At 50.4% G+C, this 243,793-nt stretch overlaps 5 protein-coding genes across 8 annotated transcripts; 3 read left to right on the forward strand and 2 right to left on the reverse strand.

Annotated features, from left to right (window-relative positions):
* The first annotated feature begins 28,649 nt into the window (after positions 1 to 28,649).
* On the forward strand, positions 28,650 to 34,676 carry GPR37L1 (G protein-coupled receptor 37 like 1). Its single transcript, XM_049857983.1, has 2 exons — positions 28,650 to 29,556; positions 33,136 to 34,676. The coding sequence occupies exons 1-2, from the start codon at positions 28,840 to 28,842 to the stop codon at positions 33,943 to 33,945; spliced, it is 1,527 nt and encodes a 508-aa protein (XP_049713940.1). The 5' UTR covers positions 28,650 to 28,839; the 3' UTR covers positions 33,946 to 34,676.
* Positions 34,677 to 37,695: 3,019 nt separating this feature from the next.
* ARL8A (ADP ribosylation factor like GTPase 8A) lies at positions 37,696 to 47,851 on the reverse strand. Its single transcript, XM_049858109.1, has 7 exons — positions 47,561 to 47,851; positions 42,605 to 42,685; positions 41,938 to 42,011; positions 40,698 to 40,791; positions 40,442 to 40,509; positions 40,154 to 40,224; positions 37,696 to 39,629 (listed from the first exon to the last, which is right to left on the reverse strand). The coding sequence occupies exons 1-7, from the start codon at positions 47,681 to 47,683 to the stop codon at positions 39,580 to 39,582; spliced, it is 561 nt and encodes a 186-aa protein (XP_049714066.1). The 5' UTR covers positions 47,684 to 47,851; the 3' UTR covers positions 37,696 to 39,579.
* Positions 47,852 to 49,165: 1,314 nt separating this feature from the next.
* On the reverse strand, positions 49,166 to 61,508 carry PTPN7 (protein tyrosine phosphatase non-receptor type 7). 4 transcript variants are annotated; one of them, XR_007513835.1, is made up of 11 exons: positions 61,442 to 61,508; positions 60,168 to 60,340; positions 59,432 to 59,615; positions 59,049 to 59,133; positions 57,255 to 57,331; positions 55,918 to 56,055; positions 55,416 to 55,526; positions 54,325 to 54,482; positions 52,437 to 52,550; positions 51,128 to 51,274; positions 49,166 to 49,294 (listed from the first exon to the last, which is right to left on the reverse strand). XR_007513835.1 is itself a non-coding variant. In XM_049858157.1 (10 exons), the coding sequence occupies exons 2-10, from the start codon at positions 60,287 to 60,289 to the stop codon at positions 51,181 to 51,183; spliced, it is 1,080 nt and encodes a 359-aa protein (XP_049714114.1). In that variant the 5' UTR covers positions 60,290 to 60,340; positions 61,442 to 61,508; the 3' UTR covers positions 49,635 to 51,180. The 4 variants fall into 4 exon arrangements, 2 of the variants coding, with proteins under 2 accessions (XP_049714114.1, XP_049714113.1); XR_007513834.1 differs by lacking the exon at positions 49,166 to 49,294 and adding an exon at positions 49,635 to 49,882; XM_049858157.1 differs by lacking the exon at positions 49,166 to 49,294 and having other exon boundaries at positions 49,635 to 51,274; positions 59,049 to 59,130.
* A 6,277-nt stretch (positions 61,509 to 67,785) lies between these two features.
* On the forward strand, positions 67,786 to 87,085 carry LOC126061631 (receptor-type tyrosine-protein phosphatase V-like). The gene is made up of 33 exons (XM_049858287.1): positions 67,786 to 67,856; positions 68,198 to 68,243; positions 68,397 to 68,669; positions 68,875 to 69,144; positions 69,296 to 69,571; positions 70,657 to 70,911; positions 71,008 to 71,253; positions 71,410 to 71,685; positions 73,084 to 73,356; positions 75,081 to 75,344; positions 75,542 to 75,808; positions 76,138 to 76,419; positions 77,186 to 77,326; positions 77,594 to 77,804; positions 78,283 to 78,350; positions 79,493 to 79,619; positions 79,764 to 79,811; positions 80,519 to 80,612; positions 80,744 to 80,834; positions 80,942 to 81,018; positions 82,412 to 82,546; positions 83,321 to 83,443; positions 84,018 to 84,178; positions 84,302 to 84,437; positions 84,802 to 84,869; positions 84,960 to 85,116; positions 85,221 to 85,299; positions 85,396 to 85,472; positions 85,615 to 85,743; positions 85,880 to 85,990; positions 86,090 to 86,253; positions 86,575 to 86,710; positions 86,944 to 87,085. The coding sequence occupies exons 1-33, from the start codon at positions 67,800 to 67,802 to the stop codon at positions 87,001 to 87,003; spliced, it is 5,178 nt and encodes a 1,725-aa protein (XP_049714244.1). The 5' UTR covers positions 67,786 to 67,799; the 3' UTR covers positions 87,004 to 87,085.
* A 2,924-nt stretch (positions 87,086 to 90,009) lies between these two features.
* Positions 90,010 to 234,519, forward strand: LGR6 (leucine rich repeat containing G protein-coupled receptor 6). Its single transcript, XM_049858021.1, has 18 exons — positions 90,010 to 90,233; positions 121,174 to 121,245; positions 125,214 to 125,285; positions 132,429 to 132,500; positions 191,121 to 191,336; positions 196,528 to 196,599; positions 214,751 to 214,819; positions 216,717 to 216,788; positions 217,010 to 217,081; positions 218,355 to 218,423; positions 219,659 to 219,730; positions 220,918 to 220,983; positions 222,252 to 222,323; positions 222,881 to 222,952; positions 224,571 to 224,696; positions 225,670 to 225,830; positions 230,849 to 230,923; positions 233,264 to 234,519. Exons 1-18 carry the CDS (start codon positions 90,010 to 90,012, stop codon positions 234,517 to 234,519), a joined length of 2,910 nt encoding a protein of 969 aa, XP_049713978.1.
* The last annotated feature ends 9,274 nt before the right edge of the window (positions 234,520 to 243,793 follow it).

A 243,793-nucleotide genomic window follows, 5' to 3' on the forward strand; every position in this document is an offset into this window, starting at 1 on the left:
AAAAGTAAGAAAAAGTAAGAACACCTGTAATCTACAGCTAGATCACTATGGGCGATATTCTGGTGTGTTTATTTCCTGTCCTTTTTCTAAACATACAGAAATATACACTAGAAAAAAAAATTTTTTTTTTTACAGATACATATAAAATTGGGATTATATTACTTATACCATTTGAAAACCAAAACAAAAGTAGAACTGTTCCATAGCGTTTCCAAGGAGCACCTGGCGGATTCTAACTGCCAACCCTTTGGTTCACAGCCATAGCACCTAACCACTATGCCACCAGGGTTTCCTATACCATTTGATATCTTGCTTTTTTCACTGAACAAAAGGGTCTTGAGTTGCTCTCCCTTGCCCCATATATTCTTCTAAGAATTTATGATTTTAAAGGTCGAAAAAATTAATCTTTCATTGAATGAATATATCATAATGTAAAAAAAAATTAAGAATCGTATTTTTGAAGTTTTGTACAAAAGCACATTTTTGACAACTGGTGCCTCTCAGCACACAAGTCAACTGGTACATTATCTCTTTGTGTTTTTATAACTCAGAGGCTAGCAGAGCCAGCAAGTTAGACATTTCACAAGGATACTATACCCCAAACATTTAAGGTCCTGTTCCCGAGGGGTCGTTTAGAAGCAACACGTTTTGTATAGAGTCACCCGAGGATAACTGAAGGTCTGTTCCTAAAGCTGACCTGCTGAGCTACAAGCTGTAAAAATAGTTGGTGGGTGTGTGATCCAACCTATTTCTGATGGGGTGTGTAAAATGGATGTTGTTACCTGGACCTAAAATGAGGGGTTCCTCCTTGCTGAGCTGGGTCTCCTTGAAAACCAAGCAGGGGCCAGTCACGGGTCTGAATGCTTCCTGAGAGTAAATCTGATTGCACATGGAGACTCTCTCCTGAAGAGGCAATTTCTTCACTTCTTTTCATTCCCCATCTTTTATAAATGTCTCTCCCGAGGTCAACATAGATTTCATGAGCATCCCCAGTTTGCAGAAAGGCTCAGTTGATGGAAGGATGACTGTCCAAGCACTGTGCGACATTTGCTGCTCCTAAGAAACTCCTGAGGATCAGGCCAGATCCACGTAGTCCCTGCGGATGTAACACAGGAAACGCCGCAGGAAGACCACGACTGCCCGGTGGCCTGGACAGCGCGGAACGGCGCCGGCGTCCTGGAGGCGTCCGCGGCGGTGGCTGGGGCTGCCGCGCTCCAGGCCTGTCGGGACGGGAGCGGGACGGGCGGGAGCCAGGGCGATGCGGCCACTGACATGCCGCGTGACCAGGGCCGCCGTGTGCCCTAGCCTTTATTTCTCGTGCATTTCTTTTTTGAAACCTCTGGTCTTGCAATGCCTCTGCTTTTCTCTATCAGCCTCTTTCCCTTCAAACCCACTTAGGAGCCCTGGTGGCGCACTGAGTGGTCAAGAGCTCCGCGGCTAACCACAAGGTCGGCAGTTCGAATCCACCAGCTGCTCCTTGGAAGCCCTGTGGGGCAGTTCTGCTCTGTCCTGTAGGGTCACTGTGAGTCGAGAATTGACTGGATGGCAATGGGTTTGATTAATCCCGTTTAGGCCTCTCATTCCATCACTCTTACCATTATTTGTTTGCATAGGTCAGGGTTCTTAACTGCAAACAATAGAATCCATTCTATTTTAAGCAAAAGGGACTTTTTTTTTCCAAAAAGGGTTAAAGATAGCTCACAGAATTGGGGGAAGGCCCAAAACACAGAATCTAGGCTGAGCTTCCAGAAATAGCTCGGGAAACTACACCACAGGATTAGGCTGCTCTGCCCCGATGGAAGGAACCCTGGTGGTCCAATGGTTAAGTGCTCGGCTGCTAATCAAAAAGTTTGTGGTTTGACTCCACCAGCTGCTCCTGGCAAAAAGATGTGGCAGCCTGCTTCCACGAAAATTTACGGCCTTGGAAACCCTATGGTGCAGTTCTGCTGTGTCCTATAGGGACACTGTGAGCCAGAATTGGACTCCAAGGCAATGGTGTGGTTTTTGTTTAGTTTGTTCCGATGGAGAGTTTGCACAGGCAGAGGCTGCTGGTGGTGGTCAGAACCTTGCCCCCCTCTGCTGTGATCTCCAGCAGACGCTGGTCTGTTAGGAGCTTTCTCTACCATGTTGGGAGTGGAATTAACCTGTTTAAATGCTTCCCTATTGCTCCACTTTTTAGAGCATGTGTTAGTTTGTATTAATGTCCATTTCAAACATCTTTACCCATTGTCCACCTCTTTCTACGTCCAATGCTACTGCTTTCGTTCAGACAGTCTCCTCCTCTTACCTAGTGTACTGTGAGAGTCTGCTATCTGGTTTCCTAGTCTTCAGCCTTGCTCCTCCTCCAAGTAAGACAAAACAAAACAGAAACCAAACCCGTTGCCATGGAGTTGATTTCAACTCATGGCTACCCCATGTGTTACAGAGTTGGACTGTGCTCTATAGGGTTTCCTTGGCTGTAACCTTTACAAAAGCAGATCCCCAGGCTCTTCCGTGGTGCTGCTGGGTGGGTTCAAACCTCCAACCTTTCAGTTAGTAGCTAAATGCATTAACTGTTAGCACTGCCCAGGGACTCCGATTATAGTAATACTCACCACAAAAGTTTGTTTGAGAATCAAAGGAGTTAATGCATGGAAAACATTTAAAATGGTGCATGGTACACAGTAAATGCTCAATAAATTCTACATCATCAGCATCAGCTTATCACGCCAAACACCCCCCCAGATTTTAAGGGTTTTAAGCCTTTATCTTAAAAACTTTCTCTCTTCCCACTCAAGCATCACGAAGAATTATCCCATCTTCTGTGGGGTGAGAACTACCCTGTGACTGTGTGGGACGTAGAAGAAGTAGATACATCAGGTTCCTGGCCTCAAGGAGCTCATAACAGAACAAGACACACTCAGGATAGCGGGTAGGACGCACGTGTGTGAAGTAGGTAAAAGCTCTAGGACCATGTCTCACCTTACCCATTTATGGTGCCTGAGGTAAAGCACAGTTTCTGATTTTATTCTCACAACAACCTGTGATATAGGCAGGGAAGGGGTTAATATCCGTATTTGTAGATGAAGAACCTGAGACAGAGAGAGCTCAGGAGAGTTGCCCATAGTGGTAGAGGACAGAGCTAAGAAAGTAGTCCTTTGGGGCCTGTCTGGTGTTCCTTCTTACACACTGCAGCGATTTGCATCCTGCAGAAGATGGAAGGCTTGACCATCAAGCAAAGCGCTTTCCGTCCTCTTCCAGACCCGGGGCCTGCCCAAAAAAAGCCTCTGCCCACTGACATACACCTGTGGAGTCCACCACCCTGAGCTCCTCGCCACTCTCAGCAGAAGAGGAAGACTCCCTTTTCCTGCGTCAGTGATCTTCCCACCTTGTGCTCTCAGTTCCACCCTCTCCTACCAACTTAGGAGCCTTGCTCCATCCCCATCTCCCTTCTTTCACCCATTTTAATTGTACTATTTACGAGTTTAGTTTTGTTTGTTTTTTGGGGGGTGAGGGGTGGTGGTGTTTCAGTGGTAGACTTCTTGCCTTCCTTGCTGAAGACCTAGGTTCGATTCCCGGCCAATGCACCTAAAGTGTAGCCACCACCCACCCGTCTGTCAGTGAAGTCTTGTGTATTGCTGTGGTGCTGAACAAGCTTCAGCACAGCTTCCAAACTAAGGGGGGCTAGAAAGCAAGGCCTGGCAATCTACTTCTGAAAAATCGACCAGTGAAAACTCTATTGATCACAATGATCAGATTCTGTTGAGTATGGGGTCACCATGAGTTGGGGGCTGATTCAATGGCAGCTAACAGCAACAACATTTATGAGTTTTGGCACAAGTATACAGTCCTGTAACCACCACCACAATTGAACTGAGGACATTTCTACCACCCCCAAAATGTCCCTTGTGGCCCTTTGTACTCAATCACCTCTTTCTACCCCCAGCCCCAGGCAACTGCTGACATTTCTGTCACTATCGTTTAGCCTTTTCTAGAGTATAATTGAATCACATAGTCTGCACTCATTTGTGTCTAGCTGCTTTCACCCAGAGTGATGTTCCCGAGATCCACCCATGATGTTTTATGTTCCGGTAGTTCGTTCCTTATTACTGGTGAGCTGGATTCCACAGTGTGATATGCCATATAGTCTGTTCAGCTCTTGGTGGACATTTTGGCTTGATTCCAATTTTTGGCTATTATGACTAATGCTTCTATGAACATTCCTAGTCAAGTCTTTGTGTGGACATATGCTTTCATGTCCCCTGGGTAGATACTAGGAGTGGCATTGCTAGGTCACACGGAGGGTATGTTTATAAGAAACAACCGAAACAGTTTGGTAGTGTCCTGTAAAGTCAAACAATACACTCTCCACTTTATTTCAATGTGACATACAAAGCTCTCCCTTCCCAGCACGTCCCCATATGTACTCTATCAAAGTATAATTTTTAATAAGTTAAGAAAATGAGTCTCCTATATATCAGTAAGCACACGTCAAAGCTTCACTGAATTCATAACTTAGAAGCTTTATTGAATTCATTAGTGAGGGTAAAGCTGGTTGAGGACACAAGAGACCTTGTCACAGCTAGTGTAAAAAGGAATGCTGGACAACTAGACCAAAGCAAAGGCACAGAAGTTCCCTAGACACATCCGAACACTTTAACGGACCGAGTAGCTGGGGCTGGGAACTGCCGACCATAGTCTTGGGTGACATCTAGGTCAACTGGCATAACAAGGTTTGTAAAGAAAATGTTCTACATCTCACTTTGGTTAGTAGCCCCTGGGGTCTTGAAAGCCTTTGAGCAACCATCTAAGGTACATCTATTTGTCCCTTCCCACCCAGAGCAAAGGAGAATGAAGAAAACCAAAGACACAGGGAAAATACTAGCCCACATGAACCACAGACTCCACCAGCTAAGACCAGAAGGACTAGACAGAGGGAGCCTAGCTACCACCAATGACTGCCTTGACAGGGATTACAACAGAAAGTCCCAGACAGAGCAGGAGAAAAAAATGTAGAACAGAATTCAAATTCACGTAAAAAGACCAGACTTACTGGTCTGGCAGAGCCTGGAGGAACCCCCAAAACTATGGCCCCTGGATGCTCTGCTAACCCAGAACTGAAACCATTCTTGAAGCCCATTTTTCAGATGAAGAGTAGACAGGACTATAAAACAAACAAACAAAAAACACACTTGAGGAACCTGCTTCTTAGTTCAATCAAATATACGAGACCAAATAGGTAGCTCCTGTCCGAAAGCAGGACAGGACGGGACAAGAACTAGACAAATGGACACAGGGAACCCAGGGTGAAAGGGGAGAGAGTGCTGGCACATTGTGGGGATTGCAACCAATGTCACAAAACAATATGTGTATACATTTTTGAATGAGAAATTACTTGAGCTGTAAACTTTCACCAAAAGTACAATCAAAAGGAAAAAAAAAAGGGAGGGGGGATGCTGGAACAAGGTTGCAAAATTGGATACAAAACTGGTTGACGTACCACAAGACAATAATATAACTTTTTGGCAGTTTTTCTACAAAAAATCTGCTGCAAAGGACCTCTGTAAAGTGCTGAAGAGCAAAGAGGTCACCTTGAAGACTAAGGTGCAACTCACCCAAGTCATGGGGTTTTCAATCGCATCATATGCATGTGAAAGCTGGACAGTGAATAAGGGAGATTGGAGAATTGTGGTGTTGGCAGAGAATATTGACTATATCATGGACTCTCAAAAGAACGAACGAATCTGTCTTGGAAGAAATACAAGCAGAATACTCCTTAGAAGCAAGGATGGAGAGGTTACGTCTCATGTAACTTTGGACATGTTATCAGGAGGGATCAGACCCTGGAGAAGGACATCATGCTCGGTAAAGTAGAGGGTCAGCAAAAGAGAGGAAGACCGTCAACTAGACGGACTGACACAGTGGCTGCAATCATGGGCTCAAGCATAACAACTGTTAAGCTGGTGCAGGATCAGACTGTTTCGTTCTGCTGTACGTAGGGTCACTATGAGTCCAAACGGACTTCACGGCACCTAACAACAATGGGTGTTTCACTCCCATTGGCTTACATTCCCTGTTCCCCAATTTTCTCGTCTATGATGTAGAACAGCTGTTGTCCAAATCAAAAACCCATTGCTGTTGAGTTGATTCTTATAGCAACCCTACAGGACAGACTAGAACTGCCCATAGGGTTTCCAAGGAGCAGCTGGTGGATTTGAACTGCTGACCTTTTGGTTAGCAGCCGAGCTGTTAACAACTATTGTCCACTTGATCTTATATAGATCATTTTTTTAAAAGAGTACAATACTCAAGAGTAACAATCTTTACTTTTTGAGTTAAACTGTTAGTTTAAAGGTGACTTGAGGGAATAATTTCCATCCATAGGGTTTTCATGGCTCATTTTTCAAGTGTAAACTTTTTCATGAGTTTTTGTAGTAGTGACCTCATATAATATTTGTCCTTTTGTAATTGACTTATTTCACTCAGTACAGTGGCCCCCAGTTCATCCATGTTGTGAGACGCTTTGCAGATTCATCTTGGTTTTCATTGTTGCATAGTAACTCTATTTTGTCTATGTGGTTGTGCCATTTTCCCTTCCCGTAAGCAGTGCATAAGAGTTCCAATCTCCGCACAGCCTCTCCAACCTTTGTTATTTCCTGTTTTTCTGACTGTAGCATTTATGCCTGGGGTGAGATGGTATCTCATTGTGGTTTTGATTTGCATTTCTCTAATGGCTAGTGATAGTGAGCATTTGAAATGTCTGTTCATTTCCTTTGTCCATTTTTTAATCGGAGTCTTTGTCTTTTTGTTGTAGAGGTGTTGGATTTTCTTGCAGATTTTAGAGATTAGCCTTTTGTCAGGTTTATCATAGCCAATTTTTTTCCCCAGTCTGTAGGCTCTCTTTTTAGTCTTTTGGTGAAGTCTTTTGAAGAAGTCTTTGATGAGCCTAACTGTTTAATTTTTGGAAGATCCCTGTTATCTAGCTTATTGATGGCTGATTTTTTGGAAGTAGATCACGAGGCCTTTCTTCTGAGGCACCTCTTAGTGTCCTTGAACCTGCAAGCTTTCCGTTAGCAGCTCAGCATGTTATTAACCATTTGCACCATCCAAGAACTCCTTTCCTAAGGGAAAAAAAAAACCCAAACCAGTTGCTGTAGAGTTGATTCCGACTCATGGCAATGCCATACGTTACAGGCTAGATTTTCTTGGCTGTAATCTTTGTGCAAGCAGATTGCCAGGTCTTTCTTCCTCAGCACCACTGGGTGGGTTGGAACCACCAAAGCTTTAGGTTAGCAGTTGAGTGCAAACCATTTGTGCCACTCAGGGACCTCCTTCCTTAAGAAGCTATATTAAAATACTTGTGGTTCTACAAATACCTGGCTCCTCCCTGTTTCCATCAATGTAACCAGCTTCTTTCTCTCGGTGCCTGAAATGCACTTCCTCCTCAAACCTAACTTCGACTCTCACCAGCGACTCTGCCCCTCCTTCTTCGGATCTAAGGTCAGATGTCACATCTCTGATCCCTCTCCCCCACTTCCCCTGGCCCCAGCAGCACTCCTGGCTGCCCTGTAGCCCTGCATCCTGGTCTGTCATTGCCAGCATCTGTTTGCTTGCTCCGGAAGCTTGTGGGCTTCTGCAAGGCAAGGACGGCTTTTTCATATATGTGTCCCCAGGGCGTAGCCCAGTGCCTGGCTTAATAAATGTTTGCTAAATAAGAATGAGGTGCTGGCTAGATGTCTCTCCAGGTCCCTTCCAGACTTGCTGAGTGCCCGTTTCTAAAATGGCTGCTGTAGTTATGCATTCTCTCTCTCTTTCTCTCAAGCTGTCTACACACTTCATCAAAATACAGCGGCAACAGACGAAGTGTCTCCTCCTTGGAGCTGGGAGCTGTGGATAAACAGAGGCATCACTCCACTCCCTCAAGCTCTTTTCCTTAGGGGGCATACTCGCTAATGTAACCAAAAGTGGTCCTGGGAAGCCCTGGGCTGGCTAAGGGATCCATATTTGCACACATTTGGGAGGATTTTCAGGTCTTCACACATTTACCTGGGCACTTTCTGGAGCTCATTCACTTTAGGAGTGGGCTGACCCTGCTGGGAGCCCTGGTGGCACAGTGGTTAAGAGTTCAGCTGCTAACCAAAAGATTGGCAGTTCAAATCTACTGGCCCTCCTTGGAAGCCCTATGGGGCAGTTTTACTCTGTCTTGTAGGGCCACTGTGAGTTGGAATTGACTCAACAGCAGTGAGTTTTTTGGTTTTGCCCTGCTGAGGACTCATAGATCTAGAAACACATAGAGTTTGATTGTGTTGTAATTTCCTCTTTACACACCTGCTGGTCCTCCTGAATTCATCTTTGTACTATAGTTGTCAGCCGCCTTCCAAGTAGGTTCCGACTCATGGTGCAGAGTAAAACTGCTTATAGGGTTTTCAAGGTTGTAATCTTTCAGGAACAGATCACTAGGCCTGTCTTCCAAGTTGCCTCTGGGTGGGTTCAAACCACCAACCTTTGGCTAGTAGTCTAGCGCTTAACCATTGTATCTTTGTTGTCGTTATGTGCTGTCAAGTTGATTCTAACTTACAGCAACACAATGGGACAGAATAGAACTGCCCCATAGGGTTTCCTAGGCTCGCAGTGGTTAAGAACTCAGAGCTAACCTAAAGGTTGGCAGTTTGAATCCACCAGCTGCTCCTTAGAAACCCTATGGGGTAGTTTCTACTCTGTCCTACGGGCTTGCTGAGTCGAAATCGATTAGATGGCAATGGGTTTGGTTTTGGTTTGATCTTCACAGGAGCAGATAGACAGTTCTTTTTTCCTGCGGAGCAGCTGGTGGGTTCAAACCGCTAGACTTTTTGGTTAGCTCCCAAGCTCTTAACCACAGCACCACCAGGGCTCCTTAGTTGTAACTTTAAGCCATTGCCATCGAGTCAGTGACCCTTTAGGACAGAGTAGAGCTGCCCTATAGGGTTTCCAAGGCTGCAAACTGCCACATCTTTCTTCCATGGAGTCTCTGGTGTATTTGAACTGCCAATCTTTCTGTTCACAGCCAAGTGCTTAACCACTGCACCACCAGGCTTCCTTCGTTGTACTTGTACCTTTTGTTACTGGCTTCCTTCATTAACTAAGCCTGAAACATCACCCTCCCCCTCCGAAGTTTCCTGGGAGGGGGATTTTCTTGTTGTGAGTTATCAATAGACCTTGCACCCCACCATTGGTCTCTCTTCCCCCCTGCTCGGGGGAAGGGAGGCTGCTTCCTTTATAAGCTAGGCCCAAACTGCTGCATCTGTTCCATCAATATCTCACCATACAACTGGGAAAATGGGCAAAGGGGTAATAAAAAGAAAAAATCGAGAAGAGTAACATGAAACCAGACAATTTGGTTGACAAGACCGGGCTTCCTGCGGAGGGTTCCCAGGCCTAAATTAACCAGTTGCCAAGGAGCCCACTTGATTTATGGTGGCCCCATGTGTGTCAGAGCAGAACTGCCCTCCACGGCGTTTTCTATAGCTGATTTTTCAGAAGATCCCGGGGCCTTTCTTCCTAGGCACCTCTTGGGGTGCTGAGTATGTTAGCCGTTTGCACACTATTCTACTGTGATGTGGTTTATTACTATTATCACAGCTCTTATTTATTTATTTATTTATTTATTTATTTTTTTACTATAGTAGCTGTATCTTAAACCCAAAAACCCAGTGCCGTCGAGTATCTTAGCATCTAAAAATTGAGCACATATGGCCTCATGCCAGGCACTGTACCTGAGTTACACGTAGATCATTTAATCTAACCTTCACAACAATTCTGTAAGGGAAGTATTCTCATTCTAGATTTACGCATGAGGCTCAGTAAGGTCAGACACCTGCCCAAGATCTCATGGCTGACTAGTGCTGAGCTGAGATTTGCAAGGATGACCTGATACTCTGAATTCTCTACATTCCACCCTCTTAACCACAACGCCACCTATAGTCAGGGAAGACCAGGCTTTATGTTACTCGTAATTTGGCCCCAGAGAGCTGACTCATTCTTGGAAGCAGCACCAGGGGATCCTGGATTTCAGGTGGGGCAGAGGTGGGCTGTAGAGGGGAAGTTTCAGGAACCCCTGCAGTCTGGGCCTGCTGCAGTAGGTATTGTCCCTGACAAACCTAGACTGATCCCTCCACCCTCCTCTGTCTAAAGTGGAATCTTCTTAACAAAACAGGTCCGCCCCATGATGTCACACCATCAGGCAGGGCTTCCGGGGATTGGTGACACCCTGCTGATGTCAGGGAGGTGGAGAGGTCACATGACCTGCCCTGGGGCATGTTCCCCCACAATTGTAATTACCTACCTCTTTTTTTCTCAGTGCCCTCTCCCACTAGGAGGTGGAGTTTTGCTGGGTAGGGAAAGCTTGCTGGGAGTTCTATTCCTGGCTCTGGGATTTGAACCCATAGCTCAGGAGTTCCCAGGCCACTAAGACACCAGTGAGTCTCTAGACGAATCACTTGTCCTCTTTGGGCCATATCTGGGCTGCAGCCCCCTTTCTCAATAAAATGAAGAGTTTGGAGGAGAGATTTCTCACGGCCCTTTTCAGAGTCCCAGAGGAGGGGAGCGTTGGGCCGGGGTCTGGGTGTACCGCGGCGCCGTGACCCTGACATGTCCCGCCACTCCGCCGCCCCCCTGGCCCCAGGCCGCCGCGGAGCGAGGACGTGACTCATCCGGCTCCCGGCACCCAGTTTCAGCCTCGCCCCACCCCAGCGCCTGGCCTTCCGTTTGCTGTTTACTCCCGGGAGCAGGTGCAGCCGGGCCACCTCAGCGCGGGAGGGAGAGACACAAGCTCTAGGCCTGGGGCAGCTGGAACACCACCTGACCTCACCCCTCGCAGGTGGCCCAGGTCCAGGACGAAAGGCTTGGGGGAGGGCAAGAAAGAGGTTCTGAGGCTCCTAGCACATCCCCCCGCCCCCCAGGCCAGGCTCCGTCCCTCCCTGGGGGCCCCAGGTTTCAGTGCGCCACCCCGCCCAGCGGCTGAATCCTCAGCTATCTGCTTCTAATCTCCTCCCCGGAGTCTTCCGGCCTCCCGTGGTCGCCGGCGGTTTCAGTCGTCATTCACCGGCTGCTCCTAGCGCGGCCCCGGCCCCACCCTGAGCGAGAGCGCCACCAGCCCGGGAGGGGGAGGGGACGCCCTGAGGGGCTGGCGGCAGGCCAGCCGAGCTGCTTCTAGATTTGAGACGCCCCGGGCCCCACAAACCCTGTGCCAAGAAGAGAGGACAGGGTGCGTAAGGGGGAGTTGGGCTGGGAGACAGGTAGTCTAATTCACCGGGGGCTGGAGGAGTGAGGTTGGGAGGGAGGGAAAGGAGAGCTCTTTGGAAGACTGGAAGGTAAGGTGACTGGATTGTGAATCTGGAAGTTTGGTTTTGAGTTCTAGCTGGGCCGACACCTCCCTCTGTGCCCTTGGGCATGCCCATTGCCCTCTTGGTACCTCGGTATCCCCATCTGTACAAGGCAGGGGCTCAGTTGGATGAGCCCAGGCTCCTTCTAACCCTGTCAATTTGTGGTCTACTCAGGTGGGCTTCACTACCCTGCACAACTTTCCCATACACCTACCCAGCTCCCGTGTCTCCCTGAGGGAGGAAAAGAGAGACGCTGCTGGCTGCCATTGGAACAAGAAAAGGGTCTGGGTCCCTGTGTGAAGCAGCCCAAAGACAACCTAAGAGCTTTCCTCTGAGGTGCCCAAAGGGGCCTGCCCCTCCACAGGCCAGGCTCCAGACCACAGAGCAGACAACAAAGCCAGGCAGGTGGAAAATTCCCTCTGGCCCTTTGCCCAGGCACCCTGGTTGGCAACTGTGCCAGCCTGGGCGGGCAAAAGCAAGGAGCTCAGGGTAGTGACAGACAGCCTGGCAGACATGGGGAGCTGGTGGGCGCCTGCCAAGACCTCCTCAGGGTATGTCCCCCACCCCATGAAAAAATTGCATTCTGTTAAGGTGGGCAGAGGGAAGGAGGGGCAATAAGGAAACGCCTGGTGGTTTCTCTTTTGACATCTTGGGGCTTCTCAGAAGTTGCACCCCTGAGTCAAGATGATTGCACCAGCTCTTCCCTGTAGCCTGAGCTGAGTGGTCCCTGGGACACCACTGGAGGACTAGGGGGCTGCAGAAGAGAGCTTTGTCGAGTGCTATAGGGGACAAACATCTCTGTGCCTGCTGGGCTCCTGCTGGCTGCAGTCTTGGCCTTGTGACCTTGAGCAGTGTGTGCCCCCTCAAGGCCATGCTTTGCTCATCTCTAACATGGGGATAATCATCTGGGCCCTGCCTGCCTGGAAGGGCCTGAAGCCACACCCACGAAGGGACTAGGAAAGGTGAAAAGCTCTGTGTGTACATGTGACTTGAGTCTGGAGACAGAAACACTTTCCATAGTCTGTGTGTCTGGCAGTCCCTTGAGTGTGAAAAGCCAGGGCAGAGGACCCCGGTCTTCCTTGTCTCTGCCAAAACCCTCAGAAGACTGCTGAGTTCCTGTGGCAACATTTCGCTGCCTGTCTCCCCTGAGGCCTTTCCCAGAGCCTGGAACTGGTTTCTAAAATGTTTACCCACAAACATTTTCAACTTGCTAGTCGGTTCAGGTGGGTCTTTTGGAACTTAAGAAACTCGTTTGCGGCTTTGCCAGGTCACAGCCAGCCCCTGAAATCACTCCCACTGAGGCTGCCGCTGGGTATGAGTGGGCTGAGGTGTCAGGGCGTGGCAAGGTCAAGGTGAGTCCCCACGCTGCTGGGAAAGCTACCCAAAGGGCATGTCCCACTGACACGGAATCAGCAGCCTCTGAGCGTCATTGCTAATACAGGGAACATTGTCCGTCTGGGCTGGCAGGAGAAGGCCCTAAAGATAAGGCAGGGCATGAACCCGACTCCATGACAGCCAATTAGCTGCGCTCCAGGAACCCAACCGCTATGACTCACTGACAGCCAATCAGAGGCCCTGGGACAGGCACCTTTTCCAGCCAGACACACCTGTGAACCTGCTAGCCATCTGTTGGACCACACCCCTGTCCCCAGCTATTCTAGAAAAAAATATAAATCTCTTTTCACAGCTGCATGTGGAGAGCTCTGTGACTCTAGTATGGAGATAATTGCACACTGAGATATACTGAGCACAGAGACATACACAAACGTCTAAAGGTGCACTTACACCAGCTGCTGTCGAGTTGATTCTGACTCATGCTGACCCCTTGGGTGTCAAAATAGAACTGTGCTCCACAGGGCTTTTAGTGGCTGATTTTTCAGAAGTAGATCACCAGGCCTTTCTTCGGAGGTGTCTCTGGATGGACTCGAACCACCAAACTTTCAGTTAGCTACACAGATGAAAATGTACCTACCTTTAGCCCCACTCCCTCCTGCCTCCACCAAGGTCACCACCACCTCTGCTCTCCCCCACCTCCTCAGTCAGAAAATGACAAAAGAGAAAAGGTCCAGGATATTGCAGCAGACCTGAGTATGTCTCTCCAATGTCCAGTGCCAGCTTTCTATGATCTGTCAGTCCAATAGTGGTCTAGAAATTTTCCCTCAGAGGTACCCCTTATCCTCTGCAAGAAAAAAACAAAACACAACATGGAGTTCATTCATAGGGGTTCCTCTGGGAACACTGGGGTTTGAAGGAGACTGAGAGCAAAGTCCCATTTTAAAGATGAGGGCCAGGGCCCAGGGAGGGGGTTTCTCCAGGAAAGTGGTGATACAGTGCTCGTTCTTGCTGGCAAGGGCATCTTGCACAGAGTTCCAGGAGCCAGGTCAGACAGTGGCTGTATGTCCCAGGCCTGGAGGATTTCCTGGGTGGATGTGTCCCAGGTGGCAGAGGTGGATCAGCCTTGCCGAGAGGAAGACCTGGGGAAGGGACAATATGCTGTATTGTCCTCCCGGCCTTCCCACCCTGTGACCTGCCTATGTGCCAGGAGAGCTGGGATACCACGTCTGCTGTGAGGGAGAAAGGGGCTGAGCCAGAGGGCTGGAGTTAGCTCAAAGGCTGTGTGCCAGAGAGACGTCAGCAGAGGGAGACGGGACAAGGGAATTGTTTCAGTGTAACTCTGGGGCAGTCAGAAGAAGCCCACACCCGCATTTTCACATGATCCAGATGTAGGTGCTCATTCTACCAAGTACGGAGTCCCTAGACATGGCCTTGACTTACGCCTACCACACCCTCAGCACAGCCCTGCTAAGAGCAAAAACAACTAATACGTATGAGGTACACACTTGGTGGCAGGAACTGTGCAAGGCACTGAGGAGACAGGGGTGAACAAGGAGTCTGTCTGCCCCCTGAAGTTTGTTCTTGGGCAGAAAAGCTTTAGCAAAGAACAATGCCCACTCCCCACCCTCCCTCACTGTCTCGGGAGCCCAAATACAGGCAAAACAATGAGCAAGTCTGCAAGTGAGTCCTGCGGAAACCACGAGACTTCTGTGCTGGTGTAGAAGGGAGAGAAAAGGGGTGAATCCCAGCAGGATTCAGTGGGGGCAGGAGCTGACCACCACAGTCATGGATGGCCAGAGCGGGGAGGAGCTTTGTCAAGTTGTTCAATTCATCTGTAGATCAAGTGTCACCAAAGATCTTGGGCAGCCAGCTGGGCCCTGACTGTTCCAAGGAACAGAGGCTGGGCTGTGATTCCAGGGCAGGGCATGCCCCAGTGGGGATTGGGTCTCTGTGTCTCTCTTTAGCCTCCTTTGCATATGGGGAATTTCCTCTACCTTTCCTACGGGGATGCATGGCAGGGACTTTGTCCCCCTCCTTTTGAAGCGCTGTCTGCCTCTCCTCCACCCTAATCTGGGGCAATGTTTAAGGTGGGCATAGACTAAACCCTTCACTCTGGGACGGGGGAGATGAAATCCTTGAACATCTGGGTCCCTTGGATGCCAGGGATCTTAGCAGCATAGTCCAAGCTCTCTCAGGGTAAGGCTGGCTGGACAGAAGTCTGGAGACCCCCCAGCCTGGGAATCCAGGATTTTAGGGAGACTGCACCCTGAGTTGTGAGCACAAGGCCCAGGGACATTTGAAAGCATGTGCTTAGTGGGACCGGGGAAATAAGGCAGAAATGGAGGAAGAGGGAAGGAGGGAGAGAGGAAAGAAATTGACATTTGTTAAGAGCCCACTTTGTGGCAGGACTGCCACTTATTTCATTTAACCTTCGAAACAACCCTTTGAGGTACGTGTTATTATCCTCATTTACAGGCAAGAAAGCTGAGGTTCAGACAGGTTAAGTGGCTTGCCCAGGGCTACATAGCTAGGAAGTGATGAAATGTGGAGCTGTATAAATCCAGTTTCATGCCATGTCCAGGACGACCCACCAAGGGGAGGAAGAAGGTGCTGCTCTTTGGCTCAGAAGGACTCAACGGCTGAAGTACAACTGTCTTTTGACTCAGCGCCCACCCTACCCTGTCCCCTGAAAGCTGCCCAGGCGGATGCTGCCTGAGGAAGGGTTAACCCCTCCTCCTTGGCTCTGCGCTGCGTTCCTTCGTGCTGAGCGTGGGCTGGCAGCTTCTGTCGGGACATCGGGGCAAGAAAACTGAAAGGACAGGGCCAGGGCACCTGGCAATGAATAATCTGCTTGTCCTGGCGTTGCTGCCCTACGGCTGTGTGGAGCTGGGGAAGAAAGGGAAGATGGCAGCCAGTACCAGCCCCTGAGGGCAAGGGGCCGGGGTGAGGAGGCCCGTCAGCTCGGGAAGCAGGACCCTGAAACTACTCTCCATGCAGAGCGTTCTTCATCTCCCAGACACAGTTGCCACCTGAGCGGAAACTGCAGCAGCTCTCCTACCTCCCCCTGGCTGAGCCAAATCCATAACAGCCACAGCCTGGGTATTGGCTCTGCCCTAAGGTGTCATCCCAACCCTCCCCACCCACCCAAGGTGCTTCAGAACAAGGTCCCAGGCTCCAGAGGGGTCTCCAGTATGCCCCTCCAGCTGCAGGCTGAGAATACAGTGCAGGTTTCTGTCCGGGAACAGCCCAATGGGTCTGGGACCCAGGCCCCTTCGTGCCTGGGATCCTTGGGGGAGGCGAAGATTTGAAAACGTGGAAGGTTGCCTCCACCCATGTCCCAGGCTCCTCCAGCCTCAACCCCAATCCTGCCCTAGCTTTTCCACCGCCTGGTCTTGTGATTCCAGGTCCCGGATTCTCCACCAGCTGGGTGACACTGTACCACACCCAGCAGACAGGCTCTTCCTAGAATAAGTCTTCCCTTTTTACTGGCTACCTTCCTGCCTGGAACTTTTGCCTCACCTCCTTTCTGCCAAACTTGCTTCCTCACTTCCACCCAAACCCTACTCCTGAAGGACTCTCTTCTAAGACTTCTCTCTAGGAAGCCTCTGTGACTCACTCAAGCCAATTCTGGTTGCCCTGAAACGCATCTGCCCTGCTGCCCGTGCTCATGCACCTCCGTCCGTCACTCAGGTAGCCCCTGTTGTTGTTTGGTGCTGTTGAGTCGGCTCTGACTCATAGCGAGCTTATGTACAACGTCGCCCGGTCTTGTACCAGCTTCGTAACAGGAGGTAGGCTTTAGCCCACAGTGCAGTCACTGTATCGGTCCATCTCATTGAGGGTCTTCCTCTTTTCCTATGATGCTCTACCAGGCATGACATCCTTCTCCAGGGACTGGCCCCTAGCCCCTGTTCTCATGTATTTGATTTTCTGTCTGCTGATTGTGTCTTACATCTGGGTCCTGCATGTGTATACGTGTTTCTTCCAGGGGACAGAGCTAGGACCAATGGGCAGATACTCCTGGAGTCTGATTTCCAGTGAGGGGCAGCCTCTACATTATCACAGCCATCTAAAGTTGGGATGGGCTGTCTTGACAGGTAGAGGCCTCCCTGTCAATGGAGAGATTCAAACAGTGGCTGGTTTTTCATTAATAACAAATATTTTCGAGCACCGACTACGTGCCACTAAACATTTGTTAAACAAAAACCAGCATGACTTACTCCCCTCTTACAGTATGTATGCAGCTCATCAAATAAAAAAAAAAAAAAAATTGGGATTTTATTCTGGTGGAGCCAGCCACTTGGATCCTGCGAGTTGGGTCCTGTAGTTTTTCTGGTAGTGAAAGGGTCCTTCCTTACTGGGAAACCTTACATAGAGGGCAGTCTTTAGGTGAGCAGAAGAGGACTAGCTCCACCTCATCTGGACTCTGAGAAGAGTCAATGTCTATAGGTGAGCGCCTGGGAGTGGGTGTCAGCTGGGAGCTATGATGGCAGGACCTGTGATCTGGAAGGTAGGATGACACCTTCTAGGTCTGATTGTCTGATTCCGTGTAACTGGTTATGTTGATAGCTCTTTGGCATCTTGAGTCTTTCCTGACGTTTGAACATTCCAGCCTTGCCTTAGCTGTGCTGTGGGACAATGAGGAACAGTGGTGTGATTGTGTTTGGAACATGGCATCCTGGGTGAGCTGCCAGGGCTGGGGAAAGTGTAGTTAGAGAGAGATTCCCAGAGGAAAGGAGCATCTAGGGGCAGGAATAGAAGATTGTTGGAAACCTTTCTGTTGGCAGTTTTTCCAGTGACTACCTTAGGAGTCATAAGTTTTGCTTCTGTTAAGGAAGCCAGAAGTTTCCCCACCCTCTTCCCTATCTCCACTAGAAGGATTTTAGCATCATGTAACAGGGAGGATTTGGTAAACAATTTTATACGTGTTACCACTTATTTATTATTATTTTTTTCTTTTTTTTATTGTGCTTCAGGTGGAAGTTTACAAAGAAAATTAGTTTCTCATTAAACAATAATACACATATTGTTTCGTGACAACCTTGCCATGTGTCAACACTCTCCTGTTCTCTACCTCGGGTTCTCCATTTCCATTTGTCCAGCTTTCGTGTCCCCTCCTGCCTTCCAGTCCTTGCCCCTGGGCTGGCATGCCCATTAAGTCTCCAAGTGACTTCAGAACTGTGTCCAGGGGCCGTACTCTCGGGGTTTCTCCTGTCAGACCAGTAAGTCTGGTCTTTTTTTGTGAGTTTGAATTTCGTCCTACATTTTTTTCCTGATTTGTCTGGGACCCTCTATTGTGATCCCTGTCAGAGTGGTAGGTGGCAGTAGCTGGGCACCATCTAATTGTTCTGGGCTCAGTGTGGTGACGGCTGTGGTAGTTGTGGCCCATTAGTTCTTTTGACTAATCCTTCCGTTGTGTCTTTGGTTTTCTTCATTCTCTCTTGCTCCAGATGGGTTGGGACCAGTAGACATATCTTAGACGGCCGCAAACAAGCTTTTAAGACCCTAGATACTGCTCACCAAAATAGAATGCAGAATATTTTCTTTATAATCTATGTTATACCAATTGTGCTACCTGTCCCCAAGATCATGGTCTCAAGTCCTCAGCCCAGTAATTCAGTCCCTCGGCGAGTTTGGATTTGTCTCTGAAGCTTCCATGACCTTGCCTTGGTCAAGTTGTGCTGATTTCCTCAGTATTGTCTACGGTCTTAACCTTCGCCAACATTACCACTTATTATTGTCTAGTTAGTGTTTTTCCCTCCCCACCCCTCCCTTCCTAGTAACAATCAAAGATTGTTTCTTTCTGTGTGTAAACCTTTTCAGGAGTTTTTATAATAGTGATCTCATATAGTATTTGCCCTTTTGTGATTGACTTATTTCACTCAGCATAATGCCCTCCAGATTCATCCATTTTGTGAGATGCTTCAAAGATTCATCACTGTTCTTTATTCCATTGTGTGTAAGTCCCATAGTTTATCCATTCCTCTGTTGATGGGGGCTTAGGTTGTTTCCGTCTTTCTGCTATTGTGAATGATGCTGCAATGAACATGGGCGTGCATATGTCTGCTCGTGCAATGGCTCTTATGTCTCTAGGATATATTCCTAGGCTTGGGATTGCTGGATCATATGGTATTTCTATTTCTAGCTTTTTAAGGAAGGGACATGTAATTTTCCAAAATGGTTGTGTCATTTTGTGTTCCCACCAGCAGTGCACAAGAGTTCTAATTTCCCTGACAACTCCTCTAACGTGTTATTTTCTGTCTTTTTGATTAGTGCCAGAAATGTAGGGGCGAGGTGGTATCTCATTGTAGTTTTGACTTGCATTTCTCTAACGGCTAGTGATCACAGGCATTTCCTCATGTGTCTGTTAGCTGCCGGAATGTCTTCTTGTGGGGAAGCGTCTGTTCATATCTTTGCCCATTTCTTAATTGGATTATTTCTCTTTTTCTTGTAGAGGTGTTAGATTTCCCTACAGATTTTAGAGATTAGATCTTTGCCAGCTATGTCATAGTCAAAATTTTTTCCCAGTCTGTAGGTTCTCTTTTTCCTCTTTTGGCGAAGTCTTTTGATGAGCCTAAGTGTTTAATTTTTAGAGGATCCCAGTTCTCTAGTTTATCTTCTGGTGTTTGTGTATTGTCAGTTATTGTTTGCATACTATTTATGCCACATATTAGGGCCCCTAGCATTGACCCTATTAATTTTATTTAAGTGAAAGTTTACAGTTCAAGTCAGTGTTTCATATGAAAACTTAAACACACGTTGTTATATGACCCTAGTTACTCTCCCTCCAATGTGACAGCACACTTCTCCTCTCCACCCTGTATTTCCAGTGCCCATTCAACCAGCTCCTGTCCCCTTCTGCCTTCTCATCTCGCCTCCAGACAGGAGCTGCCCATTTAGTCTCATGTATCTACTTGAGCCAAGAAGCACACTCTTCACCAGTATCATTTTATGTCTTATATAGTCCAGTCTAATCTTTGTCTGAAGAGTTGACTTTGGAAATGGTTTTAGTTTTAGGCTATAAGAGACCCCAGGGGCCTGTCTTCTGGAGTCCCTCCAGTCTCAGTCAGACCATCAAGTCTGGATGTTGGCACTTTTTATTTCCATGATCTTTATAGTTTTTGGTTTTATATTTAGGCCTTTGATTCATTTTGAATTAGTTTTTGTGTACGGTGTGAGTTATGGGTCCTGCTTCATTTTTTTTTGCAGATGGACACCTAGTTCTGCCAGCATCATTTGTTAAAAAGACTGTCTTTTCCCTATTTAATGGACTTTCGGCCTTTGTCCAAGATCAGGTGACTATAGGTGGGTGGATTTACATCTGGGTTCTCAATTCTGTTCCATTGGTCAAGGTGTCTGTCGTTGTACCAGTACTAGGCTGTTTTGGCTAATGTTGCTGTATAGCAGGTTCTGAGGTCAGGTAGTGAGAGGCCTCCTGCTTTGTTCTTCTTCTTCAGTAATGCTTTACTTATCTGGGCCTCTTTCTTTTCACATAAAGTTAATGATTAGTTTTTCCATCTCGTTAGAGGATGCTTACTATTATTTTTTCTTAAAAGCATGCATCAAGCACCTACTGAAGGAAGACCAGGCACTGAGGAAGCAGAGACAAGAAGACTGGGCCTTGCTGCCAGAGGCTCAGTAAATTCAAGGCCCGTGTTCACTCTCTCTACCTCCCCCTCCCCTACCCCACACAGCTCCTTCCGAAGCTTTGCAGCAAAAGCACCAAGCGCAGCCCAGGTGAACGCGATGGGAATACGTGGCCGGTATTAAACGCCAGCATGCATCAGAATCCCCTGGAGGGCTTGTTAAAACACAGATCGCTAGTCCTCCCCCAGACTTTCTGAACTAGCAGGTTTAGAGTGGGGTTTGAGAATACCTGCTTAGCTGCTAACTCAGCTGCTGACGAAAAGATTGGAGGTTCAAGTCTACCCAGAGGCACCTTGGAAGGAAGCCCTGGCGATCTACTTCCAAAAAAATTAACCTTTGATTACCCTGTGAAGCGCAGTTCTACTCTGACACACACGCGGTCGCTGTGAGTCTGAGTTGACCCCGCAGCAACCGGTACTGGTCCTAAGTTTCTAGGTGTTGCGGATGCTGCTGGTGGGACATTTTGAGAACCGCTGGCTTACATTATTATGGAAGTCTTACCGTTTCAAAATGCCTTTACAATGACCATGATAACATCTTTGTGAGACTTCAGGCCTGGGATTTTAATCCTTACCTTTTATGGAGGAGAAAATGGAAGGACAGGGAGGTTCTATGACCTCGTGTCTCCCTCTTGGGCCTCTCCATGTCCCATATCACAATTTATTGTTATATTTTGGGGCCTTTAGTTTTTTAGTGGCTTTTAGTGTTTTAGAAGCTCCCTGGAATGTGAGGTGCCAGAGGGTCCAGATCAAGCCTGTGCTGTTGGCTTTGTTTCCCAAGGGCCTAGGACAATGCCTGGCACATAGCAGGTGCTCAGCTAGTATTCGTACTATCACAGGGCTAGCTAGTGGCTGAGTTGGGACCGGGTCCCAGATGCCCTGACTTTTAGAAGCAGGTTTTTTTCTATGAGCAGCCCTTTACCTGTCCTCCTGAACAGGGCTCAGTGAGCCTTGGGAGCATAGATGCTGGACCAGGAGCCCGGGGCGTGGAGGAGAGTCAGCACAGCAGGATCTGGTGGGATCAGCGTTTGCCCCATGCATCCCCCCTCCCCACCCCAGTCCTAGACTAGCCAGACAGATTCCCTTGTGGAGGCCTGGAACCCTGAGGACTTGTCTCAGAACCTACCCTCCCTGCCTCTTTGGCGGCCTCTGGATGTTCCCTGTGCTTCAATGTCCTCATCTGTAGAGTACAGATAATTGTTTGTCATACTGTGGGGGTTTGTGTGTTGCTATGATGCTGGAAGCTACACTACCAATATTTCAAATGCCAGCAGCATCACCCATGGTGGACAGGTTTCAGTGGTGCTTCTAGACTAAGAAAGACTAGGAAGAAAGGCCTGACAATCTACTTTTGAAAATCAGCCACTGCAAACCCTATGGCTCACAACAGAATATTGTCTGACCTAGTGCTGGAAGATGAGCCCCCCAGTTTGAAAGTCTCTCAAAACCCACAGTGGCCCCAACAATGGACTCGAGCATACCAAGAATCATGAAGATGGCGCAGGACTGGGCGACATTTCCTTCCGTTGTATGTGGGGTCACCATGAATTGGAGCCAACTGTATGGTGACTAACAACAACAACCTCATCAAGTAGTTGTTAAGATGAAATGACTTACCACAGACAATAGCTAACACTTAATGCTGACTTTGTATCTGTCATTGTTCTAGCCGTTTACATAGGCCAACTCATTCACTCCTCCCAGCAAGCCTATGAGGTAGATCTGCATGTTACAAATGAGGAAAGTGAGGCCCAGAAAGGTGAAGAACTTGACCAAGGTAACACACAGCTAGCAAAGGGCAGAGCCAGGGATTAAATCTAGGTGATTCCAGAACGTGCTGGAGAGTGCATGGCACATAGGATTTGTTCAATAAAATGTTAGCTTTTATTATTTTCTTGCAGAATGCCTGGGGGGTGCAAATGTCTGTAACAGAAAAGTTAGTGATAGAGTGCACCCTTTGGCACCTCAGAAGAAAGGTGATCTACCTACGAAAATCAGCCATCGGAAACCCTATGGAGCACGGTTCTATTCTGACACACATGGGCCACCATGAGTTGGAATCAACTCGATGGCAACTGGTAACTGGCATTATTTTCTTGGGTGGCTCTCCCTCATTCCGTGCCAGAGGACTGCCTAGTCCCCTAAGTACCTCTTCTGTAGCCAGTATTAGGGAAATTCCCAGGGAGAAGACTGGGGAATTCCTAGGCTCATGGACATTCCCAAGGGCTAGGAAAGTCTTAGCCTTCTGCCTGGCATGTTTCTGAATAAGGGCGATACCTCAAGCCTTGGTCCAGAGAGAAGAACCTGCCTAAAATAGAACCACGGAGGAAGAGGGAAAAATCTTTGGGGGGCTTCTGCTGGACCCCCTGGAGGGGGTGGAGAGAATGGTAGGCACATCCCACCCATGCCTTTTGGTCTCACCCTGGGAGCCCACCCTATCCTCTATTTTAAGACTGCCTCCTCAGGCCGGGTGGGTTAGGACGGAGCGGGTGAAGGACTGCAGCCCGCTCTACCTCCACCGCTGGACGTTTGCTTCCACCTGGTGGCCGCTCACGGTCCAACTGTCCTAACAGGAACAGGGCAGCTCAAGACCAGCAGAGGGGGCGCCCTTCCTTTGTCCAGTGTTTACTGAGCACCTACTGTGTGCAAGGAGTCTCTGGGTGGTGCAAGAAGTCAACGTACTTACTAACTGAAAGGTTGGAGATTCGAGTCTAACCAGAGGCACTTCAGTAGAAAGACCTGGCAATCTGCTTCTGAAAGATCACAGTCTTGAAAACCCTGTGGAGAACACTTCTACTGTGACAGGCAGGGAGTCGCCATGAGTCAGGGTTGACTTGGCAGCAACTGTTTTTTTTTTTAATTCTGTGCAAAGCACAACGTGAGGTGGCTGGGGGGATGTTCATGTGTGTAAATAAGGAGGAGAAAACTAACGTTTGCTTGGGCCACCATGTACCAGCCCGAGGCTTGGTGTCTACAGTGTGGAGCACAGACGATCCTATGACACAGATGGGCCTGCCAATGCCTGGCTCGGCACTTGACATCTCTGGACTTAAGTTTCCACCTCTGAAAAATAAGAGGGCTGGTGTAGGCTATTTCTCAGAGCTCTTCCCATGTGAAAATTCCATAAGGCCGAACAAAGGGGTGGTTAAGAGCTCAATTTCGGAGTCAGACAATCCTGCATTTGGATCCCAGCTGTCTTTCACTAGCTGTGTGTCCTCGGGCAGGTTACTTTCTCTCTCTGAACTCCAGTTTTTTGACCTGTACGTGGGGATGATGACGCAAAGATGAAGTGCGATAACTTAGCGAGTGCTCAATAATGGGGGCAATGGTGTGGAGGGTGATGACTGTCTTTACACAAATAGTCACACCACAAGGCAGAAGGTGGTGAGTTTCAAAGACAGCAGCCTAAATGCTATGGGATTTAGAGGAGGCAAGGACTGGACTCACTCTGGGGCTGGTCTGGGCATCAGTTCTCTATTGGGATTAGGGAAGTTCATGTCCCAGGATGGACACGTGCTGCTCAGGATGAGGGCTGGGTCCCCATGTATCTCCTGCAGGCCTTTTCCCAACACTTCTTATGATGAGAGGGTGGAGGTATGCATCTTGGCTTCTCCTCTCTACCATGGGGGACCCAGATGGCAATGAGGGAGACAGTTGAGTTCTTCGCTTATCTGTCTGGCTTCTGAGTTGACCCCTGCAGCTTCTCTGTGATACTCTGAACCCCAGTAAGCCCAGTCCGGCAGGCTACTGTGTTTCCTATCCACACAAAAAGAACAAACAGAAAGAAGCCAGAGAGAAAATTTTAAGAAGTGCTCACCTACTATACTAGCTCCCTATATCGTTAACAAAACACCACAAATTGGGTGGCTTATAACGAGAGAAATTTATTGTCTCACAGTTCTGGAAGCTGGGAGTCCAAATTCAGGGTGTCAGCAGGGCCGTGCTCTCTCCGAAGGCTCTGGGGAAAATCCTTCTTGTCTCTCCCAGCTTCTGGCAGCCTCTGGTGTTTCTTGGTGTGCAGGTGCACCTTCCTGTGGCCGTCTTTCCTCCGTCTCTCTGTGTTTTTTTCTCCTCCTTGATGGCACAAAGTTAAATGCTTGGCTACTAACTGAAAGGCTGCCAGTTAGAACCCACCCAGTCGCTCCTTGGAAGAAAGACCTGGCAGTCTGCTTCTGAACGGTCACAGCCATGAAAACTGTGGAGCACAGCTCTACTCTGACACAGATGGGTTACCCTGGGTCGGCATTGACTCAATGGCACCTGGTTTCCTTTTGGTTTTTACGGCTGGAGTAGGACCCACCTGTGATCATTAAGATTCTGTGCCAACTTGACTGGGCCATGATTCTCAGTGGTTTGGCAGTTATGATGTAGTTTGGCAGTCCTGTAATGATGTAATCACCTCCATGATGGGATCTGCTGTGATCAGCCCATCAGTGGAAAGGGAGTTTCCTTGGGGGTATGGCCTGCATTCAATATAGGTGGACTTTCTGGCAAGGCTCTTGGGCTTTTGCTTGCTCTGGATCCTGCAGCTGGCTCCTGTTGGTCTGACCTCAAGTTCTTGGGGCTTTAGCTTGCAGCTTACCTGCCCGTCTTGGGATTTGTCGGCCCCTGTAGCCTGTGAGCCAGAGGCCTGTTGTCTGCCCTGCTGATCTTGGGTTTGTCAGCCCCTACAGCGCCATGAGTCAGGAGAAGCCTGCAGCCTGACCCACGGACTTGAGACTTTCCAGTCTCTGCAACCGTGTGAACCATTTTCTCAATATAAATCCCTCTCTCTCTCCACATACGTATAGACGCTTCACTGGTTTTGCTTCTCTAGAGAACCCAGGCTCAGACACCACCCTACACCAGTATGACCTCATGTTAACTGATAAACTCTTCAGAGACCCTATTTCCAAACAAGATCATGTTCATAGGTACCAGGGGTTAGGACTTCAATCTATCTGTTTTGGGGACACAATTCAATCCATAACATCTACCTCGTTTGAGGGTATGAAAGTCTTCTTCTTTTTATCTTCTTCCTCTTCTCCAGCTCCAATCTTCTTGGGACTCGCATATGACTCCCCTCTGGGCAGGATGGTAGCTTTCCTAGTCAGGAGGTCTTCTAGGAAATTTGCTTCCAGTTTGGGGATCCTGCTTCCTGTGGGGCCCTTGTTAATGTTTGCTGACTGACTGTAAAAGTGGGACCAACCAGGTCCCATTTCTCTTCTCTATTTCTAGCCTCTGAGGAGCTGCAGCACAGTCGCCTGCCCGCTCCTCATTTTTATTCCATTTCCTTTGTGACCACCCCTTCCTTGAGCCATCTGTGAGTAGGGGGGTCAGTATTAGTTCCCCAGGGCTGCTGTAACAAAGTCCCACAAAGTGGGTGGCTTGAAACAGCAGAAATTTATTTTCTCATTGTTCTGGAAGCCAAAGTCTGAAATCAAGGCATCAGCAGTGCCATGTTTCATCTGAAGGCTCCACAGAAGAACCTTCCTTGCCTCTTCCTTGCCAGCAATCCTTGGCGTTCTTTGGCTTGTTGCAGCATCACTCTAGTCTCTGCCTCTGTCTTCTCATGGTCTTCTCCCCTGTGTGTCTGTGTCTCTGTCCAAATAGCCCTCTTCTTATGAGGACACCAGCCATATTGGATCTAGGGCCCACCCTAAGCCAGTATGATCTCACCTTAGCTTGAATATATTTGCGAAGACCCTATTTCTAAATAAGGTCACATTCACAGGCTCTGGGAGAACATGAGTTTCGGGGGGACACCACTCAGCCCAGTACCAGGCTCCGCACCCTGCCCTCTGTGCACTCCGCACACTCTCTAGAAGCATGATTCACCCCCACCTCCCCTACATGCTCTGCTGAAGCCCCCAATGTCCACACACAGCTCCTGCCTTTCCACTGAGCTGCAGACGACCCTTTCCTGCACCTCAGCCTGAGTGACCCATGGGTCCAGGGAACTCCATGCCTGCAGAGCAGTCTGGCTTCCTCCCTCACACCAGGGTCTCCTCGTCTTTCCTGCACAGCTGGTGGACTCACTGTCCGCCCAGCGCCTGGGGGTCAGTCTTGACCCCTCCCTCCCATGCACAGCCAAGGCCACTCAGTGCTACTGTCCGCCCAGCGCCTGGGGGTCAGTCTTGACCCCTCCCTCCCATGCACAGCCAAGGCCACTCAGTGCTACTGTCCGCCCAGCGCCTGGGGGTCAGTCTTGACCCCTCCCTCCCATGCACAGCCAAGGCCACTCAGTGCTACTGTCCGCCCAGCGCCTGGGGGTCAGTCTTGACCCCTCCCTCCCATGCACAGCCAAGGCCACTCAGTGCTACTGTCCGCCCAGCGCCTGGGGGTCAGTCTTGACCCCTCCCTCCCATGCACAGCCAAGGCCACTCAGTGCTACTGTCCGCCCAGCGCCTGGGGGTCAGTCTTGACCCCTCCCTCCCATGCACAGCCAAGGCCACTCAGTGCTACCAGTTTTACCAGTTTTCCTTGAATCTGGGCGTCCCTCATCCTCCAGACTGCTGCCTCCTGACAGGTCCGCCTGCCCTGCCTCCAGCTACTTCAGGCAGCTACCCCCAGCTGCCAGACAGAGATCCCTCTGACAAAATAACTTGGCCTGCTCATTGTTCCTCTGCTTAACCACTTTCAGTACTCTCAGTCATCTTCAGGAGAAAATCCAGGTCCTGAGCCTGCCATACAAAGTCCTTGCTGCCCCCCCGTCCCTGACCTCTCCAAGTTTCCTGCTCCAAACTCCCACTCTCCTCTGCCCTCCCTGCCTTCCAGCCACCTTGACCTGCTTGCTGTCTTTCGGGTTCACCCCCCCCCAATTTTACACATCTGTGCCTTTTTCTTTTCTTGTCACTTTCTTTTTTATTTAAAAAAAAAAAAAAATTGTGATAACCAGATAGGTAACAGAACATTTGCCATTTCTACAATCTTCACATGTACAGTTCAGGACATTAAATATGTTCCTGTTGTTCAGCCATCACTATTTCCAAGTTTTTCCATCACCCGTAACAGAAGCTCACTGTCCCCTACACTCGAGTCCTCCTTCCCGCACGCCCCGGGTACCACTACTAATGTGGGGTGTCTCTACACTGGCCTGTTCTAGATAGTTCGTGTAAGTGGAATCAGACAATATTTGTCCTTCTGTAACTGACTTATTTCACTGAGCATTATGTTTTCAAGGTTCACCCATGTTGTAGCATGTATGGGAACATCGCTGTGCCTTGTACAGATCGTATGTTCTGCCTGGAGCATCCTGGCTCCCCCTTTGTCTGTCTGGCAAACTCACAGCCACTTTTCAGGGTCCCTTTGAATGGGAGGTCTCCCAAAGTCCCCAGCTCCTCCGGGCCCCTTGCCTTTCACAGCATCTATCAGGTTGAATTGTGATGACTTACTTATATGTTTCTTTCCTCCTCCGGAGCCCTGGTGGTGCAGTGGTTAAGAGCTCGGCTGTTAACCAAAAGGTCAGCAGTTTGAATCCACCAGCCATTCCTTCAAAACCTATGAGGCAGTTTTACTTTGTCCTATAGGGTCGCTGTGAGTCAGAATCAACTTGACAGCAATGGGCTTGATTTTGGTTTTCCTCCTCTAGACTTGGAGCTCCATGGTGGCAGAGGTCTGCCTTTGACATATTTGTATACTGAGTGTCTAGAACACAACAGGTGCTCAGTCAATATTTTTAACTGCAAATGTCCATACATCCCGTGTCTGGGTCAGAATGTGGGGCTTTACAGTTCTAGTTGTTACTGCTTTCTGTGGGGAGCTTGTAGGGCAGGAGACCGCTTTTGCCTGTTGAGAGCAGCACTGAGCTCAAAGCGCAGACTCTGGAGTTAGAACCAGGTCCTGGGTTTGGCTCTGCCACGAATTAGCTATGTGGCAAGTGACTAACCTCTACAACCGTAGTTCCTAATTTGAACAGCAATAGTGATAACACTGCTGTGAAGGTTAGCAGAAATTAGCTGGGTACCGGGACCTCGTAAGTGCCCAGTAAATGATGGTGATCATTTTTGTCTGATTTCGAACATGGAAACGGCCTTAGACGTCTCCCACAGGTGGAGTCAGGAGACCTGGGCATCGGTTCCTGTCTGCCCCACCTCACTGTGTGACCCTATCAGTTGCCATTGAGTTGACTCCAATTCATGGTGACCCCATGTGTGCCAGAGTAGGACTATGCTCCATTGAGTTTTCACCGGTTGATTTTTTTGAAAGTAGGTTCCCAGGCCTTTCTTCTGAGGCACCTCTGGGTGCACTCGAATCTCTAACCCTTTGCTTAACAGCTGAGACATTAGCCATTTGCACCACCCAGGGACTCATGTGTGACCCTAGGCAAGCCAATTTCCCTCTCTGGCTTCAGGGGCTTAGGGGCACATGGCCTCCAAGGGCCCCCAGGTCTGCTGTGGTCCCTGGGGGCCTGAGCAGGAGCGTCCTGGAGGGTGAGATGAGTGAGGGCAGTAAAGAGTGCTCTGTGTCCAGCAGAGGGCCCTGCCCAGCCTGTGGCCGGCAGGGTGGGCGGGAGCGCTCGAGTCCACTGGAGCGGGCAGGCGATGCCAGACGCCGGACTGGAGGCAGACCAACCAGCCGGCTGCTGCTCTCGCTTCTGCCCAGCACTTGGGCCCGGCCCTCACCTGCTCTCTCTGGGGCAGCTGCCTCCTGCTTGTCCAGCCATGAGGTGGCTGTGGCCCCTGGCTGTCTCTCTTGCTGCGGTGTTGACTGTGGGGTTAAGCAGTCACCAAGCAGCGGCCCAGGAGCAGCAGAGGCGATCTAAGAGAGGCACTGAGGATGAGGAAACCAGGGGGGTACAGCAGTATGTGCCCAAGGAGTGGGCTGAGTACCCCTGGCCCAACCACCCTGCTGGCCTGCAGCCCACCAAGCTCTTAGCGGCCACCAGCCCCAACCCAGACAAGGATGGGGGCACCCTGGGCAGTGGGCAGGAACCGCAGGGCAACCTGACGGGGATGCCGGGCCGGAGGCTGCAGATTCAGAACCCCCTGTACCCAGTGACCGAGAGCTCCTACAGTGCCTATGCCATCATGCTCCTGGCCCTGGTGCTGTTTGCCGTGGGCATCGTGGGCAACCTGGCCGTCATGTGCATCGTGTGGCACAGCTACTACCTGAAGAGTGCCTGGAACTCCATCCTTGCGAGCCTGGCCCTCTGGGACTTCCTGGTCCTCTTCTTCTGCCTCCCTATTGTCATCTTCAATGAGATCACTAAGCAGAGGCTGCTGGGTGACGTTTCTTGCCGGGCCGTGCCCTTCATGGAGGTGAGTGGGTGTCCTGCTACAGCTTGGCAGTGGGACCGCAATCCAGGGGAGTGCCCCACGTCTCCATCAGGCCCTTGGAAGGGGGACATGTGAGGGGCCCCACAGGCTGGAGCTTTGCTGTTTCTCTGTTTGGGAGCTTTTCCTCCAAGTTGGAGAAGGAGACAAATGCAGCGTTGGTTCCTGGTAGCTCCGGGGCAGGCTAGGCAGACCAGGGGTAATGGTGGGTCAGGCAGGGATGCCAGGCTCCTGGGTTCCAGCCCCAGCCTGGTCTCTTGCTTCGGAAGCAGATAAAGGTCAGATCTCTCCCCCTTTCTCTGTACCCTAAGCTGACCTTTCCCTGTCTTAACCCTCATCCCTCATTCCACCGGGGAAATCGTCCTGTCATTTGTGTTGTGTGTCTCCTCTTCCTCCGTTTGTGTCCACTGCCACTACCCCATACCCACAGCGCCCTTCTTTGCTCACCGTCTTGCCTCTCTGAGTATCCCTGAAGGGTGATCCCAATTTCCTACAGGTGTGCACACACCACCCCCCTTAGATCAAGCCAGTATCCTCTCCCCCTGAATACAAACACCAGAAGGAAAGACTCTTCTTTCCTTTCATTGCTGTGATTGTTGTCATCGTTGCCGCCATCACCGTCAGCAACCTCCTAAAGCCTCTTTGAAGGGGAAGACCTGGATCTGGACACTGGAGCTGGTGGGGGCCCTAGTCCCAGCTCTGTCACTGGCAACCTGGGTATCACTGGGCGGGACATATCTCCCCTTCAGTTTATTTCCCAACAAGAGGGGTTGACCAGATGGCCCCATCTAGCTCGCTCATTCTACAATTCCAGTTTATATCACCATGCCCTCACCTTCTGGTAACTTGTATCATAAGATACCACCTGGGTCTAGGTGGATGTGTAGATTGCATAGAGATAGCTTAATGAAAAGACTGCAAAAATATACCAATCTATGTGTATTTGTGTGAGACACAACAAAGCCACTATATATGAGAACACAGAACAAGGAAGCAGCCTTTTTAGATTTTGGGTGTGTGTGTTGGGTGGGGCAGGGGACTGTAGTGAGTACGGCTCCCCTCTGAGGGCTGTTGTCCCACCTGAGAGCAGTTGATGTTGTGTGACGTGGGTGACCCGCTGGGGTAGAGAAGGAATCAGGGTCAGGCATCCGGACACAGGTCTTATTCCCAGCTCTGACCCAACACACTGTATTAGTGATGATGTCATATTTGGATGCTCTCTGAGGCTCAGCAGTCCTTCCCAACCTAGGGATACTGCCTCATGGTGGCCCAACGGTACCAGGATCTGATAGAAGACCCTGCAACTTGTGCTCACAGCCCTGGTAAGCTGTGAGGCCAGAAACTACATTTTTAGACACGAGGGACTCGGAATTGGACAGATTGGATTAGAAGCCAGGCTTTGCCCCTTACTAGCTGAACTACCTTGATAAATTGTACTTAACCTGCCTAAACCTCAGTTTTCTCATCTATAAAGTGGGGTTAATAACAACAGCAATAGTAATAATGTCTATCTGAGTGAATTATTGAAAGGCTAAATGGGTAATGTCTATAAAGTGCTTAGAATTAAAATGACTCAATTAGCTGTGCTTGGGGGTGGTCTAGGGGAGGAAGAGAGGAGGGCATACATGCTTGCACACAGCTGGTGGATCAGTGACAGCCTGGCCCTGCTGACTGTGAGTCTCCACTTCCCTGATACATAGGCTCTGGCCTCAGTCCTCCTAGGCCATCCGCCACATCTCCTGGAAGACAGAGATGCTTCTTCTAGTCTGAGTGATGGGGTGGGAGTCAGGGGACAAAATACCCCACGCCAGAACCCTGTTATAGGGAGGAACTCAGGATGCTGTCCTAGGAGGGGACGGGGGAAGGAAGCACATAATAAAACTTGAGATATTTTCTGAGATGTCAGGGAAGAAGGAGAGAGCAGGGTGCTTTTGCCCAAGCCCGAAGGCTGCCTTCCACAGACCTTGGCTATGCTGCCACAGGGGTGTGGGGGATCCCTCACCAAGGTGGCAGCACTAATAAGACAGGGCTTGTGTTCCCCTGCGGAGCCCTGGTAGCACGGTGGTTAAAGTACTCGGCTATTAACCAAAAGGTTAGTGGTTCGAACCCACCCGCTGCTCCATGGGAGAATGGTGTGTCAGGCTGCTTCCGTAAAGATTTGCTGTCCTTTAGGGTTGCTATGAGTGAGAATCGATTAGATGGCAATGGGTTTTATGTCCCTTCAGTCAGAAGAGGGAAGAATTTGGACACGAGGAAGGATCTGAACACAGTCCGTGAGGGTGGCTGAACATCGTTTGATAGCTCAGGAGGGTTTCCTCTCCTTTTATTCTCTCTGGCACTGTCTTTCCCTGCTGGCCTAGCTTCTTCCTCTTGGCTCCCAGGGTCTTGGCTCCCAGGGTCATCTTCCTGTGTGCTCAGTGAACAGTGTGGAGATGGTGGGCACGGGCTGGCTTGGAGGGGGGCTGCTCCCCACATGGCAAGGCTCTGGGCTTCTCAGGACAGGGCGAGGAGGGTGGATGTGTGTGATCGTGTAAATGTGTGTGAGTATGTACATGAGTGTGTAAGTGTGTCTGTGTGTGTACAGGAGCCCATATGCGGGTGTGTCAGTGCTTTATGAGTGTGTATGAATGCATGAGTGTGAACGTATACAAGTGTGTGTATGCGTGTGTCAGTGAGAGTGTGTGACTGTGTGAGTGTGTGTATGTCACATTCCCCAAGATTATTCCCTCTGTGCCCATGACGGGATGAAGGAAGTGGAAGAACCTGCAGAGCCAGAACTTCCACCTCTTTGGGCTCTAAGGACAACTTTCCAAAGTCGGAGAAGGTAAGGGGTCTGTGGAACCCAGGCCATTTGTCCCCTAACCAGAGAGGAAAGGCAGCAAGGTGGCAAGAGTCAGGCATTCACCGCTGCCATTCACCAGCGGTGTGCTCTTGGGCAGGTCACTTATCCTGCCTGAACCTCAGTTTCTTCTTCTGTAAAATGGTTTGTTGTGAGGAGTTGACGAGGTAGTGTGTGTGAAGTGCCTGGCACATAATAAACCAAACCAAAACTGTTGCTATCGAGTTGATTCCTACTCATGGCCACCCGACGTGTGACAGAGCAGAACTGCTCCATAGAGTTTTCTTGGCTGTAATCTTTGTGGAAGCAGATTGCCAGACTTTTATTTTGTGGTGCAGCTGGGCGGGTTCGAGTCACCAAATTTTATGTTCCAAAAAAAAAAGGAAAACCCAAACCTGTTGCTATCCAGTCGATTGACTCATAGCGACCCTATAGGACAGAGTAGAACTGCCCCATAGGAGTAGCTGGTGGATTCAAACTGCCGACCTTTTTGGTTAGCACCCATAGCTCTTAACCACTGCCTCACAGTCTAGTGCAAATTGTTTCTGCCGCTCAGGGAGCTTTGGTACATAGCAAACGTTCACTAAATGGTAGTTATTATTAATATCATTTCTACACTTATTACTCAGTTTTTGGTCTGACCAAGCCAGAAACCCAGGGCATCTTCCCTTGTCCCTGTGGGTTTTGATTAAATGCTTTTGTCTCCCCTTTCATCCTGCCCAAAGGTCTCCTCTCTGGGAGTCACGACCTTCAGCCTCTGTGCCCTGGGCATTGACCGCTTCCATGTGGCCACCAGCACCCTGCCCAAGGTGAGACCCATCGAGCAGTGCCAGTCAATTCTGGCCAAGCTGGCTGTCATTTGGGTGGGTTCCATGACGCTGGCTGTGCCCGAGCTCCTGCTGTGGCAGCTAGCACAGGAGCCCGCCCCCACCTCGGGCACTGTAGACTCCTGCATCATGAAACCCTCAGCCAGCCTGCCTGAGTCTCTCTACTCATTGGTGATGACCTACCAGAACGCCCGAATGTGGTGGTACTTTGGCTGCTACTTCTGCCTGCCCATCCTCTTCACTGTCACCTGCCAGCTGGTGACGTGGCGGGTGCGGGGGCCTCCGGGGAGGAAGCCGGAGTGCCGGGCAGGCAAGCACGAGCAGTGTGAGAGCCAGCTTAACAGCACTGTGGTGGGCCTGACAGTGGTCTATGCCCTCTGCACCCTCCCCGAGAACGTCTGCAACGTCGTGGTGGCCTACCTCTCCACTGAGCTGACCCGCCAGACCCTGGACCTCCTGGGCCTCATCAACCAGTTCTCCATCTTCTTCAAGGGGGCCATCACCCCGGTGCTCCTCCTGTGCGTCTGCAGGCCGCTGGGCCAGGCCTTCCTGGACTGCTGCTGCTGCTGCTGCTGCGAGGAGTGTGGGGCTACGGAGGCCATGGCCAACGGCTCGGACAACAAGCTCAAGAGCGAGATGTCCTCCTCCATCTACTTCCACAAGCCCAGGGAGTCACCCCCACTCCTGCCTCTGGGCACACCGTGCTGAGACCAGGCCTGAGCTGGGGCAGGGTGGGGCGGGGAGGGGTGCAACTCCTAGCTTGTACCTGGTGTTTCTTTCCCAGTAGGTCCTGCTTTTCTGCCCGTCTTGCTCTCTAGACATGAACTTGGTTCCTCTTATCAAGGTTTGGGCATGTCAAAGCCCCCTCCCCAAACGGTGTCTTCCTTGGCACTCTGCGGGGCCTTCCAGCCCTGTGCTTTCAACTGATGGGACAATGATGCTTCTAGGTCCTTAGAACTTCCTGGAAACTCTTAGCCCCACCTGCTGGGAGTCAGAACTTGACTGTCGCCTACACTGTCTTGGTTCCAACTCTACTTCTCTCTCTGTGCCTTGGAAAATGACTCTATTTTAGTTGTGTCCTTGCCAAGCACCCTGTCTGTACCCCCCCACCCTGAGGCCACATCCTGGAATAGGGGGCTTTTTGGGGGCCAGCCCACTTGGCTTGGCACCCTCTTTTCTGGACTGGATCTGTCTTAGCCCTGGATGCCCCCTCCTACTGGCATCTTCTCCCCTCCTGGACGATTTCTCTCTCCTTCCTCCCTTCTTTGAGGCACCCTGGGTCGCCCTGTCCAGCCTTCCCTGTCAGGTGCTTCCCTGTAGATGGCCTTTCTTGAAAAACAATAAACTAGGTAGAACTACCCCTGTGCACACTAGATTTTCTTGTGCCATTGAGTCGGAATCGACTTGAGGGCACTGGGTTTCTGGGTGTGGGTATCCTGGCAGGGCCCAGATGCTCCAGGGCCTTCCTTGGGGCCTGGCTGTGCTCTGGGGGGATTCCTCCTGACCACCTTTGGCCCTTCCTGGCCTGCGGCTGATGTCCCACACAGCCCAGTGGTCATATGGGCTCTAAGGGCTTTATGGCTTTTGAGGGACAGAGAGGATGGAGGGCCTGGACTAAGTCTTCATCCTGGCCTAAGCCCAGTGGTCCCTGGGAAGGCAAAAGGCTGCAAACTTAACCCTCTGGAGCTCTACCTCTCCTTCACCCTCCCTCCACAAGGCACTCACTGGAAAGAATCCAATGGCTTTCCCCTCATGAGCCCCGGGGCTTCCCAGCCTCACTGACTCTCAGAGCTGCTCTTGTTCAGTTTCTTAGAACGGACTGTTTTGCCTGTAGACGGCCCAGCTGCCTGTCCCCTGCATGCCCCCACCCCGCCCCCACCACACCACCCTTCCTGCCAGAGCATCATCCTACCACCAGCATGGCCTCAGTGTCTCCTGCTGGTCTCCCACCCTTGCGCCACCTCTCAGGGTCCTTCCAAAAGGCATCTTTGCCCTGTTTGTTCTCTGAGAAGCTGACACAAGGTTGATCAGAAGTGATGCCTCAGGCTATGCACCCATCACTCCCTGCCACCAACAAGGCCAGCTTTCTTTGGAACAACCCTTCCTTGTCTGAAGCTCAGCTCTGGGGCCCACCCCGGAGACTTAACCCACCAGGCCTACCTAGGACATCCGCATGGGGTCTGAGGAAGAGTCCTGACGGGGTGGGGGGTGGGGGGGCAAGCATTTCCGAGTACCCTGGGCTCCATTTTCCTCTGTCCACCCACCCACACCCCTTGGCCTCAGCCTGCCCCATGCCTGAGTCTCCCTCCTCCTTCTCCTGGGGATCTTAACGGCCTTGTTTTCTCTCCCTGGCATCCACCCCCAAGGGCCGGGACGCCAAGAGAGAGGGAAGCGTTGCTAGGTGACGGTGCTACCATGCGCTCACTCTTTGTGCCGGGAATGACACCCACCCATCTCTCTGCAGACCTGTTGCCACGGTGACTGAAGCCCCTAGCTTTGTCTGCAGAAACTTAAGATGGGTGGGGTAGCAGGCTGGAGAGGGGTGGGGGGAGCAGGCTGGAGAGGAGGCCAAAGGCAGACTTGCCAGTGAAGGATGAGGCTGTTTCCTCCTCGTTTTCCTGACAACCCTTTCTTTACCCACCCCTTAGTCCTGGATGCACTGATGGCTTCTGAAGGGGTGTCGGAAGCGAGGCCGGGTGAGCTGAGGTGAAGCTTAGGACAGGGAGGGCTGAGGATGGAAGGCACAGGGGCCGGGAGGGGCGCCATCTCAGCATCCTGTTTTGGGGACCTCTTTCACAAAGGACATCCCCTGCCATGCCGGTTGGCCAGCTCAGAGTTTTTGGGGAGAGACGATGGCGCCGAGGCCCGGCCACCACCACGGCCTCCAGGGCCTGCCAACGTGAATGGCTTGCAAAATTAGTCAGCTGGCCAGCCGGGCCTTGGGAAAGAGCCACTGTCCTCCCAGCCTGAGCCAGCTGGGGGAACAATGTGGGGTTTGTTGTTTAGGGGTCTGATGGCTGTTTGGATCCAAGCTTGGGGGGGCAGGTTGGTGCAGTGGTGGGCAGTGGACTTGAGCTGGGATGCTCAGAGGCCATGCTGACATGCTCACCCACCCCCTCAGGGCACTCTTGACCAGCCCTTAGACCCTGATGCTAGGGCTGGGGCTGTGGGGTGAATCCACTGAGCCCCTACCTCGGCTCGGAGGAAATCACACACACTTTGGAATGAGAATCACCTCACTGAACCCCACTTATCATGGGACCTGAACTAAGTTACTGAGCCCTCCGCCTCAGTTTCCTCATCTGTCCAAAAATGATCCCTCCTTCACAGAGGGCTGAAATCATTAAATAAGACAAGATATATAATGCCTCTGGCAAGATGCCTGGCATCTTTTCTTCCTTCTTTCCCTTTGGGAATTCAATTCTCTTTTTTTTTTTTATAGAGCAGGCTTGGCCAGGATACTCTTGAACTCATCAAGGTTTTGGCAGTTCAGCGGGCCAAAAACATGATTTACACATACTCACGGCCTGTTCTCCATTCAACTTTAACACATTCCTTCAGTCGTATTAGGTGGCATGGGGGCAGTGTTGGTTCAGTGGTAGAATTCTTGCCTTCTATGCAGGAGACCAGGGTTCGATTCCTGGCCAGTGCACCTCACGCTCAGCCACCACCTGTTTGTCAGTGGAGGCTTGAGTGTTGCTGTGATGCTGAACAGGTTCAGCGAAGCTTCCAGACTAGGAAGAAAGGCCTGCCAATCTCCTTCTGCAAATCAGCCAGTGAAAACTCTATGGATCACAACGGTCTGAGCCACAGTTGATCCTGGGACTGACGCAGGACCGGGCAGCATTTTGTTCCACTGTGCACGGGGTTGCCATGAGCTGGGAGCCAACCCTATGGTGGCTAACAACAATCCACAAGGCACAGTGGTAGGATGATGCTTGCTTCCTGGTAACAGCTCAAACCTTGTCCGTTGTCCAAGGATGACAGGAAGGCTGGGGAGCCCTCAAGTGTCCCTCTTCCCGCTCCCCCGATGGAAGGACTGTTGCCTGTTCCCCAGACTCCCAGCCACGGGCAAACCCTGCCACCCTGGCAGTCAGGAGGTGGCTGGGGACAAAGCCCAGCTTCAACCTCAACAAGGGGCAGGGTTCATATTCCTCAGGAGTTGGAAGGCACCCTAAAATCATTTAGCTCCAGTCCATGCACTCTTTCCTGAAGCTCTCCTGGTATCAGGGAACTTCCTCTCAGGCAAGGCATTTTTCTCTAACCACTCTGATGATTAGAAAGTGCCTCCACGAGGAAGCCCTGGGCACAAATGAGGAGTGAGGGGGAGGGCAAGTTGAGTGCAGCAGGGAAGGAACCCAGAGAGCCTCACTGCCAGGCACTACAGCTTCCAAAAGTCAGGAAAAATGTGGCTCCTTTTCCTTGCAGCACCAAGGGTGGAGGGGTGGGCTGTTCTACAGGGGCCTGCTCCATTTTCTAGGGTGAAAGGGAGGCTGAGGGAGGCGGAGCAGGGAAGAGGCGGGGCTTACTGTAAAACTGGGTCAAGATGGCTTCGGATTTGAGGGAGCAGGCCCAGCAGGCTCTGAGGCAGCAGCCGTGGGCAGCGTGGAGAGGGGCTGGCTGTTGACCTCCAGGAGCCTCTGACAGGGAGCAGGGGCAAGGGGGGATTACAACTGGCCAGGAGTGAGGGTAAGGTCCCTCCCAGGAAACCAGCAGCATTGACACCCACAGAGAAGGCCCTGGAGGAGAAGCCATGCAGGCTCCGCAGGCCCAGCACTGCCCCCTGGAGGACAGTTAGCTGGCTGCAGGGTGAGGACTGGCACGGGGTGGGGACAGGGTTCAGGCTCCTGCTCAAGCCTGGCTGCAGGTGAGGTCCCGGACCTGGAGAGAAAGGGCAGAGGACTGAGCGTGTCAAAGGAGACAGAGGCTCAGTCACCTCACAAACCAGGGCACACACCCCGGCCTCCTGCCACGATGATCCGAGTCCCGGGCGGGGAAGTTCCCAGAAGAGATCCCCCCTGAGCTCCACTTGGCAGCCGCGAGCCGGAAAGCTGGGACAACATGCAAATCAGAAAAGAGAGTGACACGGAGGAAAAGCAAGAGCCCCCCCTCCACATGCAGGCGAGTTTTGTGAGGCGCCATTGTGTCCCCAGCGGGAGCACGTGCCTCCAGTGCCTCCCTCTTGGTGGGCGTGTCCTTCTGGTGCTGTTTGTGCTCAGCGGGTGCCGGGTGGGGGTGCTGGTGTCCCCGTGGGCGTGCTAGCCATTCCGTGCCATCTACGGAGAAATAACTGGCCCCGTACAGCCCCCCAACACAAAATTGGTAATTTATTTTTGTTGTTATTATCAGGAGGCAAAAAAATGTACAGTTACAAGAATCATTTTCCAAACAGATGTTAAATATGAGCTGAAAAGTGTAAAAAAAGGAAGAGGAACATCACTTTACAAATCATTAAATTAAACGAAAAACAAAACCCAAAGAACCAACCCCCATGCTGAGCTCTCTCCTTGTGCAACTCTGCAAAATGAGAACAGAAAATGAGGTGGGCCGTGGAGGTGAGGCCCTGGGTCGGAACAGGAGCTGAAGCCAGGGACAGGCAGGAGGGGGCTGCTGGGGCTGTAGGGACACTGGCTTCCTGCCCCTTAGGCCTGGTGGTCTTGGCACCTGGGTGTGCCTGGTGGCCCTACCAAGGCTGGGACACAGAGGAGGTGCCTCTGGAGGCTCCTGGCAGCCTGTGGCATTCCAGCCCTGCAGCGACAGGCCAGATTGAGAGGTGGAAACCAGCGGGTCACGGGGATGGCCGCCAGTGCCCAGGCTGGTACCTGCCCCACCTGCCAGCTCCACCTTTCCTCTTCTGAACTTGCCCCTAGCCCACCCTGCATCTCTTTCCTTCTCTCCAGACTGCCCCCCTCCCAGATCCTGACCGGCCCCTGCAGCATCAAATGGTTGATTTTAGTCTTTGCTTAAATTAAAAAATTAAAATATATATACATATATATACTGTACACACAGGACAACAACAGAAGTGTGTTGAGGAGGGAAGAACAGGCATGGGGCAGGGGCAGTCGAGAGGGGAGGGATTCATGGCCGGTGAAGGGGCAAAGGGAGGGGGGAAGAGCGAGAAGTTAGGGGACCCAAATGGGGGGTGATTTATTTTACAATAAAAACAAGAGTTCAAACCTCAGCAGAACAGGACTCTGGGATCCCCAGAGGGCCCCTCCCCACACTGAGTGAGGGAGGGCAGGCTTAGGGGGCGACAGGGGTGGGCGGGGAGCTCGGCTTCAGGTTTGGATGACAAGACGAAGGTCCCTGGTCCTTGGTCCGAGGGAGAGGGTCACAGTCTCAGCTTCTCCGTGACTTTGAGTGTTGAATAAGCCACTGTAGGGTGATGTCTGGCAGGAGACAGGAGAGGAGGTTACAAGGCCTTCACGCGCTGAGCACACTGGGAAGGTCAAGAGAGCCTCTGGGGAAGTGGTGGTAAGCCCAGGCCTTCCACTGACGTGGTCAGGGCTCAACTCTAAGCATCAAAAGCCCAAACTGTCAGGCTCCAAACAACCCCAATCAGATGATGGGTGGCAGGGGAGACTGGACACTGAAAGAGACAGGCTGTCACAGTCAGGAGGGGCCTGGAAGTCACCTGATCCAACCCCCTGTAGGTGAGGAAGTGAGCCCAGGGAGGGGACTGAATTGCCCAAGATCACACCAGTCCATGGCAAAGCAGGTTTAATGCTCAGAATCTGTGCCTGGATACCTGTTCTACCCCAGAAGAGCCATAGAGCTTTGGGCTCAAAGGCAAGTTGTAGAGTGAGAATCTTTGAAAGCCACTGCGCTACACCACTCAGAACTGTCCCTGCCCTCCACTCCCTTCCTCATGGTTACGCCCTAGAATGCTAGCAGCTCTCCCAAACCCACGTACCAATGTTGTCCTTTTCTTTGCAGGAGATGGAATAGCAGCAGATCTCTCGGTCCTGGATGGCAGACAGATTCCTGGGGAGAAACCACAGTAGAGTCTGCTGAGGCTAGGACTGCTCAGGGAGCCTGGGGCTAGGGTGGCCCAGGGCCATTCAAGACTCCTAGAAAGGCAGGCTCTTCTGCCACCGTGTGGTGAACACTGAGCACAGCAACACTGAGCACAGACCCTCCCCGGTCAGGTGGCTGGGGAATTTGGGAAGCAGGAAGTATACAGAAGAGCTGCCAAACTCACATTTTTTCAATCAACTCCTTCTCATCCAATGCTCCTGGGAGGTCTCGCTTGTTACCCAGGACTAAGACCTACAGAGAAGGGAGGACGAGGATTAGCTATGAAGCAGCTATGTCCAGGGCTGTCTTGGTGGTGGGCTAGTTTCTGAGTCCCCCATTTCCTCTCCACACCCCTGCAGTGCCTTTGCCTGCCTCTCAGGCTGGCCCCAGTGGCTTCCAGCCAAGCTCCCTCCCCCTCCCCCTCCCTCAGGCTCACTGACCGGGATACCCTGCAGCTGAGGCTTGTCCAGTAAGTTGTGGAGCTCATTCTTGGAGGCCTCGATCTTCTCCTGGTCAGCGGCATCCACCATGTACCTGAAAGCAGGGGGAGATCAAGCACGCTGACACCACAGGGCAGGGAGGAGCTGCTGCTTGGAGGAGGCAAACATCCTGCTCCAGCTGGGTTGCTTCTGTTGCTGGAAGAATGTTTCCTGAGTTGATGGGAGTGAAAAGCCACAGGGACCCCTGGGGCTGCTATTACCCTGTCCTCTAAAGTCCTGCTCTGGGGAAGCTGTTACTCATATGGCAAAGCTTGGGCCCTTTAGGATTAGCCATCAATCCCTTCCAAAGTGCTTTGTGTTTTCATGGAAAGATGAGATAAGGTTGAGCGAAAAAAAGCAAGTCCTAGATGGTTTTCTTGCAGCAAGATAACTTCTTTTCAAAAACAAGTTTAAAAAAGACCCCCAAAACCTAAATAATCTACTATTTGGGCATATATATGGGGGTGCAGTGGTTAAGAGCTCAGGCTGCTAACCAAAAGATCAGCAGTTCGAATCCACCAGCCACTCCTTGGAAACCCTATGGGGCAGTTTTACTCTGTCATATAGGGTCGCTATGAGTCGGACTTAACTCGACAGCAATGGGTTTGGTTTTTTGGTTTATGTAGGATAAAATTGTTTTAAAAAGGAAGGGAACGAGTCATTTAAACCTCACAGAATTCAGGATAGTGGTGACCTTGGAGGAGTCCTGGTGGCACAGTGGTTAAGCTCTCGGCTGCTAACCAAAGGTCAGCAGTTGGAACCCACCAGCCACTGCACGCGAGAAAGACCTGGCAGTCTGCTTCTGTAAAGATTATAGCCTTGGAGACCCTATGGGGCAGTTCTACTCTGTCCTATAGGGTCCCTATGAGTCGGAATCGACTCAACAGCAATGGGTGTGGCTTTTGGTTTTGGTGACCTCGGGCCGCGGGGAGGCAGGGAGACAATGAGGAGTATCAGAGGTGCATCTTGCTCTTGCTGATGCTCTGGGTCTTAGGTTGGGTGGTGGGTGCCCAGGGCATTTGTTAGATCAGAAACAAGCAGCAAACGAAAGGCAGGCCATGCACGGGCAGGGTGTGCCATGGACCAAGGATTATGATTAATCCAACTCTGGGCCCCTGGGGTCCTTGTAGGTAGCAAGGCTGGGGGGAAACCAGGTAAGGTGGAGGAGTCCTGTAGGCCCCTGCCCTGCCCCCGCACTTACACGATGGCACTCACTCCTCGGCAGTAGCGCTCCCACATGCTGCGGAAACGGGGCTGTCCCCCAATGTCCCAGAGCTGAGGAAGAAGAGGGAGAGGTGCCTCAGCAGCAGGCAGGCTCCTAAGTACCCCCTCCTAAACCCTACCCTGGAGTCCCTGGGTAGTGCTTGGCTGCTAACTAAAGGGTTAGAGGTTTGAGTCTGGCCAGAGGAGCCTCAGAAGAAAGACCTGGTGATTGACTTCTGAGAAATCAGCCATTGAAACCCCTGCGGAGCACAGTTCTGCTCTGACACACAGGGGTCGCCATGAGCTGCATTTGACTTGGTGGCAACTAGTTACTCTGCCTACTCCCCTCACTCCCCCAGCCCCCACCCCGGGAGATCTCCCCCTCTCTCTACTTCTTCCCTTCTCTCTCCATGTCCTTCTGCCTACCTCTGAAGTCTTCTGTTCTCTTTTCCCAACTACCCAACAATTGAACCCAAGCCTCTGCTTTCCTTTAGATTGTTCTTTCCAGGGGTCTCAGACTGCCCTCCCCCAACTCCTTTTGGGCCCCCTCAACATCTGGCCCTCCTGGGTCCACCACCCCAGCAAACACACACACACACACACACACACACACACACACACACAGTCCTCTGCAGTCTCCTAACCTGTGCCCTACCGCCACTCACCTTGATGGTCACATTCCCTTTGGTGATTTTACGCATGTTGAAACCCACGGTGGGGATCATGTCCTCATTGAACTGTCCTGACTACAAAGAAGAGTCTGGGTTGGAAAAAGTGCAAAGAGAGACAGGACCCAGCTGCCCTCCCCGAGAGCCACAGACCAAGACTGAGGCTGCAAGGACGATGAAGAGACTGGCCAGAGCTCCTCAGACTTCTCAGCTGGGGGTATCACCAGGCCATCTCCTGAAAGTCCCCTGCTTACAGGCAGGACTGGGCTGTAACCTCCCCAGGTGTCCACCCCACACCTGGAGATGCCCCATGAAGGGGTCCACCTTCAGGCAATCTCAGCCTCTCAACCTAGACTGGGAGGAAACACCACCTCAGGAGGAACCCACATCTCTTATAACAGAAGCCCCTCTACGTATTTAGTCTTCAGTGGAGAGGAAGAATAGCTACCTCCCAGCAAAAGACCCCCAACAGGTCATGGTCTATCAGTCAAGGGCGATCTCAAGGAAAGCAGCCTTATTTTCAAACTACCAGTAAATATTCAGGAGTCCCTGGGTGGTACAAATGGTTAATAACGCTTAACTGTTAACCACAAGGTTGGAGGTTCAAGTCTACCCAGAAGCACTTCGGAGAAAAGGCCTGGCAATCTACTTCCAATAAATTGGCCACTGAAAACCCTATGGAGCACAGTTCTACTCTGGCACGAGGTCGCTATGAGTCGGAGTTGACTTGATGGCAACTGGTTTGGTTAGTAAATATTCAAGTCAGATACATCTGCCACCTCCCAAAAGGCAATGCACAACAAGGAACTTCTGGATTACCCATTGTTTTGGTTTCTTTGTACTCTACTCCATTGGTCAGGATGGATAATCCAAACTCCATGTTATCTTTTACTTACGTCTTTGCACTAGGCTGCGAGCTCCTTGGGGAGAGGAAGCAGAACTTTGTTAACAGCATTAGGAAACGTTAGCCCCAAAATTGGGGGTTTACTGTAATTTCATTTCCCATAACCTATCTTCAAATTCTACTAAGTTTTACATCTCATCTCTAGATTTTTTAAATAAGTGACAGTCCTCAAATAAGGCCAGATCAAACTCCCTGTAAGGTCATGCCCATGGTCACAGGTAGGACACTTCTGCTTAACCCCAAGAAGCAGGCTGAAGGAGATGGGCTCACTTCACCTTGAACCTGAAGGTGACAGCGGTGTCTCTATACCATGCCCTTTTCTTTTACTGGGTGTTAGGAATAATTTGGAAACCCTGGTGGCGTAGTGGTTAAGAGCTACGGCTGCTAACCAAAAGGTTAGCAGTTTGAATCTACCAGGCACTCCTTGGAAACTCTATGGGGCAGTTCTACTCTGTCCTATAGGGTCGCTATGAGTCAGAATTGACTTGATGGCAACAGGTTTTTTTTTTTTTAGGAATAATTTACCTGGGTCATACAAGGAGGTCATGGCCCTCACTATTAGGCAAGGTATAGGAGATGACCAATTCTTATTTAGAGGCTGCAAGTCTGAATGAAGACCCCCAAGGAAGTCCCATCTAAACAAAGGTGCACTGTTGCCCTTTCACCTGCAGGAATCACGCAGCCCATTCACCAAGGTCCTATGATGAGGTGAGAACTGAGTACCCACAACCGAGACCCAATGTCAAGGTGGAGCAGGGGTTCCTCACCTGGGGTCCACAGATGGGCTTCTGAGGTTCCCTGAATCCCCTGAGACTATACACAATTTCTGCAGGCAAATTAGTTCATATGTCCACTTTTCTAAGGGAAGGATCCATAACTTTTATCAGAGTATCAAAAGAGTCTAAGAGCTCCCAAAAGTTAGGAATCGCCAAGGAAAAAGAAGTGGAAGACTTGCTTCTCTGGCTACGTAAGGAGAATGAGATGTGGTACGATTACCCAGGCCCCAGCAGGGTGCTGACACAGGGGTGGCACCCACTGACTGAAGTACACTCCATCCCCATCTGGGCTGCTGAAGAACTCGGCGTCTGAGGAAGGAGGCCCAGGTCTTATTTACTCCTCATCACGGGTGAGATGGACATGTTAACCTTTCTGGTTTCCCAGGGTAAAACGGGGGAAGAGTTCTGGTCTCCTAGGGATTGGTGTATAAAGCGCCTGGAGATGGTTTCAGTTCAGCGTGCGGAACCATCACTGCTCTTTGGCAACTACAAGATCCACAGCCTCCCAAAGAAATAAAAAGCCTCACCTGGCCGAATGGACCTTTGGGTGAACGACGTGGGGTGCGAAGAGAACCATCAGGAAGCCAGGCTCCCAGCACCCATATTTCCTGTTCAGTGTGAACTGAGGGTAATTTGGAACCAGGTTATGACTTAATTCCCCTGCGAATGCCTCCTGGTCTCACAAGCTCCTGACTTAAGGTTGGAAGTAACTTCAAAAGTCATCTAGTCCAAACTCCAGTCTTGGGGCAGCTCCAACCACCACAGAGTTTTTTACAGTGAAGCAAAAATTCACCTTCCTATAACTTCCACCCCTTGTTTCTAAGTGTACCTGCAGGTACCCCAAGATTAGTTCTTCCATAGGACAGCCTTTTATGCTTTTAAATATTTGAAAATGACCCTCTTGTTACCCTCAGGCAACCCCCACCTCCCACTTTTCTAGCATCACAACTGTTTCAGAACTCAAAAGATGAGTTTTAGGTTGTTAAATGCATTATAAAGTCTCTTGGTATTTTTTGGGTGGGGGGGCTCACATTAACCTGCTGAGCAGCTAGAAGCACTAAACTCAATTTCTGTTTACAGCTGGACTTCATATAGTGAACAGAAAAAAACCAAATGGGGAAAAAGCTGAGACACACAGGCCAAGTGAACAGGTGAAGGTGACTGAGACAGTCAGTAGCAGGCATCGGAACAGAGCCAGGGGTCCTGACTCTTCATGTCTTTCTGGAAGATGGTGTACTGTGATTACACACAGGGTGGGCAGAAATGCCAATGTGGTAGCCTTGGAGGACCTGAAAACACGGGCATTACGCTGGCGCCGGAACTCCACCCACAGGGGTAGGGTTTTTTGGGAAGCGTCTTTAAAGAGGGGAAATCTAGCCTGCACATTTCTCTTAGGATGTGCCAGGTGAGGTGGCAAATCTCATATCAAAAAGGGAACACAGGGGTTGGAGAGGGGGAACTTCCCCATACGCCACAGAAACTCTTGACCCTGGCAGTGGAACTGGGGCTGCTTGGGTTCCTGAGCCACCATAGCCCCTTACTCTGTGGATATGACGCCGGTCTAGAGGAAGCCCTCCTGTGAAAGGATGGCATCCATGGGGATGGCCTCCAGACCAGGAAACTGAACCCACCTGGGTACCTGTGGATCCCCATCCAGGGGCATGGCTTCAATGATGGTCCATCAGGACAGCTTCCCCGGGCACTTAGTGCAGCAAGTCCTTCTAGCCTGACCTTTCCCAGATCTAAATGCCTAGACGACAAGCCACCAGGCCTGCAGAGCCAGGATCAGAATCTAGGTATTGTGCTCCTGCTCTGTGTCACAGCCCACCAGCCCAAGTCAATGCCCAGTCTAACCAGGGGCTCTCTGACCCAGGGCTGGAGCTCAGGGGTGCACATTAACTCGGAAAATCATTGTGTCAAAGAAAACAGCACTGGCTTAAGATCGTGTCCTGGCAGATGTGCATCCAGGAGACACTGGGTGGAGGAAGGGGTCGTCTGCAGAGCACCTTTGGGAAAGCCAGCCAGTGCCCAGACACGTGATGTGGGGCACCTGCCTCTCCAGCCTTCCCTCTGCCTTCCTGCCTCAGGCCCGACGCAGTGGCATGTGCTCTTCTGGTATTCTGGGACCTGTCAGGGAGGTCCATCTTGTCAGAGGGTGGACAACACTGGCAGGTGGAGGCACCTGGGGTGGCTACCACACTCCTTGGCTGACCTGTCTCATCAGACTTCTCGGCTAGTATCTGGCCAGCCTCCAGTTTCCAAAAACCCCAGCTTTGGGGCTGGGCCAGGTCCCTGGACAGCCCTAGCCCCTGCCCCAAGCCTTCCTCCACCCACAAGCCCAGTCCAGCGGGCTCTGAAATGCAGGCCGCAGCCATTACCGCAGCCTCAGCTTACACACCCATAGAGCGCATCTTCCCCTTTTTTCTTTTTCTTTTAGATTTTTAACCCCTTTCCCACCACTCCGCCGGCACTGAAGGACTCCATTACAACCCCCCAACCTCAGTCCTCACCACCCAAAGTCCTCAGAGCCACTCTCTCCGTGTCCCCAGAGTGGGCAGTGCCCCTCTAACTCAGCCTCTCTGGTCGGGAGCACCTCCTCCTGCAACTTCGGGACCAGGAGGAGCCTCCAAACTCCCTTTAGGATGCCATACTCCCTGGGCCCCCAGCTAGACTCCTCCGGATGCAGAAAGGTTCCCGGGGAGGAGTCTGGGCTTGAGCCAAAGGCCTCAGCGGAGGCCTCTACCCCTAGGGGGGATCTCCCCTCCCCCTCAATAGTGCCGGGGCTTCCTCTTCCGGCATGGGGGGGGGGGTTAAACCCTCGGGCGGGGCTGGCTTGCCCAGGCCCCTGCCCCAAGCCGCACCGGCCGCTCTGTCCCATGACCCTCTGCATGGGGGGCGGGAGGGCCTGGGCGCTTTCGCCCCGTCATGCCCTCTTGCACGGGGGACAGAGGAAGCCTGTCTCAGCGAGCATCGGGTCCCTCTTGTCCCGTGACCCTCTCGGTGCCAGCCAGCCACGGGGCACCGTGTCTCCCTGTCCACCTCCCCGCCCCCACCGTGCGATCCCGGCCGGGGCAGGAGAGCGGGTCGCGCGCCTCCCGGGTCCCCAACGGGCCGTGCTAGGCCCCAAGCGCCCGGGCCCGCTCCTACCCCGCCCGGCCCCGGCGGTGCCCGACCATGCCAGGCGGCGACCCCGGCTCACCGGGGCGGGGCACGGGCGGAGACAGGCCTTGACCCTCGGCCCGCGCCCCGGGCCCGCGCCCGGCGCCCTCGTACCGCGATCACGTTGACGAAGGTGGTCTTGCCCGAGTACTGCAGCCCGACCAGCGTGAGCTCCATCTCCTCCTTCCAGAACAGGGCCTTGAACCAGTCCAGCAGCTTGTTGAACAAAGCGATCATGGTCGCTGCCGCCGGCCCCGCCCGGTGCCGGGTCCCCGTCGCCCCTTGCTGCCCTCGCGCTGCGGCCCGGAGCGGCCCCTCCCCGGTGCGGCCCGGGTCCCGCTGCTCGGTGCGGGCGGAGGCTGGAGCGCGGCGGCGGACGACTCACTGCCCCCGGATCCGCTCGTCGATGGGTGTGGCTTCAGTGCCCTCCTCCTCCGTCGCCGCCACCGCCCTCCCGCGCGGCCGGGGCCGGGTCCCGCTCGCACCCGCGCGCGCGCTCCCCGCAGCCCGGGGCCGGGGGGCCGGGGCCAGCGAGTGGGCTGGGCAGGGAACCCGCGGGCTTCAGGGGTCCAGAGGGACTGGCAGCAGGCATAGTGGGGTACTTCAGGAAAAGGGTCTGATTTTATCTTTTCCCCTCCCCAGGCAGCCGCGCCCTGACTGGCACCCCCTTCCTTCTTAAAGGAGTGGTGGCCCGAGGTGGGAGAGGTCCTGGTCAAGCAGGAGCGTTTCCAGGTTGAAGAAGGGGTGGTTCACCTACTTTCCAGGACACAAAAAATGAGGTATCTATGAAAGGGAGGCAAATGGAGGCTTTTTGATCCTTGAACCCTTTCCTCTGAGCATCACTGGGTACTGAGTCCCTTCTTCTCAAAATGTACTCAGTAGCAACTGTATTGGGGTCTTTTAATACTCCATCTTGTTTGGTGTACCGCAGTCTACCCAGACCACTTGTTTAGGAGGTCTCTGGCTCAACTCGGAATAGCTGTTTGACAGTGATGCCGATTTTTACTAGTGTCACCATGGTACTGAAGCAGGTAAAATCCTGGCACGGGCTTTCCAGTGAGGAAATATGTGGGAAAGAAAAAAAGCTGGCATGTCAGGAGGAGACAGGGTGAGTGGTATAGGGCCTGCCAAGATGCCCCCGCTCGCCTTCTTGGCAGGAACTGGTCTCAGGTTCTCTGCCAGTCCCAGACTTCAGGGCAGTTAGGCGTTTCTTAGGTTTTGGTTTTCAGATGCACTCACATGTGGTCTGGGAATAAACTATTCATATCAACTGTATCTGTCAAACTTAAGCAAGCATCAAAAACAAACGAACAAAACAACAGTTGTCATCCAGTCAGTCTGACTCATGGTGACCCCATGTGTGTAGGGGAAGAGCTGTGCTCCAGACGGTTTTCAGTGACTGACTCTGGGAAGTAGATCACCAGGTCTTCCTTCCAGAGCATCTCTTGGTGGACCTGAACCTCCAGCTTTTCAGTTAGCAGCCAAGTGCCTTAACTGGTGGCACCACTCAGGGACTCAAAGGAAGAGTTAAAAATCAATTTGCCAAGGTGGAGAAATTATAAAATCTTGAACGCATATAATATCTTGGTTCCTTAAGCACCATCTTTCTAGCCTCTATTCCTTTTTTAAATTATTGTGGTAAAAATATATATAACGAAACATTTGCCAAGTCGACGATTTTTACACGTACCGTTCAGTGACATTGAATACGTTCATCATATTGAGCAACCGTCACCAGTGTCCTTTTCCGGATTATTCCACCGCCATTCAGCCTCCAAACCAAAACCTGCTGCTTAGCCTCTAAGCCAAAAGCCGTTGCTGTTGAGTCAATTCTGATTCATAGTGACCCTGTAGGACAGAGTAGAAGTGCCCCCATAGAGTTTCCAAGGAGAACCTGGTAGATTTGAACTGCTGACCTTTTGGTTAGCAGCCATAGCACTTAAACAATACACCACCAGGGTTTCCTCTACTCCTCATAAATCCCTCTCTAATTCTTTGGGTATGCCTTTGTCCTATATCCTAAACTCACCCCGGTTTGACTTTGTCTTATGTGCCCCACAAAGTGCTAGAAAAGGTGCATATCCCAGGAACAGAGATTGGCAGCCTGTTCCTAGTTTGTGGAGTCTTACTCTCTCTGTTGCTTTAAAGAAGCCCCAAAGGCCTGAGAAGAAGACAGAGAAGGAGTGAATCAGTCATCCAAAAAGCCTTTATTTTCCCACTTGGTTACTTTTCCTGAGCTTGTACCCTCTAAGTTCCGGAACAGGGCTGGGGCAACAGTGGCATGGAGGGGGACTTCCTTCTTGGCTGAGGCTGAGCTCCAGGTAAGATCAGGCACTTGTGCGGTTTCCACCCAGCTTCCGTGGCACAGACTCTAAGTGCCTCTCACAGGGATTAGGGAAGGTGGAGGTGGAGGTGCAGGTGACCCCCTTTCCAGGGCTGTAAAAAAGGAGTACTTCCTCAGTAAGGCCAAGCAGATGCATTAAGAAAATTAAGCTCAGTTTTAACACTGCATGTTCTTCAGAAGAGATGTCATGTGTGAAGAGGCCCAGCTTTCTCCAGGATCTAGCTCCTCGGGGGTTTCCACGAAGAACTGGTATCAGTGGAGTCAGATCCCAGAGGTGGAGTGCCAGGAGAAATGGCACCTAACCTTCATCTTCAGAGGCAGCCATCTTGGATTCAAGGAGGGTGAAGGGTTTGGATGCTTTCCTGGGGTGTCTACTTGAGCCCTGAGATAGATCTGAGGTACCCTGGAAATTGTGTTGTTGTTGAAATGGATGAGGGGAGTTAGTTTTCTGGGGTATACTGTGTGGGGTCCCAGTTCAGTCTGAGCCCCCATATCTGCATGGAGTGGTCATAAACCCCAGATTGTTTATTGAGATGACAAAGCTCTCTAGGTATCTGCAAATGTGGGGGTAGGGGCCTGTTGTCTAAAATCAGGCCAAGTTCTTTGTCTTCTCTTTCTTTTGGACTTCCTGGATGGTCAGGATATCGTCTGAAGTCATAGAAGTAAGGCAGAAGATCCTGGGGCCTCTCCAGGGAGTAGTTGGGGTGAGTGGCCAGCAATTACAGCTCTGGGACTCTGAGGGAGACCTACAACTTTTCTTCTTCCAGAGATTTCAATTGCTTGACCTGGCTACCTCGTACGCATGTGTGGAAGCAGGGATAATCTGGGTCTTTGTTCTCTTTCGGAGGTGTCTGGCCCCTACAGATGGGTGGTGGGGGAGCCGAGGTCAGGACCAGACTCTCCCAGCTCTTGCATCTGGCCTGCTTGGGCAGGGACAGGGTCTGGCAAAGTATGATCTTGAATCACCCTCTTGCCAGTCACAGGAAGGGGATATAGCTGGAATGCCTTCTAGGAACTTCTCTGATTGCTTCCTTATATGGCAACAGAGCACTTAATGTCCATGTCGTAGACGAGGAGCCTAAAGCTCACAAAGAGAAGACCAGACACCTGGGCTTCTTTCTCAGGTTTGTCATAAGTGCCAGCTCATATCTTTAAGTTCAGAGAGACATGGGAGGTCCTCCCCATTGTCTGCTTGGGGGCACTATAGAAAACCAAGGAGTGGCCAGTGTTGAGGACCTGGAGTCTGGTTCCTCATCTTGCTGATGAAGCTTCCTGTGGCTGCAAGAGCTCGCTAAAGATGCCCACCCAGGGTGCCAGCCTTCTTTCCCGAGACCCACCTTCTGAGGTCTGAAGGGAAGTTGGCACCTGGGCTGGTGGAGGATGGGCGGGGTCAGGGGCTGGGCTCCTTGGGCAGTTGGGCTGCATACAGGGCCAAAGTGTGGTGCAGGAACTGGTATTGCTCGGTGGTCTGGATCATCCCACCTCTGCAGGGAGAAACACACAGGAGTGTCAGAGGGTTTGCTAAATGGCTTGTAGCTCTATTGGGTTCTATGTGGAAAAGTCCTGACTTTTCCAAAGAAAACATCAACTTCTTCACATATATTCATCCTCTCTACTTCCTACTCTGTCCCTCTCCCCATGAGGGAAGACCCTCTGATCCTTACTCAGGGCTGAGCCTGGTGGCTGGATACTAAGGAGGAGATGCCCCACACTGGTCTTCCCTCATCCACTCATTTCCTGGGCAGAACCAGGTCTCAGATTTCTCAGGTTGGGCCAGGAATATTCCTGAGCCCCAAGTTTTCTTCTTTCCATCAATCTTAAAAGCAAAAATAATAACCCCATGTATTTGTAACGTAGGTCCCATTTTGCAAAACACGCTCACGTAAGTTAAGTCATTCCTTAAAAAAAAAAAAAAAAATTTTTTTATGACAGCTCTCTGGGAAAGGTCATTATCTCTCTCTGGTTAAAGAAATGGGTGCCCAGAGAAATGTACTGGCAGCTCAGTAAGCTACGAGTCAGAATCTGAACTTTGGTCCTCTGTCTCCAAGCCCAGTGATCCTCAGTCCATTCCCTGTGACTGCTTAGCATCAACAACTAACCATAGGCTTATTCCCCTAGCTTTCCCCTGAGTAGGGAATTTGGGGAAAAAAATTATTTTGAAGGCTAAGGGTAAATCTATAGAGTGTCATATTTAATTTTAGGCACTCAAGCTAAAATTCCAGATAGAGATTATTTCTTGGGTGTGAGTTTCAAAATAAACAGCTCTTTAGCAAAGAGGCCCCTTCCTTTCTCACAGGAAGTGCTTGATGGCGATGTGTCTGTATGAGCTCTGATACCCAGGAGCACCAATGCCACTCTTTAAAGGTGACGTGGTTGGTCCTATTTACCAGAGGTGTAGGGAGGGTAACCAGCGCCCAGGGGTAATCTATAAATTGTCCCAATTTCAAGATGAATAGAGTTTGATAGCAGCAATGAGTCTGCAGAAACGCCTTCCTCTCTTGCCCACTGCCTCAGTCAGGCGCCTTTCATGTTTCTGGCATTTCTGAATGTCATACTGTGACTCATCTGGCACCCTCTTGGGCTTTCATCCAGGGGCAAGTGCCCCCCTCTGCCCCCACCCTCTGCTATTCACATCCATGGACCTACCTGTCCAGCCGCAGCTGACACACAATGCCCAGAATGTCCACTTCTCCTCTGGCCTTCAGCTGCTGGCAGCCGATTCTGGTGGCAATGAAGCAGCCAGTCCGGCCAATCCCTGCACTGGATATAGCCAGGGAGAAGGTGGGGAGACCACAGGTGAGCAAGGAACATGGAGGCCAGGTGACCAAGAAACGTGGAGGCAAATGGCCAGGAAACATGACAGCCAGGTGACCAGGGAATATGGAGGCCAGGTGACCAGGGAACGTGGAGGTCAGGTGATCAGGGAACGTGGAGGCCAGGTGACTAGGGAATATGGAGGCCAGGCCCCAATAATGGAAAAAGCAATGAGACCCAAAGGCACTCTATTTTGGGGGCGGGGCATGGGGTTGGAAGGAAATAGCAATACCTTGCAGGTTTCTGGACCTCTCGGGGGCCCTCATGGAGACCGGTTATAGCTGGCACTAGAGGAGTTTACATTTCTTGCTAGCCTCACTCTAAGCCTGTTCCAGGACACCGCCTTGTTTCTGTGGCTGTTTTGATGAGCTGTCTTCTGCTTAGCAGACTACAGTGATTCCCAGCTGACAGCCTCTCATTTGTGCACTTGCTGACCCCTCGAGCCTGCCTTACCTAACCATAACTTCCTCCCAGCTCACACTCATCTTCCACAACGGCTTACGCTTAGCCCCTTCTGTTTCCCACCTCTGTCCTCCGCACAGTCCTCCTGTCTCTGCACCACTCTATCCTGGCCTTTATTTTAAAACTCCTCTCAGGCCTCTCTTCTTTAGGAAGTCTTCTGCAGGATCCCTTGATAGAAGCTATTAATGACCTCCCAGCCTAGGTCCAGGTACCACCCACAGATGGGCTTATGAGCCCCCTCTTTGTATTTTTTGTTCTGTTTTATTCAGGATAAAAAAAAAAAAAAAACGAAAAAACCTCTTTGTTGTCCAGTTTTTTCCAACTCACAATGGCCCTATAACTCATATGCACTCCAAATGGTGTCCTTGTTTGAAGTCTGTCCTGTGTCACGGGACGTTGGTCCCCCCTACCTGCATTACCTCCCACCCCAGCCCAATCCACTTTTTGCTCTGCTGTCCTAATATTATTTTTAAAGAGATAATCCGAGTTTCTTAGCCAGTCCTACCAGGCCCCTCGCCATCTGGCCTTCTCTTACTTTCCAGCTTCGTCTCTCATCACTGTCCCCAAGCATGACCTCCAGTGTCTGTTCTCTAACCATGCTGCCCACAATGCTCCATTTTTTTTGTCATCTCTGGGGCTTTGCACATGCTGTCTTGTGTGTCTGGAACAGTTGTCTGGAACACTCCATCTTCCTGGAAGTCCCCTTTTCCCTCTTCACTTGGCTAGTTCACCCTTTGGGTCTTATCTCAGATGTCCTTTCTTCTGGAAAACCTTCTCTGGCCGAGGTCTGGGTTAGGCGATCTGGTTCTGTGTTCTCTGTACTATCCCCATCATCGCTCGCATCATGTTGTATTGCATTTCATTGTTTCATCTGCTGTCTTTCCCATCAGACTGTGAGCCAGTGTAAGGGCAGAAACCAAATGCTCATGGCTATCTCTCTGGCACCTAACACTGTGTCTGAAACAAATTGGTTTTTGAGAAATGTTTGTTGAATGAATAAATGAGCTCCTCAACAGTAGAGATGGTGTTTATCTCCTCCCCTGGCAGTCTAGGTGCTACCTGACGGTCCATCCTCTCTCTGAATTGGGCTTGGGTGTCCAGCCCAGGTGTCTGGGTTCTACACAAAAGAGATAATAAGAACAGAGCACTGGCTGAATGACCTAGAGATTCCTGTCCAAGTAAGAGGTGAGCCTGCCGGACCCCTAGGAAGGGCATGGGGATGTGGTACTGAAGCTTCCATGGAGGGAGGGCCACATACCTGCAGTGGACCACGATGGGCCCAGTGTTGGCAGCTGTCTCTGGGCTCTCCTCCACCTCAGCCACCAGGCGCAGCAGGGGCCCAGCCGACTCTGGGGTCTGGTGGTCAGGCCAGGCTGAGAAGAGGACATGCTTCACTGACCGGCACTCCTCCTGGTGCTGGGATGGGGCGAGTGTGAGAACCAGGTCAGGGTGGGGCACTGCCCTCCTCCTCTGGTGCAGAGGAGGGCAAGGGCTGGAATTACTCCGTGGGGAATTCATTGACCTGGAACAGGGAATGCTGGCTCTTTTCTTGCTCATACTCCACCACTTCCTCCTCCAAAACGCTGGGAAGGAGTGTTGTCCAGGAAGAGGGAAGAGACTCAAGTTCAAGTCCTGGCTCTGCCTCTAACTAGCACAGGACTTTGGGTGAGTCCCTTAACCTTATTTTTTCACCTTTATCTTATTGGTTTACTTCACAGGATGCTTTGAGGATAATGAGTTGGTAAGTCAGTTGTTGTCGATTCCAATTCATGGCGACCCCATGTGTTTCAGAGTAGAACTGTGCCCCATAGGGTTCTCCATGGCTGTGATCTTTTGGAAGCAGATTATCAGGCCCTTCTTCTGAGGCACGTCTGGGTGGATTCAAACTGCCAACCTTTTAGTTAGTAGCCGAGTCCTTAACTGTTTGCTACACCCAGGGACTCTAGTGAGTTGATAGATAAATGCTTTGAAAAGTATAAACCATCATACAGTAACAGAAGGCATTTTTGAAGCATGTTCATTATACATCTCCTTCGACCTCCTGTTATTCCTTCAGCATGATTCCTGGACCCCCCACCTCTTCTCACCTGGACCATTCAGCATAGGTGGGTGGACTTCCTGCTGATTCCTCACTGGCTTGTTGGCTCTGCCCTATGGACTAGAGGCTCCCTGAGGACAGGGCCCACGTTTCTTTTTCTTCTGTGCCTTAAGCACATCTTTCAGATGTGGGTTCAAGAAGGTCTAGATGAGTAAGCCCTTGGCTCCCACTGAAGGTCAGGCCTGATGTCTAGAGAGGCTGGGGGTGGCCCATCTTCCCTGGGGAACAGTCCCAGCCCCAGAGGATGGTACCTGGATGGTGAGCTGCCGCACAGTGTATTCTGGGCGCTCCTTCATGTCCTGGATGCGGATCTGGAAGGGTCCGTAAGTTTCCTCTTCTGTGGGCCAGTAGTGGACACATTTCTAGGAGGAAGGGAGCTGGGAGTCAGAAGAAGGAAGGGTCTGTCAGCTGCAGCAGGGGCTGGGGCAGTAGAACGGGGCTAGGTATCCCCTCTCCATTTTCTACCCTTATTGGAGGGGCTGGACACTGCCTGGATAAGCAACAGGGGCCTGGCTCTCCTGAGCTTGACATCTGTAGACAAAGTGCCTACCTTATCCCACTTCTGACTATGGACAGACTCCATGGGGTGTATCTCAGAAACCTTTCTGAGAGGTGTGTGCTGGGCTGGCTATAGGTATTCTCAGCTCCTGGGGGAACCCCTGGTCCTGAGTTGCCCTGGGTAGGGGTATGTGTGTGATGGAGCAGGGTGTAGCCTTTTCTGGGTTCGTCCAGGACTGTGGCTCTGCTTCTTACCTCCTTGCCCTCTCGGAGCTGAGTGAGCATGACAATGAGGGACACCTCTTCCTGCCACACCATCTCCCAGAAATCTGCCACCGTGTTGGGCATGGGGCCCTGGGTTGCGATGTAGGCTTTCTCCTGCCCATCATAGCCCTGGGGAGGCAGGTGCACATGAGAAGGCGTGGGGAGAGCAGAAAGAGTAGAGCTCTGAGGGAATCCCTGCAGGTCCTAGGATCAGACTGAAGTAAGTGAACACGCACGTGTACACATGTGTATACATACATGCACACATGCACACACACAGACGCCATGTGGTGGAAAAGACATGGGCCCTGGTGTGAGGAACATTTGGGTTCAAATACCTGTTTTTCTGCTTACTAGCCGTGTGACTGTAAGCAAGTTACTTAGCCTTTTTAAGCCTCAGTTTTCTCATCTGTAAATTGGGCATAATCATTTCTACCTTGCAACATCGTGGTCTGGGTTATTGAGATTCTGGCATATAGTAAGTGCTCTATAAATGTTTGTTCCCTTCCTCCCTTGCTGCTCTCTACTCACCCAAAATACCAGCAAAACAACAGTGTTCAGCAATATTTGTTGAATGAGTATCTCATTTTTATGTATTACTTTTATATATTTAGTAGCCAAATGTAGCGCTTCTTTCTGTCTTTCAGGATCCTCAGCTTCTAGCTCCACTAGGTGATGGTGAAATCCAGACCACTGTTACCCCAGGTTCGGCTGGCGAATGGGAGACCACGCTCTCCCACGGCACCCCTGGCTGACTGACTGTGTTTCACCTCTCTGTACTCCCAACCACTGTCCTACCCACTGTGTGCCACTAGAGAGCGCTGCCTTTACATCTCCTTAGTGCTAGTAGAGATGAGAAGCCAGGGATAGACAGCCCACCTTGCCTCGAGTTCCTGTGACTTGACATCATCTTCACAAAGGAGGGGCTAGTTGGGGCAGTTAAGGCCAGAAAGAGAAAAAGACAGCAGCTGACAGCTCCCATTTATGCTGGTACCTCCCAGGCAGGCCCCAGAGCCATTAGCTCTCAAGAAGCCAGAGACTGGGTTCAGCAATGCCAACTTCCTGCCACGTTTAGAGAGTTGGCTGTGGAGGAGATGGGGCGATAGGGTGGGTTAAGGAGACAGTGGTTTCTTCTTTTCAGAATTGTTTAACATATGCTGTGTTTTCTAGGTTGGTGTCCTGGGCCCCTTCAGCATGCCAGCTCAGCAAGGCTACGGCAGGAGTGAATTGGAACAGGGACGGAAACCCAGACACCGAAACCATGCAGCCACAGCTGAACCACCCAGGCCTCCAGCTCCCTACATGGCCACCGCAGCCAGGCCACTTACTCGGATGTAGTTGGCATTGATATAGTCTCCGTCCTCTTGGTTCTGTGCCCGGCCTAGGCAGACACGGCTCTGGGGATCTAGGAAGTAAAAATTAGCAGAAGTCAGAGGTCAAAAGGTGACCAGCTAATGCAGACTCCTGACAAGGTCAGAAAGAGGAGAATTCAGGTACTTTTCCCAGTACCTTGTGTATAGAAGGTGGCTGAGACCTAGCGAGTTACTCGATACACAGACAACAGAAAGCCGCAGAATGTTTTTGAGCAGTAGTGACATGATTAAAGCAATAATTTGGGAAGGTCAACTGGGAGGTGCTGTGTAGAATGAACTAGAAAGGAAAGGGAACAGAGCAGGAAAGACCAAATGGGAGATTAATGTAACAGTCTGGCCTTGAGATCAATAATGGTGTGGAGTGGAATTGTAGCAACGTAAACAGAAAAGGAGATGCGGTAGAGGAAGCATTATTTCTGGTGGTGAATATGGGGTTTAGATAAGTGACATGCATAAGGTTACACATTGGTGAAGTGGGACTAGACCCCTGGTTTCATTCAGCCCACCACTGACTGGGGGTGCCGGCCCCTCCCTCTAGGCCAGAGAGGGTTTCTTCAAGTCAAACCCAAGCAGGAATGAAGAAACTAGCTTGTGAGGAAAGCCTGGTTCTGGACAGAGGGGCCCTGAAGGGAAATCTCAGGCAGAGGGACCTCTCCCCTCTCTAGTGGTTGCAAGGCTGGTTGGAATTCGGCCAAGAGCAAGGGCTGCCTCACCTCCCTCTTCGATGAGTGATAACGGCCCCTTGGCTGTCCATGCAGGCAGAGGACACACTGGGACGCTGGGAGGGTTAGCATGGGCAGGAGCAGAGCACTCAGGCTGAGCTCAGACCCTGAGACTGGGAGCTGCCAGAGGTGGGCTGGCCAGATAAGACTGCTCTGCGGGGTGGGGAAATCCCTGGGTGGTGTAAACAGTTAACACACTCGGCTGCTCTCTGAGAGGTTGGAGGTTTGAGTTGACCCAGAGATACCTCAGAAGAAAGGACTGGCAACATGCTTCTGAAAAATCAGCCATTGAAAACCCTGTGGAGCACAGTTCTACTCTGACACACATGGGGCCACCATCAGTTGAAGTCGACTCCAGGGCAGCTGGTTTTCGTTGGTGGGGTAAGGGAAGTGAGGGAGAATCCCCAAGGCCCTCATGGTCAGAGCGCTTCACACTTTCTTCTGAAAAATAGGAGGTGCTCAGCCCAGGGTCTGTGGAGCTTGCAGGGTCAAGCCCCGGCAGTCCAGGGTCCTCTGTCCCCAGTCTTGTCACTACCCTCTCTAGTCACTGCCCTGGATGTATTCCGAGTTTCCTGACAACTCTTTCCCTGTGAGCCCCGCCAACGGTGCCTCTTCCATTGCAGGCCTTTGCTGGGGTTTTCCCACAGGGAGGGGAGAAGAGGAGGACGGTTTTGTGCGACTAGATGTGTGCCCTTGGGCAAGGTATGCGACTTCCTTGTGCCTTGGTTTCCTCATTTATAAAACCAGGAAAACAACACCATAATACTAACTTCACGGGGTTGTTGTGAGAAACAAGTTAAAAGACAGGCCTGGGCCTGGGCCACTGTAAGCATCTGCACACATTAACTGCATCCTTCTTGTTGTGACTATGGCCCCTTCATCCCCCAGCTGGGGTGTGGTGTTCTTCTGCTGAAAGGAGATGCTCCAAGTAAGGTCATCCTTCCCCAGGTTGAGGCCTTTGCCTTCGGAGCTTCTCCGGCCCCAGGGACAACGCCCACCACCCTTGATTCCCCACCACAGTCCTTACTTGGCAAGATGGTCTTGTATCGGTCCTTAGAGGCGTGGCCTGGGATGTCCAGCTCTTCAGGGTTGACAAAGTTTGAGGGGATCTTCTGGCAGGGGGAGGAAAGGAGGGAATAGTTGATACCCCTCCTGGCCTCCTTTTCTCCTTCCACTCTTTTCTAGTAGAGTTGCGACCCTGGCCCATTCCTTCCTGGCATGAGTATGTAGGTTGAGATGGGGTCGGGGGCAGAAGAGGAAGGGGTCAGCCTCCTCCCCTGAGTCTGGGTCTGTCTTTCCTAAGGGGCCCAAAGAGAGGATATGTCCATGGTATCCGTGATAGAGTGGTGCTGGCTGGCCACCTCTGACTCAGAAGGGCAGGATGACTTAGAGGGTACCCCAAGGTCTTACCACGAATTCCTCCTCCAGCTCTCTGGGGCTGGGTGGCTGGTGCTGCAGGGCCCAGCGTGTAAGGGGGTGCCCAGCCGTGCGCAGAAAGTGGAGAGTGGCTTCCCGGGGTGTGTTCACCGAGCAGATGGGCTCCACGGCCCCGAGGGACCGCACGTCCAGCATCAGAGCTATGTTGGAGCCCCGCCTGTGGGCAGAGCCAACCAGTGCCCAGTGAGTGCCCAATAATATTTGCTCTTCTTACTGTTATTATCGTTACAGGGCACATCTGGGAAGGCTTCTCCTTGTCTTTCCCTGGGCGCTGAGGCTGAATGAACTCAAGGGCTCAGGCCACTGCTGTGTGCCCTCTTCCCCCATCAGTTGCCCCCAGGACAGTGCAGGGTTGAAACCAGCAGCTCTCCCCAGCTGCCCAGGCTTCCTACTCCCCACCAGACCCCTAAGGCTCAGACCTACATCCAGCCCCAAGGAGGCCCCAGGCTTTGCCCCAGAGGCTGCTCAAGCCAACCCAGGCTTTGGAGAGCAGGCCCAGGGTTGACAAGGAACCTTGGGCCCCAGACATGCAAATGATATGCAAACGAACATGATTGGCTTCCTTTCCAGTGTGGAGTCAACAACTGAGCATCCTCTGCACTGTCAGAGCTGGAAGGACAGGTGGAGGGGAGGGAGGAGCCGAAGAGGGTCCCCCCCCCCGCCCCCTGCCTCCGGCCAGGAAGGCCCCCTCTCCCAGGAAAGACCTTACCTCTCCTGCAGCCGCACATGCTTCTTGGCTGGCGCTTTGGTGGGCAGTGGCTGGGTCATGGCTGCCCCCAAATACACGGTCGGCGGCTGTGCTGTGGAGCGCCCCCCACAGGCCTGGACCATGCTGGGATGGGTGGGGGGCCCAGGGGAGGCTCACTCAGCCATGGGGTTTGCCTGAAAGACATGGCCCCTCAGCTGCCGACCTCTGCCCTGCCTGACTGGCCAAGCCCAGGGCAACCTTCTGCCCTGTGGCACCTCTGTTCTCACTGGGGGTGTCTTCTGTTCCCCAAAAAGTGGGTTCAATTTTACTCAGGGGAAGGACAGGGTCTCTGCAGTGTGACTCAGGGTGGCAGACAGTCTGGGGTTAGATGAAGGGCAAGATAAAGGGTAGAATTGCAGATGAAGATAGGAACCAATCCAGAGGGAGGAAGAGAGAGGAGAAGGGCCTGCTAGAGCCCAGAATACCCAGGCTCTAAGCTGGGTGCCCAAGACAGAGAAGGCAAGGGAGGAAATACGAAATAGGTATTCTACATAGACAGAGGGGAGAAAGCTCTAGAAACCTCCTGTAGGTCTGGCCAGGGTGCCTTCTTCTGCAGAATGAGGAATTTGAGACCTTGACAGTGTTGGAGACAGTTGGGGGCCCATGCAGGCAGGGCTGCAGGCCCCTAGCAGGGCCTGCTCCTAACTGCGGGCAGTTCCTCTCCCGAGTTCATTGTTGGCTTCTGGGGTCTCTATCCATGGGGGTAGGCTGGGGGTGTTTCCTTCCTCCTCCTACCCATCCCCCGCTCCCGCCTCTGTAACCGTCACAGGAAGTGGCCTCACCAAGCCCTTGAGCGACAGCGCATGGTGAGGCGACAGCTCAGGGCAGGATAGGGGTATAGGGATGTTTGGGCCATCTCTTCTTCAGGGACAGTCCCCATCTTCCAGACCCCTTCATCCAGGGCTACTCTACCAAGTGGGGGCAGGAAGGTGTTGGAGGTGCTAAGCCCGCAGGCACTGAGGTGAAGGCTCAGGGCTGGCCAGTGTGGATGCGGGTGGTAGGCTCTCCTGCAGCAGGAGGGGGTGGTTATGTCTGCTCTCCTTGCAGCACCCTGCAGCTTCCCCGCCCTCCCAGCGCAGGGCCACCAGATATGCCAGCACCCATTCTCTGGCCAGACGCTGGAGCACCCAACTAGCCCCCTCACGTCGCTTCCTCCGAGATGCCCTCCTGTCACCCGCAGGGTTTACACCATCTCAGAGCCACAAGGACTCCCACTCCCCCAACTCAGTACTCACTGGAGCAGCTGTGTCCCCCAGGCTGCCTCTTGCCAGCTGTCTATCAGTCTGTCTTTGAGGGCTGAGAAGGCTTCAGGAAGCCAGCTTCCTCCCTCCGCCCCTCCTCGCTGCCACCCACGCACACCCCAGCTGCACGCTGCCCTCCTGCGCCTGCTGCCGCTGCCACCAGGGGTCGATGCTCCTGCCTGTGCCCCTCTGGGGGCAGGATGGCTATCATTCAGCACCTCTGCTGTGGGCCCAAGGCCCTGCTCCCTGGGGTTGGCTGAGGGGCTGAACCTTCCCTGACCACCCCATTTCCCAAGCACCTGAACCATCTCCCTCCTGCAGTGCCCATCCTCGGGGGCTTTGTCATGTCCAGCTTCTGTCTGTTTGCTGGGAGTTCATGGTCAAGCACAGGCTACATCTGCCCAGAGCAGATGTGGGCACAGACTTGGGGTGGGGTGAGGAAGAGATGAGGCAGGACTCCTTGCTCCGCAGCAGGAGGGAAAGGCCCAGGCCCAAACCAGAAAGGTCCTGAGCCACAGCCCAGCTCTCAAGTACCTCTGGCCTGAGGGCAGGCCAGCCAGCCAGGGAGCAGGCTGCAGAGACAACTTGTAGGAGGATCTGGGGCTTCCCTGGGTCCTCCATGCCCTCTAGGCCTCCTCCCAGAATCCTGATACCTACTCAGAAGACTTACAGAGTAGGCGGTCGCTGGCCGTCACACCGGGGGCTCCCGTGTCCTCTTCACTGCTGGGGTGCCTGGCCACCAGGGGTCTGGGGAGTGGCCCCCAAGTCCAAGACTCCACTGTTCCCAGCCCCTGCTTGGCCTGGATAGGCCCCGTACTGGCCAGCAGCCCATCCGGCTCATGCTTGCTGCAGGTCTCCTTTTACCTTGTGACATTCCGAACACCCTTCTCTTCCCAGCCCCCAACACACACACAATCCCCTCCTCTCTTATCCTCCCACTTCTCTGATTCAGCCATCAGACGGTGACAGCAGAAAAGAAATGAGTACAGTAGGCCCAGGGGGCGGGCATGCGGGAGGGGGTGGTGGGGAGGGCTCTGGCCTTTGGTGGCCCATGAGGGAGGAGGCATGAAATGAAGAGTGAGGATGACTTTTGGGGGTTTCGGAGGCCACCTAGCCCCTAGCCTTGCCCTTGGCACAGAGGCCGAGGACTGGCTCTTTTCTGAGTCCCTCCAGAGCCAGCTGAGGGCGTGTGCTCCTCTGGACAGTGGGTGGGTTTCCCTGGGAGAGGCTGATGAGAAGCTGGGGTAGCAGTTGCCTCTGGTGCCCAAGATGGGTTGGGAGGAATGGAGCAGGTATCTGAGAATCCCCACTGACCTGTGGGCAGTGACCTGAGACTGGCCTCTGCTTCATCTACCTCCCAAATAGTTAATATTTCCTGAGATAGTGGTGGCCCTGAGGACAGAAAAGAGGTGGGGGCAGAAGGGGATTGGAAAGAGGGCCACCCCCTCTGGGCCAGTTGCTGATTGTTATCAAGAACAGGAAGCTAGGATACCACAGGGGTGGGGGAGGAGGAAGCAGGCAAAAGCCCTCCCCACACTGGTCCCCCAAGTGCCCCAGGTTTCCCTGGTCTGAGCCCTGCTGGCTGTGGGCACACCTCCAGCCCCTGGTGAGGCTGGGGCCCAGCAGTGGTTCCAGTAGGTGGGAGCTGAGCTTTAGGGTGACAGCAAGGAAGCTGGGAGCCAGGAGATGAGGAGAGTAGTTGGTGGGGGTTAATGGTTGGGGATTAGGCAAAATCCCAAGAGTCTCCTAGTTCCCTTAGGGCGTGTTTGGGGGGGATAGTCACTCCTTGCTTCCTGCCCACTCCATCTCCCCTTCAGGCTCACAAATGCCTGGATGTTCATGGAGCTGTGTGGCCAAAGCTGAGAGGGGCGGGGCACCGAGCACGGATGGGACAAGACCTGTGTCATCCCTGCGCAGCCCCTCCCCAGTCGGGCGCGGGGACTGGGACACCTTGCTCTAGCCTCTCTGGAGTGCACTCAGGGAGGAGGATGGGCCTGGAGGCCCCTGGGAGTGACTTCTCTCTTCTCCCCTCCAGAAGCTGCCCAACCCTAGGCAGAATTGCCCCAGGCAGCTCTCTCTCCTCACTCATATTGCTGAATTGCCCTCCTGAGTTAAGACTTAGGTGACAGTGACCCTCAACTCCAGAGAAAGTGCAGTAACGGGTGAGAGTCAGAAAGACCCGTATGTGAGTTTAAGGTGTGGCTTATTAGCCAGGAGAACTTGGGCAAGTTATCGAACCTCCTGCTTCTTGGTCTCCTCCTCAGGTTCCTCCCCCCCAGGGGGGATGATGATAGCACTTCCCTCGTCAAGGTCAGCCTTGTGAATGACGTCACCCTTGTGGTATGAGGTGCCTTGGGCACAGCTAGTGTTCTGAGCTGTCTGCTGAGAAGCAGGAGAGGGGAGGGGGCTGGGGAACAGCATCTGGTGGAAGGAACCACGGGTCACCGAGTCTCATCTCTCACCGGACTCTTGCCCCTTCCTCCTCGCTGCCTTGTGTTCTCCAGCCAGCCTTCTGGTAGAGGGTGCCTGGGGTAGTTCTGACCCAGGGGTGGGCAGCTACTGGAGAGAAGAAGTCACTCCCAGAGGCCTCCAGACTTCCCTTCCCCCTGCCCCCCCATCCCCAGGAGTGCATTCCAGAGAGACCAGAGGTGTCCCAGTCCCAGACTAGGCTGGGGAGGGACTGCTGCAGGGATGATGATGCCTTGTGCCTTCTGTGCTCCGTGCCCTCACCCCTCCTGAGCTCTGGCCACACACCTCCAGATTCTCCTGCCTCCCTCCTCCAGTCCTTCCCTAATTCTAGGGGCCGAGAGCCACAACTCCTTCTTGTCCGAAGGCCCTCAGTTGGAGCACGCATATCCAGAGCTCCCAGAAGTCAAGTCATTGCTCCCTGGCAACACCTAGGGAGCAAGGAGCTCCTAGGCAGGCTGCTGCCAGCCCCCAGAGGCAAAAGCTGCCACGATATAAAATTCCAAGGGGTAGAGGATCTTGAGGACAGGGCCGAGACTGGGGTTCAGGACTCCTGGGTTCTGCACACTCCCTTCTTAGCTCCCCAACTCAGTTCCTCTCCTCTCTGGAGAAGCCCCAGGATCCTAGGTGCTCTGAGCCTCCAGCCCCCTACATCCTCAGTTAGCCTTGGCCAGCTTCTTCAGCCTTGTCTTTACAGGCCCAGGCTTGTCCCTGGGCTGTGTTGGGGAGACAGAGACACAGAGAGCTGGAATCCAGGAGGCTCACCCAGGAAGAGGCAGGGAGACACCGGAGGAGATACTGGGCGAGTGGGGCAGAGAAGAGCTGATAGGGCAGTGGGAGTGGGCCTGGGCCTGCCTGTTGAATGCTGAGGGAGGAGGGGACCCACTGGGCATGTACCAGGGCCACATCTCTGTGCCAGGCCATCCTAGGTGCCCATCCGCTACCCCAGCCCAGTTTCCCTGCCATCTTTTGGTGCCTGCTGGTGAAGGCGACTTTCTCATACCCCTCACCCCTGGCTGAGAGCACCAGGGAGCCAGGCTAGCTCAGCACTCGGGAGCAGTGCATAGCCTCCTGGAGCTCCAGGGAAGAGGTCGTTCCTTGCCTGTTTGCTGGAACTTAGGATTCTGCCAGGAGGACTTTCGGGCAGGTGAGAGTCCCTCTCCCTCTCCCAAGCCCAGAGCCAGTGAGATGCGCACCTGTTCTACTATGTGGCCCTTTCTTCCCAAAGGCTCTCTTCTCTCCCCTACCCTCCCTGTTGTTCCAGATGCCCACAAGGGCACCCAGGCCTCCATCCAAACAGGTTTGTGCACCCTCATGGCCCACCCGTGCACACACATGCACTGCACTACATACACACACACCCTCACAGATACCCCACACCCCGGTGGCCCACCGCCCCCAGCCCCACTGCCTTCCCACAGCCTGGGCAGTGGGATCTAGGTCCTCCCAATCCCTGGTGACCTTCCCCAGAGTGTGGGAGGTAGAATGGGCAACTTCCCTGTCCTGAGCCACCCTGGCCCTCTCCTGCCTGTGATTGTCATTCCCAGTGTGGGGGATGCCCAAGGTCTGGCTTCAGCCTGTGGGAGAGAAGGGGAGGGGCCGGAAGAGGACTGCTGTGGGGAGAGATCGGGCGGCTTATGTCCGGGAGCCAGGACGTTTGGATCTGCATCCTGGCCTCTCCAGAAGGAATCAGTAAGGTGCTCTGAGGCCTCAGGAGGACCCCAAGTGTTCTCTAGGGAGAGGATGTGGGTTTGTCTATGGGGGTGGTTGCCAGGGGAGGGGAGGGGAGACACAGCCCTGTGGTACTTTTTTTGCTGAATGGGGAGGCTTGGGCTGGGGAGGCTGCTTGTTATCTCTAAGAGCCTGTTTTCACCCTCTCTGGAGCCCCCTCTCTCATCTCCAGGGCTACACCAGACTGGGGGGGTGGTGGGGGACTGGCATGCATGTCTTCTGTGGCCAGGAGGGGGCTGGTATGTGTGCCTTCTGTGGCCAGGTGCCTCTGCTGGGCTCGGCCCACGGGACTGGCTAAGGAGTCTGTGCTTCTCCACAGGCTCCTGTTTCATGGGGACTCCTGGGAAGGGTCTGGGACCCCTCCCCTTACTTAAACACATGTCCTCTATTAGATTACGAATTAGCATGTTTCCACTCCACTTCTTCCCGTGGCTGCTGCTGATCAAGACTCTGCTAGAAGAAGCAAAGTGAGGGGCCCACAGGTGAGGCGGGACAGGGTAGATGGGATGTTTCCCTCACCTCTTAGCCAGACTAGAACATCCTCCCTTTCACATCAGTTTCCCTAGTTGCTAACCCCCACCTCTTTCGAAAGAGCACGTGTGTGCGTGCGCGTGCGTGCGCGCACACACACACACACATACACACACACGCACAGGCACACACGGCTTGGAAAATCTGATGAGTCTGCAGTGCTGAGTTTCCAGGCCCCCATCCAGGGGCCTGGTGGGTGGCTCTGAGGTTTGGGGTTGGGTGGAGTGGGGGAGGAGCAGGCAGCCCCTGGCTCAGCTTGAGCTGGGAGCGAGGCTGAGCTGGCCTGGGCTGAGCTGGCCTCTGAGCAGGCCAACCCTCCATGCTGGGGCCAACCCCAGGGACTGGCTCCCACAGAAGCTATCTTGCTATTCAGAGTTTCTATACCCCTGTCTTTCCCTCATCTTCTCTCCTCCCCACTTCCAGAGTTTTCACCTGAGTCCTGAGCTCCCTTCCCAGGGCCCAGAGCCATTTCTTCTCCTTCTGCTCTCCCTCCCCTCCATGCCTTCAGCTGTCTTGGGGTGGGGATACCTCGGTGAGCAGCTCGAGGTGGGTAGCTGACTGTAGGCTGAGGTGAAGGCATGCCTCAAGCTCGATGTCTTCTAGCCTAGGTCTATGTAGTGCCTGGCAGCCAGGTGCAGGCTGGGAGGGGGCAGAGGAAACAGGTGTGGGCCCCAGTGATTGAAGTATTGAGAGGTGGGGGAAAGACAAGCAAAACCCTAGGGATTTGGCCCACTCCCCAGAGGTCTCCCATTGGAAGGTCCCAGTTTGGGAGGGTGAGGACCAGGCAGGGGGTGCTGTCCCTGTTTAGCGGAATCAGAAGCCTCATGTTCAAGTCCAGCTCCTCTCCTCACACCCTGTGGGTCAGGTTCTTCCCCTCTCTGGATCTCAGCTTCCTCATCTGGCAATGAGAAGGTCGGACTGAGGGCCAGGTGAGCTCTTCTAGGCCTACCATTGCTGTGTCTCAGGCCTCTAGGATGCTCTCCTGTGTCTCTGTCCACAAGGACATGGGGCCACATGGATTCACAAGGAGGGACCCGCATTCATAGTGGTCCATCCACCCAGCACACAGGGACACACAGGCACACAAATGTCACCAGGATACACACACAGGAAAACAAACACCCTGTCTACCTCTCACGTGTTGATGGAGCCAATAGACACACAGCCCTCCTCCAGATCAGGGAGTGGAGAGCAAGTCCATTCTGCTGTGTCTACCCACCCACGAGACCATCTTGCCTCCTCATCACCCCAGAGCACAGGACGTTTTCCTCCCTGGATGTGGGGTGGAGGTGGAGCAGGCAGAGGGAGGAGGAGATGGGCTGGTCTGCAGTCTGAGTTGCAGTCCCCTTCCACCTTCTGGGCCCGGAGCCAGCCCCCGCCCCTCTCCCTCACTGCGCCTTGCCGAGGCTGGGCAGACTGCGGTGGTAGTGGCCCGGGTGGAGTGGCAGCCCCTTGCTCTTCCATGTCTACTGCCATCTGCCTGCTGTCTGCCTGCAGCTCTGGCCTTCCCACCCTTGCCTGCCCACCAGCCCGCCAGCCAGCCAGCAGGGCGAGGGGAGGGCTGAGACGTGGGGACTGGCTCCTCCCCACTGCAGCCTCCCAACCTTCCTTTGCAGACACTGGGATGAGGCCCCCAATCCTGGTTGCCGCCCTTCTCTGGCTCCCAGGAATTTGGGCTGAGGTAAGGTGGGCATGGGGGAGAGGAACAGGGTAGGTCAGGCAGGCAGGGTCTCTGCTCTCTAGGGCACATCCCAGCCCCACTCCGCTCTGCGGGGGCCCCACAGCTGGTCTGCACTAGGCGAGAGCGAGAGCAGAGGTTGCTTCCCACCCACCCGGGCCGGCACAGCCAGAACAGATTGCTCCAGCCGCACCTTGGGTGTACCTCCCTCCCAGAGATAACCCTTTAGCTGTAGCTGGGGGAGTGTCAGGCCAGATGAGAGCCTTCTCCCTCCGGCCCTGGCCCTGTCCCCCACTGGCTGTCACATCCATCTCCTTCCCTCTCCCTTCTCCTCCTTCGCACAGGTAGACGCATGCCACTCCCTGGAAGGGCACCTTGAAGAGAGTGGAGGTAGGTGTCTGCAGTGGGGAAGGGGGTTAGGGTGGGTGCAGGGCCAGTCTCTCCATGCAGATGCTGCCTCTGCTCTGGCCTTTTGCTGCTTGCCCTCCTTCTTCAGGGCAGACTCGGCCTTGGGAGACTCTAATTGTAACCCCTTTTGTCCAGGGCTACTCCCGAAAGTGAACGTCGGCAGCCAGGGGAGGCCTACTAGCCTGTTTGTGAGCTGGGAAGCCCCGGAGCCAGGGCGGCCTGGCCACACACTCTGGCTCATTCGCTTGAGTCCCCTCGGCTCTCCCGAAGGGCGGCAGCTACAGGTCCACACCAATGCATCCAGCTTTGAGTTTAAGGACCTGGTGCCAGGGAGTCGCTACCGGCTGGAAGTGACTGCCCTTCGACCCTGTGCTCAGAATGCCACCATCACCCTCACTACCCACACTGGTGCGTGGCCTGCAGGCTGGAGGTGGAGGCATTGGCTGGGGTCTGGGCAGAAGTTGGCTGCTCTGGAGGGCTCACAGAGGGCAGGGTAGCCCAAAGGGGACAACTTCTCTGAGGACCAGGCCAGGTACAGTGACCCACTTAGAAGCACTGGAAGCCGAGGGGTGCTGCCCTCTCACCTTGGGGCTTCTCTCGACCTCTGCTGCAGCACCAGCGACTGTCCGTGACCTGCAGCTCCAGAGCTCTGGGAGCCCATCTAGCCTGGAGGCCTCCTGGGGTGCTGCTCCCGGGGAACAGGATGGCTACCAGCTTCTGCTCTACCACCTGGAATCTCAGACATTGGCACACAATATCTCCATGCCCCCGGGCACCCGGTCCTACAGATTTGGCAACCTGTTGCCAGGGAACGAGTATGTTTTGGAGGTTACCACCTGGGCCAGCAACCTCCAAGCAAAGACCAGCATCCACCAGTGGACAGGTAAGGTGGGCACTTGGCCAAGTCACCAGTTGGTAGCAAAGCTGAGAGTGGGGGCGACAGTGGTGAGCCCAGAGCCTCATAGGCAGATGTATCCCAACATAGTGCAGGGCTGGTGCCAGGACTGACTTTGCTGTCTCCATCCTCTCTCCAGCCCCTGTGTCTCTGGATCACCTGCAGCTGCATGCCATGGGCACTGGTGCCCTGCGAGCCTCCTGGAATGTCTCAGAGGGCGCTGCCTGGCTCCACCTATCACTCACAGACCTCCCCGGTGGCACCAGCCTGACCGTAGTAGTTGAGCCGGGGGTCTCCAACTACACCTTCCTTCACCTCTCTCCGGGCACCCCCTATCAGTTGACCCTGACTGCTGCTGTGGGGCCCCATCAGGCAACAGGGCCCAACACCACAGCCACCGCCACTGAGTGGACCTGTGAGTGCCTGAGAGGCAGGGGGCAAAACACAGGCTGCTCAGCTGTTCCTCACTGGGGAAGCAGCCCCTGGCCAAGTGGCCAGGATACAACTGGTGGGGGAGGGGTTCCTTTGGAATTCCACAGGGAGGGGGTGGGGCTTGGAGGGTGGTGTGCCCCTCCAATTGGCTGGTGGAGGTGCCCATCTGAGAAGATGATGATGGTAACAGTTATCCTCACTTGAACCCTTCTGTGTGCCAGGCCCTGTGCTAGGCTCTGTCCATGTATCATCTCATTTAATTCTACACTAGTCGTTGTATTTTAGTCGTTGTTAGCTGTTGTCGAGTAGATTCCAACTCATGGTAACCCCACATGTGCAGAGTAGAACTGCTCCACAGGGTTTTCAAGGCCATGACCTTTTAGAAGCACATAGCCAGGCCTGTCTTCCGAGGGGCCTGTGGGTAGGTTTGAACCTCCAACTTTTAAGCTAGTAGTTGAGTGTTTAGCCTTTGTGCCACCCAGGGACTCTATGTTAATGGTGTTATCCCCATTTTACGGTAGAGGGAGCTGTGCTGCCAGAGGGGAAAGAACCCAAGGGTCACACAACTTGCAAGTGGCTGAGCTGATCTGAACCTGGGTTGGGTGCCTGCAGAGCCCATGCTGACTTTTCTACAATTTTTCTCTTTACTCAGAGAAGCTCTGTCACGTAGTGGTTAAGCGTAGTGGAGCCAGACCACCTGGGTTCTGAATCTCATTTCTGCCACTCACTGGCTGTGGGTCTTTGGACAAATTACTTGCCTTCTCTGTGCTTCATTTTCCATTTCTTGGAAAGGGGATAGTAATAGTAGTGTCCACTTGATGGTGTTGTGAGCAGTGAAGGGGAGATACTGTGTGTAGCGTACTCAGAGCCATGCTGGTTATTTCCCTCACTGCTGTCCATGGCCAGATGGACAGATACCAGTCTTCATCCAGAACTTGGCAAATGGTGGCTGCTGGTGTCTGGATGAGACGAGGTCCAAGGCATGTAGAAAGAAGCTGGCAGAATGAGTAGGTTTTCCTCATCCACTGTTTAATTCTTTCTTTACATATTTGCTCCTTTCCTCCCTAGATCCCTCTGCCCCTCTGGAACTGGTGCTGACCCCCCAGCCCCCGGAGCTCTGGGCAAGCTGGAAGCCTGGGCCGGGTGCCCGGGATGGCTACCTGCTGAGGTTAAGTGGGCCGGTGGAAAGAAATGTCACTCTGGGCCCTGGGGACCTCAGTGCTACATTCCCAGGGCCCCTGCCTGCTGGACACTATGCTCTGGAGCTGAAAGTTCTGGCTGGGCCCTATGATGCCTGGGCCCAGGCCAGTGCCTGGCTGGATGGTGAGTCTGGGCTGGGGGTACCAGGTGGGGCCCTGCCTGGGCATCTGCATGTGGAGGCAGCAGGTCCTTACTCTCTGGGGCCTGTGTCTTCTCCAGATTCTGAAGCCCAGCCCACACAAGGCCATGATGCCACACTGCAGCTGGAAGGGCTGGAGGCCACCAGGGAGCCTGGGAGGAGGGCACTGCTCTATGCTGAGGGCACCCCAGGCCTCCTTGGAAATATCTCTGTGCCATCTGGTGCCACCCAGATCACCTTCTGTGGGCTGGTGCCTGGGGCTTGCTACCGGGTGGACATTGCCTCAGCTCGGGGAGTTATCACCCAGAGCCTCATGGGCCACACACGTGAGTGCCAGCCAGTGTGTCCTGAGCTCCAGCCTGGGAGGCCTGGCCTTAGAGAGGGAAGTCTGGGTAGGAAAGAGGCTCTGGAGAGCTGAGCAGGGGGCATCACAGGACCACAGACACTGTAGGGCCTCCTTGCAAAACCCCCTCTCTCTTCAGGGCCGCTGGCACCACAGTCACTGGAGGTTATCAGCAGGGTCAGCCCCTCTGAGCTGGCCATCAGCTGGGCCCCAGCAACAGGGCAGCGGGAAGGCTACAGGGTCACCTGGGACCAAGAGGGCAGCCAGAAGTCACTGGGCAGTCCCATCCACTTGGGCCCGGACAATTCCAGCCTGGCTCTGCAGGCTCTGGTGCCCGGCTCCTGCTACACTGTGTCTGTATGGGCCTGGGCAGGTAGCCTCAACTCCAGCATTCGGAGGACCCATGCCTGCACTGGTGAGCTCCTGGCCGTAGCCTCTGGGGGGACAGCCCAGGGCAGTGGGGGTGGGTTACTGGCTTTCTTTACTCTCTGCCCTTCTGTGGGCTACATTCTCGACTCAAAGGGCCAACATGGCCTTTCATTAGTCAATTTGCAGATATTTTTGACTTCCTTCCAACTGGTTGACCATGCACCCCCCCCACCCATCCACCCATCTACCCACCCATCTACCCACCCATCTACCCACCCATCTACCCACCCATCTACCCACCCAGCCACCCAGCCACCCATCCATCCATCCATCCATCCATCCATCCATCCATCCATCCATCCATCCATCCATCCATCCATCCATCCATCCATCCATCCATCCATCCATCCATCCATCCATCCATCCATCCATCCATCCATCCATCCATCCATCCATCCATCCATCCATCCATCCATCCATCCATCCATCCATCCATCCATCCATCCATCCATCCATCCATCCATCCATCCATCCATCCATCCATCCATCCATCCATCCATCCATCCATCCATCCATCCACTCTCCCACGAATCTTCCCACCCACCCATCTATCCATCCACCCACTCATCCATACACCTACCCACCCATGCACCCATTAATCCTTCCATCCCCGCAACAAATACTTAACAAATGCCTCACACTTTCTAGGTGTTGAGCTAGGTACTGAGGCTAAAAATCATGAACAAGACAGTCTAGAAAGCAAACAGATGGTTTATATGTAAATTATATCATTATGTCATATTACAATACAGGGTAAGTGTATTGGTAACACTGTGCAGAGTGATTTAACTTGAACCATATGGAACTGTAGCTTTTGTAGTTTAAAATGGTCAAGCATCAAATACAGGGAATTTTCTGGATTCAGCCTAATCTTTTCACAACTCACAGAGAGGACACCTGCTTAGGAGGCAGAGAGAGTGTTTTGGGAGAGAGTGAGCTGAGTGGAAAGTGTGGGTCTGGGTGGGATGAGGAGCAGAGGGCTTTAGCAAAAGGCTAAGCATGTGCCAAGGCCCGCAGTGGAGAAGGCGTGAGTCCATGCGGGAATGAAATGCCTGCAGGTGAGGTGGAGGCCAGGGCCCACAAGTGATGCCAGACAGTGGACGCTGTACAGGTCCTGCAGCGAACAGATGTGAACCAGACACTGTGCTCCAATGGGTGACAGTCTGGGGAAGAGGTGGGGAGTGGGTGTCAGGGCACATCTTTAAGAGGCTTTCCTGCGAAGGAAAGGAGAGTGGGTTAGAGCCCTGTGGAACTGGACTTCTAGGCTGAGAACGTTTGGAGCTTGTTCAGAGACCTAGGGAAGGGAGGCAGATAGCAGGGAAGGAGAGGCCGAGAGGCCGGGGATTCTGGCTATTCCAATTCCGTTTTTTCCTTATCCTTGCAGTCCCCGCTCCTCCTGCTAACTTGAGCCTGGGCCTTGCCTCCCAACCTCATGCCCTGATGGCTTCCTGGAGCCCCCCACCCGGGGTCAGGGATGGCTTCCGGCTTCAGCTTTACTGCCTAAGGCCTCTGACTCTGGTAGTCGAGGAGACCCTGACTCCGGAGGCCCAGAACTTCTCCTGGGCCCAGCTGTCCCCGGGCAGCAAGTTCCTAGTGCAGCTGGCCACCCTGAGGGGTCCGGACGAGAGCAGCAGTGCCAATGCCACGGGCTGGACAAGTGAGTGCCCTCAGTGCCACCCTCCCTCACCGCCACCATGCTCCTCGAATTCCCAGGGCCTGTGGGTCCCCCTTGACCTCTTTGTCACCTGTGGGCAGGCAGCTGGGCTGGCTGAGAGCACATTCGCCGATTCTGAGGTGCCAGAAGACCCCATTCCCCTTACCAGGAATCCTCGGGGCTCTGGCCCTCTGGCATTCCAGAAGGTGGTAGAACACGGCGTTTGCTCACTGGTATAGCAGCCATGGGCACGCCATTCTGCAGCTTCTCTTGTGGCTGACAGTGTGGACCCAGCCAAGACCAGACCTCAAGCCCCATTTGGGCCCATGAGTGGTTGATACCAGCAACAGTAATAGCTGATGTTCACGGGCACTTCGTTAAGTGATCTCCATGCGTTTTCTTATTTGTTTCTTGTAACGACAGGTCTGTGAGGCAGGTTCTATAGTTATGTCCATTTCACAGATGAGGAAACTGAGGCACAGAGAAGGAAAATACCTTGCCCTAAGTTCTTCAGCTGTAAATGGGGAGTTGGGATTCACATCAGGCAGTGTGACCCTGAGTCCACACTCCTTCCCTATGCTAACCCCAGCAGGGGAGAGAAGCAGGGGCGGGGGCTGTCAGTGAAGGTGCTGGAAAAAGAGAACCGGAGTTACAGAAGTGGCAGAACCTGCTGTGCATCATACAGCGAGGTTCTCTCCTCCCCGGAAAGCCCCCAGAGCCCATGGGGCTGGGGTTTCCAGCTCTATCCTGTGCTGGCCTGAGTCTTCCTGGTTTTCTGCTTGCTGAGTCCCCGGTAGAGCTGTCGACAGCTGGTGTCCCCACCCTAGCACCATCCTCCTCTGGAGCTGTGACCTCCCCAGTCTTCCCCTCTCAGTCTCCCTCTTCCATCCCAGCCACCTTCCCTGCTTTCCTCTAGATTCCACCTAGATTTCTCTCCAGCACTGAGACCCCAGACAGGCCTGGGAGGTAGTGTTGTAAGGTGCTGGAAAGAGTGCTGGCCTGGGAGTTAAGAGACCTGGGTTTTAGTTGTGGCTTAGAACCTAAAGCAAGCCTTGTTCCTCTCTGAGCCTCAGTTTCCCTATTTCTAAAGCAATCTTTAACTGGGTGTCTGAGCTCTGAGAGGGGAGAAGCACGTGGGCCCACAGATAGCTGCCTGCCCTTCGGAACCCTGATGCACCCATTTAAGGGTCCTTCAAAGGCAGGACAAACGGTTAAATGCTGTGGTACTAACCAAAAGGCACCTTGGAAGAAAGACCTGGCGATCTAATTCCGAAAGATGAGCCACAGAAAACCCTTTGGAGCATAGTTCTGCTCTGACACACAGGAGTTGGAATCGACATGATGGCAACTGGTTAAAAGTTCCCCGGGTGCTGGGGCTGGGCGAAGCACGTGATTTAACTCTGGTGCTGCCCAGTCTAGCTCTGCCTTTGAGAGGCGCACATGGTGGGAGTGTCGGTGATTAGTTCACTGATTCAACAGACACTTAGCTTGCACTCTGCTACCTGGGGATGAATGGCACAGCCCTGCCGCCATGTTGCTTATAGTGGAGTGGGGTCACAGGCTCACTTGCTGCCCCTGAACTGGGGTCTCAGACTCCCAGAAGTTTCTTGATTAGGTCAAGGATGGAGGGAGAAGTGGGGAGATCTCTTCCGGAGGGAGGAGAGCGGGATTTGGTCTCTAGTTTTCCTCTTGTCCTCCCCACCCCCTGTATCTTGTTCTCCCTGCAGCTCCCTTCACCCCTCCTCTGGTCAATGTGACCAGTGAAGGCCCCACCCAGCTCCGGACATCCTGGGTCCATGCTCCTGGGGGCCGGGACAGCTACCAGGTGACTCTGTACCAGGCGGGTGTCTGGGTGGGCACCAGCACTCTGGGACCCGAGGTGGACAGCACCAGCTTTTCGGCTCTGACTCCGGGCACTAAGTACGAGGTGGAGGTGGTCTCGAAGGCTGGGCCCCTTCGTGCTGTGGCGGCCAACGCCTTTGGCTGGACCTGTGAGTGGTGGTGGGGACAGGGTGCTTCTGAGACCCCTGGGCTGTTGCTTCACTGGTACCTTCATCTCCCTTTTGCCCCATTTCCCTACCTACACAAGCAAGGGCTCTGAATGGGGTCAGCAAGCCACTGGTATTGTGGCCCAGGCCCTCAGCGACGGGATCAGAAGTCTGCTTGACCTCTCTCCTTCCCTCCACAGCCCCACTCTTGCCCAGTGAGTTGTTGGTATCGATGCAGGCGGGCAGTGCCGTGGTCAACCTGGCCTGGGCCAGCGGCCCCTTGGGGCAGGGGGTATGCCATGCCCAGCTCTCAGAGGCTGGGTATCTCTCCTGGGAGCAGCCCCTGGTGCTCGGCCAAGCCCACCTCGTCCTGAGGGGCCTCACACCTGGACGTAACCTCTCCTTGTCGGTGCTGTGCCAGGCGGGCCCTCTGCAGGCCTCCACCCACTCCGTGGTTCTGCCCGTTGGTATGTGTGTGTCTGTCGGGGAAGATGGTGGTGCCCTGAGAGGCAGACCCCAACCCAGTCAGCAGCACTGCCCATTCCACTCCAGCCTCTGCTCCTCCCAGTCGGATGTTGTGCCCACCTGCCGTGGGGCCATCGCCCCCTGTGCTTCTGCAGAGGGCAGTGATGGCCGAGGGAGAAGGTGTTTCTCTGTGTGCCTGGGGCCCCTTCTGTGGACACGGGTGCCCAGTCCCTTGCACCTGAGGATTTTGAGAGCCCCTGACCCAGATACCTTCCTCTTGGGGTACACTGAGTCTGGCCTCCACACAAGGCAGAACCTTTGACTTCTACAGAGCCTGACCCCGTGGAGGACGTGCAGTGCCAGCCAGAGGCCACCCACCTGGTCCTGAACTGGACGGTGCCCACTGGGGACGTGGGTACCTGCCTCGTGGTGGTAGAGCAGCTGGCAGTGGGAGGGAATGCTCACATCGTCTTCCAGGCCAACACCTCTGGGGATGCTGTCCTGCTGTCCAGCCTGGTGCCCGCCACTTCCTACCGCCTCAGCCTCACCGTGCTGGGCAGAAACGGGCTGTGGAGCCGGGCGGTCACCCTGGTGTGTGCCACTTCTGCGGAGGGTAGGCACTTTTCACGGCCTCTGGGGCTACCTCCACACCCGCAGTCTCCCCCCCATCACTGCCCACCTGGTATTCTCACTCCCTGGTCCCCAAGCCCCAACCCTGTCCTCTGGCCCTGATCTTGCTGTTTTGATACCACATTAAAAAAAAAAAAAAAGTAAACATACATGTGATAAAACATTTGCCCTTTTAACATTGTTTCCATGTACAATCCAATCCACCCACCAACCCACTGCCGTGGAATCGATTCCGACTCATACTGACCCTATAGGACAGAGTAGTGTACAATCCAGTGCATGAGTTACGTTCCTCGTGTTGTCCAGCCTCTCTACTCTTCCACATTTCTATCACCCTTAATGGAAACTCTGGTGGTGCAGTGGTTAAGAGCTACGGCTGCTAACCAAAAGGTTAGCAGTTTGAATCCACCAGGTGCTTTTTGGAAACCCTATGGGTCAGTTCTGCTTTTTGTCCCCTAAGCAATGAGGCCCCCTTTTCCTCTCCTTGCTGCCCGCCCCTGGTAACCACTCATGAACTTTGGTGGCTATACACTTGCCTGTCCTAGGTGTTTCTCCTAGGCGTTTCACGTACGTCGACGCCGTGCTTTTGAGCCTCATGCTCTGGGCACCATGGCTAGGAATCTTACGGTTCTCATTTACGTGTATCCATCAGTCATTTGCTGTGGGCCTATGATGTGCCAGGCACTGGGAGACGTAGGCATGGCCCTGCCCTGGAAGGGTGACCTTACTCTGCTCCTTTCCACCTCCAGCCTGGCACCCCCCAGAGTTAGCCATGGCCCCCCAGCTGAAGCACGAGTCGGAGATGGGAGTGGTGATCACGCCAGGCATGTTTGGCAAGGATGATGGGCAGATCCAGTGGTATGGTGTCATCGCCACCACCGACATGTCATGTGAGTACTGGGCCTGGGATGGGTGTGGGGGGACCAGGCCGCTGCCCAGTCTGGCGTAGGTGACTCAGAGACTGAGACTGGAAGGTGAAACGTCTGAGCCTGGTGTGTGGTGTGAGCAGCAAGAACCAGAGCTTTCTTGAGGACGGGGCTGTTGGGTTGTGAATGGTGGGCGCATGTTAGAAGAAATGGGGTCACCGCTCCGTGTCCGGGGGGGAGGCCTTGGTCCTCTTGCTGACCTTGTCTATCCCTCTCCTGTTCCTTTCCCAGTGGCTCGGCCTCCCCAGGAAGCCATCAACCACACCTGGTATGACCACTACTACAGAGGACGTGACTCCTACCTGGCCATCCTGCTCCCCAACCCCTTCTATCCGGGGCCCTGGGCTGTGCCGAGAATCTGGATGGTGCCTGTGGGTACAGAGGACTGTGGCCAGACTCAGGAAATATGTAATGGGCAGCTCAAGCCAGGTGCCCAGTACAGGTGAGGGCTAAGGCCAGAGGGGGGCATTATAATTTTTTTTTTTTTTTTTTTTTAAAAGATGGGTTGTTTACACATATTTCAACAAAAGATCTGGGCTAACTTACAAAGAGTAGAGTTATTTTGGCTGGGCTTCCTGGTAGGCAGGGCAAAAAAGGGAACACCCAACTGTTACATGGTTCTTTTTTCAGAAAGGAAAATGGGGTGTGGATTCTGTTTCAGCTTGCTGGAGCAATGCCAATGATATTCAGGTGTCTACTTCTAGGGCTTACTCTTGCTCTCAGAATAGGTCAGGGAAGATGGAAGAAAAGCTAGGGGAGGCTTGCTCTTAGGTGGCAGGTAACTCAATCTATATCTTTTAAACAGATGAAGGAAGCTCTTACTTTTTGTGGGTCTATTGCTCATGACTTGGTTTCCTGGGAGGTGCTTTGCCTTCTTTGCCTGACCCTCCCCCGACAGAAGGTCTCGTTTCTCTGCCCAGGTTCAGTGTTGCTGCCTTTACCAGGTCCAGCCCTCCTGAACCCATTATCTCCTTCTCAGCCTTCTCAGGTAAGGTGGGCACTTAGCTGCAGTTCCAGCTGGGCGCTGGAGTGGGGGAGAAGTGCCAGGACCCCTCTTCTGAGGCTCATTCCCAACCAGCAGCAGGAGGGACTGAGGTTAGACTCCAGGGAGAACATATCCTGCCTAGCAGAGCTGAGGGGCCCAGAAGCCCGCGATGAAGGTGCTTGGGCACCAGAATTGCCCTGGGTGGGCTGGAGGTAGAGACAGAGACTCTTCACCAACGTCCATAATCACACCACCTTCCAGCACTGTCCCGCTACAGCCGTGTGGCCCGGCCATCCACACGCTAGTACAGCACTGCCCACTAGAAACATAAGCAAGCCATAAATGTGAACCATACATGTATTAAAATTTCCTAGTAACCACATTAAAAGATAAAACCAGTTGAAATTAATTTTAAAAACATTTCATTTAAACTAAGATATCTAAATCATTTCAATGCATGATCCATTAAAAAAAAAAAATAGATCTTTCATACCATTTTTTCTTACTAAATCTTTGAAATTTGGTGTGTATTTTATGCCTAGAGCAGATCTCAATTAAGACTAGCCACATTTCAAGTGCTCGATAGCCACATGTGGCTAGTGGGTACAGTGTTGGACAGTGTTGCTGCTGTTAGTTGCTGTTGAATTGATTCCAACTCATGGCGACCCCATGTTCGTGGAGTAGAACTACTTCTTCGGGTTTTCAAGGCTGTGACCTTTGAAAAGCAGATCACCAGGCCTTTCCTCTGAGGCACCTCTAGGCAGGTTCGAACCAGCAACCTTTCAGCTAGTAGTCGAGTGGTTAACCGTTTCCACCACCCAGGAATTCCTTGTTGGACAATGTAGTTCTAGAAAATCCAGGTAACCAGGCCTCTGCCCTCTTTTGTTTGAGGATGCCAGGGATGGGAGTAGGGTCTTTGGGGGGTGTTCCTAGGAGGTGGAGCAGGGAGGGCTTGCTGGGTGTTCTTGGCGCCCATCCAGGATGCTCCCCCTCAAAGCCACCTCTGGCTTTGGTTTGGCATCTGGAACTTCTGGGGGGCCACTGTGCCCTCTGCCCAGAGGGTCCAAAGCCCAGGTGAGGTTGGCATGGCACTGGCAGGGTTGGGGGCAAGGCTGCCATGCTCCCTCCTCCCCTTGCCCCCACAGAGCCCCTGGCCAGCATCCCAAGGGCGGCAGTGCCCCTCGTTGTGGTGGTGGGCGTTGTGGTGGGCTGTGTCTTCACTGTCTGTGCCGTATTGAGCCTGCTGTGCTGGCGGCGAGCAAAACGGCAGAGGTGAGCTGGGTGGGCTGGGGGCTGGAAGAGCTTGTGAGCGGGGTGGTGCCGTGTGGCCGGGGCAGGGGTGGCATCCTCCAGAAGAGGCTAGCCCTGCCCTGGCCTCCCCAGGCTGCCTCCCACAGTCCTCTTCGCCCTTTGCAGGGCCCAGAAGAATCAGTTTTCCCAAGAGCTGACTGCTTATAACCTGCGGTGAGTACTGTTCCCCCGCCACCTGCCAGCCCCGTGGTGTGAGGGCTGTGGGGCCTGCATGGGTGGGCCCCAGGTGACACTGCCAAGTCTCCCTGCAGCCTGCACCTCTGTGATGCCTCCCAGACAGGGCGCTGCCCTTCTTCCCCAGCCACCTGCCTGGACTTTCTCTCCAACCCCTGGGCTCTCCAGCTCCTCTTGGCTCATTCTGCCTCCTTCTCCTCCAAACTCCCCAACTCCAGTCCTACCTTCTCCCTGAGTGACCGCTGGATCCTGTCAGGCCAAATCTCTCTCTTTTCTTTCTCCCTCTGTCCTCTATTAGGCCTGTAATTCCCTCCTGTTCTTCCTTATACTGACTTCGTATTGAACCGACATTAACTGAGCACCAGCTGTACAGGAAGCCCTGTTGCAGACCCTGGGAGGGGTTTATAAGCCAGGCCTGGGCATTCCGTGCAGGTCTGGCCCCCACCCTGCCCCTCCTTCCTGTGTGTCCCCATCTCCATCCTTCCATGCTGGTGGGTGGCTTGCAGCCCCGCCCTTGCAGCACAGGAGCCTGCTAAACATGCCTGCAGACTCCAGGTCAGGGACTGGAGCCCAGGGGCTGGGTTCTCACCAGCTTGCGGAGATCAGGTTGTGCAGCCAAGACTGAGGTCCACCACTCTGTGCCCACCACCCGCACACCCAGGCCCGCTCCCTCCCTCTCCCACCAGGCGGACCCACCGGCCGATCCCCATCCAGAGCTTCCGGCAGAGCTATGAGGCTAAGAGCGCTCACGGTCACCAGGCTTTCTTTCAGGAGTTTGAGGTAAGGCTCAGAGGTGGAAGGACGGGGGCGTGAGGCTGGAACATCCAGCTTCGCACTCAGCACCCTGCCCTGTCCTATGAGGGTGAGATGGGCCTGCTTCAGACACCACTGCCTGCCCCCAATCTCTGCAGGAGCTGAAGGAGGTGGGCAAGGAGCAGCCCAGACTGGAGGCAGAACATCCTGCCAACGCCACCAAGAACCGCTACCCACATGTACTGCCCTGTGAGCATGGGGCAGGCGAGGGCACCGGCAGAGGGCAGGGCCTGGCATGGAGGAGGGAGGAGGCTGTGTGTGCCCCAGCACTGAGGGCACAACCTTACCCTCTGCAGATGACCACTCTCGGGTCAGGCTGGCCCAGGTGGAGGGAGAGCCCCATTCCGACTACATCAATGCCAACTTCATCCCGGTAAGGGCTGACTGCCAGCTGTCTGTGGCTGTCTGCTCAGGAGTTGGGCTGGTTTGCAGACACACTGTCCTGCCTGAGCTCAGCTAGATGTCCATGAAGGTCACCAGCTTGTGTTTCTTTAGGTCAATCCAACAGGTATTTATTGAGGGTCTAGGTGGTGCAAACAGTTATATGCTCAACTGCTAACTGAAAGGTTAGTGGTTTGAGTCTACCCAGAGGCACCCTGGAAGAAAGGCCTGGCTATCTACTTCTGAAAATTCACCCACTGAAAACCCTGTGGAGCACAATTCTACCCTTACACACATGGGATCATCATGAGTCGGAGTCGACACAACAGCGACTGGTTTTCATTTTGTGTCAGGCACGGTGCTGGGCTGCGGAAGTTAGCTGTACTCCCCACCTCCCGACAGAACACGTGGGGTGTGTGCGTGCATGACTGTGTGTGTGTGTAAGACGTGGCACATCCACCACACAGTGTGACGAGTGTTGTAACAAGGGAACAAGCACAGTGTTCTGGGCACATGGAGGAGGGAGCAATTTGGTCCACATCCTGTATCAATAAAGTCTTTCCAGAGGAGAAAAAAAAAACCAAACCTGTTGCTGTCAAGTCGGTTCTGACTCACAGCGGCCCTGCAGGACAGAGTAGAACTGCCCCACAGAGTTTCCAAGGAGCACCTGGTGGATTCCAACTGCCAGCCTTTTGATTAGCAGCCATAGCACTTGACCACTATGCCATCAGGGTTTCCTTTAGAGGAGAGGACACTTGATGTCTTCTTGAAGGATGAGTAGAATTTTAATAAGTGGGGAAGATAAAGGGGGGAAGGACATTCTGGCTGGAGAAAAGAGCCTGAATGAATACAACCCCTCCCTGAGGCAAGAATGTACAGGGATTGCGGAGGGCCCAGCGTGAGTGGCATGCAGGGTGGGGTGAAGGTGCAGGTAGTGGGAGTGAGATAGGAACGGTAGGATGTTGCTGAATTCAGGAGGACCTTGCTTGTTAGGCTGAGGGATTTGGATTTTGTTTGGTGGGCAATGGGGAGCCATGAAAGACGTTTGAGCACTACAGAAACACAGAGTTTGCTGTTAGGAAGGTCACGCTGGCACTGGTGAGGAGGGTGGACTGGGACGTTAGTATCTTATTGTCATAAAGGGTTTTCTTGCCCTTTTGAAGTGGGGCATGGGTAGTGGTGGGGAGTCTCTAAAGTTCCCCCTCCAGGTTTGATTCCTTGGTGCACACACATGTTCACATGCTTGCACACGTATTAGTGTGTACAGAGTGTCCTCACTCTAGGAGGTCACACATGGGATGTTTACTGCAGTGTGCTTGGTGGGGCCCAGAGGACCAAGGGTTCACCTGTTAACATGTTCCTGTCCTCTGCCACCCACACCCCAGGGTTACACCAACCCACAGGAATTCATCGCCACCCAGGGGCCTCTCAAAAAAACTCTGGAGGACTTCTGGCGGCTGGTGTGGGAGCAGCAGGTCCACATCATTGTCATGCTGACAGTGGGCATGGAGAACGGGAGGGTGAGCATGCCCTGCAGTTTCCAGAAATAGCCACCAGGTGGCACACGTTCTCCGGGCAGGAATGGCCACGGGCCTTAGCAACCCTAATGGTATCTTCCAGTCAGGGAGAGTGAGGCAGACAGGAGTGATGCCAGGCAGGTTGGAGGTTGGTGGGGTTCCCCAGGATCACCCAGCATTGGGAGGCAGGGGGGAGGGACCAGGTGCACCCAGCTTGACTCAGTTCCCAACAGCCTCTGCTATTTCTCATTTCCTCTGCTTACTCTTGCTGCTTGCTCTTGCTGTGGACAGAGAAGGCTGGAGAGGTTGGAGATGAAGGGGTGAGGACCGGTCCAGGGTGGGCATTGCGGGTAGGGGCACTGTGCATCCTTTCTTTCAGTAAACTGGGTGAGGCCTCTGTGCCTGCTCACTGAAGGGCCCTGGGACAGAGAGGGTGCTTGCAAGGAGTTTGACGTCAGCCTGAGCAGTGAGGCAAGGACAGACAGCCACTAAATAAGGCCACCCAGTTTTACTAAGGAGCTCTGGAGCCAATTCAAAGCTCTAAGGGTCGCACAAGAGGCCTGAGGTGAGGGAGCTGGGGTCCAGCTAGGGAAGGGAGGGTTCTGGAGAAAGTTGCCTTGGGTCATGTCAGAGAGAATTTCAGCAGGGTAGCAGGGATCAGAGAGATGGGTGAGGAAGGCTGGGGCTGAATAAGTTTTGGGGACGTGGTGGTAAGGTTGGGCGCTCTCTATGACCTCTATAGTATCACCCTCTGCCCACACAAATCCTTCGGCCTAGGTGTTGTGTGAGCATTACTGGCCGGCTGACTCCATCCCCATCACCCATGGCCACATCACTGTTCACCTCTTGGCTGAGGAGCTTGAGGATGAGTGGACCAAGCGTGAATTCCAGCTGCAGCACGTGCGTGTCCCAGGGAGATGGGCAGTGTGGGGTGGGCCTTAGCCCTGGACTGCCCGAGAAGGGTGCCTTGCCTCCAGGGTCCCCGTGACCTCCTTTCTGAGGACCTCACTGCCCAGGACTCCCGACTCCCTTGGGGAGATGGTAGTTAGGGAACGGTAATGAAGCACAGAGAAGGTTAAGGTTGTAGTCGAGGCTGCTTGGTGAGTCAAGGGTAGAGTGGGGGCAAGAAGTGAAGGCTGTACCCTGCCCCACGCTCAGCTCAGGGCTCCTTTCTTCACCCCACCCCCTTTTGCCCAACTGCCTTACCCGCTGTGACCTCCTGGGGCAGGAAATCAGAGACCAGAATCATCCCTCTGCCTGGGCACCCTCTATATAGAAAAGAATTCAAGGGCTCAGGGCATCTAGAGGGAGGGAGATGACATAGGCACCACCCTCAAGGGACATCCAGTCTGAGGGGGGAGGTATCCCCCTGCCCTCAGGGAGCTGGTGATGAAAGTTTCAGGGCTGGGACCAGTAAGAGTGACAAGTAGGAGCAGCCCCCCCGCCCCCTCTCCTGCTCCGCTCCCTGACTCAGGCCTCTGAGCAACAACAGCGGAGGGTGAAGCAGCTGCAGTTCACGACCTGGCCTGACCACAGCATCCCTGAGGCCCCCAGCTCCCTGCTCACCTTTGTGGAGCTGGTACGGGAGCAGGTCCGGGCTTCCCAGGGCACGGGGCCCATCCTGGTGCACTGCAGGTGAGCGCCTGGAAGGCCCGCTGCTTGGCTTAGGTGGAGGAGGCTCTGGGGAAGGGCTCTAGGGCCACAGGGGCCACGGACAGCCCCTTCACCCATTCAGCTCCCCAGGACTTGTCCCCACAGTGCGGGCGTGGGCCGGACGGGCACCTTTGTGGCCCTGACCAGGCTGCTGCAGCAGCTGGAGCAGGAGCAGATGGTAGATGTGTTCAACTCCGTGTACGCACTCCGGCTGCACCGGCCCCTCATGATCCAGACCCCGGTGAGGGCTGCAGCCACCTGGGCTGGGCGCTGGAACCCTGAAGGAGTGGGTGGGAGGTGGATGGCTGTGGGGGCCACAGGGTCTGGAGGTAGTGGCAGGGACCAGGCAAAGGAGTTCAGGGGACACCCAACGACCCGGGGCGGGGGGGCTGAAACATGTCACCACCCCGTCTGGGTTTGTTTCCCTTTCTGTAGAAGGGGAGGTGGGGCAGGCCCCAGCTTTGACATTGTATGATAGCACAGGGAGGGTCCCCAAATGGCACCCCCCTCACCCTGCCCCATCCCAGTCTCCCCGGGGGGTGGGGGCCTGGAAAGTCTCTCTGCTGGGCCATGCTGTCTCAGTGGACCTGCCCTTCTCCCTGCAGAGCCAGTACGTTTTCCTGCACAGCTGTCTCCTGAGCAAGATTCTGGAAGGGCCCTTGGACACCTCAGAGTAAGTCATGGCCCCCTTGGGCCCTTGTGGGATGGGTCTCAGGTTTCCTGTGCCTGCCCACCAACAGGCCCGACTCCTGTCCCTGAGCAGAGCCAAGAAGACTAGGAGCGGGAGCTGGGGAAGCTGGCGTGCCTTCTCGCCTCTGCACCCCTGCCCCAGGTCCTGCCCCATCTCTGTGAAGAACTTCGGGCAGGCCTGCACCAAGAGGGCGGCCAACGCCAATGCTGGCTTCTTGAAGGAATACGAGGTAAGCTTCAGGCCAGGGGTGGATAACAAATGAAGATGGCTTTCCCCTGCCCTGCTGGCACTTCTGTGGGCTCTGCCCAGCGTCGGTGCCCATCTTGCTCCCAGCTCCTGCTCCGGGCCATCCAGGAAGAGGCTGGCTCTCTGACGCCCCCTGCTGGCCATGATCAGCACAGCAGTGTCTCCTGTGAGTGTGCGCACTGTGTGGATGGTGGGTGGCAAGCACTGGCCAGGGGCATCTGGCACCACCTATGGCAGCGTCACCCTCACTATCCTCCCACAGACGATCGTTCTCAAGTGCAATTTTCTCCTTTGGAGGAGAGTCCCCCTGATGAGATGCCTGAAGCCTGGCTCTTCCCTGTGAGATGATGCCAGCCTTCTGCCTTTTACTTGTCCTGTCTGACCATTTGGGCCTCCTGGGCTGGGGCTGGGGTTGCAGAGGGCTCCTAGGGATGGCCAGGAATGCCCTCGGTCTCTTGAGCCATTGAGCTGTGCTCTGCAGGGTGGGCCTTCTGGCCGCGACCACGTGGTGCTGACAGGCCCTGTGGGGCCACGGGAGCTCTGGGAGCTGGTGTGGGAGCATGGGGCCCATGTGCTGGTCTCCCTGTGTCCGCCTGACGACGTGCAGAAGGTGAGGGGGTCAGGGGGAGGGAGAGGAGGACATAGGATGGGAGGCTTAGGAGTCAGGGTGGAGTGTGGATGGCCAGGACCTGGGGAGAGACCTGGGGAAGCTATCTGAGCGGTCCTGACGGCCTCCCCCACTCCAGGAGTTCTGGCCCACAGAGATACATCCCATTGTCATGGATATGGTGACTGTGCACTGGGTGGCCGAGAGCAACACAGGTGGCTGGCCCTGCACCCTCCTCAGAGTCACACATGTAGGTGTTGGGGCAACAGGGTGTGGGATGGGTGGGCTGTCCTGTGTCAGCTCCCCCCGGCCTCCCTGGCACTAATGCTGATGGGGTCCTTGTCCCTAGGGAGAGAGCAGGAAGGAGAGGCAGGTGCAGCACCTGCAGTTTCCGTCCTGGGAGCCTGGGCGTGAGCTGCCCGCCACTACCCTGCTGCCCTTCCTGGTCGCTGTGGGCCAGTGCTGCTCCCGCGGCAAGAGCAAGAAGCCGGGCACGCTGCTCAGCCACTCCAGGTGCTGTGGACAAAGGGCTGGGTGGTAGGTGCCAGGACCCCCTCAGCGCCCCTCTGGCAGGGTCTTACATCTCGCTGAGCTCTGCTTGGGTTATGGGTCAAAGGGCACAGTCTCCTAGTTCCCTCTGTCCTCCTCCCCTGCCCTTGGGTCTCTCAGGGATACGGTAGGAATGTACCCTTCCCTACCCAGGCCCAGCTTGGTTGACCAAATGCCCAGTGTCCCTTCCAGCCCTCCAGCCCGGGTTGGGTTTTCCCATATACCTGGACATCCTCTCCCACCCCACCCCTGGAGGCACCCCATCCAACTCTGGGTCCATTGCAGCAAGGGTGTGGCCCAGTTGGGCATCTTCCTGGCCATGGAGCAGCTGCTGCAGCAGGCGGGGGCTGAGTGCACTGTGGACGTCTTTAATGTGGCCCTGCAGCAGTCACAGGCCTGTGGCCTAATGACCCCAACACTGGTGAGAGGTGACAAGGGGCTCAGCTGTGGGAAGGGGCGGGAGGTGGGGAAGTTTCTGCCCAGCTACGGGATGCCTCTAGGCAGTGCCATTTGCACAGCCCCAGGTGGGGCTGTGCGCTGTGGGCCACTCTCTGGCTGAAATGGAACCCTAGGGGCCCGGAGACACCAAGGAAGCCTTTCTTGGTTAGATTTGGGCAGGTGGGGTGAGGCTTCTTTCCCCACCTCTGTCCCCAGGAACAGTATATCTACCTCTACAACTGTCTGAACAGCGCACTGGTAGACGAGCTTCCCTGAGCCAGCACAGCTTAGGAGCAGAATGGGTCTGTGCCCTGCTGGACAATGCCTACCCCTGTAGGCTCACTCGGGCCTGGCTTCCCCAGGAGGGCCCTGTGCTGTGAAGGGGCAGAATTGGGGAATAAAGATGTGTGGACAAGCTTGAAGCTGAGTGTGTTCTGTCACCCATCTGCTGAGGAGGGAAAAAAATGGCTGTGAAGACTTGAGGGGCATGGGGCCCAGCGAAGGGTCTCTGGAGCCACCATGGAGCAGGGCTGACAGGCCGGTCCTGGGGCCTGGCTGAACTGGCCGACTCGCAGCCTGCTTGCTGTTGGCTTTCCCCAAGAGTTCCCTACCCCTATTCCTCCAATTTCTCAGTTTCCTCAGACTTCAGTCTCTCCACCTCTAGTGTCCTGTGGTGCCAAGCTCTCGATTCAGGGTCCCATCTACTCAGTAGTCCCCTTCCTACCTGCCAGCCCTGCATATAGTAGAACTTCCCTGCTTCCTGAATCTCTTCCCTGCCATCCCCAGCCTTTGCTTCCTGTCAGAGTCCCCAGAGGCTACCCTCAGCCAGTGCCTGCTACCTCTCCCTGGCAGCCATACCTTGACTGGGGAGGCAGGAGCCTGAGGCATCACTGCTCCCATGGAGGCTGCCCTCAGGCTAGAGTTGCTCCTTGGAGCTCTCCTCCTTCCTCCCCTCCACAGAGCAGGGAGGTGGGAAAGAAAGTAGTGAGGGCATCTGGGGAAGGATAAAACCAGGAGGAGAAACTAAAAACCAGGAAGGAGGGTGGGGACGAGGCCCCAAGGGAAAGCACTCTCTCCCACACACTTTAGGGCTGTATTGCACTCCATGTGACATGATCACTGATGGCCTCGTGAGCTCCTGTGGCCCCTCTGGTCAGACTGCAGGTTCTGGTTGGCAGGATACCTGAAGACACGATGCCGGGCATTGGGAGGCCCTTGGTGGAGGGCCCTGGGTGGATACTGAGAGTGCCTGGACAAATCAGAGCAAGATCTCTGAAATGGACTGAGAGTCACAGATGGAGAGGGATCAGAGCTCTCATTGGCCAAAGGGAGTTCCTAGAATGTGCAAGGGATCAGGGGACAGGGGAGGGCCCCTCTCAGGCCTGGTTGGAGAAATGGAACAGAGGTAAGGCTTTCAGTTCAATCGGGAGGTTTCCCTAAATGGGGTCAGGCTCCAAGGCTCCCCTAGGAGGACTGAATGTTGACATCATCTTCACACACTATGTTCATCAGGATGGGGTTGGTCTCATAATGATCTTCCAGTGGACAGGCTGGAGACTTAGCTCTGAGCCGCCCCAGAGGAGATCCTGCTAAGGTCAAGACCAGGCTCCATCATGGTGTTTCTAACCTGATCCCATACACTGGAGTGGGGAGAGCTACAAACAGGTTCGGGGTGGGGAGCAGGGAGCCAATGTCTGGATGAGTGAGACCAGAGATGCAGGCCGACCTGAGGCAGAAATGGAAACCTTAAGAGGGGTGACTTTTAAGGACACACAGCAGATGAGCAGCAGCATGTGCCTCAGAGCAGGGATGCTCCTAGCTGTGGGTCTTTCTCGTTGTGCAGACCATTCTCAGGCCCCCCAGGAGGCTCATCTTCCACATTCAGGGCCATGGCCCAAACGGGAGGCTTAGGTCAGGGCCTGCTGGTTTCTTGGTGTCCCTGCAAAGTCATTAGGAGTAGGAGAGTGGGACGGGGTTGGTGAGAAGATCCTGGCAGTGTGGGATGGAAGGAAGCTTGGATGCCTCTGAGGTCCCAGGCTTCTGGTGTCTACTCTGGGTGGGTGGACCATGAGGAGACAGGGTGAAGTGTGGGAGGAGGGAGGCATAGCCCACTCCAGCTCTGCACTGGGGCTTGGCTCTGTGTGGGAGAGACCAGAGAAAACAAGAGGCTACATGAAGGCAGTCCAGCCTGGTCTAAGAATAAAACAGAGCCTTGAGCCCAGTTTTAGCACCTATGCACCCCCAGGTCCTGGGATCCCAGTCTCAGGGTGGTTGAGCTGCAGCACTGAGCCCCCAGGTGGCGCCAACTGGCTGACTTTTAGGCAGCCTCTGACACCCAGCTGGGCAGAATCCCTGGGTCACTCTGGGTCCCTGGAGCAGGGATCAGGGTGACCCTTGCGACTTAACCATGCATACAAAGGACGTTCAGTGGGTGGAAATCCGCATCTGTTTCTTTGGTATCAGGGCATGTCCCCTCAGGGGGAAGGCAACCCCTTACTGCTTAGTGCCCCTCATCCCAACCTGTGAGAGCTTGCCACAACCTGACTGCTTTTGACAACTTCTTACTCCATGCTCCTGCCCCCCCCCCCCCCCCCCCCCCGCCCCAGAGGGCTGACCCTGAGTTCCAGTTCTGGTGCTGCCTCTCATCTGCTGTGTGACCTTAAACAAGTCACTTCACCTCTTAGGTTTCAGTTCCTCAAGTGTAAAACGTGGTAGAGGGGTTGGGGGCATATGGAAACTCTAAGGTCTCTTCCGAAGGGCCTCCTCCAGCTTCCGTGTGTGACCCCCTGAGTGTCTCCAAAGGCAAGAGGGTCCTCAGCCTCAGTGGCCCAGGTTCCCTTCTGGGACACCGCTTCCAAACAATTGCAGGTCCTTGACATGCTGGGCTTTGCTTGCTTTGGGTTTCTTTGCTTCCCTCCCACCCCCCCCACCCCACCTTTTTTTTTTCTTTCCTGGATGAAATTCCTGCCAGCTCGGAAGGAAGGAAGGAGAGAAGAGTAGGGGAGCTAGCTGCAGCGTAGAAAGTTTCCTTGACTCCTCCTCCGCCTGTGTCGCCCTCCCTTGCCAAGCCCAGCCTGTGAGACTGAATAACGAAGATCACTCAACAATGCCTGCTCCTCTCTGACTGCATCGTCCCAGCGCTCCCGCCGCCGCCGCCGACGCCAAGCAGAGCCCGCGGGCTGTCCCCACCGACGGCGGAGCCCGCTGCCTGGCGCGGGAGCAGGAGGCGAGCTGGTGCGCTCGCCCGTCCGCGCCAGGTGCCCTAGCCGCCCGGCCGCCGAGATGCCCAGCCGGCCCGCGGTCCGGGTGCTGTGGCTGTGCGCCGTCCTGTGCGCCGCGCTGTGCGCCTCCCCGCGCGTCGGCGGTGCCCCTCAGCCGGGCCAGGGGCCCGCCGCCTGCCCAGCCTCCTGCCACTGCCAGGGGGACGGCATCATGCTGGCTGCCGACTGCTCTGAGCTCGGGCTGTCCGCCGTGCCGGGGGACGTGGACGCCCTGACGGCTTCTCTGTGAGTAGGCGCCCGGCACTGCCCTCCCTGCTCCCGCCTGGCCGCCCGCTGATGCCCTGCCTGGGCCTCAGTGGGGGGCACCTGCCCAGGTGGGGTCCTGAGGCATCGCAGCATGGGCACCCCGGGAGGGCTTTTCCTATTCCAAGTCGACTGCTGTGGGGTTGAGGAGAGGAGTCTGAGAAGAAAGATTAGACAGCTGGGAGCCCAGGCTTCCCCTCTCCTCAGCTTGGTTTCCCGGTTGGTCAAGGTGTTTGTGAGTTCACCTTCTGGGAGTCCAGGCTTGCCTGGTGCTTCGCCCCTGCCTCCTCTTTCTCCAGCAGGACAGCCCTGAGGGCAAAGCTGACTGAACTGGGGGTGGAGGTGCAGGGAGGGAGTTACCGTGGGTGCAGAGGTTGTCTGTTCTCTGCCATGGCAAGGACAACAGAGCTGTCATACTGAGGCTGAGTGGCTTTGGGGGGTGTCCTAGCAACTGGGAGAGGGAGCTTACCCACCCTTGTCCCCTCAGAAAGGGACCCTGCCAACACCATCTCCCTTTGCTGAGGCCTCCTGGTTCCCCCTGGGGCCTCCCTGAAGTCGTGTCCTGAGAGGCTGTGTTGGAGACACTAATTTGTGGGCAGGCGCCGAGGCTGAAAACCAGAGAACCATTTTTAGAGTCCCAGTTGGGGTGAGATGGGGCGTGAAGGGGACCCTATTGGGGGCAGCTGTTCTGAGGGTGGCTCAGAGGTGCTTTCCCCTTAGAGCCTGAGGGCTGGGGGCTCTGGCTTCGTGCCCCCTGGGCAGGAGGAGGTTGTGAGACCACATTCCAGACCACCTACCTCCCCCCTGCTCTGGGGAAGGGAAGCCTCCTTCAGACCAGCCATGCCCAGGCTGATCACCCTCTTGTCTTAAGCAGGTGGGAAAGTCTGAGGGGGTAAGGAGGTCTGCCTCAGGTGTGGTATCCTGCAGCTCCTTCTCACTGAGAGAGGCTTTGGGATTCCAGGACTTGGGAGCTCTGAGGAAGAGGGAAGCTGGGCTGGCCAGAGTTTCTTGCGCTAAATGGGACCAGGGCCTTCAGTACTGGGGAGTGTCCTAGTGGGGTGTGGTGGTCCTGAATTGTAACCCATCATGGGGCTCCCCTCCCAATCTCTCTGTCCCCAGTTGGCACAGGCTCTGGGACAGGGGAGGGAGTAAGAGGGAGAGAATAATGCCTGTACTCCAGAAGGGCAAATGGGTTCTTCATGGTCCAGGGGCTGAAGGCAGAAGCCAACACAGGCTACAAGGCAAACTCTATTCATCCGAGCCCAGTGCAGCTGTGATGGCCCTCAGCAGCTGGCAGAGGAGGGCAGACTCTCACCCCCACCCCTGCAGCCCCCAGAGTAGCCCACTTCTAGCCTTTTATATATGACATTGTTTAGTTTGAAGACAGTGTTGTGCCTAAAAAGAGTTTGAAAATGTACTTCTCTAGAGCCTTTCTCAGAGACCTGGTGGCGCAGTGGTTAAGAGCTCAGCTGCTAACTAAAAGGTCAGCAGTTCGAATCCAAAAGCGACTCCTTGGAAACTCTACGGAGCAGTTCTGCTCTGTCCTATAGGATCGCTATGAGTCAGAATCGACTCGACAATGGATTTTGTTTTGGTTTCTGGGGAGCAGAAGGTCCAGTGCCCAGGTTGAGGGGGCAGGGGAGATAGGGCCTTCAGAGGTGAGCTGGCCTGTAGAACCTAAGTCTTCCTAGGCTAATGGATTATTATTATTTTTTTTTTTCTGGAAGGACTTGGGGAGGGAGAGGTACAATGCCACTTTTGGAATTCAAGGGCCCCACCATCCACGCAGATGGAAGATTTTTTCCCACCGTCTCGTCCACATTCCCTTGAAGCTGTGAGGTCTGCATTTGGGTTCAATGGAGGTGGGATTTTCTGAGCTGGTCTTGGGTCTCCCTGCAGACTGAGAAAGCCCCTCTCTTCCAACCTCAGATCAGGCCTCTGAGAATCAGGGAGGGGAGGGGAAGGAGTATGGGTCCTGAGACAATTCAGGCAGGGATGGATTATCCAATAGGCAAGGTAAGCATGGTGCTTACCTTGCTTACCAGATCATCTGTAGTGAAATTGTTCACTACAGATTAGTAAGTGCTTATCTTGCTTACTGGGTCATCCACCCCTGTCATGGGTTATAAATTTGAAAAGAGGCTTTGATTCTGTAGGGAGGTGCAGTGGGGTTGGGAGAGACAGATGCCAGCCATACCTAGAAGCAGAGTCTCTGATGTGGTGAAAAATGTGAAATTGTGCTTACCTTGCCTATTGGCTAATCTGCCCTTGAATGCGGGGAATTTAGCAATGAGGTGTGGCATATTGGCAAGAGGTGGGACAGGACCAGTCAACTGCCTTCTGCCTCGGGCCATGGAGGGACCGCATCTGGATGGTACATAGAGAAGGGGTTCCTGATGGCAGCAGCTCTCCCGAGGCTGGCTCAGAGGAGGAGCCTTCTTTGCTCTCTCAGGAGAGCAGCCTAGCATTTGAGGGAGACGTGGGGGTGAGGATTTTTACTGAAAAGAATCAGGACAGGAAGGCCTTGGAGCTCATTCTCAGCAATGTTTGGAAATGCCCAACCTGGTCTTGCCCGCTGTAGCCAGTTAAAGAAGCACCCAGCACTTGCAGACTATGCGCATTTGTATTGGGTGGTATAACCAGTGGTGCCTTTCTGTCTTTGCCACTCAAACCTTGGTTTCTTCCTGGCTCTACCACTTACTGAGAATCATTGAACTCCTCCAACTCAGCCTCAGGCTCTTCATGTGCACCCAGGGAGAAGCAGGTGGCTGGGAGGATTACGTGAGATGGCAGGTAGGTATGACGCACCCAGCACAGTGCCCGGCACAGAGGAGTTGACATGTAAATGGTAGCTGTTGTTACGATGCCTCCGCCTCAGTGCTCAGTGGAGGTGGAGATAAGCTACCAGTTCTCACACAGGAGGGAAGCTGAGCCGAGGCAGACAAGTGTGAAACTTTTGCGGCAGGAGGAAGAGTGGTGTGGGGTGGGTGGGGGGTTGGGTGACTGCAAGATGCTGGTCTTGATCAGTGGTTGGCTAGTTGCAGGGACTTGGGATTCAACGAGGTCGTGAATATTGGGGATTGGGATTGGTGAAGGGATGTGAGCACTAGATCCTCCTGACGATGTTGAGAAGGTAAAAAGGTAAGATTAAAATACTGGAACGGGTAGTGTACTTGGAGATGCTTAGAAGAAGCCATAGGCTGAACCATAGGGGGCATCAAGGAACTGTGGGCTCCAGAAGATACCCGTAGGCCCTCTTATGTGTTCCTTAACCCTGCCCCAATAACCATTACTTCACCTTGGCTTTCTACCCCAGGCGGGTGAGAGTCCTTCCTTCTAGCCAATGTCTTTCTTGTTGTAGATGCCTCCAACTCCCTCCATCTTGGTTCTAGGGAAGACCGTTAAGTCGTCTTTATATCCAACTGGTATTCTTTGCTTTGACATTCAAGTCCAAAATTATTCCACTTTGAGCCCTGATGCTGGCCCTGTTTGCTCAGGTTTGGGAGGACAGACTGCAAATACTCACAATCCTTCAAGTGCCTTTTCTTTTTTTTTTTTCCCTTCTCCCTTCCTTCCTTCCTTCCTTCCTTCCTTCCTTCCTTCCTTCCTTCCTTCCTTCCTTCCTTCCTTCCTTCCTTCCTTCCTTCCTTCCTTCCTTCCTTCCTTCCTTCCTTCCTTCCTTCCTTCCTTCCTTCCTTCCTTCCTTCCTTCCTTCCTTCCTTCCTTCCTTCCTCCCTCCCTCCCTCCCTCCCTCCCTCCCTCCCTCCCTCCCTCCCTCCCTCCCTTCTTCCCTCCCTCCCTTCTTCCCTCCCTCCCTTCTTCCCTCCCTCCCTTCCTCCTTCCCTCCCTCCTTTCCTCCCTCCTTAAACCTCCTCCCAAACTGCGGTCTCATTGAGGCTTACTGGGGTTTGGATGTTCTCCCTGGGTGGGGCCAGTTCTGGGATCAGTAGGACCCAGGGGGGAGATGAGCCCCTGATTCTGGGGGGTCCAGTGTGACAGTGCTGAGAAGGCACCGTGCCCCTTGCTGTCTCCCATCACATATACACCAATGAGGCCGGAATATACAGACAACAAAACCTGTTGGCAATAATATTTCGTGTTGTCCCTGAGAAGGAGAATCTGGGTAGTTACTCTGAGCCCTTCCTTTTACCCCCAAAGGTAAGCAGTATCAGGACACAGATGGCATGAGGAAAGGTGCCTTGGGCAGCTAGCTGGAAAAGGCCTGAGGCTCGTAAACTTGCAGTTACCCCTAAGCACCATTTCCATCACCCACTGCCATCAGGCAAACCCCACATTGAGCTGCTTGTTGCCTTCCTGGGACTTCACTCCCTTTAAGGCTACCTGTGATAAACATTGAACTTTTTGAAAGGGTCAGATGAGGTGCGTGCATGATTGCATGTGTGTGTGTGTGTGTGTGCATGTAGATTCAGGGTAATATGCATCCTCCTCAAGGCCGCCTGGGGATGTCTATGACCAAAGAGATAGAGGCAGGATGCTGGGGAAGAGAGAGCACAGGGCTTAAAAGAACAGACACTGATCACAACAGAACAGGGCTTGAGTAGTCACTTACTAGCTGTGAACTTGGGACAGTTGATTAACCTCTCTGTGACTCAGTTTCCTCATCTGTAAATAGAGCTAATAGCTACCCATAGGGTTGTTGTATGGATCCACGGAAGTGGACACTATGGTGTCTGGCATGTGGGAAAAGCTCACTAAATGTTAGCCTGTGTTGCTATTTGGGTGACCAGGGCCAGGAAGGGTTGGTCATGGAAGTCTTTCTGGAGGAGATCGTGGAACCAGCACTGGAAGGAGAGGAGCAGTGTTGTTCTGTGAAAGTTGTGTGATGGGGTGTGTGTGTGTGTGTGTGTGTGTGTGTTGGGGGGCTGTGGAGGAGAGAAAGTGGTTCATAAGAAGGAGACAGAGGAGACAGCTGTCCTGGAGACCAGGAATAGCTTTAGTTTTCTGCTGGCTGGTGCAGTCTTAGAGCTTCATGGGAGGGGAGGAGAGGAAGGGAGCAACTGATGCAAGCCCCCAACCTGCTCCACACATCTTCCAGATGGACTGTTGTGGGGGCTGTGATGTGAGGAAGCAGAGAAGCCTGTGGCCTCTGTGGAGGAAAGTAGCCTAGGGGAGGGTGTGTCTGGGAAGGATGTACCAGGCCTCGCTTCTCACCTCCAAGTCTACCTTCCTGATCCGGACTTAATTTCCTTTTCTAACAGATCCTAAGAGCTCAGGGACCCCTGAAACTTGGGGTTTGTGACTTCTAATTCCCAGTCTCACAGTTGCTGTGTGATCTGTGCAAGTGCCAAGAGATTTCTGGACCCCAGTGTCCAAAAGTTTTGGCTGAAAAACCAGCGAGTGGAAGAGGCAGCATGAGAAAGTTCCCTGGGAAGAACTGCTTGGCACCAGGTGGTGGGGGAAGGGAAGGAGAGAAGAACGAGGAGATCTAGGCAGCGCCCAGACCAGGGCCCACAGAAGAAGAGCGAAGGAGGGGGAGAGGGGCTTCAGGAAATAGGGTCGTCTGTGGACCTCCTGTGCCAGCCTTACTCCAAAGTGGGGCTTGGGAGGCCAGGGCCATCAGAAGTCAGACCTTGAGGGGGTCACTGGAGGAGGGTGAGTGTGTGGGGGAACCAACACCCCAGTTAAAAGGAAAGGCAGGAAACAGCTCTAGGCAAAAGAAAAAGGAAACCTCTTGGCTCTGGCAGCAGCGGGCATGGGGTGCGGCAGGGTGGGGCGGCTGGCGGAGGAGAAGAAAGCCTGGCTCAGAGCAGAGTTGGCCTCCAGCCCACCCCCACTCAAGCCCGCCTTCCCCCCATTCCATGGGCTTTCAACCCTGATGGACGCACACGTGCTGCAGCCTGCTTCTCCCAGTGACCCATGCCCACCAGGGAGAGAGACAGGCAGGGCACAGGAGAGAGCACCAAGTGGGGAGCTGGACCGGGACACATGAAAGTCATGGGCTTTGGAGTCCTGCACTCATGGGCTTGAGTGTCAGCTCCATGGCGTCTTAGCTGTGTGTCTTTGGGCAAATCCCTTAACCTCTCCAAAGCCCCGGTGTCTTCATCTTTAAGATGGGAACACTAATAGTACTCATCTTAAAGGGTCGTGGGGAGGAGTGAATCAAACAACGCAAAGCATGGTGCCTTTTGTATCACAAGCTCAAAAACAAAACGTTTGCCATAAATTCTGTTTTTCTCAACTCCTTCAACTACAAATGAGCTAACTGAGGTCTAGAAAGGTAACGCAACTTGTCCAGGGAAACAGCTCCTAGCGACAGGGTGGGGATTGGACCTCAGGGTTTTTTCCGGGTCTGAGATTTAGGATGCCGGAGTCTAATCTACTGGATCCCCATCCGATTGTCCTCCTTCCTTCCCTTCCTTCTTCCTTCCCTACTAACACAAAAAGCCAAACCAAACCAGTCGCTGTGGAGTTGACTCCAACTCATGGCAACTCACGTGTGTCAGAGTAGAACTGCGCTCCATAGGGTTTTCAGTGGCTGCTTTTTCTTCTGAGGTCCCTCTGGGTGAACTTGAACTTCCAGCGTTTTGGTTACCAGCTGAACGCATTAACTGTTTGCCCCACCCAGGAGCTCTTTATGATAAAGCCCTTTCCTATTGACTTTTGGGGAAATCGGTTTACAAGGAGCCAATTCTGCTTTTGGGCTGCTGGGCTGGGATGAGAAGGCCATGATCTTCCTCGTAGGGATGCCTGGAGGAGATGGAGCCAGATCCGGAGCTTGATGGCAAACTCTCCAAAGAGGAAGTCTGGGCTTCCAGGTCAGCACTGTCTGGAGAGTTCAGCTTTTCCCCAGAAATGGAGTTCCTCAGAATTAGGATCTTCTCTGGAGTACCCCAAGGAAAGGAGGGGGCGGGTTCATTTCTGCCCTGGGACATGCCCCAAGGAGCGGTATCGTCCTCTGGGCTCATCCCTAATGGGTTGTGTGACCTTAGGCTAGTAACTCACTCTATTGGGAGCAGGGCCAAGGACAAGGAGTCCCACTGGGGTTATGGACACCTTGGAAAGGTATGAGAGATGGGGGTGAGGGAGAAATTTCCCACCCCTCCCCCATACTGGAAATAACAACTTCTTTTAGCCGAATTGAAATTGGAATCACTGGCTCAGGGGTTCTCAGAATTGTGGGAACCTTTTTGTGCTAACCTAGTTTCTTGGTAAAAAGGAGGTGGTCCCCAAATCTAACGACAATTCAACTCTCTCCTCCTGCCCTTCAGATGTGGGAGAGCAGGTCCCAGGAGGAGAGGAACACCCAGAGGCCACATTGGAGCAGTGAGCAGAGAGTTATTTTGGAAGCACCAAAAGGACAAAGTAGCGGAGAGAGCTCAGGGGTTGGAACTGTGCCCCCCCCAGCCATGCCAGGGCGGGCCACAGAGGGCGGGCAGGCAGGTGGGGGCTGAGCCTGGCTGCTCCACAACAGGGCATCTCCAGAGCCAAGGTTTCCCTTGTCCCGTTCTCAGCCCTCTCTTCTCTGTCACTATGTTCCCTCCCTTGCAGAGGCCTATAAGGGAGGCCTTTGCCCTCTGTCTTGAACTCTTTCCAGCTCTGGGGGGCCAGGGTCCCTCTGATTAGTTGTGAGACGTGGAACCTGAGGCTGGGGCCAGGGAAGCCCTTTGTGGCCATCTTTCTGCCTCCTCCTGCCTGCCCCAGTGCCTGGGAGCATGCCTTCCTGGTTGAGGTTTCCATTCCCTGAACTGTGATCTTTTTTCCAGGGAAACACTGTCAGAAAGGTCCGTTCTTGAGGCCCACCAAGCAAGTCCCCCACCGGTTCTTAGGTAGAGAGACCTCCTACCACCCTGCCACCAATAACAGCAGCAGGCAACAGTTACTGAATGATGGCATGTGTTAAGTGCTAAGCACTTTGCCTGCATGATCTCATATAAACCCTCTGAGGCAGTACTACAGATGAGAAAACTGAGGGTTTTTGATGTTAAGGAGCTTGCCCAAGGCCATCATCAACTAGTAATTGCTGGTGCTCCTAACCATTGTACTTTACTGCCTGTCTTAATCATCTAGTGCTGCTATAACAGAAATACCACATGTGGATGGCTTAGACAGTTTATTCTCTCATAGTCTAGTAGGCTAGAAGTTCGAACTCAGGATGCGAGCTCCAGGGGAAGGCTTTCTCTCTCTGTTGGCTCTGGAGGAAGGACCTTGTCATTAATCTTCCCCTGGTCTAGGAGCTTCTTGGTGCAGGAATCCTATTGTACTTATCCATTCAAACGCCTCTTGGGAGAGGCACTTGGAGGCACAGGGCAATTGAGGTAGACACTACATGTCACCTAGTCAACTCTGCCAACCTAGGGCTTTGCCAGGAGTGAGCCCCAGAGGGTCCATTCTAGAGCACAACTCTCTTCTCCCTCTCTCCTTCCACCGCTCCCATCTCTTTGCCCTCGGGGGTGCTGGAGGAGGTAGGGGTGTTCCTGAGAGTGACCAGACTGAGGCGGGTGGCAGAGGCTGGTAAGTGCTTTACTTTGCACCAGTGTCAGGGACTTGGATGTGGTCCCCAGGCCCAAAGCCAAAGCAGATGGGCTAATGAGGGGAGGTGGAGCAGAGAGGGGGTACCACCTACCGCCCAGACCAAGACATCTCTGGGGTTGCTGCAGGGCAGGGAGGGGTGCTTCCTTATAGGGAGATGGGGAAATGGGGACCAAGTCTCCCCAGGTTTATTCCAACTCTCTGGGTGATTTGCAAGTTTGAACTGTTCCCTACCTAAGTTATCATTGGCTCTTGGGAAACAAGCCAAAGGCAGCAGACACTGAGAGGCTTTTAACACTTCCTGGAAGAAGGAAGCCTTCCCAGGTTGACCTGGTTTGAGGAGTCTTTTTCCTCCATGTCTCTGGGTGTCTCCCAGTTGACTCAGTGTTCATTTGTGCACAGAAAGACTATACCGGGTTGAGGGGGATATCCCTGTGTGTAAAGTGTAGTTAGGAATCCCTGGGTGGCACAAATGGCAAAGCCCTTGTCTACTAACCGAAAGGTTGGTGGTTTGAGTCCACTCAGAGACACTTGGAAGGAAAGATCTGGTGATCTGCTTCTGAGAGATCACAAGCACTGAAAACCCTATGGAGCAGTTCTACTCTGACACACATAGGGTCACCATGAGTTGAAATCAACTTGAAGACAACTTTTTTTTTTTGGTTTTAGAGTGTGTTCAAGCCTCAGTTGCCATCAACACACTGTGGATTAAGGTACCACCTCCTACCCTAACTTATGCTGCAGGCCCCCCTGTGTTAACAGTGATAATGCCACTGGAACTCCCAGGGCTGTTGAGAGATACATTTATTCATTTATGTATTCATTCATTCGACAAGCATGGATTAAAGGTCTGCTGTATGGGAGGCACTGTACTGAGTGCTTTCTCTTGAGTTCCCCCAACAGTTCTCGTGAGGCAGGCACCATTGTGATCCCTCTGCACACAGCGGGAGGACAGAGCCAGGGCTGGAGTGAGGCTTGGGGGACTCCAAAGGCCAAGCTCTTTCCTTTGCCTTGCGGCTCAGAGGGAAGATAAGACAAGTACATAAATAACTGTGGCTCATTAAGGGAAGTGAGAAGTGCCACCAGACAGGTCCAGATAACAGGCAGAAGGGCAGAGGCACAGAGGAGGGGAAGCTCGCACAGAACTGATGTGACAGGGCAGGAGCCCCTGAAGAGGCAGTGTGGAGCAGAGGAAAGCCACAGGCCTAGGAGCTGGAAGGAGCCCTGGTGGTATAGTGGTTAAGAGCTCCGCCGCTAACCAAAAGGTTGGCAGTTCAAATCCACCCGACACTCCTTGGAAACACTGTGGGGCAGTTCTACTCTGTCCTAACTCTGTCCGACTCGGCACCTAACAATAACAAAGGAGCGGGAAGACCTAGGTTGACACTCCTTTGTACAGTGGGATAATCATCTCTCTGTGATGAAGTCCTTGTGTTAAACAAGATCCTGCTTGGGGGAGGTTTTAACACATAAGGGATGCTATTTCCTTTCTCATAAAAATATCAGGTAGTAGGGCATACCTTATGGAGCCCTGGTGGTGCAGTGGTTAAGCGCTCTGTCGCTAACCAAAAGGTCAGTGGTTCGAACCCATCAGCTGCTCCACGGGAGAAAGATGTGGCAGTCTGCTTCCCATAAAGATTACAGCTTTGGAAACCCTATGGGGCAGTTCTGCTCTATCTTATAGAAGGGTCTCTATGAGTCAGAATTAATTTGTTGGCAAGGGGCTTAGTGCATCTTATGACTGTGTAGGGTGTGTGCCCATCCGTCTGACAGGAGCTCTCTGCCTCATTACATTTGGCCCTCCCAGAGGGCAGGAGCCAGGTCTGTTTACATCAGCTGAGGGGGGAGCCCTCTTAGGGTAGGTGCAATGTCTCTGCCTTCAGCCTGGGAGCTTCCTGAAGGCAGGGTCTGTGCTTGTGGTTCCCTTTTCCTCAGGATCACTTCACCACACACACACACACACACACACACACACACACACACACACACACAAACCCCTAGTACAGGCCTCTACCTGCAGGGGGTGCTCTGGACAGGCCATACACAGTACAAGTCTATGCATTTCCTTTGCTCCCTCCACCTCAGCTCCAGATCTGGGGCAGCCCAGGGGTGGGGGTGTTTGAGGATGGGGGTGGGGGGTGGAGCTGGATCAAGTGTCCAGGGATTGTGAGAGTTGAGGCAGGGAAGGGACAGTAAACTAATCCCCTGCCTTTGTGGTGGACGGAGCAGATTAGGAGACTGGGAGGAGACAAGAAAGGAAGGGGCCTATTGTCTGGGACAAAAGCAGGAGAGAACGAGAATTGGGACAGGGCCTAGGCTCCCGCCCTCACTTACTTGGGGGCACACAGGAGCTGAGGACCCAGAGGAGTCAGAGCCGGGAACCAGCTCACCCCTCAGGCCACCCTGTTCCCCAATTCCCCCAACATGGTTGCCTGGCTTCAGCTTTTGAGAGCTGGGTGACTTTACCCGTGCAGTCACAGGGCCCATGTTTAGAAGGACCCCATGCTTGGGTTAAAGCTCTGTTATCGCCATCTAAAAATTCTTAATAATGTGTGAACAAGGGGACCGACCCACATTTTCATTTTGCAGGGGGTCTTACAAATTATGTATGCCCCGAGACTCTCCCAGCCTCACATTTCTAGATTGTAGTATAAAGATGATATTCCTGCCTCCACCCCAAGTGGTCGTCAGTTCAAACAAGTGTCCTGTGACTCATACCACCGCAGACACGTCTTCTGTCCTCACAACCGTTTTGGTGACCCCTTTGGTCTGATGGACTTAGGGGTGGAGGCAGGAAGGGATGGGAGGAGGGATGGCACAGGGTAGAAGAGGAGCTCAGAACCACTTGAGGTGACCACGGTGCTGGGGAGAGACTGGGTATCACTGGGCTGCCGAGCTGTTTGGACTGAATATGGCATCTGCTGGGGAAAGGGGATTACAGGGTACACTGTGCTGCCTGGTAGCATAGTGGCTGACAGCTATGGCTGCTAACCAAAAGGTCATCAGTTTGAATCCACCAGGCGCTCTTTGAAAACTCTATGGGGCAGTTCTATTCTGTCCTATAGGGTCGCTGTGAGTTGGGATCGACTCCATGGCAGTGGGTTTGGTTTGGTGCTGAGGGTAGGCACAGGGACATACCTGATTCTCGGTGCTTCTATGAACAAGGCTGTTGTCAAGCTATGGGGAGTAGGGCCTTTGCTTGAATGAGAGCGGAGGGGGCATGGCAGCACCTGTGTGTGTCGTGCCCTTTCCTAGTTTTTTACAGAGTGGCAGCGTGGTTAAGTGTGCAAACTACAGAGCCACCCCGCCTGGGTTCCAATCAAATCTTTTACCACTCCTGTGTCCGTTGGGGAAGGATGTACCCTCTTTGTGCCTTAGTTTCCTCATCTGTAAAATGGGGATGATAATGATCCCTGCTTTATAGGGTTGTTTTGAAGGTTAGATGAGTTAATATGAAAAGTGCATAGAGCCATGTTAGACACATAGTAACCACTCAATGGATGTTAGCTAGTATTCATTTATTCAATCAACAAACATCTCTTGGGTGTTTGCTTAGTACCAGGCACAAGCGTGGTACAATAAACAACCAGTTATAGTCGAGTGGATTCCTACTTGTGGCAACCCCAGGTGTGTCAGAGTAGAACTGTGCTCCATAGGGTTTTCAATCGTTGATTTTTCAGAAGTAGGTCACCAGGCCTCTCTTCTGAGGTACCTCTGGGTAGACTCAAACCTCCAACCTTCTGGTTAGCCATTGAAGGCATTATCCATTTGCATCACTCACTGTCTAGGCGCTGGTATTAACAGCTCTCACATAACAGACAGCTGGGGAGACAAATATTTAGTAGCTCATAGGCGCAGGAAATTCTACCACCCATATCTGGAGCCCTGCTGGCTCAGCCAGGCTCTCAACCCTCCCACCATCCACTGCAGCATTTTTCTGCAGCATGGAGTGAGGGGTTGCAAGAGTCCTCTGGAAGAATGAGGAAGAGGAGGGGTTTTCAGTAGATCCCCTCACCCATTTTTGCCTGCAACACCCCAGCCCCTACCCATCTGTAACTTTAAGTTCACAAGTTCTATTCAGTGGGATTGCAATCAGGGGACCCTGGGCCAGAGTTCTGTCTTTGCCACCAACTTGATGAGTACCTTCAGGCAAGTCCTCCGACCCCTGTGGTTTTGCTTCCTGTGGGCTGATCCTGCCTGACCCCAGGATACTACAGAGACAAATGATTGTGTATGGGTGAAAACGCCCCCGGGGAGAGAGGCAGAAAAGGAGCGTGAGCGAGTAGAGGTGAAGAGGCAGGTAGGAAGGGCTGCCAGGCTCCCTGGGATTTACAGCGTTCACTCTGTGAGACTTGAGATCCCAGCGCTGTGACTGGGCATGGCCACCACCAGCACCTCGGAGGGCTGTGTGCCTGGCCAGAACAAGGCCCCCCATTAACTATGTGCAGCCAGCGGAAAGAGGAATGCCCCCTCCCCCGCCAGCCGATGCCACGCCAGCCCCCGCCTCCTTGCCTGCTCCCCTGCTCTGAATGCAAAAGCCCAGGGTGCCGCGCCCCCCACCCCCCTGCCGGCCCTGCCTCCACCTGCCAGAAAGTATTAGCCTCAGCCACCAGACTGGTATGGGGGCGCAAAGGCACCATGCTGTGGGACCTGGGGGACCTGCTGGGGTGGGGCTTGGGTCCGGAAGTAGCTGGGCTAACCCCTGGAACCCTGGCTCGTCTGTTGGAGGTAGAGAGCGTGGTAAATGAGGAAGGTTTGGAAGCTTAGAGGCTTGCCCTGGGAGTCCCCCTTAAGTCTTTCTTCAGTCCCTACCCCTAACCTGAGTGGGAACCTCCAGATGTGCAGACCAGATGATTCAAGACCTTGCCTTTTCCTTTAATTAGTATTTACCCCTCAGGAAGTTCTCCTGGTGTCTGTCCTCCTTCCTGTGGGAATGTCCCTAAGATTCCCTCCTGTTTTGGTCAGAGGGGAGAGAGCCAGCAGCTAACCCCTGCTTTGTCAGCTCTGGAGGGACAGGAAGGGTGGTCTGGGTTCCCCACCGCTTTCTTCGTAAAGAAGTGAGCTTGGCCTCTGGAGGCAACCTTGGAGGCCAGAGCTGGAGTCGGGGTGCCATGCCCAGGTTCCAGAGGCCTGTCTGTTGTGTGGAGGGCTGAGTGCCCCTGTGAGTTCCTCCATGGGAATCCTTGAGGCCCTGCAGCTTCCCTGGCTCTCCACACTCTGGGCTGCAGCAAGGCAGGCAGCACCTTTGTGAGAATTAGGAAAAGGTACCCCTTGCTCAGAGTGGCCCCACCACAGGGGACGGGGGCAGAGTTGGTGAGTGGAGCAGGGACCCCGTTGGTCAGATGCCTGGTATAGCTCACAACCTGCACAGCTTTGAGTCAGCCTGGTCAATACTTAGCCTAAAAGTGATTGAAAAAAAGAAAACGTCAATCATAAAAGTGATTGAGAATATTTATAGGGAGTTGCTTAGATAGATAAATAGATAGATAGGTGGATGATAGCTGCCATCAAGTTGACTCTGACTCATGATGACCTTATGCACAACAGAGCAAAATGTTGCCGGGTCTGTCCTGCGTCATCCTCTCAGATTGCTGCATGTTCGAGTCCATTGTTGAGGCTACTGTGCCAATCCATCCTACTGAGGGTCTTCCTCAGCTCGCTGGCCCTCTGCTTCACCAAACATGATGTCCTCCTCCAGCCATCGATCCCTCCAAAGCAAGCTAGTCGGACAATGCTCTGTTGTGATCATCAGGTTTTCACTGGCTGATTTTTCTGAGCAGGTCAGCAGGACTTTATTTCTAGTCTGTCTTAGTCTGGAAGCTCTGCTGAAACCTGTCCCCCACGGATGATCCTGCTGGTATTTGCAATACTGATGCATAGCTTCCAGCATCACAGCAACACGCAGCCCCCACCGTATGACAAACTGGGGGAGGAGGGAATTGCTTAAAAGGGTTGTATTCCATCTAGCTCCTTGCATATCCTAAAGCCTTATTACTTAAATGTATGGTCAACAGACCAGCAGCACCAGCAGCAGCATCTGGGAACATGAAAGAATTGTGGAATCTCAGGCACGCCCCACCAAGACCTGAGTCAGAATCTGCATTTTAAAGTCTGCCAACCACTGCCCTAAAGGTTTTCCCTGGACTAAGTCAGACCATCAGCTGGATCTCTGGACCCCCTCTCCTACCCACCACTGAATTGCTTTTACCTAAATGTACTTAGGTGTCAACGCACCATTGGTTTCTCTCAAGGGCAAAAAGAAAGAGCCCCTTGGATATCACTGCTGCTTTACCCACAAGGAGGTGGGTAAGCAATGGGTCCAGACAAGGAGCTTGTAGCTCTGGGGAGAATGGAGTCTTTGGGGGAAGTCACGGAAGCATCAGCTTCATTTAGGATGTAAAGGGCTGACTGAGATAGCCCTTCCTCAGGGAAACCTCTCCTAGCCCTGAAGTCTGGGGGGAGGGCTCCCCCTGTGTGCCCATCCAGCCCCATGGCTTGTCCGCCTGGGCTTTAGCTCCTATTCCCTTGTCTGTTTCCCAGGCTAGGCTGTGTGCCCAGGAAGCAGGGCTCCAGTGCTGGTGCTCCCCAGGTCTCCTGAGTGCTAGCATGGGCACCTCACATATGGGTGCTGCAAAGGTGGAATGAGTGAGGAAATGAATGAGTGAAGGATGGCCATTGGCCAGGAGGTGCAGAGAAGAAACCAACCCAGGCTGGAGTCGAAGGTGCCAACCTGAGAGAGGGGGCTGGGAGGGAGGGCAGCTCTCTCCAGGCCTGGTGGTGGCACTAAGCTGGCTCCACTGCAGGCAGGCAGGAGCCCGAGGTATGGCATCTGACCCAGATGGCTGTGGTGAGGACGGAGCCACGCTGAGGAGCCTCTTGAGCTGCCATTCAGCCAGCTTGTGGTCGGGCTTGAGTTTCAGCAGAGGGAGACTTCTGTTCTATAAACCCTTCCGCTTACAAGCTTCTGCTTTTCCTATTCATTCTCTTATTTTATTATTCTTATTTTTTTTAAAGCAAACTTCTTTTGAAATTTTCCATCCAGTTTCAAACAAGCTAAGACAAACAAAGTTTGTGTACCTGGCCCTAGCTTGGATGGAAAGAGGGCTCTGGTGACTTGCGGCTGTTGGTTCTTGAATCTCCAGTGTGTGCCTGACACTCACCTAGGCTCTGAAGATCCAAGATGAGTGTCAAGACCTGAATTCTGTGTTAAGAGAGACCACAGGCTGGTAGGTCAGGAAGTTACCACCCAGTGCGTTAAGCGCCAAGATGGAGGTATGCACAGGCTGAAACCAAGGTATTGGCAGGGCCACTCCCTACAGAGGCTCTGGGGGTGGAACTGGGAGGGTGGGGGAGCAGCGGGGAGGTGTGTGTCTCCTGGTGGAATCCTGTGAAAAACCAGGGAGCTGGGAATGATGGCCAGCGTTCCTTGGGAGGGAAGTCTGGCAACACCAAAGCTCTTGGCCGTGCCAGCAAAGGTCAGCACGTGTTTATTGAGCACCTACTGTGTAGTACGGGTCAGAACCTGTGTAAGGTGCTGGGAATACACAGATGAGTCAGATGAAATAGATACACAGAAATAAACATCCAATTTCAGCTCAATAAAGTAAAATCTGAGACGTACTCACAGGATGCCACGGGAATCTAGAGGGGAGCCCTTAGCCATTGAGAGCTTCAGTGAAGATTTTCAGGATGTTCTGTTTTTTAAAAATTATATGTTAGTATACTCACAGAAAAGAGCATAGAAGTGTATAGTTTGATGCTTTTCCACAAGCCAAATACACTTATGTAATCAACACCCAGACCAGGAAACAGAACATCACCAGCATTCAAATAGCCTCCCTCCTCCCCCTCTTCTGGTCACTATGCTTTCCCACGGCTGTAACCACTGTCCTGACTTCCAACAACACAGATGTTTTGCCTGTTTTTGGAACTTTATATAAATGGAGCGTTAGGTGGCATCTGGCTTCTTTCCCTTACCATGTTTGTGAGGTTCCTCCTTATCGTCGTGTGTGGTTGTGGTGTGCTCATTCTCATTGACGAGTGAGTGAGTAAATAAACAAGTGAATGGCCACATGAGAACTGCTGCAGAGTGAATGTAACACCATTTACTCATTCTGCTGTTGATGGGCATTGGGCGGGTTCCAGTCTGAGGGTATTACATGGCGCTGCTGCGGCCTACACAGTTGTTTGGTGAGCATACACGTGTGTTGCCGTGGGTTATATATCTAGGAGTGGAGTTGCTGGGTCATGGTGGATCCAGGAGGAATCTCAAGTGGTGAGAATGAGCCCCCTAGGTGGACAAGTGTGGGCTCAATCACCTGCTCGGTCCGAGGCATCAGGAGGGGGCCCATGATGGAGGATGAGCAGAGAGGGGGCAGGAGGAGCCCACCCTGGGGGCCCAGAGAACCAGCACTATATTGAAACCCCTTGGACTCCTCCCTGCTTACCCGTATGAGCTTCCAGCGGCTGCTGTAACAAATGATCACAAACATGGTGACTTAAAACAAAAGAAATTGATCATTTCACAGTTCTGGGGGCCAGACATCCGAAACCAAGGTATTGATTGGCAGGGCTGTACTTCCTACAGAGGCTCTAGGGAAGAATCCATTCCGTGCCTCTTCTAGCTTCTGGTGGTTGCTGGTTTCCTTGGCTTGTGGCCACATCTCTCCAATCTCTGCCACTGTCTTCACATGTGTACTCTCCTCTTATAAGGACACTTGCCACCGGATTTAGGGGCCACTCAGATAATCCAGGATGATCTCTTCATCTCTCCTGAACTTATTTACACCTGCAAAGACCCTTTTCCCAAACAAGGTCACATTCACAGCTTCAAGGTTTAGGACATAGACATACATTTTGGGGGCCGCTGTTCAGCCCACTATACCACCCACCTCACCGCCATCCTAAGTGCCCCAGCTCATCTCCCCCCTTTGAGAAGCTCTCAGGTAGGCCACTTTCTCATGACTAATTGTGTCCCTCTTGGCCACCTCAGGCCAGACTTCCTCCAGGAAGCCCTCTCTGACTGTCTCCTGACCCTCAGGTACCTGAGGTTGCTTCTGCTGTAACGTCCAAGGCTCTGCTCAGCTGTCTGTGCTGTTCCACATTTCTCCTCCTTCAGTGGAGGCTTCCTAAGGGCAAGGAGTGTCTCCTCCCTGTCTTTTATACACATGGGCATGTGCACACCTCTAGTGCTCGGCCAGGGCTGTTTACACAAGAGCACTGGGAACAAGGAACTTGGGCCCAAGGCACCTGTCCAACAGTGTCCAGCTCAGCCCAGGGCACCATGCCCACTAGTAGCTCTAATGTCTAAGCCTTCCCTATGCCCCTCCCCTGACACTGCCACCCTCACCAGGAACTTGGCTACTACCTTGTCCCAGCTCCTATGTTGTAGTCCTGGTTACACATACAACACGGGGCAGGGAGGGAGACCTTGGGGGAAGAGGAAGGAGCCCAGCCCTTTGCCTTCCCTTGGAGGAGGCCAGAAAGACAAGAATGCCTTTGGCTGGGGGCTCCTGGCCTGAGATCAGAAGATCAAAGGATGAGAAGCTCATGGCCGAAGCAGGTGGCACTCACTTGAAGGCACCAGAGAGAAGTAGCAGCTGGTGCGTCTAAGGGCAGGGCTGACCCAGAACGCCCTCCCCTGCCCTAGCCTCCCTGTCTTCTCTGTCTAACCCTAGAATGCCACTCCTCCATGATGTCGGCCCTGGGGGTTGAATGCAGGTGTGGGAGGGGTGCTGTGGGCCCATGGACATAGTTAATACCCCCATACATATGCATCCTCCCATGTAAACCTCACAATTCCCTAAGGAGGTACTATTTCATTGCATTTTATAGATGCAGGAGCAGGCACAGAAAGGAAAGTAACTTGCCCAATATCAAACAACGGGTAAGTGAAATGGCCAAGAGACAAACTCTGGCATTCTGACACCAGAGCCCACAGACTTTCCTATAAGAGGATGGAAGGCAGAGAACTCTGTTCAGCCCAATTACAGCATGAGGGAGTAAGGATAGACTGCAGGAAGGACTTCTTGGTGGGCAGGGATGTTAGACCTTGGATCAAGTCTTCCTATAAGTCTGATGAACCAAACAGGCAGGGAGTTGGGGAGGTGGGTGGGTTGATGGGGGTCTGGCCAGAGGGAAAGACAGAAGCAGCAGGATCAGCTGGGAACATGGCAGGGAATGGCCTGTGGACTAGGCATCAGGAACTTAGTTGTCAGATGGTGCTCAGAGGAACAAGAGTAGCTTGGCGTGTACTTGGTGATACTTCCCACAGAAGGGGGCGGAATATCAGGGTGTGGAGCGCCTAGAAGGGCTTGGGGCAGGGGTGCTGAGCTCTGGAAAGTTTCACCGGCCTCAGTAGCCCTGGAGAGTGGGACCCAGAGGCTGAAAAGATGGGTAGGGCCCTCCCCGGCAGGCCCTAATCCCCCTCCATTGTTTCGGAGCGCCTCCCCACTTCCGGGCTCTTTCAGCCCCAGGGCCAGCGGGGGAGGGGGCTGGGGTGGGCCAGGGTGAGGGCGCAAGGTTGGTACCCTTGGGGACGGAGCCACTGCTTTGCCCAAGAGGTCATGTGTGCAGGTGGGGTTCAACAGAATGAACCGGGGTCAGTTCGGCTCAGCCACTCAGCAACTTTGTGATTTTGGGGGGAAGTAACTTGGTATTTCCGAGTCCGTTTCTTCACTTAAAGTGGGAATAAAGAATGCTTTTTCCCTGGCCTGTTCAGAGGATTAAACGAAGTGAGGTCAGGGATGTGCGAGACCTCTACAAACCTGAAGTGGGAAAGGCTGAGGAACCGGGATGGGCAGAGACCTGCGGCTTTGGGGTCAGATGGACCTTCATTTCTCTGAGCCTGGGACTCCTGATCTGTAAAATGGGCAGGCAGCCTTTAGCACAGCATCTGGCCCAGCGAAGTAGCTCTTATGTTATTTGCATTCAGTGATCTGAGCTTCCAGTTTCTGCTCCTCTTCTTTGGATCCAAGTTGAGACTGGGCCTGGTCCGCTTAAGAAAACACCTGGCTGCCCCCGCCCCCCTCCCCCACTAGGGTAGGGGTTTGGGTGTTCTTCAGTGTGTGCATGACGGCGGGGGTCTTAGTGTGTTGAGTTGCACCCGATAGGAAGGGGAGGAGGGTGTCTTGATGTGAGAGGAAAGCTTCCGTCTGGGGTGTAGCGGGGAGGATCCTGAATAGAGGGGCATTTCTCTGGGTTTCCACCCCCAGACACACCCTGCCTGTTTTTCCGGTGAAATAAAGGCAGCAGGACGAGGAGCTTCAGCTAAACAAACAGGGCTCAGAGCTGTGGTCGGCACACAAAGCTGCCCTGGCCCTTTCCACCTGTGTGTCCTCTGAACTCCCCACTCCACCCAGCCCTCTTCTAGGGGACCCTGGCGGGCATCTGAGGATTTCCTAGTCTGAGGGAGGTCTGGTCTAATGAGAGGTCACAGCCCTTTTCTTTAAGGTGCTGCTAGTCTGATAAAGCAGACAGAATCTACCCTGCACCTTGCCTCCACAGGAACGGCGGCTAGTAGGCTAGACAGAGCTGGAGGAGTCCCTGGGTTGGTGCAAACAGTTAAGCACTCTGATACTAGCCCAAAACTTGGCAGTTCCAGCCTACCCAGAGGCACCTCAGAATAAAGACCTGGCAATCTACTTCTGAAAAATCATGACCCATTGAAAACCCTATGGAACACAGTTCTACTCTGACATACATGGGTTCACCATGGGTCGGAATCCACTCTACAGCAACCATTTTTTTGGTGAGACAGAGCTAGAGATCAGAGCAAGGGCTGGAAAAAACACTGGCGAGTCAGAGAGACCTAAGCTTGGCAGTGTTAAGTGAGCAAGTCCTCAAATGCATGGTGGCTGCTGTTTTCATTTGCTGGGTTTATTCTGTTTCCCTCCTCCATGAGGTTTGTCTTACGTACCACAACTACTCGGTCCCTCTGGCCCGTGTTGCGGGGTGCCAACCCCTTAGCTGCCACGTAGAGTATGGACCTTGAAGCGGGGGTGTGTGTGTGTGTGCACGTATGAGGTGGGGACAGGTAATTGGGAGCCATGGAGGAGCTCCCAGACTGTTGGGGAGAGCAGTCACATGAATGAGCAATCTGAGACTAGGAGATTACAGTTTGTAATTGAGGACAGGATGGTGTGGACTGACTTTGTGACTGAACCCTCGGAGATGAGAGTCAAATGGCCACGGGGATTAGTGTGAGGAAGCCCTGTGACAGTCATGCCCCAGTCCCAGCAATTGTCACTCAGACTTATAACGGTCCGCTCTCTTGTCATTGCCCCACACTTACTACATGCACCCTTTGAGGACAGGGGTGGTACATTGTTGGACTCTGTGGCCTCATCACCTAGCACAGTGCCTGGTATACAGTAGGTGCTCGGTGAATGTCTGAGGAATGAAAAAACGGCAGGATGATTGAATGAATGGTTGAAGGTTGGAGCCTTCCTGCAGAGGGAGACACTTGTACTGAGTCGCCAGGAATGGCTAGAGTTAGGCAGCAGTGCTCACAGGTAACTATTGGTAATTTATCATGTGCTAGCAAATAAATAATAAAGCAAAACCAGCCAGTGAACTCCCCATACTATGGATCACAATGGTCCAACCTGCAGTCCAACCTGGGGACAGTGCAGGACCAGGCAGGGTTTTTGTTCCGTCATGCACGGGGTCACGAGTTGGAGCCGACGCAGCGGCAGCTAACAACAACAGCAGGCACTGGCTGGGCAATTTGCCGCAAGGAAACTAAGGTAGAGAGAGAAATCCCGCCCAAAGTCCCGTGGCCAGTAAGTGGCAGAGCTGGGACTCAAGGACAGGTCAGTCTCAGCGCGGTCTGTCCCAGTGCTGTCCAAGAGAACTCTCTGTGATGATGGAAGTAATTTATACCTGCGCTGTAGCCTTGAAATGTGGCTACTGTGACTGAGGAACTGACTCTTAAACTGGATTTAATTTTCATGAATTTAAACTTAACTAGTCACATGTGGCCTCTCTCAGAGGGGAGTCAGAAAGGAGAGAAGGGGGTCCAGATGAGGCCCCCATGGCCTCAGCATTCTCCAGAGGCTTTGCCCCTCCATTTTCACAGGCCACTCTCAGCCACATTGCAGCCCCGACTGGGCGCGGGCAGGCTGGGTCCCTTTAACTTCTCCGCCTGTGGGTGGCATGGCTTGGCAAGGATGGAGCCATGGAGGAGAAACACACACACACACATTATGCAATCCCTGTGCCACGCTCTGCTCTTGAGAACCCTCGTCTGGCTCTGGACACGGGCCGAGGGACAGCTCCCACAAGCAGGACTTGGAACTTCCCGCTGCGCCTCTCCCAGGGCCGTGACTAATGGCTTGGGGACAGGATCAGCCCTTTGCACCTAATCTGCTGTAACACTTCCAACCTTGATTCAGGGGCTCTGCTTCGCAGCTTTGCCCAGCAGAACCAGAGATGTCCCCCCAGCCTGGGATGGGCCTGGCTCCCTCACACAGAAACTGCCCTGTGGTGCTGAGGGCCAGGGCCAGCTCCAGGACTCAGTCTTCATCTGTGGTGCCTGTCCCCTTCCTTGCTCTGTCCAAGCCCCCACACCCTTGGCATGCTCCTGCTGTCAGACTTCCCTTTTCAGTAAGAAGGAGCTGGAGCCAGAAGGTTTAACCTGAAGTTGGTTTGTGCAACACCAAGCCATGACTTCCCAGATCTATTGTTTTTTTTTTGAGTGGAATGGACCCCTCTTGCATCTTTTCCCCTCTCAGCCGCCTTTCTGCCATGGGAGTTTGAGGAGGCCCACATCACATAGATGAGACGTCATGATGCAGGGGAGAGGTGTTCTCTGACCTTTATGGTCTTTTAACCCAGCGCTAAAAACATCTCTGGGTAGTACAAATGATTAACGCTCTCAGCTGCTAACCAAAAGGTTGGCGTTTCAAGTTTACCCAGAGGAGACTCGGAGGAAAGGCCTGGTGATCTACTTCTGAAAAGTCAGCCTCTGAAAACTCAGTGGAGCACAGTTCTACTCGGACACACACAGGGTCGCTGTGCGTCGGGGCTGATTGAGTGGCAGCTGGTGGTGGTGGTGGGAAAACATCTCTGCTTTCTCCTTCCCGATTTTTGGGAGTGCCTTCTTCCCTTGCCCTTACTGCTTCCGGCCCCACCTGGGTTAACTGGCTCACCTTCTGCCGATGCCCTTGGTTTCCATTCTCTCCCTGGTTTAGTCTGACCTGCACAAGCCTCGCCTCGAGACTCTCTCTCCCCTCACATATAACCCCCAACTCCAGGTGCCAGGCCCGCCCCGCTCACCCCTCCAGTTTCTATCTTACATCCATCTCCCCCCGCACAGGTCACAAGCCTTCCTGCCACTCCAGGCAGGCTGGGAGACATTCTTGTGCTGAACTAGGGAGCCAAGAAATGACAAAATAGAGCAATGGTGCTTTTATTGAAAAACACAGCATTGTTCTCATGTGGGACTTTGTGCAAAGCTTGAGAACATGCTGTGCTAATAAGTGTGTGAAGATAGAGACACCTTTTCCTGACTGAAGTACACTCCCTCATTTGTAAGTTTATGAAAATTGCAAAAATCAAAAAGAACTTTGTGTCAACTTGTGTGTTTGGATTCTCAAAGACAGCTAGTCCCCAAGTCATCTCTGACAAGGAGGTGCTGTCTGGGGGAATACCCTGGGTAAGGAGCCTGCGTAAGAAAGCTCAAGATCTGTTTGGACGGGTGGAAAGAGCGTTGCCCTGGGTTTTAGGAGGCCTTGTTCTAACACCCACTCTGCCATCGCCTTGCTGTGTGGCTTTGGGTAACTCCATCCCTCTCTGGATCTGTTTCCTCATTTGTAAGTTAAAGCAGCGTACGTAGAGGAAGAGGGCAGTGGTGGTTTGGTGGCAGATCACTCACCTTCCGTGAGGGAGACCTCGGTTCAATTCCTGGCCAACGCACCTCACGTGCGGCCACCCCCCTTCTGGCAGTGGAGGCTGGGGTGTTGCAATGATGCTGAACACGTTTCAGCAGAGCTTTCAAACTAAGGTGAGCTAGGAAGAAAGGCCTGGAGATCTACTTCCAAAAATCAGCCAGTGACAACCCGATGGCTCACAGTGGTCCCGTCTGCAACCAATCATGGGGATGAGGCAGAAGCGGGCAGCATTTCATCCCATCGTGTGTGGGGTTGCCATGAGTCAGGGGCCAACTCGACAGCAGCTAACAACACCAGATGGAGGAAAGCACCTCTTACTCAGGGGGTGGTTGGGAAATCACGGGGTGTTTTTGATTGCCACAATGGCTAGCACTTGTGGGGAGGTCCAAAGAGGCTAAAAGCTGTGCAATGAATGGGACAGCCCTGCACAATGAAGAGCTGTCCCTTCCACGATGCTGACAGAGCCCCACTGAAAGCATGGGGTACTCTCTGGGTGCTCTCCCACTCTGAACTTCAGTTCTGTGCGCTGCTCACGGTCTGGTCTACACCCACCCTCATTCTGCTGCAGGAAGCCTTCCCTGTTCCCTTCCCCCTTCTGAGCCTCTATTGTCCTCTCAGGTTTGGACACACAGTTTAATTGGGATAGTGGCTGCAGGAGCATTTTGTAAACCACAAAGCCGAGTACATATGTGGTTTTTTTGTTGTTACTTCGTGAGTAAACTATACTTCCCCAGCAACACCTTGAACTCCTAAGGGCCCAGACCCTGCCCTGGGATTTCTCTCCACCCTGCACAATGCCAGCACTGTACTGAGCACAGTAGCCAGTCAGGAAATAGTGTCTTTAGGGCTGGAAGGGACCTTGGAATTTGCCTAAATGAACCAGCTCCCTGATCCCAAATGCAGTGTTCTTTCCTCTCCACCCCATCGCCTGCCTCTCTGGTTGACAGAGGTATTTAGCAAGTGTTCTCTGAGCACCAGACGGTCTCCTCCACAGCTGACCTGTCTACTGGCCCTTTACGGTGGTGTGGACCCCCTGCTAGGCCCTTCCTACACGGGCCTATCCTACTCACTGCCACCCGGCAAGCTGTCTCCCAACATGGCGGGAAGCACTCCCAGCCCAGCCTGGCCCTCCTGGGGAAGGGCTGCCCCTGAGGTTGTTATGGCAGCCCGTGAGGCCCTGACTAGACACACATAGTCCATCTGGGAACACCCAGGGCTGCTGGAAAGGCTTTAGAACGGGGTCGCAACCCATCTTCTCAATCCCCTTGCTGTTCGGTTGAGAGCAACAGGACCTGCTACATAATTTGCACACTCTGCATAAAATGAAAATGCGGGACCCCTTGTTCAAAAAGTATTAAGAATTTCGAGACAGCAACAGCAGAGAACTAAACCAAGCACAGGGCCCTGCAGAAGGGAGAGGAGAAGGCCAAGGGTTGACTTGAGGGTCTTCTTCAGGTGTCGGAGGGATTCTTCAGAGGAGGAACCTGCTGTTATTTTCTTCGAAACCCGTTCCTGTTGAGTTGATTCCAACTCATAACAACCCCATAGAACAGAGTAGAACTGCCCCATAGAGTTTCCAAGGGATGCCTGGTGGATTGAAACCGCTGACCTCTTAGTTAGCTGCTGTAGCACTTAACCGCTATGCCACCAGGGTTTCCATAATTGAGTTAGATGAGTATAATAAGGCATATTTATTGAGCATTGTGTTTTACCTTGATTATCTCATTTAATTCTCACAGCCACCTTGTGAGGCAAGTACTGTTATTATCCCCATTTTACAGATGAGGAAATGGAGGCTGAGAGATCTCAAGTGACATGACCAGGGTCACACCAATGATTAGTGGGGGTGCTGGGATAAGAATAAATGTGCGTGCAGTGCTAGGTACATGGCAAGTGCCCGGTAACTGTGGTTGGGTGAGCATGTGCAAAATGCTATAGGTTTGTTCTGTTTGCATTTTCTATGGGAGGAGGAATCCGCGCGCTAGCTCTCCTGGGGTGGGAGAGCTAGGGAAGGCCTCACAAAGATGACTGTGCGGCTTAGCCATGCCTGGGGGCAGGAGCTCCTCTCCAGGTCACATTGACCTTTTCCTGGCTAGAGAGATGGGCAACCTGAGCCCAAAGTGGAGGCAGTAAGAAGTGGGCCTGCCTCCTCAGCCTCTTCTCCAGCTGGGTAGGGCCAGTCCTCTCAGGTCTGCCCTAGCGGAGCCCAGGGGCTTGGTCTTTCTCCGATTCTTCCTCCTTTAGGAAAAATGCGAACAGAACAAATTCCCCTTGGGCCCTTTGTTCTTGGCCAGACTGCCACAGGGGAGGGTCTTCCGTCACCCCAGCCCCCGCCACCTTCGGGTTTGCTGCTCGCTGCCCCCTCAATTCCCCAGCATCTTCCCTCTTATCAAACCTGTTCCCCGTCTCCATGGTGACACCACCTCACCCAGTGTCCCTGGGTGGTCTGGTTGCCTCACAGGGTGAAGCTCTGAGAACATTTTCCTAATGTGTAGCCAGAAACTTCTACTTGCAGTGCCCAGGGCTGCCCCTCTCTTCTCTCCACTCCCTCCTCCCTCTCCCTTCTACCAGCTGCACCCTGTTTGCCACCCTCTACCATGGCTGTGTCCGATGAAAGGCCCGTAGTCCCTCTGGGAACCCCCAGGCTGCAGGGAAGAAGGCTTAAGGATGGGGTCACAACCCATCTTCTCGATCCCCTTGCTGTTCAGTGAGAGCAGCAGGACCGGCTACATAATTTGCAGGCCCATTGGAAAATGAAAATGTAGAGCCCCTTGTTCAAAAAGTATTAAGGATTTCAAGACAGCAAGAACAGAGAACTAAACCAAGCACAGGGCCTTTCAGAGTGAGAGGCCCTGAATAACTGCACAGATCAAATGCCCATGAAGCTGGCCCTGAAGGGCAGTATTGTGTGTGGGTGTATTTGTATGGTCAGAGGATGACAGTGTAGAGCAGAGTTTGAGTTCAGGTATCAGGCATCCAATTCAGCCACAGGTTAGACCCCAAAACAGCATCACTGTGCTGTTCCTTGAGGCCAGGAGATGACCAGAGAAGAGGCCTGAGGCCAAGACACGGAGCCAGTCTCGTCCAACATCACACAGCAAAAAAAGGTTTTCCAACCTAAAGGGTGAGACTTGGGTGAGCTTATTTCTCCCAAAGAGTTTCTGTCTTTAAAATTGGTGAATGCTTCCAGAAAAGTTTGTGACTTTTCAACAGTCCAACACTCCAACGTGTACATATATAAACACACGTGTCCCGCCGACATGAAACACGCCTGCCCAGCAACTTCCATGAGCTCATGTATCCCAATCCTGCCCCTACCCCCACACTCTTGTAAATACTTACAAGGCCATCAAGTCATGCAAATGCAGTCACAACCCAACCCTAGGCACCTTAGGGTCTGCCCCGGGGCCCAGGCACTGTCTGCATGTGGGAGCTGTGTCTCTGAGGTGCACAGGACCGTGTTGTCGTGTGTTCAGAGTCTCCTGCACGCCTGCTCCCTCCCTGCCACCGTCCAGGCATGGCCTACCCCCCAGCAGGGCACAGCACCTCCTCCTAAGGGCCTTAGCCATTGCGGTGCGGGGTGGGAGGGCTGGGGCATCAGCCTGGAGGATCTTGCCTTTGAAAGCTCTGCCTCATCCGCCCTCTTCCAGCTCCACGTATTCCTCTTCCTTCCCCTTTCTCTGGCACCAGCCTCACCTCTTTCGCTTTTGTGTGAGGACCAGGCCTGAATGGGGCTCCCCCCACCCCCGACCATTTGAAATCCACCATCCTTGGCCCTCTCTTACTGCACTGCGGGCTGGGTTGTGTGTTGTCTTAGGGCAGGATGTTGGGGTGGGCAGGTGGGGTGGGAAGGGGGTGTAGGCCCCCTCCTCCCCAGGGGAGAACAATGAGGCCGCAAGTCAGGGTGGTGGGGTGGAGGGAGCAGGTGGAGGGGGCATGGAGCTACATCAGAGCCTCTGAGGAGCGGCCCCTGGAGGGACGGCTGAGTGATGAGGCCTGAGTCACATGCCCCACGTGTGCCTTGAACTCCCGCGCCTGCTCCTGTGGAGACTCGTCCTGAAATGTGCAGGGTAAATATTTAGAGGTAATCGTTTTTGCGGCACCTCGTGCCTCCCCGCCTTTCGGAGGATGAGCCAGGCCTGGGACTCCAGGGGGTGGAGCCCCATCAGACCCAGGTTCTGCTGTGGTCTTTCTGCAGCCTGGGCCTCCGTGGGCAGCACCACAGCTCCCATTGCCACCGTCCAGCGTGGTCCATATCTTCATATTTCAGCCAGAACCCAAGGGTAACAACAACAACTACAAAACCCAGTTGCCATCCCGTCGATTCCTATTCGTGGTGACCCCATGTGCTACACAGGGCTCGCAAGCCTGTGACCTTTTGGAAACAGATCTCCAGGTCTTTCTTCTGAGGCACTTTTGAGTGCATTCAAACTGCCAATTTTTTGGTTTGTTTTGTACCACCTGGGTACTCCAAACCCAAGGCTAAACCAAAACCCAACCAAGCCAGTTGCCGTTGAGTGGACTCCAACTTCTGGAGACCACAAGTGCACTCCATAGCATAGGAAAGAGACCGCCAGGCCTTTCTTCTGAGGCATTGCTGGGTGGGTTGGAACTACCAACCTTTTGGCTAGTAGTCGAGTGTGTAACCGTTTGTACCACCCAGGGAATCCAAGGCTACACCAAAACCAGACCTGTTGCCGTTGAGTTGATTCTGACTCACAGGGACCTAAAAACACCCTGAGAGCCAAGCCCTGGCTTAAAACCCGTCGGTGAACTCGGTTGGTTCTGCTCTTCTCCTGCCTTAACGTGCGACCACCACCTCATCAGCTGCACCTTCTGCTTAGCTTGTTCTTAGACAAGGCTTCTAGATGGCCCTTGTGTTTCCATGGAGGGGAGAGAGCTGCAAACAAGAAGCAGCGCCAGCCTCTGTGTGCCGGTTCCTTGGCTCTACCCTGCGTTGGGTAAAGAACATGGAGTCTGGAGTCCAGAGCCCGAGCCTTATCAAAGATAAAACATTGGAGACTAAACAGTCTTTTTATAGGTTGGAACTGGGCTCCGAAGCACATTTTTCCCTGGCCATCAGTACTCAACCTGAGCCTGCCTTTCTGAGCACACACAAGAAGTGCGTAGGATTCTTCTGGCAAGATGGAGACGCTGAGGTTGGAGGGCGAAAGTGCACTCCTAGGGAGAGAGAAAGCTGCAGGCAGGCCTGGGGAGGGGCCTAGCGACGTGGAGGTCTGGTCTGGGCCTATATCTGCACCCCCCCAGGGAGGGTGCCCACCAAGGCAGGAAGCAGCCCTTAGGGGTTGGAAATAGCATGGAACTCAAATGTGTCAGGCACACACAGACATCTGCCACTCACCAGACCCAAACTGAGCCGAAATGCTAACAGAAGCAGGATCCAGACTCTAAGACACAAACTCCTCCTCACCTACCCCGGGCCCATGGGGCCGGGACACTTGTCCACATGATTGAGGGAAGGGTGCGTGGAAAGACAGCAAATATTTGCTGCACAAGTACTATTTATTAAGTCGTCTGTAAGCATTATTGTTGTTGTTGTGTGCTGTTGAGTCGGTTCCGACTAGTAGCAACTGTAAAGCAACATGGTCCTGCTGAGCTTGATGTTACTAGTCCTGTTTTTTTTGTGGGGAGGATATGAGGAAACTATATATAGAACCGAAGGTCTATCATCATCAATCTCATCAGAAAAGTCTGAGTATAGAGACGCTGTCAAGCTTGTGGTGGTGGATACAAGTTTTCCCAAATTCTAATTTTTGATTCAAAGTTTAAGTTTTATTACTGGCAGCAAATACTGTCAACTGAAGTGACAGGCTCTCTTTGTTCATTTTTGAGAAAATATTTGCCAAATACTCAAGTGTGAATATCCACAATTTGTCAGGCATTTAGTCACTTTTCTTAAAAGTAGAGATGGTGCTCGATATAAGACAACTGCTCGTTCAGCTTGCGACTCCGGCAGCTGCGTAAATACTTGTCCTTGCCTAGCCATCTTATGGAGAAATGCTTCCTGTGTTACAGGAGAATTGCTTCCTGTGTTCTTCCTTTGTCATCACACAGAGTGTGAAGAATATGTGTCCGAGGCATAAGATTTAATAAAATTAAATATTTTTTATTGGAAAACCAAGGGAAAAAAAAAAAAAGAATAAAACTAATTCTGGCCAATAAATACAGAGTGAAATGCAAAAAACAAAACAAAAACAAAACCCCTAAGGTCTAATAGATAATGGTGGAGAGATTTGCCCTCAGGGCATTTTGACTCCAAAACTCCACCTTTTTCCTCTCTGTTTTCTTGAACGTGAAATGGCGATAACAATTGACCCTACCTTGGGGTTGTTCTGAGAGTTAGGTGGAATTCTTTGAGTAGAATTTAGCCAGTTCCTGGCACAGAGGAGGCCTCCAGTCAATGCCAGCTGTATGTATTGTGATCATTTTGTGCACAGGACGTCTTAAAGGACAGTGACCCTGGGACCACCCAAAGTCTCCTAGATAATAGGGAGGGCTGGATGATCTAGGCTGGGAACCATCAAGGGGTCAGGATCTTCACACGCCGCCATTCAGGAGTCTAGGCATCTTCTGTGATTGTGCTCGGAGGTCACAGCCTCCGGTTTGAGAAAAGTGGTTGTTGTTTGTTGCTGTTGAGTTGGCTCCAACTCACAGTGACCCCATGTACAACAGAATGAATCACTGCCTGGTCCTGTGCCAGCGTCACGATTGTTGGTATGCAACAGCCCACTGTAGTGGCCACTGTATTGGACAGTACTGTGATCCATAGGGTTTTCATTGACTAATTTTTGGAAGTGGATTGCCAGGCCTTTCTTCCTAGTCTGTCTTAGTCTGAAAGTCCCCCATGGGTGACTCTGCTGATATTTGAAATACTGGTGGCATAGCTTCCAGAATCATAGCGACACACAAGCTACTACAATGTGACAAACCGACAGGTGAGTGGTGGTTGAGAAAGGAAGAAGACTGAGGAGGGAACCAAACAGGAAAGAGGCTGGCAGAATGGCCTCAGAGGGCACAAGATCCCACTAGCTCTGGTGACTGAATAAAAGGATGGTGCCCATGGCCACCCAGGGATGATCACACCAGCCCGTGAGTATCATATGAGCCTACTCCATAGTTGAAAATGGCAGTGATCTTTGGGCCTCAGTTGCCTTATTTGTAAAAGGAGGCATTATTTGTGTTAGGTGGCTCCTCCCTCCCTATTCTAAAATTCTATGAATTTTCCCCTAGCTTCTCCTTTTACAGGTAGGTCAGCTCCCTTCACAGTCCTGATCACAGCCAGTCCCAGAGGAGCCCAGCAAAGGGTGAAAGGCAGAAGGGGACAAAGGGCCACTGTATAGAGAGAACCGGCAATTGACTGCAGCAGGCCTGATTCACACTCAGAGGGTACAGCCTGTGTTGCCAGGCTGGCTTTGGAGTTAGGATGGTACGGGGTCGGGGCTGTGGGGGTGCGGAACCAGACAGTGCAGGATGGTGCAGGCAGGTAGCTCACTGTCCCCTTCCTGTTTTCTCTTATGCAGAGACCTGAGCATGAACAACCTCACAGAGCTGAAGCCTGGCCTCTTCCACCACCTGCGCTTCCTGGAGGAGCTGTGAGTGGATGCCTGGGGGCTGCGGCTGGGAGGGCTGGGCTGGGAGGCAAGGCTCTGGCTGCCTCTTACACCTGTTGGAAAACCAGGTGGTGTAGTGGTTAAGGGCTACAGCTGTCAACTAAAAGGTCAGCAGTTCAAATCCACCAGGTGCTCCTTGGAAACTGTATAGAGCAGTTCTACTTTGTCCTATAGGGTCACTATGAGTCAGAATTGACTCAAAGGCAATGGGTTTGGTTTTTTTTTTTCAATAGCTGTAGAAACCAGGCTTCCCAGGAGGTGAGATGGAGCTCAAGATAAAAGAACGGGGCTTGGGAAGCTAAGGGTGTCCCTGGGTGGTGCAAATGATTAATGCTGTAGGCAGCTAATGAAAGGTTGGAGGTTCGAATTCACCCAGAGGTACCTCAGAAGAAAGACTTGGCGAGGAAGAAAAGCTTAATGTGGAAGAAAGGCCCGAAGATCTACTTCTGAAAAATCAGCTATTGAAAACCCTACAGAGCACGGTTCTACTCTGACACACATGAGGTCGTCATGAGTTGGACTTGACTCCATGGCAACGGGTGGGAAGCTAAGGCTGATCTTGATATCAAGGGTATTCAGCTGATACTAGCCCTAATGTGGAACCAAGGGTGGCAGGTGCAGTGCCACATGATGTACCATACCATACCCATTGCCATCGAGTCAATTCCGCCTCATAGCGACCCTATAGGGCACAGTAGAACTGCCGCCATAGAGGTTCCAAGGAGCACCTGGTGGATTCAAACTGCCCACCTTTTTGTTAGCAAACATAGCGCTTAACCACTACGCCACCAGGGTTTCCGCCACGTGATATAGTAACTCTAAAATCTAGCTTCCGTCCCTCCCTGAAGCCTCCTCTTTGCAGTTTTCCCCTCTTTCTGTCCTCAGTCACATCTCTTCTTGGAAGTCATGCCCCAGATCCAGCCACTCCCCAAGCCTGGTGGTCCTTTCTCTGAAATAGCTCCCACCTCCATTTCTTGTTCTCTGTTCCCACTGCTACCACGGTGGACATCCCTTCACATCTGGGGATGGCATCAGCCTCCTAGCTCCTTTTTAATAGATCCGCCCTCCTTCAGGTGCATCTCACCAGCTCAAGAGCTTTCTGTGTCTCCTTACGGCCCAAAGGATCAACTTCTAAGACCTCATCTGGCCCAGTCCTACCCAGTCAAGTTCACTTCAGTGAGGCCAGTCCCGTTGACCACTCCTAATACCCCCTCCTGCCTTTGCTCATATGTCCATCCCCTTTCTCTCCACATAGGCTCTGATGCCCCTTTATCAGCGCCAAGCACAAGACCTACCTCCTCTACAAAGTTCTCCCTGATCAGTCCCTGCCCATGGTGGTCCCTCTCTGCCCAGAATCCTTACACCTGGACTTCTCTTCTAGAGGTGCTCATGTGTAAACCATCTGCATAGAGTGCCCCGCCTGTCTGCTCTGGGAAGCCAGGCTGCTCTGCTCCCAGTCAGTGCTTTCGTCCCACCCCTAATCCTAACACTTTCTACCACTGTTTGTTTTTATTTCATGCAGCTACAGATCCTTGGGACTCTACTAAGCTTTGCTTGAACTGTGCAAACTGTGGGCACCTGGACCCAAAAGCATTCACTATTTCACCTCTACCCTGACTCCGCTGCTCCTATAACAAATCTTCACCCTAGACAGTGCTGCCGAAGGATACAGCTTACCTGCCTCTGCTGGAGTCATGATACCATTATCCCCTCAGGGCCACGGCTGGCTTTTTCGGACCAAGTATTGTTGGTTCCCCTCTGGGTGAACAGTGAAATCCCTGGGTGGTGCAAACAGTTAATGTGCTCAGCTGCTACCAAAAGGTTGTAGGTTTGAATCACTCAAAGACACCTGGGAAGAAAAGCCTGGCAATCTACTTCCAAAAAATCAGTCATTTAAAACACTGTGGAGCACAGTTCTACTCTGAATCACGTGGGATTGTCATGAGTTGGAGTCAACTCAACAGCATCTGGTTTTTTGGTGTGAAAAGCAAGCTCAAGGTGCTCTGGGGGAAAACTTGTGGGGAAGCTGCCCTCTGGGAGCTTCCAGGCTGAGACAGATGACCTGTGTGGGCAGCAAGTCAGCAGGTGAATGAGGCTGCTGTAGGTGTGGGAACCCAGGGCATTCTGTGGAAGGGAGTGGTCAGGGTAGGTAGGGCTGGCCAGTGAGCAGGGAAGCCTTCTTAGAGAAGGAGTTTTCAAAGGATGTGGACAGATCGAGAGGCATAGAGGGACCTCTAACATGGACACGACACAGCTTGGGTGGGAACGAAATGCAAGAGCCAAGGCCAAGGAGCTTGGGGCAGGTGATTTGTGGGCACACCTGAGAATTTAAGGCTGACCTTTCGTCTTTCAAGGTCCCTGGTTTGTGCTCATCTGCTAACCAAAAGGTTGGCATTTCAAACCTACCCAGCAGCACCACAGAAGACAGGCCTGGCAATCTGCTTCCCTAAAGATTACATCAAAAAGGAAAGAAAAGAAAAGAAAAAACCAATCAACCAAGGAATATAACTGGAATTGTAGCCAGCTGATCAGCAGTCCTATTTCTGGCAAATTCTACCTAGTACAATCATCTGTTAGTTTGAGTCCTTCCCACTTAAGACTCCTAGTTCTTAAAAACCATATAATACAAATATAAAAGAGTGTCTAAAAAAAAAAAAATTACAGCCAAGGAAACCTTATGGAGCTGAGTTCTACTCTGTAACGCATGGGGTCACCATGAGTTGGAATCAACTCTACAGCAATGGGTTTGGTTTTTTAGTTTTCCGTCTTCCATTCCCTGAGACACGGTTGGACCCATCCTGAGCCCCACCTAAAGGGCCCTTCCAGGGCAAATGCTCGCCGACAGAACCCAACCTTGGCGTCCTCAAGTACCCAGCTGCCTTTCCACACGTTACCTTTTTTTTTTTTTAAACAATAACAAAACAAAACACACACAAAACAAGAGGCAAACAAAGAGATTCTTATTAGAGATATATTTTTTAAAAATAGCTTCTGGGATATGTCAGCACAATCCCTGCATCTGCCAGCTTCTCGGGAGGAACTGATGCAAATAATAGTGTCCTCAGGGACTTCAGAGATCCAGAAGCACCTTCTAAATTATCCGTAGTTGAACTCTGCACAGACAGGTTTTAGCATTGACCATATTCATTAGGTATATTTCATTGCACTTGCTCTTTTAAAAAATGGCGATCACCCTATGGCAAACTTGGAAATGGTTAATTAGGCCAGAATGTTAAACTAATTAGAATACCCCATTTCCTAACCCTCCTGGATTAATGGGGTTAGCTGTGTAGTTCAGAGCATGGGGAGACACAGACACACCCCCTCCTGTACCCAGCCCGTCCAGTGGTGACACTCTACAATCCAGATACAACCCAGCTAAGCAGTCGGGGCAGGGCTGTGGGTAATCCAGGTTAGTATAGGAGATGATGAAGTGTTGTGGGGAGGACGTTAGTCAGACCTGGGTAAGACCACCGAGATCTGCCACTGCCTGCCTCTGTGACTCTTGGGGGAAGTCACTTTACCTCTCTGAGCCTCAGTTTCCATATCTGTAATTTGGGGATCATAATAGGCACCTTCTAGGGTTATTGTCGGAGTGGCATAAACGGTTAGTGCGCTTGGCTGCTGACCAAAAAGTTGGAGGATGGAGGCCACCCAGACGTGTCAGAAGAAAGGCCTGGGGATCTACTTTTAAAAAATCAGCCACTGAAAACCCTGTGGAGCACCATGCTACTTGGACACACATGGGGTCATCATGAGTTGGAGTTGACTCAATGGCAACGGGTACTGTTAGGGTAATTGTGAGAGCTGAGTGAGCCGATGTGTGTGAAGCACTTAACACATTGTAGATCTCAATAGAGGGTGGGTTTCACCACCACCCTTTCCTCCCATATCCCAAGACACTGCTTGGGCTCCCTGCCAGCACCCTGACCCTTTTCTCTGATTTGCAGGCGTCTCTCCGGGAATCATCTCTCGCACATCCCAGGACAAGCATTCTCTGGTCTCTACCGCCTGAAAATCCTGTAAGTATAGGTAGATGCCCTGGTACAGAGAAATGGGACATTAAAAATTGTGGGCAAATTGAAGTTTTATAACCTGTGTCTTGGTTAGCTACCAACTTGCTTACCGTTTCTTTGTCTTTTAATTTCAATCATTATTTCTTTATTTTTGCTTTCACCTTGTCTGGAACAAACTGTATAACCTGTAAACAAACATTTAATTGCACCTAGTTTTTATGACAACCCTGTTAGAGAAGCGAAGCATCGTTTCTTTGTAATGTGAATAATGACTGTCAGCATAGACCTTTGTGGGGCTGAGTTCAGTTACAGACGTAGGTGCTCTACCTGAGACCTCTCAGGTCAGGAGGGGGATAAGACTTTTGTTTCTACAGAGGAGAAATCCAGAGTGTCCAGACTGGTTTTCTTCTGCCATCTTCCTCGTTAGGCCCAACCTTAGTTTCTCTGGCTACAGCACTGAGTTTTCATTTTCCCCATAAACACCTCCTCCTTCTGACCTCAGGCTTCTTCTTCCCAGTCCCTTTCACCTTTCCTTTGAAGCAAAAAAAAAAAAAAGTGAGGGTCAAAAAGGACCTTTTATTATTTCATCTAGTTTCCCTCTGCTATTGATCTGATAGCCCATTTTAGAGAAGGGAAAGCTGAGGCAGCATCTCCTTCCATCCCAACCCATGACTTGCCTTGTCCCAACCAAGACTGTCTTCTTCAAGCCCCTCTCATATTCTTCTGATGAATGAGTGTGAAACGAGGCAGAGAAGGGATTCACAGAGTCTGTAGGGGGTAGGAGAGGCTCCTGGTGAGGGCACGTTGCCATGGGAACTGGTTTGGACTGACTCTGGAGCAATAGAATGAGCATTTTGGGCTTCTCTAGTGTGGTGAGCCATTCTCCAGCTTTGCTACTCCCTCGTTTCTGACTTGGCTTGCCGGTGTTCTTTGTACAGTTGAGCAGGTTGTTTACTGCACAAGAACATCATCCGGCTGTGGGAGTAAAAAGGGGCTGGAATCCAGTCCTGTGACTTTGCTTGGGGCTGCATCCATCCAGGAAGGGATGTCTTCTTCTAATTTGCTCGAAGGTGCTGATGGGCTAGCAGTCAGTGGCTCTGTCCCCTTGGCCCATGAGCCTCGGGCTTCTAGTCGGTCCACAGTCCACGGTCCACATCTGAGCACTTTCCCCCATTGCCACGTTGTTGGTCCCTTGCCTCTGTCACTGCTTTTCTTTCTAGCACCTCCGGCCCTCAGCGTGTCCCTGAGTCTTACAGGACTCTCTGGTCCTGCATCCTTCGCTCATTCTCTGCTCTGTTCCTGTCTCTCACTTATTCTTCTCTGTAAAAGACCTTGGCCTCCCTCTATTCTCTGCCTTTCCATTCTCCTTCTGTCTCCCCTGTCTGTCTAGCTCCCCATAAACATTGCTGCCCTGGGGGGTGGGGAGGCCCCATACACCAGACGTGCAGTGCTGGCGGCCTACTTGGTGGCGTGTCTGTGCCCAGTGGCAGGCTCAGACCTGCAGCCTGGATTAGAGAGCAGGGCTCTGTTTGCTGGGCCTTCAGAAGATGTGAGACTCATGTCCCGTTCCTAAGGCTCCGGCTTAGCGATGAGCCTCCTCTTTCTTCTTTGCCTGCATTAGGCAATAAATCAAAGCCTCGGCAAAACCGCAGGCCTCCTGCCCCTTCTCTGCAAATGGTGCCCTTGGCTCAGGGATTGGGTGGTGGGGAGAGGCCGTGAGTGGGAGCCCCGTAAAATCAGACTGTCCCCTCCCTGCTCTGCCATTGACCCCTACTTTCCCTCATCCTCAAAGACCACCCAGCCCCCTCAAAACCTCTGTGTCATCTCTGCCTGCAGAGCTCCTTGACTTGAGGGGTGGGTGGGGGTGGTCCAAGGAATGTATCCTCTTACTCCACAACTTCAAGGCAGCAGGTTCCACCTACATGCTGGGTGGGAAGTACTTTCTGATGTCTAATGTCAGGCTCTCTTGCTGCAGTCTCCTCCTATGGCTTGTTTTTCAGACCTGCAGAAAAACAGAGTAGAACCCACCGTCGGCCTGAGAATCTCTTTTTGCACTGGGAGCTTTGTACCTTAGCTGTTCCCCAGCCTTCTCAGTGTCTGGGACCCTTGTCTGAACTGCATCTTCCTTTCTCTGAGGCTCACTCTTCCTGCTTCCCTCCTGCCCTCCCAGAGGCAGAGATAAAAAAGGAGTTACCTCTCTGACTGTTTCTAAGCAACCATGACAAGAACCCCTTTTCTCTCTCCATCTCCCCACCCCCGAACTGGAGATGTTACTTCTGGGATCCTCTCCTTCCTTCGCTGGTTTTCAGAGCCTGCAAACCCGCAGGCCCTGGTCAGGCTCAGAGCAAAAGAGTCAGCTCCTGCAAGGAATTTCTAGCCTCATGGTTTTTTTGGAGAATATAGGTGGGAATGTCTGTCTTGTGGGACACAAAGGCAAGGACACCCAGACTCACCATCCTAGCACACATGTCCCAGCACACGTTGTAAGGGGAGCCATATTCCTGCCAGCTCCAGGAGCTGCCCCAGGCATGTGGGAGAATGCCTGGGGCCCCGGAGGGCTCCTGCCTGTGTGCCTTTTCAGAACAAGGGGCCAGCTGTGGCCAGAGCTCCTGTACCTTGACCTGTGGCCTGGGGTCACAGTGGTTCAATCTGTTGTACATGGGGTTGCCATGACTTGGGGGCCGACTCAGTGGCAGCTAACAACAGCAACAATATTTTTCCTGCAGAGATTCTGCCCCAGAGATTTAACTGGGCTGAGGTATGGCCCAGGCATTGGGATTTTCTAAATCTCACCGGGTGATTCTACTGTGCAGCCAGGGTTGAGGACCAGGGTATTAGATAGACTTTGCTTCACCAGGCAGAACCAGGGCCAGTGAGAGAAGTAGGGAAATGTGGTCACAAAAAGCACTGGGCTCTAGTCCTGATTCTGCCTTTAATTTGCTTTGTAACTTATGGAAAGACCTGGCTCCTCATCTGGAAAATGAAGGGGCCATCCGTCCTCAAGATCCTTCCAGCTTTTATGACCCAAATGTGCTACAATAAAGGCGTGATGGCTGGGAAACGAGGCCAGAAAGGGTAAGGGAAACCAGGCCATTGTTTTCAAAGCCACCTGCCATGCTGACCTCAGCGTGGTGGGTTCTGATTCGATGCAGGAAAGACTTTCTGATGGCTAGGCTATCGGGCATGGAATGGGTTCCCTGACAGTGGAAAGGAGATAAGCACCGTGTGAAGAAGATGCATCTGTGTTGGGGGGACAACCAAAATAGTTGCTGTTGAGTCAACTCCAAATCATGGCGACCCCATGTGTGTCAGAGTAGAACTGTGCTCCATAGGGTTTTCCATGGCTGATTTTTTTGCAAGTAGATTGCCAGGCCTTTCTCTGGAGGCATGTTTGGGTGGACTTGAATCTCCAAACTTTCAGGTAGCAGCTGAGCGTGTTAGGTACGATTAGGAGACCTTGAGGATCTTTCTAGCTTTGGGATTTGACAGAGGAAAGGGTTGGGGGATCTGAGGAAGTCATGGGGTGGAGCTGCATTGAGATACTCTGGGGAGCCTGAGGCTCTGCTTTGCCTACCGAGTGACTAGATGGGGCCCCTGGAGGAGGCAGGTGGGCCCTGTGAAGAGAGGGTCCACAGGCACGAGCAGCCTGAATTCTTCCCTGCTTTCTCAGCCTTATTTCTCTTCTGTCCTTGCCCCAAGCACCCCTGAGCCTGCTGGCTGACAATCAAGGCAGCCTTCTGAAACCCTGAGGTGAAGAGGTGCCCACCCTTTAGCTGCAAGAGGTCAGAATGGCCGGGAGGACGGAAGTACTGAGCAGGGCAGAGGACAGGAAATGTCGTGGCTCACTGAATGTTACAGCTAGGTGAGGTTTTACAAATCTCCTGGTAGTCTCTTCCTTTGAAAGATGAGGGAATGGAGGCCCAGAGAGGGGAAGTGACTTACTCAAGGTCACCCAGTAATTGGTAAAACAGAGACCAGGTATTATTAAAAACAATGTCAGCTAACTTCTCATGGAGCTCTTCTTGTGTGTGAGACACTGCTGTAGGTGCTTTATATGGATTGTTTCACTTAGTCCACACAATCAGTGTATGAGGGCAGTCTCATGATACCCATTTTATGGATGAGGAAACCAAGGCCCACGGAGTTTGTGTTACTCACACATTAGCCCACAGCTGGAAAGAGGCAGAGTTCAGGATATAAATCCAGGACTAACTTCAGGGCCAGTACGCGTAACCACTATAGTATAAGGAAGCCTGAGAGGCGCAGGCTTATGTTCCACCCCGGGACAAAACTCTATAATCTCAAAGTCCCTTGTTTGTTGTGTGGAGCCTGGATTGGAGGAGCCTGTGCACTAGAAGGGGCTGAGCCCCCACCCCCACCATGTTGCTCAGAGCCCGGTGCTCTGCCCCTCCCTGCTGCCCACCCTTGTCCCCCCCGTGCTGCACTCACCTCACCCCAAAGGGGCAGGGCACGGGCAGAGGGCCCCTTGTTCTCTGCAGTCTCCAGGGTCTGCTTTGTCCTCAGCTATGCCTTCTCTCAGTCCCCTCCCCAGGTCCACAGTGAGCCCAACATCCTTTTGTTCTTTGCCGCTGTGGTTTGCTTCATGCTTGGAAATGTCCCATGTCCATAAAAGGAGTTTAAGAGAGGTAGCAGGTATGACTCTGACCAGGACATCTGTCACCGTATCCGTCAGAACATTCTGGCCCTTATTGTGTTCTGCCGTGACAATAGACGGTTAAGTGTTTGGACTCTGGATCTAAACTCTCTGGGTTCAAAGCCCAGCTCTATCACTTACCAGCTGTGTGGCTCTAGCCCCCAACCCTGGGCCTGTTTCCTCGCCTGCAAAATGAGGATTGTAACAATTTCTATCCGTCAGGATTATAAACCAGTAATCAAACCCACTGCCGTCACGTCAACTCCAACTCATGGCAACTATGAGTCAGGATTATAATAAGGATGAATTAGAGTTAATACAAGCAGGTTCTAAGACCAGAGCCTGGCACGTTAGCTGCTGTCGTTGGGGGCCATCTGGTCAATTTTCGATTCATAGGGACCCCATGTAACAGTAGGATTGCCCCGTAGGGTTTTCTTGGCTGTGATCTTTATGGGAGAGGACAGGCAGGTCTTTTCTCCTATAGGGAAACCCTGGTAGCGCAGTGGTTAAGAGCTACGGCTGCTAACCAAAAGGTCGGCAGTTTCGATCCAGCAGGTGCTTTTTGGAAACCCTATGGGGCAGTTCTACTCTGTCCGATATGAGTCTGAATCAGCTCGACGGTGACAGGTTTTTTGTTTTCTCCCGCAGAGCTGCTGAGTGGTTTCAAACTGCTAAACTTTTTTTTTTTTTAATTTTAATTGTGCTTTAAGTGAAAGTTTACAAATCAAGTCAGTCTCTCATACAAAAATTTACATACACCTTGCTATATACTCTTAGTTGCTCTCCCCCTGATGAGACAACACACTCCTTCTCTCCACCCTCTATTTCTGTGTCCATTCAGCCAGCTTCTGACCCCCCTGCCTTCTCGTCTCCCCTCCAGACAGGCGCTGCGCATATAGTCTCATGTGTCTACTTGATACAAGAAACTCACTCCTCACCAGTATCATTTTCTACCCCATAGTCCAGTCCAATCCCTGTCTGAAGAGTTGGCTTTGGGAATGGTTCCTGTCTTGGGTTAACGGAAGGTGTGGGGATCATGACCTCCAGGGTCCTTCTAGTCTCAGTCAGACCATTAAGTCTGGTCTTTTTATGAGAATTTGAGGTCTGCATCCCACTGCCCTCCTGCTCCATCAGGGATTCTCTGTCAAACTGCTACCCTTTTGATTAGCAGCCAAGTACTTAACCATTGCGCCAGCAGGGCTCTTTTACTATTCTTAAACTCAGAGAAGGTCAAGTAGTGAGCCTTGTTTCCTGGAGCAGGATGCTACCTGAGTGATGCTTTTCCTCTCTGTGTCTTGGTTTCCTCCTTGGAAAGATGGTGTTGACAATGCTCCCTCGGTGTGGGTGATATGCCTGGCACACAGGAGATGCAGTCCCTTCCTGAGGAGTGGCTGGAGGGAAGCTGTGCTCCTCTTTGGGGCTGGGCTAGCCCAGGTGTGCCCATGGGAGGGCGGCTCCCTCACTCCACCTGGGGCGGTCAGGGCTTCCTTCCTTCCTGCTTCTCCAGCTGTTCTCTGAATTCCCTGAGGCCCACGCCCATGTGCCCTGCTTCTCCTCATTTCTGGGGCCCAGGTCTAGAGGTAAAGAACATTCAGGTGGCGACTGTCACCAGGGGCTTCCCTCACATTTCTGCACCCAGTTCTGCCCTTAGAATGGGGCAAGCAGGACCCTGCTCAGGTCCACGTGCCTTGGGGGACTCCCTGTACTTTGGGGTGCCTTACTCAAAATTTTCTAAGCCCACTAAAGTGCCTGAGTGGCTGGGGCTGACAGTGCCCCCCTGGGGTTGCCTGAGGCCCCAGCCTCTTCCCTTCCTCATGATTTCTGACCTCCACCCACACTTGGACTTCTCCAAGTATCCCATAGAGCTCCAGGATTCCTACCTATGGGGTCATCCTGGGACCCTCAGACCAAGCTTCATTCCGGGAGGGCAGCCTAGTGGGCGAGCCCCTTCCACTGTTACTTCTTCTGTGGGATTGTGTGGAATTGAGCAGCCAGTGTAGTGCTGACACGCTGATCTGGATGCTTCGAACTGCTTCTATAGATGTCCTCCCCTTTCCCAAGGAAACCTCCAGTCCCTCAGCTGCACAGACAGGGAAACTGAGGCTGGAGAGAAAAACCTACGTTTCCCTACATCCTTCTTCCACTCCAGAATTCCCGGCATCGTCATTTCTGGTCCTTACTGCGTCCCGGGATGTGTTCTGTCCCCCATCTCCATCATCCTCTTCACCCCTGCCTCGTCCCAGAAGTCCTTCTGAGGCCTCTCCCATGCACACCTTCCAATACCTCAACAGCCTCTGAGTCCCCACTAACAAGATGGGAGGTGGGCAGGGGTGGGGGAGGGTGTTGGGGAGGGTTGAACCAGGACTCTCTCTGGGGCTCTGAAGCTGGGGTAAGGGGGCCGATCTGGCCTGGGGCAGGCGGTTCAAGTGAGCAGCCCTCCTCCAGGCCACATGCCCACACGTGGGTCCTCAGAGCCCTTTTCTCTGCCCTTCCAGGATGCTGCAGAACAACCAGCTGGGAGGAATCCCCGCAGAGGCGCTGTGGGAGCTGCCCAGGCTGCAGTCTCTGTGAGTCATTACAGGGCCCATCTTGGGAGTCGCCAGCTTCCTGGGGCCTGAGTCACAGCCCCAGGGCCCCCCTCCTTGGCTTTCCCTCCTCTCCACACGCCCCCCTCTCCCACCCATGTTCCAGACAGCATGCCGCTCCTGGCTTTGGTTTCCTTGGGGTTTTTTGTTGTTGTCGTCAGTGTGTGTATGCATACACTAACATGTGTATTTCGGGGAAGGAAGGCTCCAAGTCCCGCTGGAGGACTGTGGGAATGGGACCTCCCTAGGTGGGGCCACCGGGGCAGCCATCCTGGGGCGACTGGCATTTTGCCATTGGAGCCTGGAGTGGGGGGTGGAGACTGCCGCCCCAAAGAAGCATCAGGAAGGGGCTGTCTCCTCCACCTAGTCTGCTCTCACCCCCAGGGCTTGAGGGTGGGGAGAGGACTAGGCTCAGACACCCATTTCCCCTACTTGGGGGTGGAAACTGCATTCCTGGGACTCACAGGCCACCCAGGATAGAGCCATCCTTTCAAAGAGCCCTGCAATTTCTTTCCCATCCAGCAGGGACATTGTGGAAACGAGACTGAGTCCCAGGGCGGTGAGGGTGGTGTAACCTAGCTGAGCATGAACCTCAGGCCAGATGCTGGGTTTATTTGCACAGGTCAGGCACAGGCCTGGAGCATAATAGGTGCGCCACACATATTTGTTGACCCCAATTCAATTTTCAGGTACATCTACATCCAATGTGAGAGTAGATATTTTGGGAACAAAGTTGGGTGACAACTTGGGGATGTGACATTAAGTTAGTGGGGGAAACTAAGACATGGTTGGCATTTAGTGTGTCAGGACACAGGCCTCTGGTTCTGTAGACCCATGAGTCCTGCCATGGCTTGTGCCCTGTCCACAGATGTGGAAGTCAGACAACTCTAAACTGTCGTGGCTGTCCTTGGGTGGAAGGAGGCGGGAAAGCAGCTTTCCTCCTCATGACTGATCCTCAGGCCCCGTTCTACCATAAACAGTAGAGGGCCAGCAGTAGGGGCCCAAGCTGGCAGCAGAATCCCAGACCTCTCTCTGGCTTCCTGTACCACGCCCACCCTTGGGTAGCACTGTCTTCCCTCCTCCTGCCCTTGGCGTCCTCTATCCTCCTGCTTCTCTCTCTGTGTCTACTCCCCAGATGCCTTGTTGGCCCCCAGTGGCAGGCTACCCCTGCAACCCCTTATTCTCTCACTTTTCCACCCTTTCTCCCAAAAAGTACTGGGCTTCTGGCCCCAGCCACCTCCTCTCCCTCCATCTAGGGTCACCACTAGATGGGGCCAAGCAGCTCAGCAGTGCCTATAGAGGCCAAGGTCAGAAGATCAGAGGCCAGGTGCACTTCTCAAAGGCGGACTGAACGTTTGCTTAGGGCACCAGCAAAGGAGGTGGTGGAGAGCAAAGGAGGAGCTGCCAAAACTCAGTGGGGGGAGGGGAGGTGGGGGAAGGGAGAAGGGAGGAGGGGAATTTGATATTTCATTGAAAGTGTAAAAGAGGTCATCATAGGAAAAACAAATCAGACCTTTGCTGGACTAAATTTTTATTGTGGTAAAATATATACAACAAAATGTTCGTAAATTACACATTTTTTAAGATTGTGCTTTAGGTGAAGATTTACAGAGCAAATTAGTTTCTCATTAAAAAATTAATGTACATACTGTTTTGTGACATTGTTTGCCAAGCCTGCAACGTGTCAACACTCTCCCCTTCTCGACCTTGGGTTCCCCGTTTCCATTTGTCCAGCTTTCCTGTCCCCTCCTGCCTTCTCGTCCTTGCCCCTGGGCTGGTGTGCCCATTTAGTATCATATACATGGTTGAACTATGTGTATTATTGTTTGTTTTATGGGCCTGTCTAATCTTTGGCCGAAGGATGAACCTCAGAAGGGACTTCAGTATGGAGTTAAAAGGGTGTTCAGAAAAAAAAAAAGGGTGTTTTGGGGCCATACTCTTGGGGTTTCTCCACTCTCCATCAGACCAGTAAATTGGGTCTTTTTTTGTGATTTTGAATTTTGTTCTACATTTTTCTCCTGCTCTTTCCAGGACCCTCGGTTGTGATCCCCGTCAGAGCAGTCAGTGGTGGTAGCTGGATACCATCTAGTTGTGCTGGACTCAGTCTGGTGGAGGCTGTGGTAGTTGTGGTCCATTAAAATGACACATTTTTTACACGTGTAATTCAGTGACATCGATTATATTCACCAAGTCCCACAACCATTATCACTATCATTTTCCTTTGCTGGACTTCTTGACACTTCTTTCGAGGTTAAATTTTTTTGTTTCAAATTGGGAATTACATCTTGTAGGGCTTCTAACGGTCTTGTCTTTCAGAGTAGACGTGGAGCTATTGAGCTACACGGGGAGTTTTTCCTGCCCTTTCTGGGAAATGGGCAGCCCCTTGTAACTGGGAGAACTAGGTAATTAACTTCCACCTTTAGCCCCACCACTCCCTGTTGCCTGGGAAGATCAGGGGCAGGTGACAGAAGCCCACTCCCCCACTCCCACAGTTACAAGGCAGATGAGTAGATTTTGCCTCTTACAATCCTTTGAGGAGAGCACTGACCTGTGAGGCAGAAAACTTGTTTCAAGTCCTGCCTCTGCCTCTGACTACCTGTTCTGAGCCTCAGTTTCTGCTTCTTCAACTTGGGGATCATTATATATTTGCCCTGCCTACCTCACAGAGCTGTCATGAAGATCAAATACACGATAAATGGAAGAGGGATTTGAAAAAAGAAGACTCCACCCAGCTGTGAGCGTGGTGGTTCTGTTGTGATGTTGTTCCTTTAAACAGCCATTGAGCCATTCTTTTTACCAAAGTTTCCAAGGCTTTGCTGAGGAGGCAAAACCTGAGTTGAGTCTTGAAGGGTTAGCAAGTGTTAGTGAGGTAAAGAGGCCAGGAAGGACATTCCAGGAAAGGGGAACAGCATGAACAAAGGCACAGAGATAAGAGAGAACCAGAATGAATTCTGGAGATTCGCAAGGAGGCGGGTTTGGCTGAACTGGTGGGAACAGCGGTGGAGACAGATCTAGGATTAGCAAGAGATAATGCCTGACAAGCAGGCATGGACCATGCTAAGGAATTTGGACTTCATACTCAACATGGCAGAGAGCCATGGCAGGGTTTAAAAACTATGTATATAAAAGACTTTATTTTTTAGAGCAGTTTTAGGTTTACAGAAAAATTATGCAGAAAGTATAATTTACCTCCTGGCCATTGATTCTCCTATTAACATCTTGCATTCCTGTGGCACATTTATTATGTTTGGTAAGCCAATATTGATACATTATCATTAACTAACATTCATAGTTTATACTAGGGTTTGCTCTTTACATGAAAGAGGTCATCATGGGTGTTGTACAGTCCTATGGATTTTCATGTGTTCATCATTACAGTATCATACAGAATAGTTTCACCACCCGAAAAATGCCCCAGGCTCTGCCTATTCATCCCCCTCCCCAAGCCCCTGGAAGCCAATACCCTTTTCACAGTCTATAGTTTTGCCTTTTCCACAATGTCACACAGCTTTTTCAGACTGGCTTCTTTCACTTAGCAGTATGCATCTAAGGTTCCTCCATGTCTTTTCATGATCCCTGGTGGATTTTTAGCAGGAGAACAATGTGATAAGATTTCCATCACTGAAAAACCACTTTGCCAGTAGTTATTATGGAGGACAGCCTGGAGGTGGGGAGCTAGTGAAGAGGCTTATAAACCAAGGGAGCATGATGGCAGTTGAAGACAAGGGAAGGGCAGTGGCAAAAAGAGAAGCTGATGGACTCTAGAAATATCCAGAAGCCATGTCATAAGAACTCTGCCTGGGTTCAGATCTCTGCTCCTTCACTTACTACCTGGACAGGTTACTTAACCTCTTTGCTTCTGTTTTGTATCTACTGGAGGTGATAATAGCATCTACCTACCTCAATGGAATGGAATGAAATGAATTAATATATGTAAAGACTTAGAACAGTACCTTTCGCTGCTGCTGCTACTACAGTTATTATTTTAATAGTAGTAGTGGTGACTGGGCGTGGAAGTTGAGGGAAAGGGGGAGTCAAATAATGCTCAATTTGGTGTTGGAATCAATGGAGAAACCGGTCACCTGGAGCCTGGTGCTAAGAGCTCAGACGTGTTGAAAGAGTGGTGACTAAATAGTGAACCCCAGAGGGTGAGCAGCTCTGGGGAGGAGTGCACACAGAAAAGGGGGAATGTGCTGATGTCCTTTTAGAACACGTTGCCTTTGAAGTGCCTGCAGGTAGGGTGACCAGATGTCCTGAGCAAACTGGACATCAGTGTGTGTGTGGGCTGGGTGGGGAGGCACATAACCGAACTCAAAGGATCTGGATGGTAGGTGTTATGTCCTGAGCTTTTGGAATCTGGAGGCTTCAGGGAGGTACCACCTCAGCCCTCAAAGTGCGGTGTTGCCCCTCCTTAATTCAGTTCCCTCTTAGATCTACTATCACCACCAATTATCATCGAGTTGATCCTTTTTTTGTGTGTGTGTGCTTTAGGTGGAAGTTTACAGTTCAAGTTAATTTCTCATTCAAAATTTATACACATATTGTTTTGTGACATTAGTTGCAATTCCCACAATGTGAGCACACTACCCCCTTTCCACCCTGGGTTCCCTATGTCCATTCAACCAATTCCTGTCCCTTCCTGCCTTCTCATCTTGCTTTTGGACAGGAGCCGCCCATTTGGTCTCATGTACCTGATTGAACTAAGAAGCACACTCCTCACGTGTGTTATTTTTTGTTTTATAGTCCTGTCTGATCTTTGTCTGAAGAGTGGGCTTTGGGAACGGTTTCATTTCTAGGTTAACAGTACGTCTGGGGGCCATAGTCTTGGGGGTTTCTCCAGTCTTTCAGACCATTAAGTTTGGTCTTTTTACGTGAATTTGAGTTCTGTTCTACATTTTTCTCCTGCCCTGTCTGGGACTCTCTGTTGTGTTTCCTGTCAGAGCGGTGGCAGCCAGGCACCATCTAGTTCTTCTGGTCTCAGGCTGTTGGAGTCTTGGTTCATTTGGCCCTTTAGTCCTTTGGGCTAGTATTTTCCTTGTAGCTTTGGTTTTCTTCATTCTTCTTTGCTCCAAGTGGGATGGAACCAATTGATATATCTTAGGCAGCTGCTTGCAAGTTTTTAAGACCTCTGATACCACTCATTCAGTTGATGCTGACTCATGGCCACCCCAGGTGCATTAGAGTAGAACTGTGTTCCGCAGGGTTTTCAATGGCTGATTTTTCAGAACTAGATTGCTGGGCCTTTCTTCCATGGCACCTCTGGATGGACTCAAACCATCAACCTTTCAGTTAGCAGCCAAGTGCATTAAGCATTTGTACCGCCCGTGAATGCCAGTAAAACCAGGTCCGGCTGGCTGAAAGGAGAAGGGAGAAGCCAATGAAGATTTTTTTGAGCACCTTGTGTTCTAGCACTATTTGGGTGTTTTGCATACATTATTTCCTTCACAAATTTTGTTCACATTGTCTTATTTCATTCATTACCTTATTCACAAGAATCCTCTAATAATTCCTTTTTTCACTGCCAGATAAGGATATAGAGACTCGGACAAGTTCAGGGGCTCTTCCAAGGTCAGAGCTAGGAAGGCAGGGCTAGAATAAAGTGATGTTGGTTTCAAAGGCCGTGCCTTCCCATCAAGGCTGCAAGGGAGCCTCTCGTTAATGGCCATCTTTGGGTGACCCTCCCTCCTTCCCCAAGGCAAACAGCCAATAAAAATGCCTTCATTCCTGTTGGAAGTCAAAGAATCAAGGAGGTATTTCAGGGACATGCCCTCTGCACATGCCCCTCTGGGGGGCAGTGGTGGTATGTCTTCCTCAGAGCAGGCAAGGCCCACCTAGGGGGTCAGACCTCTGGAGAAGGCCGTTCTTCACCTCCAAAAGGGAGGGTCCCTCACAAGCTCTTGTGGACATTCTTGGGCCCTCAGGGAAAGCTTGATCCTGTGGTCTCCTTTCTACCAGCTAGAACCAGATGCAGGGCTGTAGGAAGTACATGTGGGTGAGTCAGGAGTAGGGCTAGGGCTAGGGGATGGGGCCAGCCAGACTGGCATGCCAGCCCCAGGTACCCAGTTGGACATGGCACACAAGCTGTTTGATTTGGCACCTGGGTTGGCAGCACCAGCTCTGCAACGCCTCCCTCCCTGGATACACTTGCTTCCCCCTCATCAATGTGAGAGGGTGAGGGTGGCAATGCCAGACGTGTCCCGCCAGGCCTGAGCTAAGGCCAAGAGAAACCACCGGAAGCCATCGGAGCCAGGGGGAAAATAGACAGAGTAGGGGCGAGGCAGGGCAAGGGGGGGTATGTGGAAAAGCAGAAAAACCGTTTTGAAGGAGCTGGGGACTGAGGCTGGGTGGGGCTCGAGGAGCTCAGGCTGGCTGGCCCCCAGAGAAGCATCAGAAAAGCACAGTGGCAAGAATAAAGGGGAGAAAACAGAACAACAGCCCAGTCTTGGACACCCTCTGGGGGAAATGCATAATTGCAAAGGACAGCCACATGAAACCGGCCAACACTGTGCGGAGCTGGAGAAATTAATCAAGAGCAGTGCCAGACTCCAAACAGAAACCCAAGTTAGAGCCACCACAGCCATCTCAGCCCAAGCCAGCCATCTAAGACATTGCTGCCTGCTGCTGAGGGAAACAAGGTGGGGAAGCCAGGGGTGGAGAGATGAGTGCGTACCCGTGGGCATGGGGAGGCGCCGGGTTCAGGGTGATGTGGGAAGGGCCCTATAGGAGTAATGGCTCCCACTTATCAAACTTCAATATGCTAAGTGATTTCACGTATCTTGTTTAATCCTGAAAGTCCTCTAAGGTAGCTTCCCATTTTATAAATGGGACAACTAAAGCCCAGAGAAGTTAAGCCGCTTGCCTGAGGTCACACAGGTAGGATGTAGCAGAGCTGGGATTCTAATATACTAACTCTAACTTTAAAGTACCATGTTCTTAACCTCTACCCCTTAGAACTTCTCCTAAACTACAGTGCTTTTAGAATCCACATACTTGGGTTCAAATCCTGGCTCTGTCACCAATTAGCTGTGAGGCCATGGGCAAGTAACCACCCATCTCTGAACTTAAAGTTCACCAGCTCTAAAATGGGAGGAGCAAATGAAATGATTGGCATGCAGGTGGCCCCAGAGGATATCATGCTGACTTCAAGAACTTCCTAATGGGGTTACTGGCCCTGCTCCTGAATCGCTTATGATCGCTGTATACTTGTACTCTCTGGGCCTCAGTTTCTCTCTGTACAATGGACAGTATCCTCCCTGAACCCTTCTAGTCTCCTGGAAGTGTTTTGAGGTGGGACGAGGAAGAAAGACCTGAGCTTCTCCAGGAGAAAATGGATGAGCCATTCCTGCCAGTCTTAGAGGTCCCATGAGGACAAGGATTGGAGGTGTCCTCAAGGAGAGCCCAAAGCAAAGGGGTTGTAGGCAGGCACCCCTCATTCCATACTTCTGACCCTCCTCCAAGGGACAGTTGCACCTCCAGCTGAAATATTGAGACCAGACTAATAATAACCAGCACTTAGGTGGCACTCAGGTACTGTTCAGAGTTCTTTTCATTCACTCAGTCCTCATAATACTCTGTGGGATGCTTACAACTAGTACTATCATCACTCATTTTATAGATGAGAAAACTGGGGGTTAAGTGACTTGATGGAAGTCACACAGATGGAATGTAACAGAGCTGGCCCAGAGTCCGTGCACTTACACATGGTGCAGGGCTGCCTTTCAAGAGCAATTCTGGGAGTGGGGGCTGAATGAGAAGATGATAAACCCCAAGGGATGGGCCACCAATGGGCTCTGGAGACCAAACTATGTCCAGAGCATCTGCTTCCAGAGCTGGCCTTGGGCTGTGAGTTCTGCTGGTGGGATGCCCAAAGATCCTGGATTGGTCAGTTTCTGTCCTTTACCTGGGAGTTCTGAGTTGAGCAGAGCCCAGGTTTGGGGGACAGTGCTGTGTGCCTGGGGAGCTAGGGGCTGCTGACTCTTTGACATCAGTATTGATCTCTAGACATTCCCAGCCTTGATTGGACCCCCCAGAGACTCAGTAAGAGAGGACGCAAGGACGGTTTGCCTAATAGCCACTTACCTGTGAAAAGCATGAAGACATTTCTAGGAACTTTTTGCCAGAAACATTGCAAGAAGTAGCACATATACTGGTATCCCCATTTTACAGACAGGTCTGGGAGGTGAGGTGCAGAGGACTCCTCAGTGTTAGAGATGGAGCTGGGTCGAACTAGGAGGGTATTTTTGTGGGGAAGGTAGAAGAGCCGGACCCTGACATCACCTCACTATTCACAGGCTCCTTGAAGCAAATCTTCAGGAGGTCCCAGCGGGAGGCCTGGGTGATTGTAAGAGAAGGAACCACTGTGCATGGGGCCAGGGGATTCCCTCAAGAACGCATTTTCATCAGGTTCCTGAGCACTGCAGGAAAAAGGAGAACATCAAAGGGAAAAGAAAGGGGTCTTTGGGGAAGGCACTCAGGATGGAGAACGGGCTAATATGGTCGGGGTAGAGCTTACAGACTATTGGTTCTCAAAGTGTGGTTTCTTGACCAGCACCACCTGCAAACCTCTTAGAAATGCAAATTCTCAGGCCCCACCCCTGACCTACTGAATCAGAATCTGGGGGATTAGGGGGAAACCAGCAATCAGCCCTCCAGCTGATTCTGATGCACGTTGAAGATTGAGAACCACGGTCATGGAAGAAAGGGGTAGTCATGGAAGAAAGGGGTGTACCGGTAGTCCCTGGGTTACAAACGAGATTCGTTCCTGTGTGTCTTTAAGGATTTGTAGGTAATTGGGAACAGGTACATATGGTTCTTATTTAGCCTTACTTTTTTTTTTTTTTTAGTAAAAGAGGAAACCCTGGTGGTGTGGTGGTTAAGTGCTATGGCTGCTAACCAAAGGGTCAGCAGTTCAAATCTGCCAGGCGCTCCTTGGAAACCCTATGGGGCAGTTCTACTCTGTCCTATAGGGTTGCTATGAGTCAGAATTGACTTGACGGCACTGGGTTTGGTTTTGGTTTTTGGTTAGTACAAGAGGAAACCCTGGTGGTGTAGTGGTTGAGAGCTGGGCTGCTAACCAAAAAGGTCAGCAGTTTGAATCCATCAGCTGCCCCCGGGAAACCCTATGGAGCAGTTCTACTCTGTCCTATAGTGTCGTTGGGATTAACTCAACGGCAATGGGTCTGTTTTTTTTTTTTTTTTTGGTTGAGTATAAGAAGGGGCCCTGGTTAAAGTGCAGTGGTACAGTGGTTAAAGTGCTTGGTTGCTAATGGAGAGGTCCATGGTTCGAAACTACCAGCTGTTCTGTAGGGGAAAGATGTGGCAGTCTGCTTCCGTAACGATTTACAGCCTTGGAAACCCAATGGGGCAGTTCTACTCTGCCCTATAGGGTCACTATGAGTTGGAATCGACTTGACAGCAGTAGGTTTTTGTTTTTTTTTAGGTTAGTGCGAGAAAAAGCTCGAAGCCTTTTCAATGATTTAAAAGCTGCACATGGAGCAAGTGAAGGTGGTTGTGATGAAGAATTTGTTGGGAGTAAGATTTGGTTCAATCCTTTCAAAAACTCGCTGCTGTGGAGTTGATTCTGACTCATAGTGACCATATAGGACAGAGTAGAACTGCCCCATAGGGTTTCCAAGGAGCAGCTGGTGGATTTGAACTGCCTACCTTTTGGTTAGCAGCTGAGCTCTTCACCACTGTGCCACCAGGCTCTTTTCTTTCAAAGTGAGGGCAAAAATCACATTACAGGGCAACTACGAGCTGTCTGTAAACCGGACATTAATAGCCAGGGGACGCACTGTATTAGTTTCCTTGGGTACTGTAACAAATGTCCACAAACTGGGTAGCTTCAAACAACAAAAACTTCTTCTTTCACAGTTCTGGAGACTAGAAGTCCAAAAGCAATGTGTTGGTCGGACTGTACGTCCTCTGGGCTCTAGGGAAGACTCCCTCCTTGCCTCTTCCAGCGTCTGGAAGTGTTGTTATCCTTGGCTTGTGGCAACATCACTCCAGTCTCTGCCTCTGTCTCCACATGGCCTTCTGTCTCTCTTCTGTGTATTTCTTATAACAACACTTGTCGCTGGATTCACAGCCCACACAGACCATGCAGGGTGGCCTCATCTTGAGATCCTTAATGTCTGCAGTGACTACATTTCCAAATAAGGTCACATTCACAAATTCTGGGGACTAGGATGTGGACATATCTCCTTGGGGGTCACCGTGCAACTTGCTACAAGGGGTAAGGCTGCTAGCAGAGAAGAAGAAATGAGCCTGGTTCCTGCGGAAAGTGAACAGCTCTCTGGGGGTGACCAGCTGAGAGCTGGGTCAGGAGGAAGAAAACAGGAGAGTTAGTGCAGTAGTTGGTGAGACAGCTGTGTGTGAAGTGAGGGTATCTGGGAAAGTCAGGCCCAGAGATGGCAGGAGGGGGAGCAGCAGGGACCTCCTCTGTTGGGCAGCTCTGATCCAAGGCCCCGCTCCTGGAGGTGCCCAGTCTGCCGTGGAGAAGGCCCCGTAAGCAATCCCCGAGCTTTGTAGGTGACCTAGTGAATGTTGTGGCACTACCCAACTTACTGCCTGGCGGAAAGAGCCCCTAGGCCCAGCTGTGCCGTGGGGCCTAGCTGAGGGGTCCCCAGGGATGCACGAGGTGGCAGATGGCTTCCCTGGCACAGCTATTTCAGGCTCCGTGATTATAGGCTACTGTATTTAGATCTTCCCAAGGTTCCGGGAGTTGATTACTACATGCGTCTGGGGAAGAGGCTGCTCTGAGGTGGGCGGGCACATGGGCAGCCCCCTGCAGACGATGAGGATCTAACATGGGTAATTTGGCTCCTGAGAGATGCTAGAAGAGTGTCTGTGGTGGGCTGGGCCCTGGGCCCTGAGCCCCTGGTGGAGGTTCTTCAGTGGTAAATGCTGGTCTGGGCAGAGTCGTCTCAAGCTGGGCCACCCAGGAGCAGCATGGAGCCTCAGCCCCACGGAGAATATTTCAGCCCAGACTCGTGGGTCTCCTCAGTCCACCTGCCAGTCCGCCCCGGCTGTGGTACTGAGCTGCCGTGTACAGAGGGCCTTCCTGAGCCACAATGTTCCCCTCCAACTGGGCCATCTCTACTCTCCAGGCCTGAAAGAGGCAGGAGCATCCAGGGTGGGGGTGTTGGGTGCTTGTCTTAGTTATCTAGTGCTGCTATAACAGAAATACCACCAGTGGATGGCTTTAACAAAGAGAAGTTTATTTTCTAACAGTAAAGTAGGCTAAAAGTCCAAATTTAGGGTGTCAGGGGAAGGCTTTCTCTGTTGGCCTTCTCATCAATCTTTCCCCAGACTGGGAGCTTCTTTGAACAGGGACCCCGGGTCCAAAGGACGCAGTCTGCTCCGGGCACTGCTTTCTTGGTAGTATGAGGTCCCTGTGTCTCTCTGCTTGCTTCCCTTTCCTTTTTATCTCTTGAGAGACAAAAGGTGGTGCAGGCCACCCCAGGGAAACTCCATTTACATTGGATCAGGGATGTGAGCTGGTAAGTGTGTTCCAATCCCACCCTAATCCTCTTTAACATAAAATTATAATCACAAAATGGAGGATAACCACAGAAAACTGGGAATCATGGCCTAACCAAGTTGATACACACATTTTAGGGGAGACATAATTCAGTCCATGATGGAGTTGATACTCAGATTTGGTTATCTGAGTTATCATATGGGCCCCTGGCAGAGCCAAGAGGTGGGGGTTGCTCCTCTTCCCCACAACCCCACAGGAAGATGCCAGAGAGAAGGTTTCTCCCTCAGATCCCCTCCCTCCTGCATCACTGCCCCTTCCTGAGCAGCAGGCTCTAGTGCAGAGCCCTGGCCTGGGTCTGGATGTGTCCGAAGGAAGTAGAGACCCAGCCACTGGTGTCCTTCCCTCCCTCCATTTATTCAAACTCTGCTGAGTGCCTGAAATGCCTGGCCCAGAAGATCCTGAGATAAATAAGACAAGGGCCCTGCTGTTCAGCAGCTATGGTTTGATGTGGGAATCTCTCTCTCTCACATACACACACATACGTCTTCACTCTGGCCCTTCCATATATTATGGACTTATGCCTCCGAGACAGAAAAGCCAGTGCAAGTGAACATGATGTAAAATTAGAGTACAAAAGCTAGAAGGGAGTTGACTAAAATAAATGAAAACCAGGTGAAGCCCTGTGTGTGCAGTAAGACGCTCACTGGTAGTCAATGTTTGTTGAGTGCTTACTATGCTCCCAGGCACCAGGCTCAATGCTTAGCAGACCTCTTTAATTCCTTGTAGCAACAAGCCTCTAAGGGAGGTACTATGATCCCCGTTTTACAGATAAGGAAATGAAGGGGTGGGAAGCTGATCACAGAGTTGGTAAGTGGTGTGTCTGGATTCCATGCCGTCTCTTAACCACTGCTCTAGGCTACGTGGAAGGGCAAAGTGAAGGGCCCAGAGTTCTGGCATCCAAGGCTGTCTGCCTCGCAGCTGAATTAGTTGCTGCTGAGTCGACTCCGACTCCTGGTGACCTCGTGTGTCAGAGTAGCCTGGCTGGTGAAAATGGCTAATGTGCTCAGCTGCTAACCGAGAGGTTGGAGGTTCCGGAAGCCTTGGAAGAAAGACCTGGTGATCTACTTCTGAAAGCCTATAAAATACAGTTCTACTCATAACACTAGAGAAGCTTAAAAAGTACAGATTCCCAGGCTCCTTCTCAGACCTCCTGAGCAGGAAACTGGAGGCCTGGGGCGCAGGAATTAAAAATCCACCCGGGCCATTCTGATGCAGAGCCAGGTTTGGCAACCACTGCTCTGAGCCTTGCTCCTCCAAGCGTGGCCCACAGGTCTGCAGCCAGGCTCTGCCTGGGAGCTTGTCAGAAGTGCAGACTCTCACGCACCGCCCCAGACCAACTGACTTGGAATCTGCCTTTTAACAAGGCCTGCCCCTCCACCCCTCAGGTGATTAGTATGCAATTAAAAATTGAGAATTACTTATCTTTTGTCCAGGAACTTCTGTCCCAACCAAAGTTAAGATGGGGGACAATCTTCATTGGCTGTCCACCCCGCCCTATCCCCTAGACCCTAAGGACTTTCCATGGAAAGTCCCCAAGTCTTAAAATTCCTTTTTATTCCTTTGCAGTCACTTGTACACATGGGAAGAAAATATAAGAGCTGGATTGGTTTGAAGGAGGCTTGGTGGACCCGTGGTAAAGTGCTCGGGTGCTAACCAAAAGGTGGGCAGTTCGAACCCCTCTCCACAGGAGGACGATGGGGCAGTCTGCTCCCATAAAGATTTACAACCTTGGAAACCCTGTGGGACAGTTCTACTCTGTCCTATAGGGTCACTATGAGTGGGAATTGACTCGATTGCAGTGAATTGGGTTGGTCTGGATGTGGACTCAACTGAAGACAATGAGGTATACCAGATAAATTCCTGGAGGAAGCAGCTAGAAAGATAATGGTTAGACTTTGAGAAGAACTTCCCAGCTGTCTATAACCACAAAGGAGGGAGAAAAGCTAGGGTACTTTCTTCTGAAAGTCCTTTGGAGTCACACTCTCCTCACTGGCTGGCAGCAGGAGGAAGAGTATGGATCTACTCCTGACATTTTCTGGGGGCTGATGACATCTGTTCAGTATTCTGCCCCGCCTGAAGCCTTAGAGTAGCCCAGAGAGGAGGTGTGAGAAGGCAAGAGAGCAGCTAGAAGAGGTGGAGACAGCACCTCTGTGCCTGCAGCCTGCCTTCCACTGGCTGCACCCCTGTAGCCTAACTGGCTCCCTACCCCCCAGCACCTCCTCCCCAGCCCCCAGCCATCCTGGTGGGAGAAGACAGGTCAGGGGTCAGGAAAGTGTGATCTTTTTCGAGAGTCTATGAGTAATTTTCCACTGGTTTATGAGCCCTTAGAGCACAGGTGGCTGCCAGCCGCTTGCTGGAGTGTGGAAATCAAATCCACACACCAGCCGGAAAGGCAGCGCACCAGCTCCCGCCTTGGCCGTGTGGGTGGAGGCTGCCTGCCCGAGACCACAGGGCCTTAGAATAATGGAGCTGGTTGCGCTGTGGGGTTCACCCAGTCCAACAGCCTCTCCCAGGTGAAGAAACCCAGGAGCCATGAGGGGAAGTGACTTCTCCAGTCCCCCAGCAAGCAAGTGGCAGCCTGCAGCTAGCTGGAGCCCAGGCCAGACCCACAGGTGCTTTTTCACTTTGAGGGGAAGGACTGTTTATGAGTCTCTGTGAACACTTCAACTAGATGGCTCTAAGATCAGTTGCTCTGGAACGTGACTCCATCTGGAGGACTCTTGCCAAGGTGGCTTCCTTCCCCTCACCAGCCAGAACACCAGTTTCTAGACTTGGAGCCAGCTCCTCCCTCCCTTGAATTAAACAACTCCAATGAGTCCTGGTTGAAGGACTCTGTGGACCCTTAGAAGGGGTCTGGGTGGCAGGCAGGGCGGAGAGCCACGGTGCTGGGTAGGGAGAGCTGCTCTGGGGGGAGGCCATCCAATGGACGCAGGCCCTTGAGGGGCCGTGGCAGCCCAAGAAAGGAGACTACTTCTGTCTCCTGAAAAGCAAGTCTTCCCTGAGGAAAAGGGCAAGTCTCCACCCTCCCCCTTGTTGCCTAGACAAATTTTATTCTTTCTCTGGAGGCTTTTCGGAGTGTCCTGCCTTTATTGCCTTGTGATTGGGAAGTGCAACACCTTTCCAGGGCTGGAGGCCAAAGAGGACCTTCAGTGGAGGTGACCTTGGCCCCATCCCTCTTTTCAGAGCCCAAGTGTAGCTGTCTGTGGGAAGAGAAGGATAGAGGGCAGGAGACAGAAGGGAGGGAAGACGTTTTCTTTGAGCATCCTCAATGTAACAGACACCACACCAGGTGCCCTCCACAGGTTCATATTCCAGCAGCAGGACCACCAGTGCCATTCACGAGGCTCTACTAAAGAGTTGCCTTGGGCTCCCTCCAATTGCCACCTTCTCTGTCCCCATACTCTTCACATTCCACTCCAGTTGCCTCCGTTTCTTCACCTCTGGTCTGGCTTCTATTGCCTTCCCAGTCCATCAGAGCAGTTCTTTTCAAGGTAATCAATGACCTTCATCACATTATATTCAACAGGCACTTTCCAGCCCTGATCTTGTTTGACCCTACAGTAGCATCTGATAGTATTGACCATCCCTCCTTGAAGTCCTCTCTTTCCTTGGCTTCTGTGTGGAGAACACATTCTACTGTTTCCCTCCTACCTCTCTTACCACTCCTTCTCACTCTTTGCAAGCTCCCCTTCTTCTGCCCATTCTATAAAGGGCAGAATTCTTTGGGGGCTCTGTCTTTTCCCCACTCCCCTGTTTCTCCCTGGCAAGTTTCTTATCTGCCAGTAGACTCCGTTACCATCTAAATGCTCATGACTCTTAAGTTTATATCTCCAGCCTAGACTGGTACAACCAACTGCCTATTGGAATCTCCACTTAAGTGACCCAAAGGTGCCTCAAACTCAACAGTTCCCAGAGTAAACCCATCATCTTCCCTCCCATGCCATTTCTCTTCCAGCATTTTCTGTTTCCAGAAATGGTACCACCATTCATTTAGTTCCCTAATCCAGAAATTTGGGTGTCATCCTTCACTCCCTTTCACCATTCCCACATCCAATCAATCAAGTCCCCATGACAATTCACCCTGATCTCTCTGGAATAAGTCCTCTTTTCTTTACTTCCCCATGGCCACCTTCACCAAGCCACCAATTTTCCTTGCCTGGGTTTTTGCTACAACCTCCTGATTAGCCTCCCTGCTTCCACTCCGAACTCATCCCAATCTCTTTTCCACATTACAGCCAGACAACCTTAAAAGACAAATTTGTTAATGTCACTCTACTGCTTAAAATTCTTCAGTGGTTCTCCATTGCCCAGAGGACAAAGCCCAAACTCCTTAGCTGAGTTACAAGACTTCCACCATCTGGCTCCTGCCCATCTCTCACTGCTCTCCCCTCCCCTCCATGCTATAGCCATTCTGAACAACTTTCATTACTCTTGGGCTGCAGTCAGTGCTCCTGCTCTTTGCTGTTCTCTCTGCCTGGAATACTCTGTCCTATTTCTCCTTCTTCTCACCTGCCTAACTCCTACTTATCCCGAAGGCCTTAGCTTAAATGTACCACCTGGCAGGAGGCCTTTTCTGATCCCCAGATCCATTCAGATCCCCCTTCAATGCACTCACAGAGCAGCCTAGACTTCTACTAGGATTGTCCTCTTATTTCACTGTCAGGGTTTCCATCTATACTCTGAGTTCCTTGACGGTGGAGACTGTGTATATCCTTTGTAATTCAGGATTCCCCACACCTAGTACAGTGCCTGGTACATAGTGGCCTGGTACTCAGTGGTCTTTGCTGGTGTAGACAATCCTGTTTGCTTCTGGTTGTGCGTGTGGGGCTCTGTGCTGTGTACCTGCAGAGGAAAGATGTGAGTGCAGCCTGTGGGTCTTCCTCATCTGAGTGTGTTTTCAGGGTATGCACAGTGGTATATCTATCAGCCTAAATAAAACAGAAATGGGAAAACAAACTGATTAAAAAGGGAAAGAGAGAAAGACAGTGTATGCCAGGCAACATGTTCCCAAGCCAACAGTAACATATTGAGGACTACCTGCTACCTGAGGATGATCTGTGCCCCTGCAGCCCCTCAGCCTTTATGGAGAATGGAGATCTTACTAAAAGGAAGATGCAGGGCTGGGGAAGGCAACCCTGATGGCTGACTACTTGGGGGCATTCATAATTTCTGGAGTTCCAGGTTGGAGTGGGGGGAGGGATGGAGAGGCAGCCTTCAGATACATCCCAGCCAGGGATCCAGGAGCCTCTATTCCCCAGCTGGGCTGCTCCCCCAGCCCATTTCCCTTTCCTTCCTGCTCTTGTCAGCTGAAGCTGACGGGAATGAGGCTGCTAGGCCTCCTGGGGAGTCACCAGGCCTTCTGGGCCAACACAGCTGCCTCAGCCCCCAGCCCCAGCCTGCTCCCCTGGCCCCCATTAACCTGCCTCTCAGCTGCACATCTGCTAACCTGGGCCTGTAGGACTTCACAGTAACATCCCCCTCAGAACATCTGGAGTGCGGGGGCAGAGCCCACCTGGAAGGGAGAGGAGGTGGAAAGGGGAAAGAGAGGAGAAAAAGGAGAAAAGGGGCAAAGTAGGGGGAGAGTCTGGGTGTGTTGGGCTGGGGGAGGTGCTGGGAAGGCTGAAAGCAAACTCAGCTGTCCCTGGATTCTTAGCTCTGCATGTTTTTGAGGGAAGGATCAGAGGGGCTTAGTGAAGGGAAGGACCCAAGGCTCCTACTGTCGTCAGATGGTGCCACTTAAACCATCTTGCTCCTCTGGTTAGGAACCATCCATAGACCCCTGGACTTGCTGGGGCAAATGTGCCTTAGAGTTGCACATGTTTTCACCTTGGGGTCCCTACTCCCAGCTCTTCACTCACTCCAGCTGTGCCATTATCCAACAACAGGGGCGGATTATCCAATAGGCAAGGTAGGCAAGGTAAGCACAGTGCTTACTTTGCTTACCAGATCATCTGTAGTGAATAATTTCACATGGTTTCACCACATCAAGGATTCTGCTTCTAGGTATGATTGGCATCTGTCTCTCTTCCAACTCCACATCATCTCCTACAGAATCAAAATCTCTTTTCAAATTTGCAGTCTCTGATAGGGACGGATGACTCAGTAAGCAAGGTAAGCACAGGCTTTCTTGTGCTTACTGACTAATCTGTAGTGAAATTGTTCACTACAGATGGTCTGGTAAACATGGTAAGCACCATGCTTACCTTACCCATTTTAATCTGCCCCTGTCACTTGCCCCCTCCCCCGCCTCCTCAAACTTTTCCTTCTTCTACCTCCAAGCCTCAGCTTAAGCTGTTTCTCAGACTTAAATGCCTTTCCCTTCATTTCTGCCAAGCCATGCGTCTGTGTTACCTATATCAATGCAGCAGACACCTCCTCCAGAAAGTCTTTCTGGACTGATCCTATCTGATTCTGATGGTCAGGCCTATTCAGCACATGGGAGCAACAAATAACAGAGCCCAGGCATCTGCAATCTTTATGACCAGGATGGCAAGAGGGGGACCCCAGCCAGGGCAGGGCAGGAAAAGATCCAGGGAGAACTCTCTCTGTCTCTGCTGGCACTGAGAGGCTGCCAGGGATGGATAGAAGAGAACCTGATCAGAATTCAGGTTGGTGGGGAGGGTCAGGGCACGGGCACAGGCATTACCCTGTAGATATTGTCTAGACATATAAAGACTTGGGAGGCTGGGGCACAAAGTGGTGACCTTCTGGCAGTTATAGAAAGTACTGAGAAAGGGCTCTATGCCCAGCCCATGGCAGATGAGCACCTTTCCTGGCTCACCTCTCTTCCTAGTAAGACCTGACAAGTGTTCTCAATTTGACTGTGCTAAGATGCTCTGAATCTTAAAAGTCAGAGAGAAGGAGGAAACTGAGCCTTGGGGAGTATTTTCTGGGTGCTAAGTACTGCCAGGCACATGCAGGGGTACCCTCACCCCACTGCTTAATCAAGACCCTCAACATATCCAGCCTGGGAAGAGCCCTGACATTAGGGCCCAGTATGCTCGAGGCCTAGCTCAGCCTGGGACCCTAGATTGTGGCAGCCAGAGAATCCATCTCCTTTCGGCAGAAGTGGTGGCAGATAATTCAGTTTTAGGGTCTTTCTTTGAGTAGTTGCTGCTTTTCTTTGAAAGCCAATTCTGCCGTTTTCTAGATGAGGGAGCATGGGCAGATTGTCTAGGCTTTCTGAACTTCAGTTTTGTGGTCTGTAAACTGGGAATAATAGTTGTTATGAGGATTCATATGCTAATGTATAGAAGAAGGGCTTAGCACTATACCAGGCACATCATAAGCTTACAATAAGTGAGGGCTCTGTTATGACTGTTGTTAGATGACGCTCCAGAATTGTCTCCTACAGTGTCTTCATTTTCCACCAGAGAGGGGACCTGAGGCAGGATGATTTGAGCCACTCAGGGAAACCCTGGCTATGAGGAGGTTGATTTCATCAGCTCAGGGAAACTCTGGCTACAAAGAGGATGATCTGAGCCGCTCAGGGAAACCCTGGCTATGAGGAGGTTGATTTCATCAGCTCAGAGAAACTCTGGCTACAAGGAGGATGATCTGAGCAGCTCAAGGAAACTCTGGCTATGAGGAGGATGACCTGAACAGCTCAGGAAAACCCTAGGCTATGCTGGGAAACTGGATGACCCAGAGAAGGACAGGAACTCCCTCAACCCTGACCTCAGGCTGGCTCACCTACTGATCAGTTACCCCTTCAGTGAGTGAGAGTGGACCCTCCCTTCCATCACCCTTTCATTATACAGATCTGTGTTGGGCACTTTCCTTGTGCCAGGCACTGGTGAGTTTCTAGTCAGATAAGAGGCCCAGGGCTGCACACAGATAGTCTGTGCCAGAATATGGCAGGTGCCTAAGAAGTCTGGAGTGCTGTGGAAGGGGGGGGGTGGTGGCAGCCCTTGATGGGCACCACCAACGTGCCAGGTACTGTGTGGGGTACTTCGTAGCTCTAAATGTCAGAGCTATGAATTTGAATCCAGATCCATTTAACTCAAAGGCCTTGCTCCTTCCATTATTCTTCATAGGTGAGAAACTTGGCAACCCAGTTTTTTTTTTTTTTTTGTAATTTTTGTTGTGCTTTAAGTGAAAGTTTACAAATTAAGTCAGTCTCTCACACAAAAACTTATATAAACCTTGCTACATACTCCCAATTTCTCTCTCTTTTTTTAATGATACAGCCCACTCCCTCCCTCCACTCTCTCTTTTCGTGTCCATTTCGCCAGTTTCTAACCCCCTCTACCCTCTTGTTTCCCCTCCAGGCAGGACATGCCAACATAGTCTCAAGTGTCCACCTGATCCAAGAAGCTCACTCCTCACCAGCATCCCTCTCCAACCCATTGTCCAGTCCAATCCCTGTTTGAAGAGTTGGCTTCGGGAATGGTTCCTGTCCTGGGCCAACAGAAGGTCTGGGGGCCATGACCACTGGGGTCCTTCTAGTCTCTGTCAGGCCATTAAGTATGGTCTTTTTACGAGAATTTGGGGTCTGCATCCCACTGCTCTCCTGCTCCCTCAGGGATTGTCTGTTGTGTTCCCTGTCAGGGCTGTCATCGGTTGTAGCCGGGCACCATCTAGTTCTTCTGGTCTCAGGATGATGTAGTCTCTGGTTCATGTGGCCCTTTCTGTCTCTTGGGCTCAAAATTACATTGTGTCCTTGGTGTTCTTCATTCCTCTTTGATCCAGGTGGGTTGAGACTCATCGATGCATCTTAGCTGGCCGCTTGCTAGCGTTTAAGACCCTGGACACCACTCTCCAAAGTGGGATGCAGAATGTTTTCTTAATAGATTTTATTATTCGGCAACCCAGTTTTTAAGATCAGTGGAAGCAGCATGATAAGTGGGGATTCCTTCAGGCAGGCAAGATCAGGAAAGCTTCATAGCAAGAAAAGGCACCATGCTGGGCTTTGAAGTGGAAGAGTTGAACTGGTGGAGAGAAAAGGACGGCTTTTGCTAGGAAGGAAAGGTCTGAGCCAAGTGTGGAGGCAGTGAATCCCGGGCACGTGAGGTGTGAGTTGTGCTGTGGGAACCACGGCTTTGTTTTGCACGGGCCTGGCCTTCCTAGGTGGTGCAAATGGTCGAGCACTTGGCTGCTAACCAAAAGCTCAGTAGTTCAAGTCTACCCAAAGGCACCTCGGAAGAAATCCCTGGTGATCTACTTTAGAAAAACCAGCCGCTGATAACTCTATGGAGCACAGTTCTATTCTGAGACACGTGGAGTTGCCATGAGTCAGAATGAACTTGACAGCAACCGGTTAGGTTTTTTTCCCTTGGTTTAGCTTCCTTGTACTTGCAGCACGGCTGCTGGGCTGATGGAGAGAGAAGGCTCACGTGTGGGAGTTAGGCCTATGGAACAGGCTGGGGCCTTCGATGACCAGCTAAGGACTTAGTCTCACAGGCCACTGCAGGCTTTCATAGAGGGAGACGTGTGTCCCTGAGACAGCACAGTAAGCCTAGCTAAGTGAGGCATGCAGCCAGCTAGGAGCCACTGCAGGACAGAGCCTGGGCCACAGCAGTGGGACAGCCGGGGGAAGGGGCAGAGTCTGAGATTCCACTGTGAGGACTTGGTGACAGATGGGGTAAGAAGGCCAGGGACAGGTGGGACTCAGAGAAAGAGAGATGGAGTCCAGGCCTCTTCTGCTGCATGTTCCCAAACCTCCCCACACAGGCTCCACGAGGTTCATCTCAGCGCTCCAACAGCCTGGAACTTAATTATATGCTGACGCACTTTGTTTTTAAAAAACATGTTTATTTTTGTTATGACTCATTGTAGAAAATTTAGAAAAGAGAAGAAAATAAAAATCATCCACAATTTTGCCACCCAGACGCAATCCTTGTTAACATTTTTGTGAATTTCTCTGTGAACACACATACTGTGTCAAACACACATGCTTCCTTTATGATATATCTTTACGTATTATGTTGGGGTCTGGTTTACTAATACATCGCTGGTTTAATAATTTTAGCTTTATTGGGTATTTTAAAAGGTTGAGATACAATTTACATGCCATAAAATTCATCCTTTTAAAGTGTACAAATCGGTGGTTTTTAGCATATTCACAAAGTTGTGCAACCATCGCCCCTATTCTGAAACATTTTAATCACCCCAAAAAGAAACCCTGTACCCATTAGCAGTCATTCCCCATGCCCCCCCAACCCCACCCCTCCCCAGCCCTAGGCAACTACTAATCTACTTTATGTCTCTATATATTTGCCTCTTCTGTACCTTAAATATCAATTGAATAATACAATATGTGGCATTTTGTAGTCTGGCTTCTTTTACTTAGTATAATGTTTTCAAGGTGTATCCATGCCATAGCAAGGATCGGTGGTATTTCATTCCTTTTTATGGTTGAATAATATTCCATTGTATGAATATAGCACATTTGATTTATCTATTCATTAGTTGATGGACATTTGGGTTGTTTCCAATTTTTGGCAATTATAAATAACGCTGCTACGAACATTTCTGTGCAAGCTTTTGTGTAGATATATGTTTTCAGTTATCTTGGGCATACACCTGGAAGTGAAATTGCTAGGTCATACAGTAACTCTATTTAACTTTTTGAAGAACTGCCAAATTGGTTTTCAAAGTGGCTGCACCATTTTATATTTCTACCAATGTTTCCACATCTTCACTGACACTTGTTACTATCTGTCTTTTAGATTATAGCCATCCTAGTGTGTGTGAGGTGGTATCTCATTAAGGTTTTGATTTGCATTTCTTTAATGACTAATGATGGTAAGTACCTTTTCCGTACTTATCGGCCATTTGTATTTCTTCTTTGGAGAAAAGTGTATTCAGATCCTTTACCCATTTTTTAATTAGGTTGTTTTTTATTATTGAGGGGTAAGAGTTCTTTATATATTCTAGGTACTAGTCTTTTATCATATATGCTTTACAAATATTTTCTCACACTTGGTGTGTTTTTTATTTTCTTGACAGTGTCCTTTGAAGCACAAAAGTTTTTAATTTTGATGAAGTCCAGTATATCTGTTTTTTTCTTTTGTTTTTTGTGCTTTGGTGTTGCATCTAAGAAATTATTGCCTAATCCAAGGTCAGGAAGATTTATGCCTATGTTTTCTTCTAAGATATTTACAGATTTTTAGGGTCTTTGACCCATTTTGAGTTAATTTCTGTCTTATGGTGTGAGGTAGGGATCCAACTTCATTCTTTTGCATGTGGATATCCAGTTGTCCCAGCATTGTTTGTTGAAAAGTCTACTCTTTCCTCATTGAATTTTATCTTAGCACCCTTGTCTAAAATCAATTGCCCATAAATATAAGAATTTATTTCTGGACTTCAGTTCTATTGCATTGATCTATATGCCTATCTTTATGCCAGTACTATACAGTTTTGATTACTGTGGTTTTGTAATAAATTTTGGAATTGGGAAGTGTGAATCCTCCAATTTTGTTTTCTTTTTTAACATTGTTTTGGCTATTCTGGGTCCCTTGTATTTCCACGTGAATTTAGGATCAGGTTGTCAATTTCTGGAAAAAAATTAAAAGACCGTTATGAATTGATGGGGATTGCATTTAATCTGTAGATCAATTCGGGAAGTACTGCCATATTAATAATATTGTCTTCTTGTTCATGAATATGGGATGTCTTTCCATTTATTTAAGCATTTCCTAATGGAATTGACTCGACGGCAGTGGGTAATGTCTTTCAACAATGTTTTATAGTTTTCAGAGTATAGGTTTTGAACTTTTTTGTTAAATTTATGTCCAAGTGTTTTATTCTTTTTGATGCTATTGTAAATGGAATTGTTTGCTTAATTTCATTTCCAGGTTGTTTGTTGCAAGTGTATAGAAATACAGTTGATTTTTATACATTGATCTTGTATCCAGCAACCTTGCTGTATTTGTTTTTTAGCTCTAATTGTGTGTGTGTGTGTGTGTAGATTTTAATTAGGCATTTTAATGTTTGATACGATGTCCCTGTTCATCTTCCTTTTATATTTTTCATCTATTTATTCTCTGATATGAACTTTAATTTTATTTTGTGACGGTGCCCCCACTCCCTGTCAAAAAATTCCATTGGGATCTTGATTGGAATTACATTAAATCTGTAAATTGAATTGTAGTGGATTTACTTATTTGCAAAATTTTCTGCTAATGTAAGACTTATTTCTCTTAATTCAAAACAAATTTTATATATATTGGTAATCTTGTAGGTTTTTTTTTCCACTAAAGACCATGGGTTTATAATTCCTTGTTAGACCATATTCCTTGTTAGAATTAGTCCAAGATATTTATTGGGTTTTTTTTGTTTATGAGCTTATTTTAGTGGCTATTGCTAATGTAAAGGAAATGTTTTCACCATCATCTTTTCTGTTTCTTATTACAATTTAGGGAAGTATTGAGGTATACACATTCATCTTGTATCTAGCCACTTTACTATTTTTTTTTTTTTTATTACTCTTAAGGATTTTGCCATTGACTCTTTTGGATTTTCTAGGCATCCAATCTTATTGTTTGCAAATAATTATACCTCTTATTTCTGTTTTATGTACTAGTCAGAACTTTCAGAAGAATAATTATCAGTAATTATGATAATGAACATGCTTATCTTGTTTTGGCTTTTAATAGGAAAATCTCTAGTATTTTATCATTAAGTATGATGATGGATATTCTTTAACATAAATAGTCTTTATCATTTTGAGAAAGTATTACTCTATTTCAATACTCTAAATGTTTTTAAAATTAGAATTGTTGGCTCTCATGGTTAAGCCTGGAAACTCTCCAGATAGTAAGCTGAGGCAATCATATGGCTCATCTCATTTACTTCCCTTCTCTCAGGAATTACTCAGCAGCACTGCCTGTTGTCCCATGTCTGAAACCTGTTGTTTTTCAGTCGTTTAAGGGAAAAGCAAAGATCCACTTCCTAAGATTTCATCAGGTCTGAAACTGGAAGTCAAGAATTCTCTATTCTTGAGCTCTTCACTTTAATTACCTCTCTTGATTTCCTGGAGCACATCTTCAAGTAGATTTCCTTCCAAGAAGAACACATGAGGAGTACATTTTCTGATCCCTTGCATGGTATTGTTGTTGTTAGGTGCTGTCAAGTTGGCTCCAACTCATAGTGACCCTATGTTTAATGGAATGAAACCCTGCCCAGTCCTGTGCCATTCTCACAATCGTTATGCTCAAACCCATTGTTGCAGCCACTGTATCAATCCATCTCGTTCAGGGCTTTCCTCTTTTTCACTGACCCTCTACTTTACCAAACATGATGTCTCCAGGGACTAGTCACTTCTGATAACCTGTCCAAAGTATGTGAGAAGAAGTCTCGTCATCCTTGCTTCTAAGGAGCATTCTGGCTATACTTCTTCAAAGACAGATTTTTTGTTCTTCTGGCATTCCGTGGTATGTTCAATATTCTTCACCAGCACCATAATTCAAAAGTGTCAATTCTTTTTCAGTCTTCCTTAGTCATTGTCCAGCTTTCTCATGCATATGAGACGATTGAAAATACCATACCTTGGGTCAGGTGCACCCTAGTTCTCAAAATGACATCTTTGCTTTTCAATACTTTAAAGAAGTCTTTTGCAGCAGATTCGCCCAATGTAATATGTCATTTTTCCACATTTGGTTGGATCACCTTTCTTAGGAATAGGCATAAATATGGATCTCTTCCAGTCAGTTGGCCAGGAAGCTGTCTTCCGTATTTCTCGGCATAGATGAGTGAGCATCTCCAGCGTTGCATCTGTTTGTTGAAACATCTCAATTGATATTCCAACAATTCCTGGAGCCTTGTTTTTCGCCAGTGCCTTCAGAGCAGCTTGGACTTCTTCCTTCAGTACCATCAGTTCCTGATCATATGCTACCTCTTGAAATGGTTGAATATCGACTAATTCTTTTCGGTATAATGACTCTGTGTATTCCTTCCATCTTCTTTTTTTTTTTTTTTTTTTCTTTTTTTTTTTCAAGTGAACATTTACAAATCCAATCAGTCTGTCACATATAAGTTTACATACATCTCACTCCCTACTCCCACTTACTCTCCCCGTCTTGAGTCAGCCCTTTCAGTCTCTCCTTTCTTGACAATTTTGCCGGCTTCCCTCTCTCTCTATCCTCCCATCCCCCCTCCAGACAAGAGTTGCCAACACAATCTCAAGTGTACACCTGATATAATTAGCTCACTCTTCATCAGCGTCTCTCTCCCACCCGCTGACCAGTCCCTTTCATGTCTGATGAGTTGTCTTCAGGGATGGTTCCTGTCCTGTGTCAACAGAAGGTCTGGAGAGCATGACCGCCGGGATTCCTCCAGTCTCAGTCAGACCATTAAGTTTGGTCTTCTTATGAGAATTTGGGGTCTGCATCCCACTGCTCTCCTGCTCCCTCAGGGGTCCTCTGCTGAGCTCCCTGTCAGGGCAGTCATCGATTGTGGCCGGGCACCAACTAGTTCTTCTGGTCTCAGGATGATGTAGGTCTCTGGTTCATGTGGCCCTTTCTGTCTCTTGGGCTCTTAGTTGTCATGTGGGCTTGGTGTTCTTCATTTTCCTTTGCTCCAGGTGGGTTGAGACCAATTGCTGCATCTTAGATGGCTGCTTGTTAGCATTTAAGACCCCAGACGCCACATTTCAAAGTGGGATGCAGAATGATTTCATAATAGAATTATTTTGCCAATTGACTTAGAAGTCCCCGCAAACCATGTTCCCCAGACCCCCGCGCTTGCTCCGCTGAGCTTTGAAGCATTCATTTTATCCCGGAAACTTCTTTGCTTTTGGTCCAGTCCAATTGAGCTGACCTTCCATGTATTGAGTGTTGTCTTTCCCTTCACCTAAAGCAGTTCTTATCTACTGATTAATCAATAAAAAAAACCCTCTCCCACCCTCCCTCCCTCCCCCCCTCGTAACCACAAAAGTATGTGTTCTTCTCAGGTTTACTATTTCTCAAGATCTTATAATAGTGGTCTTATACAGTATTTGTCCTTTTGCCTCTGACTCATTTCGCTCAGCATAATGCCTTCCAGGTTCCTCCATGTTATGAAATGTTTCAGAGATTCGTCACTGTTCTTTATCGATGCGTAGTATTCCATTGTGTGAATATACCACAATTTATTTACCCATTCATCCGTTGATGGACACCTTGGTTGCTTCCAACTTTTTGCTATTGTAAACAGAGCTGCAATAAACATGGGTGTGCATATATCTGTTTGTGTGAAGGCTCTTGTTTCTCTAGGGTGTATTCCGAGGAGTGGGATTTCTGGGTTGTATGGTAGTTCTATTTCTAACTGTTTAAGATAACGCCAGATAGATTTCCAAAGTGGTTGTACCATTTTACATTCCCACCAGCAGTGTATGAGAGTTCCAATCTCTCCGCAGCCTCTCCAACATTTATTATTTTGTGTTTTTTGGATTAATGCCAGCCTTGCTGGTGTGAGATGGAATCTCATCGTAGTTTTAATTTGCATTTCTCTAATGGCTAATGATCGAGAGCATTTTCTCATGTATCTGTTGGCTGCCTGAATATCTTCTTTAGAGAAATGTGTGTTCATATCCTTTGCCCACTTCTTGATTGGGTTGTTTGTCTTTTTGTGGTTGAGTTTTGACAGAATCATGTAGATTTTAGAGATCAGGCGCTGGTCGGAGATGTCATAGCTGAAAATTCTTTCCCAATCTGTAGGTGGTCTTTTTACTCTTTTGGTGAAGTCTTTAGATGAGCATAGGTGTTTGATTTTTAGGAGCTCCCAGTTATCGGGTTTCTCTTCATCATTTTTGGTAATGTTTTGTATTCTGTTTATACCTTGTATTAGGGCTCCTAGGGTTCTCCCAATTTTTTCTTCCATGATCTTTATCGTTTTAGTCTTTATGTTTAGGTCTTTGATCCACTTGGAGTTAGTTTTTGTGCATGGTGTGAGGTATGGGTCCTGTTTCATTTTTTTGCAAATGGATATCCAGTTATGCCAGCACCATTTGTTAAAAAGGCTGTCTTTTCCCCAGTTAATTGACACTGGTCCTTTGTCAAATATCAGCTGCTCATACGTGGATGGATCTATGTCTGGGTTCTCAATTCTGTTCCATTGGTCTATGTGTCTGTTGTTGTACCAATACCAGGCTGTTTTGACTACTGTGGCTGTATAATAGGTTCTGAAGTCAGGTAAGGTGAGGCCTCCCACTTTCTTCTTCTTTTTCAGTAGTGCTTTGCTTATCCGGGGCTTCTTTCCCTTCCATATGAAATTGGTGATTTGTTTCTCTATCCCCTTAAAATATGACATTGGAATTTGGATCGGAAGTGCGTTAAATGTATAGATGGCTTTTGGTAGAATAGACATTTTTACTATGTTAAGTCTTCCTATCCATGAGCAAGGTATGTTTTTCCACTTAAGTATGTCCTTTTGAATTTCTTGTAGTAGAGCTTTGTAGTTTTCTTTGTATAGGTCTTTTACATCCTTGGTAAGATTTATTCCTAAGTATCTTATCTTCTTGGGGGCTACCGTGAATGGTATTGATTTGGTTATTTCCTCTTCGGTGTTCTTTTTGTTGATGTAGAGGAATCCAAGTGATTTTTGTATGTTTATTTTATAACCTGAGACTCTGCCAAACTCTTCTATTAGTTTCAGTAGTTTTCTGGAGGATTCCTTAGGGTTTTCTGTGTATATAATCATGTCATCTGCAAATAGTGATAACTTTACTTCTTCCTTGCCAATCCGGATACCTTTTATTTCTTTGTCTAGCCTGATTGCCCTGGCTAAGACTTCCAACACGATGTTGAATAAGAGCGGTGATAAAGGGCATCCTTGTCTGGTTCCCGTTCTCAAGGGAAATGCTTTCAGGTTCTCTCCATTTAGAGTGATATTGGCTGTTGGCTTTGCATAGATGCCCTTTATTATGTTGAGGAATTTTCCTTCAATTCCTATTTTGGTAAGAGTTTTTATCATAAATGGGTGTTGGACTTTGTCAAATGCCTTTTCTGCATCAATTGATAAGATCATGTGGTTTTTGTCTTTTGTTTTATTTATGTGATGGATTACATTAATGGTTTTTCTGATATTAAACCAGCCTTGCATACCTGGTATAAATCCCACTTGATCAGGGTGAATTATTTTTTTGATGTGTTGTTGGATTCTATTGGCTAGAATTTTGTTGAGGATTTTTGCATCAATGTTCATGAGGGATATAGGTCTATAATTTTCTTTTTTTGTAATGTCTTTACCTGGTTTTGGTATCAGGGAGATGGTGGCTTCATAGAATGAGTTGGGTAGTATTCCGTCATTTTCTATGCTTTGGAATACCTTTAGTAGTAGTGGTGTTAACTCTTCTCTGAAAATTTGGTAGAACTCTGCAGTGAAGCCGTCCGGGCCAGGACTTTTTTTTGTTGGGAGTTTTTTGATTACCGTTTCAATCTCTTTTTTTGTTATGGGTCTATTTAGTTGTTCTGCTTCTGAATGTGTTAGTTTAGGTAGGTAGTGTTTTTCAAGGAATTCATCCATTTCTTCTAGGTTTTCAAATTTGTTAGAGTACAATTTTTCATAATAATCTGAAATGATTCTTTTAATTTCATTTGGTTCTGTTGTGATGTGGTCCTTCTCATTTCTTATTCGGGTTATTTGTTTCCTTTCCTGTATTTCTTTAGTCAGTCTAGCCAATGGTTTATCAATTTTGTTAATTTTTTCAAAGAACCAGCTTTTGGCTTTGTTAATTCTTTCAATTGTTTTTCTGTTCTCTAATTCATTTAGTTCAGCTCTAATTTTTATTATTTGTTTTCTTCTGGTGCCTGATGGTTTCTTTTGTTGCTCACTTTCTATTTGTTCAAGTTGTAGGGACAGTTCTCTGATTTTGGCTCTTTCTTCTTTTTGTATGTGTGCATTTATTGATATAAATTGACCTCTGAGCACTGCTTTTGCTGTGTCCCAGAGGTTTTGATAGGAAGTATTTTCATTCTCGTTGCTTTCTATGAATTTCCTTATTCCCTCCTTGATGTCTTCTATAACCCAGTCTTTTTTCAGGAGGGTATTGTTCATTTTCCAAGTATTTGATTTCTTTTCCCTCGTTCTTCTGTTATTGATCTCTAGTTTTATTGCCTTGTGGTCTGAGAAGATGCTTTGTAATATTTCGATGTTTTGGACTCTGCAAAGGTTTGTTTTATGACCTAATATGTGGTCTATTCTAGAGAATGTTCCATGTGCGCTAGAAAAAAAAGTATATTTTGCAGCAGTTGGGTGGAGAGTTCTGTATAAGTCAATGAGGTCAAGTTGGTTGATTGTTGTAATTAGATCTTCCGTGTCTCTGTTGAGCTTCTTACTGGATGTCCTGTCCTTCTCCGAAAGGGGTGTGTTGAAGTCTCCTACTATAATTGTGGAGGTATCTATCTCGCTTTTCAGTTCTGTTAAAATTTGATTTATATATCTTGCAGCCCTGTCATTGGGTGCGTAAATATTTAATATGGTTATGTCTTCCTGATCAATTGTCCCTTTTATCATTATATAGTGTCCTTCTTTATCCTTTGTGGTGGATTTAAGTCTAAAGTCTATTTTGTCAGAAATTAATATTGCTACTCCTCTTCTTTTTTGCTTATTGTTTGCTTGATATACTTTTTTCCATCCTTTGAGTTTTAGTTTGTTTGTGTCTCTAAGTCTAAGGTGTGTCTCTTGTAGGCAGCATATAGATGGATCGTGTTTCTTTATCCAGTCTGTGACTCTCTGTCTCTTTATTGGTGCATTTAGTCCATTTACATTCAGGGTAATTATAGATAAATAAGTTTTTAGTGCTGTCATTTTGATGCCTTTTTATGTGTGTTGTTGACAATTTCATTTTTCCACATACTTTTTTGTGCTGAGGCGTTTTTCTTAGTAAATTGTGAGATCCTCACTTTCATAGTGTTTGACTTTATGTTAGTTGAGTCGTTACGTTTTTCTTGGTTTTTGTCTTGAGTTATAGAGTTGTTATACCTTTTTGTGGTTACCTCATTATATACCCCTATTTTTCTAAGTAAAAACCTAACTTGTATTGTTCTATATCACCTTGTATCACTCTCCATATGGCAGTTCAATGCCTCCTGTATTTAGTCCCTCTTTTTGATTATTGTGATCTTTTACCTATTGACTTCCATGATTCCCTGTTATGTGTATTTTTTTTTTAATTAATCTTAATTTGTTTGTTTTTGTGATTTCCCTATTTGAGTTGATATCAGGACGTTCTGTTTTGTGACCTTGTGTTGTGCTGATATCTGATATTATTGGTTCTCTGACCAAACAATATCCTTTAGTATTTCTTGTAGCTTTGGTTTGGTTTTTGCAAATTCTCTAAACTTGTGTTTGTCTGTAAATATCTTAATTTCGCCTTCATATTTCAGAGAGAGTTTTGCTGGATATATGATCCTTGGTTGGCAGTTTTTCTCCTTCAGTGTTCTGTATATGTCGTCCCATTCCCTTCTTGCCTGCATGGTTTCTGCTGAGTAGTCAGAACATATTCTTATTGATTCTCCCTTGAAGGAAACCTTTCTTTTCTCCCTGGCTGCTTTTAAAATTTTCTGTTTATCTTTGGTTTTGGTGAGTTTGATGATAATATGTCTTGGTGTTTTTCTTTTTGGATCATTCTTAAATGGGGTTCGATGAGCATCTTGGATAGATATCCTTTCGTCTTTCATGATGTCAGGGAAGTTTTCTGTCAGAAGTTCTTCAACTATTTTCTCTGTGTTTTCTGTCCCCCCTCCCTGTTCTGGGACTCCAATCACCCGCAGGTTATCCTTCTTGATAGAGTCCCACATAATTCTTAGGGTTTCTTCATTTTTTTTAATTCTTTTATCTGATTTTTTTTCAGCTATGTTGGTGTTGATTCCCTGGTCCTCCAGATGTCCCAGTCTGCATTCTAATTGCTCGAGTCTGCTCCTCTGACTTCCTAGTGTGTTGTCTAATTCTGTTATTTTATTGTTAATCTTTTGGATTTCTACATGTTGTCTCTCTATGGATTCTTGCAACTTATTAATTTTTCCAGTATGTTCTTGAATAATCTTTTTGAGTTCTTCAACAGTTTTATCAGTGTGTTCCTTGGCTTTTTCTGCAGATATCCTAATTTCATTTGTGATATCATTAAGCATTCTGTAAATTAGTTTTTTATATTCTGTATCTGATAATTCCAAAATTGTATCTTCATTTGGGAAAGATTTTGATTCTTTTGTTTGGGGAGTTGGAGAAGCTGTCACGGTCTGCTTCTTTAAGTGGTTTGATATGGATTGTTGTCTCCGAGCCATCACTGGGAAACTAGTTTTTCCAGAAAATCCGCTAAAAAAAAACTGCAGTCAGATCCCTATCAGAGTTCTCCTTCTGGCTCAGGCTATTCAGATGTTAATGAAGCCGCCTGGGGAGGGTGGGGGAGGGAACAGAGAGATAGGAGAGTAGCACCTCAGAATATAGCCAGAGTTGCTTGTCTTGCTTGGAATGACTATTATATCTGAGATTCCCGCGGGCGCGTCGCCTATGTGTGCTGTCTGTGTGGAGATTGCCCCCGGGGGGTCTGGCCCGCTGGAGTCACGGTCAGATCCTCCGCTTCCAGCCCCACGCCCAGCGTCAAGGCTCCCCTACTGGGACGGTGCACTCTCGACTCCAAAATCAGTCGCTGCCTCCCGGGGACTTCTCGTCCCTCCAGCCGCGTGGCCGTGCGGCCCCCGTGAACCAGGTGGGCCCCCTCCCGGGGTTAGTTCAGATGGGTGGAGTAGCTCCCCGTGCTTGTGCCGCGACCGAGTGTCCCGGCTGGAACGCTGTTCTCCCCGCTCCAATACCAGTCGCTGCCTCCCGGGGACTTCTCCTACCGGCTGCGTCCCACGCCGCCCGCGCGACCCGGATGGTCACCTTCCCGGGGTTAGTTCAGGGGGTGGAGCAACTCTCCGTGTTTATGGCGTACCTGCGTGCAGTCCAAATCCCTGTGGGACGGTTCCCCGGCTCGGATGCTGCTCTTTCTGCTCCAAGATCAGTCACTGCCTCCCGGGGACTTCTCCTAACGGCTGCGTCCCACGCCGCCCGTGGAACCGGCTAGTCCCCCTCCCGGGGTTAGTTCAGGGGGGTGGAGCAGGTCTCTGTGCTTGTGCCGTACCTGACTGGTATGCTGGCTCCAGGCTCTGGAAACAATCGCTGCTTCCCCGTATTAGTTCGTTCTCCGTCTCTAAATCTGTGTTTGTTGTTCAGGGTTCGTAGATTGTTATGTATGTGATCGATTCACTTGTTTTTCCGTGTCTTTGTTGTAAGAGGGATCCGAGGTAGCGTCTGCCTAGTCCGCCATCTTGGCTCCGCCTCCCCCCCTTCCATCTTCTTTTGATGCTTCCTGTGTCGTTTAATATTTTCCCCATGGAATCCTTCACTATTGCAACTCAAGGTTTGAATTTTTTCTTCAGTTCTTTCAGCTTGAGAAACTCCGAGCGTGTTCTTCCCTTTCAGTTTTTCATCTCCAGCTCTTTGCACATGTCATTATGATACCTCACTTTGTCTTCTCGAGAGACCCTTTGAAATCTTCTATTCAGTTCTTTTACTTCATCAATTCTTCCTTTTGCTTTAGCCAAAGAGCAAGTTTCAGAGTCTCCACTGACATCCATCTTGGTCTTTTCTTTCTTTCCTGTCTTTTCAGTGACCTCTTGCTTTCTTCATGGATGATGTCCTTGATGTCATTCCACAACTCGTCTGGTCTGCGGTCACTAGTGTTCAACGCGTCAAATCTATTCTTGAGATGGTCTCTAAATTCAGGTGGGATATACTCAGGGTCATATTTTGGCTCTCATGGACTTGCTCTGATTTTCTTCAGTTTCAGCTTGAGCTTGTATATGAGCAATTGATGGTCTGTTCTACAATCGGCCCCCGGCCTTGTTCTGACTGATGATATTGAGCTTTTTCATTGTCTCATTTTCATTTTTTCATTTTCCACAGATCTGGCGAGGTCCATGTGTATAAAAAAAAAAAATTATTTATTTATTTATTTTTATGTGTATAGTCGCTGTTTATGTTGGTGAAAGACGGTATTTGCAATGAAGAAGTCATTGGTCTTGCAAAATTCTATCATTCCATCTCTGGCATTGTTTCTAACACCAAGTCCATATTTTCCAACTACTGATCCTTCTTCTTTGTTTCCAACTTTTGCATTCCAATCACCAGTCATTATCAATGCATCTTGATTGCACGTTCGATCAATTTCAGACTGCAGCAGCTGATAAAAATCTTCTATGTCTTCATCTTTGGCCCTAGTGGTTGGTGCATAAATTTGAATAATAGTCATATTAACTGGTCTTCCTTGTAGGTGTATGGATATTATCCTATCACTGACAGCACTGTGCTTCAGGATAGATCTTGAAACGTTCTTTTTGATGGTGAATGCAATACCATTCCTCTTCGAGTTGTCATTTCCAGCAGAGTAGACTGTAAGATTGTCTGATTTGAAATGGCCAATACCAGTCCATTTCAGCTCACTAATGCCTAGGATATCGATGTTTATGCGTTCCATTTCATTTTTGATGATTTCTCCAATTTTGCTAGGTTCATACTTCGTACATTCCAGGTTCCAATTATTAATGGATATTTGCAGCTCTTTCTTCTCATTTTGAGTCGCGCCACATCAGCAAATGAAGGTCCCGAAAGCTTTACTCCATCCACGTCATTAAGGTCAACTCTACTTTGAGGAGGCATCTCTTCCCCAGTCATCTTTTGAGTGCCTTCCAACTTGGGCGGCTCATCTTCCAGCACTATGTCAGACCATGTTCTGCTGCTATTCATAAGGTTTTCACTGGCTAATGGTTTTCAGAAGTAGACTGCCGGGTCCTTCTTCCTAGTCTGTCTTAGTCTGGAAGGTCAGCTGAAACCTGTCCTCCATGGGTGACCCTGCTGATATCTGAATACTGATGGCATAACTTCCAGCATCATGGCAACACATAGGCCCCCACAGTACGACAAACTGACAGACACAGTTGAATGCCTTTGCATAGTCAATAAAACACAGGTAAATGTTTTCCTGGTATTCTCTGCTTTCAGCCAAGATCCATCTAACATAAACAATGACATCCCTCATTCCATGTCTTCTTCTGAATCCAACTTGAATTTCTGGTAGTTCCTTGCTGATGTTCTGCTGCAACCACTTTTGAATGATCTTCAGCAATATTTTACTTGTGTATGATATGAATGATATTGTTGGAGAATTTCCTCTTTCTGTTGGATCACCTTTCCTTGTAATGAGTACAAATATGAAACTCTTCCAGTCAGTTAACTAGGTATCTGTCTTCCAAATTTCTTGGCATAGATGAGTGAGTGCTTCCAGTGTTGCATTCATTTGTTGAAACATCTCAACCGGTATTCCGTTCAATTCCTGGAGCCTTGTTTTTTGCCAGTGCCTTCAGTGCAGCTTGAACTTCTTCCTTCAGAACCATTGGTTCTTGATCATATGTTGCTTCCTGAAATGACTGAATGTCGACCAGTCCTTTTGGTACAGTGGCTCTGTGTATTCCTTCCATCTTCTTTTCATGCTTCCTGAGTCATTCAATATTTTCCCCACAGAATCCTTCAATATTGCAACTCTAGGCTTAAACTTTTCCTTCAGTTCTTTCAGCTTGAAAAATGGCTGGAGTGTTCTTCCTTTTTTTGTTTTCTAATTACAATATTTTACTTTGTTTTCTTGAACTGCCCTTTGAAATCTTGTGTTCAGCTCTTCTACTTCATCAGTTCTTCCTTTTGCTTTAGCTATTCTATGTTCAAAACCAAGTTTCAGAGTCTCTTCTGCCATCCATTTTGGTCTTTTCTTTTTTTCCTCTCTTTTTAATGACCTTTTGCTTTCTTCATGTATGATGTCTTTGATGTTATACCACAACTCGTCTTGTCTTCGGTCATTAGTGTTAAATGCATCAAATCTATTCTTGAGATGGTCTCCAAATTCAGGTGGGGTATACTCAAGGTCATATTTTGGTTCTCATGGACTTATTTTAATTTTCTTCAGCTTTAACTTAAACTTGCATATGAGCAGTTGATGGTCTGTTCTGCAGTTGGCCTCTGGCCTTGTTCTGATTGATGACATTGAGCTTTTCCATTGTCTCTTTCCACAGATATAGTTGATTTGATCCCTGTGTTTTCCATCCTGTGAGATCCATGTGTATAGTCACCCTGTATGTTGTTGAAAAAAAGTATTTGCAGTGAAGGAGACATTGGTCTTACAAAATTCTGTCTTGAGATTTCCTGCATCATTTGTATTACCAAAGCCATATTATCCAACCACAGGTCTTTCGTCTTTGTTTCCAATTTTCTCATTCCAATCACCAGTAATTGTCAATGCATCTTGATTGCATGTTTGATCAATTTTAGACTGCATAAATTGGTAAAAATCTTCAATTTTCTCATCTTTGGCATTAGTGTTTGGTGCTTGAGTTTGAATAATACTGACATTAACTGGTCTTCCTTGTAAATGTGTGAATAGTATCCTGTCACTGACAGCATTGTACTTTAGGATATTAAAAAAAAAAAAAACTCATTGCCATCGAATCAATTCTGCCTCATAGTGACCCTATAGGACAGAGTAGAACTGCCCCATAGGGTTTTCAAGGAGTGGCTGGTGGATTCAAAGTGCTGACCTTTTGGTTAGCAGCTGAGCTTTTAACCACTGGGCTACCAAGGCTCCCATACTACAGGACAGATCTTAGAAAGTTCTTTAAAAAAAAAAAAAAAAGTTCTTTTTGACTTTGAACATGAAGCCATTCCTCTTCAATTTGTCATTCCCCGTGTAGTATACCATATGATTGTCTTATTCTAAATGGCCAGTACTAGTCCACTTCAGCTCATAATGCCTACGATATCAGTCTTTATGCATTCCATTTCATTTTTGATGACTTCTAATTTTCCTAGATTCATATTTTGTATATTTTATGTTTTGAATATTAATGGATGTTTACAGGTATTTCTTCTCATTTTTGAGTTGTGCCACGTCAGCAAATGAAGGTCCTGAAAACTTTACTCCATCTTTATCATTATAGCCAGCTCTACCTTGAGAAGGCAGCTCTTCCCCAGTCGTATTCTGAGTGGTGTTTGACCTGAAAGGCTCATCTTCCAACACTATACCAGACAATGTTGTCCTGCTTTTCATAAGGTTTTCACTAGCTGTTTTTTTCAGAAGTAGACTGCCAGGTCCTTTTTCCTAGTCTGTCTTAGTCTGGAACCTCTGCTGAAACCTGTGCGCTGTGGACAACCCTGCTGGTATTTGAAATACTGGTGGTATAGCTTCCGGCATCACAGTAACACACAAACTACCACAGTATGACAAACTGACAGATGGTGGGGATACCTCGCATAGTTGAGAATATCTTTTTGTGGACTTTACAAATTATTGTCAAACTAATTGGACAGAAAACTCTTGGATGACAATCTATTTTTCTCAGAATACTGTAGACATAGCTCCATTTTTTCCCCTGGCACATAGTTTGCCAGAAAATTCTGAGATCAGTCTTATCATTGTGTTCCTTTGAGGATAGTATGTTTCTTCTTTTTAATACTCATGGGATTTTTTTTTCTTTAACCTTACAATTGAAAATGTTGCCAGAATGTGTCTAAGTTTATTTTTATTCCTTTTTTTTAGGATATGATAAATATTTTCAATTTATGATACTTTTCTGGCTTCAAAATGCTTTCCTCGGTTGTAGCTATGGGGTGTTTCTGCTCCATTTATGCTGGATTTAATGCTCTCCATATCTACAGCTATTAAGTTCAAATTCATTTCTCTGTCTTATTTACCTCACCTTCATTTTCATAACTTTCATCTCTTTGTCCTTTTATTCTGACTTCAGGGAGAGTGTTCCATGTTTGTTCTCCCCATTGCTGATTCATTTTTTGGTAGAGCCAGTTCAACCCACCTACAGTGCAAATTTGAATTTTGCTGTTTCCATTTTCCTTGCAGTCTTTCTATATCCCACCTAGCTCAGCTTGCATTTCAATTTGTCTTTGAAACTTATCTTTCATTTTCCCATTCCATGCTGTTGTTTTTCTCTCTCAGCCCTTTTTCTTTTCATAGATTTTTGCTCCAGTCTCATAGAGATCATAACTTCTTGGGCCTCTCTGAGGTTGCTAAATAAGCTTCCACTTTTGTCTTCATATTCTAGTAGGAAATAATTGCCAGAGATTTGATTCCTTTCTGTGTTTTCAGGATGCTTGTTCTTGTTCTCGTGTTTCCTTGTTTTTCAGGGACAATGTTGTGGCATTTTAGTTTTTTCTTTATCCTTGAATTGAGAGTCTTGTCTGGATGCAGTATTTGACACTAGGAAGGTAATGTGAATTTCCATGGTTTTGCCCTCTGTCCTCCTGGTGCTAGTTCAATCAGCTTCTTAGATTTGGAACTCAGAAGCAGGTTGGTGTGTACAAATACCAGGCTAATTTCCATAATCTAAGCAGATATTCGGAAAACCTAGTGGCATAATGGTTAAGTGCTATGGCTGCTAACCCAAAGGTCAGCAGTTCGAATCCACCAGGCGCTCCTCGGAAACTCTATGGAACAGTTCTACTCTGTCCTATAGGGTTGCTATGAGTCGGAATCGACTCGACGGCAGCGGGTTTGGTTTTTTTTTTTTTTTTAAATCAGATATTCATCTGGTGTGGCGCTGGTGTCTTGTGGTGGAATATTTCCCTCACGCAATGATTGGTTCTGATTCTTTCAACCAAGGACTGAATGAAAGTCTACACCAGTGGCTCTCCACCCTGGCTGAACGTTAAAATCACCTGAAACCAAAAAACCAAACCTTTCCGAATCATGGGACCCAAGGAACTTTTGGAAGATATTATGCTTAGGTCCCACCCCAAATCAACTGACCCAGAATGCCTGAGAGTGGGCCTTGGGATCATAGTTTTTAAAAGCTTCTCAGGTGATTCTACTCTGCAGCCAAGGTAGAGACTTGCTGCTTTATCTCAAGGTAAGTGGCTACCAAGGCTGTTCCTGTATCTGCCCACAAGATGGCACTTTACTTGTGGGCAACCCTCTCCTGGGATGAAGGTGCCACTTTCAGATGCCCCCTCCCCCATGCCTCCTTCCTGCCATGTTATTTTCAGGGAGTTAAAGTCTCTGAGTGAATATAGAAATATGGGTTGGGGGGAGAGTGGATGGTATACTGGCTATGTCAGAAAGTATCATTCACATGGTATAGGGACATGATTGTCCAGATTTCTGGATTCTGATTCCGAATAGACAGATGGGGAGGGGGGAAATCCCTTCTCATTGTCTATCTAGGTTTACAGGGCTGCTCTGAATTTACAAGGCAAAACAGAGGAAAATCACTCAGTTTTCAGCAATTTCCCTTAATTCATTTCCATTGATCTTAGAGTTAGCAGAGATATTGTTGGGCGCTGGTTGTATTGCTTTTGATCAAGGTATAAGTTTGCACCTTTTCTTCTGTATCTTCGTAGGCATTTTAGTGAGAAGGTGGATAAGTTGTCCTTGGGGTTGCTAGCCTGGCTTCATTTTAACTTGCCTATGTTTTTTTTTGGTTTTCTATCTGTTAATCAGCCCTCCTATCTGGGAACTGCTTGAGGATAGAAATTATGGGTAGTCTTCCTGTGTGTTGATGGCTCCAGCACAGGGCTGGGTGTGCAGTGAATACTTGTGGATCGGTCAATGAGGACTGAGAAGATGATGAATATCAGAGGAAGTTACACCATGTGGGGTTAGATCAGGAGGCTTTCAAAAGAGAGGAATTCTAAGCAGAACTTTGAAGAGAGGAGGGAGAAATATATTTCCAGTGGGGGCCCCAGCCTATACACAGGTGAAGAGATGATTAAACCATGTACTCTGGGGCGAGGAGATAGGGAGGGATGCATATTCACCAGATGAAATGGAAAATTGGGGGGACCTTCTGAGAAATGAGGCTGGCGAGAGAGTTATTTCAGAGAAGGGGTTACGAAGCTAAAGATGAAGTGTTTGGAGTTGACTGGAAGCCATGAGAAAGACAAGACTACAATATGGGGGCGGGGAGGGTAATTTTCTAGTTTGTGTGAGTGGATGGATGGAGGGATGGATAGAAGTAGGGAGGCTGGAGAGGAGAGGATTGATATCACACAGGTGTTACCTCCCAGTTCTCATATTGGTCCACAGGAAGCCTAGGAGCTCCTGGGAATAAAGGAGAAGAAAATAGATTGTGACAAGAACTGGCACCCTGTGTTAGGGAAGCCAGACTTCTTCCCTTTCTTTTCTCCCCCCTCCCTCCACGGTACCTTCAGAGAAGTAGCGCCTGTTACTACAGAGTCTGCGGGGACAGCGTTTAAGTACCTTTAAAGCTCTGGAATGCCATTTATAGTCTCTAAACCCATTGTTGCTCCCTCTCTGGAGAAGCAAGTTGGGGAAACCCTCGTCTGCTTCCTCCTCCCGGTGGAGGAAGACCACAGCTGATCTTTGCCAGGGGCAGACATCCAGGTCCCAAGCATACCACAGGACCCAGATCCCAAACTCATTGCAGGCAGCCCACAAAGGTCCCCAGAATCCAGCCTAATGTCTGGAATCCAGTGGCCAGAGGCTGGGGGATGAATGAGATGGTTTTTTGTAGTCCCCACCCCAGGATTCCGGGATTGTCACCCACAAAGTTGGCCTTCTGCCCAGATCTGCAGGTCTGTGTCTTCAGGGGAAGCTCATAAAGGCTGCACACAGAGTCTCCTCTCTGCTGCCCTCCTGGAGGGTGGGTAATTATTTTTATATATTGCTGCCGATTAAAACACAAGGAATGGCTTGGAGGAATGCTCAGGTATCACCCTTTGATGTACATAAAGGAAGAGCTTTCTCTGTCTCCCGGGGTTCTTGCACACCCATCAATTCTCCTGACAGATGGAGGGAAGAGGGTGGTTTGGACATTAGCATAGCCTGGAGAACCAGTTGGAATTGCCTTCGTTTTAATATCCCACCTTTGATCTATCAAAAGTCTGACAGCGAGAGGTGAAGGATCTTATTAAAAAAAAAAAAAAAATCTTATTAGGTGGCATAAATCAGGCCGATGAAATCACTTTCTTCCAACAAACTCAGACCTTCCCCTGGGTAGGGAGAGGGGAGAAAAGTGTGGCTGTAGCTTGAAGCTGCCCTCTTCCCTTCAGTCATGAGCAGGAATGCAGAGGTTAATTCAAGGCTCCATCCACCTTCAACCCTCCACCCTGCCCTGCCCCATGCAGTGAAGTTTGAGTTCTCACTGTGAGCTTCTCATGGCTCATTCTGCCTCCTCTCTTCTCCCCATGCTCTATGTCGCCATGGGACCCAACCCCTCAGGAGCACTCACTCAGGCTCCAACTCTTTAAGACTTGTATGTGCCGTGCAAGGGTCAGGTGAAGGTCTGACAATCGGCTGCAGATATGCAGAGGCACATCTGGGATGTTAGGGATGCAATCTAAATGTTAGATGCTGTGAGAAATGGCTCTTAGAGACCAAGCTCTTCAAAGGACCTTGGCCAGCGACTTGAGGAGGGGAGCAGCCATATTCCTTTGTGGGGTCTCTGGGAGGCTATCCCTGTGGTGCAGTCTATGGGGGCAACGGTAGATGAACATGTTCTTCTTTTCCCAAGTGAACAAGAACAGGGGAGAAGTGGTGTGTTGTTCCATAAAGAGCATTGGACTCAAAGCCAACAGCCTTCTTTGGTTCTGTGATTTCTTTAACCTGTGACCCTGGACAAGCCCTTTGGTCCTTCAGGGCCCCCTTTCCTCCTTGGTTGAATGGGGTCCCTTTCATAGAAGCTCTCGCTTCTTTGACGATGGTCTTCTCTTCTCAGCAGTTCCTCTGAACAGTACTGGAAGCACCTATAACTTGGTCAATAAAAAGCACAGAATGAATTACCCACTGTGGGCAAGTTTCAGAGAAAGAGGGCATGCCCTCAGAGGGCTTCCAGTCTAATGGGGGAGAAAAGTAATCGAAGTGGGCACATGGATAAAGTTGTTCAAAGATCCACAGTTGGCCTTTGCCTTTCTCATCACCCTACCAACCATCCTTACCAACTCCCCATCTCTCTGGCCCAAAGCTCTCTGCATTCCAAGTCTCTGTCCTGGCTCAGAGGCTTTTCTTAAAAAGTCGTTCTCCAGTAACAGGCTACCTAAGAACATGTGCCACATTAAAAAAAAAAAAAAAAAAATTAATAGGCAACTCTTGTACTCTAAAAAAGGATTACTGTCCTAATGGTAGAATTTTAGCCATCTTGAGATGTTTGTGGGGCATGGGAGTGGTAGTGGGAGGAGGCTGCTAGAAGTTTCCATAATGTCACCACATGCTTGTAAATTGGCCTGCTCAGCAAGCCCCCTGTCTTGGAGACACAGGGATATAACATGGAAGAACTTGTCCAAAGAAGGTATGGACGCCTAGAAGGACAGAGCCACAAGGGTTCTTAAAGCACTTAGAGCTGTTTAGGTGAAGAAACTGAGCCCAGAGAGGAGAAAGGAACTTGTGTGAAGTCACAGAGCTCTGTGTATCAGCAAGTACAAGACCCTTGCCAGCAACCCCTCCACCACCTGCTATAAGAGTTGTCTTTTTCAACAACATACTCCCTAATACCTACAAGCTAAAGTTCAATTTCATAAAGCACCCAAGGACCGGCATATTGTCTTCTCAATTACCTTTCCCATCTTATCCAAGCCCTTGCTCCTTGCCCCACCCACAGTTCTACTCTGACACACATGGGGTCATCCTATGCTCTTTGCACACAGAACTCACAGTTTTTCCTCTGACATGTTGTGCTCTGATCAACACCTTGGCACACACTCTTCTCTTCCAGAAATGCTTGTCCTTCTTGTCTGGTTGGTGAAAATTCAGTTATTTCTCAAGGCCCAGTACAAATGTCACCTCTTATGGGAAGCCTGTTCTACCTTCCCTGGCAGAATTATCGACACCCTTCTGTCTGCTTCTCAACTCTTGGTGCACATCACACACAGACACAAACACTGTCACACACACACACACACACACACACACACAGATACACACTGCATCACTATTGGTAGTTTATTTGTTCATGTTCATAGCTAGACTAAGAGCTCCTCAAGGGCGGGCACCAAATCTCATTCATCTCTGCATCCTCTGGTATCTTGTGTGGAACCTGGCTAATCTTTTAGAGCTGCATTGTCCAATATGGCAGCTGCTTGTTGCATGAGGCTATTAAAATGAAATAAAATTAAAAATTCAGTTCCTCAGTCATACTAGCCACATTTCAAGTGCTTGGTAACCACATGTGCCTAGTGGCTACTGTATTGGACATTGCAGACATGCAACAGTGCCTCATCACAGAAAACTCTGTTGGATGGCATTATCTGAGAGGAGACAAGAGTCATACAGCACACAAAATGGAGGAACAATGGGTCTGGGGAGTCCTGAGGTGCCCAGACTACGTGTACATCAGTGCCTGCCTGGCACAGAGGAGGTGCTCAAGGGGAAGCTTCCTGGAACTGGGTCTGGAGTCTAGTCACTTACGTTCTAGACTTGATTGCTACCTCTAGTCCAGACACACTGCGTGGCCTCTTCTCTGGCCACAGCTCCATATTCTGAGCCCCTAAGGGCCTCCCCTTGGGGTAATTTCGTGAATTGGGGAGGTTTCTTCTCATACTTAATTACCAGGATGGAAGGGGTTTTTCAGGACAAGTGCTAAGGGGGAATAGCTGTTCAAGTCCTTGGGCCAGGAAGCCTTATCGATAAGCCTGGATTGGGAGGTGGCTATTTCAAGATGACAGCCCTGATTCAAGGGTTGTCTATCTTCTCCCTCCTCCTTCTTCCCACCTTAAACCATTCTAGGATAGGAATAAGGGATGTTGGCTGAGGGAAAGTTGGACTTCCCTACCACCCACCTCCCATAGCCCAGCAGGACGTAAACATGCCCCGTGGAAGAGCAGCTCCCTGTAGTGAGCAGCACTGGTGGGTTATGCAGCAGGCCCTGAACTTCATCTGCCACTATGCAGCTGAGGGGTATGAGATATGTATGGCAGGGTTAAACACTGGGAAGAAATGTTGTTTATTCCTGTTGCCTTCAACCTCCCCAGTCTATACCGTTTCCACTTTCCTGGGCCCTGCTCTCCAAGAACCTTGCCTTTTTTTTTTTTTTAAATTGTAGTTTAGATGAAGGTTTATAGAACAAATCAGTTTCTCATTAAACAGTACACATATTGTTTTATGACATTGGTTAACAACCCCACGATATTTCAACACTCTCCCTTCTCAGCCTTGGGTTCCCTATTACCAGTTTTCCCGTCCCCTCCTGCCTTCTAGTCCCTGCCCCAGGGCTGGAGTGCCACTATGGTCTTATTTTGTTTTATGGGCCTGTCCAATCTTTGGCTGAAGGGTGAACCTCAGGAGTAACTTCATTACTGAGCTGAAAGGGTATCTGGGGGCCGTACCCTCAGGGTTTCTCCAGTCTCTGTCAGGCCAGCAAGTCTGGTCTTTCTTTTTGAGTTAGAATTTTGTTCTACATTTTTCTCCAGCTCTGTCTGGAGCCCTCTATTGTGATGCCTGTCAGAGCAGTCAGTGGTGGTAGCTGGGCACCATCTAGTTGTACTGGCCTCAGTCTAGTTGAGGCTGTGGTAGTTGTGATCCATTAGACCTTTGGACTAATCTTTCCCTGGTATCTTAAGTTTTTTTCATTCTTTGTTCCCGAAGGGATGAGACCAGTGGAGTACCCTAGATGGCCGAAGAGCCTTACTTTTTCAAGGTGTCTGTAGTGGGGACATTACTGGTTTATGCACTTCAAACAGTCTCCTGTCTCCCTGCCTCCTGCCTCCACTCATCCCTCCCAACCCAATCTCGATACTGTAGCCTTGGTGATCTTTCCGTAATACCAGTTGAACATGTGATCCACCAAAATCTGCCCTTTTCCAATTCTGATGATCTTATCTGCAGCTTCTTCTCAGTCACCTCCAAACACTGACTCTGCACTAAATACGCTTTCCTGCCTCTGGGGTTTTGCTCATATTGTTCCTTCTGCTTTGTGTCCTTTTCTCTAATATTGCCCCTTCAGAAAACTTCTGCTCATCTTTTGGGAACCAGCCCAAGTGTCACTTCCTCTGTGAGGACTTCCCAGATTTCACACAGGCAGAAAGAATGGATCCTGGTTCCCAGGGTGTTTCCCAACTAACTGGTTACCAGTTGCCATCAAGTCACTTCTAACTCATGGTGACCCCGTGTGTGTCAGAGCACGACTGTGCTCCATGGGGTTTTCGATAGCTGATTTTTTGGAAGTAGATATTTTTTTTTTTTTAGATACCAGGCCTTTCTTCTGAGATGCCTCTGAGTGGACTCAAATCTCCAACCATTCAGTTCGTCAGTGGTTGAGCATACTAACTGTTTGCACCACCCAGGGACTTCACCTTGACTAAAGTACTTCTGGCCATGGGTTTCAAGCCATAGGATTTGGAGTCAGACCAATGGCTTTACCTCCCTGGTATGCAGGATAGGAATAATAAGGGTCCTACCCCATAGGGCTGTAATGGAGAGTAAATCTGAAAATATATGTAAAATGCTTAGCACACCTGGCAATTAGCTAGCACTCAATAAATGTTAGCTATGGTTTTCATATTGTTTTATTAAATAATAAAGTGAATAGGCTAAGAGCTCCTCCCGAGAGAGGCTGTGTGTTATTCATGTTTGAACCCTAGAACTGAGCACAATGCTGACATAAGAGCAGCCACTCAGTGAATGTTTACTGGGTTGGCTCCAGTCCAGGGGGATTGAAGACTAAAGGAATGATACCAGCTATAATGGAGGCGCACTTTAGGCAGCTTGATGGGCAGTAGGGGAGATATCCAGGGACTGTCCTCATGAGACACAAAGGGCCTTCACAGGAGGCAGTCCGTGGTTTCTCCAAGCCGAGCTTGGGAGGGTAGCAGTGTGGACCAAGGCAAAGGCAGGTGAGTACCCAGGCCTGTGCTGGTTGAGTCTGTGGGTGCAGAGTCGGTTTGGTCTGCAGTTGGACGAAGCCTCCTGCCAAGCAGGGCCAGGGCACGCTGTGAACAGGGAGCCCTACCATCTTACTTGGAGCCCCGTAGCCCTCCATGAGGAGGCTGGTGACTGTCATTGGTGGCTTGTGCTGGTGCGGGAAGCTGGGCCCTGCTGCTCATGAAAGGCCTGGGGGCCCTCCTCGACTCTGCAGGTGCCAGCCTACTCCCTGCTGGAACCCTTGCCTTCGCTGACAGGCTCTTGGTCAAAGCTGTTGGTCCCTCCAGGTAATGAATGGCTCCCATGCGCAATGTTTTCCCCATAGAATAACCATTTCCATGGCGGCGGCTTTTTTTTTTTCTTTTCCCCACTTTCAATACCCTGCCCTTTTCACCCTGCCTGCCCTTCACCCCCACCAGGGCCTGGGATGTCCCCTTTCGGATGCTCTGTGTTCACTCTGAGTCTCTCTCCTTCTCCTCTCCTCTACTTCCTTCCCCAGGATCTACAGAAAGTCAACTTGGTGCCTTGGTCATGCAGGGGCTGGGAGCTTGGCTCGGGAAGACAGGCAATAACCATGTGTCAAATGAACAGTCTTGTTCTCAAGACATCTCTGTCCCCAACCTCTTCCCTACTTGCACACTCAAGTGAGACCAGAGAAGGTCTGGCCTGCAAGTTCTGAGTCTTGCAGAGCTCGGGAGCAGGACCAGCTTGGTGGGTACTCACCTTGTACAGCTGCACAGGGCCTGCGCTCAGAAGAGCCCTGAGCTCAGAAGGCCCTGCACTTGGTATAATACTTTGCCCTTGTGCCTTGAAATTCCTAATTTGAACAAGGGCTCTGCATTTTCATTTTACAATGGGCCCCACAAATTATATTAGCTGGTCCTACTCAGGAGGGTCTAAGTGGCAGGCAGCTTCAAGGAGAGAGGGGAGCAGACAGGCTGGGGTAGAAGTTGGGGAGAAGAAGCCCCACCAAGCCCAGCAACCTGGCTCACTGGATGCCAGCTGGCCAGGGGCTTCCCTCTCTGAGCTCTCAGTGTCTGGAGTGCCAGCTTGGCATTCCTTTTCCACTCTGCAAACACCTGATGGGCCGACGAGGGAAAGGGACGCCCCAAATCCTGGGGTCAGCTGGAGATTCTTTCTTAGGATGAAGGGCTGTGTCATGTGCAGGGCCCTGGAGGCACCACCCCCTCCAGTTGGATGAGAAGTGGTAGTCTTCACTGGATGTGCCCCAGCCCTGTGGAGCCTACTTCAGGCCCCTTGGTCTTTCTGGATTCTGCTTTCAGCCTCTCTGTTCTACTGAAGACCCCTGCCCTACAATCGCAGTGTGCTGTCACATCGTGTGGCTCAGAACTGGAGAGAGGACCCAAAGGAGGCCTGGCCTCTTCTCCCTACTATCCTCCTGGCCACCCACCACCCCGCCACCCTCACTAACCTGGGACACGTGGGCCTTTAAATCCAAATTTAACCTGTGTTTAGGGAGCAGGAAGCTTGAAGCTTCCCATGCAGGGTCCCTTTTAAAAGAATACCTGGTGGCATCCATGAGTCATCTGGTGACCTACTAGGGGCCCCAACTCTGTTCCCTTTGTCTTATAGTTGACTAAGTAAAACCAAAACCAAACCCATTGCCATGAAGTTGATTCCAACTCATAGTGACCCTATAGGACAGAGTAGAACTGCTCCATAGGGTTTCCAAAGAGCAGCTGGTGGATTTGAACTTCTGACCTTTTAGTTAGCAGCAGAGCTGTTAACCACTCTGGTAGGATATAGGATGGATTAAAGAAAGGAATCACAGAAATGGACCATTAGAGCAATCTAGTCCTTAGTGAGTTATAAGGGTACCTGGTTTCCAAGCAGAAATATGCTTCTGGCAGCTTGGCCACATGTGTATCTCTCTGTCATCCCAACCTGGTAGAGTGGAAAGAAGCCCCAAGTGTTTGGCCCAGTCTTGCCACTCCCTTTGGGCATTCTCTTTACATCTCTGGGCTTTAGGCTTCCTCATATAAAGTGAGTGAGGATGGCGGATTTCTCCAAGATCTGATCTAATGTGATTTGACTTTACACTATTGTCCTTCTATGTTACCTTCAGTGAAAAACTTTTTGCTCTCTAACTTAAATCTCCTTGGCTGCAGCTTGCTCCCTGTTAGATCCTCATCTCAGTTTACTCAAGTGGAGCCAGCCCCTACTCCCCATCTCCCCATGGCCAGGCAACTTTCAGACCAGCTGCCCCCTGGGACTTGGAGGGAAGAGCCCCAACCCTCACTCCCTGCCTGCATTCCTCCCTGTCTCAGCCTCAGCCCTGGGCTGGGGGAGTATGAGAAGCAGTTTGGCCCTAGAGAGGTTAAACTGTTTCCCTGGAGCTCAAGCAAGCCCTAACTGGCCTGTGAGGTCCCTGCTAATCTGCCCTGTTACTGCAGGTAAGAATTACAATCAGAAGTCACTCAAGGAGCCCAGGCCCACGTGGGAGAAAGAGAAGGGCTGTTGGAGGTTGTTGATTTTATTCCAGAGCTTAATTGGTATAATTGCTCTCTTCTTCCTGCCAAACCCAAGCTCAGATCAGATGGACAGGCTCTCCCACCTGCGGGTGAGGCGGGGGGTGGAAGAGCTGCTTAAAAGGTCTTTTAGTCCCAAATGGTATATTCTGCTGGCTGCTGCAGGTGAACCTGGGGCTCAGCTACTTCAGAGGAATAGGAACCCTAGGGGAGCCTGAACCCTGTCCCAAGGGGATGGGAGGCTTCTTCAGAGAGTGCCCGCATCCTGCCAGGGGCTGATCAGGGAGGGAGAAGGAGGGGCTGTTCTGCAACCCTCCGGCTGGGCCTCAGGCTCAAGGGTTCCCTGGGGAGGTGTCCCATGGGGAGGGGCACCAGGGAGAGAGTAGAAGCTTGTGCCACCCCTTTCCACCGACCCTCCCTGGGCTCCTCAGGGAGCCCAGCTCTATGGAGGTCTTTGGTCCTCACAGCCAAACCCACCAGAAGGACCTAGAGTTGCCAGGTGCCCAGCTCCTTCCCTGGGTCCTCAGGGCCCCTCTGGACCGCCTCCTTGTTACAAGGGGAGAAGGAGAGGGCGTGCTGGGAGGCAGGGTCTGGGCTGGGCATTTTTTCTATATTTCACCTCAAAACAGTCTCTGGGGTGGGCAGGTAGTCAAACTATAAAAAACCAAACCAGTTGCTGTGGAATTGACTCCGATTTACGGCAACTCTATTTGAATTGCGCTCCACAGGGTTTTCAGTGGCTGATTTTTCTGAAGTAGATCACCAGGCTTTTCCTTTTTTTTAATATATATTTTTACTGTGCTTTAAGTGAAAGTTTACAAATCAAGTCAGTCTCTCATATAAAAATTTATATACACCTTGCTATATACTCCTAATTGTTCCCCCCCTAATGAGACAGCCCACTCCTCGCCACTCTCTCTTTTTGTGTCCATTCTGCCAGCTTCAAACCTTTCTGCCCTCTCATCTACCCTCCAGATAGGAGATGCCAACATAGTCTCAAGTGTCTACTTGATCCAAGAAGGTCATTCTTCACCAGCATCATTTTCTATCCCATTGTCCAGTCCAATCCCTGTCTGAAGAGTTGGTTTTGGGAATGGTTCCTGTCCTGGACCAACAGAAGGTCTGGGGGCTATGACCACCGGCGTGCTTCTAGTCTCAGTCAGACCATTAGGTCTGGTCTTTTTATGAGAATTTGGGGTCTGCATCCCACTGCTCTCCTGCTCCCTCAGGGGTTCTCTGTTGTGTTGTCTGTCAGGGCAGGTTGTGGCCAGGCACCATCTAGTTCTTCTGGTCTCAGGCTGGTGTAGTCTCTGGTTTATGTGGTCCTTTCTGTCTCTTGGGCTCGTAATTACCTTGTGTCCTTGGTGTTCTTCATTCTCCTTTGCTCCAGGTGGGTGGAGACGAATTGATGCATCTTAGATGGCCGCTTGCTAGTGTTTAAGACCCCAGACCACTGGGCTTTTCTTATGAGGAGCCTCTGGGTGGACTCAAACCTACTATACAGCTGAGCCAACTAATCCAAAGGCTAAATGAGGGATCTGTGGCTAGGTCTGATTCCTAAGCCTATACTCCTTCCATAAAAATCCCTGGTGGTGCAACAGTTAAGTGCTCGGCTGCTAACTGAAGCGTTGGTTTTGAATCTACCCAGCTGCTTGTCGGGAGAAAGACCTGATGATCCGCTCCTGTAATGCTTACCAAAAAAACCCCTCAAACCCATTGCTCTGGAGTCAATCCTGACTCCTAGCAACCCTATAGAGCAGAGTTGGGTTGCCCGTTAGGGTTTCCAAGGCTGTAATCTTTACAGAAGGCAGATTGCCACATCTTTCACCTGCAGAATGTTTGGTGAGTTTGAACAGTCAACCTTTGGTTGGTAGCTGTTCGCTTAACCACTGTACCACCAGGTCTCCTCTGTAAAGATTACAGCCTTAAAAACTCTATGGGGCAGTTCTGTTCTGTCACATGGGGTCTCTATGAGTCAAAATGGACTGGATGGCACCTAACAAAAACTCCTTCCATGCTCATGGGAGCCCCCTGGGTTAGGGTTGCCAGATAAATGCAAGTATTGGATGGGATATGCTTACACTAAGAAAGTATTCACTGCATGTCTGAAATCCAACTTCAACTGTGCAGCCTATATTTTTCTTGCTAAATCCATCCACATTCCCCTGGGTGTGCGTCCTACCCCGAGCCCACCAGGCCTGAGTGACGCTCCTGGACGCCCTGCCCAGCTCGCGGTCTGCTCTGGCCTGTGCCCACCACAAACACAAATGCAGACCTGGTTTCTTTCTTCCATGTGCTCATCACACTTTCTCCATTTGTCAGTGGCTGGATTTTCCCCTTCGGCATGTCCCTGGCCCCAAGTATCGGGAACTGGGATGCAGATGCCTTCCTCTCGCTCCTTTCCCCACTCCAGCTCTAGGCCTGCTCCACCACACCACGCCAAGCCACGCCATCTGTGAGCCATGTCTGACAGAGCAGAAGGCCTATCCGGTTCAGTCCTGCACTGAGAGGCTGAGAAACGGGGACCCTGTGAAGTCCTGGAAGCGAATTGATTAAGAGCTCAGGCTGCTGAGCAGAAGGTTGGCAGTTCAAATCCACCAGCTGCTCCTTGGAAACCCTACGGGGCAGTTCTACTCTGTCCTATAGGGCCACTATTAGTCGGAATCAACTCGACGGCTATGGGTTTTATCTGAAGCCAGGGTCATGTGTGGAACAGCCTGGTAGAAGTGGCCCTTCCCAGGCTCCCCTATCCACACTAGCCCTGTATTCTTCTGCCTCTAAGTAGAAGATGATACTCATGATACCTCACCTTCCACCTCTCCTTGTCAAAATCCTACCTTCCCTTAAGGCCATCTCAAAGGCCACCTCCTTTGTGTGGCCCTAGGTGGCACTCAAGGCTTAGGTATCTGTGGTCTCTGGGAAGGTTGGGACTGAGTTGGTGCCCCTCTGAGAGAGCCTCCTCATGGTCAGGGAGAGTCTATGCATTTGCTGGGTGGGCATCTATGGATGAGGGGAAGAGGTGAGCGTGAGAGCCCTCACCATGATAGGATGAGGTGTTGGAGTAGGAAGCCAGGATGCCTGCTCATCCACTGGGCAGAGGGGCTGCCCTGGAAGGCCTCCTCCAGCTCACTTGTATGCTTGCTCAGGCCATTAGTTTGGGGCTCACAGGCAGGGATCTGGAGGGCATTTATTCACCCATTTTGTCATAGCACATCCAGGTGGATGAAGTAGGAGTCCTGATCCTGGGGGAACTGGCAATCAAACATAAGAAAAAGGTCTCCCAGGGCCAGCTGTGCCCTAACCACAGGAGGAGGTGGCCCTCTAGCTCCTCATTCAGTCTTCTTCTCTTGTCCAGCTGTCCCAGGTCATTAGGCCAGGGCATTCGAGGTTCTAAAAGGCCAGATCTGGCTCAGTGCTTCAAAAACATTAATCTGCTTATGAATCCATGAATCACCTGGGGGTCAGGTTAAAACTCAGGTTCTTATTCAGCAGTTTGGGGTGGGGCCTGAGATTCTGCATTTCTAACAAGCTCCAGGTGATGCTGAGCCTGGTGGTCTGTGGGCCACATAGTGAGGAACAAAAACCTAGAGGAACATCTGATATATTCTCTGATGCCCCAGTGGGGGTGTGATGAGGAAGCCAGGGTGACCAAGCTGGAGGATGTAGCCCCAGATCTCCTCACTGGTGTATCCAGGCAGGTGTGTGAGAGCTAGAAGCTGTTGATGGGATAGAGTAGGATATTCCATGAGCACTCCAGGTTGGTGTAGAAATCAGTGAGCGACATTAATATCACGACTGTGGAATGTGCCAGTGATATAGCATAATGGTTAGGGACACGTACTTTGGAGCCGGACTATCTGAGTTTGAATCCTGGCTCTGTTGTTTGGTGTCATTAAGTTAGTTCTAACTCATAGCAACCATATGTACAACGGAGTGAAACACTGCCCAGTCCTGCACCATCCTCACAATTGTTATGCTTGAGCCCATTGTTACAGCCACTGTGTCAGTCCATCTCATTTAGGGTCTTCCTCTTTTCTGCTGACCTTCTACCAAGCATGATGTCCTTCTCCAGGGACTGGTCCTTCCTAATAAGATGTCCAAAGTATGTGAGACAAAGTCTTGCCATCCTTGCTTCTAAGGAGCATTCTGGCCGTATTTCTTCCAGGACAGATTTGTTCGTTCTTCTGGCAATCCATGGTATATTCAATATTCTTTGCCAACACCATAATTCAAAGGCATCAGTTCTTCTTTGGTCTTCTTTATTCATTGTCCACCTTTTGCATGCATACGAGGCAATTGAAAACACCATGGCTTGGGTCAGGTGCACCTTAGTCCTCAAAGTGACATCTTTGCTTTTAACATGCGAAAGAGGCCTTTTGCAGCAGATTTGCCCAATACAATGTGTCATTTGATTTCTTGACTGCTGCTTCCATGGTGGAAACCCTGCTGGCGTAGTGGTTAAGTGCTACGGCCGTTAACCAAAAGGTCAGCAGTTCGAATTTGCCAGGCCCTCCTTGGAAACTCTGTGGGGCAGTTCTACTCTGTCCTATAGGGTCGCTATGAGTCGGAATCGACTTGATGGCAGTGGGGTTGGGCTTCCATGGTCACCGATTGTGGATCCAAGTAAAATGAAATCCTTGACAACTTCAGTATTTTCTCTGTTTATCATGATGCTGCTTATTCGTCCAGCTGTGAGGATTTTTCTTTTCTTTATGTTGAGGTGTAATCCATACTGAAGGCTGTAGCCTTTGATCTTCATCAGTAAGTGCTTCAAGTCCTCTTCATTTTCAGCAAGCAAGGTTGTGTTATCTGCATATCACAGGTTGTTAATGAGTCTTCCTCCAATCCTGATGCTGCATGTTTCTTCATGTAGTCCAGCTTCTCGGATTATTTGCTCAGCATACAGATTGAATAAGTATGGTGAAAGGATACAACCCTGACGCATAACTTTCCTGACTTTAAACCATGCAATATCCTCTTGTCCTGTCCAAATGGCTGCCTCTTAGTCTATTATAGATTCCTCATGAGCACAATTAAGTGTTTTGGAATTCCTATTCTTTGCAATATTATCCATAATTTGTCATGATCCACACAAATGCCTTTGCACAGTCGTTAAATACAGGTAAAAATCTTTCTGATGTTCTCTGCTTTCAGCCAAGATCTATCTGACATCTGCAATAATATCCCTCATTCCACATTCTCTTCTGAATCTGGCTTGAATTTCTGGCAGTTCCCTGTCGATGTACTGCTGCAACCTCTTTTGAATTATCTTCAGCAAAATTTTATTTGTGTGTGATAGTGGGGAAGCCAGCACAACTTGACCAAGGCGAGGTCATAAAAACTTCTTAGAAACATCCAGACTCCCATAGGGATTGAGTTACTGGGCTGAAGGCTGAAGACCATGGTCTCTGGGAACATCTAGCTCAATTGGCATGATATAGTTTGTAAGGAAAATGTTCTTCATCCTGTTTTGGTGAGTGGCGTCTGGGGTCTTAAAAGCTTGTGAGTGGCCATCTATGATACTACTGGCCCCACCCCATCTGGAGCAAGGGAAAATGAAGAAAACCAAAGACACAAGGGAAAAATTAGTTCAAAGGACTAATGGAACACAGCTACCACAGCCTCCACCAGACTGAGTCCAGCACAACTAGTCAGTGCCCGGCTACCACCACCAATTTCTCTGACAGGGATCATAATAAAGGCTCCCAGACAGAGCTAGAGAAAAATGTAGAACAAAATTCAGACTCACTAAAAAAGACCAGACTTACTGGTCTGATGGAGACTGGAGAAACCTCAAGAGTGTGTCCCCCTGGACACTCTTTTAACTCAGTACTGAAGTTGCTCCTGAGGTTCATCCTTCAGCCAAAGATTAGACAGGTCTGTAAAACAAACAATACACCTAGTTCAACCAAGTCTATGACACTAAATGGGCACATTAGCCAGGGGCAGGGATGAAAAGGCAGGAAGGGACGGGAAAGCTGGACAAATTGGAAATGAAGAGCCCAAGGTCAAGAAGGGGAGAGTGTTGACATGTCGTGGGGTTGGCAACGAATGTCACAAAACAATATGTGTATTGTTTAAAGAGAAACTAATTTGCTCTGTAAACCTTCACCTAAAGCACAACAAAAAAAGACAAAAAAAATTTTTACTTGTGTGTGATATTCCTGATATTGTTTGATAATTTCTGCATTCTGTTGGATCACCTTCCTTTGGAATGGGCACAAACGTGGATCTTTCCCAGTTGGTTAGCTAGGTAGCTGTCTTCCAAATTTCTTGGCATAGATGAGTGAGAGCACCTCCAGTGCTGCATCTGTTTTTTGAAACACCTCAACTGGTATTCTGTCAATTCCAGGAGCCTTATTTTTCGCCAATGCCTTCAGTGGACTTCCTGTTCAGTTCTTTTACTTCATCGTTTCTTCCTTTTGGTTTAGCTATTCTACATTCAAGAGCAAGTTTCAGAGTCTCTTCTGACATCCATTTTGGTCTTTTCTTTCTTTTTAATGAGCTTTTGCTTTCTTGATGTCGTTCTACAACTCGTTTGGTCTTCAGTCTTTAGTGTTCAATGTGTCAAATCTTTTCTTGAGATGGTCTCTAAATTCAGGTGGGATATACTCAAGGTTGTATTTTGGCTCTTGTGGACTTGGTCTGATTTTCTTCAGCTTCAACTTGAACTTTCATATGAGCAATTGATGATCTGCTCTGCAGCCAGTCCCTGGCCTTGTTCTGATGGGTGATATTGAGCTTCTCCGTCCTCTCTTTCCACAGATGGAGTTGATTTGATTCCAACGTATTTCATCTGGCTAGGCCTATGTGTATAGTCGCTGTTTATGTTGTTGAAAAAAGGTATTTCCAATAAAGATCCCAGCTCTACCACTACTAAATATGTGGCATCGGGCAACTTACTTAACCTCTCCGTACCTCATTTTTCACATTTGCAAAATATCATCCTCACAGGTCGTTGTGAAAATTCAATGAGCTGATACAGGTAATCGCGTTCTCATGTGGTCTCTAGCTATGCAACGAGGTGAGATTCAAACAGGGCTGCAGGGTGGAGATTCACTCATGCATGGGCTCTGCTTCACCAAGGTCAGGCCTATGGCTTCCAAGCCAGGGCCCAAGCAGGGCAGTTCCACCTTCTGTGGGTCCAGGTGATAAGAAGGTTAAAGAGAATGGAGTTCGGTTGTAAGAATACCATGCCTGTGACCAGCTGAGATGCTTTGTGGTACAGCAGTCACAAAGGCCACATCAGACCAGGCAGCGTCTTGGTTGTCTGTGTGGGTGGTTGTCATCTTCCAGATTCTGTTTTCTAGGCAGGCATGAGACAGGAACAAGATGACACTGCCATGCCGTCCATGGTTCCTGGCTGGTGAGAGTCCAGGAACACTGGGAGTAGGGCTGAGGTGAAGGGGCACTTCATGTGCAGGCAGGAAGCAAGGAAGGGGCATTCATTAAGGGATGCTAAAAAGGCCCCCAGGATTTCTGCACAGCATTGGTTAGTGCTGTCCCAGATCAAGAGCAACAGGGATCACCATTAGGAGAGGACACATCTTTGAACCAGACAGTGGTGTGGTCAGATTCACTTCCCAAGTGTCTAAGACAAATGGAATGGCTATGGCTGCCCCCATCTGGACAAGATGGTTGTGTGAAGCAATTATCTTTTTGTTGACCATCCTGCCTCTGGTTTTGCCCCTCTCTAAATACCTACATAAGGAAACCCTGGTAGCATAGTGGCTAAAAGCTATGGCTGCTAACCAAAAGGTCGACAGTTCGAATCTACCAGACGCTCCTTGGAAACTCTATGGGGCAGTTCTACCCTGTCCTTTAGGGTCGCTATGAGTCCAAATCGACTCCACAGCAACGGGTTTGGTTTTTTCGGTTTAATACCTACATGGTCTCCAGAGGGATCTTTCTAAAACCGAAAGGTGGTCATGTCCTTCCTCTGCTTAGCACCCTTCAGTGGCTCCCCATTTCCCTTATGGTACTGCTTACAAGGCCTGGCAAGCTTTAGCTCCACCTGCCTCTCTAGCTTCTCTTTCATGCTTCTCTTCCCTCTCACTTCCTGAAGCCTACTGGACTTCTTTCGGTTTCCTTACAATGCTGTACACTATTTCCCACATGCTATTCCCTCTGCTCTCTAGGAGCCCTGGTGGTACAGTGGTTAAGCAATCAGCTGCTAACTGAAGGTTGGCAGTTCAAACCCACCAGCTGCTGCTCTGCAGGAGAAAGACCTGGCAATCTGTTCCTGTAAAGATTACAACCTTGGAAACTGTACAGGGCAGTTCTACTCTGTCCTATAGGGTCTCTGTGAGTTGGAATCATCTCAACAGCAGCGGATTTGTATTCCCTCTGCTCAGAACTCTTCTCTCCACCTGCTCCCCTGGTTAATTACTTCTTAGCCATCAGGTCTCCATGTAAACATTGCTTTCTCCTGGAGGCCTTCCCTGATGCCCTGGTCTGGGTGCCCATAGCACCTGTACCGCCCCTGCCGTCACACTGCACTGTGAAGATCAGACTGCTTTCGTGCTAAATTATAAGCTCTGTAGGAAGGGCAGGGACACCATCTTCAGAGTAGCTGACGTTTCTGAGTGCTGTTTCTGGGGTAGAACTGTTGTGAGGGCTTTCTGTAGGAGAAAGCATCCCTTTGAAATCTTCTGTTCAGATTTCCTCCCCCAACCTCTGGAGGTAGCATCTCTTGGGAAGGTGATTCCTGAACCTGTCTATGCATAGATACACTTGGGACCCTTTTTAGAAACAGCTTCCCAGGTCCCACTTCTGACCTTCTGAACCAGACAGTCCTGAGGAGGGGCTTTGGAGTCTGTATTTTTATAAAGCTGCCCAGGTGATCTAGCCACATTCAGACCATCAAGAGTATATGACCACCATTAGGTGACAGGCCTTGCCTGAAGAGGGTGCTCTCTGAAGCATTGTTGGCCTACCAGGTTGTTGTGGGTGGAAGGTCTTTCCTAATTACGGTTTCCAAGGGGTGTCCTTGGCAGTTTGCTCTCACATCCAAGGATGGTTCAGTGTTGGCCCATTCACCCAGGGGCCCCTTGCCAGTGAGCAGAGGAGTTTTTCCCTGTGGTACGTGACTTCTGGCAGTGATGGCACGGGTGAAATGGCTTAGGGAAGAAATAGAAACATTGTTGGACTATCTACAAGTGGGCCTGTGCTACTGGGATGAAAGAAAGTAGCCTCCTTCCTTTTACCACCACCCCTGGTCATATCAATTCTCTTTTGGGTTTAGGATTATGAAGCCTGTGGCCTTTGTGGATGAGGACTGAAGTTTCCACACCTTAGGTGATGACATGTGTCTGTAGGGGAACCATAGCTTAGTGCGAAGCCTCCCTCCAGGTAGTGAAGCCCAGGTGTAGACTCATAGCCACTGGCCAATTTGGCTGGGTCCCCTGGACCAGCAACACAGGGTGATAAGGTTTCAGCCCACGTGCCAGGCGAGGAAGCAGAAGCTGGTAGCATATCGAAAGGACATCATGGCTTGGACACAGCTGTAAAAAGCTATGATGGGCAGTTTCCTTGCTCTTCTGGCCTGCCAAGAGCTGCCAGGACTCATGACAAGAATTCTCAGTCACGTAGAGTCTCTGTCTCTGGTTGTGCACAGACAAGAAAATTCACCATCTCTTTACCTGTCCTGAGAAGTAACACATCAGGGACCTCAACTGTGGCATACAGGTACCTCCCATAGGTCATCAACTGAACAAGAAGTAGTGCCAGGGTACCTCCCTGAAGATTGGCAGGGAGAGGCTTGTACCTCATCTCTGGTGTGGCATTTTCTTTGGTTAAGTCCAGAGGGAAATTTACTCCTACCAATGGTGAGAATACCTCCATTATTATATGGTGTCTTAGTCATCTAATGCTGCTGTAACAAAAATACCACAAGTGGATGGCTTTAACAAATGGAAGTTTCTTCTCTCACAGTCTAGATGGCTAGAAGTCCAAAGTGATGGTGCCAGCTCTTGGGGAAGGCTTTCTCTCTCTGTAGGTTCTGGGGGAAGTTCCTTGTCATCAATCTTCCAGTGGTCTAGGAGCTTCTTAGCTCAGGGACCCTGAGCCCAAAGGACACGCACTGCTCCTGGCTTTGCTTTCTTGGTGGTAGGAGGTCCCCATCCTCTTTGCTTGATTCTTTCTTTTATATTTCAAAAGAGATTAACTCAAGATACAACCTAATCTTGTAGATTGAGTCCTGCCTCATTAACATAACTGCCTCTAATCCTGCCTCATTAACATCATACAGGTTAGGATTTATAACACATAGGATAATCACATCAGATCACAAAATGGTGGACAATCATGCAATACTGGGAATTGTGGCCTAGCCAAGTTGATGCACATTTTGGGGGGACACAGTTCAACCCATAACATATGGCTTTGAAGTAGACAGAGTTGGAAAGATGATGTTATACCCAGAGAAGAGAAATTATGGCATAGATTTGGAAGCCTGGGGATATGGGGCAATACTGGCTATCCACAGATGTTCTATGGACTCAACCTCAAGTCTAAGAGGAAGGGCTGGGGTCATAAATCAGAAAGTATGGCATAAAGGACCAAGAATTGTGGGTTGCAATGGAAGACAAATATGTGAAATTGAAGACATAGGATAAGTGGCAGCAGCTTTAGTCCCAGGGCACCTCAAGGGCCCAGTTGGGGTCCTGGCTGGCCCAACTCAGCCCCAAGCTTGGTCTGCATCTTGTCCTGCATTGATCACTCTCCATCCTCTCTTCCACCAGGCGCCTAGATGCCAACCTCATCTCCCTGGTCCCGGAGAGGAGCTTTGAGGGGCTCTCCTCCCTCCGCCACCTGTGGCTGGACGACAATGCACTCACCGAGATCCCCGTCAGGGCCCTCAACAACCTCCCTGCCCTGCAGGCCATGACTCTGGCCCTCAACCGCATCAGCCACATCCCTGACTTCGCCTTCCAGAACCTCACCAGCCTTGTGGTGCTGTGAGTGCTGCTTTGCCCTCCATCCTCTGCTGGGTCCTGCTGGGGGCTGCATGTTACTCCTGAGTCGGGTTGGAAGCCCAACTAGTTTTGCTCTTATCTGTGCTTTCCTGAACATTTTGGTCTCAGTTTCCCTTTTGTAAAATGAGGATGCTCATCTCCTGTTGACCCCATAGGGTTACCATGAGGCCAGATGACATTAGAGCATTAGAAGTGTGCTAAGAGTCACTAGAAGATAAGAGTGTCATAATCAGATCATAGAAACTAGGCTATGATTGCTCACTATGAAAATATAATAACCATACAGTGCTAATTGGAGTACGTCCAGAATTTCTTATCCTTAGCCCACCAAAAAACTTCTTTTTTTTTTTTTATTGCATTTGAGGATCAAATAATACAGTCTTATGCTTGGCATAGGGATAGGGTAAATTAATCTCATTTCCCAGACCTGAAGAAGCAGAGAAAAGCCATCTCTTGTAATGACATGGCAAAGCCCCACTAGGTTAATTACCTGGGAGATAGCATCCCTGGCAGGAACTGGGGACTGGGGTGAACTCTGTCTTTCCAGTGGGAACTTTAGAGTGCAAATTAGCTCCCAGCTAATTGCTTCTAGTGATTAGTAAGTTCACAGGGTAGTTATTAAGGACTCGGAAGGTCATGTATAATTGCTTGGGGCTATACAATAATTGCTCAGGAACATGTGTGTTAGTGACTTTGCTAAATGACAACACTGACCCTCCTGCTCTGGGAAAGCTGGTGTGATTTTCCAAGCCAGGGAAAGGGTGATGCTTAGTTTCGTTTGAGAGATAAAAAGGCAGATATCAGTTTATCTGATTCTCTGTCCTGGGAGACTGGAGAACTAAGATGAATATCTTAATGGATTACATTCTTCTATCAAGACTGTCACACCCAAGCGCCCTCTGGGAGTCAGTGGAGTATCTATAGAGGGTAAACAGAACAAGGTGGCTGGTTCAAGCTTTGGTGATGCCCTTGGGACAGCACAAGGGAATGGGGGTGGGGAGGGTCAGGTTTCTCTAAGAGACAGACTATTGGAAAAACGGAGAGCTTTATGATGGGTCCCCAGACAAATGAGCAGCAGTAGCACTGATTGACCTCCTATGTGGAAGTACTGAGGATCCAAAGAAATAGCTACTGCCTTCAAGGGGATGACTGTCTAGTTGAGATAGCAGAATTAATACGGGAAAAGATAACTTAGGCTAAGACAGCCAGGTGGCAAGAACAGATTAACAGTAGCCTAGAAGCTCTGGTGAGGCTGAAGCAACTGTGGGCAGGTGATAGGGAAAGTACATACGGTGTGTCCTGGGCCAGGAAAGATGGTGACGGGTTAGACAAGAGAAGAAGAGAGGGAGAGCATTCCAGGCAGGCATCAATAAGGACACTGAGACGGAAACCAGAGGTATCTGGCGGCCATTGAGCAGGCTAGTCCCCCTGTAGCAGAGTCCTCTTGCAGAGTGTGGGAGAAGAGGCTGGAAAGGTGAGTCTGGGGAGTCACAACATCACGGCAAGGAGTTTGGCTTTTATCTGCCAGAGGGAGAGGAGAGCTTGAAGGTTTTAAAGCTGGGGAAAAAGGGAGTGTTTCAGGAAGGCTAATTTGTAGGATAGATGAGAACAGAGAGAGGCTGGAGATAGGAAGGCCAGTTAGGGGGCTGTGTATCAACCCAAGCCCAATGTGGGGAAGTGGCAGAGGAGATGGAATGGAACCCATGGCTGTGCGGGACATTTGGAGGGAAGAATTGATTAGATGTAGAGGTTTTCAGAGGGAGGAATACAAAGGAAAAGGGGAGTCAAGGATGACTCCAAGGTTTGGATGGGAGCAGAGAGCTGGCTTGCTCTCTGAGAGATGAGGGGCTCTGCTGGGCATAAGAAGGGGCAAGGGATAAAGGAAAGAACACCTACTGGGTACCAGAGCAAAGCTGAAGGAGGAAAGCTGGTGTCTTTGCATGGAGTAGGGCCAGGAGCATTACCCCTTTGTCCTTCACCTGCCTCCAGGAGGGAAGAGAGAAGCTTCTAGCAGGTGGTGACCTGTGAAGAGAGAGAAGGATCTGGAGCAAGCTGTCCAGGACTAGAGGGTGAGCTGTGCGCAGGCCCAGGAGACAGATAAGGAACAGTGGGTATGATGGGAAGCAAGAAGGAAGTTTGGTTAAACTCAAGGGTATGGACAGGGGCCTGGCTAGAGCTGTGAGCAGACAGGTGAAGCAGAGGAGAACCCTGTACTTTCAGCAGCCTGCCCTGACCTCACGGAGGTCCTCCCCACCACTGCTATGGTGCCCACAGGGCCACAAGGTAGCACTTAGTTGGACAGCAGAGGTTTCATGTGTGTAAATCTTGTCTCTTCATCTAGACTATAAGCTCAACACCTGTCCCAGGTTGGGCTACTAGGTACCCAGGATACCTGAGCTGAATGAGTGGTTTGGAAGAGGGAGTTGGAGGCCTGGAGCTGGAGATGTTTAGAAAGCTGAGATGGGCTGGATCAGAGATGCTGGGAGAGGGGCAGGGGTGACAAATGGAGACGGGAGTTTAACAGGAAACAGGAATAGTAGAGTTTGGTGACAGTGGAAATATAAGTGTGGAGGAAATGGAAAAAATAAAAACCCCTGTTAAAGGGAGCTGTGGGGGAACGACGGCTCAGTAGTAGAGCTCTCACTTCCCATGCAGGAGTCCTGGTTGGAGGCCCAGCCAACGCACCTCATGCACAGCAGCCTATCTGTCAGTGGAGGCTTGCACGTTGCTATGACACGGAACAGGTTTCGGGGGAGCTTCCAGACTAAGATGGGCTGGAAAGAAAGGCCTGGTGATCTACTTCTGAAAATTAGCCAGTGAAAATCCTATGGATCACAACGATCTGATCCACAGCTGATCATGGGATGCCACAGGATTGAGCAGCGTTTTGTTCCGTTGTGCATGGGGTTGCGGTGAATTGGGGACAGACCTGACAGCAGTTAACAATAATAAGGGGAGCTAATTTATTCCTGGGAGGCAAGGGCTGTGTTTTCTCTATCAGCTCAGAAGCTCCCTGAGGGCAGGGTTCTGTCTCCCCTGATGGGCTCTGATGGGGCAGGTGGACAAGGATGGGGAAGACAGATAGGAGCTTTAAATCTCAAGACTTCCATTCCTACCCATCTATGTTGGGTGATGTCTGCCTGTTGCCTTTAATTTGGAGGCCTGCCTGGTTATTTTTCTCTTGTAAGTGATTTCCTTTTTCTGCCTGAAGGTATTTTTTAATCCTTAAACTTCAATAGCTTAAGTAGAATATGTTCAGCATAGACTGCTCTGCATTTCCCCAGAACAACGTGTGCTTTTGAGCTGCAGATTCCATTCTTTCTTCATTTTAGAGAATTTTTTTTAATTGTATTATGCTTTTGAATACATCTTCTGTCTCGTTTTTGGATTCTCTCCTTCAGAGACATCAATTGCCCTTGTGTTGAATCTTCTTTATGTCTTCTGCGTCTCTTTAACCTTTTTGTCTTATTCGGCCCTATTCACCACGATCATCTCAAGCTTCCTCTTTGATACTAATTCAGTGTTCAGCAGTGCTTACGCTGTTCTTTCTTTCAAATTTATTGCCTGTTTTTTTTTTTTTTTTAATGGCATAGTTTCAGTCCTTAATTTGTTTTCTTAGTCCCTTTCATTTTTAAACTTTGGTTTTTGAAATATTGTTTTATAGCAGAAGGCAATTGTGATAAATCTCCTTCCATTCCTTATCCATTACTTACGCTTTCTTCTAGGCGTGTAGCTTTGCCTGGCCTTTGCATCCTCTCTTTCCTGCTCCCTCTGTTTCATCTATTGTGTGTTTGTAGAGTTGCTGTCTTCTTTTCTAGCTTGTGATTGGGTGGTTCTGTCTTACAGGTTGTTCTAGAGGCATCACCTTTGGTACAAGTTGGCTCTCCCCTTCAAGCTACAACTTGTGGGCTGAGTATTGTGGGAAAATTAGGTTTCATCTACTTTTGTGTAACCTGATGGAGTGGTGAGGGAAGGGGGAGTGTGCCTCTGAGGCAGTATACATGACTACCTAGGCTCAGCTCTTCTGCTGAAAAAAAAAATCTGCTGAGATTGTGTTAAATACGGATTCGCTCCCTGTAGTTAGGGAGTTACTCTTGGTCTTCAATCCCTTCCCCAATTCCATGAGTAGCCTGGAGCCTTCATTTTACATTCCCCTTTCACCTGTTCTTTTTAGCAGCCAGAAGTAAAAACAGTAATAAAATAAATAACAATAATACCCACAGAGTTGCTCCTCTTCAGACTTGAGGGCATTAGGGAGAATTCTCAGGATTTTATTTTCTTGCCAATTCAATTTCTAGAGACAGGCAGGATTAGGGGTTGTAGAGTTTTTCCTCAGCCACCAGTTTTTGCAGCTTTGTTATCTTAGGCTGTGTCCCTTTCCTTGCTTCGTTGCTATGTGGGCTGGGGTTGGGTCTAGTTCATGCTCATTTCTTGAGGAATTGGAAGAAGGAAATTCTGTCACTCATCTTGAGTTAGCTCTCGCAGGTCCCTCCCGACCGATCTGTTCCATCTCCGCGCCTGCTCTGGCTGAGCCCTCTACCATCCTGCAGGGAAACACAAACACCAGGCTCGTTCCCACCGCCCCACCTTTGTTCTCACTGTTACCCCCACCTGGGTGTCCTGCCCCTCTGCCTGTGCCCATGGCCTGTCCATCAGGGCCCTGTCTGGGACCCCTTCTTCCCTGCCTCCTCTTTGTCCCCTGAGCTTGTCTACAGCTCCTTCAGCTGTAATATAAAGCTTAGGCTTTAATTATATGCTGTCTGTAGTGGTTTGCTGTTGGCTCCCATAAGCACGTCTGGCCAGTGAGTCAGGCAGGCTGGGTCCTGGGGAGCAGGACCGTAGAAGAAGCCTTGGACTTGAGCCCCCCTGACATCAGGCCTTTCTCCTGGAGCTTAGTGGGAGCTTGCTTTGGCCTGGGCCTGGAACTCCTCCTCTCCCTTTTTCCTTTAATAGGAAGTCAAACAGTGTGGCCTGTGGCCAATCCAGCTTTGCAGGTGGTGACTTCCAGAAGTCAGACTTGGCCTGTCTGTTTGCCCCTAGAGGCTGGACCACTGGGACCATTCTGTCCATGCTGTTGCCTCCACCTTCCTTTTCGAGCCACCGGTCTGCTTTCCCATCCCCTGCACCCCGATGCTGTGGGCGCCCTTCTGACGCGTCTTTCCTTCCCACACAGGCATCTTCATAACAACCACATCCAGCATCTGGGGACCCACAGCTTCGAGGGGCTGCACAATCTGGAAACGCTGTGAGTGTGGGGTTGTGGTTGAGCTCTGTCCTGCCTGGTGATGAAAGCTGGGCGTCCCAGGGGCTGGGGGGCGGCGGGTATTGGTGATAGGCAGAGGGGAGGGCCATCAGGACTGGGAGGCTGGGATCTGACCCCAGGCCTGCTCACCCACGTGCGCCTCAATGGCACCTTCTTGGAATGTCACTGAGAATAAATTCCTTCCTCCTTCAGGTGGGTGGAATGTGCCCTCTGGGAGTTCAGGGAGTGGGAACCTGGGATCCCTGCCAGCAGAGACCACCAAAATAAGGAAAAGTTTGGACAGAAATGGGAGCTGCAAGGAGAAGCTAAAAAGGAATCAGGGTATTGAGCCTGGAGAACATAAGGCTGGGGGTCGGGCGGGGCTGGGGCTGACTTGATGGCAGTTTTGAAGTCCGTTTAAGGCTGGCTGCTGACAGAAGGGAGAGTAATACCTCGGAGTAATGCCGACTGCTTGCCAGTTGATCTAACCAGCTGAATGATTAATGGGGAGATGGCCCATGCAGCGCTCAGGCCTGACTATAAAAAGCACCCAAGCTGTTGACTCTTAAAAAGCCCTATTATTCACACATCATCATCCTGGAATTCGGCGAAGGTCAGAACGCACCCAAACCCTCCTATCATTTCCTCTGGACTCCTGCCAGCCCCCGCAGAGTGGGCTGAGTGGGCGCTGCTTGAGCAAACAACTGGCTGGGCTCTCCAAAGTGTGGCCATGCCAGCTGGGGTCCCTCAGCTCCCACGAAGGGGCTGGCTGCCACGGCCACCTGGTGCAGTGCTGGGCGGGAAGTGCTGGGAGAGAAGGATCCCCAGTCAGCAAATCTGAGACACTGAGGTTGGGGCTGGCCTCATGGTGTTGAGGGGACCATCACAGTTACTCTTGCCCTTCCCTTGCTGTACACCCCATGCGCTCATACCACACGCCCCACGCCTTGCACCTCAACACCAGAGCATCATGCCTGAGGTGAGGGATCCTCAAGAATCCAAAGTAGCAAAGGAGAAAATGCTGGGAGACAAGCTGTGACCTGAGGAAGCAACATGTTGGGGACACCATTTGGCAAGTCTGTCCCAGGAGACAGCCATGGTCTGCATTTGTGGCTGTGGAGGAAAAGGGAATGGAGAGGGCAAGACCAGAGCTCATTCCTTTTTCCTGTGGGCGGGATACCCAGGAGCATGGTTGTTCTCTGAGCTCAGCCTGAAGCAGGAGGAATGGCAGAGCCAGGCCTAGCTCTCCTGGCATCCTCGCCCCTCAGCTGACTGAGTGCTGGAAGTACCCCAGCCCCGAGTTAGGGAAGTCAGAACCTCTCTCTGCCACCCAGCATGCCTTGGGCTCTATGCCCCTTTCTGTTGCTCTCATAGACTCTGAGGTTAAAACTGGACAGCCCAGCCTCTCAGTCAACACACCAGAAGACTGATGTCCAGGGAGGTGGCAATGGCCTGGGAAAGAGCAGATCTAGGGTGTAATAACCGAGAAAATATACATGACAGTCCCTAGCGTAAAGCCCTGCTTTCCTCAGCCTTCTAACGGAACGTGAATCGTGTGAGCCTGCTCTGTGGTGGTGCAATCAGGGACAGATTTCCTAAGAAGCAAGGTACGAATGGGCTTAATTGTGCTTACTTACTAATCTGTAGCACACCATTCCACCTGTTTTTCAAAGATGTGGTGAAACCCATGGGAAATTGTGCAGTACAGATTAGTAAGTAAACACAATTAAGCCCGTGTGTACCTTGCTTACTGTAAGCAGTGTGTACCCTGCTTACTGGTTAATCCGCCCCTGCCCACAATTGTTAAGCACTCGGCTGCTAACCGAAAAGTTGGAGGTTCAAACCCACCCAGCGGCTCTGTGGGAGAAAGACCTGGCGACCTGCTCCCATAAAGATTATAGCCTAGAAAGCCCTATGAGACAGTTCTACTCTGTCACATGGGGTCGCCATGGATTGGAATCAATTCGACGGCACCTGACAGTAACAGTAACAACTTTGTTTTAGGTGTTTGGGGGGACTCTAGATGTAAAGGATGGTCATACCCTCAAAACCCCATGCCCACAGCCACCCTGTCAAGGCACAGGAGCAGTCGGGGAGGTGTTTGGAGTCTCCAGATGCCAGCCCAGTAGGAAGGAGTCCAATGCTGTCAGCCTGGAGCGTGGGGGCTGTTAGCTCTGCTGGGAAATCGCGTGGGGAGGGCGCACACATACTGGTTGTGAGTTGGCAACTCTAAAAAGCCAACCAGCAGCTGTTTCTTCACTTCTGGGGCACACTGCTTAATTCTTTCTCAATTAGCTGCTGGATTGCTGCGCAGGGCATTTGGCTCGGCTGGTGCTAGCTTAATTACAGAGCAGTCTGCTGCTCAGCACCCACTGTACCTTTCATCTACAGGAGTGCCTGGCTGTGCCACAGACCCCAGGGCCTGCACCCACCTTACAGGTGAGGAAGCCAAGGTTAAGAGAGGAGAGAAAGCAGCCTGGTTGTAAAGCCAACAGTCCTTGGTGTCAGACAGCCTGGGCTGTGAGGCCAGGTCTACCAGCTGTGTGCCCTTGGTCAAGTAGTTTGCCTCTCTCAATCTATTTCCTGACCTGCATGTAATACCACTAATAATGCTGATCTCACAGGGTTGGTGGGTGGGCTAAATGAGATGATGTGTGCAAAGTTCTTCTAGAGCCCAGCAAGCTACACTCTTCCCCATGCCCTCTGCTGAGGCCTCAACCCCAACAGCACCCCTTCCTTCCCCACCCTTAAGGGGTAAGTTTTTCTTTTAACTTTTGATCTCCAATTAAAAAGGGGAAAAGAGTGTTCTTTATTCTCTATCCCGCAGAGCACTTGCTGGGAAGCCTGCAGGGGCAGCCAGATTGGGGGCTGGCGGGGCAGGGGGGAGAGTGGCGGGAAGAATAAAAGGAGAAAGCAACGAAAGTCAAACCTTTTAATTGTTGCATAATTGGCACGCTTTGCAGCCTCAGTTATTACTCTGGGGTTTTTCATGTGAGCTTCTCATTGGAAGGGTATTTCTCCCTCGGGCTCCATAAATCTCTGCCACTTAGACCTCTCTCATCTCCAGCAGCAGAGGGAAGATCAAACCCCCATGGCCCGGGCTGTGGTTTGGCTCTGTCTGCAGACTCCTCTCAGGAGTGAGAGCCAGCACCCAGCCATTCCACCTGGAGAGGAGGGGCCAGGCACAGCACGGGCACACACCGCGTAGTCACACAGGCAGCCCACACCAGCCCCAGTGCATGCTCCTCACCTCACACTCAGCACAGCTCAGGGACACCCGCTCGGGGACACCCACCACAAATGCACCCGCAGCAACATCACCACTGTTCTTGAGGCCAGACTGCCTGACTTCCAACGCAGGCTCTGCAAGCTGGGTCCACCAGAGCAAGCAGCCTCTTCTCTGTGAGCCTCGCTTTCCTCACCTGGACAATAGGCTACCTCAAGAGTGAGGCATAAGTGAGATAAACATGCACCGGGCTCTCTTTTACTCCATATTAGTCCTACTTGGTGTCGAGCTGGTTCCGATTCGTGGTGATCCCATGCGTGTCAGAGTAGAACTACACTCTCTAAGGTTTTTAACAGTCGGTTTTGCAGGAGTAAATCACCAGATCTTTCTTCCAAGGCACTTCTGGGTGGACTTTAACCTCCAACCTCTGGTTAGCAGTCGAGCGCATTAACATTTGTGCTACCTGGGTACTCTCTACTCCAGAAGAGCCAGGCAAATCCAAGTAATCTGGGCAGGGTTTGGGGCTGGGCATTGCTGGGCCCTCCTGATGAGCAGAGCAAACCATGTAGGCTTCACAGGCACGAACTTGGCTGCATGCTGAGGAAGCCTGATCATGCAGGGAAGGGCCTCTGGGGGCAGCCTGGCCTTGTGGCCTATTTCTCCTGAGGTAGCCGTCCCCCTTTCAGACCTGCTGAGAAGGCCCAACTAGAGGCAGGCAGGACAACTCTGTCCTGCATCCACATAACCTTTCCATTCCCACAACGAGGATGACCCCCGCCCTTAGGAAATTCAGAATCAGAGATGGGCAGGCCCCCAGACCGTAAAGTATTATTTCCTCCACTTTCCACTCCGGGCCAAATCCAGAGATTTGTGGTGTCTTTGTAGATTGTAAGTGGCGATAAGCCACTAGAACCCACACCACTTACCTCCTAATACATTGTTGCATTTAGCACCAGTGCCCACAAGGTTAGATCAGTTACAGGACTTCCCAGGTTTCTAGGAAGAGAAAGAAGAAAATGCAGGACCAATGATGATTCTGGGAAGGCCCTGCCAGGAGGCCTCAGGGACCGGAAACCAGGACCTCGTGCCTCTAGCTCAGTGCTTGGAAATGCGTGCTGGGAGGCCTCGGGGAGTAAGCCCAACCTGACAGTATTCCAGCTGAACCTAATGATCCCCAAATCCCCAGCTTTACCTAACTGTAAAATCTGTGCAAGACAAACAAACAAGAAGGAAAAGGAAAGGAGCCTAACTATTCCATCCAGAAGACCTGCCCCCACTTCGTCAATCTGGGAGCTTGAGGTCCCTAACTCAGCTAGAACTCAGAGGAGGCAAGACGTAAGGTGGATCTGGGGACAACGTGCCTCACCTCCCTGGGTCCTGGATGATCTCTGGGCCTGATTATAGCCTCCTTAAGCAAATCAGGCCCAATTGGAGCCCAGTGCTGGCCGGGCCTTTCCCCTTTGGAGGAGAGCCTGGGGCATAGTGAGAACAGAAACCTCCTGGCTCCTGCTCCCTCTCTAAATGAGGACCAGCACCCAACAGGGGTCTGGGAGGAATGGGGGCAGGGCAGGCATTTACGGAATTCTCCTTATAATACAAAGTCGTGCCTTCCTTATAAAACCTCCTCTGTGACAGATGCCCCGCTGATCTGTTTCCACAGCACGTTTCTCCTTCGGCAGCAGCTGTGGTTGGAATACGTTCCTCTGTCTGCGTGTCATTGAAATCACTGATGCCCACAGGCTGTGCTCAGCCTCCTCTGACCAGGCCCTGGAAGCAGCCAGCCACCCTCGGTCCTGGGCCTGCAGGTCAGCCTTTAGCCAGACAGAAAACCAGATGGGTTTCCACTGGAGCTCTTCCAGGGCTCACAGTCCTAGGGTAGAATAGGCACCAGGCTTGGAATTGGCAGACCTGGACTCAAATCCTGGCTCTGCCACCAGCCGGTGACGCGTGCAAGTTCTCCTGACCTCTCAGGAGCCTCGGTGTCCACAAGTATAAAATGGGGATGATGTTTTACAGTTCCTAGGATTGTTGTAAGGCATACATTAAATGAGGTAACTTTGCCTAGAACACCATAGGTGCTTAATTTATGCTGGCGTCCTCTTTCCTGTCCTCCCATTTAATATAAATTCTGAGTGATGGATGAAAATCTCTGCCCGTTTTTCCTCCATGTTTTAGGTGCCTTTGAGTCGGTTCCGACTCACAGTGACCGTGTGTACAACAGAACAAAACTCTGCCTGGTCCTCCACCATCCTCACAATCATTGCTATGTTTGAGCCCATTGTTGCAGCCACTGTGTCAGTTCACTTCATTGAGGGTCTTCCTCTTTTTTGCTGACCCTTTACTTCATCAAGCATGATGTCCTTCTCCAGGGACTGGTCCTTCCTAATAAGATGTCCAAAGTACGTGAGACAATGTCTTGCCATCCTTGCTTTTAAGGAGCATTCTGGCTGTACTTCTTCTAAGACAGACTTGTTTGTTCTTCTGGCAGTCCATGGTATACTCAATATTCTTTGCCAGCACCATAATTCAAAGGCATCAATTCTTCTTTGATCTTCCTTATTCATTGTCCAGCTTTCACATGCATGAAAATACCACGGCTTGGGAAAGGCACACCTTAGTTCTCAAGGTGTCACCTTTGCTTTTTAGCATATTAAAGAGGTCTTTTGCCGCAGATTTGCCCAATGCAATACATTGATTTCTTGACCGCTGGAGTACAAAAACCTATATAGCTATTCCTTCCCCTACCCCTACAATAAGAGTAAAGGAAATAGACCTTGTATTTCCTCTCTCTCTAGGCAAACATCTCACAAGCTTGGATATTACAGCTGGAACCAGGGAAAATAGTGCCTGGGTGTACGGAGCCTTTGGGCCTGGTGCCAGCTGCCCACCGATTGTGGGACCCTAAGGAAGTCACTTCCCTGGTTGGAGCCTCTGTATCATCAGCTTTGAGATGAAGGGTGGGCTCCGACACGGGGGGAGCCTTAAGAGCAATTCCCCAAATGTCAGGATCTTTTCTGGCAGGTGGCAGGGGAGGTGTTCCTCAGAGGTGTCATTTTGCAAGGTCCATGGTGTGAATTGTCTCCTCTGCAGGATGGATAGGAATCCCCAGGTAGTCAGCGTATGGCTACTGATTAGTTTTCTGCGGCTACTGTGGCAGGCTTCACAGCCAGGGCTCTTAGGGATTAGTGGGACCCTCTGGGCTCAGGCTGATGCCTGGGGCACACAACCAGATGGATCTTGCTGGTTTGCCTACTTATCTCAAGGCCAAGTGCTGGTCACCTCACTGATCACTGGGCAAATAATAATTTCCTACAGTTAAGAGAATTCAAAATATTCTTTTTCTCAAAGGCTGTCTCATATCTCATTTATCCCTCCAACCACTTCTGGAGGAAGCTAAAGCAGGAATTGTGTCACAGATGAGAAAGCTGAAGCAGAGTGGGTGACTTATACCCAAGGTCACACAGCTAATTTAGAGCCAGGATCAGAACTCTCGTTTGGGCCTCTGGCCCAGTGTCAGCCCATCAGACCACGCTGTCTCTCGGGGCTAACCCTGTTAGAATTGAGAACTTCTTTCCTCTCCAGTTCTTAATTATCTTACATCAGTGGGTTTATTAGTTGCAAATTTGTAGGGTTTTGTGGCTTATAGAGGAATTTATTGTTCCATATAAAGCTTTTTTTTCTTTCTTTCTGGCTTCCCCTGCAGAACTTCTAACAGGCAGAGGATTGCGCTGCCTGGTGAATGTGCCTTGCATTCTGTGACCATGATGAATTATTCATCGTTTCTCCCAGCACAACATTCCCTTTCCCATCACCCTGGGGCTGGGGGTAGCCAAGGTCACCGCTCCTGTCACTGCTGCCCCTCCCTCTCCTGCTGGCACTGGGGCCAAAACTCCCTCTCTGAGCCCCACCGCACCCCCCTACTGGCACCCCAGCCAGCTGGTCTGGAATAGAGAAGGGAGGGAGGTTAAGGGGCCAGCCAGCTTGGCAACAGGCCCTCGGTAGATGCTGTGGAGAGGAGGCTAAAGCTTGCGCCTGGCCCTCTTGTATCTGGGAGAGGGGAGCTGGTGAGCGTCAGTGAGTATCGCTCCTTTGTGTTTCTTTAGACTCACTCGTTCCATAGATATTTATTGAGCTTCTAGTGTGTGCCAGGTACCACTCCAGGCACTAGGGAAACATTTATGCACGAGAAAACATAGTCCCTGCGGTCATAGAGACTAAAGGGTCTGGCCAGGAGTCCTGAGTTCTTTTTAACTGATCACTAACGTGCAAGTTCACCAGCACCTCTCTGCGCATCAGCCAATCCTTTAACCTTGGTGCACGCCAAGGCTCCACTTGTCTTCACACTCTCTTCTTTTGTGCTCTCATCTGGTCTAATGACCTTCAGCACCGTCCATTCACTGACGACCCCATCCCAGACCTCTCTCCTGAACTCTACGCTTAAATGTCCAAAGGCCTTGTTGACATGCTACGTGGACCTCTAACAGACATCCAAACTGAGCTGCACCCCAGCCCACCCTACCAGAAGATTCCCCAGCTCAGTGATGGCAGCTTTACCCTTGCAATTGCTCTGGCCTGAAACTTGGAGTTGTCCAAAACAACCGTCTTTCTCTTACGACCCGAATCCGAGCTGTCAGCAAACTCCGTAGGCTCTACCTTCAAAATATATCAAGAATCTGACCACTTCTCATCCCCTCCACTGCTTCCACCCTGGTCCAACTCACCATTATTCCCTCACATGGAGTATTGCAATGGCCTCCTCTCTGGTCACTCTGCCTTCATCCTTGCCACCCTACAATCTATCTTCAACACAACAGTCAGAGTGACCATTTCAAAATACAACCCAGATCATGCAACTCTTCTGTTCACAACCCGCCAGTGGTTCCCCATCATACTCCAGAAAGAAGCCAGAGTGACCTACAAGGCCTCAGGTGGTATGACCCCCTCTAACCTTTCTGACCTCACCTCTCCTCAATCCACTCCAGGCACAATGGCCTCCTTGATGTCCTTGAATACACTAGGTGTGTTCCTGCCTCAGGACCTTTTGCACTGGTGGTTTCCATCATCTAGAATGTTCATTCCACCATTGTCCTAGTTTACCTCCTTCAAGACTTTGCTCAAATGTCACCTTTTTAGTGAGGTCCTCCTGATCACCCTTTGGCAACCTCTTCCCAGCACTATCTTCCTTTCCTACTTTATTTTTTTTCCATAGCAGCTACCGCTATATGATTGCTTATTTATTTTCCTTGTTATCTGTTTCCCACCTCTGAAATGTAAGCTCCATGAATTTTGTTCACTGTTGTATTGGTAGCACCTGGCAAAGTGCCAGGCACAGAAGAGGTACTCAATAAATATCGGTTGAGTGAATATATGGCCCCGGCAAACTTCTTTCCCTCCCTGGGCTTCTGTTTCCCCATCTGTGCTATAAGAACATAGAACTTTCTAATCTCTGAGGTTCTTCTCAGCTTCAGCAGTCATCTGTACTCAGTGTTATGCAAAGACTCCAGCCAAGACTTCTCCCCTGAACCCCAGACTTAAATGTCTACTAGTCAGTCCCTCTCACAGCCTAGGACATAGCACAGATGCCCTGTGTTCTTTCTGAAGAAATGCCCAGACATGGGTTGAACTCACTGAAATGGTCCATTAGCCTTACCTCATAGCAAGGTCACCCTCCCACAAGCCCAGTGGTTCAGAACCACGGGGTTCTGAGTTTAGACCAGCAAGTTGAGGTCACTAGGACAGATCCTCAGGCTAAATTCTGCTCTGGTCAGGAGCCCCCCCCCAAACCTTGGGATCCCCTGCATTAATGGGTCTGTGGTATCCAGGTGAGAGTGGTGCCGCCCACAGGGATCTGAGCAATCTGGAGGACTAGTCCTGTTCCGGGTGTCATATCTTAAGAGTGACAAGGGCTTTCTTGGGGAGGGTGGTAAGAATATGAGGTTTCTGCAAAATTTGATTCAAAGATTTGGGGGAGAAGCCTTAGGTGGAATACGATGATTATCTTTGGAAGAAGATTAGACATATTTTTTGGAAGAAGTAATGGTGGTAAAGAAGGACGGCTTAATCCATAGAGTAGCCCAACAGAGGCATTGGATACCCAGTATAGTCAGTGAGTGTCCTACTATTAAGACAGTTCAAGAAGAAACTTGATCCCCATCTAGCCAGAATCTGAGATGATTCCTGCTGGGGGTGCGGGCAGGCAGGTTGGACTGCATTACCTTTAACTTCTCTCCCAATTCTAGGCTTCTGTGGTCCCAAGTAGGAACCCTGGTGGCATAGTGATTAAGTGCTATGGCTGCTAACCAAAAGGTCGGCAGTTCAAATCCCCCAGGCGCTCCTTGGAAGCTCTATGGGGCAGTTCTACCCTGTCCTATAGGGTCACTATAAGTCGGAATCGACTCGATGGCAATGGATTTGGTTTTTGGTTTTGGTGGTCCCAAGTGCTTCATTAGGGCAGGACAATAAGTAATCTCAGTATCAGAGATCAGCAACTTCCATTAAAATCAGCACAACTCTTGCTTCAGGTATATTCTGAATATCCTTTCTGGCAAGGAAGGGAGTGTAGGTGGAGGGGTGGGGGGAGTGAAAGAAAAGTGTGTCTGTCTCTCAGTGGAAACTGATGACAATTTTACTAATTGCTGCCTTCATTAGTGGGTGGCCTTTTATGTAGGCTGTTTAGAAAGTAAAACAATGCTATTAATCATAGAGTTTTTGTTGGTTCCTGGCTCACCAAGTCATCTGCCTCAAGCACGTGGAGTCAGATATGGGAAGAGCAATTAAGACATGTATTCATTGTGCTAACTTGTCTTTGTTACAGGCTTTTAAGAGATAAAAGTGGTTTAAAGTTTGCAATCTATATGAATTTTCTATGTTCTGCGTTTCACGTTGGAGAGCTAGGCTCACCCACATTCCTCCACGTTCCCTTATCTGTGATCCAGTCACAAACACAAATATTAGCCTTGAGAATAAAGATGCAAATGGAAGCCCGATTAATGATATTAATCTTTATTGCAGTGAAAATTAGATAAACCAACTTGCGTGTCTACTGTTCTAGTGTCTGATGAATAAAAATGTTCTTTTTTTAGTGTCTAAACCAAAAACAAAAATAAAAAAAAACCCAAACCCATTGCTGTTGAGTTGAGTTGATTCCAACTCATGGAGACCCCATGTGTCACAGAGTAGAACTGCTCCATAGGGTTTTCTTAGCTGTAATGCTTATGGAAGCAGATCATCAGGCCTTTATTTCATGGCAAAGCAGGATGGGTTCAAAGAACCAACCTTTAGGTTAGTGGTTGAGCACAAACCGTTTGCACCACCTAGGGACCTTCCAGTTGCCGTTAAGTCAATTCCGACTCATGGCAACACCATGTGTGTTAGGGTAGAACTGCTCTCCATAGGGGTCATCAATGGCTGTGACCTTTTGGAAGTAGATGGCTAGGCCTTTCTTCCGAGGTGCCTCTGGGTGTATTCGAACCCCAACTTTTTGGTTTGTTGCCCAGTGCATTAACTGTTTACACCAGCCAGGGACTCCTTTCTAGTGCTGAATGCCTAGTAACTAGAAGAGGGAAAAAGAATCGTCATTATTTGAACTTCTACTCTGTGCTCTTTTTACTTTTTCTGTGCTAGACTCTAGATCAAATGAGAAAGCGGCTTTATGAAGTAGGTGTCCCTGATTTACAGATGAGGAACCAGGAGCTGAGAAAAGTTAAGTGACTTGTTCAAGGTGATGCTGCTAGCACATAGAGGACAAGGGCTCTTTCTAACATAGACTCTAATACAGATAATGGACAAAAAGACATCCAAACTGCAAATTATAATCATTTGGCTTTGACATGTTTATAAGGACCCAAAGAAACTCCCCCAAAATCCTGATCCTCCCCTTTCATTTATCTTCTTTCCCACTCTCCCTAAAACTTTTTTCTTAGCCCTGCTATTTGGAGCCTAGCCAGGACCCAACTCTGTATAGTATGTGGAAAGTGTGTTAAACTAGGAGCTAGGAGGCCTGAGTTCAAGTCCTGGTTCTGGGACTTGCAGCAAATTACCTCTCTCTTCTGAGTTCCAGTTTCCTCATCAATTAAAAGAAGGGGCTGGACAAGATGATTGTAAAATCCTGCTAGCTCCTCCTCTGAATCCACAGGGAGGCTCCCCAGGGATCATAGGAGTTGGCCATTTCTGCATAACCAGATGGAAAGGAGGGAATTGGGATGTGGTCTTTGAGCACATTGGGGCTTGGATTGCCTCCTCAGCTACTTTTACCAGTTGCATGGGTTTAACATCAGTTTTGATTGGATTTGGCTGGAAACGGCTAAGCAGATGAAGGGGAGGATTAGCCATGGACAGCTGCAGCTTCCAGACTGAGCTCTGGCTAGAGCTGGGAATGGTTTCTCTTTAACCTCAGCCCTTCCTCATCTGCTTCCAAGTCCTGGGAGCAGCAGACAGAATAATTAACTCTTCCTGGGCTTCTGGCTGATTCTGGGCTATTAAAGATAAAATAGACTATAAATCCATGGATGAGTTTTCCATCTGAAAGTTAGGGCATCATAAACCACCCTACAACAGAGAAATCGGACTGAGCCTTGTGCCATGGGAAGCCTTCCCCACAGCCACCAAAAGTCTGCATGTTAGAGTTTAAGTCCAAGGGGCCAAGTCACTGCCCCGAAGTGGCCAACTGTGAAGGCCAAAGGAGCCACTCGTTTCCAGGCCTCGCACAATGGACTCAAATGATCACTCTTGACAATGACCATTCACACAGGTGACCTGTGCCTGGGCTATGGGGGGGATCCAGAAGTGAACCTACTGCTTCCTGACCTCAGCAGGCTTCCCATTTCATGGGGGAGACAATATGTACGTAGGTAACCCCACTCTGGAGCCCAGCTGCCTAGGCTTCAAACCCAGCTCTCCAATTCCTAGCTGCAGAAACTCAGTCAAGTGACCTCTCTCAGTGCCTCAGTTTCTCTTCTGCAAGGGGGTAATGATAGTACCTACCTCAAAGGGCTGGCAGGGGAATTAAATGAGTTAATATATGTAAAGCACTTAGAAATGTGACTGTTACATGGTAATTTTTGTAGTTAGGTGTCATCAAGTCAATTCTGACTCCTAGCGACCCCATGTGACAGAGTAGAACTGCCCCAAAGGGCTTCCTAGGCTCTAATCCTTACGGGAACAGATCACCAGCTCTTTCTTCCATGGAGCCGCTGGTTGGGTTTGAACTGCCAACCTTTAAGTTAGTAGCCAAGTGCTTAACCATTGGGCCATCAGGGCTCCTTATATGGTAATTGCTATTATTATTATTACCACCAACAACAGCATTATTACCAGCTTAAAGTTGTGCATACTGAGGGAGAACACTCCAGAATAGTCCCAAGAGAGTGATTGATTCTTACTGCAGGGATGGGGTTGGATGCATGGAGAAAGGTATGTATGAGCTGGGCTTCAGAGGATGACTAGGATTTCAGCAGCTGAGGATGTAGCGGAAGGGCATTCCCGGCTGAGGAAGGGAGTGACACGAGTAAATACGTGAGGGTGTGAAAATACATGGAGGGTTGAAACGGTAGATGAAGCTGAAAGATTAATTAAGGCACCAGAGCTCACTGAGGAATTGGAACTTTGCTCCATAAGCAATGAGGAAGCCTTTTCGAATTTTTTAGGAGGAGAGTGACAAGGTCAGCTTTGCACTTAAAAAAAATCTTTCTGGCAGATGTGTAGCTACTAAGAGCATGGGCTCCAGCCTCAAACTACCAGGGTTCAAATCTTGGCTGTGACGCTGAATTAGTTAAGGTAGGCTAAATGACTGTAACAAATATGTAATGGTTCAACACAATCGAAGTTTATTTCTGGATCATGTAACGCAGACCAAGGAGGCTGTTTCTTCTTGATGGGTGGCCCTCCTCCACGTGATGACTCAGAGAGTCACTCAGCTTTTTGGGATCTTGGCATTCCCAGGACCTCACTGTTTTTTGGAAAACCTGGTGGCATAGTGGTTAAGTGCTGTGGCTGCTAACCAAAAGGTCGGCAGTTCAGATCCACCAGGTGCTCCTTGGAAACCCTGTGGGGCAGTTCTACTCTGTCCTGTAGGGTTGCTATGAATCAGAATTGACTCGATGGCAATGGGTTTGGTTTTCCATTGTTTTTTGCATCTAGCTGGTGGAAGGAGCGTGAGACCATGGAGGAGACAGACTGGCTGTCTTGTAAATCCTAGACTAGAAGTGACATGTAACACTTTTGTCACATTCCATGGGTGACCATCTAGTCCTGTGGCCACAGCTACTGCAAGGGAGGCTGAGAAATATATTCTAGCTACACTTTGGATATTCCTGTTATTACTACAGGACAGTGCTGTCTGACAGAACTTTCTGCAGTGATGGAAATGTTCTATATCTGTGCTTCCAATATGGTAGCCACTAGCCACACGTTGCTATTGGGCACTTGAAATGTGGATAGTGAAACTGAGAGCTGAATTTAAAATTTTCTTTACTTTATTTAATTTAAATAACCACACATGGCTAGTTGCTACTGCATTGGACAGTGCAGCTATAGACAAAAGAAAGAATGGATTTCGGTGGAAAGATAGTGGTCTCTGCCACAGCCATTTACTAATTGTGTATTTTGGGCAACTCGTGTAATCTCTCTGTGTCTCACTTTCCTCAACTGTAAGATGCATATAATAGGTAACTGTATAGTGGGTATCTGTAAACTGGATATAACTATGAAATGGGCATCTACCTCTTAAGGCTAGTGTGAGAATTACAAGAGATCATTCAGGCAAGCACTTAGTGCCTGGCACATAATCAGTGCTCAGCCAACATTATCACATGGACGGCCTGGGCAAGGAGACCAGCTAGGAGGGTGTGCAACAGTCCAGGGAAGGGACCCTTCCAGCCTTGCCCTCAACTGTTGCCCTTTGCTCTAACCAAACTATATCACTTGCTCTTTTCCAAGCACAACTCCACAGCACACGCTTCCTCCAGATCATGCTTTCTCTGCTTAACCCACTCATCACTTCCTTCTCTGCCTACTGAAATCCTTCCCCACCATCAAGACCCGGTTCAAATGTCACATCTCTGTGCGGCCCCCTGGTCTTCCCAGCTGGGTGTGGTCTTTGCTGTATCTACAGATCCTGATGCATTGCCTCTTCTCCAGGACTTACCACATCTTCCCAAGGGTACTCATCTAGGTGTCTTATGCATTTGCCAAGACAGGAACGGTTTCTTGCCCATCTCTCTGCCTTCCACTTTACCCAGCAGAGTTCTTTGTGTCTTTTGGGCCAACAACAAAGTTTCATGGCACCAAATTAAATTAATCGGGGCAGAGAGATTTGCAAAGATACTTTCCCTGGACAGTTAAAGCCAGAGATTACATCTACATGGCACCAATGAAGTAGAGCTTTGGCAATTACCCAGGTCATTGAATGTATGTAGACATCCAAACGGGAAAATGCAGGCCACCTCATTGGCATGTAGGTTGCATTATTCTTTTTGACATTATCCTCCCACTTTTCTCTACAAAAATAGCCTCCTAGTTCATATGCCTTTTACCACCTGTTTTCCCAATGTCTATTAGACCACTCCTAGCAAAATTCCTGCCCAGAAACTGCCAAGAAGGGATGATATCACTCAATTTGGCTGCCCTTGACATGGGTCCGAAGAACTGTATAAGGGACCAGTGATAGCAGAATCTCCTGGGATCCGTCCCATGATCCCCGTGATCCTGGAGATGCCTAACAGTGCCTCTTGGGGATAACTTGAGCCTTTTTTTGACATCAGCTTCAAAGTCTTAGGGATATTTCCCCAAAACCAGAAAGTCCCCTAAGAATCCATTAAAGTCTTTCATTAATCAGTTTATCTCCACCTTTTCATTTATTCATTCAACAAGTATTTGCCTGCTCTGTGCCAGGTACTATTCTGGTGTTTAGAATACAAAACAAAACTCCTAGTTTCAAGGAGCTTTCATTCTAGTTGGGTGGGAAGACAATAAACAAATACATGTCAGGTGGTAATAAGTTCTATGAAGAAAAAAAAGCAAGATATCTCAGTTACCTATTGCTGTATAACAAGTTACCCCAAAACTTAGTGGCTTAAAAGAACAATTTATTATATCTCATGATTCTGTTGTCTGGCTGGGCTCATCTGGGTGGTTTTCTGCTGGAGCCAGCCCCTGGGCTCACTCATGAAGTTGTAGTCATCTGGATGCTCAGCTGGGGGCTAGAGGGTCTAAGGGGACTCGGTGCTGGCAGTTGGCTAGTTCTACCTGTCTACATGACTCTTATCATTTGGTAGCCTAGCCTTTGCTTCCTTACATGGTGGTGGGAGCATTTCAAGAGAGCAAAGGCAGAGGCTGCAAGGCCTCTTGTGACTTGGATCCCAGGTTTCAACATGTCACTTCTACCTCATTCTTTTGGTCAAGATCAACTCAGTCCCAAGGGGTGGGGAGGTAGATACCACTTCTTAATAAGAAAAGGTGCAAAGGATTTGTGGCCACTTTTAATCTACCACACAGGGTAAGGGAATAGTGAATGATGGAGCATGCCATTTTCAACAGAGTTGTCAGAGAAGGCCTCTCTGACGAGGTGTTATTTGGGCAGAGACGTGAATGAAGAGGGGGAATAAGCCATGCAGATATCCGAGGAGGAGCATTCCAGGCAGGAGGATTATTGAGCAAGGACTCTGATACTTTGTACCAGATCAATGCAATTCTTCGCTTGTGAGCTAATGCAATATTAAGACTTTTGAGTGAAGGTACTCCCATGTTACTTGTGGGAAACCTAGTTCTCCTTGGGCAACAGTGGAGAATTCTGGAATAAGTTGAGCTGAGTTAAAAGGGGACACCTGATTTTGAGACCTTGTGATGTGAGGGTGAATCATTCATGCAATTTAAGTCCAAAAAGAGCCCATCTATTTCATCCCGCTGCCGTCATCCTCAACTCTCCCAATCTGGTTTTCTCGGCGTCTTCTGTTGTTCATGGTAGAACTCCAGGAATCTCACAGTTTGAAAAATCCTCCCTGCTTCTAACTCCAATGCCTCGGGTTTCAATGAAAGTGCTCTGCACATATCCTGCCTCAGCTGGACCATATTGTTCCCCTCCTGCAGCCTGCAGAGCCTGTCCATGGGCAAATCCAGGTCTGATGCATGGCGTGCAGAGATGTCTAGCTCACTGAGGAATGAGCGGAGCAGGGCAGAGGGGTTTATGCTGTAATTATCCAAGATCACCAGGGGAGTCTGAGGGTAATCGGGTAATTAGTGCAGGGGGCTGGAGGGAGGAGGGACAATTATCTGGCTCGCTGACTGCCAGACGCTTGTCACTGCTCTGATGGCCCTTGGGCCGGGTTCCTGGCTCTACCTGTGGACTATTAAGTGTAATGACCCTGTCATGTAGAGGAGCCTGTCATTATCTCCATGTTAACATGGTATTTACCCACAAAACCTGCCAAGTCACTCTGCACTTAAAGGGCCTCCACGTGGTCCCCCTGCCCTGGCATTGGATGGTGTCCTCTCTGAAAGTTGTCAGGGTAGGGGTGGCTTTAAGAGACTGGGAAGATGGACTGGGGTCATCCTGGAAGGCTCAAGAGGGCGCTGTATCTGAGTCCTCTCTCTCCCTATTACCAAAGCCTGGGACTGTGTACCCCAGCAACAATGTTCTGGGGGTGCTGAGATCCCCCTCATCAAGAACAGTTCCACATAAAAAAAAAAAAAAAATTTTTTTTTTTCCCACATAGGGCTAACTTATTGACTACTGCCTGCAACACAAAGTCAACTTTAAACATTTTGAAAGCCATGTCTCTTCTGAAGCCTCTCATGGAGGTGGCGGAGAGGGAGCCCCATCATATAACCTAAAGCCGTACTTTCTCGAAGTCCTCTGTAGCTCTTACCCTCTACTTCCCAATCATGCTTCACTAGCTCCCTCAAATCTCAAGGCCCCCCTCTTTCAGTGGGGCTCCCTGCTTTGGGGGATCTTTTCTGTTTTCTCACAGGCAGCTCTGAATCTTCTCTACTGAAAATCAAAATCCCCCCCTGGCCTCTTCCATTCCTCCTCCTTCCTTTTGCCCTGGTCGTCGTCATCACAAAGGGCACAGACACAGAAGGCCCCCTAAGAGCACCAAATGCACGAAACCATGGTCACTCATGGGTCGGCCTTTTGCCCCCGTGGCCTAAATGCTATGATGAACATCCTTGTACAGATAACTCCACACGTGAATGTAGATTTTCTGTAGGATAAATTCCTGGATTTGGAGTGGCTGGATATGAATCTTTTAATTTGAAAAGAGATTGTCAAAGTGCTTCTAGAAGGTTGTAGATATTTAAATTCCCACTTACAGTTTCCCCACACCCTTGCCAATTTGGATTGCTACCACTTTTTAAAATTACTTTCATTGTTTTCTGATTATATACGAGATATATGTTCACTATAAAAAAAAAATTGGAAAATACAGAAAAGGGTAAGAGAAAATAAAGATCAGCTGTCGTGCCAACTTTAAAAGGATAAGAAACAATGTCTGTCCCTTTTTATAGAAGACTGCGGCGGAGGCTGCAGACAGCCAAGGTAGACACCTGAAGAACCTTCTGGTATTGCTAATGCTGGGGACAAGATGTTAAAGATCCCTGCACCCTCCTCTCCCCCCTCCCCAGCTAAAGTCTTGAGATATTTCCCTCAGCTAGTGGGGACTATTCTGAGGAAATCAGTTCCAGACACCCACACCCTTGAAGTGTCCCCTCAAGATAGCTCTGCTGTCTGGAAGACTCCAAGCCTGAGGATTTGTGGAGTAGGAATGGAGTACAAACATTCAAAAAATGTGTTTCCAGACGTTGGCAGCTGGATCCAACAGACTGAAAAACCCATTTCTCTGGCCAACCCCAGAGCCAAGTTTCTGTTTCTTGGGGACCCTGACATGCCCTGTTAAGCCTCCCCACTAATGACTACTCTGCTTTCCATTCCAGAGACCTGAACTATAATAAGCTGCAGGAGTTCCCTGTGGCCATCCGGACCCTGGGTAGACTGCAGGAACTGTGAGTTTCTCTGTTGTTTCTGTGGGTGTCTTCCTCTCCCAAGGGGCACAGACTGAAGCCACCCAGGGTCTCCCTCACACGCCCACTTCTCGTGGTCCTTGTAAAGCTGTTGCTGCAGGCCTTCTCCCACCACAGTGCAGGTCTAAGTAGTCACAGGCCTCATTAACTTGGCTTTGAGTGTTTCCCAAGGGTGTGTCATTAGCAGAAATGGTCCCGGGCCACTCCAGCCTGGGAAGGCACTACCCCAAAGATATGTGGCCCAAGCTACTTCCTATTAACCTGGGCCTGGCACTGCCCCCTGCCTTGGCTGGGATGCATCCAGAAAAGAGTGAGGAGTGACCCCATAAAGCAGCCCCCAGCTGCTTTATTGGTTCAATTGTCAACATCTTGTCCAGTGGGGTAAATGAGAAGTTGGCTTTGGTTCCTCACCAGAAAACCAGTTCCTGTCAAGTCAATTCTGACTCATGGTGACCCCATGTATGCAGAGCAGAGCTGCACTCCATTGAGTTTTCGATGGCTGAGTTTTTGGAAGTAGATTGCCAGGCCTTTCTTATGAGGTGCCTCCGGGTGGACTTGAACCTCCAGCCTTTTGGTTGACAGCCAAGTGCGTTAACTGTTTGCACTACCCAGGGACTCCACAACCACTACTCATTGTATTATTTTATTGTAAGCATTCGCCGGGCAGAGCACCCACTGTGCCCAGCACTGCTTGGTGCTAAACACAAATAAAGAGTGAGATAGGCACGGGTCCATCCCCCAGGACCCTTCAGGCTTATTGAGGAGGCAAGATAACACGAAACAGGGAACAGGATGAAGCAATATGTGATTCCGACCCTAAACTGTGTAGTATTAGCTAAAATGATCGTGGGAGTTCAGAGCGGCATAGAAAGATCATTGTGGACTAATATGTCCTGAGATTAGCCTGAAAGGATGGATGCAATTTAGATGGCAGAGGTGGGGATGGAGGAGTGCACTTCAGACAGAAGGGACAATGTAGGTAAAGAGGCAGACGGAGTCGAGTGGGCAGAGGGGTGACAACATGAGGGAGACCAGCCTTACTGGAGGGGAGGCTCCTGGGAGACAGTGGGAGATTGACTGAATAGCTAGAGTGGACCCAGGTCAAGGGGGCCTGAAGGTTTGTGAACAGAGCCCCGAACTTTTCAGGCTCACAGATCTTTACAGCTCAAACTACTGCCTATGACCTGTAGACTAACCCCATGCCACCCCCTTCTCCCTTGATCCAAAGTCTGAAGGTGTGAATGCAAGATGTATGTATCAGGTAAGGAGCAATGCACCAGCTGGAGGGAAGGACCTGAATGAGAAACTGCTGGGAGTCCTCCATTGTCAATGAGTCACCCAGGTCTCATTGCTTCTTTGAGCTGAGACATGAAAGAAGGGTGAGATTTGAGAAACTGACAGGGTATGGAGGGAACAGGGTATGCAAAGACATAGGGACAGGGGATAATGAAGTATTAGAGGAGAGCGGAGACCTAAGTTAGCATGAGCAAGAAGGTATATGTGTATGTATCCAAAGTGTATATGTGTGTGTGCACGCATGTGTGCATGCACATTTTATATGTCCAAAACAAAAAACCTATTGCTGTTGAGTTGATTCCGGCTCATAGCCACCCTATAAGACAGAGTAGAACTGCCCCACCGTTTCCAAGGAGTGCCTGGTGGATTCGAACTGCCAACTTTTTGGTTAGCAGCCATAGCTCTTAACCACTATGCCACCAGGGTTTCCTATATGTCCAAAAACCAAAAAAACCAAACCCACTGCCGTCGAGTCGATTCCGACTCATATCGACCCTATGTTCAAAGTTCCATGGGATTCCATCTCTCTCCATCTTGACAGTTTTCTCTGTGTCCTCACTGACTCCTGTGTGTTGTCTTCCAGGGGTTTCCATAACAACAACATCAAGGCTATCCCAGAAAAGGCCTTCATGGGGAACCCTTTGCTACAGACAATGTGAGTACTTGCTCTTGGCAGTGACCAGTGTAGGGGAGGAGGACAGGTTGGGGAGGAAGGAGGGGCCTTCCTAGAAAGCACCAGAAGGCAGGAGGATGGGAGGGGTGCCTTCCCCAGTGTGCTATCCCCTGGGTTTTCATTAATAGGAGAAAGTAGAGGGCTACCTGGCTCTGGCTGGAAGGACTGGATAACTGTTAGGTATATGGCTCTTTCTCTTCCAGCCACTTTTATGACAACCCAATCCAGTTTGTGGGAAGGTCAGCGTTCCAGTACCTGCCTAAGCTGCACACGCTGTAAGTTGGCACTGAGGTCAGCCACAGCCTGGACCTCTCCCTCCCTTTCCTCTCTCCTCCTTGTGCCTCCCACCTGCAGATGCTCACCTGCAGGGCAAAACCCTTACTGAGAGGTATGGTCTTGAGGGCTGCAGGCCTCCTCTTAGCTCAGGCCTATTCCTGGATTTGCCTGGACTTAATGACCTCCCTCCACCTCCATGAGCTGTGACTGCATCTCAGATCTCAAGTGGTTGAAGACAGCCCCTTTCCTTAGTCAAGGAGTTTAATTTGATCTCTTGAGTCTTGCTCATGGTTGCTGTTCCATAAACACCTTCTGAAAGAACAAATGACTGGGATAAGGTTCTGAATGCTGGGTGTTCTCAAGGCTGGCCCTGCAGTGACCTTGGAGTCTGCATCCCTTAGCCCCTTCTGTGTCCAAAGACACTCCTTTGTTCCCACTCTCTTATTCTTTTAACTCCCAACTCAAGTCCCACCTCTTCAAAAGCTCTTCCATGTATAATTCTCAGCATATTGTGGCATCATGGTAACAACTTAACAGCTTTAGAGCACTTAATTCACTCTCACATCTGTGATCACATTTCTTCTTCACTCTAACCCTGTGAGATAGGTGTTATTAGCCCATTTTACAGATGGAGCCCGAGGCTCTCAGGTCACACTGCGGCATGGACCCAGGACTCTTGACTTCAGATTCTGGGCTCATTTCTGTGCCCCATGCAGCTTCCTCGGGGTCTTTAGCAATACTCATTTTGTTGTGCTTCTCTTGTTTGAAGATCTGCTGTTGGGTCCATGAGCTTGGGAGGTTAGAAGATAAGTGTATGGGGAGGGGAAAACCATCATTTCAAGGCAGTTTAAAAGATCCAGTAGAGAGGTTCTTATAAAGCCCTAGTAGATGACAATTTCAGGGAGATCTATCTCAGGCTGTAATAAGCAAACCCCTTGCAGCCAAGGACTTACCCGATTCCCATGTTGCATGCTGGTGTTTTTTACATGCCGGGGCCTAGAGGTACTCACGCTCTGTTTGGGCTAGGGCGGGCTGAGTCAGCTTCAGAAAATGGCTGATTAGACCCTGCTAAGCAAAGCCCAGCCTCCACCAGGGGCTGAGTGTCTGGGGGTGGTTTGAGGAGGTTGGGGAGAAAGATGACATTTCCCCACAAGGTGGGGTCCCTGGGAGGGAAAACAAGGGGTGGGAGTGGGGTAGAGGTGGGGGGTTGAGAGCCTGGATGTGGAACTGCTCTGACCCCACCCCTCGGAGCTCATCGTCATCTGTTTCTAGATCTCTGAATGGTGCCACGGACATCCAGGAGTTCCCAGATCTCAAAGGCACCACCAGCCTGGAGATCCTGTGAGTGGACACTGTCTTCCTCCAACTGACCTAGCACCCCAGCTTTCCCCCAAGGAGCTCTTCTGCCTCTATCTACCCCCTCCCCCAACCCTGAAGGCTGGCTAGTTTCTCTATTTTCTCCTGTCTGGCCTGCCTCTACTGCTGGCTCCAGCCCAGCCCAGAGTCCACCTGGCTCAGCCCCTAGGGTCCATGGCCATCTCCCTGTGGCACTGCCTACAGTCCAGGAGGTAGCAGGTGGGATGTGAGTGGGGGGCTGGTCCTCTTCTCCTTACTATGCTCCGATTTTTCTGGCATGGCTAACCCCAAGCCATGGAAGAGGACGTGAAAATCTATCTCCTTTGCCTTTCTGAGGCTTGGTCCTAACAAAGGCTTTCTCATATTTTCTGTTATTATATGCTGTGAAGTGGTATGAGGGGTGGGGAAAGGGTGGCAGGGCAGAACAGGCGCTCAGCACATCTTCAGGGAATAAATGAAATAATCAGACGAACACCCAGAGTGAGTGTGTGGAAGTCAGCTGTCCTGCCCCAAGTTGCACAGCCCATTCATGGCATGGCTGGAACTGAACGCTCCTTTGTGCCTCTATTGTCTTTCCCCTAGATTCACTGGCATCTGGAAAATTTTCCATGAGGGAAATAACCATTCCCCCAAGATGACCTTGGCCTTGGGTCTTTCCCGGGACACCCTGTCCCTAAGCCAAGCCTGCTCTGCAATCTGCCCCCAGCCCTCTCCACCCCAGCCCCTGGCCCTTCACTTCTTTCCATCTCTTCTCCCTTCCCTGAGGCACAGGGAGCAAACTCTGTGCATGGTTCCCATAGCTCCGCACTGGGTTTTTTCTCTCTATGCCCTGCCCATGGCTATCTCCCCGCCCTCCCCCCACCTCCACCCAAGGCCCCCTGGAGCAGAAAAGTTTCTACTCTCTGTCCTACAGACCCAGTGTTGCTGGAGACCAGTATGGGGTGGGGGCAGGATGGTTGTAGGGGCTGTGACCTGTCTGCCAGGGAGCACCCTGGGCTGTTTCTCTCTCCATTCCCACCCCAAGGGGAGCGTGATGCTCAGATGCCAGGCCTGCTCCTTTCTCTGCCTGCAGCCCCACCCCCTGCCCTGTGTCTCCCACCACTTCTCTCCTTTGTCGGCTCTGTCCTCCCACATCAGTATCAGGCCCAGAGCTGGAGAGGGTGGATGGGAATGGCGGGGCCCTAGGCCTGCTGCCAGCTCTGCCTCTGTTCTCCCTGCAGCACCCTGACCAGCGCAGGCATCCGGCTGCTTCCACCAGGGATGTGCCAACAGCTGCCCAGGCTCCGAGTCCTGTGAGTGGCCCCCAAACATTCTCCAGTCCTGGCATTGTGCCTGCCCCCACCCCCTTGACCCCACAAAGACCTCTCCTGCTTCTGTCCCAGTGTTCACATCCCTGCCTGGAGAACAGGACAGTGTAGGCTCCTGCTGAGCACGTACCTGAGAGGGACAGGGCTGTCCCCTCCTATAAAAAGGCAGTGGTCTTTGGGATCAGAGCTGGGGCTGAGGCTCAGCTCTGCTGCTTCCCAGCTGTGTAAATTTGGACTCACTCTTCAATGTGTGTGAGCTTCAGTTTCTTCATCTGTGAAATGTGTGATGGCGGTCAGTAATCTATGTAAAGCACCTAGCACTTGATTAGTGCTAGCACATAGCAGATGCTCAACAATGGCTTTGTAACTCTAGCTTATACAAGAAATCAATGCCTTCTGGGACTGTGGAGGTGCTTAAGGGGTCTGTGAAGTCAAGGGGAGCTTTCCTTTTTCCCTTGACTCCAAGTTGAATCTGAGGCCCCTCACCAGTGACCATAGCCCCACAACCTAAGTGGGTGGACAAACAGCACATGGAAAGAGCGCTAGACTAGTTGTCTCCGACCTGAGCTCAAGACCCAGCCTTGCCCCTGACAGTCTGTGGGTCCTTGGGCAGTCGTGTCCCTCCTCTAGGCCTTGGGTTCCTCATCTGTTAAATGAAAGAATTGGGCCAGATGATCTCTAAGGCCCCCAGCTCTGATCTTCCTGACAATTCCATAAAGGATGGTTAGAGGTGTTCACGTTGGTTGGCATTGATCACCTTGCTCCGTGATACCCGACTGTGTTCACTGTGGCTGCACCCCCACTTGCTGCCTCTTTCCTCGTCTCCATGCCCATCTTCTCCCCTTCCCCCCAGGACCCTCCCAAGGTCCCCCAGGCCTTCACAGGGATGAGGCAGTCCTACTGAAAACATGCCAAGCTGGGCTCCATCCAGGCCTTGCAGTGAAAGGGGTGGGGTTTGGCAGGGGGAATGAAAAGAAGCCTAACTGAGGAAACGGGGACTCTGATGCGAGGTGTGTTGACAGCCATGTCCCTGTGGGACTCTTAGGACTTTCAGCTGCTTGAGAGGAAGATGGCAGCACAGGCCCTGGAGAAACCAGAGCTGCTTCCTGCACCCCTCCCTAGCCCTCCCACAGTCACTGCCTCACCCCAGCCCTGTCTTTCTCTCTCCCCAGGGAACTGTCTCATAATCAAATCGAGGAGCTGCCCAGCCTGCACTGGTGTCAGAAGTTGGAGGAAATGTGAGTCTGGGGGCCGAGGAGAGGCAGAGGCCTGCAAGCCAGACTCGGGGGTGGGGGTGGGGTGGGTCTGACAGGGGGTCAGCAAGGACAAAGCACAGCCTGGCCTTCATTTCTTCACTGAGGCTGTCAAGTCCAGGTGCTGGGATTGGGGGCTTGGCAGAGGTCTGGGCAAGGCCCCTAGGACTCACAGCAAATGATGGACTCAGGACCTGGTGCCCAGGAGTCTCAAGGTGGCTTCTTGGGTGTCAGCAGCAACATAGAAATGCCCTAATGATGGGGCCACCCAGGGCTCTGCTGCTGGACTGCCCACAGCTGGGCTGGACAATAGGAGGCTCTGGGGGGCTGGGTGGGCCCTGCATTTTGGAGCATGCTGTCTCACTTTCCACATCATTCCCATCAGCACCCGTCAGCATATATATGTGTGTGCGTGCACACACAGACACACACACTCAGACATGGGAGAACAAGCCTGGGATTTAAACTTCACATGAATAAAATCACTTAAAAATGCCCTAGAATTGTTCACGCCATTCCTGTTTTCACACACTAGCAAGGCCTCCGGAGCCTCCCTGTTCTGTCCTCTGCTTCTAAGCAGGGCAGTGCCTTTTGACGCCAGGTCAAGGTAGAGGTATGAGGGTCTGCCCTACTTGCCTAGAGGCCAAAGGCAAGAGGCCTTTGAGGTTGCAGAGGCCCACAGCCCATCTCCCATTCAGACGACCAGCCTACTGAGCTCTGCTTGCACCAGTCTCTGCTTGTACCGATAAAGAGGATGTGTGGGCTTGGAACCCCTTCACAACACGTGGATCCAGGGACTCAGGGAGCAGGGCTCTCCTGCACAGAGCGTGACTCTAGGGAGCTGCCATGCCGCGGGGCAGCAGGAGCGCAGGCTCTCTAAGTTACATAGGATATAAACAGGGAACACATGGAGCCAGCCACGTAAGTCCAAGGCTGGGGAGTGCCAGGCTGCCGGGCTACGTGGGGTCTGGAGGACCCATGGGGGTGGGAGGGATGGCCGGGCTGCGAGCCAGGCCTGGTGGGAACACCGGATGCTCACTCCCTTTTGGGGCCACAGGGATGATTTTGTGGCTTTGACCCCTGATGTACTTGCCCAAGGTAACTGGATCCCCTTGTATTCCTTTTAATTCTGGTAACTTCCTCTGCCAGGAGAAGTGGGGGGTTCTCCCTTCTTCCTCGAAGTGCACAGGGGGTGTGGAGTGGAACCAGAGTCTGAGCCCGAATGCTCATCTCAGCCTCTCTTGCTGCCCTAGTGGCCTCCAGCACAACCGCATCTGGGAAATTGGAGCTGACACCTTCAGCCAGCTGAGCTCCCTGCGAACCCTGTGAGTGTCCTCCTGACCCAGGCATGCCCATGCCCTTCCTCAGGTGTGCACTGTAAGCACATATGACATACACTCCCTGCTCCTCACCCCTCAGCACACACACATAGGAGAGGTGTTCTCCAGCCACTTCTCCACTTGGTACCCAGGGGCCATGAGGTTCTGGAACCAGGTTGCCAAAGTCCCTGTTCCTGGTGCCACAGCCAGGTCAGGGGCCAGGCAGCAGGTGGTGTTGTTTTGGATGCCGTTGAGTCAATTCCCACTCGCAGTGACCCTATAGAACACAGTAGAACTGCCCTGATAGAGTTTCCTAGGCTGCAATCTTTATAGAAGCAGATTGCCAGGTCTTTTCTCCCACAGAGCCACTGGTGGGTTCAAACTGCCGACCTTTCAGTTAGCAGCTGAGCTCTTAAACATTGTGCCACTGGGCTGAGATTACTGTTACCGGGAGCAAGCCAGATGGGAGGGGATATGAGGGAGATCCCAGGATGGGAACACGAGTCACAAGTCTCCCCTCCACATGCCACTGTCCGCTCCTGTCACACCCTCTCTGCCCACAGGGACTTGAGCTGGAATGCTATCCGGTCCATCCACCCTGAGGCCTTCACCACTCTGGGCTCCCTGGTCAAGCTGTAAGTGCCCACTGCATTTTTCTCCGGGATGCTGGGAACCTGCCAGGGACTGTGGGCTAGACAGCGGGGCAAGTGGGCCCATTCCAGAGCAGGAACGTGCTTAAATGTTGGAGCCCCACACCCCAGGAAGATGGGCTGCAGCCTCATCAATCATTCTGGCTGTCCGTTTGACAGACCGTGGGGTCTGATAAACAGCCAGCCTGCCTCCTGCAAGCTCTGGGGTGTCATCTGCTAATGGTCTGCAATGTTCTAGCAGCCTCAGCCCGCCCCTGTGCCCCCTTGTCCCATCCGCTCTCCCAGCCTCTACTTGTACTGATAAAGAGGACGTGTGGGCTTGGAACCCCTTCACAACACGTGGAGCCAGGGGCTCAGGGGGCAGGGCTCTCCTGCTTAGAGAGTGACTCTAGGGAGCTGCCATTCTGCGGGGCAGCAGGAGCGCAGGCCCTCTAAATTACATAGGATGTAAACAGGGAGCACATAGTGCTAGGTACATGGTCGTTATGTCAGAGCTGGAAGGGGCCTGTGACAGGGCGGCGTCACACTGTGGTACAGGTTGTTCACTGCACAAGGGCTCTGTCTAAGGGGGAGCTGATGCCTTGCCTGCCTGCCTGCCTACCAGAGCTGTACATCTTCAGGGCCTGTGTTCCCAGAGGGACCCTTTTTCTAATGAACACAAAGACTCCTTATGGGCTACCTCCAGACCTGGCCTCAGAGATCATCCAGCCCCACCCTCACCTCACAGGTGAGACCCCCGGCCCAGGGAGGAGAAGCTTGCCCAAAGCCAGCAGCTAGAACCCAGGCCTCCCAGGCAGCACCCGGAGCCTCCCTAAGCTGTACCACTCTGGGCTCTGGGCCTCTGCCTTCCACCTCCTGTTTGCTCTACTCCTGCCAGATAGGTAGGGTAGATATTTTTATCCCATTAAAGATGAGGGCATTGAAACTCAGGCAGATTTGTGACTCCGTGTGATTACACAGTGAGCTGGTAACAGCACCAGGTTTCCTGTCTTCCAGGCCAGGGCTGTTTCCACGATGCACCGTCTGTGGTCTTGGTGTTTGGTGTGGAGCCCTGGTTTCCTCTAAGGTGTCTTGGGTAGAGCATCGTGCATGTTCTCACCTCTGGTTACAAAGCAGGCACTGCAGAACGGAAGGAACCGAAAGGATGACCGAACCCTCATGGGAGCCAATCCCTGAGTCTGGCCTCTTGTAGCATCAGAAAAGGTGGAGGAAAGACAGAGAGATGGAGACGAGCCACAATGGGCAGGTTCCCTAGTGAGGTGGGCAGGGGACCTGGATGGGACTCAGACCTGGACACAGGAAGTGTGGTTGGGGGGCTCCATTACCTAAGAGTTGGGATGGCTTGACATTAAGTTAGGGCAGTCCCTGGAATATAGTCGGTCCACACTATTTGTTGAATGAATGAGTTATAGATGGTGCCTCTGGCAACTCTTGACCACCCTCCTCTCCAGCATTTAATGCACTCTTCCCTGTTTGCTCATCTTCTGTCCTCTGCTCCTCTCCTCTTACTTCTATCCCAGGCACACTGGCCACACCCTCAGCACAGCCCTGCCCCCTCAGCAACCCCGCTACTGCCAATAACCCTGACCATCCACTGTCCTAGGGACCTGACAGACAACCAGCTGACCACACTGCCCCTGGCCGGACTTGGGGGACTGATGCATCTGAAGCTCAAAGGGAACTTGGCTCTATCTCAGGCCTTCTCCAAGGACAGTTTCCCAAAACTGAGGTGAGGGCCTGGCTTTTCCTCACACCTAGGTAGGTTTGCCCCAGGGCAGCAGAGGGACAGGGAGAATGACACAGGGCCTCACCCTGAGGAAAGCTTGGTGGCCCAGCGGTTTAGGGTTTGGCCAAGTTTGAGTGAGAAAGGCTTGTCCAGTCTCTTGCCAGCCCAATTGGGGTCTGGGACATGTCTCTCCTTCCTCCTCATCGCCTTTGTAGCACGTGTCCCGGTGCTGGGAAACCAACTCTAGGGGCTACTGAGACCTCCTATGTGGACAGATGTGAAGGCCCCTGGACCTCCTTGCCCCTTGTCCAGTTTTATGCACCCAGACTGTCTGCCCTCTCTCGGGTAGCATCTGGGCCCTGGAAGCAGGGCAGAGCCCACGGCACTGATGAGTGGAAAACATAGTGCAAAGCCAGTCCCTGGTGCTAATGACATCCAGGCCTCCTGCATGCAGCAGCAGCGGCACAGCCTGTGTGGCCCAAGCCTTGTCTGCTGCAGACTAGTGAGAGGCTTGGGGCCATCTGCCTTCACCCTCAGAGAGGGGAGCAGGCCGTGGATCTTACTCAGGGCCAGGGTAAAGTATCACTAGGATAATCCCTGCCTCCTTAAGTATTAAAGGGAGAGCTGCTGACTGGGTGGGGAGCAGAGCCCTGAGTGCTGTGTGACCTTAGGTAGGCTGCTCCGCACTCTGAGCCTGCTGAGGGGATTCCTTAAACAATGGGCAGAAAGTCTACCTCCCCATCTCAGCTTTCAAGATGCATGAGGAAAAGACTGGAATCTGCCCAGAGCCCTTCAGAGATAGAAACCAGAGTGCAAGATCCTCACAAAAAAGGCCCTGCAGGCTGCCTGCACAGTCATCAATGCACTTTGGGGTCAAGGGGCAGGTGCTGAGTGTCTGGTTCCTGGGCACTTAGCTCAGGCTGAGATCTTAGACCTCAGACACTCCTAAGGCAGCCCATGTCTCCTCCCTCCCCAGGGTCCTGGAGGTGCCCTATGCCTACCAGTGCTGTGCCTATGGGGTCTGTGCCAGCTTCTTCAAGGCCTCTGGGCAGTGGGAAGCTGAGGACTTTCACCTTGATGAGGAGGAGACCCCAAAGAGGTCCCTGGGCCTCCTTGCTGGACAAGCAGAGAACCACTGTGAGTGACCAGGGGTCCTGTGCTGGGAAGGGCAGGGAGGGGGACTGTGGAGAGAATGTTAGGGAAGAGCTTAGGGGACCCTGAGAGGGGAGATAGCAGGGGCTACTGAGGGGAGTCCTAGGGAGGAACTGCTCTGTGACCTTTGGGGAAACTACTTCAGTTTGCATCTTGTCTCTCCAAGGGGGGAGAAACAGCTGTAATGTATCTTCCTGCACCCCAGAGGTGCTTAGAAAAACATAATGATCATGACTAACTTAGTTACCACGTGCTGCTATAATAGAAATATCACAAGTGGGTGGCTTTAAAGGACAGAAATTTATTTTCTCATTATTTTTAGTTCTGGATGCTAAAAGTGCAAATCAGGGCCTTGGCTGTGTCAATTCCTGTCTTGTCAGCAGCCCCAGCCATTCCTGGGTTCCTTGGGTTTCCTTGGCTTGCAGACAATCCTCACATGGTTGTCTGTCTTTCCCTGTGTTGTCTTTGTATCCATTCTGCAATTTTATGACGCAGAAATGATTAGGTTTAGGACCCAGCCTGCTCTAGTATGGCCTCATTAACATAACAACGGGAATCCCCTATTTCCAAACAGGGTCATATTTACCAGGTACAGGGGTAAAGATTTCAACACATAGTTTTGGAGGACGCAATTCAACCCATAACAGCAACAATGACAACTATAATGTCTCAATATTTTTCGAGCCCTTTGTAGTTCACAAAGCATCTCATTTGCATCATCTCACTTAACAGCCCTGACCTCATAGCTCATGTGGTTCTTCCCCATGGCTACCTCCTCATGACCTGGGCTTCAATCCTTCAACTTTAGGGCATTCCCAGAGAAGACAGACCCATTTTTTAATCAACCCGAGTCAAGTAGGATTTAATGGAACAGGTTGAATTAAAACTACTTCCAGGAAAAAAAAAAAAAAAAAATCCCATCATAATAATGTCCTAGAATCAAAAGGAAGAGTACAGGGATGATCGATGTCCTGGTCTCTCCTGCCCCCCATTCTGCCCTAAAAGTGAGGCTTCAGTAGCCACTAGGTGCAAGAGGTCCTCACTGAGGAAGGCCGTCACAACACAGACCACCTCTGTTTCTGGAAGAGTTGGAGTAAAAGGCAAAGGTTGGGGGTGGGCAGCCAAGGGGGTTCTAAGGGATTGTCTAGTAACTGCTGTCTGAGGTAAAGGGCAGAGACAAGCACTTCTCTCCCCCTGCCCCATGTTACAGAACACCAGCAGAATCAAGAGGGAGACAAGAAGGGCCCCTGCTTTTTGTTTTCTGGTTTGTTTTGTTCTTTCAGTCTCTACCTTCCTCTCCATAATATCTTAATGGAGAAGTTAAACAGAAAAATCAAATCTAAATAGGTAAGAAAAACATCTCATGATGGTGTAGACAGAACTGGGTTCTAAACCATTCACTAATTTGGTTGCCTTGGACAAGTTATTTAGCCTTGCTGAGCCTCAGATTCCTTATCTGTAAAATAGGGAAAATATCACGCATGTCAGAGGCTATTGGAAGCATTAAAAGGTTCCATAAATGGCAAAGCATGTTTACAACTTGCACTACTGGCACAGCTACCACTGTTGCTACTACTACCACTGAGAACTGGGCACCTTCTGTCCTTACATACACAGGAGTGTAGCTGTGTAATCCAGGACACAGCTTATGGAGGCCAAATGTTGGCCAGGCACTCTGGGGTCTCTGGGAGCCTCCCTCCAGGTGTACCTTCCCTGGGAGTGTGTGAGGAGGAGCCCAGCAGCCAGGCTGGCTCTGGGCCGGCAGACGGCTGTCCCCAGGGGACGTTCCCGGATGTCTGCTGTACACTCCCTCAGGGGGCTGGAAGGAGCAATGGAAACTTTCCTTCCTCAAGGTGAAACTTTCCACCGGGCTTAGATCTTGAAGTAGAGGGTGTCGGGATCGTGGGCTGCCCGCCACCTGTAATGGGAGCTAGGGCCGGGCCCCTCACTTCCTGTGGGAGCTAATGAACCTCGAGAAGGAAAGCCAGGAGCTGCTGCTCCAGCCAGATTCGATTTCCTCCTTGTTTGAAGAGTGGTTACTTAACACCTTGGCTGTGACTTTCCCAGCCTCATACAGAGTCCACAGGTCTCACCCCTTGTATTTCATTCATGCATTTTGATTTCAAAGAACTGTTGAGCTCCATTCTGGAAAACAGGAGCAGGCAGGGAATGAAAGGTAGAGAGGGAAGAAAATGCCTGGGCTCTGTGGCCACAGCTTGGCCTTCCACCTGCCCTGATGGTGTTCGGACCAGGGCCAGCTCCAAAGAGTCTTCCTCCCTCCTGAGAAAGCTCCAAACTGAAGGTGGGGAGGAACGACCCACCCAGGAAACAGAACATGTGAGCCAAAGATGGGGACAAGGGCAACAAACAGTCACCTATTCGCTACCTGCACAATAGGGGAAGAGCCTACAGGTCACTGTCTCTCAAATTTGAATAATGTACCAAGCCAAACCAGTTGCTGTTGATTCTGACTCATGACAACCCCATGTGTGTCAGAGTAGAACTGCACTTTGTAGGGTTTTCAATGACTGTGACCTTTTGGAAGCAGATTGCCGGGGCTTTCTTCTGAGGCAAGCCTGGGTGGATTTGAACCGCCAACCTTTTGGTTAGTAGCTAAGCACTTAAATCATTTGACCCACCCAGGAACTCCTTGAATAATGTACAGGTATCTTTTAAAGAGAGACAATTCTCTTGGACCACTGAGGTTCTCAGATACCATTCCCAGCCTGGGGGGCTCAGGAAACACTGACGTGAGAAACTAAAGTTTTATTCTTTAAAAAGTCTTTTAATTATGAATTATCACTGCGAAGGAAATTGTTGTCTTTATAATTTATAGAATGTTTTAGGTTATCATTTCAAAATTCTTGTAGAATTTGTGGACCCCCGAGAAGATGTCCATCGCCGCCCTGGAATTTCCAGGCCCTCGTTTCAGAGACTCTGCAATAGTGATCAACAACAACAGGAATCCCGTTTGATTCAAACCTGTTACAGTATTTCTTTAACAATGGATTTCCCTTTCTGATTATGTGTTCTCAGATGAACAGGATCATAGGGCCTAGACTCAGAATTGGGAAGAACGTTAAAGATGGGTTGGTCCAACTTCTGACTCAGTGAGGAAGTGGTCTCTCTCACATTAGACTTTCTGCTTCAGTATCTCCAGTGACAAACTATACATAGCTCATACATCTGTAGAGCTTTCCCTATTCATTACCTCCATCCCTGCCAGCTCCTCGCCAAAAAAAAGAAAAACCAAAATGTTCAGTCCATCACCTGGGAAAGTGTAATGATTAAACATCTGAGCTCTGTAATCATACAAACCTGGGTTTGAATTCTGCTCTGCCACTCACTGGTCATGAGACCTGGCAAGCCACTTTGATGAGCCTCAGTTTCCTCATCTGTCAGACAAGGAAACAGTGGCACCCGCCTCATACAGCTGCTGTGAAGGCTAATGGGATTGTGAAGATGAAGTCTTCGTGGGCACAGTGCCTGGTGCAGAGTAAAGAGTTCAAGGCATATTAACCCTCATTGTTAAGGGAATCTATTGTCTGGTGCAGCACATTGTGTCAGGATTTGTTTCCTTGTTTGTCTCCACAAGGGCAGGACGTGCTTTATTCACCCCTGAATTTGTTTCCTCTTGCCCGGTGCCCGGCATATAGTAGGCATTGCATTCAGCATATGTGGCCCTCCTGTCCACCTGTCAAAGGCCACGTGTCCCTTTGTTGGACAACTCTATCTGTAAGAACGTACTCTCGTGGGCATTGGTGGTTCAGTGGTAGAATTCTTGTCTTCCATGTAGGAGACTTGGGCTCAACTCCTTGCGATGTACTTCATGCGCAGCCACCATCTGTGCCGGGGGAGGCTTGAGTGGTGCTATGATGCTGAACAGGTTTCAGCAGAGCTTCCAGACCCAAGACAGACTAGGAAGAAAGGCTTGGAAATCTACTTCTAAAGACCAAACCCACTGCTGTCAAGTCAATTCTGACTCACAGCGACCCCTAGGACAGAGTAGAACTGCCCCGTAGAGTTTCCAAAGCTGTAATCTTTATGGAAGCAGACTGCCACGTCTTTTTCCCGTGAAACAGCAGGTGGATTTGAACAGCTGACCTTTTGGTTAGTAGCTGAGTGCTTAACCACTGCACCACCAGCCAATGAAAATCCTATGTATCACAATAGTCCAGACTGCAACCGATCATGGCAATGGCACAAGACCAGGCGGCATTTCATTCCATTGTGCCTGGGGTTGCCATGAGTTGGGGACGGACTCAATGGAGCTAATGACAATAATAACATTCTTGTAAATAAGAACTAGAACTTCTCCATTTGAATCCTAATCTGCTTCCTTCTACAGACTACCCATTTGTCCTAGTTCTACCCTTTGGGGCTATACAGCAAGTGTGAGTCTAACTCTTTTATGCCTAACAGGCCTTTAGCTCTTTGAGGACAGCCTCTGTATCCCTACTTGCTCTTGCCTTCTCCAAGTTAAACACCCCTCAGTCGCTTTCACTGTTTCTCACACAAATGAATTCTGATCCCTCACCATCCCTGTTTCACCTCCTCTGAACACACCGCAGCCCACAAATGTCCTTCTTAATGTACAGTGTTCACAACTGGACATGGGATCACGGAGACGGCCTGGCCAGTGTGGAGAACCATGTTATGGCTAGCTCCCATTATTAAGGCAGCCTCCTCCCCAAGCCTAAGCAGCACTCACAGACGGAGGCCTACTGGAGGGGGCACAGAGCATGCTGAGTTGTAGAGCAAGTGTCAGATGAGACATTTGCTGTAAAGAACCAGCAATGTAGATGATCCATGTGTGGATAATAGGGAGTGGATTAAATGTTTCTACCCAAGGGTAGCAACCGATGTGCAGGGCTGCTGGAAGGACTAGTGCTGAGTAGTTAGTCAGGATGACATCTCAAAGGATTGGGTGTTTGGAGAAAGGTAGGGCTTGACCGACACCAAGACCCAGGGCCCCAAGCCACTTTCTCGTCTCCCCTTTTCAGATGACCTGGAAGAGCTCCAGCTAGAGATGGAGGACTCAAAGCCGCACCCCAGTGTCCAGTGTAGCCCTGCTCCAGGTGAGATGGGTGCCTGGTTGGGGGGCCAGGACCAAGGAAGAGGCATAGATCATCTAGATGAGATCCCACTTTCTGCAGCAGTGCTTCAAGAACTTTCCTTGCCTATAACCTAACCAGCTGGGGGAGGGCGCCATCCTTTCTTATATTATTCCTGGGGAAGAAGCTGAGATTCTTTCCCTTGGGTGGCTGCTTGGGGGGAACCAAGAGGGTCAAAGCAACCTTTGCAAGTCAACTGATTAAAGGCAATGCATCCAGGAGAAAACCCATGTTGCCGAGGAGAGAAGTAGGAAAAAACTCCTTGACCCCATTGCTCTGTGTGGAGTCTGAGCGCTCCCTCAGTCTAAGCCCCTCACCACAGAATCCTAGAGCTGGGTAGAACTATGAAAGGTTACCTTCTCCATCCCTTTCTGCTCCATCCCAGGAAGATTGCAATCTCTCTTTCTTAAAACACAGTATCCTGGGTACCTCCATACAGTACTATCCAATCCTGATAGCTGAGGAAACAATCTTTAGGGTCCAGCCTAAATTCATCCTATTGTAAAGAAAGAAAGAAAAAAATTCTCTCTTCCTTGAGGCAAGTCAACCTAAGAAGTTTAGAGTGAAGAAAATTCCTTCCCTCAGGTATAAAATGCTAACAGAGGGCAGCAGAACACTGCTTAAGCCCGGACAGGAACTGTTCAGAAGGTTTGAACGCAATGAGCGGTTCTACTCTTCTATTTCACTCCACCTTCACTTTCTGTTTTTCTGTGTTTCCTTGGGCTTCTCCCCTTGCCTTCTCTAAGACCCAAAGAGTGCTTGCCTGACCCTATTCAACACCTGTGCTCAGCACTAAGTGACTACAGCACGCCCTCTAGTGCCAGTCCCGGGCAAGAGCACCAACCCAACCTGGGAGGAAACAGGTAGTGTTTTTTTCCGACTTGGAAACCCACATGCTTCACAATGGCTCGGAAATTTCACTTCTGAAAACCAATAATCAGCAGAGTTGAGGTAAAACAGGAAGTTCTGAAAGACAAAATTCCAACTTGAACTTGTTTTTAGAATAGCTCATACAGATGGTCAGATAAATCGTGGTACATCCATATGGCAAAGTATCATACAGCAATTGAAAACATGTTTTTGAGGAATATAAGGATATGGGGATATGTGCAAGAAAAATTTTAACTTACAAAAGAGAATAAAAAACCATATGTAGTAAAATCCCAACTTAGCTTAAAAAATTATATATATATATATATTTTAAACTGGAAGGAAATATACTAAAATGATCAGTTCTCTCTGAGAGGTGCGATCATAAGCAATTTCAATTTTTCCATTTTTATCCAAGTTTTCTATAATTACCAATCTATTATTTGGTAATCAGGAAAAATATATTTAAAAAATAGTTCCTGCAAAAGCCTCTTAAGTCCCCAAGCATGTAACAATGGAAGAACATTAAAGAGCAGAAGTCAGAAGCCAAAGAAATTAAAGAAATAATATGTCTCAACTTACAAGGTGATTTAAGAATAAATCCTGGGGAGCGAGATGAAAAACACAGATCTTACTCATTCAGTGAGGAATTTGTTGGAAAACCCTACAAGTCTTCTGTAATATGATTTACTTGGTATACTTTACCTCCCAAATACTTATTGACCCCCGTGAATATTAAATGTGGTCAGCCTCCCTCTCACAGAGCAAGGGGAGCCAGTCTGGTATGGCACCTGGTCAGGACTAGTCCATCATGTTCTGTGTGGATCACTGGGCACTGACTGGGAGAAGCAGAGCCTCAGACTACAGAGTGATGACTCTTCGGGTGGCCCCTCACGTTTCTGTGTCTCTACCCCAACCATATTCCCAATTCTGATGCCCTCTCCGCTCCTTTGTGTTAGCTTGCCTCTTCCTTCCTTCCAAATGCTGCTCCTTTGAAAAGACTTCTCTGTTTAACATTTCCTCAACGCCGGGGTTTGCATTGTATTAATTTGCCCTGTGTGTATGTTTATATCTGTTTCTATTGAGTCGGAATCAACTTAATGGCAACTCACAACAACTCTGGGAGGAGGGTTAGCATTCAGCCCACTTGCTGCTCCTTGCAAGAAGAGCTGTGTATATTACCACTGTTCTCCCCGCAACCCCAGCTGGGAGTTCTCTGGCAGAGGCCATGTCTGTGAGGGATTTCTCTGAGGGTAGGGACTGTGTCTGTGTCTCTTGCACTGGGAGTTCTCTGAGGTGAGAGACTGCAGTCAGCCTCCCTCAGACTGGGAGTTCTCTGAGTGCAGAGGCCATGCCCGCCTACCTGGCCTTGCCCTCAGGACTCTGCAGAGCAGCCTCTGGCCCGAAGGTAATGACTGATCCTCTCTCCTACAGGCCCGTTCAAGCCCTGTGAGCACCTTTTTGAGAGCTGGGGTATCCGCCTGGCCGTGTGGGCCATCGTGCTGCTCTCCATCGTCTGTAATGGGTTGGTGTTGCTGACCGTGTTTGCTGGTGGGCCCGTCCCCCTGCCCCCAGTCAAGTTTGTGGTAGGCGCAATTGCAGGCGCCAACACTTTGACTGGCATTTCCTGTGGCCTCCTGGCCTCAGTAGATGCCCTGACCTTTGGCCAGTTTGCCGAATACGGAGCCCGCTGGGAGATGGGACTGGGCTGCCGGGCTACAGGCTTCCTGGCAGTGCTTGGGTCAGAGGCCTCTGTGCTGCTGCTCACTTTGGCCACGGTGCAGTGCAGTGTCTCCATCTCTTGCGTCCGGGCCTACGGGAAGGCCCCCTCCCTGGGCAGCGTTCGAGCAGGGGCCCTGGGCTGCCTGATGCTGGCAGGGCTGGCCGCAGCCCTGCCCCTCACCTCAGTGGGAGAATACGGGGCCTCCCCGCTCTGCCTGCCTTACGCCCCGCCCGAGGGCCCGCCAGAGGCCCTGGGCTTTGCCGTGGCCTTGGTGATGATGAACTCCTTCTGCTTCCTGGTAGTGGCTGGTGCCTACATCAAACTGTACTGTGACCTGCCGCGGGGTGACTTTGAGGCTGTGTGGGACTGCGCCATGGTGAGGCATGTGGCCTGGCTCATTTTTGCTGATGGGCTACTTTACTGTCCAGTGGCCTTCCTGAGCTTCGCCTCCATGCTGGGCCTCTTTCCTGTCACCCCGGAGGCCGTCAAGTCTGTCCTACTCGTGGTACTGCCCCTGCCCGCCTGCCTCAACCCACTGCTGTACCTGCTCTTCAACCCCCACTTCCGGGATGACCTGCGGCGGCTCAGGCCCCGTACGGGGACCCCGGGGCCCCTAGCCTGCGCTGCTGCCAGCGAGCTGGAGAAGAGCTCCTGTGACTCCACTCAGGCCTTGGTGGCCTTCTCTGATGTGGATCTCATTCTGGAAGCTTCTGAGGCTGGGCGGCCCCCTGGCCTAGAGACCTATGGCTTCCCCTCAGTGACCCTCATCTCCTGTCAGCAGCCTAGAGGCCCCAGGCTGGAGGGCAGCCATTTTGTAGAGCCAGAGGGGACCTACTTTGGGAACCCTCAACCTTCCATGGATGGAGAACTGCTGCTGAGGGCAGAGGGAGTCACGACAGTAGGCAAGGTCTTGTCGGTAGGTGGGGGCTTCCGGCCCTCTGGCTCATCCTTTGCCTCACACTTATAAATGTTCCTTGCCATTCTTCTCATCTCTTCCCTTCCCTCTCTCTCTCCTCCATGAATGATGGATGCTTGTAAAATAAATACAACCAAAAGTCAACAGTGTGATCCACAGCAGGACACCCAAAGCCTCTGGCTCCACTGGTCTCCTCTCTTCCATGGCCATCACCAATGGGTGCTACTTGACCTGGTTTCCCCTTGGCCTTCCTCAGCTTTAGACCCATGCTGGGCCTCTTCGTCTCACGTCTGAACTTGTGGACCAAAGACCTGGAAATTGGTCTGCCTGGGGGAAATGAGGAAAATAAAAGACAGTGAATTGGGGTGGAGGAAGGTTGAGCAGGTCCAGAATCGAAGTGCAATGGGGGAGAAGACCTCACAGAGAAAGGCCAAGCAGGGGACTGCCAAAGGCAATTGGGCATTTCCCTTATGATTCATGGATAGAAGACAAAATGTGTTCTGTGTTACACTAATCTTGGGGTATGCTATGTAAAAAGACTCCCATTGAAACAAGGTTTGGAACCGGCTACGTATTACATCCGTTTCTTAGAGATTCACAAGACATATTAGTGTAGTAAAAAAAAAAGACCCTGAGAATTCCTGCAACGGGAAAACCTGTTGAACTTTGTTTATTCTAGTCCCCCAAATTATTTGACAACAGGGTTTTTGTTTGTTTGGTTTTTGGTTTTCATGGAATTGCTTTTAACACCTCACAGAACTTAGCACTGCTCTCTCCCAGGGGACTCATCTCTGAACCACCTGGTGCTACCCAGTGACATCACAAGAGGTCGCCAATCCTTGAAAGCCCTGATCCTAGGAGCTTGACCTGGGGTGAGGGAGGTAGCAGAGGCAACTCTATCTACCTTCCCACCCCTCTGATCCTACTAGGGCAGTGGTGGGGTGGGGGTGGAGAAGGATGGGGAGGAACCTGCTGAGTTGGGACAGAGAGAAAGATGTGTGCTGCCACACCCTCCCAAAACCCAGGTACCAGTGGAGCTTCTGCCCTCAGCAAGAGAAGGGTTCCTGGGTCCTGGTGAGGTATATAGACAAGTCTGTGGCTGGATTCTCTCTGGTGCTGAGTTGTCTTCCTGTGGTTCTGCATCATATGCCCTGTGCCATCTCCTGCCACAAGCCTGGTCTTTCCTTTTCATCCCAGGTCCTGCCGTCTCTGTGGGTCAGGGGCCCCTAGCCAGCAAAAAGAGGGGGTATTTGTATTATAGGATGCGTTATAGGTATCTGGGGTTCCCTGGGTGCCCCAAATAGGCCGCAGGTCCTTCTGCCTCTCCCCTTATGACCTTCTACCTTATGGTTTGCCAAGTGCCTTGAGAGTTTCCACAGAGCACCCTCCCCCCCCAACTCACACACACACATTCAATCTCAGATTGAGAAAGTGAGAGCTGGGACATTTCGATAGACAGAAAAGGTGATTCCTACAGACATTAAAAAAAAAAAGAATCCAAGGTGCCGAAAAGGGTGAGACTTATTCCAGGGCACCCCAACATCAGTGACAGCAGGAGGACAGAAGTCTGGGATCCTGAAACCAAACACAGCCCTCCTCCTGAATCCTGCCATGGTCTTCAACCAGGGACTCCACCACTAGACAACTGTGGGAAAGTCCTCCTAACTTAATGGCCTGCGGCTTAGCTTCTCTTCTATCTTCCTGCTGCCACCAATGCCTAACAGAGATTCTGACCCAGGTCAATGAGGCCACCTAGGCCAGGGTGGAGAAGTAGAGCAGAGACCACAGCTGCAGAGCCCAGACACTGGCACTCCACATATTTCTAAATCTCATTTGACCAGCTGTGTTGCCCAGACTGTAACAGAGTCTGGAGTTGAATGTGCTGACCTTGTAATCCCAGAAGAACCTTAGGGTCCTAGCATAGGGTCATACTCAGAGCAAGCACTCAGTTAGTTATTTGAGAATTCCTCATTTGACACATGTTATTTGACATGGTTATTTGACACAGTGGCCGCAACAATGGGTTCAAACATGGCAACGATTGTGAGGATGGTGCAGGACTGGGCAGTGTTTCATTCTGTTGTACATAGGGTTGCTATGAGTCAGTACTGACTTGACGGTACCTAACAACAACCATTTCCCTAGAGTTGATCGAGAGCCATTGATGGAAGGAGTTTTCTCTGCTTTGGGGACTGAGAATGGGTAACTCTTATCAGGGAAAAGGGCTTATCAGAGCTGTGGTGGTAGACATGTTGGAAACCACTAACCTGGTATGCTTTGCCCTGGTGGCTCAGTGGTTAAAGCACTTGGTTGCTAACCAAAAGGTCTGTGGTTCAAATCCACCAGACACTCTGCAGAAGAAAGATGTGACAGGCTGCTTCCATGAAGATTATAGCTTTGGAAACCCTAAGGGGAAGTTCTACTCTGTTCTATAGGGCTGTTATAAGTCGGAATCAACTCAGCAGCAGTGGGTTGTTTTGGGTTTTGTCAGGAAAGGGAGTTAGTTCTCTGAGATGTCCTAGGGATGACAAAGTTGGTATAATATTTGGGAGCCTTGATGTTCAGGAATTGGTAAAGACTCTTCCCCTGGGCCTTCCTTACATCTCCTGTAATTATTGTCCCCCATGAAGTCGAGGAGCCAGCGTTGAGTGGAGTGGAGTAATCAGGTGTTGGAAGTTTAGCAGTTCCAAGGATCGTTCCCTACTGGTGGCCTTTCCATGTAAAGGGGAACAGTGCTTTTCAGCTGCAGGCTCTAGAGTGACATCACTGTCACCTTATCTTCTGCTCCTGAAGATGGGGCATCTGCTGGGGTTGGGCCTTCTGGGAAGAGGGAGGAGTGGGGGAAGAGAACAGAGGTGTTTGCCATGAGCTATTTTCATTATCCAAGAAGTCAAGTAGATGTTGTACATTTACCCAGAATAAGGCTGTGTGGCAAAGTTTCTTTGTTTTTGACTGGGCTTCTAGCAAGTCAGTATGTTGCTCCTTTGGTTATCTCCATTATGATCAGTAGTTCTGGTTGAAGATGATGTATGTCTTTGATTAAACACAAAATCAAAAAACTCAGTTATTAAATGAATGTAAATGTATTTTGTTTGGTTGACAAAGTCTTCCAAAATGGCGTTCATGGAGAAGAATCCATCCAAGGGGGCTGTGGCGGTGGTAGACATGTTGGAAACCACTAACCTGGTATGTTTTGCCCTGAACTCTGTGTATTGTGCCTTGGCAGACAGCGCCAACCACAGCCTTCTCTCAGACGAGCTTGTGGAGAAGAGCTGCCTATGGCTAAAACATGGTTTTTAAGCACTCCCGTACATATCAAGAGGAAAACCTCTTAATTCAGTGCTGCGATTTGAAGACTATGGATTAACAAAGCCTGTAGCTGGGCCGTCTCCTTGACTACCTCTCTCTACCTCTAGCCTCCCAGCTGCCTTCTAATTTTCTCTTCCAGGAAGAATAAAAAGTTATAGATTGAGGGAGGATAAGAAGGAAGAGCTGAGTAAGTGAGGATGATGAGGAGGTAGCGAGAACCCTTGATCCTCTCTGGCACCACCTCCTTTAACTACCTCTGCTCTGTTTTAGTAAGTTCTCCCACCCACCAACTACTACCCACCACTTCCTACATCACTTCTGGTTTCCAATCCCATGCTATCTCCAGCTGTGTGAAATGTAAGAATTGTCAAGATGTAAATATTTGGATTCGTCTGTATAATAAAGCACCAGTGAAGTACAATCTGTGTTTCCCAGCTCCTTTCTGCTGCCTCTGGTCTCCAAGAGAAGACTGGAGCTGTGGGTGTGGCTGGAGGTGGGACTGCTTTGAGAGAGGAGTCATCGAGAGCACCAAGGTTCCTCCTCAACCTGCCCTCTGAGTTCTGGGGCCCTTAAGCACAGCCAAGGAGGCTCAGGTTTGAAGTGTGGAGGCATCAGAATTGATTCCACTCACCCATATGTATTCAAGTGCCCGTTGTATGCTTGGCCCTGAGTTAGACATAGAATAATCTGAAGAAAGCAGTGAGTAGATGGGGCTTTCTATTCCTCAGACCCTGAGCACCTTCTCAGGCCCAAACCTATTCCTGGGGTTTCCTGATACTGTGAACCCAAAGAATAAGCTTGATTTTCTTTCCTTGGATGACCTTCCTCTCTCACCCTCTGCTGTGGGAATCTTCTCCCCCAAGCTTGGCTTTGGAATGGGATGGTACCTCCAAGACAATCAAGCAGGTCCCTTCTCAAGGTAAGGAAAAGAGGCTGTGCCCAACAAAAAACTGCAATCATGGGGACGAGATACTATGTCTTACTGGCGTAGCTCCTGACTCCCTTCCAGGAGGACATACAAGGGCACCTGTCCTCCACTCTTCCTGAAGATAGAGTACTCTAAGGCCCTCCATCCTCTGGCCTAACTGCAGGGAAGGCCATTTGTTCAGCTCTTCTTGTTACAACTCTTTGGGTTGAGAGAGAAAGACACTGAGGCTAACTCAAGTGGGTGCTTCTTGAGAGGATACATGTGGAGCAGAAACTGCAAATCCAAAACCAGAAAGAGCAGTGGGGCTGGGCCTCATGGTATCTGAAACCAGAGGGCACTTTCGGTTTTGAGGCAGCTCTCAGAGTGCTAGTCAGTGGAAGTCTGTGACTGGTCGCCCTGCTGCACCATGAGCAGGCTCAGCTGCTGTCTGGGAGACCTGGTCTTACATCTGTTTGCTTCTCAACCACAACCAACTGCTCCTTCCCCACCCACTTTTATTTTAAAAGCTTTTTTTTTTTTAATTTAAATTTTGAATAGATAATACATTCACAGGTTTCAAGTATACATATGTGTTTTTAAAAGTCTCCCATCCCTGTCCCAGTTTGCCCAGGTCCCAAACCCTCTCTGTTCCCATTGCTGTTAGTTTCTGGGTGGCACAAATGGTTGAGTGCTTGGCTACAAACCAAAAGGTTGGCGTTTCAAAACCACCTAGAGGCGCCTTGGAAGAAAAGCTAGCCCAACCAATCTGCTTCTGAAGAATCAGCCGCTGAAAATCCTATGAGCACAGTTCTCTGACGCATGGGGTCGCCATGAGTTGGAATGTATTTGACAGTAACTTTTAAAAAATATATATTTCTAGAGTTTCTTTATGCACAAACAAGCAAAATGCATGTACATTCTTATTTTTCCTTTTTACGAAAAGGCAGCATACCACAATTCTGCCTTTTTTACCTAGCAATATAGCTCAAAGATTTTTACATATCAGTAAAGAGAAGGCTCTTATTTTTAAAATGACTGCTTATATTCCATTATATAGATGTAGCATAGCTGTATTTCACCATTCCTCTTCTGACAGACATTCGGGTTGCTTCATCTTTCGCTCTCACAAACAACACTGCAGCAAGCAACCTTGTACATGTGTCATGTAGCACATGTATAAATGCATCTGTGAGATAAATCCCAGAAGCGGAATTGCTGGGCTAGAGGAGTAATTCAAAGTAATTATACCTTTTCTTTACCTCACTGTTTCTTCAGGCTCATAAGTTTATTCATAACTTTTGCTTGTATGCACCTTCTTATAACCCCGGTTCTTCCTCAAACCCTCTCTATGCATCCTTTCAGCTTCAGTTCCTGGACTAACTGCCTTGTTTTCTTTTGGTTATTTCCCAGAGTAATTGTCCGGAGATTGAAAGAGAATCTGACTAGTCAAGTGCCTTTTTCTACATACACTAGTCCAAATCATAGGTCAGTGGTCACCTAGTGGCTGGCCACTCATAGGCCATGTACCTGCCCCAGTCCACTAAATTGTAGAGTGTGATTGGGTATATTTGTGTGGAATCATATTGTACAAAATACAGTGGGCTGTGAGCAGGGCTACTTCTCGCAGAATGGGCGGTGGGCAGGGCAAGAAGGTTCCATAAGAGCAGGGACCATGTTGTTCTTGTTCACTGTTTTATACTAAATCCTTTAGTGGTGTTCGGTGGTGGAATTCTTTCGTTTCATGTGGGAGACCCAGGTTCAATTCCTGGACAAGGCACCCCATGCTCAGTCACCATCCCTCAGTGGAGGCTTGTGTGTTGCTATGATGCCGAACAGGTTTCAGCAGAGCTTCCAGAGGGACTAGGAAGAAAGGCCTGGTGATCTACTTCTAAAATCCAGGCACTTAGAACGCTATGGGTGACACAGTCCAGTCTGCAACCAATCACGGGTCTGGCCCAGGACTGGGAAGCGTTTCCTTCATTGTGCATGGGGTCCCCATTTGTTGGGGGTGACTCAAGGGCAGCTAATAACAACAACAACAAGGCACAAAGAAGGCATTCAATTAATTTGCTGAAAAAAAAATAATCAAGAAATTAGCATGTCTAAGTACATCCATGAAGATCTTCTTTCCCAATCTAATGGTGCCACCTGGCCGGGAGATGCAAATAGCCCAGAACAACGGAGGCCTCCGTGTCTGACCTGAACCATTTGTATCCTTGAGAACTGCCACTCTGACCCTCTTCACCAGGCCTCTGTCATGCCTTGGGCATGTCTTTCTGTTTAGAAGAAAGCAGAGTAGGCAGATATGTACATGGTAAGATTTAAAGGCCCATCAAGTTCTCTGACCCTTTTCTTCGTAACGTCTCCTCCCTGAACTACCACAGTGGTTGAAATTCCACCATTGTGTGGTGAAACCTGCGAGAGCTGGAACTTGTCGAGACTGCCTTGCTTTTGCCTGTCCTGCAAGTTTTCCGCATTTGACAGGGTGCAGTCTTACTGCTTGTCTGTTGCTTTCTATTAGTGGAAAATATTTGAGTTTTCCTTCTCCGACAGGTTTCCTCCTTACACAAGTTCTGGCTTTCACAGTTTTTGCCATAGTTACTTCTACTTTCAGGTTAGGCATGGCCCTTTGCTGAGGGCATCTGTTGCTTTAGTCTGCTCGGTATCCACGTCCTTTCTTCTGCTAACATCGGTTTGACTTCGCTTCAGGCAACTACTACTACTCTCTAAGTACACATGGTTAAGGCAGGTTGACTCCACTCCAGGTTCCAGAGGTGGGCATGTGACCCAAACCTTGTCAGCATACTCTATTATTCTCCTGACCACAGTGATTGGTCCAAGGTTCCTGGATGGTGCAAACAGTTTGCACTTGGCTACTAACCTAAAGCTTGGCAGTTCAAACCCACCCAGTGCTAGGGAAGAAAGGCCTGGAGATCTGCTTCCGTAAAACTTACAGCTAAGAAAACCCCATGGAGCAATTTTCCTCTGTAACACATGGGGGTCAACATGAGTCGGAATCAACTCGGGGTAACAGGTTAATGAGACCCAACCCTGGAGCCTTAATGGAGCTAATAGAATAGAAAGACTCTCACCTGGAGTTGCTGGACAGGCAGGATTTAGAGCTGCCAGTGACTGGCTTGCCATTCAGAGAAAAATTAATCCCGATGGCATTATTTGAGCACCTGTACCTAGACCGGCTGCCGTCGAGTCGATTCTGACTCATAGTGACCCTATAGGACAGAGTAAAATTGCCCCACAGAATTTCCAAGAAGTGCCTGGCAGATTGGAAAGGTGGTTTTTTGGGCACCTAGACATGTCTGAAGGTACATTTCAACTTTTGTTTGTGAGCCAGTAATTTGTTTGCTCAAGTGAGGTTGTTAAACTTCTGACACTTGCAGAAAGAAGAGCCTAGAAAGGCTTCTTTAATAACCCCCTCTCTGCATCACCCCTTTCCCATGGCCCACAAGTAAACCCACTGGCCAATTATCAACTGTTAGTGTGGAAGAAGGGCAGTTATTGAATGGCAATTTCGATGGCAAGAAGGATGGTCAGGATAGGCTATCAGGTGGAGATGGGGGGCCTAGGTGAGGGAAACCTAGGGCAAGAGAATGCTGGGGCGGGGAGATGGAAAGCATAGGTGAGAATGTGACTGAGACCAACCTTATTTACTTCATTGCTAAACTTGAGGTCTGCACGCTCCACCCTCTGCCCTCAGATCTCACAGATAGTTTCAGAATTGCAGAAATGCTAAGGTCAGCACTGGGAGAAAGCTTAGAGAGCATTAAACTGCCTCCTCATTCTATAGACAAGGAAACTAAGGCCCACAGAAGGGGAGGAACTTGCCCACTATCCTACAGCTACTTCTGGGGCGACTGATGTGTAAATATTGGAATACTATCCATACCGTTGTCAAATCTGGCTCTGGAGTCAGATAGGCCTGGGTTTAAATTCCAATCTGCCATTAACAGGCAGCTGTCCTTTTCAGTTTTATTTACCTGCACTGGGTCTCAGTTTCATCATCTGTAAAATGGGGATAATAATAATATCTAAACTCCGAAGGTTATTAAGATGGATTTTTCATGTAAAAAGCTTAGTTTAGTGCCTGGAACATAGTAAGTACCTGAGAAATGTCAACTGCTATTATTATTATTCCCAACTCTAAAAATGAGAGAACTGTCTGGGGGCTCTCACTTGTCTTCCTGCTTGGTCTTGAACACTGGGAATGAAAAAGAAGGGTATCCAGAGGAGGCGTTCCTGAGAATGGAGTTGAAAGCTTGGCCAGAAGACTGTGGGATTCTCTGGGGAACCCACTGGTAGTATGGAGGAGGGGGGACCCCAGAGCCATGCCAAAGGAGCCTCCCTGGTCACATTCAGAGGTAAATGGTGAGCCACCAGCAGAGGGAAAGCTGGACAGTCCCTCAGAGGGCACCACTCCCTTACCTGGTGGTCAGACGGCTCCTCAAACCTAACTCCCAGGTCTAGAGAGAACCTAGAGACTAAAAACTTATCCCCTCACTAGAGGAAGTTGCCTCTGACGGGGTTTTGTGGGGAAGGAACCGTCAGAGAAGACCCTTTCTTGAAGCACAGGGTCTTGCAGGGTCCTGGTCAGAGGAGGAAGGCAATAGAAGGAAGGAGACACGATCTAGTGGGATGTGGGGTGAGGAGAAAAGATGAGCAGAGAAAACAAGCACACAAAGGGGGGCAGCCCTGGACTGAGGGTGGGGGGTAGAGTGGGATAGGAGCTACACTCCGGATGACCTGTCATCCCTGATATAAGCTGAGAGTTGGAGAGAGGGATGGGCACTCTCTGGGGGCCATGGCAGGAGGCAGGGGCGACTTGCCAAGAGGCAAGGAGAAAGTGGGATTGTTTCTGCTCCACTGTCCCAGCCTCTCGTGGCTTCACCCAGAGCTCTGGCGGCCCTCCGCAGTTCAGGACTCCAAGCTGCCCTGCAGCCAGCCAGCCTGGGAGCAGGTTCTGAAATCACAGCCCCATGTCCCTTCCCTGTTCATTCCTCCCTCAGGCTGCCCCAACCTAAACAGGACAACCTGGGCAGGGGGGCCACATGCTGATGGAAAAATACACACTCGAGCTGGAGAAGGAGCTTTATT

This window comes from Elephas maximus, chromosome 18 (assembly GCF_024166365.1).
Source record: "Elephas maximus indicus isolate mEleMax1 chromosome 18, mEleMax1 primary haplotype, whole genome shotgun sequence".
NCBI classification, from domain to species: domain Eukaryota; kingdom Metazoa; phylum Chordata; class Mammalia; order Proboscidea; family Elephantidae; genus Elephas; species Elephas maximus.

Excerpts from the sequence above, each read along its gene's own strand:
- PTPN7 (XM_049858156.1), bottom strand. The coding sequence starts at position 60,289 with ATGGTCCAGGCCTGTGGGGGGCGCTCCACAGCACAGCCGCCGACCGTG. Across the intron at positions 57,332-59,048 it reads ATACAAGACCATCTTGCCAA|ATCCCCAGAGCCGTGTCTGC; the intron begins GTAAGGACTGTG and ends TTTACTTCCTAG. Across the intron at positions 52,551-54,324 it reads CCCATCGTGGTCCACTGCAG|TGCAGGGATTGGCCGGACTG; the intron begins GTATGTGGCCCT and ends GGCTATATCCAG.
- LOC126061631 (XM_049858287.1), top strand. The coding sequence starts at position 67,800 with ATGAGGCCCCCAATCCTGGTTGCCGCCCTTCTCTGGCTCCCAGGAATT. Across the intron at positions 80,835-80,941 it reads CTACCCACATGTACTGCCCT|ATGACCACTCTCGGGTCAGG; the intron begins GTGAGCATGGGG and ends TACCCTCTGCAG. Across the intron at positions 82,547-83,320 it reads TGGGCATGGAGAACGGGAGG|GTGTTGTGTGAGCATTACTG; the intron begins GTGAGCATGCCC and ends CCTTCGGCCTAG.
- ARL8A (XM_049858109.1), bottom strand. The coding sequence starts at position 47,683 with ATGATCGCTTTGTTCAACAAGCTGCTGGACTGGTTCAAGGCCCTGTTC. Across the intron at positions 42,686-47,560 it reads CCTTCGTCAACGTGATCGCG|TCAGGACAGTTCAATGAGGA; the intron begins GTACGAGGGCGC and ends TCTTCTTTGTAG. Across the intron at positions 39,630-40,153 it reads CAAAGAAAAGGACAACATTG|ACATCACCCTACAGTGGCTT; the intron begins GTACGTGGGTTT and ends GTCTCCTGCCAG.
- LGR6 (XM_049858021.1), top strand. The coding sequence starts at position 90,010 with ATGCCCAGCCGGCCCGCGGTCCGGGTGCTGTGGCTGTGCGCCGTCCTG. Across the intron at positions 132,501-191,120 it reads CTGCCCAGGCTGCAGTCTCT|GCGCCTAGATGCCAACCTCA; the intron begins GTGAGTCATTAC and ends CTCTTCCACCAG. Across the intron at positions 222,953-224,570 it reads CTGGGCTCCCTGGTCAAGCT|GGACCTGACAGACAACCAGC; the intron begins GTAAGTGCCCAC and ends CCACTGTCCTAG.
- GPR37L1 (XM_049857983.1), top strand. The coding sequence starts at position 28,840 with ATGCCAGACGCCGGACTGGAGGCAGACCAACCAGCCGGCTGCTGCTCT. Across the intron at positions 29,557-33,135 it reads GGGCCGTGCCCTTCATGGAG|GTCTCCTCTCTGGGAGTCAC; the intron begins GTGAGTGGGTGT and ends TCCTGCCCAAAG.